This window comes from Petaurus breviceps, unplaced genomic scaffold (assembly GCF_028583685.1).
Source record: "Petaurus breviceps papuanus isolate PSGF00001 unplaced genomic scaffold, PetGlider_PUasm1.0 80, whole genome shotgun sequence".
Lineage (NCBI taxonomy): Eukaryota > Metazoa > Chordata > Mammalia > Diprotodontia > Petauridae > Petaurus > Petaurus breviceps.
Window position 1 is genome coordinate 21450720 of NW_027186540.1, and position 288358 is coordinate 21739077.

General features: G+C 36.9%; 5 protein-coding genes across 7 annotated transcripts in view; 2 read left to right on the forward strand and 3 right to left on the reverse strand.

Moving 5' to 3' along the window:
* The first annotated feature begins 23223 nt into the window (after positions 1–23223).
* LOC138176049 (mitochondrial-processing peptidase subunit beta-like) lies at positions 23224–58023 on the forward strand. 2 transcript variants are annotated; one of them, XM_069106790.1, is made up of 13 exons: positions 23224–23363; positions 38320–38460; positions 38887–38973; positions 40576–40705; positions 41998–42196; positions 42666–42745; positions 45576–45688; positions 47472–47615; positions 52025–52185; positions 55558–55643; positions 55719–55807; positions 56041–56116; positions 56197–58023. In XM_069106790.1, the coding sequence occupies exons 1-13, from the start codon at positions 23277–23279 to the stop codon at positions 56259–56261; spliced, it is 1458 nt and encodes a 485-aa protein (XP_068962891.1). In that variant the 5' UTR covers positions 23224–23276; the 3' UTR covers positions 56262–58023. The 2 variants fall into 2 exon arrangements, with proteins under 2 accessions (XP_068962891.1, XP_068962892.1); XM_069106791.1 differs by lacking the exon at positions 23224–23363 and having other exon boundaries at positions 38332–38464.
* LOC138176048 (dnaJ homolog subfamily C member 2) lies at positions 56567–89912 on the reverse strand. The gene is made up of 17 exons (XM_069106789.1): positions 89666–89912; positions 87566–87756; positions 85871–85946; positions 79855–79953; positions 78879–79020; positions 77116–77196; positions 76403–76468; positions 72823–72914; positions 72620–72741; positions 71521–71670; positions 69599–69687; positions 68901–68970; positions 59982–60166; positions 59085–59185; positions 58818–58925; positions 57718–57872; positions 56567–56701 (listed from the first exon to the last, which is right to left on the reverse strand). The coding sequence occupies exons 1-17, from the start codon at positions 89727–89729 to the stop codon at positions 56627–56629; spliced, it is 1866 nt and encodes a 621-aa protein (XP_068962890.1). The 5' UTR covers positions 89730–89912; the 3' UTR covers positions 56567–56626.
* Positions 89913–100828: 10916 nt separating this feature from the next.
* Positions 100829–114105, forward strand: LOC138176050 (26S proteasome regulatory subunit 7). The gene is made up of 12 exons (XM_069106792.1): positions 100829–100985; positions 102476–102513; positions 104409–104490; positions 104952–105051; positions 106007–106138; positions 109201–109273; positions 109823–109918; positions 110804–110968; positions 111872–111959; positions 113338–113540; positions 113633–113729; positions 113821–114105. The coding sequence occupies exons 1-12, from the start codon at positions 100916–100918 to the stop codon at positions 113976–113978; spliced, it is 1302 nt and encodes a 433-aa protein (XP_068962893.1). The 5' UTR covers positions 100829–100915; the 3' UTR covers positions 113979–114105.
* A 5420-nt stretch (positions 114106–119525) lies between these two features.
* LOC138175957 (prestin-like) lies at positions 119526–166263 on the reverse strand. The gene is made up of 18 exons (XM_069106583.1): positions 166091–166263; positions 162439–162578; positions 159191–159301; positions 157945–158114; positions 156871–157035; positions 145604–145756; positions 142879–142961; positions 140735–140882; positions 139462–139575; positions 138632–138709; positions 138306–138401; positions 136697–136803; positions 130731–130800; positions 126166–126258; positions 124791–124898; positions 123233–123448; positions 120998–121052; positions 119526–120213 (listed from the first exon to the last, which is right to left on the reverse strand). The coding sequence occupies exons 1-18, from the start codon at positions 166261–166263 to the stop codon at positions 120029–120031; spliced, it is 2265 nt and encodes a 754-aa protein (XP_068962684.1). The 3' UTR covers positions 119526–120028.
* A 41427-nt stretch (positions 166264–207690) lies between these two features.
* Positions 207691–288358, reverse strand: part of LOC138176051 (reelin) — a 566262-nt gene continuing 485594 nt past the window's right edge. For both annotated transcript variants that reach the window (XM_069106794.1, XM_069106793.1), the window contains 23 exons: positions 288100–288320; positions 286193–286340; positions 281047–281305; positions 279941–280190; positions 278340–278508; positions 259937–260077; positions 257903–258080; positions 254596–254789; positions 250124–250380; positions 244489–244643; positions 242699–242913; positions 240198–240375; positions 237404–237579; positions 237126–237232; positions 233542–233784; positions 231220–231395; positions 229058–229131; positions 227213–227374; positions 225740–225897; positions 222457–222676; positions 221633–221830; positions 220882–220980; positions 207691–208819 (listed from right to left, as the gene is read on the reverse strand). In XM_069106794.1, coding sequence (XP_068962895.1) covers positions 208723–208819; positions 220882–220980; positions 221633–221830; positions 222457–222676; positions 225740–225897; positions 227213–227374; positions 229058–229131; positions 231220–231395; positions 233542–233784; positions 237126–237232; positions 237404–237579; positions 240198–240375; positions 242699–242913; positions 244489–244643; positions 250124–250380; positions 254596–254789; positions 257903–258080; positions 259937–260077; positions 278340–278508; positions 279941–280190; positions 281047–281305; positions 286193–286340; positions 288100–288320 — 4075 coding nt within the window. In that variant the 3' untranslated portion in view covers positions 207691–208722. The remainder of the gene's footprint in view (positions 208820–220881; positions 220981–221632; positions 221831–222456; positions 222677–225739; positions 225898–227212; positions 227375–229057; positions 229132–231219; positions 231396–233541; positions 233785–237125; positions 237233–237403; positions 237580–240197; positions 240376–242698; positions 242914–244488; positions 244644–250123; positions 250381–254595; positions 254790–257902; positions 258081–259936; positions 260078–278339; positions 278509–279940; positions 280191–281046; positions 281306–286192; positions 286341–288099; positions 288321–288358) is intronic.

Genomic DNA, 288358 nt, shown 5'->3' on the forward strand with positions numbered 1-288358 from the left:
ACTATTATATCTCTTCTTACAGGGTCACAACCCACAGTTTAAGAAGTGCTGTAATAGGGGCAACTAGGTGGTGCAGTGATTAGAGCACCAGCCCTGGAGTCAGGAGGACCTGAGTTTAAATTCAGCCTCAGACACTTAACACTTACTAGCTGTGGAGCTTTGGGCAAGTCACTTAACCCCAATAGCCCTGCCTTGCCCCCTCCAGAAAGCAAAAAATAAAAAATGCTGTAATAGCACACAGGCAATCCAAAGGAGTACTGCCCAATGAAAAAAATATTGCCCTAATATGTAAAACAGGAAAAGATTAAGAAAACTACAAATAGCTTAGCTATCTCTAATAATATAGATACAGAAATATGGAGTAAAATATTAGCAAAGAGGCTACAGCAACACATTAAAAAGATTCACTACAATAAAGTTGGATTCATAGAAGTAATGAAGTCTTTTAGCATTAGAAAAACTATAAACACAATGACCATATTAATAATAAAATAAATTTAAAATTATGTGATTATATCAATAGATACAAAAAAACTTTTGAAAATGCAGCACTCATTTATCTTTTTTTTTTAAAAAGTCACCCATGACTACAGCAATAACTAGATTTTGACCATATCATGCATTTTACCATAATAAACTTAAAATGATTATGAGACTTAAATGTGAAAGGTCATATCATTAAAAAAAATTGGAGGAGAAAGAAAGGAGATACCTTTTACAATTATGACTAGAGGGAGAAGTCTTACATAAACAAAGGATATAAATAATCCCAGAAGATAATACAATTTTGATTATACAAAATGGAAAAGCTTCTGAACAAGCCAATTAAATGCCATTAGACTCAGAAAGGAAATTAATAGTTGGGAAAAATCTTCACATCAAATTCTCTCACAAAGGTCTAATAGCCAAAAGATGTAAAAAATTCATATAAATATATAAGAATAAGAGACATTCTCTAATAGGTAAATGGTCAAATTGTGCAAGCAGTTTTCAAATAAAGAAATGCAAGGTACCAACAACCATATCAAAAAATAGTCTAAATCACTAAAAATAAGAGAAATGAAAATTTTAAAAACTCTGAGTTTCTACCTCACACTCATCAGTTTGGCAAAAAAAAAGGGGGGGGGGAATAGCAATGGTTGGAATGTTGTAGGCGGACAAGTACACTTTTGTGTTATTGATGGAGTTGTGAATTAGTTCAACCACTACAGAAGACAATTTGGAACTATATCCTTTGAATTACTAAATTGTACAATACTCTTTTACCTAGAGATACTACATGTATGCCAATGAAATCAAGGACAAAGGGAAAGGACCCATATTTTAAAAAATGGTTATAGCAATACTCTTTAGCAAAGAACCTAAAAAGCAATTGGTGTCCATGGCTTGGGAAATGGCCAGATTGTGGTTTATGAAGGTAGTGGAACTTTATTGCTCCATAAGAAATGAAGGTTTTGATGAATTTAGAGTAATATTGAAAGAACTGTATGAACTGATAGAGAGTGAAATAAATAGAACTAGAATAATTTACATGATAAGCAAAATAATAATGTGAGGGAAAACAACTTTAAAAGACTTGACAACTTTGAATAAACTTGACCAATAATGATTTGAAAAGACTGAAAGTGAAACACAATTCCCATTTCTTAACAGAAGTGATAAGATACAGAATCAGACTTGAATTCTTAGACATGGATATTGTATTGACTTGTTTGGCTTGGCTATACATATTTGTTACAAGGGAAGGCTTTAACTGGGGGAGGAGGAAGTAGATAAAAGAAAAAAGAGCATCAACAAAATGTTTTTCTTTATTCACAGAAAAAAAGGTGCAGAAGGAACACAAATATAGCAATTTTGTTAAACCTTGTTAAATTTAACATATATTTTTAAAAACTTTAATATTTTAGAATTTTTTACATAATCTTCACTGTTTTGTGCCTTGAAATGCTTATTAAGCATTAATTTCACAATAAAAAAGAAATGGTCTTTTAAAATTAAAATATTTTATTTTTTCCAATTATATGTAAAAACAATTTTAGAAATTCATTTAAAATCTTTTTAGTTCCAAATTCTCTCCTTCCCTCATGTTGAGGTGAGCAATTTTATACAGGTTATACATGTGCAGTCATTCAAAACAAATTTCCATATTAGTCATGTTGTGAAAGAAAACGCAGATCACGCCCCTCCAAAAAAAACCAAGAAAAATAAAAATGTTTGTTTTTTTAAGTATGCTTCAGTGTGCATCCAGACTCTATCAGTTCTCTCTCTGGAGATGGATAGCATTTTTCATCATAAGTCCTTTGGAATTATCTTGGATCATTGTATTGCTGAGAAGAGCTAAATCTTTCAGTTCATCATCCTTACTGTATTGCTCTTACTATGTACAATGTTCTCTTGGTTCTGTTCATTTCAATTTTTATCAGTTCAATAAAAGTCTTGCCAGGTTTTTCTGGAACCATCCTGCTCATCATTTCTTATGGCACAGCAGTATTCCATCACAATGATATACCACAACTTGTTCAGTCATTCCCCAATTGATGGGCATCCCCTCAGTTTCTAATTCTTTGCCACCAGAAGAGGTACTGCTGAGTCAAAGGGAATGAACAATAAAAAAAAGAAGAAAGAAAAGAAAAGAAATTTTTCAATGCAAAGGAAAAGATGAAGATAGGCAAGAATCAATGATTTTTTAACCCAAAGCTCAGAGAGATTAAGTGAATTGGTCATGTCTACAAAATTCAGTGTCAAAGGTAGGATTTGAACCCAGATCCCTCCTGATCCTAAGACCAACACATAAACAATACTTTGAATTAAAATGTTTTCTTAAATCATTGCTCCAGTAAAACTCAAATAGCCATCCTGTTGCATAATCAGAATGAGTGGAATTGATTTTTATAGAGCTTGTCATAATAAAATCTAGTACATTATTATGCCTGTGAGGATTTATATTCCTAGTACTTCCTTCGGTTCCACAATGAAATTGTATCCTCCAGATGACTCTCTCCTTGTTCCTTCTATTCTCTTTCATCAACTCTCTAATCTCACTGTCTATAGCAAGGCATAAAAACAAATAGAAAAATGTTAAAATTACAAAAACACAATGAATTGGAAAATAAAACCATATCATGGTACAGTGGAAAGAATGCTCTATTATAGTCAGAAGTCTTGGGTTCAAATCACACTTCTGCCACTTACTACCTATATGAGTAAGTCTTTTCACTGATCTGGGCCTCAGTTTCCTCATCTCTGTAGTGAGAGGACTGGACTAGATAAACTGTAAGATCCCTTCTAGAAGGTATACTTCTAGAATTTTGTGTACTTTGAGCATCTTGGATTTTATGTTCCAAGAAACAGGCACACCAAGTTGTATTTAAGTATATACACTTATATAGAGGTAGATATTTAGCAGGTGCTACTCTGACAACTGGTTTATCTAATTCCTTTATTCCACCCTGATAATGATCCCTAATTTCTATAAAAGAAAACAGAAGATAGAAGTAGACATTTAATTACAATGCACCATTTATAAACTAGCTGTAGCAAAAAAAAAATATTATAAAAAGATGTAATTTTTTTTTTGCTTTTTGAAGGGGGGAAGGCAGGGCAATTGGGGTTAAGTGACTTGCCCAAGGTCACATGACTAGTACGTGTTAAATGTCTGAGGCTGCGTTTGAACTCAGGTCCTCCTGACTTCAGGATGGGTACTCTATTCACTGCACCACCTAGCCTCCCCAAGATGTAAATTTTTAAAAAACAAAATAATCTTACCCTAGCATTGGTTGAAACCAGAACCCTCATCAAGAGAAAGAACTGTCCTTGGAGAAGTTTCATTTCTAGAATGGAATACCGTATAGTTAAACACATTTTCAAAATCCAGATTTTCACTAGATAACAGTCCTATTAGAACATCTACCTATGGGTAGAGCTGGAATCCATTAGGCCTTAGAATAAATTTCTTGGCCTTGGGTAATAGCTTCTTAGATCATGACATGATATGACACTGGGCATTTCCCTTCACCAGCTATACTACCTCAGTTTACAAATGGCAAAAGAAATAATATTCTCAAATATCGCAGACTCTCCACAAAAGTTGGGCTCTCCTGGATGCCATTCACCCCTGCAGAAATTCTGCTCCTATTCTGGTCCTCTTCACCATGTGACTAGAGAACAGTAAAGGTCCCTTGCCACTGAGAAGACAAGACCCTCAGCTTCCACCAGGAAGTGGTGGCTCTCCTGGTTCTGCTCCCTTCCCTGTTTATCAGTTCATAAGTCTTTCCACCTTTCTGTGAATCTGTCATATTCATGTAACAAAATTTCAATGTATTCATATATCATGATTTGTTTGGCCATTTCCCAATTTGTGGGCAGTTTTAAAAATTACAATCATAGCTGATATTTATATAGCAATTTAGAGTTTTCAAAATGCTTTAATATGTTATCTCATTTGACCTTCACTATATCCTTAAAGTGAGTGCTGACTAAACTGAGTTGGGCACAAGAAATAAATTAAGATAGGCAGCATCACACTAATTTAGGAATTTTCTATACAGTCCAAAGAATAGTTCACTCATGTCATTATCTATTGAATGTTGAGACCTAACCCTTAAAGCATTTATAATTTTGAGTTACTATGGTTGTTATTTTTACACATGCACATTTTTTTTAAAGCAATTGGGGTTCAGTAACTTGCTCAAGGTTACACAACCAGTTATTTCTGGGTGTGGTGCTAAGTATCAGAGCCCAGATTTGATCCCAGGTCATCCCGATTCTGGGGTGGGTGCTCATACTCGCTGAGCCACCTGGCCACCCCTAAGCAATTGGAGTTAAGTAACTTGCTCAAGGTTACACAGCCAGGTGTTTCTGGGGTAGGTGCTAAGTCTGAGCCGGGATTTGATCCCAGGTCATCTCGACTCTGGGGCTGGTGCTCTTATTTGCTGTGCTACCTGGCTGCCCCCACATGCACATTTTTACACATACACATTTTTACACATACACATTTTGTCCCAGGTACCACAAATAAAAAACTATCCAATATCTTATGCCTATTAGAAAATCCTAAACCTAAGTTGTAAATAACACTGTTGAAATTTGTACAGTGTCAGTCGAGAGACCTGTTGGGAGAGGTGGCATGTATTCTGATTCCATCCCTTGCTAGTCAGCACGTAGCCACATGCCCTTTTGTCCCATCCACTTTATCTCTAATATTCATTTCTCTTTGATGCTGCAATGGGGAAGAAACTGATGCTTGCATCAAAATGGGCACCAGCTGAACCGAAGAGTGTGGAATGATGAGACATGAGCCAGGCAGGTTCTGTTATGACATTGATCAGAGAGCAGGGTTATAATGAATGTAAAGCAATTATCTCTTAGGTTCACATGAGAGAATGTTCAATGTCCTTGTTTATTTATGTATATCTGTATGTTTTAATGTCCTTGTTCCCTTGCATGTATCTATTATAACATAATATAAAATAACATCTATTATAACATAACATCTCTCACTGTTCTGTTATCATGTCCTAAACTCCTGCAAGTCAGGAAGAGATGGTGAGCCAATGTTAAGACATAATATAGCCTTCACGGGGAGCTGGCTTGAGAGAAATCCTGGACCAGACTCTTCCCATGTATGGACCAGGTCAGAAACTGGCCCTTGACAAGAAACGCAGATGAAATTCCCTTTTGGTACCTGTCAAGATTGTTTTGCTCTTTTATGAAAAGTTGTCTGTAAAAGCAGTGGGCTGTTTGAAAATTTTGCAATAAATTCCTTTTAATTTTTTTCTCTGAGTTTGCTTCATTATTGAGGACAAAGACTGAACAAAGATTTTCTTTTAATGGCACCCTCTTCATAACATGTCTTATGGTAAATCACTGGAGAATTAAGGGTGAACATTCTGAATTAAGTTTATATCAGAGCTTTTATCATCACCTTGAAATAGTCAAACTAATAATCACATTCAAGACCTATATTCAGCATAGACTAAGAATATTTTGAGTCTAGAAACTGAGAATAATTCCCTTTTGGTGTCCTGATATGTACAAACCAAAGATACCTGTTACCTTTGATATTTTATTGTGTCTATAATTGTTAGCTGTTGCTTCCTGTCAAAAATTAAGATGATAGGGAAGAGATACATATTTACTTGATTTTCAAAATTCAGTTTGATCACAGTTAAGGGAAAATTAAGATTCTTGCCCCTGTGAAGTTTAGATTTAAAGGCCCACACTTGAAGACCTTGGAGGGACACATGTGGCCTTGAGGCCACAGGTTCCCCACCCCTGCGGGGCTTTCCAAAAGCATACAAACCAATGTAAAGGAGACAAAACCTTAGATATGATTTGCAAATGAGTATATCTTCTTAATTTGAAATGCCCAGGCCATAGTCAACTACAGCTATGAGTTGTTATAGAGTAAAATTTTTCCTTCAATGTAAAAATCCTCCTGTGTTCTTCTATAAGAAAGAAATTCAACAATAAAGCAAGACACACAAGGTATTTACTGTGGCTAATGTTATTATAATCTTAATAACAACGAAGAGGTGCATGTGAGTCATGGATCATGTTTTGTTTGCAACTGATTTGGTTTTTGAAGGAACCAGTGAGTGGAGCAGAAATTATGAGAACCTTGGGAGGAAACAACTATGGCATCTTAAAAAAAGCAAGGTGTATAGAGCACCGGTCTCGGAGTCAGGAGGACCTGAGTTCAAGTATGACCTCAAACACTCAACTGTTACTAGCCGTGTGACCTTGGGCCAGTCACTTAACCCCAATTACCCTGCCCTCCCTCCTGCAAAAAGCAAAAAAGAAAAGCAAGGTGTAATGAGGTGAGCATGTGCAGAGAGGAGTAGGATGAAATCTCCCCTTCTAGCAGCTAGGAACAAAAGCAAAAGGAAAGCTTCTTCTGGGTAAGAGGGACAGAGAAGGGGGGGGGGTGGTGGTGGCAGGGGAACACATGGACATGGAGCGACACTTTGTAGATCTGGATATGGAAGTGGATGCCAGATAGAGAGTCCAAGCTGCACAGTAGAAAGAGGCATGTGCTGAAGGCTGCTGCCATTTTTGCAGTCCCCAAAGGAAGTAGCCAGGGAAATACAGAGATGCTAAATTAAGGATAGAAGAGAGAGATAAGGGGAGGAGATAATGATTGACACAACAGGGAACTAGTAAACTGACTATGGGAGAAGAGACAAGAACCTTGGACCATTGGAGTACCTGGTCATGAGATGGGAGAGCAAACCTAGATCTTACCACCATTGGCATTGTGAGTCATGTACACTCTGGAGGTCCCAGGGTCAGGAGGAGGTTGCTTTCCTATCAACCTTGAGCCACACAGGGTAATACAAGGGAAGGTGGTGCTAAGATAAAAGGCTGGAGTTGGATTCATGATGACCTGGGTTTAGAGACTACCTCTAAGATTAGCTGACTCTGAGACTTGGTCAAGACATCTGTTCTCATAAAATGGGAATAGTGATATCTGTACGATCTAACTCACAGGGTTGTTGTATCTTAAGATAATATATGAAAGGGCTTTGCCAACTTTAAAGTCTTATATAATGTCAGCTGTTATTATTTTTAAGTCAGGTCTCTGTGGGAAATGGGGGGTGGGTGGAGAGTTTTCTTGATAGACTAGGGATGCAAATTGTGGTTAGCTTCATATGTGGAAGAGGTATAAGGAGTTCTATAAAGTAACTTGAAATTCAGATTAAAATGGCTGACAGCCAAATAGGTTACATTTTATGCCTCTTCTGTAACTCTCTGGAAGCCCCAGTGGGGTTTGGGTGTCTGACCTTTGCTGTTTGCTCAGGTCCCTCCCAATTGTGTTCCCCTGACATTAGGGGTACTCTGTACCCCATTTCCACTTAACTGCTTAAGTCAGATTACTTTTACAAAGGAACATTTACTTCAAAGGTATAATAAGAACAAACATATAAACACTATCTCCCCACCCCATTACCTGGAGGGCAAAATTCCTCCCTCCACACCACCCCAGTCTCTGGGGCAGGGAGGACAAGTATGTTCACCGTTTAGCTCAGCTCCTATATAATGCAGTTCCACCAAATTCTAAGTCCAGGACTTAAGTCCTAGAACCCTGGCTTCTCAGGACTTCCTGCTTGACTGGCAACATTTGGCCTAAGATCCTGGCTTCAGGGTTGCCATGGCTCCAGCTCTCAAGTTTGGGAAATTCACTGCTTGCTCCTAGAACAGAAAAGGACAAACCAAGCCAAACCCCAAGCCTGATTCACATGGGGTCACAGGGCCTAAAGGAAAGGAGAGGAGATAGACTTATACTTCTCACCCCTAGTTCAGTGCATAGTGCCCATACTGGAGGTGAACAGGATCTTCATTCCATGGATGCCACTGGAAAGAGAGCCCAAGATGGTCTCACTCTGGTATTTTTTTTTAAGCAATCAGGGTTAAGTAACTTGCTCAAGGTTACATGGCCAGGTGTTTCTGGGTGGGTGCTAAGTGTCTGAGCCCGGGATTCGATTTCCAGGTGGTTCTGACACTGGAGCTGGGGCTCTTACTCACTGTGCTACCTGGCCGCCCCTCACTCTGGTAGTTTTAATGATGCATCTCATTCTTGCTAGAAAGCAGTCAACAAATAGGATCTTTGTTACCCTTAGAGAAGAAAGAAGCCAAGCCTGTGGGACCTTCAGTACTTACAAAGTCTTTTGAAAAGGGGGTGCACCTGAGGGCAAAAATCAACTCTGGTTGGTTAATAATTAAAGAATGAAAGAATATTAGAATGAGAGGAGGGCTTATTCCTATGAGGGTCTTGGGGTAGTGACATTGAGCACCTGGTATTAGTCAAAGAGATTTATCAATGTCCTTATCACCTCTCTGACAAAGGGAGAGTTCACATTTTCCCAGAACTGCCTGGGAAACATAATGATTGGGAACCCATCAATTAACCTAACTTTATCGTTTGAATAGATTTGAGTTCTTCCTTTCAGTATCAGCCCTGCATTTTTAAAGTCTATGGGAATAACCTACAGGGGATGATTTCTGAATGAGGAAGTAGAAAAGGGAAAAAACCTTGGTCCTAATTCAGTCCTTTGTACTTGTTGAGAACAGTTTGCATCCAATTGCCCTCAATGAATTTATTATAAGGCCCAGATAAATTATATTCCAGAGTTCTAAATAATCAGCAGATGTGATTATTGACTCACTCTAAGAAATTTTCAAAAACATCATAGAGAATAGAAGAGATCCCTAGAATTGATAAAAAGGAAAATTCTGCCCTGGTTTTCAAAAAAAAAGAGAAGGGAGTCGTCACAAATAACATTCAAAAGCTTAATAAAAGTTTATTTTATAGAATTGCATTACATTCAAACCATAAGCCAGTGAACTTGACTTTGATTCTTAGAATCACAGAGAAGCAAGACAGCTATGAAAATTACGTGCTGTATTTATTATATACTTAAAAAGAAAAGCAAGCATTACATAATAGAGATTTGAAGTCCATATATAGCCTTCACCTTATACAATGTATATGGAAATGGTAATTTTATTTGGTGTTTTTAAGTTCAGAATTTATTTTTCTTAATAATATTTTCCCCAGTTACATGTAAAAATAATTTTAACATTTGTTTTTAAAACTTTGAGTTCGAAATTCTCTCCCTTCCTTCTTCCCCATCCCATCTCATTAAGAAGGCAAGCAATTCAATATAGGTTATATATACTATCATTCAAAATGATAAGGGATGGCTCCCTCTAGGTTCAGCAGGAATTCTGATGTTATCTAAGACCAGAAAACCTGCAATAGCGTCTAGAAAGAATTCAAGGTCTCAGGCTTAATTGGAGGGAGAGTTGTAGAAGTTTATTGTTACGCTTCTATAAGAAGCAGGCAAGAGTCCTTTAGGGGACCTGCAAGTAAGAGGGGTACATGCTTTTACTTTTAAAGGGTAGGGCTTCCATTGTCAGGGCTGACAGGATGGAGGGAAGGGACCTCAGTGCATAGATAAAGGTTAGAGCTGACTGAGAGGAACTTGTGACTTTAGTGCATAGTTTAGATGAGATTTGGGCCAGACTGGAGGAAACATGAAGAGATTAAGTCAAAGGAGTCACAAGTTGTTGCCTAGGCCTAGTGAAGGGGCAGAGTTTGAGGCTGGGAAAGGGATTTTACAGATTATAATTTTACAATACAAATTGCAGTTACAATTGTACAAACTGGTTTTACAAATTGATTTAGAACCCAGGTACTCCATCATTAAACATATCCATAATAGCGAGTTGTGAAAGAAAACATAGACAAAAACTCAAGATAAATAAAATTTTAAAAAAGTATGCTTCAATCTGTATTCAGACACCATAATTTCTATTTTTTCTTTTTTTGCCTTTTGGAGAGGGGAGAGCAGGGTAATTGGGGTTAAGTGACTTGCCTAAGGTCACATGTCTAGTAATTGTTAAGTGTCTGAGGTTGGATTTGAACTCAGGTCCTCCTGATTACAGGGCCGGTGCTCTATTCACTGTGCCACCTAACTGCCCCCAAACCACCACTTCTTTCTCTGGGGATGGATAGTATTTTTCATCATTATGTTCTTCAGAGTTGTCTTATATTGCTGTATTGCTGAGAATAGCTAAGTCATTCACACCTGATCATCTTATAACATTGCTGTTACTTTGTACATAGTACATCTCACTTTGCATTGACCCATGCAAATGTTTCCAGGATTTTCTGAGAACATTCTGCTTATCATTTTTTATAGTACAATTGTATTTCATCATAATCACATATCACAACTTGTTCAGCCATTCCCCAATTGATGGGCCTCCCCTCAATTTTTAATTCTTTACTCCCAGATATGTCTTTTTCCATTTCGTTTTGTTTTTTCTCTTTTGGGATACAGACTTAGTAATGGTATTACTAGGTCAAAGGGTATGCATGATTCTAAAGCGCTTCGGGTGTAGTTCCAAATTGCTCTATAGAATGAATAGTTGAATCAGTTCACAACTCCACCAACAGTGCATTAATGTTTCATTTTTCCCACATACCCTCTAACATTTGTCATTTGCCTTTTCTGTTCTACTAGCCAACCTAATAGGTAGGAGGTAGAACCTCAGAATTGGTTTAATTTGCATTTCTCCAATCAATAGTGAGTTAGAATATGTTTTTCATATACCTTTGATTACTTCATCTGAAAACTGATTATATATTTTGATTATTTATCAATTGGGGAATGGCTCTTATTTTTTTATAAATTTGACTCGTTCTCTATAAGTTTGAGAAATGAGGCCTTTATCAGAGAAACTTGCTTCAAAAATTTTTTTTCCACAGGTATTGTTGCTAACCGTAACCTCTATCATATTCCTCCTACCCCCATTTATTCTATTTTTCCTATCCTTTTACCCTGTCCCTCCTGAAAAGTGTTTTGCTTCTGACTATCCCTCCCCAAATATGTCCTTTTTTCTGTTTCTTCCTCCCCCCCCTGCCCCCGCACTTCTCTTATCCCCTCCCCCCCTTACTCTCCTGTAGGGTAAAATAGATTTCTATACCAAATTAAGTGTCTATATTATATTTCCTCTTTGAGCCAATTCTGCTGACAGTAAGGTTCACTCACTCTCCCTCATGTCCCCCATCTTCCTCTCTACTGTAAAGGCTTTTTCTTCTTTTATGTGAGAGAATTTACTCCATTCTACCTCTCCCTTTCTCTTTCTCTCAGTACATTCCTTTTTCAACCCTTAATTTTGTTTTTTAAATATTATCACTTCATATTCAACTCACATCTGTGTTTTCTGTCTATATGTACTCCTTTCTAACTATCTTAATAATAAGAAATGTCTTATGAGTTACAAATATAATCTTCCCATGTAGGAATGCAAACAGTTTAATAAGTCCCTTATGATTTCCCTTTGTTGTTTACCTTTTTATGCTTTTCTTGAGTCTTATATTTGAAAGTCAAATTTTCTATTTAGCTCTGGTCTTTTCATCAAGCATGTTTGAAAGTCCTCTATCTTTGGGGGCAGAGCCAAGATGGTAGCATAGAAGCAGGAAAACTCTGTGAGCTCCTCCCACAACCACCTCAAATATCTATAAAATATGACTCTGAACAAACTTTAGAACTACAGAACCCACAAAGTGACAGAGAGAAAGAAATCTCCCGCTGAAGGCAGCCCAGCATGAAGAGTCCATCACAGAGTGCTGGAAGCCCAGCCCAGCCCTGCATGAGCCTGCAGTTTTAGCCCCAGGGCGGCCCCAACCAGCAGTGGCTAGAGCAGACCTCGGGAGGGTGGATCACCAGCAGCTGTGGCTGTTTCCAGAAGTATCAACCCATAAATGCCAAAGGCAAAGTAAAAGATCAGTGTGGACTTTGGGAACAGGGGGACCAAGAGTGTGGTCCGGCCTCTGCCCCCAGGGTGAGAAGATGAGAAGCAGTAGAGGTGCTGCAGCCGTGCAGCCGCTGCCATGTTCCTGCTTCAGAGCTCCTGGCCTATAGATTGTAGGGGGACCAAGCAACCATTCTGAGGGGGTAATTGCTCTTGCTTTAATCTGCTTGAATCTGGATTGCTGTCTAGGGTGTAGGTCCTGGGGTGTGTAACCAAGTGCCAGAGTCTGTGGAAGCTTCAGAGAGGGCACCCAACTAATAGCTCTGGCAGCTGAGAAAACCCCAGTGATTTGGGACAAAGCTCTCCTCTCTGGAAGAAGAGTTTTACTGTGGCAAAAGGCTCAAAAGTCAAGTAATTGAGTGGCAACATGAGCAATTAAAGGAAAAAAAAACCAAGCAAAGCATTCTGACTCTGGATTCCTTTTTTGGGGACAAAAAGGATCAAAGCATGGAACAGGAGGAAGACAATGAAGTCAGAATTCCTGCACCAAAAGCTTCCAAGAAAAATATGAACTTGTTATAGACCATAGAGGAGCTCAAGAAGGATTTTGAAAACCAAGTAAGAGAAGTGAAGGAAAAATTGGGAAGAGAAATGAGAATGATGCAAGAAAATCATGAAAAGAATCAACAACCTGACTGAAGAAAATAACACCTTAAAAAATAGACTAACTCAAATGGCAAAAGAGGCTCAAAAAGCCAATGAGGAGCAGGATGCCTTAAAAAGCGGAATTTTCCTGATGGAAAAATAATTTCAAAAGCTCACTGAAGAGAATAATTCCTGCAAAATTATATTGGAGTAAATGGAAGCTAATGATTTTATGAGAAATCAAGATACTATTAAACAGATCCAAACAAATGAAAAAATAGAAGGCAATGTGAAATATCTCATTGGAAAAACCACTGACCTAGAAAATAGATCCAGGAGAGATAATCTAAAAATTATGGAATACCTGAAAGCCATGATCAAAAAAAGAGGCTAGAAATCATCCTTCAAGAAATTGTCAAGGAAAATTGCCCTGATATTCTAGAACCAGAGGACAAAATAGAAATTGAAAGAATTCACCAATTGCCTCTTGAAAAAGATCCCCAAAAGAAAACTCCTAGGAATATTATAGCCAGGTTCCAGAGTTCCCAGATCAAGGAGAAAATATTACAAGCAGCCAAAAAGAAACAATTTGAATATTGTGGAAACACAATCAAGATAACACAAGATCAAGCAGCTTCTACAATAGGAATTGAAGGGCTTGGAATATGATATTCCAGAGGTCAAAGGAGCAAGGATTAAAACCAAGAATCACATACCCAGAAAAACTGAGTATAATATTCCAGGGAAAAATATGGTAATTCAGTGAAACAGAGGACTTTCAATCATTCTTGATGAAAAAACCAGAGTTGAAAAGAAAATTTGACATTCAAATACAAGAAGCAAGAGAAGCATGAGAAGGTAAACAGGGAAAAGAAATCATAAGGAACTTATCAAAGTTGAACTATTTACATTCCTTTTTGGCCTTTTTTTCTTTGGAGGGGGAAAGATAGGGCAATTGGGATTAAGTGACTTGCCTAAAGTTACATGGCTAGTAAGTGTTAAGTGTCTGAGGTCAGATTTGAACTCAGGTCCTCCTGACTCCAGGGCCGGAGCTCTACTCACTGTGCCACCTAGCTGCCCCCATACTATTTAAATTCCTGCATGGAAAAATGATAATTGTAACTTATGAAACTTTTCTCAGTATGAGGATAGTTGAAGGGAATATAAATGTGTATATATATGTATACATACACATATATGCCTATATAGGAGGGTATATGGGCATATGAATACATATGTGAATATGTGTATATATGTACAGGGATACATAGACAAAGAGCACAGGATCAATTGAATAGGAAGGGATGATATTTAAACAATAAAATTTAAGAGATGAGAGAAGAACGTAATGAGAGGAGATAGGGAGAGACAGAATAGGGTAAATTATCTTATATAAAAGAGGCAAGGGAAAACTGTTACAATGGAGGGGAAGAACAGGAAGGCAAAAGAGAATAGGTCAAACTTACTCTCATTGAATTTGGCTTAAGGAGGGAATAGCATACATACTAAATTGAGTATCTCACCCTACAGAAAAGTAGGGGGGAAGGGGATAAGAGGGGGGATGATAGAAGGGAAGGCAGATTGGGGGAGGGTAGTTAGAAGCACACACTTTTGAAAAGGTACAGGGTCAAAGCAGAAAATAGAACAAGTGGGGTGTGGGATAGGATGGAGAGAAATATAGTCAGTCTTTCACAATATATCCACTATGGAAATGTTTTGCATAACTACACATGTACAACCTATATTGAATTGCTTATCTTCCCAGGAAGGGTGGGTGATGAGGGAAGAAGAGAAAGAATCTGGAATTCAAAGTTTTAAAATCAAATGCTTGAAAAAATTATGATTATATTTTTTATATGCACTGGGTAATAAGATATACAGGCACTAGGGTATGGTGATCTATCTTGCCCTACTGCAAAGTTGGAGGGGGAATGGGAAAAGATATATGAGAGAGCAGACTGGGGGAGGGGTTAAATTCAGTGGGATCACTGTTCTGGGGTGGCAGGTAGGGGAAAGATAGGGAGAAAATTTGTAACTCAAAATCTTTTGGAAATGAATGATGTAAACTAAAAATAAACATACAATATATTTTTAAAAAAGAAGAAAGTCCTCTATCTCATTGAATATTAATTTTTTCTCCTGAAGTATTATATTCAGTTTTGCCAGATAGATGATTCTTGGTTGTAATTCTAGCTTCTTTGCCCTCTAGAATATCTTATTCCAAGCCCTCCAATCTTTTAATATAGAAGCTATTAAATCTTGTGTTATCTTGACTGTGGCTCCACAGTACTTGAATTGTTTCTTTCTGGCTGCTTGAAATATTTTCTCTTTGCCATGGGAACTCTGGAATTTGGCTATCATATTCCTGGGAGTTTTCATTTGGGGATCTTTTTCAGGAGGTGATCAGTGGATTCTTTCTCTATTTTACCCTCTGGTTCTAGAATATCAGGGCAGTTTTCCTTGATAATTTCTTGAAAGATTATGTCGGGGCGGCCAGGTAGCACAGCAAGTAAGAGAACCGGCTCCAGTGTTGAGAAGACCTGGAGATCGAATCCCGGGCTCAGACACTTAGCACCCACCCAGAAACACCTGGCTGTGTAACCTTGAGCAAGTTACTTAACCCCCATTGCTTAGGGGTGGCCAGGTGGCTCAGCGAGTAAGAGCACTGGCTCCAGTGTTGGGACGACCTGGAGATCGAATCCCGGGCTCAGACACTCAGCACCACACCCAGAAATAACTGGCCGTGTAACCTTGAGCAAGTTACTTAACCCCGATTGCTTTAAAAAAAAAAAGAAAGAAAGATTATGTCTACGCCCTTTTTTAAATCATGGCTTTTAGGAAGTCCAATAATTTTTAAATTCTCTCTCCTGCATCTATTTTCCAGGTCAGTTGTTTTTCCAACGAGATATTTCATATGCTTTTCCATTTTTTCATTCTTTTAGTTTTGTTTTATTGCTTATTGATTTCTCATAACGTCATTAGCTTCCTTTTGCACCATTCTAATTTTTAAGGAATTATTTTCTTCAGTAATTTTTTGGACCTCTTTTTCCATTTGGCCTATTCTGCTTTTTAAAGCATTCTTCTCCTCACTGGTTTTTTGGACATCTTTTGCCATTTGGGCTAGTCTGTTTTCTAAGGTATTTTTTTCTTCAGTATTTTTTGTGTCTCCTTTAGCTGTTGACTCTTTTCTCATTATTTTCTTGCATCACTCTTATTTCTCTTCCTAAATTTTCCTCTGCCTCTTTTACTTGATTTTCAAAATCCTTTTTGAGCTCTTCCATGGCCTGAGACCAATTCATATTTTTCTTGGAGGTTTTGGATGTAGGAACTTTGACTTTGCTATCTTCTTCTGAGTATATGTTTTGATTTTCCTTGTCACCATAGTAAATTTCTAGTTTTCTTTTTCTGTTATTTGCTCATTTCCCCAGCTTATTACTTGACTTTTAACTTTTGCTAAAGTAGGCTCTACTTCCAGGGTGGAGGAGATGCTGTCCCAAGCTTCAGGGGTTTTGTGCATCTTTTTTGAGTGATACTTTTAGGGACCTGTATGTTTTCAGTTCTTCCATGGTGGTGTGATCTAAGGAGAGGTGTTTACTACCCTCCTGGTCTGTGAGTGACCACAAGTACTCTTTTCTGCCCTGGAACTGTGAGGAGGGTCCTCCCTCCACTGTAGTTATAAGGTCTACTATGCTGTTGCTCTTCCTTGCCCCTCAACTGCCACCCAGGACTAGGACCTGTATCTGAGTATGCATACAGCAACAGAGTCCTGCCTCAGTGCTAGAGGCTGCTGCTACTGATTCAGTCATTCCCAAGGCTTGATCCTGGTTTGCTGCAGCCAGCGCTGTGCTGGTATGGCCTGCACTGGACTGCACCCAACTCTTACCCAGGTGCAACAGATCTTTCCTGCTGACTTTCTAAGTTGTCTTTGGTGTCTGTAGGCTGAGAGGTCTGGAAACCACCACTGCTGCCATTGATTCAATAAGCCCAAGGCCTGCTGTGGGTTTGCTGAGTCCTGGTTTGTGCTATCAAGGCCTGCTAACCCTGGTGTAACAGACCTTTCCTGTCAACCTTCCAAGTTGTCTTGGGCTGGAAAATTTGTTTCACTCTGTCTTTTTATGGGTTCTTTTGCTCTGGAATTTGTTTAGAGTAATTTTTTAAAGGTATTTGGAGGGGTTTGAGGGAGAACTCAGGTGAGTCCCTGCCTTTACTCCACCATCTTGGCTCTGCTTTTAGCTAAGTTCAGAATTTTAAAAAATTTGTTTTAATTAAAAAAGAATAAGACAAAATCAAAACTTTAATTCTTAGTAAATTCTCTAACATTATTAAAGAAGATATTTGTGAGTTTTTATAAAAGGAAATAGTAACCACTGAAGGCTAGCACAACTTTATCATAAAAGAAATCATATCAACATCTACTTTTTTTTTTTCCTTTTTATAGGAGGGAAGGCAGGTCAATTGGGGTTAAGTGGCTTGCCTAAGGTCACATGGCTAGTAAGTGTTAAGTGTCTGAGGCTGGATTTGAACTCAGGTCCTCCTGACTCCAGGGCTGGTGCTCTATACACTGTACCACCTAGCCACCCCAAAAGAAATCATATCAAACCAACTTTTTTTGTACAGAGTAAGGAAACTTATAAATGCGACTGAATGCTACAGATGTGATTTGTCTGGATTTCCCTAGAACATTTGACAAAGCCTCTCATGTCCACCTTGTGGACAAGATGGAGAGATACACATTACATGACAGTAACAGTTAAATTAATTTAAACTGGTTCAATGACTGGTGCTTACTCTCACCCCTAACATAAAATTGTCAAATACCCTCTAGTCTCCATACTTGTTTTGTTGCTTTAAAGGGTGCTACCTAAATTCAGTCACTGGTAGTATAGAAGGCCCAAGTATTAAAAAGAAAAGCACAAAGAAAAACTAAACAAAAGGAAAAAAAAACATTTTATTTTGTTTAGGGGAAGAGTTTAATAGATTATTATTATCATGCTCAGGTTTGTTATTATTATTATTATTATTGTTTTATTATTTAGGTTTTCTGTATAGTAGTGAAATGAGTTTAAATTTTTTTTCAAAGTAACAAGAAATAAAAGAAATGCCAGACAAACTCCACAAATGTAACCTGTGGTCTGATCCAGTACCAAAACTCTAAAAGTACATGAAACAAGTTCAGTCTTGGGGCTTTATGAAGTCTCAGGTTTTTCCCTGATGACTCCAGAATTTTGCCCATTTTGCCTCCATCTAAAATTCATCTGTACCTAGGGTGGGCCTGAGGTTGGCATCCTGTTCATTCAGATTCAGTTTCAGAAGAAATGAGCTGGTCATAGGTCATCGAATTAATGACAAAAGGAGGTCTGCTTTATCCTAACATTGCAAGAATATTCAAAAAGGATATAACAGCACTTAGGCTTACCCCCTTTCTTATTGCATATGGAAATACAATTGTTTAGGGCAAGGTGATGATCAGAAAGCCAAGTCAATAGGGTCAGACTCCCCGGACCCTGTTTTGAGGGAGTTAAAACTTGAACTTTGCCAACGATCACCTGGGCCAAGCAAGTCCTAGCTTTGTTGCCTTTTGGGGAAAATCTAGTCTAACTCATATTGTAGAAAGGGGAGGGGAGACCCTGATTGATACTGGTCCCAACACACCTGGAGGATACCCAAATATGACTCCTCTCTAATTCTCCACAACAAAAGATAAATGGTCAATAAGGCTCATAGAAGCACTCTAGAAGATTTTATTTTCCCTTACACTTATTGCAAAGGACTCTCATCTAAGCCAATAGTCAAGACAACTCTTCTCTTAACGGTAGGACTCTATCTTCATCAGAAACCTAAAAAGTTCCCTAAACTTATACTACTGCCTTGGCTGGCCCTTCCCCCAAAGGGAAAAGCATTCAGGATTACTAAAACTAAGCAACCCCTGATTCTGAGGGTCCTCTTCCCCAGAAACCTCTAAAATCCTTCTGACTTACTGCACCACCCTGGATAGGGCCACTTATACAAAGGAGAGAGAAATCAAGACAATAAGGCCCTAACATCACTCAAGGGATGAGGTTCTTCCAAGAGGAAAAGAACCAGGGGTCCAGAAAAAGCCACTTTCCCTTTTCCCCTGGAGTTGTAGAGTTCATATGACATGTTGTTGTTCGGTCGTGTCTGACTCTTAATGACCCTTTTTTGGGTTTTTTTCTTAGCTAAGATACTGAAGTGGTTTGCCATTTTCTTCTCCAGATAATTTTACAGATGAGGAAACTGAGGCAAATAGGATTAAGTGACTTGCCCATGGTCACACAGCTAATAAGTGTTTGAAGCTGGATTTGAACTCAGGTCTGACACCAGATCTGGCGATCTATCTACTGTGCCACCTAATTGCCCCTATATGACATACAATACCAGTAAAGGGCAAAGATCTAAGCTTTTTCCTGATCATTGTATTTTGTTGCTCTGTAGTTTTAATAACTCAGTTCCCAGCTTGAATCAAGTCCTTGCCTTGCTGCAAGAACTTCTCCAGCATATTGTATCTTCATTTGGTCCGAGTTCCTTCTTTTGTGGAAGGTTCTATGGTTACCTAAATGAGCCCCTGCAGGACAAAAGGGGAGGGAATTATTCTAGAAGAATAACACTGCCATACATGTATGACAGATGCCAAGGGGGAAGAACGCAGGTGTGGAGCCTTTATTGCCCTTAGCTATACCTATAAGCTGGTGGCTCAAACATGCAGTAAGATGCTATTTCCAAAGTCACTCAGGACTCAGATAGAGTTTTAAACATGTAAACTTCTTTATAATTTTAGACAAAGAGTTGATGTGGTACTAACAGAAGACTGTTCTGCCACCAGAGAGGCAAGGCAGAAGTGGTAGTCTGGACCATTCTTCTTTCACGCTGCCTATATTAGGCTTCCTGAAAACCAGAGGTCAGGACAGACTAGTAACAGTCCTACAGTCATTTAAGTAGAGCTAGTCCTCTAGAAGACTTTAAGGACCTTTCCACCAAGTAATGGAGAGCAGTGGAACCAATATCCTAACCTTTGCTTCATGAAAGTTAGGCTAGTTTTTCCATAAAAGGTAGTGAAACCATGCTTGAGATTTGATTCATTCTAGGGACTAAAGATAGGCTGTGGACATTGCTTTCTGGTCACTGTTGTTCAGTTGTGTCCCATTCTTTGTGACCCTGTATGGTATTTTCTTGGCAAAGATACTGGAGTGGTTTGCCATTTCCTTCTCTAGTGGATTAGAGTCCCATAGCTAGTGAATGTCTGAGGCTGGATTTGAATTTAGGTCTTCCTGACTCCAGGCCCAGTACTCCATCCATGGGGACACCTAATCACCTGCTATGAGGAGGAGTTCCAATTGTTCTCTGATCCTTGTCTGGTAGAAAATGATGGCAACTCAGGCAAGAGAACGTGGCTCAGTTGAATCAACTTGGGGTATTCTCAATTCATATTCTTGTTGGCTAGTCTTCTCTTCCTATATCTCCTTTTGTTAATTGTTGAATGACCTATGAGTGTCTCACTTCACTCCAATATTGAACATAAACTACCATAGGACTGGCCTGCATCAGGACCATTTGAGAACTCTCCAGAAATTTCAGCTTCCTCTCTGTGTGTATTTTCATCTCATTATCTCATATTCCCTCTCTGGCTTCTAATGTCTGAAATCAAGGCTTCCTTGCAAGCAAAAAATCCACCTTTCTGTCAGGTACAATCCCCAAATTTCTCCTCATAGTCTCCAGCTGCTGGATTTATAATTTCTCAGAACCTTCAAAACTCTGAAAAAAGTTACAGGGAAATGAGCTGCTAGACCACAAAGCCACTTATCTGATGGGCAGACATACACATTTATACACATACACACATATGTGTGCATCACACTTTGAATTTACTTTTAGAACATCTTATTTCTTTTAATAGGATATAAGCTGAGGAATGTTTGGTTCTTTGTAATTCCAATGCCTAGTACAAATCTGACCCATATTAGGGGCTTAATTTAAGTAAAGGGGTGGGGCAAAGAGTTTCCAAGAGGTAAAAGAAGAGCATACTATTTATGATGAATTGGCCTGTACAAAGGAATGGATGCCAGAGATGGAACACTGTATATGGGAAATAGTGAGCCAGTTGGGCTAGAACTACTCTCCAGTTTGTGACTGGGAAGTAATGTGAAGTCATTCTACAAGGATAAATTAAGAGTCAAACTGTGAAGAACTTTAAAAATCAAATAAGAAGAATTTGTATTTTATTCTGAAAAGAATAGGGAGCAACTGAAGCATCTTGAGCAGGGGAATGATTTGATCAGACATACCACCAAGAAATATCATTTTGGCACCTATGGAGGATAGATTAGAAAGGGAAGAGCCTGGAGGCAAGAAGAATAATTAGAAGGTTATTACAGTAGTCCAAACAGAAGATAAAAGGTATGAACTAAGATGATGGCGGTGTTAGTGTCAGGGAGGTGAGATCGACAAGATTTGGCAAGATTTGACTATACGGGGTAAGGGAATGTGAGGAATTGAGACTGACCAAGGTAGTAAAGTTAGGTGACTGAAACACTAATGTCCTTAACAGAAAAGAGAAGGTATAAAGAGGGATGGGTATGAGGAAGATATGGGGATGGGCCTAACAGGCCACTGCCCTGGTAGTTTGGTTTAGATATTGGAACAAAGTTTAGACACTTGAGTTAACAAAAGGAGATTTACTTAACTAAAACGGGAGGATATTGGAAGAAATTGAGATAATTTAGTTTTCATATTGAAACAAAATGAGACCTAAAGTTCAATGATTAAGGCAGGATTTATTTACCCAGGAGAAGGACATTCAAGAAGGATAGGCTTCTTGAGAACTTCTTGAGCTGATTTAGCTGAGTAAAACTCCCACTGCAAAACTCTCACTGGCCAAGAACCTCAAAGCCCCTCTGGCTCTTCATGGAGAATGGGTAGAGTGCCTTAAAGTTTAAAGTAGCATGTCTGGTCAACAAGGAGCTGACTCTTTAATCCAGACTTTGATTCAAATCTTCTCTCTGACACAAACTGGCTGTGTGATCCTGGGCAAGTCATTAACCTCTTAGTAAACCAGGCAACTCTCAGTTGCAAGGCAGTTAGGGATCTGCATTGAGTTTTCTTACCCTTCAGTAATTAAAACAAAGGTCTGCAACAAAAAGCAAACAAAGAAAACCCCAAATACTTATAAAACACTTAAAAAAAAAAACCAAAATAGCTCTGTTTACAATGGCAGCATTCATACCATAATCTGAATTTTATGAATGAGAGAACTGACTCTCAGATAAATTGACTCATCCAAGCTCATAAAAACAATAGAGCTGGGACTTAAATCCTGGTTGTCTGATTGCCTTGAATGCTTTTTCCTTTATATACCACATATTTTTTGGTAGCTTAAAAAAGGATTTTAAAAGGTAGTTTTAAAAAGTTATAACTACTAATACAGGGGAGAAGACCAAAACTAAAACCCAGGTCTCTTGACTCGAATAGTGTTCACTTTACCACAGGTAGGTGAGTAATATGTTTTGGTTTTGGAACATGTTTCTACTTCTGCATATGGATCTTTCTGGTGTTGTGGGATATAATGATACTTCAAACAAAATAATGAAGCCACCTGGTAAATACTTGATCTTGAAAAGCCCAGAGGCTGCTCACCTTTGTTATTGGCTGTTTTTTTCTGTTCTCTTGACACCTTTCTCCTCCACTGACCAATTTCTCCTTTCTGGGCACTCTGTGCTGTGTTATGGAGCAATTCTTAAAAAGAGAAGCCTCTTTCTTTAATATTCTTGTCTTACATGTTTTTCCATAGAGGCAGCTGGTGGTGCTGTGGATGGAATGCTGGGCCTGGAATAAGGAAGTTCGGATTTGGTCTCAGACACTTCCTAGATGTGTGACCCTGGGCATGTCACTTAACTTCTGTTTGCCTCAGTTTCCCTAACTGTGAAAGGAGGATAATAACAGCACCTTACCTCCCAGGATTGTTGCAAGGACCAAATGAGATATTTTAAAAATAACGTTTTAAGTGCATAAAACAATGTGTAAGATCACAGTGGGAAAAAATCTAATGAAATAGTTATAAAAATATTTTTAAAAAGCTTGATAATTTTATAGAACTTTTTTATAGAATTTTTATAGAATTTTTTATAGAACATTTTATAGAATTTTAAAAAGCTTTATCATTTTATAGGATGATGTCATGTATTCCTCCCTTCCCTTTACAGGAGGCGTGTCATTCTCCACCATGGCCACACGGTGGCGGCCGAGGCCCCGTTTCACCAGCAAGCAGCATATTTCCATAAGACCCGGAAGTTCCCTCCCCCCCCCCCCCCGTCCTGCCTCCCTCGACGCTTTTTGATCCCGGCACATTTCCAGTCAAGATGGCGATGTTTGCTAGTGTCCGTTCCTTACTGCTGCCGGGGCCCAGGCGTCTCTGGGGATCGTCGAACAAGTTCCTGCCCCGGAGGGTGAGTTACATATGCCGCGTTGGCCATTCGGTCGCGAGTCGAAAACGAGAAGCGACGGAGTCAGTGTTAGGTAAAGTGGAAGGTGAGCGGCAGGCCCCGCTTTCTCAGTCGGACACCAGGAAGCTGCCTTGGCCTGAGGTGGCGAGGATGGCTCCTCTAGGGCGCTCAGCTTGATTTAGCGAAGTGCCGCGAGCCCGGGACTACAAGTCCCGGCGGGCATTGCGGCGCGCCTGCTCCATGACGAGCTTCTCATTGGATGGGTTGCGGGCCACGGTTTAGTGTCTTAGTGTTGGAGGGATTGCGGGAACGTGGGTTTCTAGAGCTGGAGGACTTTTGTGGCGGTCTAGACCAGAGCTAGTGGAGGCGTAAGGAAGTTAGTGATGTTCCTTCTTTCACAGTAGTAAATATCCCTTCTTCTCGTGGAAGCCAGGGCCCCTTGATTCCAGATCCCCTTTTCCACTATGAGATGAATGTGAACTAGATAGATTGTATCTTGTGAGTGTTCCACCCTGGCGAAAGCCTTAAAAACGCTAACTACATTTGTCGGAATATGCAGGTTAAGATATTGATATACTTCCCTGTGTGTCCTCTTTTGTCTCTGTATTGAAACTTGTATTAAAAATTATTTTGGAGCTTCCCCTAGGCCCTCAAGCTTGTCTAAAACTGAATTTACTGTTTTTCTCAAAAGCGGGGATTGGTGCCATCAGCAAGACTTTTTCAGGCACTTGAGTGAGTCAAGCGTTTATTAAGTGCTTACTTTGTGCAAATCACTGTGCTGAGTTCTGGGGAGGATTTTTTTTTTTTTTTTTTTGCTAACTTGTAACAGACACGGTGCGAAGTCCCTACCCTCAAGGAGCTCGCAGTCTAACGAGGGCAACAACATTCAAACAGCCATGTACAAACAAGAAATACACAGGATAAGCTCCCCGGCGTTCTAGGCCTGCCCCTGAGAGGTCTGGGTTCTTGGAGGACAGAGCAAAGAATTCAGTTAACAGTCAATAAACTGATCCAGTGTGCCGTGTACTATGCTCCGCTTTAGGGATACAGATACAAAAAAGAAAGCCAAGCCTTGCCCTCAAGAAGGGCGCAATCTAATGGGGTAAGGCAGCATACAAAGGGTAAGATGGGGGAAGGAAAGTCAAAACTTCCCTGGCCCATGCTGCCTCCTGTCTTTCCCTTACAGCCTTGCTGCTGTAACTTAGCAGACTTGCCTGATATGAGTGAGCTAGGTAGCTGGCAGTTGGTGGGAATGGCTGACTCCTTCACAGGAGTTGCTTCCCCAGAAGATGGTTGTGAGGCCTAGGCCAGAAGCAGGACTGGTGGTCTGGGGATACAGTGATTTCCAGTGACAGTGCCTGATTTCTTTTTCTTCCTTATGGGAGGGTAGTTCAGAGCTGGGCACAGGAATAATCGTAATCATGATAACCCATTTATATAGTGATTTAAGGTTTACAAAGAATTTTCTTACAGTATGCTGCAAGGTCGATGGATGAGGCATTATCCCCATTCTACAGATGAAGAAACTGAGGCTCAAAGAGGTTAATTGTCTTCTTGCATTCTCCCTGATGCAGGGGTCCAGTAGAAGGGGGTGAGCATATTCCTTGCTCCCCACTAGAGTCAGATAGGTAGGGTAATGAATAGAGAGTTGGTTCTGGAGTTAGAAACCCAAATTCAGATCCATCCTCAGATACTAGCTGTATGACCCTGGGCAAGTCACATATTTTTGCCTTCGCTTTCTTTAACTGTAAACTAGAGATCATAGTAGCACCTACTTTGCAGGATTATTGTGAGGATCAAATGAGATAATATTTGTAAAAACACTTACCATAGTACCTGGTGCACAGTATTGTTGTTGGTGTTGTTCACTTGTGTCCCTCATGACCCCATGGACCATACAGTCTGAGGGATTTTCTTGGCAAAAATGCTGGCGTGGTTTGCTATTTCTTTCTCCAGTGGATTAAGGTAAGCAAGTTAAATGACTTGCACATGGTCATACAACTAATAAGGATTTGAGACCAGATTTGAAGTCAGATCTTCCTAACTCCAGACCCAGGGGTACATAATAGATGCTTAATAAATACTATTCTCCCTCCCCTCTTCCCCCACTTCCAGACCAATCCCTCTACCACCTTCCCTCTTTCTACCACCCTTCCTCTTTAATCCATTTGTGCCGCATACTCTTTGCCCTCCTTATTCCTGGAGTCTATTGATAGCCTTCTAATTTTTTCAGTGACTAAAGTGCCAGACTCATAGTCTTCCTCTCAATTCTACCTTCTGCCATTCTACTCAGAGCCTTTGGTATTAGTTGAAACTCTTTTTCATATCTTGATCCCACTATTCTTAGTATCATAGATTTATACCTGGAAGGGGCCTCAGCTGCCAGTCCAACACTCTCATGTTATAGATTAGAAGACTGAGCCTAAAGTGTTTAAGTGATTGGCCTAAGTAAGTAGCAGAGTCACTCTGCCTTGGCCTATTTTTTTTTTTCATATGTAAAATTAATGTTAGTCTAGATCATGGGTCTCAAACTGATATGTCATTTTGACATAACTTATCTTGATGGGCTCATGCTAAATTTTAGGAATCACTGCTTCCCTTTATAAATGCTTCTATGTATATTTTCTAAGACTTTGCAAAGTCAAGGTCACTATCCCATCCACTATAGTTTTAAATTCTTCCCCCTCACAAAAATCAGGACATTTCCTTTACTCTAGTCTTGTAACATCCCTCCCATTCTCCCTAATTTTTCAAAGATTGCCAGCAGAGTGACTCAGCATTTATGTCTATCAGTTTTTTCAGTACCCTAAGATATAGTTCATCAGCACCTGCTTACTTCAACTCCTTGAGAATAGATAAGTGGGGTTTTTGTTTTTTTTATTACTACCTTACTGTCTTTGTTTTCAGCTCCTTGTTAATCATTTTTTTTTCTTTTTTTCTATTCTTCCACATCCAAAGACCAATTTTTTTTTTTTAAGCAATCGGGGTTAAGTAACTTGCTCAAGGTTACACGACCAGTTATTTCTGGGTGTGGTGCTAAGTGTCAGAGCCCAGATTCGATCCCCAGGTCATCCTGGACACTGGAGCCGGTGCTCTTACTCGCTGAGCCACCTGGCCGCCCCTGACCAATTTTCTTGTAAGAGAAAATAGAAGTAATAAGGATTCTCATTGCCATTACATTTTAATTATTGACCTTTTTTTTTTTTTTTTTGGTTTTCCTTTTGACCCCAATATACAAAAGTTAAAAACTCCTTTTTGCTAAGTCATCCTTAGCATTCATAGCCTTTCATTCTGGGCTTTATTGCTTATAGAACTGTACTACTTTATATTCATCTTAAATTGCTTGCCCTTCTACCTTTTGTAGTGTCTTTTAAAAGTCCGAATTGGTTGGTAAGTTTTCTTTTTAGTCACATTAATGTGGATCTCACTCATCCTTTCTTTAAACCTTTTGAAATCCAATCTCCTCAAATATTGGTAGATCAGCCTAATTGCTCTGCTTTCCTCTCCTTTTTTAAACTTACAAGTTCTGTGTTTAATTGGTCATGTACTATCATTTCTATTTCAATAAGCAGTTCTTTGCAGGTCAGAAAGGGGTTCAGAGTAGTAGTTCCACTTGAGGCTTTCTCTACCTTTTTAAAGATGAAGTTGTTAAGTCAAATTTGTTGGCTGCTCTGTTTTGGTTAGAGAGAAAACCTGCGGATGCCTAGACTGGTGATATCCTGCATCACTAGAAGATCATGCTTCATACTTGATTTTTGGTCTGTTTCTCAAACTTACCTAATTCATCTTATCTGGTGGGCTGTAATTTTTTCAATACAGTTTTTTTCCTGACAATCTTCACATGAACGTTAACATATTTCCTCCCATTGGTTCTTGCCTTTCCTCAAATAATTTTTCCTTAATTTACAGTGCTATGCCACCACTCCTTTGATCTGTTCTATTCCTTTTAAATAATACCATTTCATAGATCAGTCATAAGACCCATTCTGTCAAATCTCAGTGATACCAGTCAGGTCAGATTCGCCTCTTTCATTTAGAATTGTTTCTTTAGGATCATGAGGTTTCCCTGTTTCATCCATACCTTGTCCATGTCTTTATAGGTCTCTAAGACCTTGGATTTTATTGCTAGTTCTTTTCTTGGATACTATCTCTCGGGAATTATTTGTTTTTCTCTTGGTTATTATTCTTTCTGTATTGTACTATTTTTCTATGGTGGTGGGCTTAGATTAGCTGGGAATTTTCTCTCTGTTTTCACTGTAAAATCCTGTTCATTATTGATTTACACGATTTCAGGCAAAATAACCCTATTAAAAAATTAAAGCAATAACCCTATTAAAGTATGCTTCCTCCCTAGTGAAGAGCCCATCAGTATTTTATTTCAGTGGATGACACCTCTATTTTAAGCCATGGTCAAGAAACTTAAAACACATTCTTAGACACTATTTTCTTAAACTATGACTTTCTGAATTCAGTCCTTCATTGACTGCAGTAGTGATGAAAACATCACTTGTGTCTCTGAGGTCATTAGATTTTTGCCTAAGATTTCATAATCTTTAGCAGTGCTCCTTAGGTTTTCTTGGTGGTTCGTTTGTGTTAACAAGAATCACCTATGGAGAAGATGTGGGAAAATTGGGACACTAATGCATTGTTGGTAGAGTTGTGACCCAAACCAACCATTCTGGAGAGCAGTTTGGAACTGTGCCCAAAGGGCAATCAAACTATGTATACCTTTTGACTCAGCAATGCCACTACCATGTTTCCCCGATAATAAGACACTGTCTTATTAAGTTTTTTTTTTGGACAGAAAAACACCAGAGGGCTTATTTTCAGGGGAGGGCTTATTTTAATGAACATTGACAGCAATTTTAATAAACAGGTAAATGTGAACAAAAAAATGTACCTTTATTCAATAAGCAAATCACTGGGGAAGAACAGGATGATGCGCTCACTGCTGCAGCTCTGATTGGATGCAGCTCAGAGCGCAGCGTGCGTTTCATGGGGGGGAAGGGGGGATGGTGCATACAGAGGGTACCGTAATGTAGCGTGTAGCGCAGGGGATCACCTTCACTACAGTAGCAATCTCAATAGGGCTTATTTTCGGGGGAGGGCTTATTTTAGAGGAATCTTACACAGTAAGGGGAGGGCTTATTTTCGGGATAGGTCTTATTATCAGGGAAACAGGGTACTAGGTCTGTATCCCAAAGAGATCAGTAAAAAAAGGGAAAAGGACCTACATGTACAAAAAATTTATAGCAGCTTTGTGGTGGCAAAGAATTGGAAATTGACAGTACCTATTAATTGGAGAATGGCTGAAAAAGTTGTGATATGTGCTATAAGAAATGATGAACTGGTGGGTTTCAGAAAAACTTGAAAAGACTTAAATGAACTGATACTGAGTGAAGTGAGCAGAACTAGGAGACTGTGTACACATGGTAACAGCAATATTTTGCATTGATCAACTATGATTGACTTAGCTCTCCTCAGCAACACAATGATCCAAGACAATTCTGAAAGACTCCTAACAGAAAATGCTATCCACATCCAGAGAAAGAACTGTGGAGTCTGAATGCAGATCAAAGCATACTAGTTATACTTTTTTTTTGGTGGCTTTTCCCTTTTGTTCTGTTTCTTCTTTCACAATATGACTAATGAGGAAATATGTTTAACATGATTGCATGTTAAACTATAAACTATATCAGATTGCTTGCTGTCTTGAGATGGAAGAATGAGAGGGAGGGAGACAAATTTGGAACTCAAAATCTTACAAAAAATGAACGTGGAAAACTATCTTTACATGTAATTGGAAAAAAATAAAATACTTTTTACTAAAAAAAGAAACTGGAAAAACAAAAAACCCCAACTCACCACTCAGTACAGAAATTGGAAAGACTGCAAGTTTCTGTTTTTCATATCAGTCTGACTCATGACCATTCTGGAACCCCTCACTTGGGGGTCACCAACCACTATTACATGTCTGTTCCTCCTTTGATTATTTCTGGGTGACCTTTCAATTGATGGTGCCTCTGTGTTCATGTCATCGTTTCTTGGATCACAAGAAACTACTTTCTTTTGAGATGGTCCAGATTCCAGAGCTCCCTGCCTTTGCTCGAAGTGTTTTCTGGTTCTTATTTCCTATTTTTGTTAGAATCTTATTCTACCTTCCAGTCTTCCTGTCTACATTGGAATTCCCCCCTATCTTTTTTCTTTAGTTTTATTTTCCAATACCCCTTCCATTTTTGCTTGGAATGCCTCGGTTTCCTCATCTTTAAAACATGGTGCTTGGATTAGATGACCTCTAAGGTCCCTTCCAGCTCTAAATCTATGATCCTATATTTCATTTTCTCTGAACTTGAGAGAAGAGATTACACTTTCTACCCTTTTATCTTCATTGATGGAGACCTACTTGTTGTACATAGGTATTACTTGGTACCAGTAGAAAATCAAACATAACACACTCTTGACAGATACTTTATAGTTTTCTTTATTACCCATACTTTCTTGAAGCACTGATTCCAGTTCCTATAAGTAGCTCTACTAGTTAATCCTTCTGGCTAATGCCCTGTTTGCCAAACCTCTTTCTCATTAGCAAGAAATATCAGAGTTGGGGGTGGGAGGAAGAAGGGAGTTAACTGAGTGAAGTTTAATTTATTAACTATGATCTGTCTCCCTGAAAGATTTTTGCTCTGCTGCCTTTAATTGGCAATTAGCACATTTCTGCTAAATATTTACAGTCTAAAGCTGAAATCCAATTATGCCCACTTTTGCCTCATTTATGGCTGAGCTCCAGACATCTGGTTGTATGTCTCTTGTCTTTTATATTTGTAGTTGTATAATAACTTTAGATTGTAATTTTAATGTCTGATATTTATGTAGGACTTTATGAGTACAAAGTGCTTTGAATCTGCAACTTCTTTTGATCTTTGCAACAACAGGCAGGTAGTACAAATACTCAAGTGTGATTGAGATTTACCCAAGGTAATTTAAAAAAAAATAACTGGAAAGAGTCAGGAGATTCAACCTACTCCACCCTTATTGTTAGCCTCTAGTCTGTCATCTCCAACTGCCTTTCAGACACCTCCAACTGGATATCACTAGACATTTTAAATTCAACATTTCCAAAACTGAATTCATTACCTTTTCTCCTAAACCCTTCCCCCCTCCTACCTTCCTTAATATTTTAGAGGGTATTGCTATCTTCCTAGTTGATGGGTGGGCAGCCTGCTGCATGTGGCCTTCTAGGTCTTTGCGTGTGGCCTTTTGACTGAGTCCAAGGTTTACAGAACAAATCCTTTTATTAAAGGGGTCTGTTTTATGAAGTTTGGATTCAGTCAAAGGGCTGCACTTTGAATACTTAGAGGGCCACATGTGGCTTTGAGGCCAAAGGTTCCCCACCCCTGACCTAGTCCCTCAGACTTGAAACCCAGGAGCTTTCCTCACTTCCTCACTATCACCTCCTCATATCCAACCTGTTGCCAAGGCCTATTGATTTCGTCTTTGCAGCAGCTCTCAACTACATGCTTTTCTTTCTATACTGCCACCACTCTGGTTCATCACCTCATAATTGCACTATTAAAGGATTAAATACAAAATACTCAGTTTAATATTCAAAGCCCTTCATAACCTAGCTCCCTCCTAATTTTCCAGTCTTTTTATATTATTCCCCACCATGTACTCTTTAATCCAGTGACACTGGCCTCTTTGCTGTTCCTTAAACAAGCCAGTTCATCTCTTGGCTCAGGACATTTTCTCTGGTTGTCCCTCATCTGCCTTGTTGGCTCTCCTGCTTACCTTTAAGTCCCATCTAAAGTCCCATCTGCTACAGGAAGCTTTTCCCAACCCCTATTAATTCTAGTGCCTTCTCTTATATATTTCAAATATATATATATATTTATCCTGTATATAGCTTGATATACATATTTGTTTATTTTCTCCCTCATTTGATTGTGAATTCCTTGAGAGAAGGGACATGCTTCTTTTTGTAACCCCAGCTGTTAGCATATTGCCTTATCACTGACACCCTCTTAGTACATGTTTAATAAATGATTATTGATTGATTGATGGATTCAGTCTTATGTCCTCTGATCCCAAGTCTAGGCTCTTTTCGTTACATTATACTAAATGAAAACTTGAAAAAGTTGAGAGTGAGATAGTAAACTCCGATTTATTAATTTGTACTTACTGTTGTTTTGCTAGTAGGGGACTAGGGAGATGAGAATGGAAGTGTTGGAGGGATGGCAAGAATTTCACATGGATTATCAAAGATGGGGCCTAATTGATACTGATACATTGATCAGGAGAGATCTCTCAGCCATTTTCAGAGAGGCTTTATGAATTGTTCCTTAACAAAGATCCACCATTTTGAATAGTTTCTATACTTTTTTTCTTTTAATTTTTTTTTATTAATTTGTTTGTTTCCTTTTAGTTTACAGGATTCAATTCCACAATTCCTTGAATTTCACATTTTGTCCCCTTCCCTCCCCTCCCCCCCATGGTGGCTTATAGTCAAGTATAGGATCTGTAAATACTTTCACATTATACATTAGTCAGGTTATAAGGATGGATTGTACCAGCTGGAATGAAAAATGGTAAAGAGGACATAAAACCAAATAAGAGAACGAAAAAGATCAGGTATTTTGCTTCCACCTGGATATAAACTTAGTTCTTTCTAGTTCTTTCTCTGGATGCACATATTTCTCTCCATCATGAGTCTTTTGGGGTTGACTTATATCACTGCATTGGTGAGATGAGTCCAGTCTATCAAAGTTGGTCATCACACATACGTTGTGTCTGTAATTGTGTACAAATTTCTCCTGGTTCTACTCTTCTCACTCAGCATCAGTTCGCATAAGCCTCTCCAGGTAAATATGAAGACTGCCTGCTCCTCGTTTCTTATAGCACAATAGTATTCCATAACATGCATATACCACAACTTGTTCAGCCATTCCCCAATTGATGGGTGCCCCCTTAATTTCCAGTTCTTTGCCACCACAAAAAGAGCTGCTATAAACATTTTTGTACATATGGGTCTTTCTCCCATTTCTATGATGTCTTTGGGATATAACCCTAGGAGGGGTATTGCTGGATCAAAGGGTATGAAAGTATTTATAGCCCTTTGGGCATAATTCCAGATTGCTCTCCAGAAAGGCTGGATCAGTTCACAACTCCACCAGCAATACATTAGTGTTCCAATTTGCCCACATCCTCTCCAGCATTTGTCATTTTCCTGTTTTGTCATCTTAGCCAATCTGACTGGTGAGATGTGGTACCTCAGAGTTGTTTTGATTTGCATTTCTCTAATCAATAGTGAATTAGAGCATTTCTTCATGTGCTTATAGATAGCTTTAATTTCTTTCTCTGAAAACCGCCTGTTCATATCCTTTGACCATTTATCAATTGGGGAATGACTTGTATTCTTATAAATTTGACTCAATTCTCTGTATCTCTCATTTTAGAAATGAGTCCTTTGTCAGAGACATAGGTTGTAAAGATTCTTTCCCAATTTCCCACCTCCCTTTTAATTTTGGTTACATTGGCTTTGTTTGTACAGAAACTTCAATTTCATGTAGTCAAAATTATCCATTTTACATTTTATAATGTTCTCTAATTCTTGTTTAGTCATAAAGTCTTTCCCTCTCCACAAGTCTGATAGGTAAACTATTCCTTGTTTTAGGAGACTGCTTACAGTATCAACCTTTATACCTAGATCATGAACCCATTTAGACTTGATTTTGGTATATGGTGTTAGATAATGGTCTATGCCCAGTTTCTGCCATACTATATTCCACTTTTCCCAGCAGTTTTTGTCAAATAGTGAGTTCTTATCCCCAAAACGAGGGTCTGTTTATCAAACAATAGATTACTATAGTCGTTGACTTCTGAATCTCGTGTACCTAATCTATTCCATTGATCCACTCCTCTATTCCTGAGCCAGTACCAAGTAGTTTTGATGGCTGCTGCTTTATAGTACAGATTGAAATCTGGTAAAGCTAGTCCACCTTCCCTAGCATTTCTTTTCATTAATTCCCTTGATATTCTGGACTGTTTATTCTTCCAAATGAATTTTGTTACTATTTTTTCTAGCTCTATAAAGTAGTTTTTTGGTCAATTAATTGGTATGGCACTAAATATATAATTTAATTTAGGTAAAATTGTCATTTTTATTATATTAGCTCGACCCAGCCACGAGCAGGTGATATTTTTCCAATTAGTTAGATCTGACTTTATTTGTGTGAAAAGTGTTTTGTAGTTATGATCATACAGGTCCTGGATTTGTTTTGGCAGGTCGATTCCCAAATATTTTATAATGTCTACAGTGACTTTAAATGGGATTTCGCTTTCTATTTCTTGAATGCCGAGGATTTATGTGGGTTTATTTTATATCCTGCAACTTTGCCAAATTTATTTATTGTCTCAAGCAGTTTTTTACTTGATTCTCTAGGATTCTTTAAGTATATCATCATATCGTCTGCAAAGAGTGATAGCTTGGTCTCTTCTTTGCCTAACTTGATTCCTTTGATTTCTTTTTCTTCTCTAATTGCTACTGCTAACATTCTAGTACCAGATTGAATAAGAGGGGTGATAGTGGACACCCTTGTTTCACCCCTGATCTTATGGGAAATGCTTCTAGCTTCTCCCCATTACATATAATACTTGCTGATGGCTTTAAATAGATGCTACCTATTATTTTAAGGAAGGCTCCATTTATTCCTATACTTTCTAATGTTTTTAACAGGAATGGATGTTGTATTTTGTCAAAAGCCTTTTCTGCATCTATTGAGATGATCACTTGGTTTCTGCTAGTTTTATTGTTGATATGATCAATTATACTGATGGTTTTCCTAATATTAAACCATCCTTGCATTCCTGGAATAAATCCTACCTGATCAAAGTGTATTATTCTTGAGATAAGTTGCTGTAGTCTTTTTGCTCGTATTTTATTTAGAATTTTTGCATCTATATTCATGAGGGAGATTGGCCTATAATTTTCTTTCTCTGTTTTATCTCTTCCTGATTTAGGTATCAGTACCATATTTGTGTCATAAAAAGAATTTGGCAGGACTCCTTCTTCACTAATTTTCCCAAATAGTTTGTAGAGTATTGGAATCAATTGTTCTTTAAATGTTTGATAGAATTCACTAGTGAATCCATCTGGCCCTGGAGATTTTTTCCTAGGGAGTTGACTGATGGCTTGTTCAATTTCTTTTTCTGAGATGGGATTATTTAAGTAATTTACTTCCTCTTCAGTTAATCTGGGCAACTTGTATGTTTGTAAATATTCATCCATTTCCCTAAGATTGTCAAATTTATGTGCATACAATTGGGAAAAATAATTCTTAATTATTGTTTTGATTTCCTCTTCATTGGAGGTAGATTCACCCTTTTCATTTTTGATACTAATAATTTGGTTTTCTTCTTTCTTTTTTTTTTTATCATATTGACTAAGGGTCTATCAATTTTGTTGGTTTTTTCATAAAACCAGCTCTTGGTTTTATTTATTAATTCAATAGTTCTCTTAATTTCAATTTTATTAATCTCTCCTTTTGTCTTCAATATTTCTAATTTAGTATTTAATTGGGGATTTTGAATTTGTTCTTTTTCTAGGTTTTTTAATTGCATGCCCAATTCGTTGAGCTCCCTTTTCTCTAATTTAGTCACGTATGCACTCAGGGATATAAAACTTCCCCTAAGAACTGCCTTTAATGCATCCCACAGATTTTGTTTTAATTTTAATTTTGTTTTAATGTTGTTTCATTATTATCATTCTCTTGAATGAAATTACTGATTGTTTCTATAATTTCTTGTTTGACCCACTCATTCTTTAGGATTAAATTGTTTAATTTCCAATTAGTTTTTAGTCTGTCTTTCCCTGGCCCTTTATTGCATATAATTTTTATTGCATCATGATCTGAGAAGGATGCTTAATATTTCTGCCTTACTGCATAGAATTGTGAGGTTTTTATGCCCTAGAACATGGTCAGTTTTTGAGTATGTGCCATGAACCGCTGAGAAGAAAGTATATTCCTTTTTATCCCCATTCAGTTTTCTCCAGAGATCTATCATACCTATCCTCTCTAAAATCCTGTTCACCTCCTTAACTTCTTTCTTGTTTATTTTGAGGTTGGATTTATCAAGTTCAGAGAGGGGGAGATTAAAGTCTCCTACTAGTATAGTTTTGCTATCTATTTCTTCCTCTAATTCCTTTACCTTCTCCTCTAGGAATTTGGATGCTACACCACTTGGTGTATATATATGTTAAGTAGTGATATTGCTTCATTCTCGATGGTGCCTTTTAACAGGATATAGTTTCCTTCCTTATCTCTTTTAATTAGGTCAGTTTTTGCTTTTGCTTTGTCTGAGATAAGGATTGCTACCCCTGCTTTTTTTTTACTTTAGCTGAGGCATGATATATTTTACTCCAGCCTTTTACCATTACCCTCTGTGTATCCCTCTGTTTCAGATGTGTTTCTTGTAAACAGCATATTGTAGGATTATGATTTCTAATCCATTCTGCTATCCGTCTCCGTTTTATGGGAGAGTTCATTCCATTCACATTTATAGTTATGATTGTTATCTGTTTCTTTCTCCCCATCCTATTCCTGCCCCTGTTAATGTTCATATTTTCCCTCCTTTCTCCCTTCCCCCCCTTAATAGTTTTCCTTTTGACCACCGCCTCCCTCAGTGTTGCCCTTTTAGCCCCCCTCCCTTTTCCTCCCCTTTGCCCTTACTACTTCCCTCCCTACAAACCACTCCCACCCCCCTTTCGTAACCCTTTCCCCCTCCTACTGCCTGTAGGATATTGTTATATTTAATGAAGTATGCTATTTCTTCTTCGCATCAAGAGTGACAGGAACAAATCTCATGCGAAGCTCCTCTCCCTCCCCTCTTTCCCTCTAAAATGATACTTTTTGCGTTTCTTCTCCATAGAGTCCTATGCTTAACTGGTTGTTATTCCCTCCTTGTACCAGAACCAATGAGGGAAAAGCTCATATGATTTCCATCTCCCTCCCTTTTTTTTCCTCTGCTATACAGTTTTTATGCCTCTATGAGTGGCATAATTTACCCTTTTCCACTTCAACCATTCCCTTTCTTCCATTGCAGTCCCTTTGTAGCCCTTAACAAGTTTTTTTTTAAATCGTCATTTTGTGTATTTTATAGTCATACCCTCTACTTGTCTATAACCAGTTTGCTCTTATCAAATAGTAGGGTGTGTGTGTGTGTGTGTGTGTGTGTTCTCCTTGTTTACCTTTCTAAGTCACTGTTGCATCTCGTAATTGGAGGTTGAATTTTCCATTGAGTTCTGGCTTTTTTATCAAGAAGGTCTGGAACTCTGTTATATCATTGAATGACCATCTCTTTGCCTGGAAGAATATGCTCAGTCTCGCTGGGTATGTGATCCTTGGTTGTAACCCGAGCTCTTTTGCCTTCCGGAAAATTGTATTCCACTGCCTCCGAACTTTCAGTGTAGAGGCTGCCAAATCCTGTGCAATCCTCACTGTGGACCCTCGATATTTGAATTGTTTCTTTCTGGCCGCTTGGAAGTATTTTCTCTTTTATCTGGTAGTTCTGGAGTTTGGCCACAACATTTCAAGGCCTTTTCAGTTTGGGATCTCTTACAGCAAAGTCCGGTGGATTCTCTAGATTTCTATTTTGCCCTCAGGTTCCAGTATCTCAGGGCAGTTTTCCTTAACAAGCTCTTGGAGAATGTTGTCCAGGCTCATTTTTTCATCATCATTTTCTGGTAGGCCTATGATTCTCAGATTATCTCTCCTGGATCTGTTTCCAGGTCAGTTATTTTTTCTTTGAGGTATTTTACCTCTTTTTCTAATTTTTCATTCTTGTTGTTTTGCTTGGCTAATTCTTGGTTCCTCATAGAGTTATTTGTTTCCATTTGGTTAATTCTGGTTTTTAGCAAATCATTTTCCTTGGTTAATTTTTGAAGCTCCTTTCCCATGTCATACACTTTACTTTTTAGAGAGATGTTTTCCTCATTATAATGTTTTTCTAATTCTGCTATTTTCGTTTTGAGAGAATTATTCATTTTGTCTTCTATCTCATTTTGTTTTCAAAGTTCCTTTTCATCTCATCTAGGAGAGCCTTCTGTGCTTGGGACCCATTCCCTATTGAAGTTTCAGCTTTGGGTGTGGAGTCCACATTGTCTCCCTCTGAGGTTGGTTCCTCCCTCTGAGGATAGTAGGACTCCAGAATCTTTGTCTTTGTAGTCTGCTTTCTACCCATTTTGTGGCAGGGTCCTAGCCACTCCCTTCCTCTAGGATCCCAAGCCTTTACTGTAGAGGGTTTTGCCCTGGGGCAAGAGTTACTATGTTTTCAGGGTCAGAGGGGGGGTTTGGAGCAAGTGAGGTTCACTCTGTCATCCTAGACTTTGGAGGTCCTGAAAGGGGCTTTTTAAAAAAAAAAATTTCTGGGCTATGAAGTGGTAGCCCCAGCCCCTGTATTTGCTTCTTACCTTGCTCTTTCCAGTCCCAGCCCTTTGGTAATAGGCCTGGTAGTGGACCTTGTGGTTGGTGGGAAGACTTGCCCTCTGAGTTGATCAGGCCCCTTCCCGGCCTGCGTCTGCCAGCCGTGCCTTCCCGGCCTGCCCCAGCTTCTATACTTTTAACTCACATTTACTTAGTGCTTTAAGGTTTACATTTTTTTCTTTGGCAGCCCTCTGATGTAGTTAGTGCTAATATTATTGCCATTTATGGTTGAGGAAACTGAGCTTCAGTTTCCTCAGATAACTTGTATAGTTCCCCAGCTAGTGCCAGAACTGGGATTTATGTTCAAGTTTCTTTACTCTCAGGCTGGAATTCTTTCTACTACACTGTTCCAGGAAAGGGAGAGTCCTAAGGGATGTAAAAAATTCTAAGGCATACAAACATCTCATATTTTTGTAACTGAAAGAAAAAAGTCTCTTTAACATTAATGTTAAAGTATAATATTTGTTGTAAATTTTTTCCAGCCTATAAATTTTGGAGTGAACAGATTAAGAAGCACACAAGCAGCTGCACAAGTAGTTTTGAATGTTCCTGAGACAAGAGTAACAGCTTTGGAAAATGGACTCAGGGTAGCCTCTGAAGACTCAGGTCTCTCAACATGCACAGTAGGTAACATAGACAACCTTTTTTGGGGTGAGCATTCATTTGAAGAGGACAACTATTGATGGTAAATCTTCTCTTCAGGACTTAGGTTCTTTCCTTGATAGATTTCTAGTAGCTATGTCTTTGATTGGTGGCCAATGGTGGCCATGTGCCCAAAGTGTAAGAAGTTACCCTTTCTAGTATCTCCTTTGGCTCTTATAATGTATTGCCATTTTTGCCATGGTAGCAAGTATAGTTTTGTAATATCTTTTAATAGCCTTGATGACCCCACAAGGTTTATTTATATATTAATGTACTATTAATTCACTACAGTGAATACATGACTTTGTATTAATATTGGGTGAGATAGTTCAAGAAGAGGGAGGTCATAAACCAAAATGGATGGTGTTTTGTTATTTTTTGTTTTTGTTTTTTGGTATTTTAATAAGGTTGGACTTTGGATTGATGCTGGAAGTCGATATGAAAATGAGAAGAATAATGGAACAGCTCATTTTTTGGAACATATGGCTTTTAAGGCAAGTTATCAGATTTGTTTAATATATTTTCTTTAGGAGATGATAAATATTAAGTTATTCATTAAACTGTGATACTCATTATTTATCTGTGGTGGAGCACATGTTATTTGTTTCTGCTGTACTACATTCCTTTGTCTTTGCTAGTCTTTGGTGGCACCCTCAAGACATTATTGATACTTGAATTTAAAGTAAAAAAAAAAAGTTTGGGTTTTTTTTTTGTGGATAATCTGAGGATAATCTGAATGGATACCTCTTGGGAAGAAAGGAAAAAAAAGGAGAAAGAATGAATTTTATTAAGCATTTGCTATGTGTTAGAAACTATGCTAAGTGCTTTGCAAATATTATTTCATTAATTGTTACAATAACCCCGGGAGGTAGGTGCTGCTCTAGTCACCATATTAGCTGAAGAAGCTGAGGCAAACAGGTTAAGTGACTTGCCTAGGTTATATAGCTAATATGTATCAGAGACGGGATTCAAGGTCTGGTCTTCCTGACTCCAAGCCTAGCCCTCTCTCTTACCTATTGCACCACCTAGTTGCTCTAAAGACATGTGCTTTTCCCTTAAGCAGTCAAGGCAGTTTACTTGAAATTAACCTCTGCTTATATACTTTCCAGTCTTCACATGTGATATTTAGAACACCTCTCTTATGTACGTGTTATGGATGATTTATTTGTAGTAGTTGTATGTCTTGTTGCCTTGCTCACTTTAAGCTCCATAAGGGCAGGAAACCTTTCTCATGTAAACTTTGTACCTTATGCAGAGCCTAGGTGCAGTGCTCTGAACACAGTAGGCACTTAAAAATAATTGTTATTCTTGGAGATACCACTGCACAACCTTCTAATGACTAAGTGGACAGAAAAGGGAAATGATAGATCCTGGAGGGACTGTGGGAGAACTAGTACACTAATGCATTGTTGATGAAACTTTGAACTGGTCCGACCATTCTGGAAAGTAATTTGGAATTTTCTCCTAAAAGCTATTAAACTGTGTATACTGCTACTTGGTCTTTACCTAAAAGAGATAAAGATGAAAAGGCCTATGTGTACAGAAATATTTGTAGCAGTTCTTTTTGTGGTGGCAAAGACTTGAGAACTGAGGGGTACCCATCAACTGAATGGCTGAACAAGTTATGGTATATGACTGTGATGGAATACCATTATGCTGTAAGGAAATGGTTTCAGAAAAACCTGGAAGGACATGTATGAACTGATGGAAAGTGAAGTAAACAGAACCAGGAGAACAGTTTACACAGTAACAGCAATATTGTAAGGATAAACCACTTGGAAAGACTTAATAGCACTTATCAACACAATGATAAGCACAATTCCATAGGATTTATGGTAAAACTCAGAGTGCAGATTAGATTGAAGCTTTTTTTTATCTTGGACTTGGCTAATTCAGGGAATTTGTTTTGCATAATATACATATTTGTAATTTTGTTTGTTTTGCCTTCTCAGTGATTAGGGCAGTGGAAGGAGGGAGGGAATGAATTGAAACTGAAAATAAAATAAAATTTTAAAAAATTGATGTTTTTTTAAATTGAGGATTAGCTGGACTTAACCAGCTCTCCACTTTATTGACTGCCCCCTGTCTTGTTTCAGGGCACCAAAAAAAGATCTCAATTGGATCTAGAGCTTGAGATTGAGAACATGGGTGCTCACCTCAATGCCTATACATCCAGAGAGCAAACAGTATATTATGCCAAGGCCTTCTCAAAAGATTTGCCAAAAGGTATTTATTTTTTGTATTTACAAAATTCTGAAAATATTTCTTGAGGGGTAATATATTTCTTTTGGGGTTCATTACTTTCCATTTCCATTTTTGCATGACAGCTTTAGAAGAATAGAATTGTAGAGTTGGAAAAGATCTTAGTAGTCTTCTATTCCAACCCTCCTTTTGAATGGATGAATGCTTTACAACATTTCTGATAGTCATCTGCATGAATACCTCCAACTATGAAGAACTCACTGTCTTACAAGACAGCTGACAGCTCTGAAACCTACCTCCTTATAATTTCTACCAGTGGTTCTAGTTCTTCCATCTCAGCAGAATTAGTCTTATCCCTGTTCTTTAAGACAACTCTTAGACTTTTTCAGCACCCTTATGTCACACATTCCTTGTCTGATTGTCAGTGTAAATATATTCAGCTTTTTCAAATTATTTTCATATCATGCAGTTTTGAATCTCATCACCATAGTTGTCTCTCACTTTGGGGTGTCTTGTTGCCAAAGGTCCCTTCTAAAATGTGGCACCTAGAACTAACACAGCATTCCATATACATTCTAATCAAGGCTGAGTGAGACCTCTACTTCCCTAATTCTTATATTTGGTCACTTGAAACCAAATTACCTTTTTTTGACTCCTGTTTCTCATTATTAACTTACACTGAGCGTGCAGTCAACTAAAATCACAAGTCTTTTCATATAAATTTCAATCTAGCCGATATTTCCTCAGCTTGTTCTTAGATAGTTGTATGATTAATTACAAAAGCTATTCATTGTTGATCTTTATTGATAGAGGGAGTTCTCAGCTGGCATTTTTCTGTTCCAGTGAAACCATAGGTCCAGATACAAAATAGAAACATTTGTTAAATAATGAATCCTTTCCCCATTTTTTTTTTCTGTAAACAGTAACCTTTGGTTTACATTTTATTAGGTGCCTTGGGCACATATTATATTCTACTTAGCTGTTTCTTTTTTTTGCCTAGCACCAGATAGCTTTGATGACAATCATTTTTTTTCTACCAGATTTATTTCATTAATATAGAAAACTCCATTAAGGAATCTCATTCTACCAAAGTATTTTGTCATCCAACTTAAGAGTCTTACAGTGTGGCCTAGGGGACTGAGAGGTTAAGTAACTTGCCCATAGCTAGTATATAACTTGCTCACATAGCTAGTATATTTTAGAGACAAATTTGAATCCAGGTCTTTCAGATTCTTAGGATGTCTCTCAAAAACTAGACCATCTTCTATTAATGTAAAAATTGTAATTCTTGAATTTTTTCTTGTTTTTGCTAATAGCTGTAGAAATTCTTGCTGATATAATACAAAATAGTACATTGGGAGAAGCTGAGATTGAACGTGAACGTGGAGTTATCCTCCGAGAGATGCAGGAAGTTGAAACCAATTTGCAGGAAGTTGTTTTTGATTATCTTCATGCTACAGCCTATCAAAATACTGCCCTTGGACGGACAATTTTAGGGCCAACAGAAAATATAAAGTGAGTATATTCAGTTCTGCTCAGTATTTTGTGATGATAGGAAATAATTTGGTAAGTCATTAGTCATGGGCTGCTTTAAGAGGGTCTTGTTCCTTCCATGCTTGGATCTGTGAACTTTAGATATTCCAGATTTCATGGTTTAATCATCTTATAATCATGAAAATGTAACTATATATTAGTTTGCTGCACTTAATCCCAAATTACTCCCTAATTAATGTTTGTTGAATTGGCACTTAAGTTTACAAACCCTTAAAATTTTGAAGAATCAGTTATTAGGTAGGATTTCACTTTGAGTCAGGGCTGCTCATGGGTATAGATGAGAAATACAGATGCCTCTGCCTTTTTCTTTAGTATGAAGTCTGACAGTTGAGATGCTTCTTTCTACATATGTGGAACATGTTATAGGATACCTTCAAGGGCATATTGGAAGTCAAAGGTATTCCACTTTTCTTTCTTTTTCCGCTTTCAGATCTATAAACCGGAAGGACTTAGTGGAATACATAACAACACATTATAAAGGTCCAAGGATTGTGCTTGCTGCTGCTGGAGGTAGGTGATCAAAGATGTAAAGTATTTGTTATGTTTTTGTGTCCATTTCATTAGGGCTGTTTCCCATGGTTTTTTATATTAGTTTAAACTGGTTGGGAGGTACCCCCAATTTAGCTCTTCATTTAATAGCTAAGTTACTAAGTCTATAAAAGCCTAAGGTAGAGGAAAGGGGAAATGGAGTACATATTTCAGTCATTTTGAAAAATAAAAACTTTTTTGTGTGTTTTAAACTTCCGTTATAGTTATAGTTATAGAACAAATTAACTGTTTCCAGGTAGTACAGTTAAGAACCAGAGAAATAGTGGGATACATTTTTGCTTGGAAGGTAGTTTAATCTCTGGAGACTTTTAAGTTTATTTCTTTAGCAAATATTTTTTGAGCATCAGCTTTTGACTTCTTTTGAATGAACACTTTTTATTAAACTTGCTCTCAGCAAAATGTGGAACTGGTCATTGTATCATCAGGGTAGGTGGGTGGAAAATACTTGAAATTTCCATTGGAAACAGCAGATAACTGAATGCTTAGACATGACAATAAAGCTCCCTGAAATTTGGTGCTATTTGTTTGGTAGCATAGGGACAGAAAACACTGAATCACTGTAAAGCAAAGGCCTCCCTGTTACATTGTTTTCCCCCATCTATTTTGAGTTAACTGTGAAATGCTTTTTTTCTGCTTTTGCAATTTTTCCAGTTTTCCCTGTTTATTCTAGATTGTAGTTTTCTTGGGGGTTAGAAGTATGTCTCAATTTATCTTTGTGTTCCTGATACTTATTATTTAACCTTGCATATACATCATTGGGAGGGAGACTCAGTTAAATCCAGTACCCTGCTATATGCAAGGCACTCTGTCAGGCTACAAAAAAGACAAAAACAAAATATCCCCTCCAGTTAGTAAACATTTCTTAAGTGTCTTCTATGGGGAGATAAATATGAAAAGAAATGCAGTCCCTGCCTTCAAGGAGTTTACTATCTGATAGGGGAGGACTACACACAAAAGGAAAGTGGAAGAAGGGATAGGAAGGGAAGGTATTAAAGGAACATGATAGAGAAGTCTAAAGGAATGCAGCCTGGTGGGAAATGAAGAGGTGACTGGCCTGAGTGTGCTCCTTCCGTGGAGGTTCTGACCTTAACTAATACTGGAGGTTATAAGATGTACATAAATAAAAAAATAAATATGAGGTAATTTGAAGAGGGAAAAAGCACTAATAACTGGGAGTATTGGACATCTTCACTGAAGAGTTAGTAACTAAACTGAACCTTGAAGGAAGACAAGCTTCTAACAGGCAAGTATGCATTTCTGGTATTGGGGACAGAGGCAGGAAACAGGATGCCAACTTTAGGCAACAATTGGCAGTTCAGTTTTGTTGAAAGACAGTTCATAAAGAGTAATATTAAAGAAGGAGTGTGAGAACTGGAAAGGTTCAAGTTAGATTGTGAAAAGCTTTAATGCCTGATTGAAGCATCTGCATTTTATTTTAAAGTAAGTGGAAAGTCAATGGTTCTGAACAAGGAAATGATATGGTCAAAACTGTACCCTAGGAAGAGGACTTTGGCACTTGTCTGGGTATCTTCCCTTCCCACCCCCCTTTTCATCTTCCTTTTATATGTTATCTTCCCCCATTAGATTGTAAACTCCTTGAGGGTAGGGACTTTTTCATATTTGTATCTCCAGAGCTTAGTACAGATCTTGGCACATGATAAATGTTTACATAGCAGGGGTTATTTTGTTTTTGTCTTTTATCCTTTGTAGCCCGGCACGTAGTAGGCTGTTGAATTGAACTGAGTCTCTTTTCCAATGAAATCACCAATCTTTTGTGTGAAGGATGTATGGAAAAGGGATAGACTAGAAATAGGAGATCAATTAGGGGTTTTTTTTAATGGTCCAAATGAATGAAGATGAGAGCCTGACCTTGGGAGTGGTTACATGTGAATGGAGAAAAGGGGATGGCTAGAACAGATCTTTCAGAAGTAGAATCTGAATTGACTTCTGATTATATAATAGTGGGTGAGGGAAAGGAAATAGTCATGGGTGACAGAGAAGTTACATTGTGACTGTTGACTGTGACTGATTAACTGGTGAGTTGTTATTGCCCTGGATAGGGATGAAATAGTATTAAGGAGGTATTTTGAGGGAGAGATGATCCTTGGAAATGTTGAATTTGAGATGCCCGTGGGACAACCAAGTGGCAGTGTCTATCAGGCAGTTGGTGATATGAGATTAAAGTTCAGGATAAAGATTAAGGCCCATGTTTTCTGTCAGTGTGGAGAGATGGTTTCATGAGTTACTGTGGTCAAAAAACTTAGCACCTAATAGTCAACCTTTTGGTGATTATCTTTTTTCCGTTTTTAACCAGGGTCTTAGTGTAACTGTAATTTAAGTTACTAGATTTTCTTTGTTTTCAGATTGGGACAGATAAGTAGTGGGGGGTGGAGGAAGGTGTCTACCACATCCAGTTAAGGGTGCTAATTTTGGTATAAATGTTTCTTTATCTATTGAGAACTATATAAATGCAAGCAACTCTTCAGGCTCTCCCTGAGTACCTTATACTACATCTGCTCTCCATTTCTCTGTGATTTAATTTGTAGACTGACTGTTCTTGTAATATCTCAGGTTACAATTTTAAAAACAATTGTATGCAGAGTTACATTACCTGGTAGATACTTCTGAATGGTTGTATGTAAATTGAATTTTTAAAATTAAATATAATTTCTTAAGCTTAGATGCCTTTGAAATTTATTCTATACAGAATTTGTGGTAAAGCAAGAAATCTTAGGATTTAGTTTAATGACTTAAACTGTATACATATTAAGATATTGTCTTTTTGTTTTAGGAGTGTCTCATGATGAACTGCTTGGCTTAGCCAAGTTTCATTTTGGTAATTCTTTATCAGCACATGAAGGAGAAATACCATCATTGCCTGCCTGCAAATTTACAGGAAGTGAGGTAAATTCACAAGCCACCTAAACCAGAAATTTACATTGATTTCCTTATAATATCAGTAAATATATGTATATAATATAGCTAGTTAGTTAGCTAGTCAGATAGAGCTATCTAAGTTTTCATTAATAGGAATCATAAATGGGGACTTAAGTCCCAAATCAGCAAGAAGCATTTATTAAATGCTTACTGTGTGCCAGGCATTGTGCTAAGTGTTGAGAATACAAATATAATAAAAAAGACAGCTCATACCTTCATGGAGCTTAGTATAATGGGAGAAAAAAACCCATAAAAAGGAGCTGGAAATAGGGGTGGAGAGTAGGGAGGAAGCAGTGTGAAGGTACCCAGTGTGGGTGCCTGGTGGTATGGTGTTAAAGTCTGGGAAGTCAGAAGCACAGCACAAGTTGAAGAATGAAAGTTGGCTGGCTTGGGCCCCTCCCAAAAATGGAGGTCCCGAGAGGAACTTGTCAGTGGGAGATTGGGGTCAGCATAGAAGAGGGAAATGCTGGGGTGACATTGCAGATCAGCCATGGTAGTGAAATCTGGAAAGACAGGAGAACACTCAGGTGGAAATAGCTAGAATGCGGTGGAGAGCTTCAGGGCAGTCAATATTTTTGCTTTGAACTGTAGAGTCAGTGTGACATCATTTATAACAAAATCATTTTTTTGATCTTTGATCAGAACTGTTCTGTGTTTTCTAGAGTGAGGTTTTAAAATCTTCTCCTACTGCAATTCACTTATATATTAGGTTTGCTCACAACTGAGCTCTCTTTACCCCAGAGCTTTGCCTTTGGTTTATACTCATAGCAGTAGCAAACAGGTAAAAAATACCTTCCAGTCTCTACTCTTGATGACAGTGGCAGGAACCAGGTTCAGTAGGGGGGGACCTTGGCGAAGAGGTGAATCATTTTTCTCTGTCAGCTTTAAGCATCATTGGTCAGGTTATATGGAGATGAGCATACTTTTTCCAAGCTTTGCTATCTTTTGATAGCTAAAAGTGGATAAAAGTGAGTGTGAGGTGATACTTAGATGCGTGTGTGTATGTAAACATATACATACACTTAAGTATATATGTACATACACACAGTCCTCAACTTTCACAGAGGTAACATTCTTAGAAAATGATGTAGAAGTAAAAAATGTGAATATTGATACATTGAACCTATGGGAAATGGAGGTGTTAGGTTCCTGTGACAACTAAAAACTATAATGTTTTGCTAGAGATTGCTGAAAATCCACTTTTCTGCATATAATTCTTTTTTTGGTCTTTTTGGAGGGGGAAAGGGAGGGCAATTGGGGTTAAGTGATTAGCTCAAGGTCACATGCTAGTAAGTGTTAATTATCTAAGACTGAATTTGAATTCAGGTCCTCCTCATTCTAGGACTGGTGCTCTGTTCACTGTGCCACCTAGCTGTCCCCATATAATTCTTTATAACAAAACATTAATTCTTAAAATAAGCACTTTTCCTAACATGGTAACCATAAAATAATCCATAAAATGTAGAGGAAAGAAAGAAGAAGAGGGAGGGGCAGGGGCTGCAGTCTCCAAAGAGCCCCAAAATAAAAAAGAGAAAGGGGGAACCTGTCATCTCTAATCTCCCTTTTAGCTTTAACTGTTCCCTGGTAAAAAGCACATGCCTTGGGGTGAATCCTGGACCCCAGTCCTGCCCCAGGGTAGTTCTGCCTGTCCTGGGAAGACACACAACTGCTGAAGTCATGGAACATATTTGGACTTGTATTTTACATGCTCTTAGCTAGAGTTGTTTTTTCTTATCTTAATCTTAACTAGATTCGTTTGAGGGATGACAAGATGCCTTTGGCACACATTGCCCTTGCCATTGAAGCAGTTGGTTGGTCTCACCCAGACACAATCTCTCTCATGGTTGCAAATACTCTGATTGGGAACTGGGATCGCTCTTTTGGAGGAGGAATGGTGAGTGACCCTAAAGGTAATTTTCAGTTTTATATAGAGTTGATTTAAGACTATGCTTCGAAGGGTCAATCCTTTACTTCTTTATATGATAGAATGGGTATTATGAATTTTGGCATTTAAAAAATTAGACCTGCAAGCTGTGTAAAATTTGTTTGCTACTTTAATTATTTCTATACTTCTAAGTCAGTTGTGATTTAAGAGTCTGGAACTGGTATTTTCAGCTCAATGGAAAGCACTTTCTGCAAAGGAAAGGTAATAACTAATAGTTCAAAATAGTAAATTTCATTTGAATTTAACAAACATTTATTAAGCACCTACTCTGTACAAAACACAGTGTTAGGGATTAAAGATATATAAAGACAAAAAGGAAACAATTCTTGCTTCAAGGAGCTTACATTACAACTTCTGCTATGGCATATATATATTTAAAGCTTATTTGAGGAATGAGGATTTTGAAGACAGTGATACCATGACAAAAGTAGTATATATGTGGTTTTTGCCCAGACATCTATGTTCTGTCTATAATTCATAGTTTTAGAGAATTGCCTAGAGACTCTGAGAGGTTAAATATCTTGCCTATCATTGTATAGTTGTATGTGTCAGGAGCAAGACTTAAAGCCAGAATTTTATGATTCCAATGCTGGCCTTTTATTTTCCGTGGGATCTTATCTATCAAATATTTTGCTTTGCAAAATGTGACCTCCCAATGTGTTGAATCCAAATTTTCTTCTACTGTCATAACATATTATTTGGTTTAAAAGTATAATTGAGAGGGAATAGAACCAAGATGGCAGAGTAAAGGCAAGGACTTGCCTGAGCTCTCCCAAATTCCCATCCAGATAACATTAAAATAATGCCTCAAAATGAATTCTGGAATGGCAGAACCAGCAAAAGGACTGGTTGAAGCAGTTTTCCAACTTAAGACAACTTAGAAGATTGGCAGTAAAGGTCAGTCTCACTGGGGTGAGAGTGGAGCACAGGTCACATCCAGCAAGCCAGCAGCAAGCCTTGGGAGTGACTGAATTGGTGGCTGTCATGGCTTCTGGAGTTCTCAGTCCTCAGACAGCTGGTCAGAAGGAAATTACAAGGAACTTTTTGCTAGTAATGGGAGCAGGACTCTGTAGCATGGGCCATAAGCAGTCACAGGGCGAGGAAGACTAACAGGAACAGAGTCACAGTTACCCAAGTCAGAAAAGTGTGCTTGTGGTTGCTCACAGACCAGAGAGCAGTGATCATACCTCTTCTTAGATCATACCACCTTGGAAAACACCCCCCAACCCCTGAACTAGCTCTGAACATAGCAGCATGAAAAACCTGGGAACAGACCCCAATTAATGAGCAAACAGTAGCAACAAAAAAAGAACCTGATGGTAGAAAGTGACTATGGTGACAGGGAATATCAAAATACAAACTCAGAAGAAGACAACAAAATCAAAGCAGCTACATGTGCAAAGTGTCAAAGAATGTGAATTGGTCTCAGGCCCTGGAAGAACTCAAGGGATTTTGAAAATCAAATAAGAGAGGTAGAGGAAAAATGGGGAAGAGAAACAAGTGATAAAATCACGATAAAGAGTCAACATTTTGGTAAAGGAGGCACAAAAAATTCAGAAAAAAAATAGCGTCTTAAAAAACAGAATAGACCAGATGGTAAAAGATGCATAAAACTCCACTAAAGAGAAGACCTTGAAAAGCGGAAATGGCCAAAAGCAAAAGGAGATACAGAAATTCACTGAAGAAAATAACTCCTTGAAAAGGGGAACTGGCCAGTTGAAAAAAGAGGTACAAAATCTCCCTGGAGAAAATGATTCCTTAAAAGTTAGAATTGGGTAAGTGGAAGCTAATGACTCCATGAAACATTAAGAAGTAATAAAACAAAATTGAAGAATGAAAAAAATAGAAGAAAATATGAAATATCTAATTGGAAAAACAACTGACCCAGAAAAAAATCAGGGAGAGATAATTTTAAGAATTATTGGACTGTGAAAGCCATGATAAAAAAAAAAAGATCATGGAAGTTATCAAAGAATCCTGCTCTGATATCCTAGAATTAGGGGATAAAGTAGAAAATGAAAGACTCTACCAATCACCTCCTGAAAAGAGATTCCAAAACAAAAACTCACAGGAATGTTATAGTGAAATTCCAAAGCTCTCAGGTCAAGGGGGAAATATTGCATAGTCAGAAACAAATATAGAGCAACAGTCAGGATAACATAAGATTTAGCAGTTTCTACATTGAAGGATCAGTGGACTTGGGGTATGATATTCTGGAGGGCAGAGGTGCTAGGATTGGAGCTACGATTATGACCAAGAATCGCCAATCGCAAAATTGAGTATAATCCTTTGGGAGGGGGGATGGATATTTGATGTTCCGGAACAGAAGACTTTCAGGCGTTCCTGATTAAAAAGACCAGAACTGAATACAAATTTTTATTTCAAATAAAATACTCAAGAAAAGCACAAAAAGATAAACAGGAAAGAAGTCAGAGGAATGCAGCGAGTTCGAACCATTTACATTCCCGTGTGCGAAGATGACGCTTGTCAGCCCTAAGAACAGGTAGAAGAAATGTACGTAGAGTACATTAGTGTGAGTTGACTTTTATATGCAAGAAAAATAAGGGGTGAAAGAAGGGATGGGTTGGGAGATGGGTAAGGGAGAGGTAGAATGGGTTAAATTATTTCATATATGAAAGAAGTACAAAACATCTTTTACAGTGGAGGGAAAGATTGACTGGTGAGCAATACCTGAACATTAGTGTCACTGGAATTTACTTAGAGAGGGAATAACATACGTATTTATTTGGGAATAGAAATCTATCTTACGATAAGAGGAAAGGGACAGGGAGGGAAGATGATAGAAGAGAGGGCAAATTGGGGGAAACAGTGGTCAGAAGTAAAACATTTGTGAGGAGGGACGGGGAAAAGGAGAGAGAGGGATAAATAAGAAAAAAGCAGGATGGAGGGAAATACATAGTAATCATAACTCTGAATGTAAATGGGATGAACTCACCCATAAAACAGAAATAGATAGCAGAGTGGATTAAAAACCAGAATCCTGTATGTTGTGTACAAGAAACACACTTGAAGCAGGTAAGGGACTGGAGTGGAATATATTATGCTTCAGCTGAAGCAAAGAGAGCAAGGATGACAATCATGATCTCAGACAAAGCAAAAGTAGATCTAATTAAGAGATAAGGAAGAAAACTGTCTTGCTGAAAGGTACCATAAGACAATGAATTGTATCAATACTAAACATATGCTGTAAATGGTATAGCATCTAAATTTTTTAAGGAAAAGTTGAATGAGTTACAGGAGGAAATAGACAATAAGATTGTAGTAGTAGAGGATTTCAAACTTTCTCCTCTCAGAACTAGATAAATCTAACCAAAAAATAAACAAGAAAGACTTTTAGGGGGTGGGTAAAATTCTGGAAAAGTTAGATATGATAGATCTCTGAAGAAAAGTAAATGGGAATAGAAAGGAATATACCTTTTTCTCAGCAGTACTTGGCACCTACACAAAAATTGACCATGTATTAGGACATTAAAAACCTCACAATCAAATGTGAAGAGCAGAAATAGTAAAACATCCTTTTCAGATCATAATGCAATAAAAATTACATTCAGTAATGGGCAGTGGAAATGTAGATTAAAAATGTGAAATTAAATAAATAAATTAAATAATCTGATCCTAAAAAATAAATAGGTCAGTAATAAATCAAAGAATCAATAATTTCATTAAAGAAAATGGCAACAATAAGACAACATGCCAAAAATTATAGGGGAAAATTTTATATCTCTGTTTACATTGGTAAAATAAAGAAAGAACAGATCAGTGAATTGGGCGTGCAACTAGAACAAGAACAATTTAAAAATCCCTAATTAAACACCAAATTGGAAATCCTGAAAAATCAAAGGAGAGATGAATAAAATTGAAAGTAAGAAAACCATTGATCTAAATGAAACTAGAAGCTGGTTTTATGAAATAAAAAACCAACAAAATAAATAAACCATTGGATAATTTGATTAAATTTACCGTCTAGAAGAAGGGGAACTAGCAAAAGAGCAGTTGGAGAGGTAGGAGGAGAACCAGGAGAATGTGGTGTCATGGAAAAGAAGAGAATTGTCAACAGTACTGAACTGTAAGATACAGGGAGTCTCAAAGCGACCTTTTGAGAGAATGATTTCAGTAAATGGAAACAAGATAATTTCAAGGAGTTTAGGAGTGAGTACTTTAGTTTGTGAAGAAGTGGAGACAAAGAATACAGATTATTCTTTTTGGAAGTTTGGCAGTAGAGGAGAAGATGATAGGTTTAGAGGATATACGTAGGTCAAGGAAAAACATTTTTTATTTTTATGCTAACAAAGCTCTTTGTGGCCTTTCAGTAATTTTAGTGTTATTTCTTCCTACAGAATTTGTCTAGCAAGCTTGCCCAGATGACCTGTCATGGAAACCTCTGTCATAGCTTCCAGTCCTTCAATACTTCCTACACAGATACAGGACTGTGGGGACTCTATATGGTTTGTGAGCCAGCTACTGTTGCAGACATGATACATTTTGTTCAAAGAGAATGGTGAGAAAATAATACCAGAGAAATGAGTTTAAATCTTGTTGGGGCTTATCAGTTAGGTTTAAAGTTTTTAATTTACTGAATTGCTAATAATGTTGTTACATTTCAACAATTTGTTGAAGAACTAAATTTGGTGGGAAGATCTAAGCCAGATTTTAAGGATTGCCTTTTGTTTAGGCAACACCTAGTTTTTCTTGTAAAATGAACCAGTTTTCAGATAGTTTAAAAAGCAATTAATGTAATTTCTTATTTATCTTGCCAGGTCTGAACTAGTTAGATCTGGGCGGTAGGCATTTGATTAGTGATAGATGTATTATTTTTGTTTCATTTTTCACCTCCAGATTTTTCTCCCTGTACTTCTAGACTAAAATGTCACTTGTTACTTACCGGGTTTTCTCAAACCTTTTTAAAGTATTTCTAAAGATAGCAGCTTTAGCCAGTTTTTAGGAGATCCAGACGTTTCTAAAGAATGCCTTTGAGAAACAGTGATCTAAGTATATTAAAAAATACTATTTCCAAGCTTGATTTGCTAGTGATCTTTGGAAGGGGGAAAATGACAAACATTGAACAGCACAGGACCAGACTTCTATGAAATAGTCCTCTAGTCACATCCATTTAAACTGACAAAAACTAGCAATTAATTACTACTATTTGTTTTCAGCTTGTTCTGAATATACCTAATTCTGTCATGGTCTAGTTCTCATCTTTTCACCTTGTTCACAAAGATAAAAGGAGAGAGAGGCTTTGTTAGAATGTAGGTCATCTTTGAAGAACTGAGGGACTGTAACTGTAGAGCATAATCTACTCTTAGACTTATTTTGGTTAGTTTTCTTGAACAGCTTTTTTTGTTTTTATCTTTTATTCTTTTATATAAGATATGACTTATAGGGGAAGGGAGGGTAGAAGGAATATATTAAAAAATGAAAGTGATACAAAAAAGTGATATTTATTGATCTACCATTCTTTAGTAGGAAAATCAACCTTATGACCATTATAAATCATAAGGTTAGTATGGCATGACTTGTTCTTTCAAGTCATAGAGGCACTTTGTGATCATTTCTTCCTTTTCTACATGTTCACTAATTTTCCCTTTAATGATGTAATCTAGAAGTTAGCCAGGGATTAGAGTCAAGCTCCTTGTCCTATAGTTTGCTTATTCCACTCTACTTTTTTTTTTACTTGAACAATATTTGAGTTCCACCAGTCCTATGGTACTTTTTTGATTTTGATATCTTGCAGATAACTAACAGTGCCTCATCAGTGACTTCTACAAGTTCTGCCAGTGTCCTAGGATGTAGTTCGTTTGGGCCTAGTCATTTAAATTTATGGCAGCTAGTACTCATACTATTGCTACTTATCTTGGGAAACAATTTACTTTTACTTATTCTCCAAAAACAAGCTAAATATAATCATTATATTCTGCCTTCTGTCTTTATTATACTATCCTTTCCATCAGTTAAAAAAATCCTAACTTTTTTGTGTTCTTAGCATTACTTGCCCACCTCAGCTCATGCTGAACCTTTGTCTTTATCCTCCTTTACAGACCCCTGCTTCCATCTTTTGTACATTTAAAAATCTAAGTTGATCTCTGCGCAACCATATCAATCTCTTGAGATAGTTCTTTCTTTCATCTGAATTAATTCTTTGTGCCTTCAGAATTTTTGTGAACTTCTCCACCCCTCCAGGGTTAAATTCCTGTATAGAAATTTCATATTGTGGGATCCTTCCCATCTTTTTCTTGAACCCTTTCAAATTTTATTTCTAAAAGATGAGTGCGTGTCAAATTCTGCCCATCTTTACTCTCCTTTATCATACATTCCGAAATGGAGCAGTTACTTTCTCCAAGGTGCCCTTATTTGTGCTCTAGCAGTGTTTCTCCTTATTTGTGAGAATCAGAGCCAGAAGTGGTTCCTCTTGTTAGTTCTTTCACCCTTTCTAGTATGAAATTATCATCAAAGCCAATAAAAAAATTTAATAGCGACTGTGCTTTTGAGGGAATGGAAGCTCTAGCAAAGGAAGGATTTCACTTAGTTGGATGTCTGTGTAACAGGCTAATTGACCTGTCAGGCTTGTTTTTACTCCCCCCTCAACTCCTGTCTATCTCTTCTTTGTGTCTGGGTCAGAGGTTCTTAACCTGGACTCTTGTGAATGTTAATGACATTTTGATAACTTTATTTCATTATTATGGATTTTCTATTTAAAAAATTTTTGAAAAGGGGTCCATAGGCTTAACCAGACCACCAATGGAATCCACGACACAACAAAGATGAAGACATTCTGTTCTAGTCCAACCCCTCAATTTATAAATGAGAAAGCTAAAATTCAGAGCTGAATGTCTCAAATCAGTTTTTGAGAAACGGGTTCAAGTCTAGAACCAAGTCCTTTTAAACTTCCTAGCTCAGTGGCTTTTTCACTAGAAGAAACTACTTCCCAGCTGCTAGCTAGCCCACTGTAATTTCAACTACTAGACTCTTTAGTATTCACATTTGACAGATGAGGAAACTGAGAAATTGTGATATGGTTACTTAGCTAGTGTAAGAGGTTAGGTCTTCCTGACTCGGTGTTCTATCCACTACATGTTAGTACCTCATCTTCTCCCAAATGCTTTCCACCATGCTTTTGGGATCTCATTTGGATACAATAGGTTTGCAAAGCTCTCAACATAATTCTCTCATTTATTCTTCAGCATATCCTTGTGAAGTAAAGGTATCTGTCACAGGTAGCATGTGAACCCAAGTTTCCTAGAGTTTTAAATTCATTGCTTTTTTACACCATTATCTCCATGTTGCTACTGCACCCTCATTTTACGTAATCCATCCAGAAGTTTTCCATTCCACCAAGTCTCAAATTTACATCCTTGTGCCAATTTACCTTGTTAATAAACCCCATGAGGTATGTGTTTTATTCAGTTTCCAGGCATCTTTACTGCATTCTTTTGATTAGATTTCCAAGCCCCTGGGTAGTTTTATTATTATCAAACCTCTCCATTAAGTATACTCTATCTCTGGCCAGAAGCTTGTCATTATTTTAATGGTCTAGGAATCCAAATCCTGTTTTCACATACCAGTCTTATAAGAGGTTTTCAGTTTTCTTGCCCCAGACTCTGTATCCTTTTCTTTTGGAAATCTTTGTGCTCACCTGAATCACCAGAAGTGGGGAATAGCCTTCCTGAGGGTAGCAAGGTTCTCAGCCCCAGGGAGTAATATCAGACTCCTCTCCTGGGGATGTGATTTTTTTTTAAAGCATATTAAAGTAGATATTAAAATACTGCTTGTGTCCCATGACAATATATTCTTGCATTATTTGTTTTATGACACATTCTAGGGTGATATAAAAACTGATTCGAAGTATTTGTTATTTATTCACACTATTTAGGATACGACTCTGTACAAGTGTCACTGAAAGTGAAGTTGCCCGAGCTAAGAATCTTTTGAAAACAAATATGCTGTTGCAGCTTGATGGTAAGACTGAAGGCTGGAATTTTATTTTTATTTGGGGTGTGTTTTAGTTAAATAGAATTTTTATTCTTTAAATAGGTTCAACTCCAATCTGTGAAGATATTGGTCGGCAAATGTTATGTTATAATCGGAGAATTCCCATTCCTGAGCTTGAAGCGAGAATTGATGTAAGTTCTTAGATCTAAAGAATTTCATTTGCCTAAAACAATTTTGATTACTCTTTTGAAATTTGATATATTGTCTCATTAGATCAGGGTCCTTTAATAAGCAGATTAAAAATTTTACCGAAAAAATTCTGTCCAGAGCTTCAAATTCTGTTCAGCTTCAAAGCAAGTATTTCTTGTTTTTACTATAGGCAAATTCAGATGTTACATCATACCTGGTTTTCTTCCTCTTGTAGGCTGTTGATGCTCAGAATATACGCAATGTATGCACAAAATATATTTATAACAAACACCCTGCTGTAGCTGCTGTTGGTAAGCCTTTCTTCCCAATTTTTTTCTAGAGAGGGAACTAGTATTAATTATGTTTTAACTTATTTCTTTTAAATCTTTAGGTCCCATTGAGCAACTACCAGATTATAACAAAATCTGCAGTGGCATGTATTGGCTTCGGGAATAATAAGATTTTAATCAAATGACTTTGAAAATGTTATTTACAAAACCCGAGAAATTCAAGCTGTTCATCCAACAAGAAATCAAAATGTTTTTGGAACCTAGAAGGAAAATGTGAGGTGGCTTTTGTACTTTTAAAAGGTAATTACAAATAAGGAAACCTTTCAGATTCTCAGAGACTGAAGTTTTCTGTAATAGTAAGGAAAGGAAAGTGTAATTACCACCAGCTTTTGTCAGTAGAAGAACTTGTCAGTAAGCTACAAACACAGATTGGAAACACCAATAGAGTTTTTATAAGTTTAAGAATGAAAATTTATACAGTATTTGCAGTTTTATTATAAAAACAAACACAACAAAGATTGTCAACTTTAGTCATTTCTTGGCGCGGCTAGCATTCATCACTTGTTCTTGAGCAGCCTTTTTTGCTTTTACCATTTCAACAAGTTCCTAGAGAAGGAAGTAAGAAAGGTGAAAAGCTGAAACTTTAAAACTCTGCTGCTATTTAAGAATTTCAGGGAGATTTTTGTGGGGATAATATGCAATATTGTTTATACTTTTCATTTACTGTTCATGACCTCCAAAAAGATCATTAGAAGAAATACAAAGAGGTTTTGCAGGTTTAGATTTAATAAATTTGCTGTTGTATTCCTGCTTATGGGTAAAATAAGTTTTGGTCTATAGTATAACTATATAGTATATATATTTGGTCTATAGTATATAATATATATATTATATAGTATATAAACACATCTTTTTCTGATAAAATTCAAAAAATATTTAAATGCCTATTGTGATAATCCCCTCCTAAAAATTTTAATTAAATTTTTTTTTTGCCTTTTTTTTGGGGGGGGGCAATTGGGTTTAAGTGATTTGCCCAAGTCACACAGCTAGTTTTTTGTGTTAAGTGTCTGAGGCAGTATTTGAACTCAGGTCCTCCTGACTCCAGGGTCAGTGCTCTATTCACTGCACCACCTAGGCGGCAGCGCCCCCCCCCCCCCCCAATCCCTTTTGGAGCTTTACAGATGAGAACTTGAATGGCAGTGGACAATCTTAAAGTTGAGAAGCCACTTTGATCTTAGGATATTCCCTGGAAAGCCATCTAACTTAGGGCCACATTTTAAGCTATTCTTCATAATACCAACCAAAGCCTATGCTGTACTGACGTAGTCTTTGAGAAACCAGGGCTACCTTTCTGCTACAGTGAGATACTAGAGAAGGACTTTTAAAATCTACAAATATTTCTTAGAAAAAGTAGTTTCTGGAAGGTGGTACCACTGACATGATGCTCTTCACTGTACAAGCCCCAAAAGACATGTTGTGACAATGTTATTTTACCATAAATGATATATCTTTGTAATGACTTTGTTGTTAGTGCCCTGAAGCCTAACCAACAAGAAAGAGTATGCAATTTTACGTAGAATAAAATTTGTGAATTGATTTACCCACACCCACACTCTCTCTACCTTATATCGTTTCATACAGTCCTTTTTTGATCGTCCAGGCACTGCAGAAGCTATTTTTTCCCATCTCTCAGGTGTATTCACAGGATATGTCTTCAGAGCTTGTTCTAAAAGTTTTTGTTCTTCAGTTGTCCAAGGTGTGAAATCTGTACATGGACCTAAAAAAAAAAGTTATTTGGAAAAACCTTATAGGATGATTTGCTGGAATATTATGGTCAGAGATTTTTATCTCCTAGATTAATTTTTATTTACTAAAAGGATATTATTTACATTTTTATATATGCAATTATAAATAAAAACATAAACCTATTTTTGGCTTGGTTTTAGATACTTTTATTTCGTATATCCCTGCCCCACCTTTAAAAGTTAAAGAAACTAAAACAAAATTTATTGCCTAAAAAAAAATTACTTGCCTATATAAATAAAATTATACAAATAAATTTTTGCCTATACAAATAAAATTACTTGCAGCTGCTAGGAGAAAAAAAAAGTGCCTCAACTAGAAGGAATTCCAGTATTAAGTTCTTACCTGGACTATGTCAGAAACTTCCTAAAGAATTTTTTCAGTGTTCACTATAAAATTAATACAGTTTGTCTTAAATTGACAGAGCATTGATTAAATTGACAGGAAAAATCTTTCTTTCCAGATACACACTAGGTAGGGGAAAATGTCAATTGCCTTTTTTCTTAATCTTTAAGTACGTCCGAGAGGAAAAATTAGAACCCTTAAACTCTGTATCCCAATGACTCATGTGAAAAAAGTAATTTACAAGTCTAGAGAAATCTTACATTGGAAAATAAGCTATAGTAATTCTCTAGTGTTAAAATAACCTATTACAAAAATAAAACTATCATTTGAAAGGGAAAAATAAACATTCAATCTGCTTATATCCAACTCCCAACTACCCCCCCCCCAAAAAAACCCCATTAAGTAAAAATCTGCAATGAACTTATAATTGCATTGCATTTTTCAATCATCTGAACATTTTTTTCTCCTAATATAGTAACTATTCCTAGAACTTAAGAGATTTTGGTAGCCTGGAGATGGAGATGTACCTATCAATTATTTCCCACCTAATGAAAAAAGGAAAAAAAAAAGTTACCTTCAAACCGCTCTGAGGGAGCTGCGCTGTCTGACTGAGGCACAACTCCATGTTCCTTTTTAAATTTATCAAAAGCTTTTTTGTTTATGTCATCTTTTTGATGAGGGTCTGAGGGGAAAGAAAAGCTTTATTTACATCCTGACACTTTACAATTCAATGCTCATGCAACAATGAATTCTCACCTAGATTTTAATTTACTTGAGGTACTTAATACCCCAAATCAAGCTGTTTTCCCTTAATGATTTCACCAAAAGTTTTATTAAATACCCAGTTTCTGAAGACTCTTTGCCTTGCTGATGACATCTTTTGCAGTTCTCTTTATTCCAGAAGAAGAGTGCAGGTTCATATAATTGGCAATAACTTCCCACCTATCACAAGATAAGAAAACAGCAATATTGTTTGGGGTTTTACTGTAAGTGAAAACTATTTACGGTATTACACCAAACTGGACAATCTGGCTTAAATTACTACTATTACTTGCAACTTGGCACTCAAAGGTTTTGATTTTTATATTCTACAAAACCTAAAAACCTACTAAAACAGTGTTTTAGTGCTGAACAAAATCTTAAGACAGCATGTATTATTTTTATGTAAATAAATAACACATTTGTGTATGCTGTCATAATAACTGTATAATTTCATTTAGAATGTGAACAGAAGGGTCTTAATTGGCTATCTATCTGACTAGGGGGCCAGCTGTGAAGAAAGCCTCTTCAGTTTTGAGAAGTGAAACAGCATTAGATGGAAAAGTCTCTTGCTAATGAAAAGAAAAAAATTATATTTATTTATTATATTAAAAATTATATATATTATATATATAATTTATGTATATATAAACAAAAGGTCTTTGGTGGTATAAACCAAAAAATCTATTTATCATGAATGTTAGGTCTAATGAGAAATTAGTATGAAATATTTAGTATAACAAATATTAACAAAGACAGTTTAGAAGTCACTGGAATTTTGTTTATGAGAACACTGCCTATTTTGGAATAGACTCCAGGTAGGTACAGGATGGGTAAATCTAGGTTCATGTCAAGGGAACTGCTTGAATGTTCTTGGTCTACACCTATATGGATTAAGAAACCAGAGTACTAAAGTATGGAGTCTCACTGCTAGGTCCTAGTTAGTGTATTTTGAATAGTATTTTAATACAAGAGGTACCTTGAATTAGTTCCAGCAGGGAAAAGATTCACAGCTTTAATTAGTAACTGCAAGTCATCTTCTGACCAATTTTTACTGCTACCGCCACCTCCACCAGTTGATTTCTCAGTACTCTTAGATGCTTGACGTATTCGAGCCTCAGCTTCCTCCTTCTCTTTTCGTATTTGCTCATTTATTTCTTCTATCTGCATGAAGGAAAGATAAAGATCCCACTGTTTAAAACTAATAGTAATACTAGACAGTTTCTGGTGTAGACTTAAGGTAAACTATTTAGTGCTACCCCCACCATAATCCCAGGTTTCCAACATCATCTACCATGCTAATTCCCAATCTGTCAACACCCCTCATTTGCTTTCCATAAACTTGCTCCCAGGCAAAAGGGAACTTATGGAAATGTGCTTCTAGACAATTATAAGTTGTGTGCTCTCGTCTACAGTTATTTAGGCCTCTCTCTAAGAGTTTCCAAGAGTCTCTACAATCTTTAAAAATTAACTGCCTCATATTTTAATGAGATAAAGGCCATTCAGATTGTGTCATCTCATGTTCTAGGTCCTTAATCTATCCTCCCAACTCTTCCACAAATCTCAGAGAAATGTCTCTTAATGCCCATTAAAACTAATCCTAGCACTGGTGCTATTAATCTAATTCTTTCTCAAAACTAAAGGGATCTTGTACCCACATATTTATATACTTTCTCTGCATCTTTGGTCACCAGCCTCTACATTGCCCTTTTAAAATGCACATATTCTACACAATGCTATGATTCCATCCAGCCTTCCCTCCCCTAGCTGTATATATTCTTTATGGCAGTTCAAGGCTCATTCTTATCTAGCATTATCTCCTTTAATCAGCCTCATCTCACTTTACTCAAGAACCCAAACTCTAATGCAGCTATTCTCCCAGCCCTCTGCTCCATGGCTTAGTAGTTCTGACTTTTTTTTAAAAAGTCCTCTTTCCTCTTTAACACCTCTTCTGTCTTAGCTTTCTCAAAAAACTGCCTTCCAACTTCTTTATTAAACAATTCTCTGGCTCCCTTACTTCCTTTTCTGACTAAAGAAAATGCAGTACTTACTGTACTGTGTTGTATTGTTTTCAGTTGTTTTCAAGGGCAAGAGAGCTAGCCTTGGAGTCAGACTTCAGCTCAGGTTGTCTCTAGCACAAACTAGGCAAGTCAATCTCAAACAAGTATTTACTATTGCACCTATATGCCAGCACTGTATTTGGCACTGAGCATAAAAAGACAAAAATAAACCATCCTGGCCTGTGAGCATACATTTTCTCAGTGCCCCAGGCAACTTTTAAAGGCTATAAACTGAAAAGTTGTTGAGATGCACTGATAGTAGGACTCTCTTTGCCAGAAGTTCCCAACATCAATGAAATAACAGGCCTGGGTTAAATTTTTTTTTTCAAAATTTTTTTTTTCTTCTTCTTAGCATGAGTATAAACTCTTTAATGTCTGGGATAATTTTAGGTACTTCTTTTGGGGCATGGTAACATTGTGGGAAAAGTACTAGATTAGGAATCAAAAGACCTGAGCTCCCTACTGTGGGCAAGTCACTTACCTTTTCTAATCCTAGTTACTCTCCAGTACTTTAATGGCTTTTATTTTACCACATGAGGGGTTAATGGTGAAGATTACAATCCCCACCTCATCCTATGCCACTCATCTATGGCATCCCCAAAATCCTCCCCAGTGTGTCTGGGGGAAAAAGGTATGAGAGAGGGAAAGGTCCTTGATCTCTTTTCCACTGCATGAATGTCAGTGATACCTGCAGGCTGTCCACAGTTGTCAATATAAATGAATAACCTAGTTTTCTCATCATGTATCTTTTAGATGTCCTTTATATGCTGCTGCTTCTGCAAAATTCTTTGTTGATAGTATACTGCCATCTACCCACTGTCTTCCTCCCCCCTCACCCTCTTCAATTATCATTCGTGTGACCTACAGCTTTTAGTCTTTGAACACCATGGAACTGCATGGCTGCTATCTTGTATAGCATTGCTGAAATCAAAGATGGGAGTGACTGCAGAGGTCATCTAATCCAACCAGTAAAAATCCAAACAAGAATTACCAATAAGCCATCAAGCCTTCCAAGCTAGGGGAACAAAAGATTTCTATATTTAAAACTTAAGATCCCTGTGGCAATTGGTTTTTAAGGAAATGTCTAAATACCTGGATGACTTGTCTTGATTTAATAAATATTATGATTAACTTTCATACCTAATTTTTTGTCTGTGTTTAGAAGATTTTTTTTTTTGGCAGAAAATACAGGTTCATATCTAGTAATCAAATACTACATCAGTTTTGAAATCATCAGAAGAGTATTTATGTTAAAAATAGAGAACTTTGATTTAGGGAGATGAATGAATTAATTAAAATTTCCCAAAAGCAATCAAGCCCCCTCATATTGAAGTCTGGATCCACTTTTCCCCCCAGATATATTTATCTATAAACAAGATTCTATATGCATGTGTATACCTACACTTAATGAAACAGTAAACCAATTTAATATGAAATATTAAATTACTTGATGTAAATATTAAATAAGCGGCTTATATGGATAACAGACTTATTCATTTAGTTTTCCCATGTAGACAGGTTGAACTCTTCTAAGCCATTTATATGAAATGACTTAGATATGTGTGTACACATACATATATAAATAAAATCTTGTACAGGCAAGTATATATGTTGCTATTATACATATATATGCTTGTGTATGTGTGTACATAAACATACATATATGCTGTTTCTATCAGACTTTCTTTGCATATAACTGATTTATAAATCTCAGCTGATCTGTTTACTTTTACTTCCTCATGTAGCAAATATATATTTATATGTGTATATATATATATAAAAAACAAGAAGCTCTACTATATTCCAAAGTTAACTAATGATATTTACAGGATTTTTTAAACTTTGGTGCAATTAGCACTGTTATCTGCAAAAAAGGAACATTTAGAGGATTGCTCCATCCCTTTTTTTTTTTTTAAAGCAATTGGGGTTAAGTAACTTGCTCAAGGTTACATGGCCAGTTACTTTGTATGGGTGTTAAGTATCTGAGACTGGAACCGATCCTGATCTCCCGACTCCGGGGCTGGCACTCTCACTGTACCACCTGGCTGCCCGCCAATTTTTTTTTTTTTTGCGTTTTGGAGGGGGAGGGGGAAGATAGGGCAATTGGGGTTAAGTGACTTGCCCAAGGTCACACGGCTAGTGTTAAGTGTCTGAGGCTGGTGCTCCATCCCTTTTTGAACCAGACATTCTATATGCCATTGGAAAACAGCTTTGACAAGTATAAGTCGCTCCTTTCTGTGTTTTGGAGAGTCAGTAAACAAAGTTATCTCCATTGTTAAATCGTTAAAGGAATCTCATGATTTTGACATGTACGGGGGGGGGGGCCACTTAAAGGCATTTGGCATTTAAAGCAGTATTTTATCCTTTTCATACCTTCACCAAAGATACCCTCCATGACTGCTCTCAAAGATTTTGTACAGATAGGAAATTACCATTTGGATTGGCAGTTATTACTATTTTCTGTCATCTTTTGGGGGGTAATAAGGTCCATGATTTTTTCCAAGCATTTGGAAACTGGATTCTTATTTTACCTCTGCATTTTCTGCCAAGCAAAATGACCTTTGCACTGGAAATGATAGAACAAAAATAGCTAACAAGGAATTGCTATCCAAGGCACAGTAAGAGTCTGGAATTCAAGTTACCTGGCCCAAATGAACCACATCTTTGGATATTTAAAAAATTGGCTGGCTGATATCTGAAAGATTGTTGAGAACAGAAGTGGTATTGCTAGATAGCACAAGGGTAAACACTGCTCCAATTTTCAAAAAAGAAGAGAACAGTTTGCAAACTAAAGGCCAATGAGTATCTTCAGTGAATAACTAGAAAAAGCAGCAATCACAGAAAGCCTGACTACAACAAAAACAGGTCATACTAGACTAAATGTATTTCCTCTTTTGGCTGTTAGTAAGCAAGTAGGTCAGGGGCCCCTAAACAGTCTTCTTACATATTACTCTCTTCATTTATGCCTCTATGGTTCAGTCATTTTAGTCTTTTTCCCTTCACAGTGCTTTTGCCCTGGCTATTCACACACCTAGAATAATGCATTATTTCCTCATCTATGACTCTTAGAATCCCTCTCTTCTTCCAAGGCTTAATTCAAGGACCATCTCCTGAAAGGCCTTTTCCCAGGCGTGAGTACCTTTCCCTTTTATGATTATATCTATTTTGGAGGTAATCAGTTATATGCCTATAAAGGTACACATACTGTTTCATGTATATCTACATGGACGTATTTTCTACATACCATGTTTTTGGTTTTTCTTTGTGTCCCTTAGCACAGTGCCTGACACAGTCAGTGCTTAATTGATGGAATATAATTTAACTAGAGTTTAGCAAAGCATCTGACAAACTGCCTCATATTATTCTTGTAGAAAAGATGGAAAGATGTTGACCAGAAAATAATACAACTAAACTGCAAAGTGGCATAATGGCTGAGCTCAAAGACTAGTCATTAAGTGCTTAATGTTAACTTGGCAAATTTACTGAAGCATCCCAGGGATCTGTGCTTGACCTGGTGCTATTTCACATTTTCAATACTAACTATGCTCATTGTAAGTTGCACAAAGCTCAAGGGATAGCTGACATGATGGAAATATGATTCAGATTTAAAAAGTTAACTCCAGGGTCAGCATATGGAGGAGGTCAAGAATATGGGGAAGGTCAGACAGCAATTTGTCTGAAAAAGATCTGGAAAACTACAAGCTCTCAGCAACATAATAGGGCAGCCCAAAATGCTAATGTGATTTTTTTTTTCCAGCTGTTTTAAGAGGCAAAGTACTGTGTCCTGTTCAAGCTACCTATGCATTATTGTGTTCTATTCTCAGGGCCACATTTAAGAAAGAATGATGGTTGGCTGGTTGTTGTCCTTCATTCTCAAAAAGGACCAAAATGACATCACAATGTTAAGAATCAAGCTACAGTGTGTCTGACTGTGGCTGATCAGACCAATATGAGTTTGAAATCCTCTACTACAGATTGGGCACATTTGGGACGGATTTTCTAAATTTACGCATGCTGCATTTCTCTTTAGCTACTTCAATTCTGCTTTGCTCACAGAACACAGAGCCTTCTTTGTTGTGGTTATATTATGTTTCATGTATATGTATATGTATATATGTAAAAGAGTAAAGGAACTAGGGATATTTAGCCTACAGAAGAAATTTCAGGAGGTATATGAGCATCATGTTCAAGTATCTGAAAGACTTGTTCTCTTTGTAGTCACAGGGCAGAAACATGAGCAGTGGATGAAAGTGGCAAAGAAGCAAATTCAGGCTTAACTTCAGGAAAAACTTGCTTTTACATTTAGAGTTATCCTAAAGCAAAATAGACTTCCTTGAAAAGCCACAGATCCATCACCTCTCCACCCCTTCTCTAGCCTCATTAGAGGCCTTAAAGCACAGGCCAGATGATCCTTTCTTGGGTTAGGGTTTACTTTAAGGTAGGAGAAATGCCCTGTTAAGTTTCTGTGAGCTTTAAAATACCATGCTACCCTCAAAAATATTGCTTGTATCACAAACTTCTGTATATAACTGGTTTATTTCAGCTGCTCTAGCTGTTTTCTGTAGTGTTACTTTTACTTCCTCATTTAGCACTGTCAGGGCTGAGATATTAAAAGTCTTGAGTGTGGTGGCTCATTTCTCACTGTTGGAGAAAATAACTGGTCATAGAAATCTTAATATACCTTTTTTAACTTGTGTTTGTTTTTCTCCCATTTCATCCTGAAATGTCCTTGGGGTAAACTGGTTTAGGTGCATCCCTGGCCAAGTTTTCTTTTAAAACACCCTAGAGGTGATCCTGCTTATCTTATCCCCCTCCTGGGGTGATATTTCACTAAGTTCTACAACGCAGGAACCAACCCTGCCTTGAGCTGACCTCACTCTCATTTATCTTTTGGCTGAAGCATTTCCAGGTACTCTTGGTATCCTTGGGCAACTGATTTGTTTTGATTAAGCTTCCTCAAGAATGGTGATAGCCGGCACTGATATTTGTTTGCATTTTTCAGTGTCAATAATTTGTTTCAATATGTTCAGCTGGAGTTCACTCAAAAGGAGACCCTATCTTCTTGTTTGGATTCTTCTAATTTGGTATTGATTTTGATCTTTGCTCTCTAATGAATAAATGATCCGACTATACAAACAGCTCATTCAGAAATGACTCTCATATTCTTCATATCCCTTAAAGTATAGTTCATTTAATGTTTTCTGTGAGGTTATTTGTTGCTCACCCAATCGATGCTACACTGAACTCTCTTCTTGAAGGAATATTCATGATATTTAGGCATGAAGCTTTCATATACTCTATAAGCTTTTGATGTTTCTCATTTCTTAGTCCTGAACCATGTTTTCCAACTTTTTTTTTTGCAGCTTTTCTTATGTCCTCCTTTACAGAGAACTCACCAAGTATTACAATATACGTTTACTTTATATGGAGAGTATTAAGTTCTTCAGAGAATTCTTTCATGTCCTATTCTCTGAAACAGATGCTGATGCGTAAGATGCAGTTATCTTCCTGGTGGTCTTTTTGCAAATGTCCATCATGAGTACTGTTACTACAGAATGACCAACTATTTCCAGTTTCTTGTTGCCTCTGGATGAATGACAAATCAAACCCTTTAAATCCTTAACAGTCCTCTTCATGCCATTCTTTTATTTATCTCTAATTTCAACTTTATTTCATATCATGATTTCATTTAGACTGTGTTAGAATTTATATAATTCAGTTCCTCCATTAGTATTATCTTATTAGAATTTGTAATGAATGAAGATCTCACATCTTAAAATGTCCCAAAGTTGCTTTTTCTCCCACTTTTGGTCTCTTCCACTCCACAGAATGACATCAACAAAAGTGGTAAGATATAAAGATGGCCAAGTGTAAGAACCATACCACCCACAATAAGTCCCATAAATGGAATACAAACAGCATCAAGAAACTCAAGTTGACCCTAAGGTCCTAAGAAACATGTTTTGCTAAAAAGACTAAATGGGAACTGAAGAAGATGCAGGCCAACAATGTCAAAGCTGTCAGTTCCTGAGTGGAGGTCTTAGCATCAAGGTCCTCAAGAACAAGATCAGGCCCAGGATTGCCAAGACTACAGCCCCCTAAAGCTACTACCTAATATGCCAGCCCCACTACTGCTGCCAAACATCCAGGTCCCAAGATCAAACATGACTATAAGGTTACCACAACCACTGACCCTAAAGTTACCAAGCCCACTAAGTCTTCTGGCACCAATATCACCAAGTCCAATGATTCTAAAGCTCACTAACCTCAAGGTTGTCAAGTTCAATAATCCTAAATCAGCCAAACCAAAGATGCCAGTGCTAAGACCTTTGGGCCCAAGTTTACTACTCACAAAGCCTTCAAAATACATGCTTCAGGACAGGATTTGTTTGAATACTAAGCTATAATTTTCCTCACAGGGCACTATTATTATGTACAAATAAAAAGAAATAGTGAGCCATAAGGGAAAAAAAATTGAGTGTCAAAGGTGCTAATGTTTATTTATATAGTCTAAAAACTATGCTTCTTTATGCCCTCTCTCCCTTTTTTCTTTTTTTTTGCTTTTTGGAGGGCAGTTGGGGTTAACAACTAGTTACACAGCTAGTTTTTTTGTGTGTGGGTATTAAGTGTGTGAGGCTGGAACCAAACTCGGGTCCTCCTGACTCCAGGGATGGCACTTTACTCACTGTGCCACCTAGCCGCCCTCCTCTCTCCCTTTTCTACCACCATCCCTGCAGAAGTCAAACTTAGGGACATTCTGTACTTATGGACTAACCTGGCCAAAGGATTCATCACCAATTGGCCAAGCTTGTATAAATAGGAAAAAATGATATTTTTAATGACTACCTCACAGGACTGATTTTATGGAAGTACTCTGTAAATGTCTATTGTTATAGTCACCTCTAAGGTACCTAACTGATACTGAATGAATATTTGATAAGTTAAAATGAAAGCCAGAACATATTGCCAATTAAAGTAACCCTTAAAACTGTCTAGATTTTAAATGTGTCAACTAAGATCGATTTGGCTTAAGTTCATGTAAATACAAACACAGAAAAACTGAAACTGCATACATCTTATGTTCTCATCAGTTAAATTAAAGAATTGTTAGTCCATGTCTTTTACACCAAGAAAGCACAAACACAACCCAGAAGACCTTAGCTGCTATCTTCAGTAAATTCATATTGTAGTGTACTCTGATTGATATGCTGATGTTCACTGAAGTCTGATTTTCAAAAACTGAAACAAACTGTGATTCTAATTTTGTTTTATATGTGATGAAAATCTGCACGAAGCATTTGCTCTCACCACGAAAGATCACAAGATGAAATGTAAAATATCCAAACCTTATATGAAAAGTCAACATTTAATAAAGTTGGAAAAAAATATTAGATCATATGAGTTAAGGTGAAGAAATCTGAATGGACTTTATTTTATTGTCTTTAGATCTTCATCTCTTTCACTTACAAAATGATCTTGGAATGATCCTTAAGGGAAAAAAGAAATCTTACTTTCTTTTTGGTTCAGCTCAATAGCTAAAACAGAGCTGGGAAAAGTGATTCTGCAAAGTACAAGATTTAATGAAAATTTCCTATTGGGGTTCTAAGGGTTAACTTCTGGAACTCAATTTTATCATCGTCTGTAACTCAGTTTTATCATCGTCTGTAAGATAAGGGGGATTGGATTAGATGCTCTAGAATGGTTCCTATCAGCTCTAAATTCTCTAAATGTATATGCATAGTTAGGAGACAAAGGAAAATGGAACAATTATCAGCTATTGCCAACTAGTTCAACACATCATACATGCTGTAATAATGCATATGCTAAATGAACATTACCTGCTTTTCCACAGCTGCCTTCCCTTCTTCTTTTGTAGTAGATGTGAGAATGTCATTCAAGCACTGCAAGCTAAATTTTTAAAAGGAGCGTGAAATTTTATCCAAATTTAACAGAAAAAGTTGGCTTCTTATATTTAAGGACACTGAGTTTTACATGGAGGAACCATCTTCTAATGTTGCACTGAAAGAGCCCATCCCTTTGTTACTAAATGCGAAGATGATTTAATTTATGTAACTTTTTACTGCAATTTTATAGCTTATCAAAATTGCCATTATTACAAATTTAACTGGCAATATGTTTGAAAGGCTGCTATTTGAGCATATAACTTCCATAATGAATAAATCAATCTATAACTACCCAATATTCATCATGCAATTTTAGTCTCTAGCTTTGTTCAACTATAGTTAAAATCTCAGTATTTGTTGTTTTTCTTTGAAATCTATTTTTATATTTGGGTATATGCATTTTGTACAGTAAGTAGCTATAAATACACAATTGAGCAATTAATATTGATTAGTTTGTATGCTGTTAAAATCATAATGCTATATGGCCTAAGTTTCTCTCAGAATATATATTATCTATTTCAGAATTTAATAAATTAATATGCTAAGTATTATGGTTATAATTTTAAAACAAACAAACAAACAAAAAGCTGGCTTCTTGATAGAGATCTACTACAGCAAGACGATGATCATACCTTGTTAATTCAAGACGATCACAAAGCTTTTCAATCTCTTCCATCATTTTAACACACTCTGCCTCACTGTCTGAAAAATAATTCCAATTCTAGAAAGCACAAACATAATTTTGTTGTGTATATATTGATGCAAATTATTATTGATTTACAAGACCAATTAAATAGCTAAACAGATTTATACATGAATCTTTGAAAATCCTAGCAGTTTAATTTATAGTTTAATAGTTTCTGACCTTCAGTCAAAATCCTAGGGGGATTTGGCCAAGTTCCTCATAGCTATAAAAGTCATCTTTTGTAGGCTATGCATACAGAGTGAATGAGCCTTATAGCTATGATGAGCCAATTTAAGACCCCCCAAAATTGCTCATGGATAAAGAAAAGCAGTGTGTTCCCTGTAACAGAATTTGCCTTCATTAGTTAAGCTGAGTGTGCTATTCAGTCTATTCCTAAGTATAAACATCTACAACCAGAGTTTATAGTTCTGTAAAAGTGTCATCACCTGGCATAATGATAAATATGAGGTGATGGTAAAAAAAAAAAATCAGATTTACTTAATATTTGAAATTAATGAATACCATATCACATACCAATTACATAAGGGCAACTGGAAACTAGTTAATATAATCAAACTTAGGGAGATAATGCTGGATATGCAAATCTAAAATTACAGCTAGGGAAATAGGGAGAAAAGTCTAGATAGGCAAGAGGGATTGAGAGTTATTCAAAAAAATACTCTGAGGGCCTATGAGGTAAAAGGTGGCTATGACAAATCTGTTTCTGTGCTTGTCATGGTGATGGGAATTTGAAGATCTTCCCTGCCCCATTCATAGGCTGAATGTAATCACATAGAGCCTGTAGGTAGGAGGAGTTTGCTGAAAGGGTAGAACAGGAAGGATGGAGCAGAGCTGAGAGGAAGCTGGGAGTCAGAACAGTTAGGACAGAGGGAGAAGAGAGGACACAGGCAAGGAGACAGCTAGGCTTCTGAGTGTTTGTGGAGAGGTTTTGGGGGTGGTGTTGCTCTCTACAGGGTTATTGTGTATAGATTTCTTTGTTGCTATGTTGAACTCGGTTTTCTAGCGTTGGGATATGGCTTTCTGGTGTCTAAATAAATGTTTTGCTATTTGCTATTTCTGGTGTCTGAATAAATGTCTTCTATATGGACAATCTGTTATATTTTGCAATTCAGAATTACACCCTCAAACTCATAGTCACCTGTCAAGTACTGTGAATGTCGCATTGGTGCTACAGTGCTGTTGCATAACTTACCTCCATGCCTGGAATGTAGTCTCCCCTAATTTTTTTTTTGAGGGGGGAAGGCAGGGCAGTTGCGGTTAAGCGACTTGCCCAAGGTCACACAGATAGTAAGTGTTAAGTGTCTGAGGCTGGATTTGAACTCAGGTCCTCCTGACTCCAGGGCCAGTGCTCTGTTCACTGAGCCACCTAGCCGCCCCTCTCCCCTAATCTTTGCCACTTAGAATCCCTAGCTTCAGTCAGGGATAAATCTCAACATACCACTCCCTACTCAGGACCTATCCTGACCTCTCCAGATACCAGTGCTCTCCATGCCCCAAAAGAAATTATTACACATATATTTTATGGATATGTGTCCTACTAGGGAGAGACTGTTTGGTTTTTATTTTTGGATACATTGTGCCTAGCAGATGCCGATGCCCAGCATATAATAAAGCATGTGATAAATGCTTCCTATACAGGGAAGAACATGGATCTGGAGTTAAAACATATTGGTTCAAATCTTGCATTTGACACTAATTCTGTAACCTTGTATAGGTCACTTAACTTCTCTGGGCCTCAGTTTCTTCATCTGTAAAAAGGGGGTTGGACAAGCTGAACCCTTCTGGTTCTAGAACTATGATCCTATTTGATACGTGAAAAGATTTTTTTACTTCACAAGACTGACATACCTTGCATGAAGTTCGAAGTTTTTGCCTTTCCTTTTTAATGGCTTTTTTCTGAATTTCCTTTTCTTTCTTTGCCAATAATGCTTGTTGTCTAACTTCTTCTTCTTCTTTCTCCTTCGCTAATCGAGCTGCTTCTAATTCCGCTTGTCTTTGCTATATTCAGGGTAACAAGAAACTATCATGCATTGAAAATGGAATGTGCTGTTGTTCACTGAACTTAAACAATTAACCTAATCTTTTAATGAATATTTTGATTCAGAAAATAGATGAGATTGAAATCATCTCATTGAAGAACAAAGACTGACCACAGTATGGTTAGAATAATAAATTCCTTCAAGTATGTCCTATTTCAACAGGAATATAATATTAGATTCTAGCTACTATGATATTGAAGATATCAGACGCTGGATGATATTTAAACTATCTGCATCATCCAATATATTCTCAGTAAATGCTTGATAAGTGTTTATACTTAAGATTCCTCTTTTGCTACTAATTATGTAAATTATCTATTAGTAATAACACTTTTAAGTTCCTAGGTTCTATATTTTTAATAGGCTTGTAGACTAAAAAGAATTTTTATCTCATGGTATATTTTTATAAACTCCAGGAGCAAATACAAAATGCTCCGTTTGGTATTCAAAGCCCTTCATAACCTAGCCCCTTCCCCCTCTCCAGTCTTCTTACACATTACTAGCTGACATGTACTCTTTGATCCAGTGACACTGACATACGGACTGTTCCAATAACAAGATACTCCATTTCTCCGACTGTCCCTTGTGCCTGGAATGTTCCTCCCTCCTCCACTCAGACTACTGACCACCCTGGCTTCCATCAAATCCTAACTAAAATCCCACCTTCTACAGGAAGTCTTCCCCAATGCGTCTTAATTCTAGAGCCTTTACTCTGTTAATTATTTCCTATTTATCCTGTCTATAGCCTGTATATATTTATTTGAATGTTGTTTCCCCCATTAGATTGTAAGCTCCTTGAGTGCAGGGATATCTTTTCCTTCTTTTTGTATCTCTAGTACTTAGCACAGTAGCCTAGCACACTGTAGGTATATAATAAATGCTTACTGATTGACTGAATATCAACTTACTTTTTCTTTTGCCTCTTGCTCCTTTCTTTTTGCTTCTACTTTTGCTTTCTTCTCTGCTTCCTTCTTGGCTTTTTCTTCTTCCTTAAATTTTTTTATCCTAGGATCACAGCTATATGCATTGTCTATCAGAAGGAAGAAAATACTGTGAATATTTAGTTCCCCATTTAATTAATTAAATCTTTTGATGAACAATATATTCTTACCAACTAATGTTCGTATTCTGTTCATTTCTTCTTTTTTCCTTTGTGCCCTAGCTGCTCTGTTTTGTTTTTCAATCCACCTCCTCTCATCACGACTGTAAAATAGTAAACATTTGAAAAATGTAGTTATCTTCTAAAGTTCCATTCTTAGAAGCAATGATTTCTAAGGTTAAAATGGTGCAAATTACCATATTTAAAGGAATGGTGCTAATATTAAACTAGTGAAGTCAGATGAAGTCATGGTATAGAGAAATATCCCTCAAAGACATTCACAAAAGTTTGGCTAAGATGTGGCCAGATGTAGTCTGGAATGAACTAGTCTTTACATTGAAGATACACTTCCAGAGACCTACGATGCACACATGTCTACTTTGGAAACCCTTCTGCCCATATATATGGAATGCTTTGAAGGATTATTGTGGTCACTGCATTACAATTGATGTCTATGGAAGAAGGAGATGACGGCTTTGCAGAACTAACTTTCAGCAAGCCAAGACTATAGTTGAGTGGAACTGTAATGCGTGAGTGGTTTCTTCAGTTCAATCTGCATTGAGTACCCAAAGCTCTCCTCTAAGGGAAGTGGGGGAAGAACAGGCCATGCATGCAAAAGAAAAAAATCTGCAAAGATTTTGCCCCTGGATCTTGAGCCCACAAGGAGGTTAGTAGGGTGAAGACTTGTAGGAATTCTTTTATGAGTTCTGCTTCATGCAAATTGCCTATTCATTATCTTTTGACCATTTATTTTTTAGGGAAACTTGTTACAAAGACTTTTTTTGCCCAATTACCTGTTTCCCTTCTAATTTTAACTGCAATGGTTTTGTTTGTGCCAACACTTTTAAATTTCATATAATAAAAACTGTTCATCTTCTGTCATCTTCTCCATATCTTGTTTGGTCATGAACTGTTCCTCTATTCATAGATTTTTTAGGTAATTTCTTCCTTGCTCCTCTAGTGTTGATAATGTTACCCTTTATTTCTTATGTATGCATTTGATGCTTATACCATGAGATGGCGGTTTATACCTATTTTCTGTGACATTTATCTCAACAGCTAAGCAGCAGCTAATGTTTATACAGCACTTACTATGTGATCAGGCACTGTGCTAAGCGCTTTACAATTATCTCATTTGATCCTTACAACAATCCTAGGGAGGCTGGTGCTATTATTATCCCCATCTGACAGATGAGTAAGCAGAGGTTAAGTGACTTGCCCAGAGTCACACAGCTAGTAAGTGTCTGAGGCCACATTTGAATTCACATCTTCCTGACTCCAGACCCAACACTATCCACTGAGTCACTCTAGCTGCCTAAATTGAGGACTGGGTTCAATATTGTATAATACTTAATCTGTTATAATGATCAGCCTCTCTATTTTCTAACCAGTATCAAATAATTTTTATGATTACGACTATCTTGGAGCTTATATAACTTACCACTAGGTCCCCTTCTTTCCTTTTTGTTTTAATTATTTCCCTTGAGAATGTTGACTCTGACCTTTTATTCCCCCACATGAATTTCATTATTTTTCTACCTTTATAAAATAATCATTTCATAGCTTGATTGCTATGGCACTGAATAAGTAAATTAAGTAGCAATATCATTTTGAAAATGTTGTTAAGACCTACCTACGAGCAATTAATATTTCTCCAAATGTTTAGTTCTGTGCTGTTTTTTTTTGCCTTTTTTTTTTGGAGGGGGGAAGGTAGGGCAATTGGGGTTAAGTGACTTGCCCAAGGTCACATGGCTAGTTTTTGTGTTAAGTGTCTGAGGCCAGATTTGAACTCAGGTCCTACAGACTCCAGGACTAGTACTCTGTTCACTGAGCCACCTAGCCGCCCCTCTGTCTTTATTTCTATGAAAAATGTTTTACAGTTCCATTTCCATGTAGTTCCTGTGTGTATTTTGATAGGTAAGCTCCCAAGTATTTCATATATTCTATAGTTATTTTGAATGGAATTTCCTTTTCTATCTCTTCCTGCTAGGTTTTGTTGATAATATACAGTAAGGTTAATAATTTATGTGGCTTTGTTTTAATATCCTGAAACTCTACTGTATATATTGTTTCAATTAAATTTTAGCTGTTTTGTTAGGTTTTTCTAGATACTCAAACCATCACACCATGTGCAAAAGCTGATAGTTTTGTTTCCACTTTTTTTATTCCCATTTTTATTCCCTCTATTTTTTTTCATATCTTATTGCTACCGACTCAGATATAATCAAGTTATCTTTGGATCTTGTTATTATGATCCGTTTTTTTCCTGGTGTTTGGTTCAGTTCTGTGCTGAAAGAACTTTAGGTGGTAAGAACCTTTGAAAAAAATTGTGGATGATAGAGAAGACCTAATTGCATAGGGGACTCTATCCACAGCGTCATTACAACTTAAAAAAAAACAAAACCCCTAAACTCAACATTGATGATTGCCTCTGGGGCAAGAACTTTGTAGGGGTTCTTTATACTTTACTGCCTCCAAGGACCAAAGACCATTCCCTCTGGAACTCTTGCCCTGGCTCCACTGTCCTGATTGGCAAGTATATCATGTCACTCACTCTATCTGGTCACTTGCCAGTTCCAGCCATGCTTCACTTTACTACCCACCCAATCATCTCACCACCCACCTGGATGCCATATACAGTATCTGCTATACCTGTTTTCTTTAATCCTCTTTTTCTAGTTTTGGAACCATAATAATACTGACATTGCTACTGGAAAGTATGTACCAATCTCTATTTACATATGGTTCTACTCACCATCCCTTACTTTCCCAACCAAAATACTCCTCTCTGGTCACCACTCCCCTTTACATGTTTGTTATCTCTCTCATTAGAACGTAAGCTCCTTGAGAACAGAATGTTTCCCATTCGGAGTAAATTTATATGGTGAATGGTAAGTGGTTTTTTTTGTTGATGTTGTTGAGTCTTTTTCTCAGTCATGTCCAACTCTTCTTGACCCCATCTGGGGTTTTCTTGGCAAAGATATTGGAAGTGGTTTGCCCTTTCCTTCTCCAACTCATTAAGGGTCTGGGCTAAGATTTTAACTCAGGAAGACCAGACTTTTTAGCATTATTTTTAGTTTAGCATTCTATCCCTACTAAGATTCTCAGTTGGTAAGTGGCACAGAGTTCTTAACTGCTATTAATGTTATAGGACCTCAGAAGGCACACTGATTTTATTAAAGACAGTAGCTGACTATAAGGAAAATTCCTATGTAAGGATGTTGGCACTGTCCTGCTACCAATGGTATACTAAGACTTCCATGCACCAGGGACATTTACCCTTAGCTCTGGATTTACGGTTTTTACTTCCTAATTGGGATATATTCTTTTTCATACACATCAGTACCTTCTACCCATTAAGTCCATGTGATATCATTTGGAAACATCTAAATAGAGCTTAAAGGTATAGAAGTGTGCCACTACATCATAAATAAAGCTGTCACTACTATCTAGTAGTCATATTAACTCATAAAGATTTCCTCACTGTGAAACAAGCCTCAAGAATAGTTTTCAAGATAACCACAATTAAATACATCCTCCCATTTTCAAAAAAATGGGCTAAACCACTTTACTTGTTAATGACTTTACTTACCATTCTGCTTTTTCTTTTTCTTCTTCATCTAAATAAGAAAATTCTCTCCAAGAATCAAAGTTATACCTGAAATAGAAAATTGATAAACATAAAATCATAGCTATAAATAATTTCAAGTTTTTAAGCTGTTATGTGCATAATGATATATACTTTAGTAAAAAGATAAAAAGTAAATAAGTACTTAATAACTGATTGTTGAATGATTAATTAATACAAAGACTTCATGCCCATGCTTCTTAGAATTCACGTGAGATTAACAAAAACAAAGTTTCCTGTCGTATAAAATTCACCCAATTTTTACTTTTGTGTATGAATTAGTATAAATAAAAATCAATAAATTATTAATGAAAAATCAATAACCTTATCCTTGATTAGATGGGAACACAGACACGAGAATCTCTTTTTATCTATTCAATTTGTATTGACCAATACAAGTTAATGCAAAATTCAATTACTTTCATCATAGTGCTTTTAGCTTTTAATAACTAGAGACCTTGAACCAACAGGAAATGGATTGAAATAATTTGTTCAGAAAAGGTTAAACAACTGAAAGAGAAAACAACTTCAAGCGAAAAACTTTCAATAAATTCTAAGCAGTGGGCTTTGGTAAGTTTATGAAGAAAGTTTCTTCAAATCAGTCTCCTCAATCAATATGTGTTTAATTACAATCCTTTTAATATGGCAACACTATATAAATAAGTGTATTAGCTTACCAAAAAGAATAAAATGCATCTACATCTTCGAATGATGAATTCATGTCACCAAGTTTAGGAACATTTTTCTTATTTGACCATCTGAAATATTAAAATAAAAAGCAAAACCAGTCAAAAAATTTGGTATGAAATTTAAATGAATGTCATAATCTGTAACAGGCAATTTTTTTAACCATTTATGCCTAATAGGATGTATCTTTAACACATAATGTGAGCAGTTGGTTTGATATCTTCCCTTACTGTTTTTATAAGACTTGCTAAAAAGCAATGATACTAACGGCCTTTTATAAAAGTAGAGTATAGGTCCCTACCTGGTTGTGAAGTCACAAAGTGAAAGCCTAGTTAGTGGTGAACATCAAGAAGTAATGGTACAAGTACAGATGGAGAAATCAGAATAATGATGTTTATAGTTCTTTGGCTACCCTCTCCAAAACACGGGGAAGAAGGAAGCAGGTTCTTCTCCCAAACATTTAATCACTTGCTAATGATACACCAAAAGAGGCAATATGGTGAACTGAGAAGAATACTGGATCTAGAGATCCAAGGCCTGGCTTCAAATCCATCCTATTGTTTACTCCATGGGTGACTTAAGCAAATTACAATCCCTTATAGCTTCAATTTCTTCTTTTGTAAAGTGAGTGGGTTTGGAAGAGATAAACTATTTAGTCCATTTAGTTTTAAACTAATGATCTTATGATGAAGACATTTATATGGCAAGCCTAATGTCTAGTTTAACTTTTTTTTTTAAGAATACTCTGTGTCACAGTGAAAATAATAGCTAGTTGATATAGAAATAGAGCTTAGAAGTTATGAAAATCATCTGGAGGTTAGTTAGACAAGTAGACTGAGAGACTAGAAAACCCACCTGAGAGCCCAGATTTAGAAAAATAAAAATTCTCCTTCTCTCACACCGTTTGAAAGATTTTGACTTACAACTAGAATAAATGCACAAGGTAGTCTCTGAACTAGGTCTCTGCATCTATTAAAGAACTGGTAGTATGTTCCTGGAGTGGAAAAATGATTGTTACCTATATAAAATAACTGTTACACAAAAAATATACTATATACTTTCATTACCTGGTTGTTGAGTCCTGAAAGGACACAAATGGTGATTCTAGGTGCCTTAGGTGAGGAGTAAGAGGTAGGGAGATAGAGTGCACATAAAGCCACATAAAATAATAACTCTCAAGGGCAGAAAGATTGAACCATAACAAGGGAAGATTCTATGAGGTTTCACAGTAGCTAAAAAAAGTGGACTCAATGAAAGTTTAAAAAATGGCAAAGGTATAAAAAAATCTTAAAGGTAAACCCACCCTTATCCAGAGAAGCCTTATGGCAATCAGTTGCTCAGAGAAGAGAACAATTGTTTTTCTCAACTAATACTGGGCAAAAGGGAGAAAAAGTACTAATCAGCAAAAGAATACAATGGTAGGAAAAAAGATAAAGAAATGAAGTTACAAGGAAATAATGTATTGACATCAGACATTCATTATCATAGTATGCAAGGCACTGTGAAGGTAAGGAAAATAAGATAAGTTTTAGAATGTGTCAAAATAGTGCTATTGTTTTAGGAAATGAAACAGTGGAGAAAACTGAGCCTGCTAGATCCTTTTACAAGGGAAGAAGAGATAAATATTCTTTTTCTTCTTCCTTGTGCAAAAAGAGGAAGTGAAATCATTTTCCAGGAGAAAAAGGAGAAAATATTGAAGACCTCTATATGCATGCAACAGGACTTAAGTTCAAAAGGTGATGCCGTAGCTCACCTGGAATTCCTTTCAAACACTGGTGAAAACACTTCAAAGAAATTGTCCTTTGCTTCATTTTTAGAAGGAACTGAGTTATCAAAAGTAGGATCTATACTGTTAAATGCTCGTCTTTTCACGGGGTCAGACAACATTTCATAAGCTGAGGAAAAAAAGTTACAGGGTCACAAAACATCACCAGATATGACCTGAGTCTACATGTTTCTATGAAAAAATGCTTACTTTACTGATGTCATTCAAATTAAAGTAGATTCTTATTTTCATAGTATAGTAATGAATTGTTGCCTTCTGCTGTAAAAATGATTAAGCAATGGTTTAAATACCCATTTATTAAGCAATAGTTTAAGTCTTGGGCAGGGGTAGCAAGTAAGGACTCCTACAATACAGGAATGAAAGAATATAGGGATGACAGGAGTCAATGTGCATCTAAGACTTTTCATTTTGGTCCTAAAAACGTGTTAACTTCATTTTAAATCACACACTTTTTAAGATTAAGGACTATATGGAAATGGTGATTACTATTTTGGAAAAAATATGTTCTTATTTTCCTTAATAAATGTATAAATACTCCTATATTTAATATAAAGTTTCTTTCACATAAGAGTGTATCCAATTATGGGTTATGCAATGCATTAGAATACAGAATCAACTTCTTACTGTAGTAAAACTAGCCTTGAAAAGTATTTATTTTTCCCTTTGACTTAGTTCAGGTGGTACCACAATGTCATATATTAATTAAGACTATCACTTGAAATGGAACACAAAACTGGTGGGTCATAATTGTCATCATAAAAGAGAAAACAACTAAATCAACTGCTATTATTAGAAATAATTCTATTTAATTGAAAATGGTTTGTTAATGTTGCCACACAGTGAAGTGAAATATAGTGCTTAAGATATTAATATTAGCCTACAAAAAGATCTACATTAATCTATTAAACACTAGAAATTCCTACCACTGAAAGTATTTTCTTACCTTTAGTTATGCAAGTAAAGTAGTCATTTTCCCCTTCTGCTATTGGTTCACCTGCTGCTTTTCGTTTGTCTGGATGATGTTTCAAAACCATCGCTTTATCTACCAAATGAGTCAGGTTTGGATAAATTCTGTCACTTAATGTTTTGTATTTGAAAATAAAAACAAGTTAAAATGATTCATTTCTGGAATCTTAAGGATAATTTTGAATGTTATGACAAATAGTTGGTCATGGAGCAGATTCTCCCCCCCCCCCCATTTAAATGTTAAGGCAAAGATGCCTTGTTCTTGGTCCTCTTATGAATCCTGTCAGCTCATCAACAATAAATCTTCCTTATCCCACTGCCACTTCCTAACAGTAAGGGAATGACCCAAAATGTAGGAGCTGAAAAAAGAAAAGGGTTCATTCCCCTCCATTTAAACTGCAAACTAAAATCTTCTTGGATGATTTACCATTAGAAGTTAGACAATTTGAATTACCAAAGACTTTGTATCAATAAAAATAAAAATTCTACATCTCTCTAACCAAAATGATACCGTACTTAGGGGCCAGAGAACCTGGGTTTCAATCCTGCCCCTAACATGTATTAGCTGTGCAAACATGAGCGGGTCATCAATTTCTCAAATGCTCATTTTCCTTATCTGAAAGGGACAATATTTACACTATTTACTTCACAGGGCTTTTCTGAAGAAATGTGATTTGCAAACATTAAAGAACCACATAAATGTTAGTTACTATTAATATTTTAAAATAATCTGAATAAGGAAAAATTCAGCTATCTACCAAAATCCTTTTTTTGGGGGACTAAATCTGAGATTTCACTAGTATAAGGAATTCCCAGAGAGGAAACTTCTTTGATTAAAGCAGACCAGTAACTGTTCTATTGCCAAGATCCTTAATGCTAATATAACTTTTGCATTATAAACATATTTGTATATGTATAAAGTGGACAATCAAGTTTATAAATAAACAAGGTTTTTAAAGTAATCTTTTTTAATATGCTTTAACAAAAAAGTTGAAAATTATTTCTGCACATATTGTAACTAATATTTGTTTTTAATTCTTCATTGTATGTGGACAAGGGACTGGACTTGGGATTTCACTGTAACTCTCAGATGAGGAAACTTCCTCTAACCCAAGAGGGTTAGGGCATCTTCAACTTGTTGGCAGAGAGCCTTACTAAAGAACTGAGAGATTAAATGGCATTCAGGTTTAGATAGTCCTAAAGTGTCAGAGGTGGAGCTTAGAGCCATATCTTCCTGGCAATTAATCTGATTCTCTAGTCACTGTTTCTTCTCATCCAAGCAGTTAATTAGTCATAATGTCATTTTAATATTATGTTTGTACTTAGAAAAGAAACAAAGATGCCTTATTCTTGGTCCTCCTATGAATCCTTTCAGCTCATCAACTACAAATCTTCCTTATCCCACTGCCACTTCCTAACAGTAAGAGAATGGCCCAAAATGTAGCAGCTGAAAAAAGAAAAGGGTTCAAAATATGGTGTTCTATGAGTAAAACACTCTTCTCACTTTCTAGTACTATACTTTAATAGAGTAACAGTTTTATGTTTACTTTTCTACATCCAGATGTTCCTTTCATAGGATTTCAACTACTACCTCAAAACTCAAAATCTGAATAGTTGTAATCTAACAGCAGTAATGTGTGGCTTATATGTCTTTGTTCTAATAAATTATATGACAAACTGGTTAATATCTATTACCAGATGAATTTCATGTTGTGAATTCATGGAATAAGATGAACAGGCAGACCTAAAACTGGTGAGAGCAGCATTTATAAAGATCCTTCCAATGTTACCATCTCCACACTGATCTCAAAAATAGCAATGCAGAGAGGCAGCAATGAAAGTAAAGTTTAGAAAAAAGTGCTTATCATTATAAAGTATAACACAAGTAGAGTCACAATATCGTTATGTTCATAATTCAAACTTTTAAAACCCAAGTTGATCTTGGATTAGATATTTCCACAAAGATATTGCAACTGACATATTTTAAAAGTGACAGAAGTCACAGTACCTACAGTTAGCTATACCAACTACTTAGTCTAGAACAATGCTTCTCAGTACAAGGGCTGAGGACACAGGAGTTTGAAAGCTATTCCCCTTATACTTTCTTTTCTGAGACCACCACGCAGACTCCGTTCAGTCTATCCCTTTGATTCCAACCCTTTCTTTACCTGACTAGTACATAGTCTAGCCCTGACTTTTTACTTCCTAACATGGAATAAGCTCATCCATTCATCAATACATCCCTCCAACTATTTACTGAACATCTATTAAGCAAAAGATACTGTGCCAAGGACTGTGAAGGATATAAAGACACAAAGAAATAATAGCTTGTGTCCTCAAAGAAGTTATAATCTAGTAGGTGAAAAATGATATATATATATACACAGAAATAATTATAAGGATTTGAGAAATGTAATAAAACAGGCACCAATAAATTGATACAAGATTTTGGAGGAAGGAAATACTCCATTTGGGGGATTTAGAAAAACCTTTATAAAAGAGGTGATAACATATTTAAGCAATCTTTAAAGATGAACAAAAATCTGAATGGTAAAGATGAGGTACAAATATAGTGGATGGGAAGAGGAAGAGCTTAAGTCAAGAAGGGCAAGTAATACGGTTTGGCTGAAGTTACAGGTTACACACACACACACACACACATATGCACGCTCTGTCACTAGGAGGTCACACTATAAGGTACCCTGGGTCAAATTACAAAGGGCTTTGAATGTTACACTAAAGAATCCAGCCTTTATCTGATAGGCAATGGGGAGAAACTGAAGGTCTCTGAGCAACAATTAGCATGATTAGAGCAGTGCCTTAGAGATGGATCTGACATTGCTATGTAAAGAGAGGAAACACTAGAGACACAAAAACTAGTTAGGGGTTTAATGTAATATTCTAAGCAAGAGATAATTAGGGGGTGGCCAGGTGGCTCAGTGAGTAAGAGCACCGGCCCCAGCGCCAGGAGACCTGGGATCAGTTCCGGCGTCAGACACAGCACCCACACAAAAATAACTGGCCGTGTAACCTTGAGCAAGTTACTTAACCCCGATTGCTTTAAAAAAAAAAAGAGAGAGATAATTAGGTACTGAACTAGTATGGCAGCCCTGGGAATGATTTATGTGGAATTTTGGTATTAGATTTTATAGAACTTGATGAATAAATGTGGAACATGAAAAAACCAAGATTGTGGAACCATTAGGGGAGTCAGAAAAAGGAACAGATTGTAAGGGCATTATAAAGTTTAGATTTTGCACATGACAAGTTTGAGATAGTAATGGGAAATCCAGATGTCCAAACAATTAGAAATGTAAGTGTGGGACTAGAGAAAAGATGGGCTAGAGATATAGCAACTGAAATCGTGGAAGACAGATGGCCAAGGCTGAGAATGTTGAGAAAGAAGAATGTTGAGGACAGAATCTTACAGAATAGAAACAAGAAAAGCCAGGGAAAATAAGCAGAGGCGGGAAGAGAGGTAAGAGAATGCAGTTTCACAGAAGCCAAGAGAAGAGAAAATATTAACTAGGAAAGTATATCAACACTGTCAAATGTCGCTAAGATATTGAGTTAAAGGACTAAGAAAAGGATGATGATTAGCTCTCATTGGTAATCTTATATTTTTTTGTACATGGGTCTGACTATCCCTGTGTGTGGCTAAGGTAGAATGAAAGTGTAAGTCATAAGAGTTGAGAGGACCCCTGTCCTGGCCTTACTTTCCATCCTTTTCAGCTGACTATATAACCAGTTCAACTATATGCTATCTGCTACCCTTGAAACTCTTTCCCCCTGTCCCACTGCAGCTCATGTCTTGGCAAACCCTATCCCTACCTTCTCTGCTCCTACTCAGTAAGGTTGAACGCCCATGGAGAAAGGGACAGAACTGTGAAGACTGAGTCCAGCACAAATTTGTTATCTAAACTGGGCACTAATTTAGCAATCACTTTATTCTTCCCTGATTGACTACCATTGACTCCTCATAATGGCTGGCCTAAAACTTCTCCAGCCTCCTATACTGCTTTCCCTACTATATTTCAGGAGAGGGACTTGCCTCCAATTTTGGCAAGAGGCCTTCTGTTCTAAGTTCCTTCTTTCTGTTTTTCTGCAAGTCAAAATTTCTCCTTATTCACCTTTATCCTCTCCCTTTTCTGTCCCAATCTCTAACAGAGACTTGGCTCTCCTTCCCAAGACCAACCTCATTTAAACCTCTCTACCATTTACTACCACCCTTCTTATCACTTAGATTTCAGTCAGTCATCTTTGACTCCTCTCTTCCCCTCACACTCTCATATCCAATCTTGCCAATTTTCTTTCAATAGATTCTACTTCTACAAGATCTCTTGTGTCCATCTCCTCTTCTCAACTCACATGACCACTACCCCTATGTAGGATCTTATCATCTGTCATCTGAACTTCCACAATAGCCCCTGTCAAATCCATCTTATACATAGCTCCCAAAATAATCTTCTTAAAGCACAAGTATGATTATGTCTCTCCCTTGCTTGAGAATTTTCAGCAGCTCCCTATTTCCTCTAGGATAAAAGAGAAACTCATTAGTACATTTAAAGCCGTGCACAATCTGGTTCCACCCTACCTTTCCAGATTTACTGAATTTATGATGCTCCTTGTCACACCTGGGCCCACTTGCTTTTCCCAGAACTCAGCATTACTTCTTCATGTTTTTGCCCAACTATCTGCCATCCACAGAATATACTCCCTCTTCTCCTCTATTTCTTAAGCCTCTTTTGCTTCCTTCAAAGCTCAGCTCAAGTACAATCCCATAAAGGAAGCCTTTCGCTGTGAACTACTGGCTGCTAGAGCTCTTTCCCTTAGTATTCAATTGTATTTACTTATTTGTTTGATGTTGTAGCTCCTAGTACAATGTAAGATTTTTTTAGGGCAGGCACTGTACATCATTTCTGTCTTTGTATTCCTAGTGCCTAGCATAAAAATCTGCTAAACTCAAGTGGAAATTTATCATCATAAATCTCAGCTCCTCTTACCCAGATTATAAAATTTCCAAAATAATATATGATAAAATCCTCCCAAGCTGAAGTATGAATTTCTAGTCATTTTCTTCACCTACTATAGTGTTATAATTGGCTGAATTGAGCTCTTATTAATTTTTTTGGAAGAGAGATTATGGTGAAGTCATAAGATATAGGGAATAGTAAGAGGCGTGTATTTAATATAGGAGGAAAGTAACATGTTTAAATGTGGTTAAAGCAACTGAAGCCTGAACTCCAGTTGGTGGAAATTTCTGCATAGTTCTCCTAACCATATCATTTAAAATATAATGAAGCTTTAGCAAAAATAACTCTTTATAACTAAAAAAAAGATAGGGCAATTTCAAGAATAATGTGGCCTGAGTCTGGAGCAAAGCAGTAACAACCTAAGAGCACAATTACTGTTCAATCCTTCAGTCACGTCTGACTCTTCATGAGCCCATATGGGGTTTTTTTGGCAAAGATACTGGAATACTTTGCAATGGTAAACTTTCTCCAGTGAATTAAGACAAACAAAGGTTAAGTGACTTGCCCAGGGTCACACAGATAATGTCCAAGATCATTGAACTCAGGTCTTCCTGAAGCCATGTCAGCATTCTATCCATTGAGCCACCAAGCTGCCTTCTAAGAGAGCACACTGACTCTCAGGAAATATAGGTAAGACTCATTACCAAAGAGACCAGAAGCTTAGCTTATTTTAAAAAGATGACCATCTTAAGAATGCTTTTTACATTAAAGGGAAAATTTTCCCCACAGTCCGATTTTTAAAAAATTCTTAATGAATAAGGAAGTAGACAAATGAGAAAATACATATTGATAATCTGTTTTCTGGTTTTGTTGGTCCAAATATACCCTAACCAAAAGGTATTTTTTCCTGATGTAATTCGACAAAGGCATAATTAAATCTAAAGCTTTTTCACACCCTTTAAAAAGAATAACTGTATTCTTCGAAGAATTCCAAAATAGTAACCAATATAAAATGCTTACGAGCTGCTTTGATTTGTTTCTGAGTAGCCCTGTATCTTACATGTCCAAGTCCAAGAACTGCATAATGATCTTGATTCTGAAAGATAAATATAAAAAATTTAAATTCAATAAAAATATACTTCACATCTTGTGTCATGCATATCAGTACACGGCTAAGAAAGCCCTCCTCAGGGCATGGCTAAGATAAAGTCTGGGATGTGTGAAAGAAAAGCTGAATAGCTCGTGCCTCTCTAGTCTTACACTAAGAAGAAGAGACACAATCCACGGGAGTGGGAAAAGTACCTGAGACCTGTTGGCCACAAAAAGACTATCTCCCGGGATCTCCCAAGTAGTATCAATGGCATATAAGCTTGAGGGTAGGATTGTTTCACTTCTTATCTTTGAATATCCATCACATAGCATAATGCCTGGAATATTTTAGGACACTAGCAAATGCATATTAATTAATGATTGACAGGCGGCCACCTTTTGAGATTCCATGAGCTTTTATAACAACTAAGGAAAGCAGTGGGGCTTTCAACTTACTTAAACTGTGGACCATTTTGTTTGGCTGTTGTACTAACTCCCTAGGTCCTCGTAATGAGACAGATGCTTTTACTAGGCAAAACTTATCCCCTGCTCCTCATGGGAGCATGCTAGTTCTCTAAATAAGAGACTGAAGAACACTATCCAATAGCCTGCTTAGACTAGAAGAGGGGTTGGGTTAGGTGTATAGATAATGATGGCCAACAAAAAGACTAGAGACGTTCAAAGGAAAAGAGAAAGGATGAATAAGGAGTGCCTTGGAAATAAGGCTTTTCCATGTAAGAGCCTGAATTTCTCTCTGTTACCAACACATGGAATCCAGAAATTGTTGTAGTAATATAGAGGCTCCTAGGGTAATTCCTTAGGAATAGTCCCCTATGGAACTCCAATGGACTGGCCAGACTCAAAGAAACTGAAGAGCAGCTATGATGGGGGGTGGAAGGGGTGGGATAAGAAGAAAAGGAGTAGTGACAGTCTTTCCCCCTCTATCATTCGATCATAGCATCAAAGGTAGAGAGGCAGAAACCCATCTAGTACAACCCCCTATGTCTATAGATAAGGAATCTAAGGCTTATAAAATGGCCTGCCAAAGTCACATAGAGCCAAGACTCAAACCATGTCTTCTTCAAACCTAGGATTCTTTTCCTCTGTATCATAACACCTCCTTCATTGCAGAGATCTAGTAATCTCCTGGAGGCTATGTTTCCTTCTCATTTAATATGTCATCTCGTTTCTTTTCCCACCTGTCTAGGAAATTTAGAAACCTAGTATTACACTGAGCAGAAAAAGCTAGAAAAGTTCTCATTTTTTAAAAACACTGGTAGTATTGCTAGGCAGTGCTCATGGCCTTTTGAGCAAAAAGGGCTTTTCATAAGGCTATACAATATAATGTTATTTAGAATTATGGGTACATTTCTTTTTTAAATTGACAATAGGAGCACCAATTAGAAACAGTTCTCATGACTCAACCTATGTGATGCATTGTAAATCCAGATGAATAAGTGTAATTCTAAGAACAAAAAAAAAAGGAATTACAGTTAGGTGGATCTTAGAATGTTATGATAGCTGGAAAAATACACCGAACAGTTGAAAACTCTCAAAGAGACTATTTAACAATTTTAAGAAATATATGATGACAACTTAACTTAAAATGGTACGTATATACAATACCTTCCAGTCTTTAGGATCAAGTGTTTTCAGCATAGGAAACTCCTCTAACTGTAATTCTTCATCTTCTGACTCCTCTGATAATTCTTTCTTATCCTCCAGTTCCTGAAAAGAGGCTGAAATATTCCTGTTTCGCCTCTTAATAAATGCTTCATACCATCTTCCCACAGGTTCAACTTGACAGATTACAGAAGCTATTGAGAAAGTATTGAGAAGCTTCAATGTACTTTTACAGTTTAAATTTATTTTACAATAAAGCATTTTCCCAGGAAATAACAAGGTTAAGTAAATGGTATATTCATAAATTTCAAATTTTAAAATCACTACTTATGAAAATAGATGTGCTAATTAAGTTACCAACAGAATTAGTAATACACAATTAATTTCCAGCAAAACACAATTAATAGCCCCATATTCCAAAGTCCTTCTGTGCCATGTGCCAACAGTCAGCCACGAACTAAACAACTTCATATCCTAAGTAAATTTTTGTTGACTTTAATAGGAAAGTGGGGTGTAGTCAGGAAAAACAGGAGAAATGGTACTGACTCTTTTTTAAACCAATAATAGCAACAGTGATTTTTTTGCAAAGACTAAGGAACGTGATCATTGTGAAATTTATTAAACAGAGATCAACACTATTCTGAAAGATGTTAAACAGTTATTAACATTGTGTACCGGAACTTGTGTTCAAAACACGGGTTACACATTTCTAAGTAAATGCATTGCAAGCATGTTTAAATGTGTTTTCCAAAGTCTTTATTGAATTAAGTAATGGATATTTACCAAGAATTCTTGAAATATAAGGGTAAATTGCTCTAAAAAAGAAAAACTATAAGAAAATTTTAGAAGAGGAGAATGTAAATTGGGCTAAATAAAGGGTTACTACATATAAGAAAGCAAAGTGTACAGCTTGAGAACAAATAACTAAAAGATCACAGTTCTGTCTCATAAATGACCTCCACAAATGCTAAAGGGAACTGAATACCTGTTCACATTTTACATGTTTCAGGAATCCAAGACTCTCACGGAATCAAGCTCAAACACATTCTGTCAGCACAACACAGCTGAGGCATCTGAACCATTATTCCCGACATTGCTTTCTCCTTTAACGCGATCACTTTAGTATTTCAAAAAACCCTGTTTTATCAGATTTTATGTCCTGCTATGCACTGCAACATGTCCAAGCCTTTAGGCGATTACCCTCACCAGTGGCTGTGATCCCCCAAAACTCATCTGGTAGCCAACGAGCTTTTCTTCCCTTGGAGAACACTCAAACCTTTCTGGCTAGGTGGGACCTTCCAGGCTGACTTCAGCAAGCCAGGCTCACCCCCACCCCCGGGAAGAAAGGAGTCTCGGCGTCGGTCTTCCGTGGAGGCAACACTGGTCAACTCGACCCAGGGACTCCCAGAAACACAACACAACCAGGATAACACACTTAGAGCTGTGCCCAAGGTCGCATCCCTGTGCAAGCTGGTAGGGGAAGTGCACATTTAAGTTTCTATAGCAGCATGACAACTTCTCAACAACGAACTTTACACAGAAATGACCTCCGCTACGGGCGAGCCAACACTGATGCCGGGAGAAGCGGGGCGGCCAGGCAGACAGCCACAGGCTCTCGGTGCCCCGGGGGCGAGCGGGGAACCGGAGCCGGCCCCCGGGGACGAGCGGGGAACCGGAGCCGGGCCCCGGGGGTCGAGGACCGTGGTGTGCCGCGCACGGGGACGGCTTTGTATGGGCGGCCGGCGGCACGTGGGGGGAAGACCCGGCTTCTCCCCGCCTGGACAGGACCTCGGGGTCTTCTTCGCCCCACCAGAACAGACAGGATGGGGCGCCGGAGGGAGCCGGGGGCATCGCCCGCGCCCAGTTCATGATTCAGCTCCCCGCTCCGAGACCCTGAGAGGGGACGCTCAGGGGACTCCCGCGATCCGGCGCTCGCCAGCGGCGTCCTTTGGCTCCTCGTGCCTCCGGGCGCCGCCGGGTCAAAGGGCGGGGCCAGCGGCCGGCGGGGAGGTCGAGTCAGGCTGAGGGCAGGGGCTGGGGAGCACGGGCTGGGGAGGCATGGGCGGGGGAGGGCGGGGGCACCGAGCGGGTCCAGCCACTTACCCGCCGACAGAGCTCGAGTGACGGCAGTGCCCTGGCCGTCTGGCGCTCCGGGCAGCAGCAACATGATGGCGCTGGTCCAAGCAGCGGTTCCTCTCCCGGGTTGGGGACGCCTCGCGGTCCCTCTCCAGCTCCCCGGCGGGTCCCTCGCGCCTCCGCTCGCTCTCCAGAGCCCAGGAACCGGCGCATGGAGACAGACCACAACTGCTTCCGGGCCATTGCCCTCTGGGTGCAACGCTCTCTCCTGTCCCCCGTCGTTGTACGTACAGGCACCGCCTGGCCCTGACTCCGGCCCGGCCGGGCACCGAAGCCTTACCGAAGGTTCCCGAAGTTGAAAGGGCCGCTTGGTCTTTTTATTATATTTTATATTATATTATATTATATTATATTATATTATATTATATTATATTATATTATATTATATTATATTATATTATATTTATTATATTATATTATGGCCGTCTGTTTATTTTCTTCATAGACTTCCCGTTCTTAGTCCAGCTTTATTAAGCAGTTACTCTTCGCTAAGCACTCTGCTCATCGCTTGGCGTATAAAGGCAGAAAACAAGAAGCAAAACGCTAAACAGCTCCGTCCCTACCCTCAAAGAGTTCACTTCTAACGGGAGTGCCAATATGCAAATCACCGTGTACGGATAGGATCGGTGCTACGTAAAGCGAAGGCAATCTTAGGAAGAGGGAAGGGACAGTCAGCTTGGGGCGGGTGAAATTCTAAATTCAGCCCTATTATTTTTGGTGTCACTGGTGGGAGCGCTAGTCGTTTCCCCTCACTAATCCTTCATTTATGAACTAGAATTTGTAGCCCTGGCAATGGATTCATTTAATAAATATAAAGTAACTACTTTGTGCCAAGGGGTATACAAAAATGAATGAAGAACAGCTCCAGCCCTCAGTGAACTCAATGTGGTGATTATGCAGATATATATATATATTCATATGAAAATTTGTCCTATATCGCTGGGACCTCTCTCTGAGATCAGGAAGACTGGCCTGATTCTATATTTTATTCTAGGCACCACCATCTTTTTTAAAAAATTTTGTGCCGCAAGAAATTCAGCTTTCATTTATGGAATGCCTAGTGAACAGAAACACTATTTTGGGAATTGTGGTGACTGCCCCGGACTTACTGGGCTCACCCAGCATCCTTCCTGCCTGGACCTGGACCTGGGATGAGAGGCAAGAACCAAGGAAGAGAGGACGTTAAAGGAGAACGTCCTTGGGATACTTGGACCTGAAGACCTGAGTGCAAATCCAGACTGAGATACTCACCAGCTCTGTGACCCAAGTTTCCTCATCTGGAAAATGAACTGGGGAAGGAAATGGCAAACCCCTCCAGTATCCTGCCTCTGACATCTACCACCTGTATAACCGCGTCTTCATTCTCCGGGGCCTCTGTTTTCTCAGACATAAAACAAGGAGATTAGACTTGATAGCCCTTTAGTTCCCTTTTCCAGCCCGAGATCTGAGCGTCTGAACAGGAAGATCCACTGGCTGAATAAGAAATAGCTAGAACAGTTCAGCTGTAACGTATGCCCCAACTCCAGTTCTACCTACCACAGGTTAGTCAAGGTGAGGAGGCTGTAATTACATATAAAACATGAATCCTGCCCAGTAGGAATTTATTCTACTTCAGCAAATGACTGACAACTAGTGTGAGACCCTGGAGGGGGAGGGGGAGGGGATAATAACTACCATGTTGTATAGCACATATTATATATATTACATATCACACACACATGTCCTAGTAATGACCAATACTATTATTAGTCAATAGATAACCAACAATTAGGAATTAATAATAGCTTGTAATTACATTATGGCTAATGTAATAATTAACTAATATTAACAGTTATTAAGACAATGTCTTATTTGTTTATTGTGTAATATATTGTATATAATAATAATTGGTTAATAGATTATAATTATTAGTAGTAACTAATAGCATTTATCAATAATTAGTGGTTTAAAGTTTGGGAAGCACTTTACAAAGATCACAAAGAAATAATTATGCTTATTTTGTAGTACTTAACAGTTAATAAAGCACCTTCCTCACAAGGACACTGTGAGACAGGTAAATATCTCATTTTTAAAAGAAGGAAACTGAAGCTTACTTGTAAAATGATTGGCTGAGAAATCACACACGGATAGCAAGAGGAGGCCAGGCTCAAGCCCAGGTCTCCAGACCCTAGTTCTACAGCTGATCTTTGAAGACAATTGTCACATGATACATCTTAACTTAAATGGATTCAGCTAGACAGTGAGAGACACAACGAAAGAGAGAGAGAGAGAGAGAGAGAGAGAGAGAGAGAGAGAGAGAGAGAGGGGGGGGGGGGGGGAGAGAGAACCAGAAGCTTCTTCTGTTTTTCTGTGGCTGAGCTTGAGCTTTCTTCTTCCTTCAAACCCACAGATATTCTGTACATGGGCTTAGACTGGGTAGAAGGAAAGACAGAACAGCCTTAGTTAGTCTTCCTGCCATTCCTAGTAGGTGGCCATTGCTGTCTATGTGCCCTTTAACTTCCTAATGTCCTCTCTTGCCTCCTGGGGAAGCAGAAGAGAGAAACAGTTATGAGGTGGTGTGAACACCCTCTAACAGAATCATACTTAATGTATGAAGCCCTTTCAAGGGTTTTCTCTCTTGGGGTATAGAAATCTGCCTTGCTCTACAAGAAAGTAGGGGTTTTAAGAGGGCAGATTGGGAGAAGGGGTATTCAGTATGTTTGCCATCTTGGGTAGGGGGTAGGGGAGAGATGGGAAGAAAATCTGTAATTCAAAATCTTTGGGAAATGAATGTTGAAAACTAAAAATAAATTAAAACACCAAAAAAAAGAGTTATCTCCCCCCCAACATTCACTTTTCCCAACAGCTAAGTATTGACTTGTTTTTGTTTTGAACCTGAGTCTCCTCTTCTCACCGTGGGATATGGATGTGGCAGCTTGGTCACGGGCCAGTCCCAGTTCTGATCCCCCAGAGAACTTTGATCTGCTTGATTGTTCCAACTTGGAACAGTTTACCCCTCCATAGGCAGCCCCCCCCCCCATTCCACTCCACTCCTGGGGGTTTACCATAATGATGTTGGACTTAGCCTAGTGCATCTTAGAACTCTCAAACTCAAATGCTATACAGCTAGATGGAGCAGTGGGTAGAGTGCTGGAGTCAGCAAGACCTGAGTTTGAATCTTGCCACATATACTTCCTAGTGGTGAGATCCTGGGCAAGTCACTTGGTCATCCTCATCAGCCTTAATTTCCTCATCTGCAAAATGGGGATAATAATAGCAGCTATGGGGGCGGCCAGGTAGCACAGCGAGTAAGAGCACCGGCTCCAGTGTCGGGATGACCTGGGGATCGAAATCCCGGGCTCAGACACTTAGCACCCACCCAGAAACACCCGGCCGCGTAACCTTGAGCAAGTTACTTAACCCCAATTGCTTAAAAAAATAATAATAATAATAGCACCTAACCCACGAGGTTGCTGCAAGAACTAAATGAGATAACATATACATAAGTAAAACACTTTGCAAACCTTAAATACTATATAATTGCTAGGTGGTGGAGTGGATAGTGTCAGCCTAGAGTTAGGAAGACTCCTCTTCCTGAGTACCAATATAGCCTGAGTTCCAATATAGCCTGACATACCTACTAGTAGCTGAGTATCCCTGGGCAAGTCACTTAACCCTGTTTGCCTCAGTTTCCTTCTCTATAAAATGAGCTGAAGAAGAAAATGGCAAACCAGCCCCATATCTTTGCCAAGAAAACCCCAAATAGGGTCACAAAGAGTCTGACACAACTGAAAAAGACTGAACACTCCTCTTCCTCCTCCTCCTCCTCCTGTCTTAAACCTCCCCAGCAACAGGGATTATAGGTGTGCTCTGTGACACCTGGCTTTATGTGTTTTTGTTATCTTATATTTAAACAGGAATCCTGATTGTTCCCCCTAAACCCCCAATCAATGTATTCACTGGGTAGAGGGAAAAGTAAAATTTTCATCCAAATGTTTCCATAGTAACGATCTCGCTCCATCTGCTCTCTGATACAAACTACCTTCCTTTAAATAGGCCCAGGCTCTTTCTAGCTATGCTTATTTAAGGGTACTGTCCTACTTTGTGGGTGACTTAAGGGTAATTTTAACTATACATGATCTCATTTAAGAACTTATCTAACCATCCTAGATGTAACTCCACTATTTCCTATTCTTCCTTACAAAAAAAAAGACAACCTCCATCCTCGTGGAACTTTCATTTCTAAATTCCTTCCACTGGCATGTACATTTGCTGCTCTTACTCTCTACCTCCCAAATCTTACTATCAATTCAAATCTGTCTAAAACAAAATTCATAATTTCCCCCCTTTATTTCTCAAATCAGTTCCCCCTCCTGACCTCTGCAATCTCTATTAATAGTAACACTATTCTCCCAAAAAAGAGTCTCTTAAATTGGTCACCTTTTACTTCTCCATGTCTCTCAGCATCAGCTTTAGGTGGCTAAGCTCTGCTCATTGTTTTGGGGGCATAATTTCTCACACCTATCTTCATTTTTATTGCTGCTTGTTTGTGTTTAGCATATAATGTCACACATGAATTATTCATTATTCTCACTCTCTTCTCTCTGTCTCTCCTCTCTTTCTCCTTCCCTCTTTTTCTCTTCCTCCTCCCTCTGTCTCTCCCTCACCCCCTCCCCTGTCCCATCCACATCCTATATACAACCTGCTAAATTAACCTTCCTAAAGCATGGCCCTTTTGGGGTTACTTTCCTCAAAACCGTTCTTCAATAGTTCTGTGATTTCATCTGTATGGGTACTTTGTTCATGGACACACATCACAACTCCTCTTCAGTTTCACAGATGGTCTTTGAGAGATGTTTTAGAAAAATTCATCAACATTTAGCAAATCTGATCATGAGCTTTTCCCAATTTAGCTGGTCCTGAACAGTCTATCAGTGGGCCAGTACTTAAAGCCTTTTAAGCTTGGCTAAGGTTTGCCAGAGGTTGCCCTCTATAACCATTGCCTTCAAGAAACCAGAATCACTTTTGTGCCAATGTGAGGCATTGGAGTAGGATTTTAGTGGAGATCCTTTCTGATTGCTTAATGAATAAAGTACTGAATTAGGGCTATCTCTTCAGGTGCATAGTATTTTTCCTTTAAAATGGCAGGGAATGGGAATCACTCTCTCCTGTCTATATTAATTCTAACATTTGGGAGTATCCCAAATAGCTCTAACATCCACACTAGGAAAGGAAAAAGGGAGCATTCATACACAAACACAACTACAGCAATCCTATCTATTAAAAATGGCTGAGTTTAAATGCTGTGTACTTCATGAAGCTATTTCAAATTCTTCTTCTAGCCCAAAGTGGCTTTTCTCTGCTCTGAGCATCCACATTATGCTTTTTATATGATATTTATCACATTTGCTCATTATTTGTGTCTTAAGGTGTACAGTGCTTATATGCTTGCTACATGTAAGATTCCTGAGGGCGTAGATCAATCTTATTTATCCCCGAAACTTCTAGATGGCACACTAGATAACATGGGTGAATAGAGTTAGGAAGACCTTAGTTCAAATCCCGTCTCAGATACCTCCTAACAGTATGACCCTGGGCAAGTAAATTACCCTCTCTCATGGGCTAAAATGGGGATAATAATAGCACCTATCAAATTTAGAATGCTTTGAAAACCTTAAAGAGTTATACCAATTATTATTGACATTATTAATAGTATTATAATTATTATTACCATGTTGTCATTGTTCAGTTGTGTTTGACACTTTGTGACCCCATTTGGTATTTTCTTGGCAAATATATTGGATTGGTTTGCCATTTCCTTATCCAGCTCATTTTACAGATAAGGAAACTGAGGCAAACAGGCAAACAGGATTAAGTGACTTGCCCAGGGTCAAACAGCTAATAAGTGTCTAAGGCCAGATTTCAACTCAGGGCTTCTTTACTCCAGGCCCAGCAATCTATCCACTATGCCACCTAGCTGCCCCATTATTACCATGGGGCTTGCATATAAGAGAGACAAAAATGAGTATTTGTTGAATGAATAAAAATACTAGTTTGATTATTTCAGCCTTCTTCCTTGAAAATCTAATAGCTCTTTCTTTCTCCACAAAGTATTTCTCTGATGCCTCATTGTGTTGAGAAGACTTTGGGTTCTTGAAGGCAAGGCCAGTAAAGCAAATGCTCTAACAGAGTATACTGTGCTGCAAAGGTTCAAGTATAAGTTCAATGCAGTATGTCTGCTTTTTTCCTGGAAGCCCAGCCAAGTGTGAAAAAAAGGCTGATCGTTTAGCTATTGATTCTTTGGCTATGATGGCAATTCATGAAATGAAGAAAACTACAAAATGCCCCTTACCACTTTTTGGCCCTCTTCTGCATCTGTGGAGATGGTGGTGCTGTGGGAGAGTGAATCAAGGGTGCTAAAAGCCACAGAATTTGTAGCTATCTATACACATTAACTTAACCATTGGTAGTCTAATGTGAGATCTTTGTCTAGGAACCAACAAATAGACAGAAATAATGCTTTAACAAATGAATCACATTTGTAACCCTGGCCTCCAATGCTCTTTACCTGTTTTGCATTACTATAGAGGTATTCTACTCTTTAAATGGACAATAGACTCTACCCCAGGATGCTTCAGTTCAGTGACCACTTTTTGAATTTTGCTTTGGAGGCTTTTGTGATAGAGGAAGAATTAATTTCCCATGTTTCTGGTTTGTGTCACTCCAGAAGTGTAATGGCCATAGTTGAAGGAAAAATGATTCCTACATACTTGGTCCCCTATCCCTCCTTGGGACTCTGGTAGACTATGGCTATACCATAATGACTCCCCTCTCCCACCCTCATCATTGGCCACACTCTGCTTCTTGATAGGTTAGAGGAGAAGGAGACAGAAGAGACAAAGTTCTGATCACACACTCCTAGCTAAGGCCAAAATTAGCCAATTTTGGTTTATGTGGATTAGCTTCTGATCTGGTATTCCCTTCCTTCCTGCCCTCCCCCAATAATTACTATCCTGTCTCCAAATATAAATAAAGAAAATATTTTCTGATGTGGTTTATGATGGGAGTGGGTAGAGATTCAGGAAGAGGTTCTGAGAGCCCTTTAGAGGGAACAGAGACACAACTTTGCTTCAGTGTGAAGTTATGGAAGGTAAGAGAGGATATTAATATATCCCTAGGCAAGGGAAATGTGTCATATATAATCTTGTATTGTAGTTACTTATATATATATATATATATATATTTTTTTTTTTCTCTTCTGCCACTAGATTATCCTAGAGGGCAGTGAATACATCTTATACCTGTTTCTATCCGGAGCACCCATCACAGCACCTAGTACATAGTATAAGGCTAAATCTATTGAATTAACAAATTCTTCTGCAACATGGATTCTATCCCCTTCAATTCGATGAACTTGCTTTTACCATAGTAAGCCTCTTTAGCAGCTACTACGGTCTACAAAGTAAAGTTCAAACTATAACTTGTGTTGGGGAGTTCCTCAACCCAGTGATCCTAAGATCCTTTTGGACATTGATTCCTCCCACCTTAGTCCATTCAACTGAAGTCAATAAGTCTGGAGGCAAGGCTAGAAGATTAAAAATTTAATTAGCATTAACTGATGGGCAGTTGCCAGATGGATAGCCAGTCATAGAACAAAAGGAGAGACACACAGACACAGACACACACACTTGAGCACACACATGCATATTGGGGTTTTACACAGTCTTAGGGTGACATTACCAGAGGCAAAGGGAACCTGTCTACTTCTTTGTGAGGCTAATAGGGATGTGATATCAGATGGTTTTGGAAAGATTGTTTTAACTTTAAGGTCTCAGGTTTGTTCCAGTGAGGATGTTTTCTAGGTAGTGAAGTTAATCTCATTAGAATATCCTGGTGAGGCAAGAGTTCTCTAAGATAGTAAATACTTCCTTACAGAGAGAAATCATTAAGACTTAACCTGTCCTAGATTGCCTAAGGGTCTTTATTTCCAAGCTTTAAACCAAGTTCACTCTGGATCTCAAGGATTGGATAACAGCAGGTTCCTGCCCAAGCACTACTTAATGGTTATATTATATTTTGGGCCATCCCTTGACTCACTTCTTAAAGAGGCCTATTCACTGAATGGGTGTTGCTTCACTCAAAGTCAGAAATTGAAAAGACTTTAGTTTAAAAGGGCCAAGGTCTCACACTGCCTCCTGGGCCATCTCTGGTCTTCCTGATCTATCTCTGGCCACTGGACCCAGATGTCTCTGGAAGAAAAAGTGAGGCTGGTGACTTTGTATAGCCCTCCCTCACTCAAGTCATGTCATTGTCTCCCTGATGTCACAGTCCTCTTAGAGAACAAAGGATAAACCACACAAGGGTCTCTACACAAGCTTATAATTCTGTTCCTTTGAGCTCTAAGGTTGTTTCTTCTGGAGAGAAGATGTTTTCCCCTATATATATATATACACACAAATATTTGTATATATATAACAATATATTTTATACAAATATTTTACCTATTTTTTTCACACCTGACTATAACAATTGATATTTGATAATATTGCATTATCCTTCTGGTTGGCCTCTTCAACTCCAGTCTCTCTCCACTCCAGTTCATCTTTCACCCAGATGTCAAATCAATCTTCCTAAAGTGTAGGATTGCCCATCTCTTCTCCCTATTCAAAAAACTCCAATAGCTCCTTATTCCCTCCAGGACCAAATATAAAATCTTATTTGGCTTTTAAATGCCATTTATAATCTGGCTCCTTTCTAGGTTTTTTTTTTTTTAAGCTACACTTTATCCCTTTCTATGCATTTTTTTAGGCAGTGATGCTGGCTTCTTGCTATTTATTGCACTATCAGAGGTGGGGAACCTGTGGACAGAATTTGGACAGAACAGAACAAATACTATGAAGTTTGGATTCAAAGGACCACACTTGAGGACCTAGAGGGCCACGTGTGGCTCAAGGCCCAGGTTCCCCACCCCTGAGATAATCCCAACTCTAGGGATTTTCCCAGACTGTTGCCTTACCTGGAATTCTCTTCTCCATTATCTCCGATTCCTGGCTCCCTTAAGTCTCAGTTTAAATCCCCTCATCTGCAAGGTTTTTCTAATCTCCCTTAATTCTAGTGCATCATTTCCATTTTGTCCTGTGTATATTATGCCTTGTTAGCATACTGTTTCCTCAGGTCCTGTTTTTGCCTTTCTTTAGCATTTAACACAGGGCCTGGCATATAGTAAAAATTTTTGCTGACTTGACATTAAAGACCCTCCAATCTGGTACCACTTGATCTTTCTAGCCTCATCTTATTCTCTTTAGGATACATTAGTTTGTAGGCAAATACTAGTTACTCCCCAACCCCCCCCCCCAGTAGTTTCTCCACTCCTTGCTTTTAGTTGTGTTGTTCCTTTTGCCTGGAGTATACTTCTTTCCCTTGTGAAGAGGTTGAATCCCTGCCACCCCTTCTTTAAAACAGTACAAATTCTGTTGAAATCTTTTGAGAGTCCTATTAATAATGCTCTTCTTTTTTCTTTCCCCCTATTTCACTTGAAGTAGCCCCTCCTCCTTCTTCCTAAATCCACTTATCAGGTGATATGTATTATAATTATCTATTAATTAACTCATCCCTAGATTGTTAACTTGGTCTATGAGAACAGGAATCATCTTTTCCAAGTTTTTGTCTTTCCCAGAACCTGACAGTGATTAACATATAGTTGGGCTTTCTGGGAGATTGTTTAAAGGCCCTTAATTAAAAAAAAATCTTTTTCACTGTCTACAACAGAACCAGAACCAGTATCAAGTATCACAGAATCTCTGAGTCGGGCAGTCATTGGGAGGCCAGCCAAATACTACCTCAACAAATATCCTTTCCACTACATCCCTGACAAGTGGTCATCCCTCTTTAGCTTGAAGGCTTTTCTTTGAAGGCAGGGATTACTTTACTTTTTGTCTTTGTATCTGAGGTAGCTAGAACAGTGACTTGTATGTAGCTATGCATAATAAAAGCTTATATATTAATAATTAATAATAACTGCCGCTTAAATTGTGCTTACTATTTGTCAGGCACTTTACAATTATTATCTCATTTGACTCCTCTGGGAGGTAGGTGCTATTAATATTCTCATTTTACATATGAGGAAACTTAAGCTAGTTGAATTGAATTATGGATTATTATAGTTATATATAAAATTACAGATTATTAGAGTTATATGTAGTAGTTTAGGCTCTACTTGAACATAACCTCCTGCTCTGACGGAGCTTTGCATAGTGGATGAATCTCAAGAGAAGTATTTAACTGGAGGGCCACATTGCCCCTGTTGTTCAGCCCTGTTCAACTCCTTGTGACCCCATTTGGTTTTTTTTTGTTACTCCAGCTCATTTTACAGATGAGGAAACAGGCCATCGGGGTTAAGTGACTTGTCCAGGGTCACACAGCTAGTCAGTTTCAGAGGCCATGTGAGTCTCCCTGACTTCAGACCCATGCTCCAGCCACAGTGCCACCTAGCGGCCTCGCATTGCTTATATAGGCTGCCGTTTAAATTCATTGACTGTCAGAGCTGGAAGGGACTTCAAATGACTTCTGGCTCTCTGGCATATGAATAAAAATCCTGCTTAGAACTTCAGTTCCTTGAGGGCAGGAAATGTTTCATTTTTATATGTATATGTCCTACTTAGTAAATCTTTGTTGATTGACTTCTTTATCTCCCCTCCCTCCCCCCCGCCCCCCATCAGACTGCGCTAAGGACGGTTTTTTCTCCCCTTTCTTTATGTTTAACACAGTGCCTGGTACACAGTAGTAGCTTAATAAATGCTAGCTGATTGACGACAAATGGCCATCCGGTCTTTCCTTGAAGATCTGCAGTGACGGGGAGCTCACTATCTATAGGGATGGCCCTGTGGGGCAGCTCGGAGCATTAGGAAGGTTTTTCTGGGATGGGGTCAAAAAGAGCTTCTGTTGTTAACACCACGCCTGGGACTAAGGCCGCTGGGACGGCGGCCGATCAGCCCCAGACGGAGAGAAGGGGAGGCCTCCAGGAAATCACAAGGGCAGGAGGCCAACTCGGGCCGAGCCTGCTCTGACTTCTCCCCTAAAGCCCTGCAAAGCGCCAGGGCCCGGCCGCAGCAGTGAGCCGGGAGGATGAGTTGCGGCAGCTGTTCCACAGGGGGACCGGAAATGGGGTAGGACCTCCGGAAGTAGGCGGAAGCTGCTGTGTAATCGCTCCTAGGAACCGAGGTAGCTGCGAGTCCCAAAATGCCGGATTACCTAGGTGCCGATCAGCGGAAAACCAAAGAGGAGGAGAAGGATGATAAGCCTATCCGAGGTCAGCGGAGTGGAGCAGCGCGGGCAGGGTGAAAGGAAAGCGGGGGGTGGGAGGGTTCTGTCGCCGGTCGGCCGGGGGAGGGGAAGGGACAGAAGAAGAGAGGGAGCTCGGGGCGTTTGGGGCCCAGGCCACGGCCCCCGCTGCCTCCGCTCTGCCTCCCCCCGCCTCCCTCCCTGGCCCTCCGGGAGGGGCCCTGCCCACCCCCTCTCTCAGGGAGGGGGACCTCTGAGGTCCCTTCCACCTCCGGGATCATCATTAATTCACATCTATTCAGCAGACATGGATTGAGCGACTACCAGGCGCCGAGCCCTGTTACGAAGTGGGGGGGGGGACGGAGGAGGGCAATTACCACTCTCCCTACCCTCGCTGTGGGGCGGGGGTGGGGTGGGGGTGGGGTGGGGGATGACCCGGACCCAGGAGTGTTTGACCCACAGGTGTATTGGGGCGAGGTGGGGGGGGGGTAGTGCTATGGGATAAAAATGTTATTGCTGGAGCGGGGTGTAGGGGTCAAGAGAGTTTTCTCGGAAATCTGTTCTTAGTTGAGGTCCCATCTCTTTTCATTATCACCACAATAAGTGTTCCCTAAAGCATTAAAAAAGATCATTTTTCTTGGAAGCGTTTGGAGAATTTCTAGTTTCTTTCCCATTTGCTTTGTGCTATCTTTTCTTGTCAAAATTATATGTTGTCTGGCTAGGATCCTGCAATTTAGATATGAAAGGGACCTTAAAACTCCCCTTACTACCAACCCCCTCACTCTTCCCCAAATCTAGGAATTTTACACATGAGGAAAGCAAGCTCCCAGAGGTTAAAGAACTTGCCCAGTGCCTCACACCAAATGGTAGAACTGGGGTACTTTTTTTTTCTTTTAGCAGATTATGAAGTATCATATAATCAAGAATGATTTTTGATCTCTCTTGCCTTGGGCATAATAACCAGTTGCAGTAATAGTTTCCTTATTTTGTCTTTTCCAGGTTTTTATTTTGATTAAAATGTTTCTGCTGCACTTATACCTCATAGTCAAACTGTGTTTCTCATATGTGTTCCTATCTTCCACCTGGCCTTATCTCTCATACCTTTAAATACCTAAAAGTCCTAACACCCTTTAAAAGAAGGAGTGCTTCTTTCAGCCCCTATTTAGGTTTTTCCTGCTTTCTCTTCTTGGAAGCATCTTCTGAATCTGAGACCCCAAGGAGTTTTCAGGATACCTATTGGAAAACTTTGTCATAGAGACTTGTGTCCCGGAATTGATCAGCCAACTTGCAATTTTTTACTCTTTGGGTTCAGTACCTTAACGATAACTATAATCATTGTTTTATGTATGTGGATGATATTTAAAGTGAAAAATTATCCTTAGATCTATTGTATCTAGTTATTTCATGAAATTTCCAGTAAAATTCCAAGGATTTTCTTGAGGTGTCTGTTAAAAAATAAAAAGTCATAACTATTGTTTTTTTGATCTTAAAGCTAACGTATTGTCTCTGTCCTTTCAGCACTGGATGAGGGTGATATTGCCTTGTTGAAAACTTATGTAAGTTATTTGTATTACTGCAAAATGTGGGAATATTGAATGTAACCCAGAATTGTAATATGATAATGTTCCTCAGTAAGCAAAATTAGCATGTGTATAATAGGGAAAGGAAATTAACTTTTCAGTTTTGTGTTTGAAAGTATTAATGATTTTTTGATATTTTCTCTGAGAATGAATGAAAGTAAACTTATAGGTACCTCAGGGCAAGTCTTGAAAATAATTTCATTGAATGTATTCTTTGTCTATTATATCCAAGGCTGTGCTATTTTTAAAAGAAAAATTGAAAAATGTCAAGTCAAATCTTAACCATTTTAATAGATTAAGCTTATCAGAATAATAGATTTTTTCCTAGAAGAACAGATTTCTTGTCCCATTTGCATTCTGGCCAAACATTTCTTACCATTACTTACTTCACTAAATTAACGATGAGGAAAAGGTTTCCAGATGCTGTCCTGGAGACTTTCGTGTTGGACAAACTCTTAAAAGGTGGTTGTTGGTATCTTTTGTCATCATCTCCCTTCCACATGTATTTTTCTCCCTCTCAGTGAGTCATCCTTTGTAACAAAGAATAAAAAAAGAGATGGGCTCTTTAATAAAGGGTATGATTACTGAATTCTCACTCCAAAATAATCTTGGAGAAGTGGCATGATCTTTATCGAAAGGAAGATACAATATTTACCAGGAGAAATTGTATTCAAGTTGATGTAACATCAGTTTCCAAAAAGTCTTTGCCAGAATTCTGCATCAAACATTTGAGGCACAATGTTATCAGGGAGATTAAAAAGGCTTTAAGATAGTAAACAAAATCTAGGGAATTAATATTTATTTATACATAGAAAATTATAGAGTTGATCTTCTAGGCATCAATTCCAAGATTAGTTTTAATTAGTACCTTTGTAAATTAACTAGATCTCACTAAAGTCATACTCTCATGCTTGTTGTAAAATAACATTGGTTCTTTGAAACCTATGCCAGCAGAATGCAAGCTTTGTCAGGGCTTATCAAGCTAGAAAGGTTGTTTGTATAGGCTCAGTGATGGCTCATAGGTGTAATTTTGATTTTGTAGATCTCTTAAAGGGGTCTTAGGGATTCCTATCGGTCTTCAGTTCATACTTTGATAACCATTTGACTAGATGAGCCATGTATATATGATGTGGCAATTTTTATATTCTTATATGAAAACTAAAAATGTTGTTGATTTCCGTGTTGGAACTAATCTTTAACTTAATCCTTAACCGTAGTTAATCTCATTGCCTGAGAATACATTATTTAATATGGGAATTAACCATGCCTTTGGGTTGCCATACCATTTGCCCTTTAGGCCTTCCTGGAAGTGTGGGGGTTTGGGAAAGAAGAGGATATGAATATTGCATAGATTTATGAGTTGGATGCCAATCATATCACAACAGTAAAATATTGAGATTTTGTAAGTAGCTCAGAATAAGAAATTATTGTCTTTCTGTATAAATTATTACACAGATTACTTCCTACTATATATAATTAAAGCTATGTATTTCTGCATTTAATGGAATTTGAAATAATTTACATAGCAGATGTTGATTTCTACATTAATAATATAGAGATGAGTGAAAAATATAACCTTTTACCATATGTTGTGAATCTTTGCCTAGTTTGCATTTGTTGAGGTGTTTAGGGCTTTTGATGATGCCAGGCATAGCTTTTGCTTATAACCTTGAGTCATAGAGGATTTGACTGTGTTTGTAGTTGGAGGGAATAGTGTGAAAATGGCATAGATATTATATTGTCTTTCTTATAACCTTGGAGGCAGTAAGAAATAATACAATCATAGACCTGCTCTGCCCTAAATTGGGTTTTTAGCTATAGTTTATAAGTTATAGTTGTTTGGACTAATTAGAATTACTTTTCTCTTCCAGGGACAGAGCACTTACTCTAGACAGATCAAACAGGTGGAAGATGATATCCAGCAACTTCTTAAGAAAATCAATGAGCTCACTGGTACGTTTTTTCCCTTTCTTCAGAAATGATGTGTGAGTAATAATTTGAACTCAGGATTTGCTTTCATTAAATGTGTATTTTTTGGATTCTTGGGGTTTTTTTTTGAACAAATTGAGTTTCATTTTATTTAAGTAGCAGTCTATTTCTGTGTCTTATATAACTATTTACAATGCTTATGTATTTATGATACAGCTACTTTCCTTAAGATAGGCATTTTCTAGACCAAAACCTAGTTTGGTAGACTTCATTAGATGAATCCTGGTTTTATTATAATAAATAGATTATTGGAAATATTTTTATTTCATGGAATTTATCTTATTGTGAAATTGTTTTAAGTTATTTGAAATGTAATAAATATTGCAATTGCAAATTTTAAATTTGACTCTTAAAATATGGATTGATACTTGTTTCAGAGCAGGTTTATATAACACTTTTTAATGACTTTAATATTTGGTTTTTAGGCATTAAAGAGTCAGACACTGGTCTGGCTCCCCCAGCTCTTTGGGATTTGGCTGCAGATAAACAGACCCTTCAGAGTGAACAGCCACTACAGGTTGCAAGGTATTGATGGCACTCTTGATGTGTTTCTGACTAATTTTGTCTGAAGATAAATCTATTAGACTTCACAAAGTCTCTGACACATAACATTAGTGTCTATTAAGAGTTTCTCATTCTAATTCTTGATTAAGATTTCTACAAAATTCTTTGGAATTGACCCTTGGGAATTGTTGAACAAAGGAATTGTTTTCTGTGTGAGTTAGCAGTCTTTAGAAACTTTATACAGTGAAACTTTAGTAAAATAGAAGAGAAAAATTATTTTTCTGATTTGTTAGTCAAGAGAACTAGTTAAAGTGGTTGTTTTTTTCTATACGATGTCTTTTGTTTTTTAAAGTTTGTGTTTATTTTTGCCATCTTCTCTGGGTATAAGGAATCATGGGAATATAGCATATACTTTATTCATTATTGTAAATATGTACATATAATCATTTCTTCTGTTACAAAGAGCAGCAGTGTGACATGAGGAGAGGCATTGTCAGCCTCGTGTAGAGAGGAGTGTAGGCCTTGGAGAGAGGCACACCTGGATTTCAGTTCCACCTCTGATACTGTCTGTATGATAGTGGACACATCACTTAGCCTCTCTGATATTAACTTCATCTGTAAATTGAGATAATAGTAACTGGAACACCTACTTCCAGAGTTGCTGCAAGGCCCAAGTAACATACAATACATAAAGCACCTTGAGATATTTCAGGCTGTTAGAACTGGGGCCAATAGGATATGCAACCTTGTGTTTCACATTGTTTGTAATGAGGTATCTTGAGAAAATGATTCCTTTGATCTTATTTGCTTTATTTAACTCTATAATTTTAGTTTTCAGTAACTTTACCTTGAGCAGTAGTTGCACCTTCAGGTCTCAATTTACTCTTGTATGGTATGTCCACAGTAAAGAATTGAGTATCCTTGTTATAGTATGGTATCCTTTCCTCACTCCTAATCATAAGTATTTCTGTGCTAGGTGTACAAAGATAATCAATGCCGATTCAGAGGACCCAAAATACATTATCAATGTGAAGCAGTTTGCCAAGTTTGTGGTGGATCTCAGTGATCAGGTAGCACCTACTGACATTGAAGAAGGAATGAGAGTTGGGTAAGATGTCTGTGTGCTGTCCTCTTCTTTTACTGCAGATACTGTGACACAGTGCATACTTTATTTGGAATGAATTTATTCAAGGCCACTGTACACCAAGTATTATTATCAGTGAAGTACTGCAGTTGGCTCTCCCCCTTCCCTTGCTGCTTCTGCTTCTTCACCACAAATGCCTTAAACCCCTACAGTCTGCTGTAGGTCCCCACCTTTCTGCTGAGACTGTTCTAAGGTCACTAGTGACCTTTTCTTTAAATAATTTGTGTTATTGTTTTTTACGTTGCAAACATTTACAGATCACCTCTACTTCATGAGAGGTCTCTCATGACAAATGATTAAGCAAAACTAATCATACAGTGACCATATCTGAAAGTGCACATGGCATTCCAGGTCTGTGGAAACACCTCTCCAACTGTATTTAAAAAAATATATATATTTTCTTTCCTTCCCATTCCTCACTCGATTGGGAAGATAAAAGAAAAACAGATTTCTTGTAACATAAGTTACAAACAAAACAAATTTCTGATGATTGTGTAGAGAAATACATATATACATATACATGTGTGTGTTTATATTCTGCACCCTAATCCCATTACCTCTCTGTAGTAGATTACATGTTTCATCATTGAACAATTTATACTATAACATTAGTATTATAAAAGTGAACAATTTTGAGAACTTTTATAAACTGCTGAAGAATGAAATGATCATAACCAGGAGAACAATTTATATAGTAACACCAATACTGTAAAAACAAACTACTTTGAAAGCTTTGACAACTGTGATCAGCACAATGACTTCATTACTCCAGTGGAGCAGTGCCTTTTAATTGCCAAATCAAATGACATTTTCTCAGTGCTTATCTTCTTTGATCTTGTAGCATTTGACACCCTTAACTAGCCCCTTGACTTTAAAAAGTTTACTCTCTCCTGGTTCTTCTTCCATTCTGATCTATTTTCTTTGGTGGTTTGTAGGTTTTTTGCCCTCTCATCGGGTAGTGTCTAAAGACTCCACATCTCTTTTCTCTATACCTACTCACTCTTACAAAGGTGGCTTCTGAATCGGCACATCCAACTCTAATATTTCCTTTGAGTGCTACATCTTTAGCTGTTGGACATTTTGCGTACATGTCTTGGTGGCATCTGAAATTTGACCTGCTTAAAACTGAACTCATGGGGCGTCTTGGTGGCTCAGTGAGTAGAGCACCAGCCCTGGAGTCAGGAGGACTTGAGTTCAAATCCAGACTCAGACACTTAACACTTACTAGCCGTGTGACCTTGGGCAAGTCACTTAACTCCAATTGCCCTGCCTTCCCCTCTCCAAAAAGCAAAACAAAAAAACCCCAAACAAATTGAACTTATCTCCCAGCTTTTCTTCCCTACTTTGCTATTTTCTATTGCTGATACTCCCATCACCCAGACTCAAAACATCAGAATAAGATTTGATTCTTTCTTATTCTTTACACCTCCTACATCCAATCAGTTGCTAAATCTGATTCTTCCTCCACAGTGTCATTTTTCCAAGATAAACACAGGGCTAACCATATCATGTCCTTGCTGAAAAGCCTTTAATGACTATTGCCTCTATAAAATACAGATTTTTTAACCAGGCATAGAAGATCTTTATATTCTGAATCTACCCTACCTTCCTAGCCATATTGTATACTACTCTCCTTCATGTACCTTTGTCCAGCCAAACTGGAAATTTTCCTCAGTTTTGTTCTGTACATTCTATTTTCATATTGTATTTGTGTGCACTATATCCCATGCCAACAATAAACACACTTGTTTCTGCTTCTTGAAATCCTTCTCTTCTTTCAAATTCTGGCTCAGGTCCTGTATCTTCCAAGACCCTTCCTTTATCCTCCTTATGAGACAGCTAGTTGGTGCAAGGGATTGAGCTCTGGCCCTCGAGTCACAGACACGAGCTCAAACTTGGACCTAGACACTAGCTGTGTAACCCTGAGCACATCATTTGACTTCTGTTTGCCTCAGTTTCTTCAGTTGTAAAATGGGGATCATATAATAGCACCCATTTCCCAAAGTTGTCGTGAGGATCAAATGAGATATTTGAAAACTGCTTAGCACAGTGCCTGGCATATAGTAGGCATTTACTTAATATTTCCCTTCCCCTCAAATGATTTCCTTCCTTTCCCCCTACAGCACTTTACCTAGATCTTTCCTTTGACCTTACATTATGCTTTATGGTAGACATGCTATATTCTCCTTCCCATCACACCTTACCATTGGAATGGTAAGAAGCTCAAAGGCAGGGACTATTTTTCATCTTTGCATACCCATGTAGCATGCAGTAGGTAGTTAATATGTATTTGTTCAATTGAATCCCTATACTTGCTTGTATTCCTTTACCTTCAAGCTGATTAGTTACATCTCAGTGATGGCTCTAGATATAAAAAAAGAATCAATATAGGAACAAAGCTTAAGGATAAAGAATTTGTAATTTAGTTTACCAAGCCACTTAAATAGTGTGACCTAACTAAGATAAAAGGACTGGTGCTCATATGACATGGGATTTAGATGTGAATGAATTCCAGTCCCAGCACTGTCACTAAGTAATTGAATGATTTTATGAAGGCCATTTGATTGTTTTTTGTCTCTACTTTAATTTTCTTAAAGAGTTGTTGCAAAGATGAGATGAAATAATAGGTGATAAATCCTTATTAAAAGTTTTTAAAGTGCTATACAGAAGTAAAATATATTAAGAAATATCAGCTTATTTTTGTCTTTATGGATTACTCATTAGGAAAACTTTTGGAAAATTTCTATTCCAATATAAAATTTCAGTCATAATTACTTATAACAAATGTAGTATGTAAGGTCAGGATTGTGATTGTCACAATAAGTAGTCAAAAGGAGATTTGATTGACTTGCTTAAGGCCATAGAACTGTTAAACAAATATTGACTTAAACTTCTTTTCTTCATATGTGTTTAGTCTACCAAACCATGTTATAGCTCAGTATGAGCATGTTGGCTTCTTTTTCTGACCTTTCTCTCTGTCTCAACTAGAGGATGTCTTAATGAGGCTCTTTGTTTTTCCCCCTCAGTGTGGACAGAAATAAGTATCAAATTCATATTCCCCTGCCTCCCAAGATTGACCCAACAGTTACCATGATGCAGGTAAGTTACTATGGGGTAGAAAAGAAAGAGACTAATTTTCTTTGAAGTATAATTTTATCCATCATGAAAAACTTTGAAATTTGTGACTGGCAGACTGTTCATATATATATGTATACATTAATGTATTAAAACATGTAAAAATATATTAAAAGCTTTTTTTTTAAATGGGTTAGTAGTCTTACAAAGTGTCCAAAAGAAGGGTGCATTGTAAGGTATTGATCAGTTTATGTGTTTTCCTACTCCTAACAACACTATAAAGTTTAGATTGTTTAGGAGTTCCAAGGCAGTGGACTACACCTTTCATTTTTTTTTTTGGAGAGCAGTTGGGGTTAAGTGACTTGCCCAAAGTCACACGGCTAGTAATTGTGTCAAGTGTATGAGGCTGGATTTGAACTCAGGTCCTCCTGTCTCCAGGGCTGCCCCTAACACCTTTCATTTTTTATTAAAGTCCTTATTTGCTTAAAGTTTTGCTTTTGGGTTATGGGTCTATGTTTTTAGATAGGGCACAGAACTGAAATTTTAAAGTATATTGTGTATCTTTCCCTTTAGGTGGAAGAAAAACCTGATGTCACATACAGTGATGTTGGTGGTTGCAAAGAACAGATTGAGAAGCTAAGAGAAGTTGTTGAAACCCCACTGCTTCATGTAAGTTGTATTTCTGTTCAGCTTTAAATTGCTTTATATGAAGTGATGATTGAACATAGGTGTTTTTTTTATGTGTGTGTGTATATATATATATATATAATTTTTTTTTTTAAAGCAATTGGGGTTAAGTAACTTGCTCAAGGTTACATGGCCAGGTGTTTCTGGGTGGGTGCTAAGTGTCTGAGCCCGGATTCGATTCCAGGTCATCCCGACTCTGGGGCTCACTGTGCTAACTGGCCACCCCCTAACATAGGTGTTTTTTGATTTCTTTCTTCATAGTGTAAACAATTAAAAAAAACAGATATCCTTTGGAAGTAGGGAAGAGAAGAAGGTTGATAAGGTCCAGATGAAAGCAAGGAGGAGGTTTAAAGATTTTGAGAATTTGAGGCATATGAAGAAAAATGAAAGGAATTGTTTGTTTGAAGGTGAAAAACTAAGATGTTACTTAACCTTTTGATGTATTGAAAGATTATTATGGAGCAAGACCAGTATCTGGTCTCAACATAGAAATAGGAAATGGGTCTAAATTAAGATGGAAAGTTAGATGTAGTAAAATAATTACAAACTTGAGAATTGGACATCATATGAAGCTGGGCTATTTTAATGGTAAATACTTAAAATAGAGAAAAGGTACTAACTTTTCTGTTAAAATATAAGTTTTTAAACTACTTTCACCATGACCTTGTGAACAGTGAGAACAACTTTGTGATGTTATATAGATTACATAATAATATGTGATAATTCTTTGTATCTGAGGCCAGAGAGTAGATACAATTTCTCATTTAGATAAAAAGTATGTAAGAGTTAGTTTTTAAAATTTTGTTTTCAAATAAGCATAAACAAAATTCTCCCTTATGCATTAATATAAAATTTTTGTCTTTGCAGCCGGAGAGGTTTGTTAACCTTGGAATTGAACCCCCCAAAGGTGTGCTTCTTTTTGGTCCCCCAGGAACGGGAAAGACTCTTTGTGCTCGTGCTGTTGCTAACAGGACAGATGCCTGCTTCATCCGAGTTATTGGATCTGAACTTGTGCAGAAATATGTTGGAGAGGTAAAGTTAATTTATTACAAATAAGGCAACATCAGATCTGGCAGGAGATTGATAATACGGAGTATAAAAAAAGGAAAAACTATTTCCCTGGATCACTTCTGTGAACCTGGGACAAGACAATTATTCAGTGATTAATAATCGCATTGTGTAGTTGAGTAGCTCAGAAACTACACTGCTTCAATTAACGGTACTTTCCAGTAATTTTGGAGCAGCACATGCTCCCTTGGAACCAGTTGAAGGATTCTGCGTTCTGTGATCCTGGTATTTAGAGCAAACATACCAGAAATGCAGTATAAGTACAAGGGAAAAGGGGCTAAGTAATATCTCACTCTAGGCAATCACTATTTATATACACTGTTAACACTTCTGCCATATGTAATAGCCTGGCTTCTTTGTTCTTTAGCATTGGTTGTTTGAGTGGTCTGTGTGGCAATGATGAATCTGTGAATTCTGAAACTTGTATGTTAGGTGGGGTTTGAGAATAATGCAAAGGGAAACAGCTTGTATCACTGATCACTATAGGTAAAATTATATAACAGTGAATGCCAGGCAGGAATTTAGTTTATTGGAATTATTTATAAAATATCATATATCACAAGCAGACTTTTGGCCAGGGTTTGGGTTTTTTAGGGACATTAATCTGACCTGTTTCAGACTTAGAGGTATTGCCTGCCTTTAATGAGTGACATGATTATGAAGATAGTATTGTTTTGTGAATGAGTAGATGAATCCTGGAAAGAGTGTTATAGCCTTAAAGAAGCTGAATGCTGCAGTTGCTGAGTTTTAATAGATTTTTTTTGTGTAGCATTGCAAAAATAGAAGCATTGTTCTTGTTGGGTTATGCTTAAGGTTTTATTAAGCTGACTCTGAATTATGTGTCTCAAATCATCTTTTTTTCACTAGGGGGCTCGAATGGTCCGTGAGCTCTTTGAAATGGCCAGAACCAAAAAGGCCTGCCTTATATTCTTTGATGAAATTGATGCTATTGGAGGTATGAATAACATTTAAGAAAGCTACTTTGGGGTCAGAATTTGTAAGTTACATGGTAAAAATATAGAAATCTTTATAGTATATTAGCTGTGCTATATACTGATTTGTTTATCAGCTCTAATATGCTTGAGATTCATACCTCTGTCAAAACTAATATTTTAAGAGAATTATATAAGCAAAAATAGAATACACTGTATTTAGATAAGCTTCTTGAAATAGCAAATAGAAGGACCTTTTTCTTTCAGCTATATGAGGCCCTTTAATACTTGCATGAGTAAACTATGCACTGCACCATTCCAGTGTTGTTTAATGGTGAGAGTGACTTAAATTAACAGTGGGACCTCTCTGTAATGCTAGTGTTGTGCAGTTTTACTAATATCCACCTGACAATTTACGTTTGACTTTTTTATATATAGTTACATTTCTGGGGACGTGATTTAACTCTAGTATATATAGCTATGCTCATGTGATTTGAGCTACTTTTTCACTTAATAATTTTAAAAAGCTACACCATTACTCTATTCCTTGTAGAATTTAGTATAGTAGGTATAGAAGTTAGAAAGCTTTAGAGAACTATTTATTGTGATGGGGAAGGGCCACATCTGACTTAAGCTGGGAAATGTCCAGATTTATGCAGTTCTGAGTTGTGTCATAACAGTGTTCTGTTGTATTAGAAATTTTCAAAGATCCTAAGATCATAGATTTAGAGCTAGAAGGGACCTGGAAGACCATTTAGCTTGACCCCCTTATTTATACCAGCAGCAGTAAAGGAAGAGTTAGAGCACTCCACTGTACTGTGCTGGAGATGTTCATTCATTTAGCAAAATAATACAGGATTTCCATGCTATAATATTATCTATATATAAATATATATATATATATATTCAGATGTCCCACAATAAAAGTAATTTTTTAATGGAAATTTTATCAGGCCATTTCAGATGTAACTATTTATAGGAACTTTATGTTGAAACTGGCTGTGTTCTTTAGTGAGGGGAAAAGGGGGAAGAAATTGGCCTATTATTCCTTTAAATAAGGTATTGCTGTATTTGAATATTAAGCATAATGTGCCATGTTGACTTTTGAGTGATTTCTTTAGAATTTGTGAAGTCTCAGTCCTGTTTTTGAGAAGAAGAAAAGAATAATGGAGCTAAAATAAGGAATAGGCTAAATTTATTTACGAGCTTTGGAATATATTTACTATAAATGATACATACTTTGCAAGATTTTTAGTTGATAAATTGCTATTTTTCTTACATGCCTTTTCCCAGCATGATGAATATAGAAAGTAAACATGATAAATTTTTAGAATAGTATCTACCTTTTATGAAATACTGTTAATTGCAATAATGCAGCCTAATAGTTTTCACCTTTTTTAGGTGCTCGTTTTGATGATGGAGCTGGGGGTGACAATGAAGTGCAACGGACCATGTTGGAACTTATCAATCAGCTGGATGGATTTGATCCTCGAGGTAATATTAAAGTACTAATGGCCACCAACAGACCTGATACTTTGGACCCAGCATTGATGAGGCCTGGAAGACTGGATAGAAAGATTGAATTTAGCTTACCCGATCTGGAGGTAAGAGATTTATTTTTACTTTAGAAGTACTCCCCCCCCTCACTCCCCAAACATTTCTGTGATTTTAGCAATATTTATTTCTCTGTTTTTAGGGTCGGACACATATTTTTAAGATTCATGCTCGTTCAATGAGTGTTGAAAGAGATATAAGATTTGAGTTGTTAGCCCGGCTGTGTCCCAATAGCACTGGTGAGTGAATAGTCTTACTCTATTTGCTTGTTTATTCTGTCCACTTTGCATTTATTCAGTATCTGAATAAAGTTGCTTTTATATTTGAAAGGTGCTGAAATCAGAAGTGTTTGCACTGAAGCGGGGATGTTTGCAATCAGAGCACGACGAAAAATTGCCACTGAGAAGGATTTCTTGGAAGCTGTGAATAAGGTCATCAAATCATACGCCAAATTCAGTGCTACTCCCCGTTACATGACATACAACTAATCATTGGAAATTTCCAAAACATATTGCTTCTTCTCAGTTGGAATAACTTGTTCTTTTAAAGAAAAATCGCAGTTACATAGACCATCGTAATTAGTACTTAATATACAAATAAACTTTTTCCAAAGTTTTTTTCTTTTGTTTTTGATTTTATTAGACTGGCTCTTTGTGTAGGAAAATAAAAGGGGAAACAGTTTACAGAGAGATTTGTTAAAAGATTTTCTGTTTTGATACCACAACCATTTTAGGTCTAGGATATAAAAATAGAAACCACTGTGCATTTGGTAGCATGTCAAGGTTTTTCTCTCTCTGAACATACTTTTTTTTCTTTTAACATGAAGGGGGAGTACTTAATATTAAGTGGTTTTCTTTGTCATTTTGACTATGTTCAAAGAACTACAATTTGTATTGATAGGCCATGGAATGACTAGAGTGACAAGGTAGAACAAGAAAAATGAAATACATTCTGGCATAAGATCCCTAACAGTATCACTCACCTTGGGGTAATCCACAGTTGGCTATAGAAATAAGCTGGCAAGGGATGTGGGTTGATGGAGTCTCTGAGTGCCAGACCCGGCAACTACGCTGGCCAGAGAGATTGTTGCTCAGAGCTGTAGTTCTCCCCAGGGCTAACTGTACTGTGGTTAATCAAGTGTCTTCCCCCACCCCCAAACCATCCTGCTGCTCTGGTTCCTGGATGGAGGCTTTAGAGCTAGATTTCAGTTCCATATAAGGAAAAATTTCCTGTCAAATTAAAACTTTCCTAAAGTCTTTGGGAAGAGGGAATGATCACTTGATCACAAGAGGGATGATCACTTGTTGGGGATGTAGAAGGAATTACTGTTAAGATCTAGTTGGATTTTATGGCCCTTGCAGCTCTTATGGTCTGTGATGCTATGATTTAACAATTAAAATTCATTTTAGAGAGCTTGCTGGCACTTCAAATAAACTCCTGAAAGCTTTTAATTAGATACTTTAAGGTAATTTTTGCAACTAGCTTATTCAGCAACAAAAAAAAGATGGACAAGTCTTTTAATTGTATGTTACTTAGGACCTGAGTTTGAAGTTCAGATCTGTTTAAACTTGGTCAAGTTTCTTAGCCTTTTTTGGTCCTTAGTTTTTTCTCTTGAGAAATGGGGTGGAGGGGTGGTGGGGGGGTTTCAAAGAGGTTCCTTTCAGCTCCAAATCTGTGAGCCTATAAACTATGGAGGGGGAAAAACCACCACCAACACAGATAGCCAGTAGTCCAATCTATTTTAAATTCACAAGGAAAAAAATAGTAAAAAAGGAGATTACTTCATACATAGTTTTAAAAATTCAAAAGGTATCAAATACTGACATTTGAAGCTCAACCATAGTTTTCATTCTTGATATTTCACACAGAAAATGGATCAGACAGGTCCTGCTTTTCTTTTTCCTACTTCTAGTTGTTCCTCCTACCCTATACCTTTCTTGAACTGTAAAACAAAGTAAACCAATATCAGATTAAACTGAAAATAAAATCACAGATGACTGAATTAGTGTATGGGATAAACCTTGTAGTGTTCTGATTTAAGCAAGTCTAATTGTAATTAGGGCATGTTCTCAACAATCTTTTCACTTTCACATATGACTATATGATGTTAGATTCTAGTAATAAATGCAAAAGTCGGCTTTAAGCTCCAGTCTGGAGATACTATAAAGGAAGCTTTTGCTTGTAATGGAAAGAAAGTTGAAATAGGGTCTGAAGAATTTTTGTCTTCAGTTACAAAGTAGAAATTCAGCCTCTCATATCAAGGAGGCAACTGATTATTTTAAGATAAGTTGGTTGTTGGGGCGGCCAGGTAGCACAGCGAGTAAGAGCACCTACTCCAGTGTCAGAACGACCTGGAGATTGAATCCCGGGCTCAGACACTTAGCACCCACCCAGAAACACCTGGCCGTGTAACCTTGAGCAAGTTACTTAACCCCAAGTGCTTAGGGGCAGCCAGGTGGCTCAGCGAGTAAGAGCACCGGCTCCAGTGTTGGGATGACCTGGATCAAATCCGGCCTCAGATACTCAGCACCACACCCAGAAATAACTGGCCTTGTAACCTTGAGCAAGTTACTTAACCCTGATTGCTTTAAAAAAAAAAAGATGTTGGTTGTTTATACCAAATAATAGTTAACAGCTTAACAAGTAATATTTTGTATTTATTGTATCATTGCTTTTGTGACATGCAGCTAGCCATTGCTAAGATTTAATTAAAGCTGAATCTTTGGTCAGATAGGTTACACTTGATTAAAAGAAAAACAACTCTTGTGTGGGAATATGTGATCTGTTTTCTGGGACTGTTTCTAAGAACATATTACAATGAAAAATGGGAAGTGCCTGTAAATATACAAGAAGAAGCAGTTTGGAAAAAGATCAACATAGGTGAATATCTTAGAATAGTACAGGTGTATCCCACTGAAAAAATATGTATGAAAACCAACATTTCAAAGTCCATGACATCAGTGAATGTTAATTCAAAATACAATATTACATTTTGCTTCAAAAGAAGAGTCACTATAGATTCTTTTAAATACTACATTTTCTATAATACCTTTTAAAATGTGATGGGTGTATAAAAACTTGTTTTATATACTGTTTTCAAAATGTTTCTTATATAAAGTATAAGGTACATTGGAAGTTACGAGCCATTCTTATTCCCCTGTGGTTTTATGAGTACAGATTATACCAAATCATTTGGATAATCAACGTAGACCCTGCTTTGAGAAATGATTGAGCAGGTAGGCTACTTGAAATATTGCTGGTTTCGGAATGTTTTAGCAATTTTTTATTGTTTTGACTTGAAGTATTTCAAAACAGTATTACAGTTGTATTTTAATTTGCTGTGTTTTAAATAGCTTGTAGTACTTTCATGTCTTCAGCTCTTGCTTACATGAGCAGGAATCTAGACACACCAAGTCAACTATTCCTCCTAAGTATATTGTTGAAAGTATACAGGTATTAAAAAGGCCTAGAGCATTTTTGTTTTGGTTATAGCAGACATAGTCAAATGTCGTGCAATCTTGTGTGATTTCAAAACTGAAACTGCATTATTACCTTTAAAGGGGCAGACACACACACACACACACAGTCTCACCCCTTACTTGGGCAGACATTTTATCCCATCCCCACATAGGGGCACACAGAAGTAGACACAACCCCCCCCCCCCCCACCCCCCCACCAAGTATCACCCACCCCCCCCCCCCCCCCCCCCCCCCCCCCCCCGGCCCAACGCATATCGCCCCCCCCTTCCCCACGACACACAGAGACACAAATCCCTCCCAACCCCCCATCGCTGGGGCCAAATTTAATTTATTGCCTCCTTTCAGTCTTCCTATCCATTGTTAGGTTCACATACCTGGGAAGACAATATACTCCCCACGCCAAATATGTCAGTTATCACCTATAGAAATAGACACTTTTCTTCATTTCTATAGAGGCAGCTATACACATAATGAGGTACACAGGATATGGTATTTAGAATAAAGTCTGCAGGAATGAGTAGCGTATAGGAGGACCCAGAGAGGAACCATATCCATCCTTGTGTGCTTGAGCTCTGAGAGGCAGCCTGGATGCTATGGTGAGTATTAAACTTCTATAAAGATGTGTTCCACCAGAATTAGCTGTGTGGTGTGTTAAGTCACTTTAATAGCTGACATGGCACTTTAAGATCTGCAGAGTGCTTTGTAGATGCTATATCATTTTATCCTTACAACAACCCAGTGAAGGAAACGCTACACGTCATATATACATTTTTTTTTCAGCTGAGGAAACTGAGGTTCAAGAGATCTTAAGTGATTTGCCCATGATAACAGTATCAGAGCTGCAGTTTGAGCCCATCTAGATGATGTTTCCAAGCTGAACATTTCCATGATACTAATGCTTCAGTAAACCTCTGGGTTCAGTTTCCTCTTCTGTAAAATGGGGAAAATATATTATCTACCTCGAGTTAGAAGGAAAAGCACTTTGTAAATTGTAAGCACAATATAAATGTGAATTGCTAATTATTGGTGGTAAGCCTCCAGCTACGTGCGAGACTGTAGAGGTAGTGTCTGTCTGGTACTGAGAATTACCTGGAGCCTTTGCTGAAAGTCAAACATGCTTTTGTCAATACACTGTCATCATGCCCATACTTCTGTATAGATCAGCAATTGTAACCTCACTTGGAGTAGAGCTTGGGCAGCCTGTATTGGACGACTACTTTTTTCACAGGTCTATCCTTACTGCAAGAATCCTCCAGATTGTAGCAAAAGATTGCAATGGCAGGGGAGAGGCTCCAAACCCATTAATAAATTTCTTCGAACAGAAATTGGGTAATAACATAAAAATCATCCATGACTTTCTAAATTGGAAGACAATGATATGAAGTATGGAAAGCCATAGGAGTAACAACTTAAATATCTTGGGGTATCAAAGTAATAAAGAAAATAAAGCCCCCTTTATAGTAAAATCCCTAAATCCCACTTGCTGTAAAAATAGGTAATTTTAATATATCCCATTTGCTGTAAAAATAGGTTATTTTAATATATCCCACGATCCTGCATAAACATTTTACCCAAAAGGGACCCTGATTTTTGGGTGTAACAGATTTGAAGAAACAAAAATAACTGATTTTAGTAACATTCACTCCCCTCCATACACACAGGACTTTCTCCAATAGTTTTTATATACATGTCAGAATTCTGTTAAAAACAAAGAATAGAAATAATATACAGAAATTAAAAATGCAGAAAAGTTTAAAATATTGTAAGATAGGGAATCAGATAGATAACCAATTAAATATTTAGCACCTACAATGTGCAAGGTACTGCTTTAAGACCTTTACTGGTGCTAAAGCATATGTGGTCCAAAAACCACATTATATCTCTGTTTAAAATCCTTAATTTCTGTTTAAATTACTGATGCTGAAAAAGATGACAGACCTTTTAGAAAACGGTTTCTAGAATAAAGTGAAATTCTGTAACTACATGCTCTTTCAGAAGGCAGTCTGTATCAGAATGCAGATGTATCTGATCTTGTGTATTATGGTTACTAAGGAAAGGACAATACAAAAAGACCAAGGGAAATTTGATTAAGGCAGGTGCAAGTAGCAATAGTAAAGTGACTAAAAAATATTTTGATTTGAAATAAGGAGAGAAGGTAATAAGATTTAACACAGACCAGCAATATTGTATTTCTATATAATAATCTGGAGAAGAAGGGAAGCTAGGAGCCAAAGGACAGACATCTCTTCCTCTGGCATTTCTTCTTAGGCTGGCTGAGAAAGGGAGACCCCAGGGAATTAGAAAAGGAAAACTCACTGTTGCCAGGAAGTATTCTCGCTTTGCTCTGTGGCCTTTTACCTGATTAGATGCCAACAAGCAAGCAGGTCTCATCACAGTAATAAGTGTAACAGTAAGATCTTTAGATGGCAACGTGGCCGAAGTCTCCCAGATACTAACATGCCAGAAAGGAATGTCTACTTTGAGTACAAAGATTCAGGATGAGTTGAAAGAAGTGTTTAAAATCTGAGGACAAAACCAGGGTTAAATTAAGCTGTGACTGATAACCTATAATGCTGAGAAAGGTACCAAATTGTACCTATCTACTTCACTCTTCAGTATGTATGCTTTGTTGTATAATGAAGTGTTCTATTTTTTGTTTTTAAAAAAGTACTTAAATAGAAAAGTATGCTTTTCTCTGTCCTTCAGTCATGTCTATCAGAAGACAATATGATTGGATAGAAAAACCAACCAATATACCTCCACTCACCTGGCAGGAGCTCATCCTCATTAGAAAGGAACACTGTTTATACTGTGTACAGTAGTAGATGTATATTCTATGCACAAAGCTACAGAAGAGATTGAGTAATTTTTGGGGGAAATAATTGGACAGAAAAAATACAAGTGACACATCTTGAGATGCTTCATTCACCCTCCAAATCAAGCAGTTCTCAACTAATAGAATTTAGCTACAAAAGTTAAAATCCTTAATGTCTGGTATTTCAAAACGTCTACCTAGTTTCACAAGAAGTTTTATAATGTTAGGTGTTTAATTCCTCCTCTACGTCTCCGGGTCAGCAATTGGCTCCGAGTCTTCCTCTGGAGGTGGGGCTAAGGCTTCTTGCTGTGCAAGGGCTTCTCGAACTTTAGCGCCTAAAACTGCATCATGAATGCTGTGGAATAATAGCTCCTTTACACAAGGATTCTCAAAAAATCTGTTTCGAGTGAGGTCATTCACAACTTGGGCTGTAAGAGAAGAGAAGCAAATTAATTCAATCCTTAGGTTTCATGTTTGAGCATTATTTCTAAACTTTTTTTTGTGTGTATGAAAAACAATGTGATATAGATGATGTAAAATAGAAAAGGTAATTGGTTAGTAGGCAAAACATTCTGAGTTTTCTGAATAGAAAAATACAATTATTACTTTAATAGACACATGAAACCATTTTATATTTATGGCCATCTTTACAATCTAGCTTTCAGGAAGTATCTACACACAGGTAAATAGTTAAGTTTTAACTTTTTTTTTTCAGGGGGGAAGGCAGGGCAATTGGGGTTAAGTGACTTACCCAAAGTCACACTTCTAGTAAGTGTAAAGTGTTTGAGGCCAAATTTGAACTCAGGTCCTTCTGACTCCTGGGCTGGTGCTCTATTCACTGTGCCATCTAACTGCCCCAAGTTTTAACTTCTTAGTGGTTAATTTTCAAACCTGGCTTTAAGGGGGGTTTTTGGTAAATGACTTGCTTTATATTAAAAACTTTAAAAAGCTAGTAAGGGGAGGCTAAGTGGTGCAGTGAATAGAGCATGAGCCCTGGAGTCAGGAGGACCTGAGTTCAAATCCGGACTCACACACTTAACACACACAAAAAAACTAGCTGTGTGACCTTGGGCAAGTCACTTAACCCTAACTGCCCTACCTTCCCCCCTCCAAAAAGCAAAACAAAAAGCTAATAAAAATTTCAAAACACATTTATTAAACAAAGAAATAAAAAAAATGCTAAAATTTCTCCCAAGGTTTTTGTCTACTTACCACTGCATGCAGCTAAATATACATAAATGCCAACATCGCCATATTCTTTTAGGATCTGTAATAGTATTAAAATAAATTTAGTTTCTACTGATATGTTTCTAGGTCAATTAACAATCAATAGGTATTTATTAAGCAGGCACTGAGATACAAAGAAAATGAAAATGAAATATTCCTTGCCTTCAAAGAACTTAACATTTGATTAAGGAGGACAACAGGTACATACATAGGTACTTGTGCCTACCTACATATACAAAGCACATGCCAAAAAAATTCAAGGTAGTTTTTTTTAGAAATGCCTTAGCATCTGGGGACAGAAAAATCCTTATGAAGGAAATAATACATTGAAGGTAAAAGGATTCTGAGAGGTGAGGAGAGAGTGCATAACACATTCCTGGCAAAGAGGATGCCTAATACAAAGGGGCAGTGATGGGCAACAAGATGTAGTGTGTGAGAGGTAGCAAGAAGGCCAGTCTGGCTGGACTGTGCTGTATTTGACTGTGCTGTATGTATAATAAAGGCTAGAAAGACAGATTGGAGGAGCCATATTATGAAGAATTTTAATGGCAGACAAGTATTTGATCCTAGAGGTAATAGGAAGTCACTAAAATTTATAGGAGTGGCATATTCACACCTGGATGTTAGGAAGATCACTTTGGTAATTGTATGAAGGAAATTCTGGAGAGGGAAGACGAGGTAGAGAAATCAAGTAGAAGGGTATTAAAATAGTCCAGGCAACTGGCTATGAGGGCCTGCACTAGCATGGCAGCCATGTGAGAAGAGAAAAAGATGGAGATAAATGTACAAGCAGATTCATTAAGACTTGGCAAGGCTAAATGGTGCGAGGGAGGAAGAAGAATCAAGGCCTTGCCATAGTGAATGGTTGGAAATATGGTGCTGTAGTCAGCAGAAGTAGATAAGTTTGGAAGAGGGGGGGACTTTGAGGGGAGGCTAATGAGGTTCTGTCTTAGGCATGGTGAATCTGAGATGCCCTATAGGACATCTAATTGAAAATAGGTAGTAGGCAGTGGGGTGATCAGGACTGGAGTTCAAAAGAGAGATCAGAGCTGGATACCTAGATATGAGAATCATCTGCTAGAGAAGAAATTTAGAACTATAGGAGTCAGTGAAGTCACAAAGAGAAAATGTGTAGAGGAAGAAGAGAAAGGGGGCCTGGGAAGGAGCCTCGGGCTCAATACACCGTTAGGGGGCCTGATATGATGATACAAGAAAAGAGACAAAGAGTGGTCAGAAAGGTAAGAGAACCACCAAAGGAGGGCAATACTATGCAAAAATAAAGAGGGAGGATATGGGAGAAAAGAGAGGTAGGTCAGTGGTACTACTGAGAGGTCAAGCATGCTGAGGATTGAGAAATAATTACTACATGTGTCACATAAGATATCACTGGCAACTCTAGAGAGAGCAGCTTCATTTGAGTGATGAAGTTGATCAGAATCCAGATTGCAAGTGGAATGGAGGAGAGAATGAGAAGGGGATTAAGCATTTATATAGTGCTTAATATCTGCTGGGCACAGTGCTTTATAAATATTATCTTATCTGATCCTCAGATCAACAATCCCTGTAATGTATTTTTCCTATTTTATTATTCCTATTTTATAGTTGAGAAAACTCAGGCAAACAGAGGCTAAGTGACTTGCCTAAGATTATACACCTAGTGTCTGAGCCTGGATTTGGACCCAGTATTCCTGACTCCAGGCCCAGTGATCCATCCATGGCTCCATCTATATGACTTGGGGGCTGTGAAGGGAGCTGAAAAGAGAGGAAATGGAGCAAGAATAGACAACTTTGTCTAGGAGTTTGGCAGATAAAAGGGAGGAAAATAGAGGATAATAGCTTGAGGGCATAGTAGCGTCAAACAAGTACTTTTAAGGATAGGAGAAGGGATATGAGATACTTCTACTGAATTGTGGCTTCTGGTATTTAATATGTACAAATTCTTTTACTTCCTCTATTTGTCCCCAGTAAATACATCTTGAATGAGATGCACTTTTATAGTATTACTTCATTTTTTTTTTGGCTTTTATATACACTTGCTATGGGATACAGGGAAAGAGAAAACTAAATGATTTAGCATGGATTGTCATTATATGTCCTACAGCCAAAAGGTACAGAACATTAACAAAAAGGAGCAAAAATTTGAAAACTTAGTGCTTTATCTGGAGATAAAAACAAATATTGCTGTCTTGTTGAGAAGGGAGAGGAAGGAGAAATACTTACCCCTGATACTGTTTTTACTCCAACTGAATCAATAAAATTGACTTGTGAGAAATCCAAAATCATAGTGTGAACATTCGGCCCCGGGGGCAAAAATCTTTCCAGTTCTTCTGGAAATGTTTTTTGGACCAGCGAATCAATTGTCAAAGGTTTTGCATTTTCCTCTATCTGTTCTTCTTGTTTTGCATCTTCTTCCCCACCTGTTTCAGCATCCTCATCCTAGAATTAGAACAGATCAGAGTTTTACCACAATATTTCCATTTTGTGAACATACATAACATATTTTTGATTCTGGGTATGATTTTTTGCATTTTAAAAATATTTTGTTTAATTTATTGTTACATTTTGAATTCCAACCTGTTTTCCTCTTTCCTAACCCTGCACTAGAGAAAGCCAATATTTGACACAGATATATATGTGAAACCATATAATACCTACTTCTGTATTATCAATTCTTTCTCTGAAGGTAGATAGCATCTTCCTTCATAGGTCCTTTGTACTTTATTTGAATATTCATATAACTCAGAATAGCCCAGTTCAGGGATGTGGAACCTGTGGCCCCCGAGGCCACATATGGTCCTCAAGTATGGCTCCCTGACCAAATCCAAACTTCACAGAACAAATCCCCTTAAAAGGACTTGCTCTGTAAAACACGGACCTAGCCAAAAGGCTGCACTGGGTATGATTTGTAATAGAAAATGTTTCTATGTCCCCCATGCAAATGACAGCACCTCTATAAGGCTGAAAATCTTATGCAATGTGCTTTAATTTTTATTACTAGCCTCTGCTGGAACAACAATCCCTAAATTTGTTATATAAAGAATATACTTCTTTAAGACTTGATTTTTATTCCTTGTCAGTTACATCTATTCTTCCCTCCCCAACCGGTATCTTTTATATAATATTTGCTCACTATTTGTTGAATTAATTAATGACTAACTTAAGAGAATAATTATGAATAATTATAGGCAACTGAAGGTCTAACTGGATGAAGAGCCCATTGGGCCTTTTATTTCTCTGAGTAAACTTAGAACAAGGGATGAATACTTAAAATGACTCAGACATTTTTCTTTAAAAAGGAATAACTCTTCCACAGTTTAATGATATCACTTCAAAAATAGTCTGAATAAAAAAAATTATTAAGTTCCTTGTATGTGCAGAACTTTCTTCTAGTCATTGGGGCAGATGAGGTCCCTGCCTTCATGGAGGTCAGAATATGGTGATAGAGGCACAAATACCTATAATATAAAATCACACCTAAGTACATCAGAGAAGAACACACCACATAGTGTGTGAGGTCCTAGATGAAGGAAGGTCCTCAGACAATACTTCCTGGAAAGGTGACTCCTGCATCACATGTTAATGGACAGACAGGAATTTAAAGAGCATGATGGTGTAAAAAGCTTCTCTCACTCCTTGTTTGGCTATCTTTATCAAATATCTTCACTATAAAACATTAATTCTTTCTCATTGTCCCTTTTTTTAGACGTTGTATGTTGTGTAGCTTAATAAAGAAACATTTCAGATCAAGAAAGTAGAAAACAACTTATTGACTACTCACAACTTTAACAACCGAAGATTTGGGTTTGCCTTTTGTCCCTAATTCCTTGGCATGCTTCTTCAGGACTTTTCTCCTTGCTGCCATTATAATTGCTGGGTTAACCCCTGTCTTTAAGGAAATGCAACATTAAATGTATATGCACATCTACTTTCAGGCTACCAAAGGCCCACCCAGATTTACCATTCTAATTTTTCTCAAAGGGAACCTGATTTTTGTTGCTGCTCAGTCATTTCAGTCATGTCCAATTCTTTAGGACCCCTTTTGGGGTTTTCTTAGCAAAGATACTAGAGAGTTTTGCCATTTCTTTCTCTAACTCATTTTACATATGAGGAAACTGAGGCAAACAGGGTTAAATGACTTCCCCACAGTCACAGAGCTAGCAAGTATTTGAAGCTGGATTTGAACTCAGGTTTTGCTGACTCTAGGCCAGTGCAACTTTCCTTCAGAGGGTGGAGAGTATGTTGATAATAAAAAAAAAAGAGAGACACTGATTGCCCTTCAGACGTATTTAGAGAGCTATAAGAAAGATGATTAGCGTGTTTCTTGTTGGCTCGTTCTCACTACGTAGCATTAGTGTATAATAAATGACTACCATCACTTCTATGGGAGGTGAAGGCATGATGTAGTCAGGGTGGGGGTGGCAGAGTAAGGAAAAAGGAGGTAGCTAGGTGACTCAATGAATAGAACACTGGACCTGCAATCAGGAAGCCCTGAGTTCAAATGTGGCCTCAGATACTTACTAGCTCTGTATGACCCAAGGCAAGTCACTTAACCTCCGTTTGCCTTAACCCACTGGACAAGGACATGGCAAACCACTCCTATATCTTTGCCAAGAAAGCACCATGGACATCATTGAAGTGCTATAATCCATATGGTCATGAAGAGTCAGACCCAAGTGAACAGCGGAACAAGAACAAAGGTAAAAGGGCACTCTATTCTATATATGGAAACCCTCCAGATGTGTGGATTCATACTTTTTACTCTCACTCTGATATCTCTTCACGGGTTCATCTGTGTCCTGATTCCCAACCTGAACCCTGGGCACACTGCTGCTTTAAAACCAAAGATGAGTAACTAACAGAGATTCTCTTTCAGACATAATCATAGGAACTGAAATAGCATTGAAGAAGAGAAAGTTTTGAAGAACTTTGGCAGCTGTCTGAAATATTTTCTATTGGGTACAAATTCCTTTTGTGCATGAGTCTTTATTATCTGTACAGAATTTCTCCATATGAGGAACGTCTCTAGAATGTATCCTCTCTAAGCATGTGGTTGCTATTATGAATACTGGGCAATACTGTATAATGTTTTAACATAAGCAAAAGGAGAAAACTATTTCAAGTGCAAGACTCTGTAAAAAGATTCTTTTACTCACCTTTCTGCTTAGTGCATTACTGTACAAGTCACTATTGGCATAATAAATTGGGGCATTTATTTGGAATATTTTTATCCCAGCATGCTCTTTCACCTGAGGAATAAGATATTATTATACTTAAAGACACTCATTTTCAGAATTAATAATGACAGTTTCTCCCTTTCCCAACTCTACCCAGAACAGTTAAGTGTCTTGGTATCATTGTTAATCATTATTCTGTTAAGTTCAAAATCTCTCCCTGTTCAATTCATATTTGGGAGAAATTACTACTGAGAAAAACAAAAAGCTTTGGAATGGTTGAAAGGATTGATTTTCCTCATATCTTTTTCATTTTCTCAAAAACATAAAAAGAAAACTAGAAGGGGAGGAAGAAGTTGTGAAAGTTGATTTTAAGCAAAAGGAAAGAAGAATCAGGTGAACTGAGAAAACTGGCTTGATTCAAAGAAGGCAGGAAGAGAAGAATGGGAAAGAAGGACCTTGAATATACTATATCAATGTTACTGTCATTCTACTACATATATGTAGTATACATGTATGCATATGCATATTTTTTCTTTACATATACACACAATAATTTTGTCTCACATAGCTCTAAGAACAGTAACACTTCCCTAAAGAAATATAGGTTTCTCTAATGTGTGTTTTCAAACCTTTTTAAGACCATAGGATCCTTCTAATTTGCTTTTCATGTCTCAAAATTCCCAATTTGGTGTGATATAATCTGCATAAAGGTGATGGGGTTGACACATAAAACCGTTTGATGTTATCATACGAGTTTTATGGAGCCCCTACAGATGCTTCATTGCACATTGGGACACAATTTAGAAGCTAGTAATATAATTCTTAATTCTTGGGCTTTTTCTATATTATAGGGATATAATGAACAACTGTAAAGACCAATGCCATTCTCTAATACCTGATAATTTTTTTTTCTGAGGTTTTCTTCAAAGAAATTCCAAGAACTTTACTGAATGTCAGCCACAAAACATTGTTCTAAGGAACATACTGCAAGGGACTTTGGGATCTTCAGAAGAAAGGGGATTTTCAAATTCAAGGAAATTTGAAGTCATCATTATTAACTATTAAAATGGAAGAGGAAAAGAATAGTTTCATAGCCTAAGAGTGTTATCATAAATTATTACACAGCTACAAAATATTATAGCAAAACTCTGAAGTCAAAAGAACAAAGAAACACAAATACACATCAGTTTCCCACCTTTTCTCAGGATGCCGTGAATATTCATTAACACTGTATTTGTTGTCATTTTAAAGGAGCAGAAATTGAAGTATAGACAAGTTGGGAATGGAAAGGAAAATTCCTCACTTTGACCTATAGACCCTCCCTTGTCCAAAATAGTAGTAATGGTCAGCCAATAAAACCACTGGACTAAGAGTCTAAAGTCAAAACTTGTAACATTTCTCATTGAACAAATAACATCCGAAAACAAATCTATGTACATACTTTTAAAAATCCCCACTCTAAGGAATCGTTACCTACAGAGGTACATCAAATAATTGCTAAGGACCTTTAGGGCACAATCAATAGGATGTTTCCAGATGTCTATCAATGCTGTATCCTTTGGTTGAATTCTTTAATAACTTTTTCAATTCATTTCAATACCATATCAGCAAATACGGTAACAAGTCAACATTTGGTACCTAGATACATACAGCGCCATGTCAGGAAACTGAATTGCTTTCATTTGAATTATCTTGGGAATATTCTGAAGACTGCCTGACAAGGATAAGGTACCAGACACTGAGGTTCTTTCTTGAACTAAACTTCCAAGCATTCAAACTCTATTGCAGAGAGTACAGCTTCCAATGGGCTGGCCACATTTGAATGCCAAAGGTACGGTTGCCTAAAAGACTATTTTACAGAGAGGTTACATGAGGCAAGTGCTCACATGGTGGTCAGAAAAAGCTATACAAGGACACTCAAGGTATCTCTAAAGAACTTTGGAATTGACTGTGTGACATGGGAGACACTGGCATAGGACTGCCCAGCATGGTGTGCCCTCATCAGAGAAGGTGCTGTGCTATGAGCAAAGCAGAACTGAAGTAGCTCAAAAGAAATGTGAGATGCACAAATTTAGAGAATCCACCCCAAAGTTCACAGGGACTATGTATGCCCGATCAGTGGTAGAATGTTCTGAGCTCATATCGGTCTGATCAGCCAGCTGGACACAATGTAACTTGATTCTAACATAGTGATGCCATTTTGGTCCTCTTTGAGAATGAAGGATAACAACCAGCCCACACTACTCTGGTAAAGTTTGACCAAAAAATGGTGGGTGACATAAAATAATAATAAAAATAAAATAGTAACAGTAGTAATAGCAAATATTTATACAGTGCTTACCATGTGCCAGGGATTGTGCTAAGAGCTTAAAAGAAAAGGCAAGTTTGGCCATGATATAACCTATTATTTTGGACCCAAAGAAAACACATAAGAAAATATAAAAGTGGCCTGCATCAAGAAGTGGTCTTTTAAAAATAAAATTTTAAAGTATGAAACAGGAATTAAAAATACATGAAAGGTCAAAAAATCTTAAATATAACTTTTGCAAACAAAATCCAATACATTAAAAATATTGTATATTTCAATTAAGTAGGGTTTTTATCCCTAGAATACAAGGCTGGCATACATAAAATAATTATTTAATTCAGTACAGTGAGAAAAATACTAAGAATTATATACATATTATAATAGATGCTGAGAAAATTGATACAAGTCAACATACTTTAAAAATGAAACTATGGAGGGTTTTCCCCTTAATATTGATTTAAGTGTATACATTTACAAACAGTCAACCTATTTAATGGAGAAACAAGATTAAGGTAAGGCTTTCTCATCATCATTCCTATTTAATGTACTAAATATGGCTTATCATGGCCAAATAATTCATCACTCAGTTGTCCGAATTACTGGTGATGAGCCTTTTTATACTTAGGTTGGCCCTCAGGTAGCAGACATAGTCTGTTGCTGGTAGAACCTGCCAAAACTTATTTTCCTCTTGCATAACTCAGGGTCACTTTAATGAAGCCAAGAGGAGGAGAACTTTTATGTGGGCTATGCTAATCTAAAGTAATATTAGAAATGTTGGCCATAGCTATGAAGGAAGAAATAAAAGGTATAAAACTAGAGATAAAGAAATATACATCATATGTGTATATATATTGTGTATAAGCACACACATGTGTAAAGATGCATATACATATACGTATATACACACATACACAGACACATATAGGCACACAACCAGTGCACACTTGTGTGTGTATGCACATGTGTATATATGTGCATACATGAATGCATGTGTGTGTGCGTGATACTGCTGTTCAATTGATTCAGTTGTGACCAACTGTGGTCCTGTTTGGGGTTTTCTTGACAAAAAGATATTGGAGTGGCTTGCCATTTCCTTTTTCAGATAATTTAACAGATTAAGAAACTGAGGCAAATAGGGTTAAGTGACTTGTTCAGTGTCATACAGCTAGTAAGTGTCTGAGGCTGGATTTGAACTCAAGTCTTCCTAGCTTCAGACCCAGTGCTATGTCTACTGTGCCACTTAGCTGCTCATATATGTGATATGTGTGTGCACGTACATGTGTGCATTAAGGAAATTAATCTCAAATTTACTAGAGGCAAATGAGTTCAGCAAATCTAAAGGATATACATTCACAAAACCCAATTACATTCCAATATATTATTAGATCACTGTATAAATAGTTAAGGATAACTTAATAGCACAATGTGAAAGCATTGGTGAAAGGACACGAACAGTTTACACTCTCAGATCATATGGGGAAATCTAACTCTGGCAATTAAAGAAATGAAAATGTAAAAGAAACTTTAAGGTATCACTATCTACAAAATTAACAGAACTAAGTAAAAATAATAAAATTCATTATTGGCAGTGCTATGGGTAGGGACTATGTAAGCTTCATGGTGTAGTGAAAAGACTTCTGAACTTGGTGGGCTAGGTATGAATTCTGGCTTTTATGCCTTACCAACTTACTAATTATGTGTGTGTATTTGTGCATGTATGTATGATTATGTATGAGTCACAACCTGTTTACAATTCAGTTTTCTTGTCTGTAACATAGAGAAAATAATAACTGCACGGTTTAGTTTATTTGCTTTTTAAGTTTGCTGTAGGAAATGTGCTCTGTACATCTTAAAATTTAAATATATTATTATAAATCTATTATTAATAATTTAAAATGTTAGCTTTCACTCAAGCCCTTATCTGATGCCTCAGTGTGGTGTGGAAGTGATATCTTGGGTTCCTTGAAATTTAGCAGAGTAAAAGTTCTGGCAAGTCTTAGTTCTGGCAAAGTACTTAAGGCTTTGAGGCCAGGCTTCACAATGCACAGTGTGTCTATCCTCTGTAAGACCAGCTTCACTAAGTTTATAGGGTCCCATCACCATAAGGTTGGCCACCAGGTGATGAACCGTATTTTGGTCAAGTCAACTCAAAAGGACCATCCATGAAGACTTCAAGGAGTTGTGATCTACACCAGTGGAGGGTGTACTGAAGGAAAGGTGTAGAAGAAGCTCCTACCTCTTCATATGCATCTATATCAATATATACATCCGTGTTGGGAAGCTGACCGAGAACTGTGTAGGTTGGACTGGAAAAAAGAGAAAGCATATTACAATATCATCATAGTGAAGAAAAAGAAATAGTTTTTATACATATGGATCACAGTGTCATCAAACCCAGCAATATCTGATAATTACTGGTTTTTTTTCTGCCTTTTTTGGGTCTAAAGCTGGTTTAGGGAATATTCAATGTATGGAAAACCCCTTTGCCAATGCAATCTGTAACTTGTTAGTAACTTACTTCAGAGTTCAAATGACTTAGAGGGAGGACCCAAATCCAGGTCATCCAGATGCCAAATGTCTATCTGCTACACCAAGCTCCGTCTGATCTTTTTATAGAACATCCAAAACACAATGCATTTTCTGGCTCACTAACACAATGATCTGGCTTACAATCTCCCCAAGAATGGGAAACAGACACTTCAAAGACAGGAGAAATATTAGGCAGAGAGAAGTGTACAATCATGTGGAGGTCAGATTTGACCAGAGTATAACTCTAGTTCTCCTGATTCCCTAGTCTTCACTCTGTGTCTTAGGCCAAATTTTCAAAACCTGGGATCTGTAGACCTGTCTTAAAAAAAAAATTTTTTTGATGACAGTACTTTAATATAATTGTTTTCCTTTGTAATCCCATGAATTTTTTTTATGCCTTTAAAGCTACTATTCAGGGATCCACAGACTTCACAATAGTACTAAATGGGTCTATGACATAAAAAAAGATTTAAGGCCTCCGTTCTGCCTTCCTGCTCTACCGCTTATATGGAGGAGAGAGAATCCTCTTGGCAGAGGAAAGACCTCTCTCCTTTAAGTCTCAGTTTCCCTCTAATTCATCCTATATATTGACACTTTAATGAACTTAACACTGAATTAACCTTGCAAAACACACTTATGATACTTCTTTGCCAAAAAACCACCTCTATCCCTTACCTACTGCTCCAAGGAGAAACTCTAAACTTGGCATAACCTGGCTTCACCCTAGCCATACCATTTTTTCTCCCACTTTTGCCCAATAGGAATACTCCCCTCCTCTGACTGTGCCAGCTTTACTGTCTTGTGAAGACCTCCGTTCATTTTTCATTCCAAGTTTTTTCTCATGCTCTTCCTCCTACTTTGAATCATTTCTCATCTCTCCATCTAGCCAAAATTGTATCTATACTTCACGGTCTAGTTAGGCCTCCCTTCAAACAAGGTTCCACAGGAAAAAAACCAAAAACATCAGTTAAGAATGTGGGGAAAGTTCTTCTTAAAAATCTTCTTAAAATCTGTTTAAATGTATTTTTAAAAAGTTATAACTTGGAATTTTTAGATTTTGAAACTCCTAACCCTTTTCATAAATTAGTCTATCTCTAGGCTGAATGCTAGATGCTGAAGAACTATTTGAAAAAACATATTAATTGAAATGCAAAAAAAAAATTAGGATCTGGCTTGAGGGAGCAAAGGAATGAGGGATGAAAAATGTCAAGAGAAAGGGATATTATTCCCTTAAGAATTCCCTTCCATTCCTGCCAAATCATATGGATTTAAAAGGTCAGTGTCTTTTTCATTTCCAACACAGGGAGAAACGGCATAAAGAATCCTGAGTATTGAGTCACAAAGTCTCTGGTAATAGATCTGGAAAGAGAAGTAAAAACTCATAGCAGGAGGAAGACAAGTGAGGAGGGGCTGAAACTCAATAATATTTGCTACTTCCTCCTCTTTATCTCATCCCAGAGGCAGCTGGGTAGATGGAGCCCTGGACCTGAAATCAGTGAGACCCAACTCTCCAAACTGTCAGCTTCAGGGCTGACTCCAGTACCAGCCCTGAATCATCAACTCACCCGAGGGTATCTCTAGCTGGATTCTATTTATCCTTTAAAGGAGACATCCTGAACTGAATCCACTGTCTCCTCTTCCTAACTTTCTTATTTCTCTAAATGGTACCACTATGCTTCCAGTCATGTAACTAAGTCACCAAGTACCATAGATTCTAGCTTCATACCATCTCTCACAAAATTCTCCTTCTTTCCTCTGATGCTGATAGCATCACTGTGTAGGCTCCTCACCACCTCACACCTGAAAAGTAGTCCAGCAATAGCTTTCTGGTTGGTTTCCCTGCCTTGAATCTCTCCCCACTCTCCTCAGCTGACAAACCGATCTCCTTAAATCAAAGGTTTGACCATGTCATCCCCCTACTCCATTCAATAAACTCCAGGGGCTCCCTATCACTTCTAGAATCAAATGTAAAATCCTTTGTTTGGCATTCAAAATCCTTCATAACCTGGTCACATTCTACCTTTCTTTACTCTGCCACATTCCATTCCCCCCTCCACATACACACTCTGCAGTCCAGTAATACTGTCCTCACACTTGTGCACACACACACACAGACACACACACACATGCACAACTACACACAAAGTATGATACAAGGTATAGAATGATACAGGTGAAGGTGTGATCCAGAAACGTGCTATAAGAAAACACAAAGGGAAGGATAACACTTTCAGGAGTGAAAGGATGGGGGTGAGGTTGAAGAAAAGGTTCATGAAGAAGTTTCAAGCTGGGCCTTGAAGAAAGAAATGGATTTCAAAAGGTGGAGATGTGGAGGCAATGAATTCCAGACATGGGACATACTTTGTATGAATGCCAAGAGACAGACAAGTGTAGGCTGAGTTAAGAGGAAAGCCAGCAGGACAGTTGAGATAACAGACTCATCAAAGAGGTGTGGTATAAAGAGATGTTGAATGAGTAGGTTGGAACCAGACTGTTAGGGAGACAAATGCCAAGGTGAGGGCTTTGTCTTTTACTCCACAGGCCATATGGAGCCATTGAAAGTATCTGAGCAGGGTTATATCATCAGAATTGTGTGCTGGGAAAATTATTTTACATTGCATTATTATTTAACTTTGTTTATGTTTTGTCTCCCCAAGGAGATTATATGCTCCTGAAAGGCAGGAATGGTTATTATATTTTTTTTTTGGTATCTTGCTCAGCATGAAGAACACAGTATATAAATATTTCTTGAGAAGTTAAAATGGAACTGTGGATATACTCTGGAATGGCTTTTAACTCTGAGTTAAGGTATTAAGACACGATATAGTCCCTGTCCTCATGGAACTTTCAACTGAGTAGGTGATTATTATGAATTTACTTGAAATCATTCAGTGATTCAGCTGTACCAGTACTTCACACATGATACAAGGCAGCATATAATTGAGGCAAAGAAGACATTCAGATAAAGAATTCTTAGTGTATTTGAGGAGAGAGGAAGGGACGGAGAAAGATGAAGGAAAAGGGAGAGAGAGAGAGAAAGAAAGAGAGAGACAGAGAGAGAGACACAGAGAGAGAGAGAGAGAGCTTTCAGTTGAATGAATGAATTTATCAATGAAATTCTTATGGATAATATGTGAGTTAATCCATGCATCACTACAAAGACATAGCTATAAATGACTGAACTTCAGAGAGAAAGACTATTGTCAAGAAGTACAGATTAAAGGAGAAAGTTTGCGGGTGTGGTAAACAAAGACCTGGAAGTACTTGGTAAAGATCATCAATTTTTACATCATGAGTATTAGAAATTAGAATGATCAAAGCAAATGGTAAGAATTAGTGTCTAAGTAAAGACTAAATCAGTAAATTCTAGGACTACAAATAGCTTGCTAATGATGACTGCTATTTTGTTCTTAACTAGGATCTTTTGATATGATGAAAGAACAGAAGGAAAGTGAAGATGGTATGAGATAGACTGGCAGGGGCAGGAAACCTGTGGCCTTGAGGCCACATGTGGCCCTCTAGGTCCTCAAATGCAGCGCTTGGACTGAATTCAAACTTCCCAGAACAAATCTCCTTAATAAAAGGCTGTAGCTTCCCCACCTCTTAGATATTGTTTCTGGAAGAATGAGGCTTTTTTTTTTTTTAATTTGTTTTGTTTTGGGCACTCCAAACTTTACCTTCACTACTTCTGTTCTCTATATGGGGATGACTTCCAAGTCTTTATCTCCAAAACTGAACTCTCTCTCATTGCCAACTTCCTGTTTTCAGCTGCTTTTGTCAGAAATCTGAACTTAGCGTGTTCAAATTAATCTTATCATCTTCCCTCTAAATATACTGTCACCCCCATTTCTTCTATTGATGGTCCTCTCATTCTCCATGTAACTTAGGCTGAGATTTTTACCCCAGAATCGCCCTCGACTTCTCTCATTAATCTGACAAATTCTCTCCCACCATGTCTCACATTCATCCTATTGCTGACATTCCCTTCCTCATAATTTGCATCTACTGCAAAAGGCTACTAAGAGGTAAGCATTATTTTCCAAACCAAATATTGGGACATATGGTCTAACAAAGGTAATTTCTTTAGCAAAGCCTCACTAAATGCACACTTTCTTTTCTTGAAATTGCTAATATCCACTGAGGTGCAGTGGATAGAGCATCAGCCCTAGAGTCTGGAGGATCTGAGTTCAAATCCGAAATCAGACATTTAACACTTACTAGCTGTGTGACCCTGGGTAAGTCACTTAACCTCTGCCTCAGTTTCCTCAACTGAAAACAGGGATAACAATAACATTTACATCCCTTAAGGGGGGATTTACAACCCCTAGGTTTTCAGCTTCATCTCTTTTTTTCTTGCTTTTTGAAGGGCAATTGGGGTTAAATGACTTGCCCAAAGTCACACGGCTAGTAAGTGTGTCAAGTGTCTGAGGCTGAATTTGAACTCAGGTCCTCCTGACTCCAAGGCCAGTGCTCTATTCACTGCACCACCTACCCGCCCTCAGCTTCATCTTTAACTTCCCTCCGCATACCTATGTTTCAGCTAAACCATACTGCTCACTGTTTCACAAACATGTGAGATCAAATGAGACAATATTTGTAACTTACTTAGCACAGTAGTAGGTGCTTAATAAATGTCTATTTCCTCCCTCTTTCCCTCTTTTACTACTTCCTGTATTCCCTCCTTCTTCCCTCCCTCCCTTCCTTCCTCTATGCTTTCCTTCATTCTTTCCTCTTTCCCTTCCTTCCTTCCCTCCTTCCTTCCTCTATCTGATCTACCTTAGCTATATCTGGTACATTAGGCTCCCTCAGGCTCAATAATGATTATGTACTCCTTCTGTGAAACAACAATAAATTGTTAAGAGGTCGCTGTTGTTTAGCAAATAAAGTCTAAATTTTATTTCTCATCCTGGTTTTAAATGTTTTTGATATTCTTACTTTAACCTATGTTTCCAGCTTCATCTTTAATTTCCCTTCACGTACCTATGTTTCAGCTAAACTATACTGCTCACTGTTTCACAAACACGATCACTTTACTAGTTCCAAACCTTTGCTCATACTCTCCATCTTGCCTGGAATGTCCTCCTCTGATTCCTCTCTATCTGCAGTCTCCTATTCTACAGGGCTTAGCCTCCTGCATAAAACTTTCTCATAATTATTTGAATTATTTGAGCCCCTGTAGATCTTTGTACTATTCTTATGACAATTAATACTATTTGCTCATATTCTAGCTATGCATGTACTTGTTTTACCACCTCTAATAGATAAATTCCTATTAAATTATAACCTGCTTGAGGGCAGATATTGTATCTTGCCCATTTTGTACTCCCTGAAGAGCTTAGCGTAGTATCTAGCATATAACAGGTACTCAACTATTTATTGAACTAATCTGAATTCTAACAAGTCTTTCCTTACTTTTCTCACCTTCTTACTCCATAAATAAACACACACATAACACACATATGTGTATATGTGTGTGCATATATGTATACATATATACGTACATGTTAACACACACATATATACCCCACCCCATTTCTGCTTTTTGTTCAAACTGAATGAAAATAATCAAAGGGCTCTGATTTCACTCCATATTTAGACTACAATATAAGATCAAAGTTTTAACTATAAATATAGTATAACAACATCCACACATAGACCCACTACCCAACTCACCTTTGTGTTCTGTAAATAACTGTCATCAGAGCAATTATCACTGCAGTAATTAGACCATAGTCCAATCCAAGGAACAGGGAGGAAACAAAAGTGGTAAGCCAAATAGTCTAAACCAAAACAAGAAAGCCTTGTATTAGTTAAAAAAACCTGATAATTATAAAAAAAAGTAACCAATAGAAAGATGATCAGATAATTTAACATCCCTACCTAGAAAGCACATTCATAATTCTTTCAGTTACTTTTCTCAATATTCCCTAGTTACCTCTATTATATACTCACTTAACAATCATTTAACATTTTTTTCTAGAAATATAAGTTTGAAAATATGGTATGGTATTTTAGAAAGTCTCATCATAGATGGGCACACACTGAATAATGTAGCATATGTACTTTCTAAGGAAGGAGATTTTTCTTCTGGGCCTTCACATAGGTGTTTTAGGGAGAATTTTCAAATAGCACGCAGGTAGATTCAGAATGACCATGAAATATTTTTCTTCTGTTAGGCAATAATATTTCTTGAGCATACACACACACACAGAGCCCCTGACACACCTATGGTAACTTCTCTCTTCTAGGGAGATTATATGAAAAAAAAGTTAGTGTTCTGAAGAATAATACATCTTACTTAAAATTCATTAATACATTCAGTGAACATACTCATTTAAGAGTCTGAGATGGAGGTTTTATAGATCAATTTCAAAGGGATCATAGGAGAAAAAAAGGTCAAATGATGTGGTTCTGTGTGAAATATTAATAGAAGCTTTTGGAATGTTTCAAAGGTGAAACAGTGTAACTGTATTAAAAACCAGTTTATGAAACAAATTCTGCTACTGTTCTTCCAGTTCTAATCTCTGTAGAATGTAGGAGGCAATGTGGAACAGTGGAAGGATCTGGAGTCTGTGGACCCGAGTTAGGTTCCTCCCTCTGATGCTCACTAGCTTTGTGACAAGGGCAAGTCACGTTGCCTCTTAGGGCCTTAACGGCAAAAGAAGAGGCTCCTTAACTGTAAAATGAGAGGTTTAGATTAGAGGCCTCTGAGGTTTCCTCTAGCTCTAGTCCTATGATCTTAAGCTAATAAACATACCAGAAGTGTTTAAGTACAAACCATGTTTGCAATCAAACGAAAGATATACCACTTCAAAAGGCAAAGGAAGATTGTATATGTTATAGGACATGACTGGGTAACCGAAAGTAATAATTCTTTTAGAGAAAATTTCAAATTAATAAATTGTCAGGAAACCACAATTAGAAGAAAATAATTGAGCATACATCATTTTGCTTGGAGCAAATACAAGTATCTTCTGTTTGATTCAGAATTTAATGCAGATAATTGTAGCAAACAGATTTTGTGTAAGTCATCTTTAAGTCACAATCTTTACAGATTGGAAAGTATTGGCATTTTCTGTTCAATAATTATTATTATTCTGAGACTGTTGAGAACCAGTTGCTACTTCTGAGCTCCACCTTGAGGATCTGGATGAGCAGATATCTGTCCAACAGTTTTATATATGTAGCTGGTTTTTATTGGGTTAAAATGTTTTTAATATGCCAATATCACACTTAGCTGCAGGGTAGATTTTCTAAGATGGATTTGTCTATATCCACTTACCAGTTCTATTTTGCTGGTCCTCCAGAAAAAGGGGAGATCTGAGAACTGCATAAACATTCCTTTCAAGTTCACAATCACGATGGCTGACAGCACGGCCTAAAACACAGAACCATGCATTCCCCTTTTGTGATGTCCAGGGTGCATGGCTTTGGAATCATCACTTTTCCTTCATGCTGTTCACCCCCCTTTCCCATTTCCATCTCATTTCCCACAGAGTGCTAAGAGATTTTGAGTCGGCTAATCTAGGCTTGGAAGGCTGGGGCTGCATTCCAACAGCAAACTTCCTGCACATGCACAAAACTCCCAGCCCAACCCAAGATACATACCTGGGGCAATGATTCGAAGAGAAAGCCAATGGCCAATATAACCAACAGAATCAATAAAGAGGCTAAGCAACCTGCAAGCTGAATAAGACAAAATGCACTGAAGGGATTTCTAGAAAAACAGGCTACTAGGTGGGGTCTCACTTGTCTGATACCTTGAAAATGACTGGTAAAGATATGAAATGAGTATGGATTCAGAAGCCACCCAAACCATCACCTAGCCCCATTGCCCCCTCCCCCTGTCTAAAATTTTCAGTTGCTCTTAATGGGTCCTGGTTACATATAAAATGCTCGAATACCCTGACCATTTCAAATACCCTTGCCCGAAGTGGGTGACGGGGAGCTGAAAGGCCATCCTCATGAGATGTCCGGTGCTGGCCTGGAGACACATGAGAGGTTGGGATAGTTTGGATGGGTGTTAGAGCTGCTGACATCCCTCCCATATTTAGTCACTGCCTGCAGGGATAAGTTTTCATCACAGCACATGACAGTTTCCCACGTCTGAAGTTTTGGGTGCACAGGTGCTAGAATCAGAGTATTGTACAAACATCTAATTTAGTTGAGGGCAGTAGCTCCTCTCTACAGAGCTAGCTTTCTGCAGTTCAGTTCAGTTTAGCTAATTACATCTTCCTCTGCAGAACTGTATGAGTCATTGTAAACTCCCTAAATCCCTTCTCCCCAAAAGGCTGATTAGAGATGTCCAACTCCAGGGAGCGCCCATTATTGGCTCTGCATGCAGAGTAGCTTTTCTGGGGCTCAGGAGAGAACTGAGAGGTTAAAATGCATAACTGCCACCCCAGTCACGTCTCCCTAAAGTCCATCTGCATACACACCTGAGTGTTTCCTCCGGTACTCTCTTGAACAAGACTCCGAGACAAGGAACATGAAATGGAGAAAGTTTGGAAGAGCGAGCCGATGGTATTGCATATGCCTAGGGCAATGAGTTCCTTTTTCATATGAAAACAAGACAAAGAAAACCTAAGCAGTTATTCGAAAAAACAAATATGTTAGCCTGGTCAATAAACCTCTATCTTATCTCTCTGCTCAGCTATTGTAGTTGTTTAGCACAGTCTTGGGGGGGGGGATGAAAAGCAGCACGAGTTTTTACTCCTGTGTTAGAGGCAGATATCACCCTTTTGCCCCATTCCCAAATGAAGTTAATTCTTGCAGAAGAGTCCCCACACAATTCTCTATTTTAGTAAATGTATACAAAATTGCTACGTTCACCTAAATTCCATCAGGTGCCACAATGACTGTATTCCAAAGTAATGGCCTTTGGGTGGCCGGAGGAATCCCTTTTTAAGGCTCACATTTATAATCACTATTTTAATAGCTGTAACTTGCACACATCTGAATATTTTTATCGAGAACATAGTATGCTGCAATATCTGTATTAATACCAGTTGCCCTTAATTGATCTTCCTTTTCATGTAAGAGGCAAATACATTAACAGTAGCTCTGATACTCAAAAAGTTAAGAAAACGAGAGAACCACAGGATGAGTGAATAGCTAAAAATCAAACACTACAGAAGTCAATATGAATAAAGTGTGACCTCCCTGGCAGAAATTTTAAAAGTTTTGGGAATAGCCCCTTCAATCCATGACAGCTGGTGACCCCTGGAGGAAATTCTGCCATAGTTTGAATGTATTTTTCAAGCTTTCAAGATAAAGAAGGGCATCACATGCAGTGGATACTACCCTAGTCATTCCACTTTCCTAATGCTGTCCCTACATGTGTCTACCTAAATCTATGCTTTGGAGTCCAATGTGATGAGGTTATTATAATATATTATATTATAGTTATATATAATATAATATAGATATAATATAATCATATAACATATTATTATAATAAATGAGGTTATTAGTAACAACTAATTCACATATGTGATTAAAGCTAGAAGTAGAATATAAATTCCAGTATTACCTAAATATATGCTGATGATTGTTAAACATTATTTAGGGGAGGAAAGCAAGAAAGACTGCTTTTCTATCCGAATCTTTGAATCAAAATATTTTAAAAGTCCATCTGGCTTTGTAGTTAAAACCAATGAAATATCTCATTGCATTTTAATGAACAGTTCTACAGAAATGCTATCATTTTACCTGATTCCCATCAACCTGGTAGCCATGTTTAACTGCAAAGATTTTGGCCATCGAGATGGTCACTGAAAATCCAACAATGGCAATGGCAATAGCATCAACGTAGACAAGATGAAAGAGGCTGGAATCTGGGGTAGCTGGAGCTAATAACCTGAAAAGGGGAATTTACTTTAATACGGATGTGATAACGAAGGAGGAAGCCCTCTGAACAGAGAGTAGCACTAGTCATAAGGATTTTTTTTTTTTTAAAGCAATCGGGGTTAAGTAACTTGATCAAGGTTACACGGCCAGTGATTTCTGGGTGTGGTGCTGAGTATCTGAGCCCGGATTTGATCCAGGTCATTCCAACACTGGAGCCGGTGCTCTTACTCGCTGAGCCACCTGGCCGCCCCTAGTCACAAGGATTTTAATCTCTTTTCTCTTGCATCTTGTACAGTCATTTTATTGTTAAAGAAAACATTTTATTTATTGTTAAAGAAAATCATATAACCTGTTGAAGTCTTTTCTTTTAGCATAGAATTTAGCTGAGACCTCTAAAAATTTAACCCAAGTGATTAGCTGGTTAGGAATGAAAGAATTTCTGGCTCAGTTTTATTAACTTTATGTTCTTATGATCAACGTTGGCTAGTTGTAAATTCTAGAGTAGATTTCCTAACAATTGTTAATCGATTTACAAATTGACTTGATATAAATTTTTCTTTTTTATTGTCTTTGATATGTAAATCTTTTCCCTCTTCATTTGCTTGCTATAAAATTCACAAATTTACCTTTGAAATGTAAATGTTTACCTTTCTTTTTGGTGCTGTAAAATACCGATTATATTCTTCTTGCTGATGTAACTAATGAGTATATAAGAAACTCTGAAAACTTAATTCAGAATTTGGTGGTCATTTAGACACCATGAGCCTATGCTCTAAATACATATTAAACTGTAAACTAGTTTTTAAAATTAACAGCAGTATCTTTCAATTAACCCATGAATATTTCCATATCACACAAATGAAATTTTCAACTTGAAGTACACTGTTAATCTAGTTTTGCAAAAAGAAGGATGGATATTCCTTACTAAGTGTGGAAAAGAAGTTCTATGCAAAATCCAGTGATATTAGAAATGCGAATTTAGAGGTTTTTGTCATTCCAAAGTAGATAACATGCCACTCGTGGTAGAAAATGAAAGCTACCACAACGGGGTATTTGATGTATATGTGAGTAGGAAGACAACTGCTGGCTAGGGTCCTAAGAAGGACATCAGTCTTTCTCTGACCCGGCTCCCAGGAAGTTGGCATATTATACTACAGTTGTGAAGGTGATTGGGAGGAAAGAAAAAAGAGAGAGAGAGTTAGGTGAGCTCTCTTTGTGGCAGAGCACCAAGATTTTGCAGGAAGGGGTCAGGGGATTTTTTGTTCCTGTTTGGCTTTCCCCGAGTGTCTGTGTCTATGTTTTTGTGATGTATATGTCTCTGGGGAAGTCTTTTGTGCCAAGCTGGGTTGCAAACTGTGCAATTTCTAGGGAACTCTGGACGCTAAAGACTGGAGTGATGATGACTGCCATTAAGTCAGTGATAGCTGAATCCTTGCTAACATTTTATGGGTCTTTTCAAGTGTGTCTGGGTCAGAGATATTAAGACCATTGTAATCAGAGGTTTGGGGACTGACCACGAGTAAGAATTTGGGCAACAAAAACATCATTTCTGTATCCCATATACTTCAGGATATCTTTGTATGGCGTCAAGCAGTTGGGGATGAATGAGATTGCCAGATGCTCAGCGAACAGTGGAATTTAACAGCAAGGCAGATGTACTATTCTATATTTCAGAGATTTTTTTCTCAGAAGAAAAAAAATACAATAGAATAATGTGCTCTGTGTAGGAAATGAGGAGGAAATAAGGTACCAAATGTGTAGAAAAGTGGCAGATAAAAGACAATAGATGATCTTAGGGAATTACATAGATCTAAAAATCACGAAATGATCAAAACAAGTTCTAGAATTTCCCCTTAAGTGAATATGTACTATATTCACATCAAGCTATTTAAAACATAGGAAAGAATCTGTAACTATGTTGTAAGTGTATATTAGTAGGCAATAGAATAGGTTTACAATACTTTCACTGATCATTACAGCTCAAAATAAAAATGTATACTCCCTACCCCAGTGGGAGTGATCCAACAACATCCACTTTGTATGATTCTTCTAAATTAAATCCTGCTGAAATGCCAGTTCCTATTATCACCTAAAAATGGAACAAATTCAAGTTTACCTTCAAAGTTAAAAAACACAGAGCTACAAAAACAAACCCCCAAAACTTGTATCTGACCAATTCTATTCTCATTCATAATACTTACTCTTAAAAGAATAAATATAGCTAAGCCTATATATAATATAATATATAATTATATGTTATATAGTATAATATATAATTATATATAATATATAATATATGTAAAATTCTAATTTTTCTACTCAATTTACTGTTTTTTACATACAATAGCAGTCTTTTAAAAAAAATTCTCATTCCATGTTATGGTGTGTGGCTGCTTGAGTCCATTAAATCAATTGAGTAAACAAGTAATCAAGCAAAGAGAAGCAAGCATAATTGATTTAAAATGCTTACATGTGCCAGGCACTGTGCTAGCAGCTGAAGATACAAAGACAATTTCAGTCTCTGCTTTTGAGGTACTTACATTCTACTATAAACCTCAGAGATAAAAGGAAAACCAGAATATACACAAAGTAAGGTGAGAGGGTTACTCTCCCTGAGCCAGTTCTTTTTCAGAACAAGGTACCATGTGAAGTGAATGAAGAGAAACTCTAACCAGGGAACTGTAGGTACCAGCCATGAAAATCAGTGACCTGCAGCACAGGAGGAGGGCTCACTCTCACCAGAATGTGGGAAGAAGGAGCCCTTCAGTGCTACAGTTTCCTGTCCATAGACTCTTGAATCCCATTTCTCACCTAACACTAGATATTAGGGAAAAGGACTGAGTGAAAGAGGGATGCTATTAGAAGTCTTCACATCAGTAGACTATACCCATCTTTTCTCCACCTCCAGTCATAGAGGCAGGGTTGGAAGTAGAATTCTGTGGGTACTTAAAACATTCTTGATCCAGGCCACCATTTTGCTTAAGTCTTGTCCTAATGCCAACTCACATTTGTATTTTCTATAACAGAACACTGTTTTTAAGATAGAATTGCTGAATGTTGAGTGTTTGGTGAGGGACAAGACAGAAAATAAAAGAAAAAGCAAGAAGCTGACAAATATCCTACATCAAGACAAAATAGTCATTGATGCTTGGTGACTTCTATGAAAAATTTTAAATATGAGTGCAGGACAAGTGGAGTCAAATATATTGAGCACGGCCATTTCTTTTAAAACTAGCTTGCTGACAAGTAAAATAATGCAGAATGAAGTAAGCAGAACCAAGAAAACAATATATGCAAGGATGTAAATCAAAACAGCAGAAATCAGCTAAACTCTGATCAGCTTTAATGACTAATCTTAAGTTTCCGAGAAAAGATCATGAAACATATCTCTATTCTTATAAGAGGCACAGGATATTGTGTATATTGTTACATGTAGTCTCTGTAGTCAGTTGGTTTTGTTTAAGCATTTTTCTATTGTTATAAGGGAAGATTCAATGTGGTGAAGGGATATATCAGAAAATGACTTTTTAATATAAAAACAAAATGCATAAAAAATAAACCCAAATATTTAATTGAATGGGAAAAATTTGAAAAAACAGATTTTTTCAGATAAGGATTTGGTATCCAAGATATATAGGACCAAAAGCCATTCCCAAAGAGATAAGTGGTCAAAGGATATGAACACACAATTCCCAAAGGATTACAAACTATTAACAACCATATAAAAGAATGTTCCAAATCATTAACACAATACATTCATTAAAAAACACACCCAGAAAATTTGGTAAAAAATTGGACAAAGGTGACAAAAGATGAGAATAGGCAGTGTAGAAGGTGTTGTAATATGGGTATATTAAAGCACTGTTGTGAATCCTCTCTAATGTTCTGCTGTGCATGTGACAATGCTTTTTTTTTCTTATTTAGTATTTAAGTTTATTAAATTTCCTTTTTTTCTTATTGTGCACTTAATTTTTAGTATTTACATTTAACTTTTTTTTTTTTAAAAGTACTGTTGGTGAAGCTGTGAATTAGTACAACCTTTTTGGAGAGCAATATGGAATTATTAAGAACAAAGCAGCTGAAATATCCATACCCATAGAATCCACTGCCAGGCATATACTTTAAGGAGGTCATTGTTAAAGCTAAAGACACCAAAACATTTATAGCAGCACTTTTTATGGTAGCAAATTAATGGAAACAAAGCAGATGCCCATTGATTGGATAATGGCTAGATGAATCCTGGTATATGATTATAATGGAATATTATTGTGCTGTAAGAAATGACAGGTATGATGAATACAGAGAAGCATGGAAAGACTTCTGTGACCTGATATAAAATGAAATAATCAGAGCTTGAGAAACAATATACATAATGACCACAATAATACAACTGGAAAGCAAAATCACACCATGAAACAAACAAAAGTGAGGGTTGCAAAAGTACAAAACAAGTTTGACCTCAAAGAAAAGATAAGAGAGAACACCTCCTCCTACTCCTTTGAAGAGGTGGTTGAGGGTATACAGGTGTGCAACATTGCAGATATTGCTATTTTAAAAAATGTATTAATAGGTTTTGCTGCTTTTTTTTTCTCTTCACCGTCTTTAAAAAATTCTTTGTGATTTATCAGGGATGACTCTGAGAAGGAGCAGGAGGGATAGAAGGGGAAATTTATGTAATGTGAAAACAAAAGATACCAACAAAAATTTATTTTGAATAGAAAGTTGACTTACTGCGACAATTTCTAAAGGAATAGGTGCAGGCAATTTGTTTTTAAATCTTTCATTAAACTCCTTGCCACCCAGCAGCAAAGCAAAACACATCAACCCAACGACGAGGGAACATATGTTGAGTTTTTTGACATTTGCTATCACAGCAAGAGTACTCTGTAAGACATTGAATGTTTACCATCAAGAAAAAGTTCACATAAGGGTAACAATTCAGTAGCCACAAATTCTGCCACTGAAATAATTCAGAAATATAAACCAAAACATGTTGATATGAATTCTCAGGATGAAGGGCATCCTTAGACTATCACATAGAACCAAAAACCTTATAGTTTGGATGGATGAATTTGAGTTCATTCAGTTCAAATTTCTCTCTAGTTTTGGATTCCCTTTTACAATGTTCTTGGGTAGCGGTGTCATATTGTCATTTGAGATAGCTCAAACTAGCTTTTGGGAACCAATGTTAAATGTTCAGTTTGAACATTTATACCTCAGAAAATCACAAGTGCTACAAATCAAGATTTGATTTACTGTACTATTGATTGTCTAGACCAAATAAAGTGATGGAGAAAATGTTAATAATGTAGGTTACACTTAAAAATATGTTGTGTGTACTTACCCCTCCTGTCTCTCTCCCCGAGATCCAATTGTTAAATATTTACCAGCACATGCCTGATAGCTTCTGTTTGAATACTTACAGTGACAAGGAATTCCATACCTCAGGATGATCAATTCAATAAGTAAACAGTTCTAATTGTTGGAAAATTTTTATGACATAAGAAAAGGACATCATTCTACCTATTGATTAACATCCTGCAAATCTCACAATCATCACATTGCACTGTTGGGAAGTGTCTTTACAATGTTTAGCTTATCTTACAAAGTTGCTTAATCCATTGCTCAAAGAAACAGTAGAACACTTAGGCAGTGTAATGTCCTCAAAGGCAGTAGAAAATGAGTTGTCCTTAGGGTTGAGTCTCTAGTGTTAAGAAACAGAGGATGTACACAGAATTGGAAGGCTTCTGCATGGACAAAACAAATTGGAATTAAATGGAAACAATTTGGGAAAAAAATTTTCACAAAAATGTCTTTGATAAAGGGATCTAATGACCAAGTTATATAAATTTATATGAAGAATGTATACAATATATAATATTAAAAGACATTCCCCAATAGGTAAGTGGAAAAATATGTGAAAAAAGAATTCTTAAATAAAGAATTTCAAACTATCAAAAACCACATAAAATGCTTTGAGTCATTAAAACAAGAGAAATGCAAATCTACCATTGAGGTTTCATTTCATACCCATCAGCTTGGTAAAGACGAGAAAAAATGAAAATATTAATTATTGGGTTGCAGAAGGATGATGAATTATGGAAAACAATTTGGAATCATACTAAAAAAGTAATTAGATCATATGTACTCTTTGACCAAGAGACCCTAGTATTAGGCGCATACACCCCAAGGAGGTCACAGACAGAGCAAAAGGACTTCAATGTAAAAAATTTTTATAAAAGTACTTTTTTGCTTTGTTAAAAAAAAAAAACCGTAGGGGTGGCTAGGTAGAGCAGTGAGTAGAGCATCGGCCTTGGAGTCAGCTGGACCTGAGTTCAAATCTGGCCTCAGACACTTAACAAAAAAAATACTAGCCATGTGACCTTAGGCAAATCACTTAACCCCAATTGCCCTCCAAAAAGCAAAAAACAAAACAAACAAAAAACCTTAGATATAAAATAAGAGCCTACCAAGGGCAGAATTGCTGGGGAAAAATGTGGTCTATGAATGCTACAGAAATTTGTTGGACCTTCAGAAATATGACAAATTCAGAGAAATATGGAAAATACTTGCTGATGCAGAATAAGGTGAGCAGAACCAGAAAAATTATTTGCATGATGATTATACTAATGTAAAATGAAACAAGTTTGAAAAACCTCAGAATTCTGACTAAAACAATGACCTCAAAATACTGATAATGAAACATATCTTTTACCTTTTGGTAGAGAGATGGTGGATACATGCAAGCTTACACATGGTCAGTAGCTTGATTTGTTTTGTTCCACTATATGTATTTATTATAAAGGAAGCTAGGCACAAGGCAGGGAATTATTGATAGAGAAGAAAAATAACATCAATAAATAATTTTAAGAGTTACAGAGAGGGAAGTGTGGGTAGGTATAGAAGGGATAAAAAATATATCATTTATTACCTGGAGAAATATACATATGTATATATTTTACATAAAACTATAAAATATATACATATGTGCAGATACATATGTCTATGCTTAATATACAGTATACATGCATATAACCAACCAAACTTCTTCTATATAAAGTGCTTTTAGACATTACATGTATAAGCATATCCCTTTTTATTCAATTTGTTGCCCAAAATTATATATTTTACTTTTTCAACATTTTTCAAACATACACCCCCTTCTCTCCTCTGACATTGTCATGTCTCTGGTGCCAGCCTTATCACCTTATGCCTGGATTACTACAATAGCCTGATAGTGGCTCTGCCTACCTCAAGCTTCTCCCCACTCCAATCCATCCTCCATCCATATCCACCAAAGTGATTTTCCTAAAGTGCAGATCTGACCATGTCACTCCCCTATGTAATAAACTCCAGTGGCTCCCTATTACCTCTAGGATCAAATATAATATCCTCTTTATGACATGCAAAGCCCTTCTTGACCTAGCCCCCTTCTACACTTTCAGTCTTTTTACACCTCATTCCCACCACGTATTATGATTCGGTGACACTGGTCTTGATGTTCCTCGAACAAGACAATCCATCTCTAGGCTCTGGGATTTTTCTTTGAATGTCCCCTATGTCTGGAGCAATGTCTCTTTTTAACCCTACCTAATGATTTCCTTGGTTTCTTTTAAATCCCAACTAAACTTCCATCTTTTACAGCAAGCCTTTCCAGAACTCTCTTAATTTTAGTGCCTTTCCTCTTTTAATTATTTCCTACTTATCCTGTACATAGTTGTTTGTTATATCCTCCAGTCAATCATGAGCTCCTTGAGGGCAGGTTGGTCTTTTGCCTCTTTTTATATTCCCAGCCCTTAGCACAGGGCCTGGCACATAGAAGGCACTTAATAAATGTTTAATGATGGATTGATATGTATGATATGTATACAATGTACATTATATATATCTACTTTATATGGCAGAAGTTTGCTTTTGGTTCTTTGCATCTTGAGATGTTTCTGATGTATTGATGATTCGATTAAGAAAAACATAAAAAAGAATAGTTAACAGAAATATAGAGACTGGAAAAGAAGTCATATTCATATTTGGCAGCTGAGAAAGAAGTCACTGGAACTCTAACATCACATAAAGCTCCCAGATTTAGAGAGCTGAGTATGAAGCCTGGATATCAAAATTACAAAAATGAGAGAAAGAAGTCTAAAATCTCTAAGATCTTGAATACAGGGAAAAATAGCAAAAAAGTTAAGAATGAGAATAATGACAAGTTAGTGGAAAAAAAGGCAGCTGATTATATTCTGGAGTTTATTTGTCTTAACAGCATATTCTAAAAGTATTGTTAGCTTCCTTAATATTTGCTATTTTATTCTCATCTAAAATATATAAGAAATTGTGATTCCTACAGCACAACGGATAAATGACCCAACAATATTAACAATTTTCAAAAGGAAAAGTAATAGACTGTTAATAATCACTTGAAAATGTGCTCACCATCACTAATAATCAGAAATACAAATAAAAACAACTTTGAGGTCATATCTGTATCTATAAAATTGGCAGAAATAATTAAAGGCAATGAAGTCAATGCTAGTGGAGTTGTAGAAAAACAGGCACTTCATTAATTACTGCAAGAATTGCTGCTGCCTGGCAAACTATAGAACCATTTTTGAGAACAAACTGGAAATGCATAGGAAAAGTTACAAAAATAATTCTACCCTTTGAGGCAACAATTCCATTGTTGGAAATATGCTCTGAAAGTGTTATCTAAAACAACAAAAAAGAAGTCTCTCTGCTTTTTTTTGCCTTTTTTTTTTTGAGGGCAATTGGGGTTAATTGACTTGCCCAAGGTCACATGACTAGTTTTTGTGTCTGAGTGTCTGAAGCCGTTTTTTGAACTCAGGTCCTCCTGACTCCAGGGCCGGTGCTCTATTCACTGAACCACCTAGGTCTCTCTGTTAAAATGTTTTCATAGTAGCATTATTATATGAAATCGCTACAATATGGATAAGGTAATAAATGGTTAAAGAAACCATGGTTAAGTATTATAAAACACAAAGGAATCTGCAAAGTACTTTAGTCACTCACTCAATAAACTTTTTTTTTTTTTTTGCTTTTTGGAGGGAGGAAGGTAGGGCAACTGGGGATAAGTGACTCGACCAACCAAGGTCACATAGCTAGTAAGTATTAAGTGTCTGAGATTGGATTTGAACTCAGGTCCTCCTGAGTCTAGGGACAGTGCTCTATTCACCGTGCCGCCTAGCTGCCCCTCAAAAAACATTTATTAAGCACCTATGTGCCAAGTTCTGTGCTGCGGATACAAAGTAAGGCAAAAGATAGTCCCTGCCCTCAAAGAGGTCACAATTTAGTAAGGAAGACAACATGCAAGCAATCATCTACAAACAAGGATTAATAGGAAATGATCAACTGAGGGAAGGGAGCCAGAAAAAACAGGAGGTGGGAATGACCAAGGATGGTATTCCAGGTACAGCTAGTAAAAATGTCTGGAGTCAGGAGATGACTTATCTTTTTTGAGGGACAGCAAGGAGGCCAGTGTCATTAGATCAGAGTACATAGGTGAAGAAACTAAGGTCTAAGATGATAGGAAAAGATGGTGGTGGGGAGTTGGTATGTTACGAAGGGCTTTGAATGACAGAAGACTGTAATTTTCCTCAAGATGATCGTGATCCTCTGGAGTTTATTGAATAAGATGGTGACATGGTCAGGCCTGTGCTTTTGGAAGATCACTTTGGTTAAGGAATGGAGGATAGAATGGAAAGAAGATAGACTTGTGGCAGGCAGACCAACCAGTTGGCTATTCCAATAGTCCAGCTATAAGGTGGTGAAATAATGCAAAGCTTAAACAAAACAAAATAAAAAAAAACAATAAAAGGAAATGTACCAACTAGAACCATGTAAGAGGATAAATAAGAATGAATGAACAAAGAATTTTCATGAGAACTTAAAGGAAATGAATGTAAAACTTTGATGATATTTTATATATTGAACTAATTTAAATGTAAATTGCTACTAATAAAATATAATTGGCTGCAATAATATTCAATGTTAAGTTTAAAAAAATGTCAAATAATAATGTGTTGTTTTAATGAAATCTATTTATAATCTAAAAAGATATGGGAAATTCTTGGTTATAAGTTTATGATTTCCTGAGCAGGGATTTACTAAATATCAACATTTTCTTTTTTTTTTCTTTTTGGAGGGAGGAAGGTAGGGCAATTGGGGTTAAGTGACTTGCCCAAGGTCATATGGCTAGTTTTTTGTGTTAAGTGTCTGAGGCTGGATTTGAACTCAGGGCCTCCTGACTCCAGGGTCAGTGCTCTATTTACTGTGCCACCTAGCCACCCCTTACATTAACATTTTCTTGTTCAATTGCATCCAAATCTCTATGACCCAAGTTGGAGTTTTTCTTGGCAGAGTTTTTCTTGGCAAATTTCTACTAAAGTGGTTTGCCATTTTCTTCTCCAGTTCATTTACAGATGAGGAAACTGACAAAGAGTTTAGTGACTTGCCCAGGGTCACACAGCTAATAAAGTGTCTGAGGCTGGATTTGAACTCAGGAAGATAAATCTTTCTGACACCATGCCTGGTCAGTCTCTCCACTGTGCCACCTAGCTGTCCAATATCAGCCTTACATAACACATTATCCAGGCAACCTCCAGCTAAGGAAGTAACAGAAAATAGTTAATACCAAATGTTACTCACCACTCCTAGAATGATCCTAGTGTCAGAATTTCAGCAACCTATTTACATTCCTACCCTTAACATGTTTACTCTTGATTAGGTTGAGCTGAACCACACTCTAAGTTCCCCCACCCAGAGATTTTACGTAGTAAAGGAACCTTGCTTAAGTTGGATCTCTGCTTTTAATGTCCTTGCCCCTTTCTGATGGGTTTCATTGCATAAATGAAATGGTTTTCCTTGCCTGGATTGCCAAGGGCCACTGGGGTCTCATGACCAGGCCTGGTTGCTGTGACTTTGAGAGACATAGTTTCTGGGTAATTTAATCATTTTATTAATAAGGCCAGTATGTTACTAATAAAAGGATGGCCATTTGGCTGTCTCTCTCAGACCAAAGATCCCTGGTGGCAGTGAGGTTACATTTCATATGCTCTTCCTGAGTTTAACTCAGTTTGGTTAACACAGTGAGAGATGTGGGTTGTATCAAGATGAAGGTCTTGCGATCCTTGATTTAGGTCACTCAAATCTTGGTCAGAGACATCAATTTCCATGTCATCTATCTTTATAATAGGGAGACTTAATCTTTCCCTGGACCTGTCAGAGCAGATACAATGAGCAGGAATACACCCATTAGCCCCAACACAATTTCTTTCACTGTTTCAATCCATCTTGATCTGGGTAAATCTCTAAGAGATATTTCCCATACTGGATGGTTTCTGGAGGAGGAGGTAGAAAAGGGGAAAACCTCTTGGTTCTAATACAATACTTAGTTACTAAATATAAGAGAGAAATATTCATTTCACACACTGCCTCATGCTAACTCCTCCCCTTCTCCTCCTAGAGATAGAAGAAGCTTTTGCATAGGTTTTGCCGTCGGAAATCTGTTGTGCTCTGCACTTCTGGAATATCGCCCAGGGTGGCAGGTTTGCTATCCTGTTATCTCAATTCCTCAACTCATGGCTTCATTTCAGGACTGGACAGCAACATCCCCAACTTTCAGTCTGTATCCTTCTGAGAGGTGAATAAATGCAATTGGGAGTGGTTATCTGTAGAACTAAAGTCATAATGTGACAGCTTCATGACAGAGATTTTTTTTTTAAATTCAAGGATGAAATACATAACCAGTAATTAAAAGAAGTTGTAGTTGCATAGAACGATGGTTTCTACAGCTTTACTCAGAGCCATTTAATTACTAAAAACTTACTAAGACCCTTTCATTTATGTAACTTCAAAAAGGGCTATGAGGGATACAATTCTTCATGGAGTTTCTAATCTGGTCAGCGAGAGAAGAAATTTGTATGCATAGATTGCTAACAATACAAAGTTAGTAAGGCTAAGTGCCAAATGAGTGGCTTAGACTAATGATGTAGGAAGTCAATAGAATGAGAGCCTGCTTCTTTCTGTAGTTTGGGATGGTTCAGCAAAAGCTTCATGATAATATGTGACTTGAGCAGGACCTTGAAGGATAGATGGAAGGCATTCTAGGGGAGAAGAATGTGTATACACACAGGTGTTAAAGGCAAGAATGTTTCCTTAAGAGTGTCGGGAACATGACTGGCTCACCCTACCTGTCTGTCCTGGAGGGTGATGACCATGAAAGAGAGTAATTGAACTTAAACTTGGAAAGGAAGGTAGAGTCAGACTGCAGGGAAGCTTGAATGCAAGGCCAAGGAGTTTGGATTTCATCCTGTAGGCAAAGAGAAGTCACTGAAGGGTTTTGGGTAAGGGAATAAAATGATGAAATCTGTGGTTTAAGAAGAATGTTCCTTAGATTCGTTTTCTCTTATTGTCAAAGAAATCATATTTTCTGCTCATTTGTTGTTCATCAAAGAGGACCAATAGCATCATGAAGGTGATGTCTTGACTAGTGAGTGAATTAGATATGAGCGGGGCAGAGCTACCCTAAGGCATCAGCCTCAATCTCTCCATTCTCTCTTATGAGTCATCGAAGTCCAGTTGCAGGACAAAGCTCAAGATGACTAGTGATGGCCCAGTAGGCAGTGGGTGACCTTTGCCTTTCTAAAGTAAAGTCTTTCCCAGGTCTCAGTTTGTCTGAGGCCATGCCCATTCAACGACTAAGGGCAAAGTAAGAGTTGAGACAAAAGATGGCTCAATTCACCATCACAAAGATATCAATCTAGGAGGGGAAGACCCTCAGAGTTTCTGGAACAGAAACTGTCAAACCCTAAACAAAGAAGGGTTGGGTTGAGGCTATTATTGGCCATTCAATGAAAGGCAGAATGATGTGGGTTTGAAGATGCCTGTCAAGTACATCACTCTTTTTTTTTTTAAAAGCAATTGGGGTTAAGTAACTTGCTCAAGGTTACGTGGCCAGTTATTGTGTGGGTACCAAGTATCTGAGGCCGGAACCGATCCCGAGTCTCTTGACACTGGGGCCGGCGCTCTCACTCACTGCGCCCTCACTCACTGCGCCATCTGGCCGCCCCAAATGCATCACTCTTGAAAGCAGAATACAGAGAGTGAGAAGGGCCGCTGAAATGCCTCCTTGATCCCTGCTATGTATGTCTTCTATAGTATCTTATTATTCATATCTCTGGCACTCCTGAGTGTGGCACTGAGTTCTTTCTGAAACCCAAAACTATCCCAGAGCTAATCTAGAGTGAAGTAAAATCCAGCCTAGGGGAGATGACTCAAGGCCTTGAACTTCTTAAACTTGAGTTGGAAGGAATCTTAACTCAGTGATTCCAACCTCCTCACTTTATAGATGAATATACTGAGGCCCAAGAAATTAAGACACTTTATTACATAGTATGAAAAGCTAACAAATGTCTGAAATGAGAGGGGAAGGTCTCAACAGGTTATAGGGTTGTAGTTTAGTCCTCTCTGAAATAAACTGGGAGTTTTAAAAAATAAGATCCTCTACTTAAAAATAAAAAAGTATCATATAAATTAAAATGAAAGCTCCTAGAATAAGCAAAATATGATATCTGTCATTTACTTTTCTAATAAAAGTCTAAGGAGGGAGCAGCTAAGTGGCACAGTGAATAGAGCACTGGCCCTGGAGTCAGGAGGACCTGAGTTCAAATCTCGCCTCAGACACTTGACACACTTACTAGCTGTGTGACCTTGGGCAAGTCACTTAACTCCAACTGTCCTGCTTTCACCTCTCCAAAAAAAAATTTAAGGCTCTGACTGGCAAAATATTTGGATAAAAACTGAATATTTAATCAGCACATGATTCCAAACATCTAGAAGTCAGAACTACCATAAATATTTAACGTTATATAGATGAAGCAACTGGATAACTGAGTCTCTTGCTTTCTATTTTGAGGTTCTAGAATGCAGATCTAGTCTGAGATAGATTTAGCTTCAGATAAGATATCATGTATATCCTGGTTAAATTATTCACTGTTTAAATTAAATTCTTTTAAATGTTGCATTTTTAGGCCTTAGAAATCTCTGAGGCTACTAAATAAACAAGCTCCTATGAGCATTAAAGATTATAAATTAATAATACACACACTTACAAATGAAAATTTTCTTCTAAATTAAGTCTTAGGGGACAAGATTCTCTCAGTTTCCTGGGAGACAAGCATGGCAAAACAAATCCACAAGTAGGCGTTCATCTAATCTATATTCCATTCAGAAAAAAGTGAAAAAAAATACTGGGGCTATGGATAGTAATGAATTTAAGATGCTACTAATAAATAAATGGATGCTGGGAGCTGACACGATGATAAATAATAAAATCCAGGCTCATTAATTATTTTCCTAAAAGCACAAGGGTAATTAGTTATATGCATACATACACACACACACATATATATACACACAAAACATATATAGTCTTTGTAATGAGGCTGCCAGTTCCTCAGGATGTAAGCTTGTTTTGCCCTTAAAATTCTTCTGAGCATCATTACATTTAAAATGCTCCTGTACTTTCTTAATAAAATCTGATATTCCCATCTGACAGTTGGTTAGGCAGTCCTGGGAAACTACAATAATTTCTTCACATAATTAGGGTTCAACAAATTACTGCCTTGAGTAAAGTTATCCTAGAGGCCTGAAAAACTCAAGTCAGCTACCAAAGTTAGAAAAAAAAAACAGATTAAGAACAAAGAAAAGTTGACTCAGTGTTATGTTTCATCGCATGTCTTGTTTATATATGACTGAACACTTATGCATATTAAAAGCTTTGATTTAATTATTTTAATAATATACACAAGATATTGGGAAAATATCTGGTAAGTATATCAAACTATGGCTAATACACATAGCTCATTGCTCTAGTGTGCCATTGTTTTGTAATAAGTCCCTCACTGAAATGTGAGATTCTTTAAAGTACCTTGTTTCACTAGAAAATTTCAGTTTTTACAACCAATGAAATCTCTATTCACTTATCTCTATGGTGATACTTAAGGATTGAAAATGATTTTACTATCATTTACTTTTTTTTGTTTGTTTGTTTCCAGAATGCTCCCATATCTCTGCAGCTGGGTGTAAGTAACAGAATCTCAAGAGTTGAAAGGTACCTTACAGGTATCTAATGCAATGGCAGTCAAATTCAAATGAAAGGAGATCCCATTGGGCCTTAGAAAACCACAAATTAACATTGCCTTCATTGTACTGTATTTTTGTTGATTTTTGCTAAACATTTCCCAATTACATTTTAATCTAGTTGGGCCACACTTGGGAGTTTTTTGTGGGCCAACAAATTTTTCACTGCTGATCTAATTCAACCTTTCACCCAATGAAAGATAGGTTATAGAAAGGTTTACTTGTTTCTGATTCGTATTTTGTGATTAATTCATGCATTTACATATTTATTTGGGTATATGTATAACTGTTTTTGAAACATGTACATATATATACACATGTACATATTTTTATTATTTATTATCTATATTATACACATTTTTACGTCTCTGTAAATTCTTTGAGGGAAAGGCCCATGTTTTTATCACTGCCCACAATGCCTCATATGCTGCACACAGTATCACATATTTTAAAGAAGCCTATCAACCAAATTTAAAGTAAATGTCTAGTAACAATTTCAATAATGGTCATAGCTTCAATGAATCTTTTTTTATTTATTTAGAGAAGAGTCTTCAACAGCTACACATATTAACTTACAGTTCATAAAGGCACAACGATCTGTATCAACAACTCTCATAATTTTGGTCTATGAATCTGGACAGTCAGGCTAATGATACACCATCAAACTAAACAGAATTCTATGCCCTGACCATGAACAGACTTTTATGGAATTTTAAAGACCCACTTTTTTCTTACTGTGCTTTTCTTGGAAAAGCTTTAGTGGAATTTTTCTTGATTGTAAAACCTCTTAGAAATAAAAAAGGAGAAACTATGAGGGCTGAGGAGAACTGAAGCAGCTTACTTACATAGACAACTGAAAAGGGTCCACTGTGCCGCTTTGTCTTCACTCCAAACAGATATTTTAACATGGAAGTGAAGACATGTACAGCTGCTGCAGTCGTGAAACCACGGACCAAGGGCTCGGTTAGGTAAATGGCCACAAATCCAAATCGGAGGACACCCAAGCAAAACTAATTTTTAATGGCAAAGAAAAGCATATTGTTTAACAGGTCAGACATTTAAAAATAATAACAGCAATGGCTTACATTCTTATACATACAAAAAAAATATACAGAGATATAGCTAAGACCGAGATATTTTATGGTTACAAAGCACTCTGCAGACATTTTCTCTTTTTGTATTGAGAACAACCCTATGAGGTAGAGTAAGTGGTACATACCCATTTCACAGATAAGGGAAATTAAAGCTTAGAGAGATTATGTGCTTTGTTTCCAGTCACACAGAGCTAAAACTCAAATTCAGGTCTTCTGACTGGAGGTCCAGGTCTCAATCATTGAGCTCAATCACTGTCTGCATTCTACTGCCTCTCCTAGAGAACATGATGAGATTCTACCTGCTGCAGAGGCGTAACTGAAGTCACTTATTGGTTATATAAGCAGTGTTAGATTGTGATTGTGTGTGATTCACTCCCTTTTAAGTATTGTCTAGGACTAGTTATTTATGTGCAACCACCCATTGGCATTAGATTGTAAGTTGCTTGGAGGCAAGATCAGTGTGGTATTTTGTGCATCCCTAGCACCGAGCTCTGTTTCTTGGACATTTCTTAGTCTAGAACTGAGATTTCACTGGTGCAGGGGACTCATGGTGAAGACTGTCCTTCTACTGATGCATGAAGATAACTGTTGTAAAACTCTGTCTGAGAGAATTGTCTGGAGGCACTGAGAAACTAAATGACTCACCCAGGATCACACAGCCAGCATGTGGCAGAGGCTCTGAATATAGCAAGCAATTAGTTACTATTTAATGAAGAATGGGCAAACATATCCATGTACTGACCTTTGCCTCTATCTAGTATAATTAGAACTCAACAGGCTGACATTTTAAGTCCAAACTGATTGCTCCATCAATGAGAATTTTACCTGAATGATTCCTGAAAGCAAAGTTACTGACATAGCAACTTTTACTCTCATGGCATCTCTTTCCTCTGTGCCATTGGTTGAATTGGCACCTCCTCCACCAACGTACATGTCATCAGGAACTAATCGGACTGCCACTCCGCCAATCATCAGGCTGATCACGGCAAAGGGCCCTGAAATAGTGACATATCCAGGGGTTAATACAAATTTATTTCCCTTGAGTCCAAGGAAATGGTTTTTAATTGTAATTAATCTACTTTTAGGCAAAAGATGCTGTTTTATTGCTTCAAGAAATATCTTTTTTATGTCATATAGCAGCTATTGGTATTTTAACCACTAGCCTCATAGTTAAATAGTTGTGTGTGTGTGTGTGTGTGTGTGTTTAGTGTGTGTGAGAGAGAGCCAGAGAGAGTGAGAGCAAGAGTGAGGGAGAAAACGAGTGAGAAACAGACAGAGAAACAGAGAGAAAGGAAAGAGGTGGGGTGGTAGTATACATTATTCTGAAAACCTTGCCTATCGAGGCTAATATCAATTATATATATATATATAGGCTTAAATCAATTATAGAAGGAATATGTATTGTGTATATATATACACACAAATAGATATCCATATATGCATACTTAATAAATGCTTATTGACTGGATAACTCATATAGGGCCTATAACAGAAATATAGAGTAATAGAATCCTAAAGTTCACAGGAACCTTTTACTGGACGTGGACTCTTGCCTAACCTTTCTCTGATGAATGAAACTAGCAATAACTTTACACCTTCATAGTAATTGGTGCTATGTTTTAGCCCTATGGCTTTAATTTTAAAATCTATATGTATAAAAACTTTGTATTATGAAATTAAATTTTTATCTTGTTTTACATATTTCAACAAATTGCCCTTCTATATGATGAAATTGACCCTGAATTTTTCAAAGGCAGTAAGAGTACTTGGGTTGAATTTTGAGACCATATGAAAGTTTCCACAAAAAGTACCATACTGGTCTTGCTGAATATTCAAGAATAGAGGTATACAATTAAAAACTGACAACAATCTTATTGAAGATAAGTACTATAGTACTTATAAAATAGAAATATATATTATCACATCATATATTTATAAATAGAAATATATTTATGATATATAATTATACTACATTATACAACTATATGACATTATATAATAGAAAATATATATTATGCTATTATATAAAATGGAAAATAAAATTTCTCGATGATCAAATGTAAACTTTTACCTATGGAGACATGCCTGGATGTGCCAAAAAAACAATATAGGATAACAGGATAAAAAGAAGAATACAGGCCAAATACTGGAGGCACAGCTGCCAACATTGCAAAAGCTAAACCTAGGGGATGCAAGAAAAAAGAAAAGAAAAGAAAAAAAAACAGTCATAAAATTATCCCCAATGAAATAATTGTAGCTGTAAGAGAAAATCCAAGTCTTAAAAATCTAAATATTTCATGAGTATCCTGCTCTAAAAAAATTCTCTATATGAACAATTAAAATAAAAAAACAAATACTTTTAGGAGTGATTTTTTTTCTAAAAGAACTCATTATAATATTTTTTCAAACAATGAGGTCTTCTAGTCTGTTTTAATTTATTCAACTTACAAGGAAAAAAAACTTAACACATTACTTTAGGAAGATATCTGCTTTGTAAAGTGAGTTCCCCTTATACAGTGTTACAAGTTAGGCTTTGAAGAGAGTTGTCAAGATGATTAAAATAATTAGACCACCACTCTGTCAAATACCAACAGATTTTAGTTCTCAAGAAGAATTCTAAGGAAAAAAAATATAACTGACCCCTGTAATGGAAATGCAAATTTAAAGATCTTCCCTGCCCCTAGGCTAAAGTGCACCTGGAGCCTGGGGTGGGAGGCTTGTTTTTCAGTTGATACTTTTTGATTGGCCAGTGGGTCCAAAAGGTTGTTACATTCTCTGAGCCAGAAGAAAGCTATATAAGCCCTGTGTAGCTTTGTTTTGGGGGCTCACTTTGAGAAGTATTCTGTGATTTGATATGGATTATGGGAAGCCATTGTCCAGAGCCCCCCGGCTTTGAAAAACCCAGATGTTGAAACCCAGATGTTGATTTGGTATGGATGTAATGGTCGGACAGTTTGGAAAGTTGTCTACTTGATCTGTTTCTGTCTCGATACTTCTGCCTGTATACTTTGAAGTTCGGGGTGCTGACCTTTTTCCCCTGAACGAGGTAAACGATATATGTTTGACTGATTAAAGTATTGTTCTTCCATTTAACCCTGCTTCTCCTTATCATTACCTAGTATTGGGGTAGATGTTTCAACTCTGGAATTCTCACTTTCCATTCTCACCTCTGTTAGCATCCTTTTACCTTATTAGTATCTTGATAGACACACCCTACTTTTCATCCCTAGTCTTACCAACTTCTTCTCCCTTGTTAGATTTTTCTGTTATTCTTGCAACTGGACTCCTCAAGTCCCCTCAAATTTCACTCGTTCCTTTTCACATTCCAAAAGTGTTCAGACCTCCTTCTTTACAATTCCTTTTCCTGATCTTATTATTTCTGAACTACTGAGATTGTTCTATTAAATACATGATAATGTAGTTTCATTCCTGAAATCTTGAAAACATTTTCTATTCACTGGTAATTCAGCTATGCTTTTATTTGCTTGCTAAATGAATACTTAGAACTAGAACATTTCCTTCATAGTATATATGACTTTGGAATATTTTCTTGAATTGTTTTATCTTTTTTTTTTTTTTTAGGGGGGAGAGGCAAAGCAATTCGCGTTAAGTGACTTGCCTGAGGTCACACAGCTAGTAAGTGTCAAATGTCTGAGGCCAGATTTGAACTTAGGTCTTCCTGACTCCAGGACCAGTGCTCTATTCACTGTGCCACCTAGTTGCCCTGTTAGATTTTTTAAAATATAATTTGCATTAAAGAGTTGGGAAAAAAGAAAACAACCAAAATCTCAAAGACCTCTCAAAGTACATCCCTATGTATAGCAAGTACTCAACAGGTATCAGGTGATAGAATGCCTTGGTATAGCTCTGGGTAAGACCTGGGTCTACCTGTCAAGTTTTATCGCTATGGAATCAATATTACCAAATACCATTTCCCCATTTCCTACTATCTTGTAACTTTGGGAGGATTAGTTGTTTTTTTTTAAATACTATAAATTTTACCTTCACTTATATCAGCAGTTACATGTATTCAGATATATAAACAAGAATAAAAGAAAGGAAACCTAAAACAAAACCCCAAAGTGATTGTACATTACTGTATATAACCATACACTTCTGTTTCTTGTCAATTGTGTTTTTTTTTTTTTAAAGCAATCGGGGTTAAGTAACTTGCTCAAGGTTACATGGCCAGTTATCTTGTCAATTGTTAAAAGGAATAAAAGATGTATATTAACTTTGTCAGGGTCATCATATATATTTGACATAAATTTTCTACTGTTAATATTCTCTTTACGTAGCTATAGTTAGTATTATCTTTATACAGCTGTAGTTAACATTGTCTATATAGCTGTAGTTAGAATATATATTTTTCTTTTAAATATGCTTTTTTAACCTCCCACAACTTCATAGATGTGTAGAGTCTTCAGTGAGGAAGCTCCTTCTAACAATGTAGATGTGAGACTTTTCAAGTCATGATCCCATAAAGAGTAGTTTTGTGACTTGCCCAGGGTCACAAAGGCAGTGTAGACATTTATATATGTATGTATTTATACACACATGTGAGTACATACATACCTGGATATATGCATACACAAAACATCCATATGCATATACATACATATTTACACACATACATACACATTTATCTATTTATCTATCTATGAATGAGGTACATGCTGAGGCAACTGGCGACACAGTTCCGCCAACTTCCTCAGCAGGTGCTATAGCCCTTATTTTCTCAGAAAGCATGCTATTGAAGATGACTGAAGAGCCAGAAAACAAAGTTCTCATTGCCAAAGTCATTGTCATTGTCAAATTGTTAACCATCAGAAATGGATATGTTTTTATCAATGGAAACAACAGAAAAGAAGCTATATTACCATGTGCCATGCCATGGAGCCCCAAGGACCACAATGGTCCTTTCCATCTGATTTGCAGTTGAAACATCACATGTGTGTTGTCTCCCCTTTCAATACACTGAGGGTAGAGGCTACCTTTTTCATTTGTATCCCCAACAATGAGTCTAGTGTTTTGCACACGTTAAGTGTCTAGAAAATGCCTTTTCATTTATTCATCTTTGATTCTGAGGTTGCCTCCCTAGCTACTATGTCATGTTCCATCTTCGCTGTTCTTTTTTCACAGAGTGATTTTCAAAAAAGTTTTTAGGGGTAGTTAAAAAAAGTCATGAGAGTGGTACAAAATACGGTTTATGCATGACTAAAAATTCTAATGGAACATACAAAAAGAAGGAAGTCATGTATTTTAAAAGCAGGCAGTTATTTGAGATAGCAGAATAAACATGGATTGTGTTTTACTAACCTTGAGGAAGATGTAACACTCCTGTACTTATACCTGAGACAAAGTCCCCAAACACATATTCCCTTGGCTTATAAGCTGGCAACCACTTACATATGGGCAAGAACATATAGATAATATTCCTTATTTTCTTAGGAGTACAGCTGGAAAAGACAAGAGAGAGACAAAAGACAAATTAGTGATATATAACTTAAAATTCACAATAGCAGGCATTTCCTGCTCTGTAATTATTCTTTTACAATAAAATCATCACATAACTTGGGCTCTGGATAACATTCCCATCCTTAACAAGTTAGAGAACTGAAAGATTTGTCTTTTAGATCCATTTTCTTTATGACGGAAGCTGAATTAATGCTATAATCAAAGATCTGTAGCTGACTCTGAAAAAGAGTAAAGGTTTCATTCAGAAGCCAATGAGAAATATCATAAGAGAAGCCTGGTAAACTAAACTCAAGTCTTGAATAAGCTAAGCTGAAGACGCACATGCTGCATATTTTTCCATTCAGGAGGGAAGGTAGAAAAGCATGTCCAAGACAGTTTGGTAACATGAAATGAGGACACAAGACTAAAAGAGGTTGTTTAAGGTGTAAGAGAAGGAAACCTAATCTATTGTCCTACGCAGAATGCATCCTAGGTGAATTTGTCAAGTAGATATGAGACTTGCTCTTTTTAAGTCAAGATTGCAATTGGCCCTAAAAGGAATCAAGTAGAAGAATGTGTAGGGACCAGTGTGCATCTGTTACCACCACTATAAGACTTAAAATCCAGGTACCATTTTGTCAATGTGTTGATATTATTGGTATATAGAAAAGGCATGACATTTTGATTGTTCTGTGAATTGCGTTTTGTGCAGTGTGCCCTCTAGTGGTTAACTGTATCTATGAATTAAATAAAGGGTATTCTGGAAAAAACCGCTAACCTAGAATCCTAGATCTCTGAGCTGTAAAACAACTCAAGAGAGATCATCTGATCTAGGACAGTAGGACATTTATTATCTTCATCTTACAAATGAGATAACTAAGGAGCACCAAGGTAAAATGACTTATCCAAAATCATACAATTAATAAGTCTGACCTTATCTCCATTCCCACCTTTTTGTGCTGTATTTGTGTCTAGACAATGTATATTTTTAATCTGTTTCTTTTTCATGTTTTTAACACCTTGTATCTGACCCTATAATTATTGTGAAGCTAAATGGTCAGGAATCTCTAAAAAGTGCATGTTTTTAATTATTTTTCCTTTTTTCTCTATGTTCCTTTTTATAATTCAGATTCATTATACAAATAAAATTTGTATTTTATATCATTCCCATGATCCATTTTTTTATTTCATAAAAACTTTTTACAATATCACTCTCAGAACCCAAGTCTTCCTCCTCCTCCTCCAGTGCTACTTTTAAAATAACCTGCTGCCTATCACTTCACTTGAATTTGTGAATTTAACTGAGCAGAAACATGAAAAATAAAAATCATACCTATTTCTATTTCTCCTTTTAATTTTGGATGTGCTTGTCTACTTTATAAAAGTTTAAAAGGATCCTAAATCCCTTCACTAATAGGACTGACTATCTTTATTACAAATACAAAAGCTACATAATTTCTTATACATCCTTTTTCTATTTCTTTAAAGAAGTTAAAAAGTATTAGAACAGGATACATCCGTTAGAATTATTCACTTCTATTAATTAAATGTTCCTATGTACAAGAAAAACAATTAAAATTCTATTCCTTGCCACTCACACGAACAGGAACAATTCTCCAGTACTAATTTTTGAGGTAATGAGGGATCTGATGGGCCCTGGAGATGCAGGACCATTAAGACAGTAACAAAACAGAATCAGAACTAACTTTTCTGAGTCCTGTCTTTTACTTCTCACCAAAAGGTCTTCTTAGCTTGAAGATTAGTTAGTAGTTATCCCACTGGAACCAATTTGGGGCTTGAGGAACTGAGATTTTGACTTAATAAGGTGTCAGTAAAAGACTGGAATTTATTATTATTTTGGCAATGAACTATTTCTTTTTGTTTGCTTATTTTCCTTGGTATTATCTGGGTTTATTTTCGCAATAATGTACTAACATGTACTATTTGAGGCAAGTCTCAGAACTAATAGAAACATTCCAGGGAACTTGCATCTTGCCTGCTTGACTCTTTCCTACTTTCTGACAATAAATGTAGGTCTGTAATTGAAGATGTAAACAGTGATTATCAGTCAAACTAGGAAGCAATAGTATACCACATTTTGTGGTATACTGTAAATAGTTTTTTCAGGACAAAATTTGCTAAAGGCTATGTTAGTATCTCTAGGCTTGTTAACTGCCTAGGTAAAGTGTTTCCCAAAATTAGGGGTTCTTTTATTCTAGGGTTCTTTGGTAAAACCTAAGGATGCTACCAAAGGGTGAAGAAGTTAGGGAAAGGATGGGAAAACAGGCTTAGCCGGGAAATTCTAGGGAGAAAGGGAGCAGATGGGGAGAGATACTTTGACAGTTCAGAAGTACAGAACCCAGTTGTTAACAAACTCTTACACATAGGCAAGATGTAGTAAACACTTGACATTTGTTTAGTCATATTTTACAGGTATTGGAGGTGGATGGATCAGAAGCTCAATCAAGTTCCTGCTTTTACTCCACCATCTTGGCTCCACCCCCTCCAGTAAACACTTGATAAACAGTCATATTCAAGATGATTATTCAAGTTCTGCCTCGGACATATAATGACTGTGGGACTTAATCTTTAAATGCTCTAGGCAACTTTCGAAGAGCATAATTTGCAGAAAAGATGGTGACCTACACTGGTAGAGAAAGTTTCCTCATCTGGAAATTGCTTTTGACAATGAAATCACAGGCCTGGTCCTTATCACTTGTCACTCAGACAGTGAGTAAACATTATTAAGTGCCTACTATGTTCTAGGCATTGTGATAAACACCAGAATTACAAAAAGAGGCAAAAGATAGTCCTTGCCCTCAATATGCTCACAATTTAATGGAGGGACAAAAAATGAATATGCACAAACAAGTCATATAGGGGATAAATAGGAAAAAAAATGAGAAGGAAGACATTAGAATCAGGAGGGTTTGGGAGAGGCTTCCTGTAGAAGATGAGATATTAGTTGGGACAGCCAGAGAAGCCTGTAGGCAGAGATGAGGAAGGAGAACATTCCAGGAATGAGAGAAAGCTAGAGAAAATACCCAGAGCCAAGAGATAGAGAATCTAATTTGTGATACATCAAGGAGGCTGGTGTCACTGGATTGAGGAATACAGGGTGGGAAGTAAGGTGTAAGAAGGGTGGAAAGGCAGGAGGGGCGAAGTTATGAAGGGCCTCAGATGCCATTATCTTTATTCAAGATGCTAAAAGGAGTCACTTAGCTCTTCCCAACTTCAGTGTCCTAACTGTACCATGATGGGCTTGGGCTGGATCACCTCTAAAACGTCAGTTTATGTTCTTGTGTTTCTATGTGCCATTCATTATTCACATTCCCATACATCCAGCACTACCAAGAATAGCACAAATGGTTTTCTAAATTATGAGTATTCGCCACTCATTTGTCTTTCGTTCAACAAACAGAGCTTCTCTAGACCACAGGTCTTATATCTCACAAAGGCTTATTACAGACTATACAAAATACCTTTCCCCATACTCAGCGTACAAACACACTACCTTAAGGCCCGTTTTATCTTATCTCCAATAGGGTCAGAAATTTTGTCCTTCTTGTGTAGTTTCCCATGTAGGGCTGGATAGCTATAGATGGGCCGCTCCACACAATACGTTTGGGTTGCTACAAGAATTTCATTTTCTTGTGTGTGATCCAAGGTATCCTGGAAGTTATTCATTGTTTGTAGTAGACAAGCTTAGCTTGAATGTCACTGTGAAGGAAAAAAAAAGGGTAATTTAGATGACTGGGTGTGTGTGAACATAATTAGAAAAGTTAGGAGGAACCCTAAGATATCATCTAGGACAACTCCTCTTGAATACAAATATATCCAGCAACATAAGAAAGATATTTATGCTTCATCTTCCTAAAGCACGCAAGAGGTGGTAATTCCTCTTCCCCCTCTTGGCAGCCTGTTCCAGTGTTTAACAGGTTTTTTGTTTTGGTCAGGGAGCTTTTCAGTAAATTTATTTCACACTTCTCCCAATTGTCCACTTCTTTGATGACAAGGAAAGCAAATGGTTAGCATCTTCTTTATTACTACTTCATAAAATTTTTTTTGATTAAATTATTTATTTTTAGTTTTCAATATTCACTTCTGTAAGTTTTAAATTTTCTCTCCCTTCCTCCTCTCTCCTGTTCCAAGAAGGTTTGCAATCTGATATGGGATCTACACATACATTCCTATTAAACACACTCACGTTAGTTATGTTGCATAAAGAATTACAAGAATTGGAAAAACCATGAGAAAGAAAAAAAACACAAAATAAAACAAAACAAAAAAGAAAATATTCTCCTTCATTCTGCATTCCAACTCCATAGTTCTTTCTCTGCATGTGGCTGTATTTTCCATCATGTGTCCTTTGGAATTGTTTTAGGTCCCTGCATTGCTGAGAAGGGCTAAGCCTATCAAAGTCAGTCCTCCCATACTGTGACTGTTACTATGTATGATGTCTCCTGGTTTTGCTCCCCTCACTCAGCACAGTCTTTCCAGGTTTCTCTGAAGTTTGGCTCTTCATCATTTCTTATAGCACAACAGTATTCCATTACATTCACACACCACAACTTGTTTAGCCATTCTCCAATTGATGGGTATCACCTCAACTGGCCACCACAAAAAGGGCTTCTATAAACTACTACTATTCTTTACATCCTGAAGACTTCACCCATTAGCTCATCTTTTTTAGACTAAATGACCCAATTGTAGTGGCAACCACACTGGTATACCCAGGATGGCTGCTAGTACAGGTTCTCAGATCTGCTTTACTAGGAAAGAGCTGTTCAAGGGATCAACAATCTTTTTAAATTACATTCACTAGTTCAGGGGAAAAGTCAGCACCCTGAACTTCAGAGAAAATACAAGCAGGAAAAGACAGGGCTCTGACTGGCTGAATCAACTATACACTACATACATCCCTGAATCGAGAGAGCCTTTACATCTGAGCAGTTGGGGAGCTCTGAACATACAGACACTCAGAATCTCAACTAGAGAAGCACAAGATCCTTCTCATAAGCAAGCTCCCAAAGCAAAATACCAACTCAGAATATATATATATATATGTATGTATGTATATATATACATACATATATATATATACTTCTCAGAGACAGAAGCATTACAACCCTTTATGACTCAGTGCCTAAATAGAAATTAACAAAAGGTGTGAAAGCCTTCCTATAAGCAAGCCTCCCCTAAGTAAGCTTCCCTAAATGGACTCCATGTGAGGTCTATTAATGGGCAGGGAGATCTTAAATCCCATTAACATTACACCAATTTATTATTATTGTTTCTAATGATAATTAAGTCTTTTCAGGCTTTTTCAGAGTCATAACAATTATGGTGGAAAGTATAAATATTTTAGTAACATTTCACATAACATGAATTTTCTCTGTGCAAGAAACTTTTCTTGTTTCATTCTTTATACTTATCTAAATGACTATCTATACATATTTCTTGTTTTCCTCCAAATTTTCTTTTATTATGAGCTTGACAGACAACAAATACGAACTTTCCCATATATAAAGGATTGAAAAGAGGATTGTATAGGAAACAATGAATCTCTCTTACCAATAAATGGTATCTTTAGAAGTATATGCTAAATTTATTTTTTATTTTTGGAGGGAGAAGGGCAGGGTAATTGGGTTTAAGTGACTTGCCCAAGGTCACACAGCTAGTAAGTGTTAAGTGTCTGAGGCTGCATTTGAACTCAGGTCCTCCTGACTCCAGGGCTGGTGCTTTATTCACTGCACCACCTAGTCACCCCTCTGTCATTTCTTATGGCAAAATAATACTCCATTACTTGTATACAATAATTTGTCCAGCCATTCCCTAATGGATGGACACTTGCTTTGTCTCCCATTTTCTGATACCAAAAATACTGCTATCATTATTTTTGTACACACGGATCCTTTCCCTCTTTGATCTCTTTGGGGTATATGCCTACTGGTGGTATCACTGGATAAAAGGGTATGTACAGTTTAGTGACTTTTTTCAGCATGGTTCTAATCAAGCCACAGCTTGACCCAGAGTGCATTAGTATGACTGTCTTTCCACAGTTCCTTCGACAACTATCACTTTCTTTTTCAGCCTTCTTTGCTAAGCTGATAGGTGTGGGGTGGAACCTCAGAACTGTTTTAATTTTCATTTCCATTATTAGGGATTTGGAGAATATTTCACATGATTGTCGATAGTTTACATTTGTTCTTTTGAGAACTCACTGTTCATATCCTTTGATGATTTATTAATTGGAGAATGACTTGTTTTTATATATTTGTGTGAATCCCCCCAATTTATTTTTAATGTTTCATTATAAATCCTATTTTCCATTCCATTCTTTTGGAAATTTTCCCTTTCTAATTTTCCCATGGCCTTAAACTGGGTATTTGGGTAAGAGCTAGTGTATAGCACCTACTATGTGCCAGAAATTGTGTTAAAGACTTTACAAATATCTCATTTTATCTTCAAAACAATCCTGGGAAGTAGGTGCTATTATTACCCCCATTTTACAGATGTGGAAACTGAGGCAAATTAAATGACTTGCCCTGGGTTACATAGCTATTGTCTGAGGCCAGTTTTGAATTCAGGCCTTCCTGAGTCTAGGTCTATTGATCTATTGATGTATGCTTATGTGTCAGATTTAGTCTCAACTATTATGGACTACTATAATCTCAAGATCTTCCTATCCACATCGCCCCCCCCCAACCTTTTTAGTTAAATCTGTCTCTAGTCAATGTGTATTTTTAGTTTCTTTTTCCTTTGCATTTTTCTACCTGATATATGAAACTACAGATTATAATTTTGATGCTGAAGGCTCATTTATCTAATTTATCTAATAATATTTGTTATACTTTCTTCCAAGACAACTACACCTGAGCTAAACCAACTTGGGCACTGGGAGAATTTGGTTCATTATTCAAATATTTTAATTAATCACATGAATTGTGAAATTACATTTGTACTGGGTCCCAATTTACTTTTCAGTAATAAGTGAAGCACAGATATTCAGACCATAGGCAGTCCACTTAATACAGTACTTCTGCAACAACCTAAATGGATCCTGGATGAATCTTCCCTGCATCTATTTTTCTATCCCATTTCCTTACTTTTCAAATAGTAATGATTCTATAATGACATATAATGTTAAAAAGCATACAAATAATGTAAAGTTCTCCTACACGACAAGTCCAAAGAAAACGCCTGGAATGAGGCTATGGTACCAATGAGGCTATGATAGCTGTTCAGTTCAGCTAAACAATCTGACAAACATTTGTTGGGCATTTGTTTTGTGTAAAGCACTAAACAGGCACTGAGGATACAAAGATGAAAAATGACATAGCCCTGCCCTCAAGGAGCTTATGGTGTACTACAGGGACACAAGAAGTACACAAATGCATATAATACAAAACAGAAGAGGGATAAAACCAGCAAGTTAACAAGCATTTATTATTATTATTTGCTTTTTTTGGGAGGGCAATTGGGGTTAAGTGACTTGCCCAAAGTCACACAGCTAGTAAATGTGTCAGGGGTCTGATGTCAGATATGAACTCAGGTCCTCCTGACTCCAGGGCCAGTGCTCTATTCACTGTGCCACCTAGCCGGCCCCATTTATTATTTTTTTTAGATTTCTTTTTTTGTTTTTATTTCTCTATTCTCTCTTTTCTCCCACCTCCTCCTTCACCCATGGAGAAGGCAAACATTGTGACACCATTTATACATGGGAAATTATGAAAAATGTTTCCATATTAACTATTCAACAAGCATTTAGAAAACAAACAAAACAAAGGAAGGAGAATGTCAGATTGTACTAGGAAAATTTCTGGAAGAGAGAACATTTTTAGCTGGAGGATGGCTTCATGGGAGAGACAGATTTCAAACAGGTGAGCTCCGTAGGGAGTCCATTATAGCCATGGGAGACAGCCTGTATGACTGCAGAAAGACACAAGGGATAGCATGATACAGAATATCAGGGAACCAGTTTGGGTAAAGGATAGTGTCTATGAAAGAGAATAATGTGACATAAGGCTGAAAAAGTAGATTGGAGTCAGATTTCCAAGGGCCTTAAGCAACAGGCTATGAAGTTTATATTTTATCTTAGAGGCAGTAGGGAGTCATGTTGATTTTTGAGTAGGGAAGTGGCAAAGAAGAGACCTGTACATTAAGAAGACTATTTTGGCAGCTGTGTGAAGAGAAGAGACTAGAGGCAGAGAGACCAGGCTTGACAAATAGCCCAGGTGATGAAGCCCTGAACTAGTAGTTTGTAATGTGAGCAAAGATGAAATAAATTCAAGAAATATTATAGAGGCAGTTGACAGGACTTGGCCACAAATTAGATAAAGGGGTAATGAAGAAGGAAGAAGCAAAGGTGGTTCTACACGAATTACTGCAAAGCTGAAATAGGAAAGAAGTCATAGGGGAGATAGGGAGATGATTATAAGTTAGTCTTGGGAATTCTGACTTTGTGGGACATCAATACTGATATATTCAATAGGCAGCTAGAAAAGCAGAAATGGGTCTCTTAGTATAACATAAAAAATAAATGTATATCCTCCACTAAAGTACTCTCTGGATGCTTCATCAGGTGGCTTTGGGTTCTTGAAAGCTGTTTGTAGCCTTTTGAGATTCTGTCTAAAGATCTCTAGTAAAGGAGTCTGGTTGCCTTCTGCAGCAGATTTTTTGAACCAAGAACAGTTTGTAACTGTCTCTATTGAATTTCATCTTATTTGATAACTAGCTCATGAAAATCTTTTTGGATCTTAGTTCTATTGTCTAACATGTTACCTACACCTTCCAGTTTCACCTGGAAATCTAATAGGTATGTCATCATTACCTTCAAATAAATCATTGATAACATTTTTGAGCAGTTTAGGTCCAAGAATAGACTCTATGTTGTTGAGACTTACCTCCAAGTTGAAATGACCCTTTAATGACAAGTTAGGGCTGACTCAACAAGTTTCAGATCTATTTACATTTTATCAGCTAGCTCACATTCCCGAACCATGTCCACCAGACGACATGAGGGATTTCATCTAATACTCTGAAATGTAAATTTCAGAATACTTAATTTATCTTTGCCATTCTCTTGATCTTTTAGTCTGTCCCCATCCCCTGTTCTCACTATCCTCTACTCTGCTGTCAAAGTGATTTTATTAAGTCATAGGCCTCATAAAGCTATACTTCTCACCCTGATCTTCTCAATAAATTCCAATGACTCTCCATTATCACTAGATCAAATATAAGCTCTTCTGTCTGACATTTAAAACTCATCAAAACCTCACCTTATCATATACTGCTCCCCTCCATATATTCCATGGTCCATCCACCCCCTCGGATTTGTACTGGCTGGTCCCAATGCCTATATGTCCTCCTCACTCTCACCAGTTAGAAGTCCTGGTTTCCTTCAGGATTCAGCCCAAGTGCCACCTTTTCTGCATGAGATCTTTCAGCATCCCTAACTGCTAGTAACTTTCTCCTCAAGGTTATATTATATTTGCTTTGGATGTATGTGCATATAACTATATGTTTTCATGATGTTTCCTCCAATAGAATATAGCTTCCTTAAAAGTGATAACTTTCATTTTTTTATCTTTGTATCCTCAGTGCCCAGAACAGGGACACATAGCAGACACTTAAAATTTACTGATTGAATGGATAGTCTAGTAAACCTCCCCACTTCCACCCAAGTGAAATGATGTTGGTCTCTCCATGGTTCCTGGTGCTGCTTCTCCAAAATGCTTACAAATCATGCCTATAATAATGTGTTCATATTTCCCCCTTTCTTCTGAAGTTCCTATGCTTAACTGACAGTGGCATAAAAATATTATCTGGACCCCCAAGGTTTTCAGTTTCTTTATCCAGACTTCATAATCCCTAAAAAAAGCTACCCAGCTTGCTTCAGCCAGTGTCACTTGTCCCCATATTAATCTATGATAAAGCGTCTAATCTTTGTCTCTAGATCTTGGAATATTGTTGTTCCATTTTTCAGACAGGTCCAGCTCTTCATGATCTCGAGTGGGGTTTTCTTGGCAAAGATACTGGTGTGGTCTGTCATGTCCTTCTCCAGTGGATTGAGGCAAACAGGTTTTAGACTTGCCCAAGGTCACACCGCAAGTCAATGTCTGAAGCTGGATTTGAGATTCTGGTCTTCCTTAGTCCAGGCCAGTGCTCTATCCACTGGGCCACCCAGACACTTCAGATTCTACAGCAGGGGAGGGCAAACTATGGCCTGCAGGACAAATCCATCCTTTTTCCAGTTTTTTGTACTGTCTTCAAGCTAAGAATGATTTTTACATTTTAAAAGAAAGTTTTACTCTTTTTAAAAATGTAAAAACAATTCTTAGCTTCATATAATAGGAAGCAGGATTTGGCTCTCAGGTTATAGTTTTCTGACTCCACTCCTGAAAACAACCCCTCCTCACCCCATAAAATAGTCACTGCACTTAAGGAATTTAAAACTTAATTGGGAAGATATGAAAATGCATAAGAAAACACCAGACTTACATTTGGAAAGAATCATGTGAGCAAGCAAAAATTATTAAATAAAGTTACACAAAAATTTAAATGAGAGATTATATGAGTTTACTCAAGGAGGACTTCTTGGAGTAACTGAACTGAGTAGTGCTTTGAAAGAGATGAAATAAATGAATTGATAAAGAGGAAGAATTATGTTCTAAATGAGGACAATGCTATGTGTAAAGATATGGAGGAAAAGGGAAGGATTAAGGAAGTTTCTTAGGCTGGAGTATTAGAGAAATAATGAGACTGGGGTGGGGTGGGGTGTTGGGGTGGGGAGGAAGGTTAACAAATGGGCCTTGAAGCTCAGAAAGCATGTATCTCAGTTTAATATGAGAGGTATTAGGATACTATTATAAATTAACAATCAATGTGGAGAGTCTGTAAGAGTCAGAGAATAAGGGGGTAGCAGCTGGGTGATAAAGACGGATTTCTTGAGAATGCAAAATTTATACACATTTCTATGTCCAGTGCTTGATTAAGGGGAACACATCAGAGCTTGCAGCATAACATGATGGAGTCAAATCAACAAGCATTTATTAAGTGCCTTCTATGTGCCATTCACATGCAAATTCATGAAAGAAACAATTTCTGTTCTTAAGAGAGAACAGGGAGACAACATATATACAAAAATACAGAATAATAGAATCAATACACATAAACACAAAGTAGTTACATACAAAGTAGTTTGGGAGGGAGAAAGCGAGTAGTGGGGTGGGGGGTACAGGAGAAGTTTCAGCTGAGAAGTTGGTATTTGAGCTCAAACAGAATAATGATAACAATAATAATTGACATTTACATAGTGCGCATACTGCTTGACCTACATTCTCTCCTTTGATCTTCAGACTGACTCTGAGGTAGGACTATAAATCTTATTTCCTCATTTTTGCAGATGAGAAAACTTGGGTTAAGTGATTTGCCTGTGGTCACATAACTAATAAATGCTAGAGGCAGGATTTGAACCCAGGTCTCTAATGACTTCTACTATTTGGAAAAGAAAGAAGAACCAAATTCAGTCTTGAGTCGACACTGAGGCTCTATCTAGGTCTAAATTAGGTAAAGCCTCAGATGAACTCAGATCACATACTTTTTTTCTTGCCCCCAGGTAGGCTTTAAAGAAAGGGTTAAAATCTCTACTATCACTAGATAAAGAAGGGATATGGAACTAGAGTCTTTTGTAGCATTAGGGTACTATGTATATCAGGTGAAAAAAATTTTTTTCCCCTTTTCCTTCTGAGATATTTCAACTGGGACAAGGTAATGATTGGTACTGAGGAGGAGGACAGACAGAAAAAAGAGAGAGAAATGAAATGTTCTTGCTGAATAATTTTCATGCTCAACAACAGTGATTTAATAATTAAACACCAAAGACTATCGGTACCCTGTTATCAACTAGGCTGGGTGGCAAAGCAGTTAAGGAGCTTGAGGTGTTGAATAACAAGACCATTATCTAACTCATCACAGGCCTTCAAGGGGCTGACTGCAATTATATATCACCATGGTAGTTAAAAAAATAACTTAGAGGAGATTGTGACTTTTGTGAGACAGTCAAATTTCGGGTCTGATTCTGATATAAAATCAAGACACACCCAACATCAGTACACAATATTTTCATCACTAAATATTTCAGGGAAGAAGTGAAAAGGTTCCAGCAGTTTTAACGCTTCTTTTTTTTTTTCATTAGGGCAGCTAGGTAGTACAGAGGATAGAGAACTGGGCCTGAATTCAGGAAAACCTGAGCTCAAATCTGAACTCAGACATTTCTGTTTACCTCAGTTTTTCCATCTGTAAAATAGGGATAATAACAGCACCTATCTCGTAGAGTTGCTGTGAGGATCAAATGAAATAATTATAAAACACTTAGAACAATGTCTGGCACATAGTAAGCACTATGTAAATGTTAACTATTAGTACTGCTGCTGCTGCTACTGCTACTTAAAAGGAGAGAGCTTAAAATGTTTCTCATACTAGAGGAGACATGAATCATGGAAACTTAGAGCTGGAAGGCTCCATAAAGATCATCTCCAGGAGTGGGGAACCTGTAGCCTCAAGGCCTGGCCCTCTAGGTCCTCAAGTGCCCTTTGACGGAATTCAAACTTCATAAGCACTTGAGGACCTAGACAGCCACATGTAGCCTCAAGACCACAGGTTCCCCACCCCTCATGTCCAACTCCTTTTATTTTACCAATGAAAAAACTGAGGCCTAGAAATTCTCACTTGTGCACCTCTATTTTGTGGAACAATAAATGAAGTTTGATTATAAGGAGAGTTGGAAAAATATATTCTATTGAATATATGTAGTGGCTAGAGTGCCAGGCCTCGAGTCAGAAAGACTCATCTTCCTGAGTTCAAATCTGGCCTCAGGCATTTACTAGCTGTGTGACCCTGGACGAGTCACTTAATCCTGTTTCCCTCAGTTTCCTCATATGTAAGATGAGCTGGAGAAGGAAATGGCAAAACCACTCCAGTATCCTTGCCAAGAAAATCCCAAATGGGGTCATGGAGAGCTGGACTCTACTGAAATGTTTGAAAAACAAAATTCTATTGAATGTAGTACCCAACTACATAATTTTGAAATCATCCTTGACCCTTCCCTCATTTACTCTCCATATCCAATCACTTTCCAAGTCTTTTTGATTCTACTGCCACATTATCCTTGACATCTATGCCTTAGCCTGTCCAATCTCAGAGCTTCTACTCTATATCAATACCTTCATATTATTCTCCTAGAACCTCCTAACTCATCTCCTTGTTTCCAGTCTCTTTTTCTTTCCACTTACCCTCCATCCAGCTGCCAAATTATTTTTCCTTTGTAAGACATAGGACAATGACATTACTCCCTTACTTGAAACCTCCAGGAATTTCTTAAAGCCTCAAGGGAAAAAAAAATACAAACTGTAGCCTGGCATTTAAATCTTTCCATAATAGGACTCTCATACATTTTTTTCAGACTTCTTTCATTTTACTCCCTTTTACATATACAGTTATACCCAAGTTGACCTACATTTGATATTTGACATTCCTAGCTCCAATCCTGGAATAAAGTTACTTCTTGTGTTTGCTTCTTAACCACCCTAACTTCTTTCAGAGCTCAGTACATGTGCAAAGCACTATGGGATCGATTCCTTTGGGAATTGATATTGCTCTTTCACTCCTGAAAACACTTCATCTTATTTTATCTGTGCAGATAAAATTTAGTAGAATTTAGTGGAATTAATTTAGTAGAATTAAAGCTAAGGCCAGGGATACTTTTATTTTTGACTTTATATCCCTAGAGTACATGGTAGGAGATTAATAAATGCTATGGAATTGAAAAATATTACCACAATTTTATAAGGTAAATAATTGACACAAAGATCAGCAATTGTCAGAAGTTCACACATAAAGTTAAAGCAAAGATAAGGACAAATCCTGGTGTGGTTTTAAGTTTGCATTTTGAACAAACATTTTAAAAGGACAGATATTAGAAAACTAGCTTTCATCTATATCCAAAGCAGTCTTATTTTGTCAGTATCAAAGAGCAAAAGAACAGTGCTAAACTTTGACTTAATAGTGCATGCACCACTTTATTTTGAGAACAGAACTTTTTACAGATTTTGCATGTATGGCTTAAGTGGCCAATAATGTTCCAAGATGAAACTATAAAAATGAAAATCAGCAAAAATTCTCCAAATATTTCTTATCTAAAATATACTTTGGAGTCAGTGAAAGAGTTATTTGTATATTAAAATTGTCATGAAAAGTACTCCACATTCTGAACTTAAAAATCAAAAGAGAGATAATGTCAGGAGTTGGAGAAGCATTCAATTAGGAATTAAAAACCTTATTCTAAGCTCCAGTTCTAGCACTAACTATAACTTTGGTTAAATTACTTAATTTCTATGAGCCTAAGATTCCTCATCTCCAGAAAAAAAGGGTTGGACTTCAGCAGTACAGTCTGGGGAAGAACCCTTTCAAAGTGTCCTCAAGGTAAAAGTTATTTTCATAACAATACTAAGATATTTTAATGTCTAATACGACAAATATCAATACATACCATCTACATAAACAAATCCTCTTTGGGGTCCTTAATAATTAAGAGTATAAAGGGGTCCTGAGAACAAAAAGTTTGAGAACTATTGGACAAGATGATCTAGAAAACTTTTTCAAAGTTTAAATTTTTATGACCAGTTTTTGATACGAAACTTATCTGCTATACCAGTTGCCATAGTTATGGCCTCTGATCCAAGAGAAGAGAATCTAGTTAGCCACTAATTCCCAAACCTCGAAAAACCGGACAGGAAAAGGCAGAAAGACAAATCTAGGTTAGTACATTCCCTTCTTCAATACTTCAGAAGACCTATGGTTTCACTGGAATGGATATTCCTTCCACTGATATGGATACTTCCATGTCTTAGTAGATAGTACAAGACATGAGATTTTGTAGCAGAAAAAATCTATCACCAGGTAGCCAAGTTTCTGATGATTAAATTCTTCACAATTAGCAAGGTTGATCTGAGCTATCAACAGAGAGATATTTTCTTGTCAGATTCATGCTATAAGAGTGAGTTATGGTGGAAAAGTCTTTAAAAAATCAAGGTTAATCCTATGCTGCAATGAGATCATGGGGTAGGATCCATTCGGAAAGGCAAGTATTCATTTGTAACTCACACATTGCATATTAACCTTTAAAGTTTACAACTGGGAAAACATTTACAGTGTTTTTAATTTACGTATGTGTGTATAGAGTTTTTACATTGGAGACTATTTTTTTCAATGACTATCTCATTTGTTAGAGAAGTGGCAGATAGGGTGCTGTGCTTGGAAACAGGAACATGGTTTTGAATCCTATCTATGAGACTTAACTAGCCATGTGACCTTGGGCAAGTTTTTTAACCTCTTTGGGTCTCAGGCTCTATAGTCTCTATATGTTTCTATATACATCTCTCATATATGTCTATATGTCTCTCTCTTTTCTAGTACTTATCTCCTAAGTCATGGTGGATCTGAATTGACAGAAGAATCTCCCACATTGGGAGTTTACTCTGGGAGTAGTTTTTTTTTTTGTTATTTCTAGTTTAGGTATCAAGACAATAGCTGTTATTATAAAAATAATTTGGCAGGATCCCCTCTTTTCCCATTTTAGGAAACTGTTTATGTAATGTTGGAATTAATTATTCTTTGAATATTTGAGAGAATTAATTTGTTAATTCATCTAGTCCTAGGCTCCCTCCCCCTTGTTAGTTCATCTATGGCTTGTTCAATTTTTGAGTCTGGTATTGGTTAAGTTCTCAATTTCTTGTTCTCTAAATCTGAGTATCTTATATTTTTTTAAATATTCATCTATTTCATTTAAGTTGTTGGTTTTATTGGCATACATTCCACTGGAGTCCTACACATTGAAGAATTCACAGAACCTTTATTTCTTATACTTTAGTTTAATGTTGGTCACAAATACAAGTGAATACTTCTAATGGCTGGATGCTAAAATGCTAACAAAGGGGGAATAGCAGACAATTGACAATATGCCTATTATATGGTAAATTTCTTTTGATTGGATCTATGATTTCATTATATAGAGATCTCCCTTAACCAATGAAGAATGCAAATTGCAGTCTTAAGGAATTTCTTGGGGAGCCTTAGAGATTTAGTGACTTATTCATATATGGGTCAGACCCTATATGGGTAAGAGATGAAACTTGAACTCAGGTTTGATTTAAGAATTGTTTCACTTCCCATTAAGTCATGTTGCCTCTCACAGTTCCCATATTACTATGTACAGGAATGTACACGCAAGTGCTCAAGATGCTTGTTGAAATGAATTGAAATTTAATTTTTATCTGTAATTGGGGAATGAAAAACATAGTTATTTGATAACAAAAAGATGAAAGTGGCAAGAGAGTGAGGAGGAAAAGCTTTTGTGGCATAGAGTGTTTTTTCATTGTGTCTGAAATAAGAATCTTGAAAACTGCCCCTATAGATGTTTTAGGGTGTTGGAGGGGGGATGGATTGAAAAGGAGAGTTGGATGTTTTCCCTACCTCTATCTCTCTATTGTTTTTTTTTATATTAATCTCTTTTCTGCCATCCCTCTGCCCAAGAACCCAGATCCAAGAGTCCACAATGAACATGCCATTCGGCTTTTCCTTCTTGGTTTGTGCTTCTTCTTCCCAACCCTCTAAAGTAAAAGATTCTTAATCTTTTTAGGGTTATGTACTCCTGTTGGCAGTCTGGTAAAGTCTATGGACCTTTCTCACAATACTGTTTTTAAACAATTGAAAGAAATGCTAAATTTTGGTTAGAGGTAAGTGAAAATAAACATGTAAATTCTCTCCCATCCAAGTTCACAGATGCCCTGAAATACAGCCACTAAACCCTTCCATCTAAAATAGTGATTATGCTGTTACTCCAGGGACAGGAAATTCAAAATCTCATTAGCTCAGAGTTTCTGGTAACTTACATCCCTTTGCACCTAAGATACCTAGTTTGGGGTTATGGTAATAGAGTTGCAAAAGCTGCTTAATCACCCCCTCCAACCTCCCCCCCCCACACCCAGTAGTAGTGATAGTCATGAGGTAAGGAAGGAACCACAGGAGATGACTGGTGAAATGGGAACACATGAGCTGAATCTAGAAAATTTCTGAATTGGAAAATGGTAAAGGAAAGATAGGAAGTTAGAAGGCAAGAGAATGGCAGCCACTGGGATGCAAAATCAAATACCTTTGTCTTTTAATGTACTTTTATGTGATTGTGTTTTCAGAGATGATGAGGATTAAATGTAAAGTTCTATCAAGGAAAACTATACTAATACTAGAGAAGTAGAAGTGAGAAAATAAGAAACACTTTGGCTTTAACTGTGGAAAGGTAATACCAATTACTGTAATTTTCGTGAAATGCTTACCATTTTTCTCCAATTTTCCTGAAGCACAAGGATTCTCTATCATTAAAGATGTCAAACTTTTGCTTTAAGTTTTGCCACCATAGTTTAGTGTCCTTAGACAGAACTATGTAACTAGCAATTTTCTAGAGGAAATACCACAAAGTGATATTAAGTCTTCAAGCAGCATGAAAAGTACCTTTTAAAAAACTTTATGAAGACAAATTCAGTCTTTTAAGGGACAATCTCAGGGAGAGATCTTGGGACATAGGATACCACAAGGGTATTTCTGAAGACATTATGGTTACAAACCGGGATGGAAGACAGATGATCCCACCTTGAGTGGTCATAGGTGGATAGGAGGGAAATTAGGTCATCTGTTAGCTATTTGTTTTAACTCATCATTTTTGTTAACTAGGCCTACGCTTAGCTGTTTCCACCTGACAAAGGAATATAATTGTTGTCAGCAGCCTTGGGCAAGCCTCAGTTGCCCTCTCTAGTTATGGCACTTCTTGAAGATGGTGGATGTTGGCTTATTTAGAGTGGTTGCTTGTTCAGGTATTTTTTTTTTTAACAGAAAGAACATACTTGACCAGGAAAAGTTTCATGGGACTTGCAGGATTTGAATTAACTTTGTATGATAGACTTCTCACACTGGAAGGAAGATAAATGGAAAAGAAATTTCCATTTCCTTTCACAGAAGAAGAAGTAAATATGGTGTGTTGACAAGATTGGGGGAGAGACTAGCCTGACAAAAGCAGAAGGCACATATTGAGGCATGATAGGAAATACGATTATGCATGGCCTTGAAAATCAGGCAGAGGAATTAATATTTGATACTATATGTTGTAATTTTTTATTATAGCTTCACCTACCAGATAGCCAAAGATCAAAATAACTGGGGCATTGAGGAATTATTCAAGTTTATTAAATGCATTATCTCTTCATGTGCTATTCTACTATTAAAATCTTGTCTTTAAAAGCCACACCATCTATTTTCTATCTAGGAATATTTCAGAGATCCTCAGTACTCAGCTTCCATGACCCCACAGCCTTAGAAGGGTAAATATCCCAATAATTAAGATTTGTGTTCCACTTTAGTGGTTTATCATCTAATAAAATAAAATATCTTTAGATTCAGCCTATGCAGGGAAAGACAGCACAGCTTAGTGGACAAAATGCTCGTCTTAGAAGCAGGAAGATCAGATCTGGAATCTTGCTTTATAACCCTAAACAAATCACTTAATCTCTCAGCCTCACTTTTCTCATCTGTAAAATAGGGGTAATAAGAGAATTGTTGTGAGAATCAAATGAGATAATGCATATTAAGTGCTGTACAATTTTGTAGTGTGGCTATTATGATTATTACTCCCTTGCTACTGACAGATGCAACTGGCCTAAAGAGGGAAAGGGACAAAAGATAGGGGTGAAATCTGCCATTTCATTGGCATAGAAAACTCCCAAGTGAAGAAAGCAGGTCAACATCTCTGCGAACACATAGTCTTTAGATAGTTGCATAAAGTGACTGTTAGCTGCTTCTTCCTGACAAGCAATAAAAGATTGTCAGCACCCTTGAGCAAAATCCCAGCTGCCCTCCCTAGATAGGGCTCTTCTCATAGTTTATGGTTGTCTGCTCATTCAGAAAGGTCACTTGTTCAGATTAAAAAAAAAAGGGAACATGACTTGCCCAGTGTCACATAGCCAGTATGTGAATTTGAAGAATTTGAAGCCAGGTCCTGGCTTCAAGACCTCCTGGGGTCATCTCTCTATTTACTATGCCACACCGAATTTTATTAAGAAAGAGAAAAGTAAGATGTAAAAAGGGGATATATCCTGGGATGGTTTAATGTGGATGTGAATGGGTAAGAGGAGAGATAGGTCAGCTAAAATAGTAATCATTTAGTAATTGAGATGCTGAAGAAACCACAAGGTAGTACATTTACAAAGACAGCCTGGATGTGTGGTTGGAAAAATCAGAAATGGGGGGAGGTATTACATACTATAGGCAAGAGGGATAGAGACTAAACCTGTGATTTCACTCACTGATAGAGAATTCCTGGGTGAGAATACTTCCTCTAGCAAAGGAGACTGACACCTCTTGTCTTCATCCATCAGACTGTAAACTCCTTGAGGGCAGGGGCTGTCTTTTTATTCCACAGTTTGGCACAGTGCTTGGCACATAGTAAGTACTTAATGTTTATAGGATTGGATTGGATTAAGAGAGCTCCCTGGAACATTAAGAAGTTAACTGACTTGCCCAGGTTCATATAGAAATTATGTATCAGAGGAAGAATTTGAACCCAAGTTTCTCTTGACTTTGAGACCAGCTCTCTATCCACAATACCATACAGGTAATAGGGAATGATTTTCCCATTGTAACTTATGATTAATTTAGATTCTGCTAATTTGTAACTTAGTCATATGTTAAGAGGCAGCATGGCATAGAAAGTTGGCTTTGTGTGATCTTGAGTAAGTCACTTAATCTCTTGGTGCTCTAGGGAATGCAGACTATAAACTGCAGAGGTTCTGACCTGCATTGATAGAAAGAGTTCTCAAAACTAATGAAATGGTCTGGAAAGTCAACTAGACTGCTGGATTTGGAGTTAGGAAGACTTGAGTTTAAATCCTACTTACCAGCTGTGTGAATATTATTATGAAATAATAGGTGCAGTCCATATCCCTATCCTTAATAGTAAGTTGTACGCCATATGCTGATGTTAGCTTTTTAGGGTGTAAGACAGTACACAGGAGTTGCTGGTTCTCCAGAAGACTAAGGAGTAAGGTGCAAACATGAATTATTATCTACATGCTGTGTATCCAGGGGAAATCTCTGGGCAATGATGAACTGGGGAAGTCACTAAAGTAAAATGAGCTAATAGAGAGTAACCACTGGCAGGCAGTAGGTCTAGTATTTAATAAAGGCCTGGAGGGTGAATTTACTCCCTGGTAGGCAAATTCTCCCGAGGCAGTTTTAGAGGGGGAAATTATTCATGGCATCCAGGCTATAAGTAATCAAAGACCTCTAACAGCAGGTTGAAGATACTCTATTCTTAGAGCAACCCAACTCCTAAAGTTCAGGTCATGACTGAAGAAGGGCATCTGTTCTTTTGTTCTCTAGCTCCTTTCACCCTTACCCTGGGCCTACTTTGTATCTTTCAACTTGTGCTAATATGTATAGACACATATACTTGGTACTTTGCTTTGCACGGATGACTTGGGAAATGGAGGAAAGGAGGAAACAGATGAACATGAACAAACCAATATGTGAAATCTTTAAATGTGAAGTGATAAGTTACAGAGTGATGGATAGAGTATGCAGATCCAAGCAGCAGATTAAATAGACAATGTCCTCCTTTTTCCTACCCTGTTTCTAGTAATCCAATAGTCTACAACTGTTGATAAGGTGTGAGGATCATTTTTTATCTCATATTGAATGAGGAAGCTCACATTTCAGCAGTGACCAAAGCAGTCATCTTCACCTCACTTGCTTATTCCCCCTCCCCCACAACTTATAAACCACATGGAGAAAATTTCAAAAGGCTGTTAAGCAGTGGCTTGTGTAACAGAGAGAGGGCATCATCTTCTAGTTGTCTGGAATGGGCAGGGGGATACTTAATGTGGTCAGTCAGTCCCCATTTAATGGATGCTAAGTACTCTGCGAGGTATTGTGGGATAAGTCAAAAGATAGGAGGCTGCACCTTTCCAGAGAACCAGAGGAAGGATAAAATACAGAATTGTCCATGAGCTCTTTGAATCCTATCAAGGGAATGGGGAATGCTATGAATATTTAGGTATAAGTGCACGTCCTAAACCTTCATTGACAAGGCTATGTAGTGTGTGGATTACTTAGGACTTCTGAGTTAAAAGCAGCTAAATGGCCAAATTTCATAGATCATTTTCAATAGATATAGTAGCTTAAAGTCCCTGATGGCCAGATGGAATTCTCAACAATGTGATTTAGGCTTTTGTGGAAGTTAATCTGTTTCTAGCCTTGGAAATGGTTTTCATGTTAAATAATTGGTTAGGGGAGTTACAACTTATGTGAGAGAATTAGAAAAGTGTTGGTTTTTATTCATTCTTGCAATCAATAAATTTCAAGAAAGCAGGAGAATTTGGGCAGCAGCATAAAAAACTCAAATACCTAAGGTTAAAAGCTAATACTGTCCATGCATGTAAGACTAGAATGTGTTCATTGTATTTGATCTGAGTTACTTAGAAAATCTGGCTTAATTTGATATTTATATATATTATATACACACACACATATATGTATATACACACCTATATGAATATACACACATATATGTGTATATAAAATATATAGTATATGAGATATAGTGCAATTATACATTATATAATTATATATCATATACATATTTATATATAATTTGTGTGAGATTCTGGCTTTATCATCATCAAGAGTTGTTCCATGTTCAGTGGCTTCTGGTACCATACTGGGAATTGCACAAAGAGAATGCCACAGACCTGGTCTCTGCTCTCTAGATTATATCAAAGACATTCTAGGACTGGTGGTCTATGTTATCAGACAGGGTTGCTGGTTCCTGTGACTGGTCAGCTTGCCATCTGCCTCATAAGTACAAAGGGCATTCAAAGTTCACTCTCCCCAAGGACCAGTTAAATCATGCCCTGATCCAACTGAAGGAAAGTGAGATGATGCTGAGCTGGTTATGTCATTCTCTCTGATACTTCTTTTCTTAAAAAACCAAAAACTGAGTACAGTGTTTATTTCAGGTTTCTGGATATTTTAGGTTCTACTTCAAGGCAGATGAGATCCAATACAATGATGATGTGGCCTAAAGAGCATATTGCTTATTTACTACTTACCCAAATCAAAAGAAAAAATGGTAGAAGCCGGAGTGCAGGCTTCCCAATGGTGGAATCCAGTGTGACTCAGCACTGATTTAACTAAAGGGTCTGAAAGTGGCTCTTCAGTTTAGACAGTTTGATAAGAGCCTCTGACCTCTTCTGCCCCCTGTGAAGGATGAACAAAGAAGTCAAATTATAGCTTTGTTCTGCTACAGAATCCACTGAAAGAACCTGAAGACATTCCATTTATCAATCCCACCCATTCATCACCACATCATTGCAAAGACCTGAGCTTGGAGCTAGATGGACCCCAAGTTCAAATCCTATCTCAGACACTTACTAGACATGTGACCTTGGGCAAATACCTTAACTTCCCTCAGCCTCAATTTCCTCTTCTATGAAAGGAGGATAATAAATGTATATTATAGTTACCTCACAGGATTGTTGTGAGGACCAAATGAGAATAAGGAATGCTAATCGCTTTAAACTATTAAACATAGTGACCAGCCCATGGTAATTGCTTAATAAAATCTGCTGACTATACAAACCGGTTATTATTATCACATATACTGTTGAAGACATATGGAGCACAATAAAATATCACCCTCATCTTACATATACATACAGCGTTTCTAAACTTATAGTTCACAGAATAGGAAGTCTCACCAAGATACCAGTTAAATAATACAACTTTTTTTTTTTTTAAGAAAAGGATTGTATATGTGGTTTAATTCTATAGATTCACAATTTTAAGTTTACTAACCCATGGAATATTTGCTAGTCTTTCAGACATTTAACAGTGTTAATACTTCAAATGATTTGATGACAATGAGGAACTGAAACTGGAAATACACACCAGAAGAACTTTGGATCATGGTTTCAATATTTAAAAAACAAAACCCAACAAAACCCAACACCTCTTGCCTTGATAGAGAGAGAGAAAACCATGGGGTCACAGATTTAGAATTGTGAAGGATCTTGAGGTAGTCTGGTCTAACCCTTTCATTTTTCAGATGAGGACACTGAGGCCTAGAGAGGTTAAGTGACTTGACCAAGATAGAAAGTAATAGAGCAGGGATTTGAACCCAGGTCGTTGGCCTCTAAATCCACTGTTCTTTCCCCCAAAGCAATTAAACTATGAATACCCTTTGACCCAGTGATACCATTACTAGGTCTATACCCCAAAGAGATGAAAGAAATAGGAAAAGGACCGATGTGTACAAGAATATTTATAGCATCTTTTTCTGGGGTTACCAAATATTGGGATATAAAGAGTACTCATTAGTTGGGCAACTGCTAAACAAGTTATGGTATATGAATGTGATAGAATACTATTGTGCTGTAGGAAATATTAAAGGTAATGACTTCTGAGAAACACAGGAAGATGTATGAACTAATGAAAAGTGAGCAGATCCAGGAGAACATTTTATACAATGACAATAATATTATAAAATAAACAACTTAAAAAGACTTAGGAATTGTCAACATATTGACTGACCACAACACACACATTTTCGACATAACTAATCTGGGAATTTATTTTGCTTGACTACACATTTTTGTTAAAGGCTTCTATTTTGGTTTTCTTTCTTTCTTTCTTTCTTTTTCCCTCAATGTTGGAAAAGGGAAGTGGGAAGGAGACAATGTGGTCATGAAAATAAAATTGAATTTATAAAAATTAAGTGGAGAGGGAATCAGAATTGAGAAGATAAAATATGATCCTGAGGAACGTAAGATGCAAATACATGTCTTTTCTTCTTTTCTTATGAATCTTTGCCTCTCATGAACTAATATTTGATATACTTAAAGGATAATTTACTAAAAAGACAAAATAACCTCAAAGCATTCATTAAGCTTGTATGTAAGTTATTTGTAAACAACACACTTTATTGAGGGAGTAATTATTCAATTTTTGAACTATTCAGGCCTTTTATGTCACTTCAGTATCTCTCCTGCTACCCATCCTTCAGCCTGCTTATGGCTCAGTTGTACTTGTACTAAAGTTTGAGAAGGTGGAGAGAAAGGATGTAAAAGTAAAACCAATAAGTGATACATGAAAAGACTTGATGATGGAAACCACTAGACCATTCTCTAAAAGGTGGGATTAGGATAAAATAAGACGCTAAAATCACAGAGTTGATATAAAAGGTCATCAAGAACTGATAAAAAACAAAGGGAAAAAAATCACCTCTGTCCCATTTTCCATTAGTTTAGTTTCTCCTTATTAACTCAGAGATAATTCAACATTGGTGTCAGGTATAAATTCCAATATTTTTCTTAATTTTTTGCTTTGAAACCTATAAAATAAATATTAAGGCTTTTGAAACTCAGTGCAGAGGATACCTGCAAAGTGACTTGGCATGAGCAAAAATATATGGCACTTAGGATGGTATTAAATACTCAATTATTTAATTTTGAATTAAATGCAATACATGGAAAGTATTGGTAAGTCAATTCAGAGCTAGAATTATGATTATTTTCTAAATCAGAGAATCATCCATTGAGCCCTCTCAGCATGAATGAAGAGCCACACTTAGTATTTCACCTGGTTTCGTTTTAGTGTTGTTCATAAATAAATGAGGAACGTGAAACTCTGTGTAGTTTCAGAGTAGTTAGTTCCAGGGGGAAAAAAACCCCAACACAAGTCAGGCTTCAGGTGTTAATAAGCAGAATGCTTTCCAGAAAAGCACTTAGGAGATCTGTTGGTAGCAACCCTACCTGTTAATTCTTTACCCTAAGTTTGTTTCTAATGCAAATTAGTGAGGATTTTTTTTCCCCAAGGAAATCTTCAGATATAAATCTACACTGTAGTAATTAGAAAGAGTGCTTAGTGTGAACAAGTAGGACAGGGAAGTGAGGAAACTTGAATCTTTTTACAAATTTCATTTTACAAAGGTTTATCCCATCTGGCTAGCCTAGCTACTGTTAAGGGTATGCAAGTGTACAACAGTTTTTGTAATAATTTTAAATGTATCTGACTTTAATAATAAAATTTCATCTGACACAGAAACCCTAAGGCAGAAAGGTCTAAATACTTGCCCCAGTCTTAAATCTAGAATTCAAAGAGAACTTTTAGGTATTTCAAAGGAATCTGTTAACCCTGTTCCATGTCAATGAAGGAAGATGCTAGAATATAAATTTTTCTGAAATTTATATTTTTCTTCTAGTTCTAGGCATGGGGGCATCATTAAAAAAAAAAAAACAAAAATCAAAAACTTCCTTATCATTCAGATGCATTTGATTACAACCCTGTTCAAAAGAACTCATCCTATCTTCTCCAGAGTATCAGACCTGATCCAGAGAACTCTAAATTTGTTTTCTTAACTTAAACTCACTTTTATGAGTCAGAATTAACTAACTCCAAAACTTTTGTTCTTTTCATTATGCCCTCATTTTTTTTTTTGCTTATTTGAGTAACTTTTCAAAAACACTGCTCATTTACCTCTAAATTTTAGCCTTTACTAAATGGAAATTACTGTTATAAATTTCTCAAATTCATGCCTTTTGAATATTACAGTATTTCATGTTAAGTGAAAATGTTATGAAAAGTATTTTTGTGAATGACAGCACCCGACTGTACAAATTGAGAGCTGAAGGGCCCTAAGCAAGTGGCTAGAGAAATTCTTTATTTTACAAGAAGAAACTTTTAAGACTCAGCAGCTGGGATTTACCCAGTCTTTTAGGTAGTGGCTGAGCTCTTTCTAGAACCTTCTATTTCCTCATATATGATACTTGGGGTTACACGGTAGTCTCAAATGTGTCTAAACTCACTGCTTCCACAACTAAGGGGGAGGTGGAAGAGGTAACCTGGGAGGTGACAACGAGGAACTGTTTTTGTTTTAAAGGTGCTAGGGGAAAACGGCAGACTCCAGAGTGGAAAAGAAAATAGATGAGGATTAAAAATCAGGTTCGGGATATTGAAGAAGTTTTTTTTTGTTGTTGTTTTTTAAATTACAATAAATTAGAATGAAAATTAAGTCGATTGTATGCCAAAAAACAAACTCCAAAACCTAGGAGAAACACCTTATCCAATAGGAATACAGAAGACAACAGAAGTGTAAAAATTAGGGAGAAATCTCATTTTCTCCCAAATTCTAATCACTACATATTTGGAGTCTATGCTGAGGAAGCTGTACAGAGAAGTAGTAGTTTTGGAGAAAGAGCACCGGAGTTCAAATTCAGCCTCTGACCCTCATGACCTGTGTGACCCTGGCCAAGTCAACTGGACCTCCGTTTCCTCATCTACAAAATGAGGTGGTAATTTTAGATGACCTGTGAGGTCCCTTACAGCTCTAGCATCCTTTGGCTACAATGTTCACTGATTCGTCCAGCAAATGTTTATTGGGCATTAATTTGACCAAAACTCCCTACTATGGGTTGCAAAGAATTCAACACGGAAGATTTTAGAGTCTTTCAAAGACAAAACGGGAGCGAGCGCATTGCTGCTTACTACCTGTGCCTTAGAAGGGAAACAAATTTCCAGGCCATGAATTTCAAAAACTAAATCAAGCACTCTCTCCTTAATCACTAATCATTTCTTTACCTTGTGCAAGAAACCGGGACCTAAAGTTTTTTTCTCCTTTCCTGTCTTATTACTACAGGTGAAGGCTCTGCGATTTGACAGGTGAGGTCACTGCCTCTACCAACGCTGGAGGCAACTCTCCCGGTGCCCGAGTCTGGAACATTCAAACCAAGCTTTAGACACTTACTGGGACCCCAGGCGAGTCACTTAATAGGAGGGATTAAGGCCTCAGTTTCCTCACCTATAAAACGAGGGGATTTGCCTTAATAGCTTCTAAGGTCCCAACTAGCTCTAAATCTCGGAACCTCTGATTTTTAATAGTTGCTGCAGCTGAAATCATTTCCCAGCCAGGTGAAGATGATTTTGCATTCAGCCGGATTGGCGTTCCGAATATAGTCACTCAGTCTACCCCCGGAGCCCACCTAAAGCCTTTCTGGCTCAGCAGGTCCAGCAAGAGCTTGCGAACTCCAGACCAAAGTTTTTGAGAACCCAGAGTCACCACCGCGGCTGAAGGAGCAACGGAAGGGCTTCGGGAGAAAATACCACCCTCTGACATGCAAAGCCTCTCGGAGCAGAGGATGGATATCTGCGCCCCGCATCACTACAGAACAACACTCGGCCCGGTGGTCCCCGTGGGACTGGACTCACCCCTGCAGCTCGCGGCAAAGCAGCGGGAGCTGCAGCCGCCGGCGTAGGCGCCCGGCTCCCGCTCCGGTCCTTTTGTCCCGTATCGGAGCGGCAAGTTTCTGTTAGTTCGGCGCTACGCCCCGCCCCGCGGGCGCTCAGTCAATCCCAGTGCAGGGCTCTGACAAAGCTCCCCAAGCCAGGGCCGAGGCTCCTTAGCAGGTAACACAAACCGCGCGCAAAGGCGAGAGCGCACCTGGGAGGCGTGGCTCCCCCCTCCCCCAGGTATCTCCCTCTCCCCCACCTCCCCCCCCTCCTCCCTCCCCCCCTTCACCTCCCACCCGTGCCGTCACGCGCAGAGAATGCGTGCCCACAATGCTCCAGCGGGCACGTGTTGGCTCTCCTGCCCTAGTCTCGAAGTTCTCGGGCTAGGTCTCAGCCTGTTCTCCCAGGCTCCGAAACCCTGTTTCTCCCGGCGAGTCGGCCCTTCCACCCAAAGCCGAAAGGAGCCACCGGCCTTCGACTGCGAAGGCAGAACAACCCGGCCAACTGAACCGTAAGGTCCCAATGCTTTGCGATTGTTGTGCTTCGAATCTCACGTCCTGAGCGTTTGATTAAAAAAAAAAATTGGAGTTAGTGCCTAGATTCAAATATTAGCTCTGTCATTTATTAACGTCTCAATGCTTTAATTTTCTCATCAGTGAAATGAGGTGGCTGGGCTAGATGACAGCCTAGGCCCTCCTCAGGCCCAACTCCTGACCTTTCCTCCTCTTGCCTCTATTTCCTTTCCTGAAGGTATTCCCTGTGAGTTGGATGCCTCGGAATTCAACATGTAGTCCACTCTCTCCCATTTTAAGTAGCCTTGTACCTCAAACTCACCATGTCTAAGATCTAACGTACCATGCTACTTTCCAAAACGGCTTCTCTTCCTGACGTCTTTAATTCTTTTCATGCCACTACTTTTCTCCATTCACTAAATTCTAAACATTAAAGTCATTTGGACACCAAGGCCCTCTCCTATCTCCTGCAACTGCTTAAATTCCTAGGCATTATTCTGTCACACTCTCCCTTCTCCCCTTTCTCTCCACTCCCTGTGAAGTGGTAACTCCAGTTACCAATCTAGTTCTCACGCTTTCTAACTGGTCTCCTAGAGTCTCTCCGCCACCTCCACTGGTGATCTTCCCTTCATTGCCAATACACTTTGCTACAACACTGCCAAGAACTATCCTGAGGCATGTAGGTGGTGCCAGAGGATAGAGTGCCATCTGTAAAATAGGTATAACAACACCTCCCTCCCAGCGTTGTGGAGATAAAATGAGATAATAATTGTAAAGCACTTCCCCAAATGTTAAAATGCCAAATAAATGCTAGGTGTTCTTCCCATAGGATAGCTGAAATGGCTGAATAACAAATTCTTCTCACAGCAAAGTGTGATAGAAAGAATAGAATAGAGCCTGGAGTGAGAAACCCTGGGCTCAGATCCCATTCTCTCCATTTAGTAGTCGCACAAGTCATTTAACCTCTAGAAGCTTCATTATTGGTAAAATGGGGCTAAAAATACATGTACTACCTACTTCATAGAGTTATTGTGAGGACCAAATGAGATTATTGCAGAAGTATGTCATAACATCTGCAAAGGGGCCATGGAAGGTAAGCCTCATCCTAGGAATGAGGCTTATCTGTGTGATTTCTTCCAACCAAGCAGATCACAACCAGCCAGTACCAAATAGTTTTGGTGGTTACTGAATGCATTATACTATAGTTTGAAATTTGGTACTTTTAGGACCTCTTCCTTCTCATTTAAAAAAAAATTATTTACATTGAGGTCCGTGATCTTTTCTTCCAGTTAGATGAATTTTATTATTGTCTAGTTATATAAAATAAACCTTTGGTAATAAGATTGATATGACTGATTCTACGAGTTCATTTAGGTTATATTTTCATTTCTATTATATTATCTTATGGTATATATATAATATACTGTATGTATATACAATATATGTGCTATATGTATATTGTACATAATATGATATACCTATGATCTATCTATATAAACTGAGAATTTATCTCATGTTCATATATGTATATATCTCATACATATTGATTATATGGACATCTTTATTCCTATAAAGTGTTTTATAGTTGTGTTCATTGCTATGTGTGTCTTGGTAGATGGACTCTCAAGGTAGTTTATTTGTCCTGTAATTATGTTGAATAAAATTTCTTTGGATTTTGTTGGTAATGTACAGAAAGCCTGGTGACTTGTGTGGGTTTCTTTTATATCCTGTTACATTGCTGAAATTGTTAGGTTTTTAATTGGATTTCTAGGATACTCCAAGTGGACCATCATATCTTATGCAAAAAGTGATAATTTTGCTTTCTTCACCTATGTTTATTCACTCAATTCCTCTTTCTTTCTTTTACATTTTTATACTTCTTTCTTTCACCTTCATCAAGAGACTTCTTCATTCTTGATTTTCTGCCCTCAGAGTAGAATTGCCTTTATATCTGAGATTGCTGCTATTTCTCCTGGCAATCTTAATTCCAGCTTTTGTTTCATCCAGAATGGCATTTTGCATGTAAGTTAAATAAGGTGACAATATGCAGGAAGACATAAGTTAGTTCAAATGTGGCCTCAGACACTAGCTATGTGAACTTGGGGAAGTTACTTGATCACTGTTTGCCTTGGCGTCTTCAGTTGTAAAATTGAGGCCTGCAGCTGTTATAGTTTTGCTATATATGTCTTCCTGCAGTTCAATTAATTTTTCTTTTAAGTAGTTAGATGCTATACTATCCAGTGAATATATATTCATATCATTTTTGTGCTTTATTGTATCTTTAAGCATAATGTAATTTCTTTGCACATCTTTCTCAACAACCTCTGCTTTTATTGTTGCCTTGTCTGATATTATTATTGGCATCTAGTCTTTAAAAATCAACTATCTTGAGGCATAGCAAATTCTTTTTCAGTTCTTCATTTTAACCAATTGTCAAAAGTGAAAACATCTCCATGCTCAAGGAGCTTCTAGTCTACAGGTGTTTCTTGTAAACAACAAATCGTTAGATTCTTTTAATCAGTTTTTTTAAAATTTTCCTCTGATTTATAGATGAGTTTATCCCATTCCACAGGAATACTTATTTCCTTCTATCATTTCCTCTTTTTTCCTCTCTTTTGTCCCCCACAAAGAAAGAAGAGGTAGTAAAAGAGAAAGAAGGTGATTGACAGGAGGAATCTCTTGATGAAGTGATCTATTTCCACTCCTTTGCCTCTCCTCTCTTCCCTCAGCCCAGAATGCAATCAATGATTCTTGTATTTTCCTTACTTTTAATGCTTGCTTTATGATTTACCTTCCAGAATATTAGTTTGTTCGCTTGCAATTATTTTCTCTCCATAAGGTATTTTCCAAATCTGTCGCACACATTTTGCAGTACTAAAGTATGTACATATCTGGACAGGTATTATGTAGATTTTTTATTGCTTTAATTATGTTTTCCCATTCAGTTTTGATTTTAGAATACCCATAAATCTCTTAGCATTCAGTCACTGTTTTCTCCTCTATGCCTTTATGTTCCATATGTTTTGCATTGAAGAGAACAAGGTATTTGTAGGACTCCTTTAGCCTATAGATTCAATTAATTAATAAAAAGAAAACATATTTATATTTTTAATTAAAGCTCAAGGCTTCCATTTTTTCCTTCTCTCCTTGATATATTTTAAGAAATTTATTCTTATCAAGTCCAAATGACAGATTGGGTATCATTGGAGAATGATTCCAAAAAATGAAGGAACAACTTCTTGAGTTAGTTTCTTGGTGTAACCACAAAGCTTGATGTCATCTGTATGAACAAGTGGTTAATAAGATGCTTTTGACTCCTTTAATTTGAAGGCCACATTTAGTTCTGTTTAGGAGAATTGATAATAGAATTAAGACTAGACACAATCACAAAGGTTAAAAGTGTTTCTTCGACTAATTTTGTACTTTGTAAGAATTTTTCTTGACATGTCAAGATTAAAAGCATGTTTTAAATAAAAAAACACAGGTTTTCTATGGTTATCAAACATTGTGGTGCTCTCATTATACTTGGATCTAATTATATGTCTGAGGTATGTGAATTAAGCCAGGAGTGTGGAACTGAGTTAAAGGCTTAGCAATAATCAACAAAGACAGTATATACATGCATTCAATTAGTGGGGATTTTTGGCACACCTCTTTTGTTTCTCTACCAATATGTTTCTTGTATTTGTAGGTTGTTTTTTTTTTTTAGGGGGGTGATGAGCTGTGAATTCTTTGTATAAAGCACATAAATGTTAAGCCATCCTGTTGTAGAGGTCACAAGTATTATTGTCTTTTGGTAATAAAGATGTAATTCTATCTTTTTTTTTTTTTTGGAGGAGGAAAGGCAGGGCAATTAGGGTTAAATGACTTACCCAAGGTCACATGGCTAGTAAGCGTTAAGTGTCTCAGGTCAGATTTGCACTCAGATCCTCCTGACTCCAGGGCTGGTACTTGCAGTTCTATCTTTTGATAAGATAAGGCCTATATCCTTGAGGAAGTTACTAAAGTGCTTTACTAGTAATTCATGTACAACTGAAATTTTTGAACCAATAATAATGGATCTTCTCTCTCTCTCTGTCTTTCTCTCTTCCACTTTACAATTTTGCAAAGTGACTCATTTCAGTCACATTTCTTGGTATGGCTTTTCTGTAATTCATCACATTAACAGTGAGAGGCTGGGGTAGAGATAAATATTTCAGAGTAATTTGCATAGAAATGGCAGTTACAGCAGTGGGGAGTGGATGACAGCAGCCAGAGAGGCTTAGAGAACAAGACCAATAAAAGATGATCAAATGGCTTTTTTTTTAAACCAAGGAAATAGAATTTTGATAAGATGGAGGGAGAGTCAATTTCAGAATAGAGGCAGCTTCAGGGAATGATAGGCCTATGTAGAGTATCACATTGGGGATTTTTGGAAAACCAGAAGGAACCAGGAGGGTACTGGATGGGGGCAATGGAGAATATTGAACCAGAAGCAAAAATTCAGCGTAGAAAGGAACCTTATTTCTACCTAAACCTGAGTAAGATTGCTTTCTAGAGCACATGTGATAAATGGTCATCCAGATTTTACACAAAAACCTCTAGTGAAGCAGAACCCAGTTGAGAGACAACCTACTCTCTGCCTAGATTGGCAGAAGGGACATCAGAAGTGAGCAAAGAAAATATTTTCTATTTCTCCTTTGATATAGTGGCTGTCTTTCTGTACATGGAATAACATCTTTGATTTCAGCTTTTAGCAACTAGGGGATTGGGCTATAAGTTTCTTTTTTTGTTTGTATAAATTTCTTATTCATTTTAAACTTAAATACAAAACAAGAAAAGAAAAAAAAAGAACATTTCCATGTGCGCAGCAGAACACAAGAGAGTTAAATATAAAACAACAAATTTCTCTTTCATGAAAATCTATGTAATAAATACTGCATGTTGTTTTTAAAGCTACCCAGCTTTTCTTTGCTTCTTTCTAGGTTTTCTATTGTTCTCCTTTGTGCACTTTTTAATTTATTTTTTCTCCCCACTTCCCAGGCTACAATTAAATATGGATACATATACATAGATATCTATAAACATATACATGTATACACATATACACAAGTATACCTAAAGGTAAAACCATACTATGCATATTTCTTGTCTTTTCTTTCTCTGGTGGATAGCATTTTCCTTCATAGGTTGAAGTCTTTCCATGTTTTTCTGACTCAACCAGATTATGATTTCTTATATCACAACAGTATTCCAGCACAATCATATCCTATTTGAGAGATTGTCTATGAAAGTTTTTTTTCTTCCAATTTTCTGCTTTCTTTTCATTCTTGACCACATTGGTTTCATTTATACAAGAAATTTTAAATTTAAAATAATTGAAATTATCCATTTTACATTTTAACAATGCTCTTGCCTTATAATATAATTTAAGGTCTGGTACTGTTGAATTTCCTTCCTTTACATTTCCCCCCTTAGTTTCTTTGAAATTCTTGATCTTTTGTTCTTCCAAATGAATTTTGTTATTTTTTCTAACTCAGTAATTTTTTGTTTTTTAGTAATTTATTTAGGATGATATTGAATAAATAGATTAGATAAAATTGTCATTTTTTTAATTATATTGGCTTTAGCTACCCATGAACAATAAATATTACTCTAGTTATTTAGTTGTGACTTTATTTGTATAAAAAAAGTATTTTATGTTTTGTTCTTATAGTTCCTGTGTCTGTTGTGGCAGATATACTCTCAGATATTTTATCTCTTGTGTGTATCTCATTTTTATTGTGTTTCCTGAAAGCAACATCTTTTGGAATTCAGATTTTTAAAAATATATTTTATTTTTTCACCAATTACATATTAAAACAATTTTTTTTAATCTTTTTGGAGGGGGAAAGGCAGGGCAATTGGGGTTAGTTAAGTGACTTGCCCAAGGTAAGACAGCTAGTTTTTGTGTTAAGTGTCTGATCCAGATTTGAACTCAGGTCCTCCTGACTCCAGGGCCAATGCTCTATTCACTGCACCACCTAGCCGCCCCAAAACTCAGGATTCTCATCTCTCTCTCTCTTTTTTTTTTTTTTGCTTTTTGGAGGGCAATTGGGGTTAAGTGACTTGCCCAAAGTCACATGGTTAGTAAGTGTGTCAAGTGTCTGAGGTCGAATTTGAACTCAGGTCCTCCTGACTCCAGGGCCAGTGCTCTATTCACTGCCACCTCACCACCCCCTTCCTTGAGTTTTTGATTTTTGAGTTAAGAGGGCAAGGGAATAAGGTGGAGGGGAGGGGATAAGGACAGGACTCTTACAGGGGTGGGTAAGGAATAGGTATTGGGTGGAAGTAAATTAGAGGAGGGAGGAGGGATAAGGTAAATAGAGTGAGAAGGATTAGTGAGGAAAATATGCAACAAGTAGTTATAGTTTAGAATGTGAATGGGATGAATTTACCTATGAAAAGGAAATGTATAGCACATTTAAGAATCTGAATTCAACCATATATTGCTTTCTGGAAACATAGTAAAAAATGAGAGACACAAAGATAAAACAAAGGACAGGAATTATGTTTTAATAAAAAAATCCACCACTAGGGGTAATAATCATAACTTCAGACCAAATTAAAGCTAAAATAGACTCAACCAAGAGAAAAACAGGGACACTACACTGTGTGTCACCAATATTATTGAGTACTGTTTTACACCATTTAAAATAATTAGTATAAATAATGGTATAAAATAAGAAATAACAGTATAAAATACCTGAGAGTATACCTGCTAAAACAGGCACAGGTGGGGCAGCTAGATGGTACAATGAATAGAGCACTGGCCCTGGAGTCAGGAGGACCTGAGTTCAAATCCGGCCTCAGACACTTAATACAAAAACTAGCCGTGTGACCTTGGGCAAGTCACTTAACCCCAATTGCCCTCCAAAAGGCAAAAAATAAAAAAAACCAAAATGCTAAAACAGGCGCAGGAACTGTATGAACATAAACATAAAACACCTTTTATATAAATAAGATCAGATTGGGGCGGCTAGGTGGCATAGTGAATAGAACCTGGCCCTGGAGTCAGGAGGACCTGAGTTCAAATCTGGCCTCAGACACAACACTTACTAGCTGTGTGGCCTTGGGCAAGTCAGTTAACCCTGATTGCCCTGCCTTTCCTCCTCCAAAAAGCAAAACCAAATCAGATCATATCTAAATAACTGGAGTAACATTTATTATTCATGGGTAGCTAAAGCCAATGTAATAAAAATATGACAATTTTTTATCTAATCTATTTATTCAATGCCATTCCAATTAAATTACTAAAAATTATCTTACTGAGTTAGAAAAAATAATAGCAAAGACCATTTGGAAGAACAAAAGGTCAGGAATTTAAAAGAAACCAGGGGAAAAAAGATGTAAAGGAAGGAGATTTAGCAATATTAGACCTTAAATTATATTATAGGGTGAGAGCACTGCTGAAGTGTAAAATGGATAATTTTGATTATTTTAAATTAAAAATTTCTTGCATAAATAAAATCAGTGGAGCCAAGAGTAGAAGGAATGCACAAAATTGGGAAAAAAGAAACTTTCATAGACAATCTCTCAGGATGTGATTGTTTTGGAATATTGCTGTGGTATAGGAAATGATGAGCTGGTTGATTTAGAAAAACATGAAAAGACTTGTGTTGGGATCTCACTCCCAACTCCAGCCATGTCTTACCGGTCTTCGGACGTCTCCAGCTTCTTGTCTCCAAGAAGAGCTTACCCCCACAGAACACCCAGGACACAGAAAGTATGATGCGAAGCTGTTTATTCGGTTACATCTTAACTGCACGGCAAGCAAACAGGAAGCGGAACTAACTAACTTCCTCTATCTCCCCTATTTATAAACCTTGTGGGGGTATGCCTTGCAGAGGCCAATCATGTTCTTTCCTGAGTACGGTTGTATGAGACAAAGGAGCAAAGTCCTTCAAGGAAGTCCTTTAGGCACTGCCATGTAGAGTATTACTCTCACGTCACTGTGCCCAAAACTTCCTTGTCCCTGGTTCGTTAACCACCAGGCAAAGCTGTCCCAACAACGTCCCTCAGAAAGCCACGTGCACCCCCTCTGGCTGCCATCCCGCCACACGACATGTGGGAGCCAATTGCGCACTCTCCCGAGTGCAGGGCAAAGGAGTATGTGTTAAGAGGAGTCCGTGTTTATGGGGCACGCTCAATGCCACGTCGGCCTTTCCCAACCCAGCAGAGTCGGCCCCTACAGCCCTGCGCTCAATGCCATGTTGGCCTTTACAGCTGGCAGAGTCGGCCTCCACATCTCCAAGCTCCTGTTCCTCAGAGGTCACGTGCACCCCCTCTGACATCTTGTGACTGCCGCGGTGTCTCTCACACTCGCGGCTCTATCAGACTTGGACCTATGGAGGAATTTACTATCCACCTTCACAAAAAGAAATTACAAGTGGAAATATATATATATAGTACAGTTGTATACATATATGTGTATGTTCATAGATATTTATGTGTCTGTCTCCATGTTTGATTATAGCCTTCTCTAGGATGGGAGGGGGAAGAAAGGGAAAAAAATAAAGTAAAAAGTGCAAAGCAGAGAATAAAAGAAATCCTACAAAGAAGCAAGGAAAAGCTGGGTAGCTTGGAAAACAATGTATAGTATTGTCTAGGTTTTCTTGAAATTGAAATTTGTTTTATATTGAATCCTCTCTTATGTTCTGCTGTGTACATGGCAATTTTTTTCTCATTTTGTATTTAAGTTTAAAATGAATAAAAAATTTACAAAAAATTTTTTTAATTCTTTATTTCTAGTTGGTTTACTTTCTTTTGATATTTTCTTGGATTGTTCTTTTTTTCCCTCAATTTTCCCTCAATCTCTCTTATTTGATTTTTAAAGTCCTTTTCATATTCTTCCAATAATTCTTTTTGAACTTGTGACCATTTGCCACTTCTCATTGAAAAATGAATGACTTTTTTAACTCCACTATCTTCCTCTGAATATTAAGTGAAATCTTCTCTATCCCCCTAGTAGCTGTCTATTTTTGGGTTCTTTCTCCTTTGCTTACTCATTTTAATTTTATTTTTAGCAGCTAGTATTATAATCAAGTTCTAGTCACAAGGTGTGGGGAATGATGCCTCAGGCATTGGGTCCTTCTTCCTGTTATTTTACGAACTCTGTTCCAGGGCCTAACATTGGGGATTCCTTTCTGCCCCTTGACCATGGCCAGGGCCCCCCTCCATGCTGTCTTGCAAACCCTCTTGCTCCTTGTGGTCCCTCTGGTGGCTGTCAACTTCAGCTGTCTTCTCTGTCCTGGAACTGAAATTAAGGACCCTGCTTCAAGTGCCCACAGACATCAGAGTCTCTACCCCTCTGCTACCACAGTCGCTAAGTACCTCTCTGACAGTTGTAGCCTGCGACTGCACTTCTGTTCAGCACATTTGTGCTTGGCATCCCTTGACATTGGAAGGTCCTTCAGTCTTCTCCTACTCAGCCATCTGACCCCAGCACTGTCCTTGAGGTGAAAGTTCCCTGAGGCTAAGGCTGTTGCTGCCTCCCAATCCAGTTGCCCCCAGGACTTGTTTGTTGATTCCCTGGAGTTGACCTGGATGTGTCTGCATGTCACTTAGGCAAAACCTCCACCCTTGGAGTTTGGGTCTTTCCTGGGGTCTTCTCAAGTTGTCTTAGGGCAATTGCTTTACCCCAACTTTTTTTTGTTTCTATTGCTCTATATTCCCTTTGACGCAATGTTCTGTATTTTGTGGAAAAAAAATCTGGAGAACTGAAGGTTTTTTGGACTGCTTTGCCATCTTCTCAGAATCCTTTCCCTGGGCTATATTATATATTAATGGCAGGCATAGGAGAGGTATGATACCTCTCAGTGAAAAATTCAAGACTTGCAGAGCCAAGATGGTGGTGTAGAAGCAGGAAAACTCTGTGTGCTCCCCCAATAACCACCACAAATACCTATAAAAATGACTCTAAACAAACTTTAGTGCTACAGAACCCACAGCGTGACAGAGAGAAATTAACCTCCCCGTGAAGACAGCCCGTCAGGAAGGGTCCATCATAGTGTGCTAGGAGCAGAGCCCAGCCCTGTGTGAGTCTGTGGTTTTAGCCTCAGGGTGGCCACAACCAGCAGTGGCTGGAGGGACTTGCAGAGAGTGGATCACCATCAGCTGTGGTGGTTTCTAGAATTGTCAGCCCATAAATGCCAAAGACAAAGTGAGAGTTCATCGTGGACTATGTGGGAACGGGGTTGAGAAGCATGGTCTGGCCTCTGCCCCCTGAGAGAGAAGTGGCTGAGGCACAGCGGCTGCCACTATGTGGCTGTGTTAGAGCTCCTGGCTTGTAGATTGTAGGGGAACCAAGCAACCATTTTGAGGGGTAAGTGCTCTTGCTTTAACCTGCTGGTCTCTGTTTTGCTGCCTAGGGTGGAGGTTCTGGGGTGGGTGACCAGTGTGCCAGAGCCAGTGGAGGCTTCTGAGAAGGCACCCAACTAATAACCCTGGCAGCTGTGAAAACCCCAGCAATTTGGGACAAAGCATCCTCTCTGGAAGCAGAGTTCTACTGTGGCAAAGAGCTCAAAATTCAAATAATTGCATGGCACCATGAACAAGCAAAGGAGGAAAAGCAAGCACAGCAATCCGACTTTGAATTCCTTTTTGTGGACAAAAGGATCAAAGCATGGAACAGGAGGAAGAAACAAAGTCAGAACTCCTGCACCAAAAGCTTCTAAGAAAAATATGAACTGATTACAGGCCATAGAGAAGCTTAAGAAGGATTTTGAAAACCAAATAAGAGAAGTGGAGGAAAACTTGGGAAGAGAAATGAGAACTATGCAAGAAAATTATGAAAAGAGCGTCAACAACCTGACTGAAGAAAATAACACCTTAAAAAAATAGACGAATTCAAATGGCAAAAGAGGCTCAAAAAGGCAATGAGGAGAAGAATGCCTTAAAAAGCTGAATTTGCCAGATGGAAAAAGAATCTCAAAAGCTCACTGAAGAGAATCATTCCTTCAGAATTAGATTGGAGCAAATGAAAGCTAGTGACTTTATGAGAAATCAAGATACTATTAAACAGATCCAAACAAATGAAAAAATAGAAGGCAATGCAAAATATCTCATTGGAAAAATCACTGACCTGGAAAATAGATCCCGGAGAGATCATTTAAAAATTATTGGACTACCTGAAAGCCATGATCAAAAAAAGAACCTAGAAATCATCCTTCAAGAAATTCTCAAGGAAAATTGTCCTGATGCTTTAGAATCAGCAAAATAGAGGTTGAAAGAATCCACCAATCACCTCCCGAAAAAGATCCTAAAAAGAAAACTACTAGAAATATTATAGCCAGTTTTCAGAATTCCCAGATCAAGGAGAAAATATTACAAGCATCCAATAAGAAACAATTTCAATATTGTGGAAACACAATCAGGATAACACAGAATCTGGCTGCTTCTACATTGAGGGATCAAAGGGTTTGGAATATGATATTCCAGAGGTCAAAGGAGCTGGGGATTAAAACCAAGAATCACCTATTCAGCAAAACTGAGTATCTTGTTTCAGGGGAAAATATGGTCACAGAACTTTCAAGCATTCTTGATGAAAAAACCAGAGTTGAATAGAAAATTTGACATTTAGATACAAGAAGCAAGAGAAGCATGAGAAGGTAAACAGGGAAAAGAAAGCATAAGGAATTTATCAAAGTTGAACTGTTTATTACATTCCTACATGGAAATATGATGATTGTAACTTATGAAACTTTTCACAATAGTTGAATAGTTGAAGGGAATATAAATGTGTGTATATATATATGTGTGTGTGTATACATACATATATGTCTGTATAGTATATGGGCATATGAATACATATGTGAGTGTGTGTATATATGTGTACAGGTATACATAGGCAGAGGGCACAGGATGAATTGAATAGGAAGGGATGATACTTAAAAGGTGAAATTGAGAGGTGAGAGAGGAATATAATGAGAGGAGATAGTGAGAGAGAATGGGGTAAATTATCTCAGAAAAGAGGCAAGGGAAAACTGTTACAATGGAGGGGAAGAACAGGAAGGCAAAAGGGAATGAGTCAACCTTACTCTTCATTGAATTTGGCTTAGGGAGGGAATGACATACACACTAAATAGGGTATCTTTCCCTACAGGAGAGTACAGGGGGGAAGTGGATGAGAGGGGGGATGATGGAAGGGAGGGCAGCTTTGGGGGGGGGGAAATTAGAAGCACACACTTTTGAAAAGGGACAGGGTCAAAGTAGAGAATAGAATAACTGGGGCTTGGAGGGAAATATAGTCATTCTTTCACAATATATCCACTATGGAAATGTTTTGCATAGCTACACATGTACAACCTATATTGAATTGCTTATCTTCCTGGTAAGGGTGGGTGACAAGGGAGGAAGGGAAAGAATCTGGAATTCAAAGTTTTAAAATCAAATGTTTAAAAAATATTATTTTTTTTACATGCAACTGGGAGATAAGATATATAGGCCCTGGAGTATGGAGATCCATCTTGCCCTACTAGAAAGTCTGAGGGGGTGTGGGGGAGGATATAGGAGAGAGCAGATTGGGGGAGGGATACAGTGGGATATACAGTGGGATCACTGTTTAGGGCTGGTGGGTAGGGGAAAGATGGGGAGAAAATTTGTAACTCAAAATCTTGTGGAAATGAATGATGTAAACTAAAAATAAACATAAAATTTAATTTAAAAATATTAAAAAAAGAAAAATGCAAGACTTAAATCATAAGTTGTCTGGACACTTACTTTTTGTGCAACCAAGAGCAAATCACTTAACTCCTCTGAGCCTCATCTATAAAATGAGCATAACGTAAGGCAAATGAGATGGTGTATGTAAATACTTTTCTATATAGTCATAATAACTTTGAATAAAGAATAGGTGTGACTGAACTTATTGTCAGTTTGCTACATGGTGCTGTTCGGTTAGAACTGCTTATTTGAATGGCAGGAGAGAAAAAAAACTTTTTAGTGTTAATTTTCATTATTATTGGAACATTTAAAAAAACTAGACCCTAAAAATTCATTTGTAATAAGACCCCAAATGAAAAAAAAAACTCCAACCTTTAATGACCTCTGAAATGCTTTTGATAACTAGTGAATTTTTCTTGGCCAGGAAATTAAATTGAGCTTGTCCCTATATGTTATACATGAGAAATAATTTGTAGGTACTCTGGAAAGGGGTCATTGTTAAAATTTATGAAATCATGCCATTTTAGAGTTGAAAGAACCCTCAACTGTCATCTAATATTTTATTTTATGTAAAAGAAAACTGAGCAGCTCAGAAAATTTAAGTTACTTGACTTTGCTAGAAAGATTTTTAGAAATTATAATTCCTTATCATCCATTGGTTGATTTCTTGCATATATATATTTTTTTCTTTTTGGAGGGCAATTGGGGTTAAGTGACTTTCCCAAAGTCACAGAGCTAGTAAGTGTGTCAAGTGTCTGAGGCTGAATTTGAACTCAGGTCCTCCTGACTCCAGGGCTGGTGCTCTATTCACTGCGCCACCTAGCCGCCCCTTGTTATATTTCTTTCTTTCTTTTTTTTTTTTTTAAGCAATCGGGGTTAAGTAACTTGCTCAAGGTTACACGGCCAGTTATTTCTGGGTGTGGTGCTGAGTATCTTGGGATATTTGAGTAGAATCTATGGAGTGGTCTAAGGATCTAAGTCTACATAAAAAAAAAAGAAAAGAGTAGCTTAGTTTTTGTATAAATGTATATTTGCCATTGTCATTTCTCTGTGCCACTTCACTCTTGTCATTCTTCTCTACCTAGTGGGACTGGCTGGACATAATCCTTTGGAATGATATTTCCTTCTATAGCATTTTAGTACTAAAAAAGGGGACACAGGGAGCGTCCTTAATCAAGTAATTTGAGATTTCATGGCCAATACAAGAGAAAAAGTGATTGTCTCTTGTAGTTGAGTTTTGCCACATTTTACTGACTTCAAATGCTCCAGAAAAATCAGTTTCAATTGGAAACTTCAGAGAGTTTTTGCTAATGGCAAATCAAGGAATAAAATTTAAAAAAATTGAGTGACATACCCGCACAGTGCCAAGGTAGTTATCAACCATATTCCCTGAAGCTTGGTTATTATCATGCCTGAGAATATAAACAAATTCCTAGACAATTTAGCTAATTGGCCACTGAGTAATCTACACCATAAAAAAATAGGTTGAGAGAAAATATTGCATGTGTAAATAAGAGGTATAGTTTCATTGTTTTTTTGGGGGGGTTTTGAATAATTTAATTTCCCCCAATTATATCTAAAGATATTTTTTAACATTGAGTTTTAGGTTCCCTTGTCTGCAATTATTTTAATTGGAATTTATGTTTCTATCTCTTGCTGCTGGATTTTGTTGGTTGTGTATAGTAATGCTGATTATTCATGTGGGTTTTATTATTTTATAGATATTTTAAAACTATTTTATATTATTTGTGTGGGTTTTACTTTATTTGCTTTTTGGAGGGAGGACAGCAGGGCAATTGGGGTTAAGTGACATGCCCAAAGTTACACAGCTAGTAAGTGTTAAATGTCAAATGCTGGATTTGAACTCAGGTCCTCCTGACTCCAGGGCCAGTGCTGTATTCACTGTGCCACCTAGTTGCCCCAGGGTTTTATTTTATATAACAAGTTTGTTAATTATTATTTCAACTACTTTTTTAGTTGATTTGCTAGGATCTCTCTCTTTTAAGAGGCAATTAGGGTTAAGTGACTTGCCCAGAGTCACACAGCTAGAAAGTGACTGAGGCCAGATTTTAACTCAGGTTTTCCTGACTTCAGGGCTAGTGTTCTATCCACCGTACCACCTAGCTGCTTGTTTCTTTAAGTATACTATTATCAGTAGAGTGATAGTTTTGTTTCCTCATTGCCTATTCTAGTTCCTTCAATTTCTTTTTCTTTTATTGCTATAGTGAACATTTCTAGTACAATATTGAATAATAGTGGTGATGATAGGCATCCCTACGTCATCCCAGATCTTATTGGGAAGGCTTTTAGATTATTCCCATTATAGATATATTGGCTGATGGTTTTAGATAGATACAATTTATCATTTTAAGGAAAGCTCCATTCATGATTATGTTTTCTAGTGTTTTTAATAAGAATGGGTGTTGTATTTTGTCAAAAGCTTTCTCTGCATTTATTGAGATAATAATGATTTCTGTTGGTTTAGTTACTGATATGGTCAATTCTGATGATGGTTTTCCTAATATTGAACCAGTTCTGTATTCCTGGTATAATTCTCACCTGGTATTAGTGCATGATCCTTGTGATATAGTGCTCTAATCTCCTTGCTAGTACTTTAATTTTTTGCATCAATATTCATTAGGGAATTGGTCTATAGTTTTCTTTCTCTGTTTTGGCTCTTCCTGGTTAGGGATCAGCATCATATTCATGTGCTAAAAGGAATTTGGTAGGACTCCTTTGCCTAGTTCTTCAAATAGTTTATATAGTATTGGAATTAATTGTTCTTTAAATGTTTGGTAGAATTCACTTGTGAATCCATATGGCCCCGGGGAAATTTTTTTCTTAGGTACTTCACTGATGACTTGTTCAATTTCTTTTTTTCTAAACTGGGATTATTGAAGTATTCTATTTCCTTATCTGTTAATCTAGGCAATTTATATTTTTTAAACGTTCACCCATTTCACTTAGATTGTCAGATTTATTGGCATAGAATTGGGCAAAATAGTTCCCAATTATTACTTTTATTTCCTTTTCATTGGGGGTTAATTTACCCTTTTAATTTTTGATTCTGATAATTTGGTTTTCATTTTTCTTTTATAAATCAAATTAATCTCTGGTTTATCTATTTTATTGTTTTTCCCCCATAAAACCAGCTTCCAATTTTATTTATTAGTTCAGTGTTTTACTTTGAATTTTATTAATCTTTCCTCTGATTTTCAAGATTTCCAATTTGGTGTTTAATTGGGGATTTTAAATTTGTCCTTTTTCTAGTTTTTTTAGTTGCATGCACAATTTATTGACCTGCTTTTTCTTTATTTTATTGGTCTAAGCATTGAAAAATATAAATGCTCCCTTAAATATTGATTTGGCTGCATCTCATAAATTTTGGTATGTTGTCTTGGTGTTATTCTTTTTAAAGAAATTATTGTTTCTATGATTTGTTCTTTGACCTACTCATTCTTTGAGATGAGATTATTTAATTTTCACTTAATTTTTAATCTATCTTTCCATGGTTCATTATTGAATGTAATTTTTATTGAATCATGATCTGAAAAGCATGCATTTCTATTTCTGCCTGTCTGCATTTTATTATGAGGTTTTTATGCCCTAATACATGGTCAGTTTTTGTCTGTACTGCTGAGAAAAAGGTTCTATCCCCATTAATTTTTCTCCAGAGGGCTATCATATCTAACTTTTCTAAAATTCTATTCACTTCCTGAACTTCTTTCTTGTTTATTTTTTTATTAGATTTATCTAGTTCATAGAGGGGAAAATTGAGATCCTTCACTAGTAGTTTTACTCTGTATTTCTTCCTATAGCTCATTAAATTTATCCCTTAAAAAATGTGGCATGTATATGTTTAATACTGACATTACTTCATTGTCTTTGGAATCTTTTAGCAGGATGTAGTTTCCTTCCTTCTCTCTCTTAATTAGATCTATTTTAGCTTTTGCTTTATCTGAGATCATGATTGCTACCCTTGCTTTTTTTTAAACTTCAGCTAAAGTATAATGGATTCTCTTCCAGCTTTTTACCTTTGCTCTGTGTGTCTCTGTTTCAAATGTGTTCTTGTAAACCATATATCACTGGATTCTACTTTTTAATCCAGTCCATTTCTGTTTTATGGGTGAATTCATCCCATTTACATTCATAGTTATGATTAACTGTTAACACTTTTTATCTTGTCTCTCCTTTCATCCTGTCCTTCCTCCCTAATGTTTTGCTTCTGACCACTGCCTTCCCCAAAATGTCTTCCCTTCTATCAGTACCTTTCCCCCTTTCTTGTCCCACTCCTGTCCCCTTCCCTGTAAGATATTTTTATACCCTGTTTAATATGCATATTATTCCCTCTTTGAGCCAGTTCTGATGAGAGTAAGGTTCAAGTGATGCCCACCTCCATATAGTTTCATTATAATTATCATTAATAGGGATAAGCAAAAACTAGACATCTTTCCCATTTGTCTTTACAAACTTGACCAAATACACCAAATCTTTTTGATAATAATAAAAAAAACCTGACAATGGACAAGTGGAATTTTTTTTGACATAATCTTTATTGAAGCATGGAACTTTAGTTTATTTCACCCTAGAGTGAAATTGCATTTATGATGATAGACAATTCAGGGCTATACAACCATCATACTGTTGCTGGTGTAGGTACAACTTTATCAGAAGATACAAATATGACCCGCAAGAGAAACAAGTCACAAAGAGAACACAATGAAAACGTCCACTGTTTTACAAATCACTCTGTCACCACAAACACAAAATGGCAGTTACTGTTAGTAAATCAGCCACAGAAAATGGTATTAATCTTTAGATAAGGAAATGGGGAATTTTGGGGGGGAGTGGGGTGAGAGGGGTTGTGCTTTATCCACAGTCCTTTAGTAGAAAAAAAATTGTCATTCTTATCCACAAAACAACGCTAACCCACAGACATATTGAAGAGTAATATTAAAGGAGATAGCAATGTCTTTACAAGTGTCTTCTCAATCACACATTTTTATTTCCTGCATGATATCAGAGTGTAAGTAGCCCCAAAAAATCAGCAGCAAAATATTACAACAACATAACAAGTCAATACAGTGCCAATGTGTTATGTTGTAGAAGAGAGTACATAAAGGACAAACAATGATAACTTAATCATATAAAACATGATACATAGCTGAAATACAGTCCACTTAAATAGCTATGTGACCAAGAATGTTAAATACTGTATTAAATGTCATTTTAAAACATAAAATCTCTTAAGTTTTTGTGCTTAAAGTTTTTTTTTCCTGTTAAACAGTTAGTTGCTTACTTCCAATACTGCCACTGTAACTGATATTACAACAGATCACAATTTTCACAGACACATCAACATTAAAACATTTAGCTATGAGAAAATAAGTCACTTCTCATTAGTTCACAGTGTGAAAAAGTGGTGTACACTCTGTCTGGAGAAAAGCTTTCAGTTATTCATCAAGCCTTTCGCAGAAAAGTCCTGATACCAGATGCAGTGCTAGATTTAGAAGATTGGAAAGCAACACATCACATGTTGGGAGGAAAAATAAAACAATTTGTTTCTTCATGGGTATCGTCTAAGTGACCTTCGTCTTCTGTTGTAGAAATGCCTGAGCCCATGTTGTCGTGAAAAATTCATCATGTAATTTTGTTTGCGAGTGCTGTTAAAAGGAAATGGGGTGGGGAGAAAGAAATGTAAATATCATTTAAAGCAAAATCTGTTTCGGGTCCTAAGTTATTACCTTGTGATTACTTCCTGTCCTTAAGTCTCAGCTAAAATCCCACCATTTATAATGATTCCTTATCTCCCTTAATGCTCAGATCATCACTTTGATATTGCTTCCAGTCTATCCAGCATATATTTTGTTAGCACATAGTTGTTAGTGCAGTACCTGGCACACAGTAGGTGCTTAATAATGTTTGTGGAATTGACTTGTTGATTTATTTTGAAATTTCCTAGGGCAGTTGGATAACTGGGACATTCCTTTTCAGGGAAGGATTAACTGAAGATATTTGTGGTTCTTGAGTCTAACAGAAATTCTTATCGCTTGTAATCTGTTATAACCAAGTTATCCAAGTTGGCAAAAGTATATTCTCTAGCACAAATGAATTGAATCTATTCTGCTATTATGCTTTCTACACTGAATCATTACTATTAATATTCACTTGATTAAATTATTTTAAGATTGGAAAGAAACTTATTCTATGCCCCAATTTGACTCCTTCAGTTTTTCTTACTTTACAAAACTCTTATTTTTGTTCCTTTTTTTTTTGTTTTTTTGGGTAGCTGCTGTGGGTTGAATTGTCTTAGCCTCCCTCTGTTTTGTATACTCATGCCCATTTTCAGAATGCTGGACTGCGCTGTGATGCTGCCCTCCTTAAACAATAGGCAGTTGTGATCTCTCTCTCTCTGTCTCTGTCTCTCTGTCTCTCTGTCTCTCTCTCTGTCTCTGTCTGTCTCTGTCTCTGTCTCTGTCTCTGTCTCTGTCTCTGTCTCTGTCTCTCTCTCTCTCTCTCTCTCTCTCTCTCTCTCTCTCTGTCTCTCTCTCTTCATCAGTCTTTAGTGTGGAAGTCCCCACTAACTATTGTGGTTTTCCTTATAATACTGGTACAGTACTGCAAAGATTAACATAAGAAATGAATAGATGCATAATCAGAATAGGATACAGAAGAGGAGGCTAAGGAGATACTAGAAAAATGTCATTACAGAGAGCAAATTCTTTTCAAGAAGCAGAAACAAACTGCAAATGGATCTCAGGGCATATTGATAAAAAAATTAATACACAGTTATTAAGTACCTACTATGTACAGGTAAGATGACATGAAAAGCTACTATGACTTACTCATTCTCTCCCTTACATTGCATATGTACTCTAAGGTACTTTCAATGAAATATTTTTTATAAGACCACTGGAAGGAAACACAACTCTTAAGTACACAATAAGTTTGTTAGGCAATAGCTACTAACTCCTTAGTAGCTGCAAAAAGTATCTGCCTTCTAAAAAGTCACTGATTTTGTTGAAGATTTTCATGGTCCTGAGGCCATTTGTAGCATATGGTGCCATAGAAAGCGCCAAGTGTATGGATGTAACTGTGATAGGTGAAGACAAGTGCTGGACTTTGAATCAGGAAGATGTGAATGAATTAAAATCCTGCCTCAGACACTTACTGTGTGATGATGGACAATTCATTTTACTTCTCTGTGCCTCAGTCTCTTGATCTGTAAAATGAGAGTTGGACTTGGTAGCCTCTAAGATCCCTTCCAACTCCAAATTTATAATCCGATACCACAGATGTGTTCATCATTAATGTGTATAGGAGATGAAAGGTAAGAGATTTATTTTTGACTGAATGACATAGCTCTTTGGTAGTTAGTGACTATAGTAGTGGCAAGGCATCTGTTCATGCTAAACTTTTTTATCTTAATAGAAAAAAGGTAAAATATAATAAGATACACCTTTTAAAAAAGGGAAAAATTTAGAGGCAAAATAGGAAGTTGGGATTTTAGAAGAGAATAAAAATCTTAGTTACATTTTTACATGAATTTTAAAATCAAATTTTAATTAAAAGCACTATGATCTACTTGACAAGCATCTTTTTCCTGTTTATAATAAAGCACAGATGTAAAACTAATATTTTCATGAAATATTTAAACACTAATTATTTCTTAGTTTTTTTAAACCCTTGGTATATATGTATATTTATGTATGATATATTTATATGTATATACATATATAAAAAATCCAAACTACTTCTGGTAAAGTCTTCTGATTTTCACATGCTGTTACAGCTGGCAATTAGAAGATGGTGTGCCCAATTTTGTCTAGAAGCTATTGGTAGAAAAACACAAGAATCAGATTTTGTCTAAAATTTTGAATTTCTCAGTCTAATTTTAAACTAGACTGTGTGATGTCAGGAAAGTTACTTAAGCTCTTAGTCTTCCCAGCCACTCTCTTAAGAATTTTTAGCCTTATAGTATAGTAGTCCTATTGAATAATGGTCCTTGATAGGAAATCAGCCAGTTAAAAATATTTATTGAGTGCCTTCTCTGTGAGAGGCATTATGCAAAGCTCCATGGGAATATTGATTTACAATGGTAAAGGAAGTTCTTCACCTACATCTTTGTATACTGGTAAAATGACAGAATTGACTAATCAAAAACATCTTTTTCCCCCAAGTCCACTCTTTCCATCTGAGATAATTGTATTATATAAACTTGTCAGTGATCAGTTATGATTGATAACTGAGAGATATTTAGCATTAAGAAAATTAATTTTCTACTTTTTTCTCTCTCTCTCTCTCTTTTAAAGCAATTGGGGTTAAGTAAATTGCTCAAGGTTACACAGCCAGTTATTTCTGGGTGTGGTGCTAAGTATCAGAGGCAGGATTCGATCCCAGGTCATCCCAACTCTGGGGCTGGTCTCTTACTCACTGTGCTACCTGGCCACCCCAATTTTCTACTTTTTTGATGGCTTTGATTGCTTATATGAAGTAGACTTTATTTTTAATAAAAAGCAAAGTGGCCAAATATCTGGCTTTTTCTATAAGAAAATTTTTTCTATTTTCAAACCATCTAGTTCATATTCCTTCTTTTCCATTTCTTTTTTCAGCATCCTATGCTATAGGTCTCTTGTGTGCCTCCAGTATTTCTCCCTCCATCTTGCTGAACTATTCTTCCTGAAATGCTGCTTTCATTACCTCCTTCTCTAACTCAAAAACTGAGTGTATATCCTCGACCTACAGAAAATTTCTAGATTCCTTAGCTATGCAGTGACCCATAACGTCACTACCAACTGATCATTCCCACTATTCTATACTACCCTTTGATCTAAGCAAAATCATTTTGTTCTGCCCCTTGTCCACTTTCTGAACTTTTGCTCATATTATTTCCTTCTCTTGGAGAGCCCATCTTAAAAAAAAACAAAAAAACCTTGTTCATGGAAAATTTATCCATCCTCCAATACCCAGTTCAAAGCCAACCTTTCCTTTCCTAATCAACACAACCAGAAATGATTTATTCCTTCTCTGAACCCTTACACTATAGTATTTATTGTCCACACTATTCTTATGTTATTCCTTGTATAATTATTTATATCCATGACTGATTTATCTTTTTGTTTCTCCCCATAGTGTTTGGCATAATGTGGGTTCTTAATAAATGCTTGTTGATTGGTTTCCTATTGAGAACAATTATTCTTTACTACCATAAAGCTAAAAGAATTATAATTACTATATTTAAATATTTGTTAAGTAAAATGTAACTACAGAGCTGTGAAGGTGGCTGAGTGGTCAGAGTGCCAAGCCTGAAGTCAGGAAGATTAATCTTTCTCAGTTCAATCTGGCCTTAGACTAGCTGTGTGATCCTGAGCAACTCACTTAACCCTGTTTGCCTCAATTTCCTCATCTGTAAAATGAGCTGGAGGAGGAAATGGCAAACCACTCCAATACCTTTGCCAAGAAAACCCCAAATGGGGTCATGAAGAGTCAGACAAGATAAAAAAAATATGACTGAACAACAATGAAAAATGTAATTAAAGTCCTTCAAATGTCTTGAAGCAGAAAAAAAGTTGTAAATTTAGAACTCAGACAAATTAACATGTATAAATCCCAAAGTTCGTGTGATTGTTTTTCAATTGAAAAAAAGTTATGTTTTCTATTTTCTTTAATATGTTATTGATTGATGCTAAAGCAATTTTCCTAAGTGACTATGAAATTATTATAGTATTCAAATTCCCTACTTTTTCAGCATTTATTTATTTGAGGAGACAAGACATGGTACCTTATATTAGGACCATTAGCCTAATGTCAGAAGCTTATATTTCTTGTTCTAATGTTGATGTTTTAAGCATACTTCAATGAATGAATTTATGTAACCATGACACATCATTTGTATCTCAACCTTTTCCCTTTATATCTTTCTTTACTCTTGGCCACTGCCTTAGTTCAGGTCCTCACCACCTCTTGCCTAGAACCAGGGCGGGAGCTGTGGCCTACATGTGGTGCTCTAGGTCCTCCAGTGCAGCCCTTTGACTGAATCCAGACCTCACAGAACAAATTTGTGGCCTCAAGGCCACAAGTTACCCACCCCTGGATCATCGTACTTGCTTCTTTCTTGGGTTCTCTGCCTCACATCTCTTCCTCATTCCAATCCATCCTTCACACAGTTGCCATATTGATTTTATTACAGTGTAAGTTTTGCCATGTTACTCCCCTTTCTCAATAACTCCTGGGAATACCTATTATCTCTAAAGCCAAATATAAACTCTTCACATCCTGGTTCCTTTCCAATCTTATCACTCCCCTTTATGTTCCCTATGGCCCAGCCAAAGTCATTTTCTTCCTGGTTGCCTATACATGGTAAATTATTTCTGTGCCTTTATACTGCTGACCCCAAAACTTCCCATCTTCTTCAAGACAACTCACATAACACCTACTTGGGGCTTTTCCTGTCCTACCTTCTCTTTCAGTATATAATGATACTGCAAATATGTGTATGTGTGTAAGTTGCCTCTCCAATAAAATATATACCCATTAAAGGGACTGTGTTCATTTATCACCACTGCCTGATATCTCTCAGGGGCTTAATAAGTTTGTTAACTGATCTTTGCGTGAAAATATAAATTAAGAAATGGACATTAATGAAATTCCTACAATGCTGTATGATGTTTGCTTAGTCATTTTTTCTAGTGGTCAAAATACTGACCCAATCTGTATTTTGATATAGCTTCTAATTTGTCATGTGGCAATATGAACAATCTCTGGAGTAAATTACATATAATTCCAATGCACTAGGGTTTTCTAATAATCTCCATGTGCACTCAGGTTGTAAGTCAAACATTTGGGAAGTTGCATTAAAATTTTTTCAGTTTTCTAGAAAACTACTTAGTAAAGCTATTGTCACTGAAAAACTTGCTGCAGCTTTCAAGTACCTAACTTCCTACCCAGGTATTTAGGAGAATTTTAATAAGCTTAAAGATGATGGGTTTCTTTGAGAGCAGTGAGTGATCTATAATGCTTTTGTGCCCTGTTTAACGTCTCTTTGAAACAGATCCATGGGCTTGTCTTTCTGCTGAATAATGAGAGGATCTAATAATGGAAACAGGACTAGAGCTGAAGGAAACTATAAGGGTTCAATCTTTCACTGAGATTATAATGATAACCAGATTTCATTATAAATTCAGAGGATGTATGTAATTTGTTAGTCATTTTTCAGTTCACTTGGGGTTTTCTTGGCAAAGATACTGGAGTGTTTTGCCATTTTTTCCTCCAGATCACTTTATAGATGAGGAACTGAGGCAAACAGTTAAGTGACTTGCCCAGGGTTACATAGATAGTAAATGTCTAAGGATGGATTTGAACTCAGGAAGATGAGTCTTTCTGACTCCAGACCCAGTGCTCTATCCACTGAGCCATGTAGCAGCTCTGAAGTATGTAATACTCGTCCACAGGTCGCATTTATAAGACAACATCATCTAGTCGATTATGGCAGTGGCCAGAAAAAAACAAACAACCAAAACCCTTCCAATTATCTTTGGTTGAAAGAAGACAGAATGAACTACGGTGGTTCCTTAGAAGTAATTACTGTATTTTCTATTCTTTCAGTAGGAGTTGGGAATTTGGATAGCATGTTGAATTATAAAACACCACCATTCTAGTACAGCAGAAACAGATAAGGAAAAATCCTTAGTCAGTATGACTACTGATCCCTTCCGGTTTTAGTCTTCAATTTTAAAAAATCAGGTGGTTTCTGGGGGGTTCAATTTCTAATAAAATGAAGGATGATGCAGATTGGGAAAGTAACATCAACTTTATAGGTATTGAGATTTTTAAATTAAGTCATTAACTTCTTCACAGTCAAAGTAAATGCTGTGTCCATAGTATAAAAACAAAACATTGCATCGGATGCAAAGATAAGCCACTTAATTGTCAGGTAGCATGGTGGTTTGTATTGGTGAATGTAAGGCTAAACGAACCATGTGGACTTTAATATCATTTGGGCTACCATTCATACTCACCAATGAAATGTTACTGCATTTTTCTGTGGTCAAAGCAATAGAAGCAATTGTGAATTCTATGCTTTCTTCTCTATTCCTTACAAAAAATTCATACATACCTTCAGTTTTCAACTTTAAAATATAAAAATCACTGTTTTTTAGGTATATACTAAGAATGATCAACTTGACCCAAAAGTAGGATGGATGGACAAAAGGCTTTGTGTCTGTAATGCAATATTACCTTCCCCTCTCATCCCCCTAAAGAGTTTACTTTTAAACACGCTTAGAACAATTTGAAATGTAATTTTTTCATCTTCATTTTTCCTTCAACGCAGTTAATTAAGATCTGAAGATCTGTATGGGGCAAAGGATGATTGACCATGCATTGTATATGCTGTATTGATTTAAATATAGATTGCATTTAAAAAAATTTAAAAAGCCAAAAAAACCAAAAAGACTATGACATAATCATTAGTTTTTAGCGTGTACCTAAATGTTTTTCTTTTATAAAAGAACTCATTTTAGGGTTGTGTTTTATATTTGGGGCATCCTTTATCCAAAACCAGTAAGGTATGGTACATATATGTATGGTGTTAAGTTACGGATAGTTTAATGACCTTGACTGACAATTCTTAGTTTCCACGGACAGATATTTCAAAGATTGTCAGTAATCTCATTCATTGAATGGACTTTCTTCAATGGTAAAATCATTCTCCTATTCCAAAACCCACCCCTCTTAACAGGTGAAATTGAAGAAGCTTCACTACTAAACATTGCTCAACATTCAGTAATAGCACTTACCTTACTCTAGTGTAAAACCAATGACAGCAAATAATGAAATATAACACAAGTTAAAAAATGTCTTTCAATGCATGCAGCACTGTGATTAGTCATAAAAGTCTGATGAGGCTTAGAGGCAATATAGGATTTTTCATCTCTTTTGAAAATAAAAAATGGAAAAAAATTATTTCATATTCTTTTTAAACCAGTGAACATAATCATCTTTTCTACATGATACAACATGCAATATTTGCTCATAATCATATGTCAGAATACAGGTAGCTACAGTACTACATTTGGCATAAATGTTGTGAATAAAGTACAAATGTTAAGGTGATAATGTAACAACTGTTCTTTTTGTTTTAATTGTTTTGTTCATTATTTTACAAAATGCTCATTTCTTGAGATACTAAGCAATGGGCAACAGGAAATCCCATTAAACTAGATAATAGAGTTCAGATTTAAAAATAGGACCAAGATACTTTGCAGCAAGTCCAGTATGCTCTTTATTTTACAAATCATTTGTGCCAAAAATATGACATTATCTTGAAAATGAATAGCATGATGTGATGGTGATGGCAGAACTAATATACTTATCAAAATGTGATAAATGCTTTTTGGATTATAGTTGATAAGACATTTTTTTCCCCTTAGGAAATCTGAATGAACTTTTGGACACATTTTAAAAGGCTCACTATTTTACAAAGAAATTACTTTCAATATACACATGCAAAAATTGTGCCACTTCATTGTGCAGATGACAGGTTGTGACTTGGACTAGGACAAAGGATAATGAAATGTGCAAATGAGATGCATAGTTGGGTGTGGGAAGTTCTTAGGATACAAGCAGGAGTCCCCAGCAAAAAAAAAATGCTCTTAGATTGGCAGGACATTCTCTTTTATCCTAAGAAGAACCACCACCAGCATGGATCTTGTGAGGGATCTGCCCAAAATGTATTCACAAACGTTTCCTGGAGAGAAAATATTCTATTCTAGCTAACAAATCCAGACATTCTCCCCTTCCCCTCATTTGCTTCATAGCTGTTTCATCCCATGTCATTCTGATTTTACAATGTGAAACATTTGGTTACTTAATAGAGCTAAGGAGGCTGGAGTGGGGACAATTCAGTACATTAAGTATTTATATTTAGCAGAATATTAGGGACGAATTTCATTCTGAAGAGTCTTTTTGTTTAGTTTTATTGAGAAGTTTCAGAAATGTAAGTTATTTTTTTTTCAAGCAACTATTGGACATGAAGCTGAGTTAAATGTTCACAACATGTTTAAATTTCTGTCTTTTAAGGCCTGCCACTATGTATGCTCCTATTTAAGAAACTGAAATCCTTGTCACAAAATGTGTTTTAAAATCAAACAGAACTACTCAAAATAAGACTCATCCAAATAGTTACTAGGTGATGTAGCCATTTAAGGAGAGGAAGCATGGCATAGTGGATAGAGTCTATTGGTTTTGTCACCCTGGCGAAGTCACTTAACCCCTCAGTGCTCTAGGTACACATTGCAGAGGAGGTGTCAGATTGCTTTCATAGAGTTTTCTTTTCTAGGAATGCCCTTCATCAATGAAATCAAAGCTTCAGTCCCTATGTCTATCCATTGATCTTGATGCTGCAATTAAAATTGGTTATCACCTATTGCCTTGTGGCTAATATTGAGGGCAGGGGCTGAGACTGAACTCAGCATAAGATACCATGCTTGACCACTAGTTTACTGCTTAAGAGGCAGACCAAAAAAAAAACAACCAAACTCCAAACCAAACCCAAACCAAACCCCAAAGTAAAACCAAAAAACTTTGTGGTCAGTCTTGATTTAAAATACAGTCAGACACATTCTTAAAAAAAAGACCTAAGCAACAATAAACATCTTTGACTCTTAGTTTTAATAACATGTTGATAGCTACACTTCTATGTGCACCATTAGGGAGGGGTTACTCTTTTGAGATGTCATCCTTGTCTCCAATTAGGAAGGCTAACATTAGAAAAAGCAGGTTTCAGAGAACAACACTTTCAATTGATGGGGCTTTCTAGGTTTACTTTTCTATTCCTGAGCAAACAAAGGTTGCACAAGTAATTGGTGATAGTTTTGGAAGGCAGCATGAGAGCTGCTCAGACACTTTGGTTTCCTTTGTTAAATTGTTGTTTTTAATATTATTGTGTTTTCTATTTATTTTAGACACAGAAAATGTATGAATGAATGAAGTTAGCTTACTAAACTATCAAATTAAGTACAAATTAGCTGACATGCTAAAAATATACTTGGAAAATATATAGTGGCATAGAAATGTTAAATAATAAGACGAATGGAAAACATCAAAAAATGGTTCTGAATATGTAATTTCCTTAAAAGTTAAACCTTTGAAGGGAAAGGTATAGTCTAAAGTGTGTTTTAGAAAGCAAATGATTTACTCTGAAGGTGAAAATAAAATAAATACCTCTCCCTGATCACACTTAAGCTTTTGCCCTCACAATTAATTTGGAAATCTAGGCAGATGTGTTTATTGGGGGAATAGTTAAGATAAGTTATTGTGAATTACACCTTACATACTAAACTGTTTAGTCTCATAACTTAAATCATACATTCCCAGATATGCTGAATGTATGACTGAACTGAAATGCTTTTGTGATATAAAGGGTTTTTTTTTTTTAGCAAAACTAATTTACTGAACCTAACTTTATATTATTTTTCTCCAAAGAGGTAAATGAAGGGGAGAAGTAGAAGAAATTTACCTAGTGGTAAAAAAAAATAACGTTTAAATGTTATATAATTAAACTTCCCTTGAAAAAGAATCAACAACACTTTTAGAATTATTTACCCAAGAAAGAAACTGGATGGATCTCTTTTATTTTAGTGTGTAGAGAAAAAGTTGCATTCAATGCATTTTGTAGCAATTCTCATCTTTCTTTAAAGAGGTAAGGGGAGCATTTTGGTGTACCTGACAACCAGAGACAGTAATATAGGTTGAGTGTATACAGAACCTATAGAAAATTTCTAGGATTGTCAAATGATTAGTGCTTTGAGTTCTGAGAACTATCTGATCTGGGGGTAAAAATGTAGTTACTTTGAAAGTCCAGATCACAGCAGCGCTAGTGAAATAAATCAGTATTGTATTATCTGAACTGTCACCCACAATCCACTGTATGTTGATAGTTCCAGAAATGTAAAACCAACTCTCTCCTGGCCATTAGTGAATGACTCAGTCCAAAAAGTCAGATGACGTAATTCCCAAGAGCTGTGATACAAGCACTTGCTGTTTGTGTTCTTTCTGATACGCTGGAGACAATTTAAAACCCTGGACTGAGAGTGAGGAACATTAAGTTTTCTTTCCAGCCCTGTCATTGGATTGCTTTGTACCTTGGACATGTACATTTCCTTTCCCTCTCTCTTTTAAGTCCAAAGGGATAGGAATCATAGTGATTTTGGGTTTCTCAGTCCTATGATAGAAATAAAAAAGTAACTGCAATTTCATTGGGCAGTTAGGAGGGAAAGAACACAAAACACATTTTCTATGTTAATGATTGTTGGGGTTCAGGAGAGTAATGCCAAAATAGTGTTTTTTCTGAGACTGTTAAGAACTGATGTTTCCATAGGAGCTGGATCAGATATTCCAGGGACAGGAAACAATGTGGATGCAAATTTTTTTTTGGCAAGACACACATGACTTGAAAGTGGACTGATGTCTTAGGGAGATGTTTTATCACCCTAAAGGGAAAAGTAATTATAGCAAAGTTGCTCTAAAATCCTTTATCTTACAAATATTCCTTTCAGAACCCAGGAGGGAATGCCTTAGTAAAAATCGCTGTCTGTCTTAGCAGTAGTAGGTCAGCCTCTTATTTCACTTCAAGGTGAGTCTAGAAATCATTGACCCTCCCTCCATTTTTTTCTACTTCATCTTTATGTTATGGAGGCAGAGCCCAGCAAGTTGTGTAGAAGCAGCAGAGCGCACAGTGGGGACTGGTGTGGAGACTGTTTTGCTCTTTGGTTTGGGGGTTGATATGGATGCCATGCAAGCAGGTGCCTCAGTGAAAACTAAGTCAAGAGCTAACTCAAGATTAAATAATTTGATTCATGGCTATGATGGAAAGAAAACAAATCTGGTGGCATTCCTACCAATTGATCATTTAAATTTCACTTTCAAAATGACTGAAATCAGCAAAAAAGACTGATTTCAGTGCTTTTGTTTTTTGGTAAACAGAATGAACATTTGAACCTATCTACCGGGAAGATTCGCCTCTCCTTTTCAACCACGGGGAGCCATCAGTCCGAACCCGTCGAGACATAAGCATTTCAGTTCTACAGGAACTAGATTGTTAGAGAAAAAGCAAGTCATCTCTCTGTGAGGGAACATAGTCAACTGGGCTAACTGAGAGTGATGAGACACCCCTATCACCATTATATGGGACAAATGATGACGTGAAGACGCACAATTTGAAAGCTGTGGAAAAGACTTGAGAATGAGAATCTGATAAAGTGAAAGCTTCTCTGAGCTGTATTCTTCCCAGTAAAGGGAAAAAATGCTTAAGGCATTAGTGGCTAATACACATTTTTGGATGTTTCTATCAGTGATAGTCTGCATAAAGAGCTAGGCAGTTCACGTAAGAGCAAATCACCTCATCAAACAACAATCATGGTACATTATTTTTTTCCCTGTTTCTAAAGATTCCTGCCCTAACCAATTTAACAAATATTGTAAAATTTTAATATGAATATATTCCTTATGGAAATTTCTAAGGCACACAGACTATTGTTCTATTTAGTTATTTTCTTCTTCAGTGATTGACTATAATCTATAGACTTTTTGCAGTCATTGAAGGATGCCAAAGTGACCTGGCAGAGAGCATTATTCAGGAACAGTTCTAGTTAAGGATCATGCCATATTGAAGGAATTTCAAAAGCCCTATGAAATGGACATGGTGTGACATGATTTAGATACTCACAGAACGACTTCGACATGGTCCAAAGCCCACTGATCATGACCTGTTCCATTGTGGCGTGGCTGCCACCAACGAAGTAAAACTCCTTTCATTCGTGCCTCTCTATGCAAACAGAAGGATGAAGCAAGTTAAATATGGAAAGGAATAACTTTCTGGGGCTTAATTTCTAAAATGGAAACATGATCTCAAAGATACAGGATTTGGATTAGCTGGAGTGATAGGAATTTCTATAAATACTCCCAAAGGTTTAGAATCCACATGAGAGACCATGCTAATATAGTAGTATAGTGAAAAGAAGACTATTGGGTGTGATATCTGAGGACCTCATTTCATATCCTGACTCTTCTATTTGATTGTGTCCTTGGCTGCATCAATTTCATCTCTATGGGCCTCAACTTTTTCCCATCTATAAAATGATAGGTTTAAAGCTATATGACCTTAGAGGTGCCTTCCAGTTCAAGGTCATAAAATGTTTACATTTCCCTCATAGCATCTAGTACAGTGTTGCTCAGTTCATATGAAATGCTTACTAATGTTGACTAAAAGATTAGAAATGGCAGGTAACTATACAAATGATAAAAACAAACATCAATGTAATCATTTTCCCTTTCATTATTATTCTTTATTTGTTTACTGGTCAGTGTTAGGAAATAGATGAAAGCTTTTATTTTGCATTGATTCATTTCTGCCCCTCCCCACCAACAGAAATTATAGTAGGTATTTGTGAGAATGTCTTTAGAAATCTAGTACTTACAGTGGAACATTATAGGACACTCTTTGTGCTTGTATAAAGTCCTTTGGCTGATGCTGTGCGATGACTTGCCAAGTGATGCCATTATTTACACTATATTGGAGTAAAACTGCCTTGTCTACGGTATTGGGGTCACTCAGATTGGTATTACAGCTGTCTGTCTGTGAAGTGCTCCCGATTTGTAAAACAAACATTATTTTGCTGTTAAAAAAAGTGAAAAACAAAAGCCAGGGGAAATAATTTTAAAGAAAATTACATTAAGTATTAAAGTTGGTTTTATATATATGTGTGTGTGTATTTCTCGTTTCAAAATCTGCATAAAAGAGAAGCATCCAGTTTTCTAACACACATGTTAATGCTGCAGTTTGTTAAATTTCTATTTCATAATATATTCTAAATATCTCACAAAGGCTAATTTCATATTTTAAGAAAAAAATTTTGATTGTTAAATCTATGTGTTTGTTACCTATAATGCTTTAAAACTTTACCGAAATGCTGCAAGCACCTCTATACTTTGTATTTGCTGAAAGGCAACAGAAGTTAAACAGGCCACTGAGGATGTTAACAGGCCAATGAAGTAAAAATATCTACACTCTTAAATCTCTACCCCTCAGATAGTTTGTGCTGAGGATTGTTAAGTAGATTCTAATAGTAAATTAAGTAACGTACAATTGGGAAGCCAGGTAAGCTGAAGATATCCATATCTGGATTATCTGCCTTTGAGAATATGTACTAGGGATCTACTCTGTTACTTTGATTAGTGGAGAACTGGTTCTGTATACACTCAGCACACTATTTCCAGACCTGAATGTAGAGTCATTCATTACCTTGCTCGGGTGAGGTCCAGTGGCTTTGTAACAGCTTGCCTTATCTGACATCCATTAAAGTACAGAGAGTCTCCATGGGCATAGGGTGACAGCTGTCCACATCCATTTCCAATTACACCACCTTGTATGGTTTCCCAATTTACTTCAGTGACTCTTTCTGACTCAAAATTGTCCTTAATGTAACTGGGAAGGTCATGACTAAAAATGGAACAGTCATCTCCTAGAGGGGAAAAAAATCATTGTAAGAGCAAGCTGGGAGAGTCACCAGAGAGCAGGAACAAACAAAATTATGATTTAGTACATTATAATTATGACCAGAATGACAAAATGTGAAGCTTTGGTTCTCCTTTCTTCAGGACATTCTCTTAGGGTTGTGACAGTCGGTAATCTCTAAGTCAGTGTTTTCTAAACTCAGCAATTGCCAAAGCATTTTTTTATACATACCAATTGCTCAAGTCAATGCATTTAAAATTTATGACATCTTTGGAATTTTTATCTGTCATGCTGGCTGATGTATGTTGCAGAAGAACTGGGGAATATCTGCTTAAATAAGTTACCTCTGCATGAGAGTTCTACCTTAATTTAAATGGTAGAAAAATAGGGATGTTTTTGATTCATTTACTTTTCAGTGTCATGGTGAGTTGCAATGGGTCCTCAAGACTTTTCATTTGATTAAGTGCCTAGTAGGTGCTAGGCCCTGTTAAAGTCAGGGAATATGAAGAAAGATGAAAATGAGTGCCCTCAAGGATCTAATGCTCTAATGGGTGATATAACACATAAATAAATAAGACCATACAAGATATATATGAAATAGACAGAAGGTGACCTTAGAGTTAATCAGCCTTTATCACCCACATTTCCTTTTTTTAGCTGCACATTCACTTGGTACTTGAAGGATTCCTTCCCAGTCAGGTTGGAAAGCAAATTGCCCCCAGGAGCAGGCTGTCTTTTCCTATGGTTCACATCAAACTCTTACTTGTGTTTTGATCATGGGTGCAAAATATCTGGCATGGACCCTGCTTCTCTACCTCCTGATCCATCATTTTGCAAATAAGAAACTGAGTCCCAGAAAAGTTAAAAGGTTTGCCCAAGTTCTTATAGCATCCCAGGTGTCATCACATCTGGGACCCAGATCTCCTAACTCCCAAATCAAGGGAGCATCCCATTGCATCCCAACAGCATCCATTATCTTTCTTCTTTCAAGGGTAAGTATGCTATAATGGCAGCATGGGAGCAATCCCACTTCTACCCTTTACTTCTCTATTTTTTTTTATAAAATAGCTTAAGTTCCTATTTATAGTTTGAAAAATTGGCACAAAAATTGACTTCCAAGAATAAGTGTGGCATCTATGCCTCTAATTATTTATCACGTAGAATAGACTTGTAGTCAGGGCAGACCCAACTACAAATAAAATAAAATAAAATAGATATTCTGAAGGTTAAAAATGATAGTGAACTCTAGAACTATGACTCATTTGTTTGAAATTAAAATTTGGCAAACAGGTACCAGGGAAACCCTAAGCTAATCTAATGTAGAACAGCAAGGTGGTGCAGTGGATAGAGGGCTGGGTCTGGAGTCAGGAAGATTAATCCTCCTGAGTTCACCTCTGGCCTCAGACACTAGCTGTGTGACCCTAGGTAAGTACTGCAGAAATATCAACTATTATGCCCCGGGCAGAGGTGTGAGGGGATTTAGAACAGCAGCTTGTAGTAGGAATTGAATGAACTGCACTGACTCCACCTTGTGACTCAATTCTGGATCTAGCTTAGTTCCCTTTCTATTTGATTCTGGGTCTAGTTCAGTTTCTGTCTGGTGAGAAAACTTTATTCAGTTGTGGTAACTGTGAGAAGACATTGTTGCATTGTTTGAACCTAGCTTAGCCAGGAAGCTGGACCATTTCTGCCTACTGCTTAGAGACCCTTAGCTAAGGACCTAGATTATACTGACCAGAAAACCCCGTTAGATCCAAATTTGATACAACTTTAGGGTGACTGATAAAATTTCAGCTTTTACCATTACACATCTCAGGGAAACTCATACATCTTATCTGAAAACTGGCCCCATCCTGGTTAATCAGTTATTGTTTCCATGTTCCTTTGATCGAATCCAGATACTTTCAGGAAGTAGAACACCTCTGATTTCAGGAAATTGTACCTGTTTGTCCTTCCCCTCCCAACTGGGAAAGTCCTTGATTTTTCCTCTAATTAGAAATCAGATTACCTAATTTGTATCCTGGTTTATTGTTTTCTTTTAAGTAATTTGTCTTATTTGAGTAATAGTTTTTAATGCACAAAAGTCTGTTTTCCCTTGTATTCAGGGTCTAGCCCCTAAGCTGAAGAGGTCTGGTCTCAATTTTTTAGGTAATTGGCATGCATTGCTTAATAATCATTATGCTCAGATTTGTTTCCTCAGGCATTTCATCTTTCACCTTCCAGGTGTATAAAACATGTGATCCAAGTGTAGCTGAACCAAATTACAATGTAATTGAGAAGTATTTAACAAAATAAATAAATAAAAATATAACAAAATATAGATGACATTTCATTTTAAAACTAAGTCAATATATATATATATATATATCCCTTATGTACAGATAAGTGGTCTCAGTTTGTTTGTATGTGAGTTTGATATCACCACCTTATAGCAGTGGTGTCAAACTCACATAGAAATAGATCCCTGGCAGCATCTTGACTTGGAAATCTGCCTTTAGCATTATCTAGATTTCTATTGTGTTTTTGTTTTGATCAGTATTTCCCAATTACATTTTGATCTGGTTCCCAGAGGAGTCTTGCTGTCCCTTGGACAACTGACCTTGAATTTGATACCTCTGCCCTAGAGGACGTAACCCTTTCACCCCTCCAAAATTCCTTTTCTGAGGTCTTGCTGTCCTAATTGGAAGCAGAATCATATCTTTCACTCCATCTATGCTTAGCTCCAGCCATGTTTCATTTCACTCACTGGCCATTTGGCCACTATGTGTGAATATCCTCTGGCCCTTGCTCCCTAGATACTTAGCCATTCTCATAACTTTCTAAACCAAAATACCCCTCCCTGGTGGCTACTCTTTTATGTGTATTTTTCCTCCATTAGAATGTATGCACCTTGAGACCGAGACTGTCTTCGGTTTTATGTTAGTATTCCCAGCACTTAGAGTGCCTACCATATAGTAAGTGCCCAGTAACTGATTTTTCATTTATTTGCTTGCTTATTTTTCTACAGATGTTAGGAAGGAATTAATTTAGACAGTTCACTGTATTGGAAAGGAAATTCAGGAGTTCTGACCTTGGAAACTTTCATCACAGATACAGACAGCTCCAGTTGTACAGTATCCATGGCCGCTGCAGAGTTTGGGGCAGGCTTCTCCGATGTAGACATGATCAATTCCCCAACTTTGCTTTTCAGCCTCTTCTCCTTTCTGGATCCAGCGGAACTGTGTTGCACTATAAAGGAAAAAAGGACTATTATTACACAGAGTTATTACGTAGTAACAAGGTATAAGTAAGGCGAATTTTAGTGCAAGGTACATTTTAGTGTGTGTAAATTGGATTTTTGTTATTATTTCTTAGAGTTCAGTTTCTCAGGATCAATAGCCATAACTATCTCTTGTTTCCAGGTATTAGATATGAGTTCCCACAGTTATGGTTCAAAACATCTTCACCATGCTTGCGCAGCATTATTTAATGATAAATAATATAAACACCCACTGCAACTGAACAGTGAGATACAGGGATGGGGTGGTGTAAACTTGTGAGGCTATTGCTAGCAATATGCCTTCTTTGTCCGTTGCCCCTAAAAAGCATGTAGGCATTGGTTAGTGAATGAAGAACCTTTGGGTTGAATACACGAATGCTGTGTATGCCTCAACTGGCCCCCACTGAGGCGTGAGGAGATTTAGGGGATGTATAAGTTGTGCCTGTCTAATTGACCCCATAGAGATGTAGGAGTAGTTGCCTCTCCCTTCTTGCTTGCCCCTGTAAGAAGGGTGATTAGGGAATGCTGTAGGAGTTTGTCTTCCCATTATCATCAGTCCCATTCTGAGAAAACTAGACTAGAATAAAGTAAGATTATTAATCCCTTCTTAGTGTCTTTTCTATCTGACCAGATCAAGAGTGAACCTGTGCTAGCAGCCCCCCTGTGTGCTGTGTTTATTTGTCTTATATGAGGTCAGTTTTCCCAAAGGAAATCTCTAGAGTGGCATTGATACAGATTCCAAATTTGTGTTTTGGTATAAGTGCCCTTAGGTAACATTGTCTGGGACTCTGTCATTTATATAACATAAGTTATATAAATGTCTAAGTTGCTGGCATTGTATGCATTTTTTTTGCACTTAATTTCCTATTTCCTCCATGGCTTTGATTGCTTAAACTAAAACATTTCTGGAAAATACAATTGCCAGCTTTTTGTCTTGTTAGGATAAGGACTGAACTTGTTATTTCATTGGTACAGGAAACTTCTGGGTGAGGAGATTTCCTCTGCCACTGTAGGTTGGCATCTGGACTATTTGAAGTATAGTCTCAGAGAGCTGTCTTGTTCCCTGAAGGTGTAAATGATATACCCAGGGTTACACAGCCAGTAGGTGTCAGAATCAGGACTTGAACCCCATTCTTTTTAGTTCCTAGGCTACGATCAACAACTTCATTCTGCTGTTTGAAAATTAAAATTATCTTTTGTTTTTTCAGACTTCCCTAGAGCTTCAGATGAGCTTGTCAGAGATCATCTGATAGTTCCATGAGAATATGATGTTATGGAGCCTACCTGGAAGACACATGATCAGGCAACTGGATGGTTATCCTCTTCCAACTAGAGCTGTTGACAGAATTATAGATAGTAGCTTCATGGAACTGGAAGGGAGAACAGCCAATGCTGTTTGAAGAAGAAGGAAGGCATTGTGTCTGGACAAGCTGCCAGGAATCAGACCTACCCAAAACAAAGCAAAACAAAATAAAGCAATCCCAAAGAAAATACATTAGAATCATCTTAAAAAGGAGAATAGGCAGCAAGTCTAATATGACAGTGGTGAGTTTGGAATTAAATTAAGATGATTTAAATTTTTGACACATTTTATTACAAATGATGAATAGACAGATAATTGTTTTAATGCAAGATAGGTTTAGAATTTTTGTTATCTATATAAATCTATAGAAAAGATTGTTATTTTAGTAATTATGACATTACTCATGATAGATTTCACCTGACCTTTCCAACTTAAATATATTTAAGACCATAACCAAAATTCTCCTTCAAAAAATGTTTCACTCAAATGGAAACTCAAATTTGTGGCCACAGTCCTCATCATTCTAGACTACTCCATGATAAATGACGATGTTGGGTTTTCAAGACACTACTCTCTTCTTCTATTTCTTATTCTCCTTGGTTATGTTTCAGTTCATACATGTGGGAATAGCTTATCGTACTGTCCTTGCCTCTTTTCTCTCTATAATTTCTCTCTTGGTGTTCTCTTTGGATTTGACCATGTATCTATGAAAATGCCTCCCAGATCTCCATATCCATCCAACATCTTTATCTTGAGATTTAGTATGTATCACCTACTGCCTATTAAAGATTTTTAACTTTGTACCATAAGCGTAATTTGGTATGTCCAAAACAGAACTCATTATTCCCTTGACCCCAACCCTACCTTTTCCTAATTTCCTTCTTCTAGAAGGCACCACTACCCTTCCAGTCAACTAGATTACAAAATTGGAATAATTTTCAGTTCTTCATTCTTCCTTTGATCACCATTCTATTTTATTTTTGGAGGAGGGAAGGTAAGGCAATTGGGGTTAAGTGACTTGCCCAAGGTCACACAGCTAGTAAGTCTGTCAAGTGTCTGAGGTCACATTTGAACTCAGGTTCTCCTGACTCCAGAGCTGGTGCTTTATTCACTGTGCCACCTAGCTGTCCCGGGTCACCATTCTAATTTAGGCCCTTGCCACCTTTCTTCTGGCCTATTGCAATAATCTTCAAAGAGAGCTCTCTATTTCTCTAGCCTCTCTCATCCAGCCTCCATATAGCTGCCAAATTCATCATATCCCTCCCCAGAACAAGAAGTTCCAGAGGTTCCCAAATCACTGTAGGGTAAATACAAACACCTCTTTTTAAATTTTAAGCCCTTCACAACCTGGCTTCAGTCTTCCTTTCCTGGCTTATTGCACATTACTGTTCTGCTTTCTGTTGCTCATAAATACTTCAACTCTTAGTTCTGTGCCTTTGTCCAGGCTTTCCCAAATTTCATGCCTAGAATCCTCTCCTTCCTTACCTTTACCTTACAGAATCTCCCGATTGATTCAAGGTTAATCTCAAGTGCTATTCTGATTTCCCTGCAGTTTCTGGTAGCTCTTTATTCTGGAAATTACTTTGAATTTACTCTGTTTCTATTTTGTTTTTATATATCCATGTTCATGTTGTTTCCCTTCAATAGAATGTAAGCTTCTTGTTTTTGTCTTTGTATTCCCAGCATCTACAATGTTCCTGGCACATTGTATAAACATTTATTAAGTGAATTAATAAAGAAAGGTTGTAAGAAATTCTATTGAACTTAGATGAAAAATTTTATTCTGTAGGCTAATTTTAAATTAAATAATGAAATATTTCACTAACCTTGTATCCTTAGTATATTCTAACATTACAGAGTGGAGGTCTCCACAAGAACTGGCTTCACATCCCACTACAATCTGAAACAAATGTGAATGGACATTTATTATCATGATTATATATCACAATATGCTACAATATTTAGAAAACATCAATAGCCTGCAAGGAAACAAAAAAAATCACAATTATCAATCTTATTAAATAAATGCAACTGGGAATAGAAAGATCAGAGGTAAGTGTTTCAAAAATTACTAGTTCCAGTTATTTAATTAACATAATACATTTTTTTTAGGAATTTGGGAAAGGGAGAGGGAATGAAGTGGACTAAAAGAAAGTAATGCTATTCAAAGAGAAAAAGTGATAAGAAAGATACAAGGAGAATTATGAAAATACAGTGTCATTGCTGTTAAGGGAGGAGAGGAAATTAAGTATTGGTGATCTCTGCCACTGGGAGAATCTGTGAACATGAGGACAATAGAGAAGTCATTGGATTTACTGATAAGGAAAGCACTGTTTTAGTGGGGTGGGAGGGAGGAAGTCACACGGTGAGTTGATGACAGAGTGAGCTTGAAGAAATGGAGGTAGAGTGTGGACTACTCTTGGTAGAAGTTTGGTAGTAAAGGGGAGGAAATATAAAATGAAGTAGTAAGGTTTTTTTTTCAAGTAGGCTTGAAGTAGTAAGGGTTTTTTTCCCCTTAAGGATGGGGAAAATGGGCATTTTTTTTTTTTGTAGATTAGGGGGAAGAAGCTAGGAGAGGAGAAAAGATTGCAGAGGAGCCAATGACTGATGAAGCAAAGGGGAAACAGGGTGGAATAAAATCCAAGGGACAGGTTGAGGGGTTAGGCTTGGGAGGGAAGACTATCTCTTTTTGATACCAACCATGTGTCCATTACTCATCTGAATTGAACACGTGTGTGCAGACTTACTAGGATTTAAAAAAAACATGTGCATTTTATGCCCCTATAGGACTTTTGGACACAAGCATATTTGAAAGCTAGAGATGTAGGAAATAATAACAACTATAATAATATTTATATATTGCTCTAGTGTTTGGAAAGCACTTTACTAATATTATATCGTTTGATTCTCACAGTAGCCCTGGGATGGAGGTGCTATTATTATGCTCATGCTACAGATGGGAAACTGAGGAAGTCAGGTTAAGTGACTTGCCCAGGGTCACACAGTGAATAAGTGACTAAGGCCATATTTGAACTCAGATCTTCCTGAAAGGAAAAAAAGATGAGCCTATGAGACACTGAGGTGTAGGTGATGACATAAAGAGAAAGAAAAGGAGAGAGATTAAAATGGAGAGAAAAATAAAGGCCAAGAAAAGCAGAAAGATAAAAAAGTCCATTAAAAACAAAGAAAAAAAAGGAAAGAAAAAAGTTTATAGAAGGAAACAAAAGTTCCTACTAAGATCTCACATATGCAAGTACAGAAAACAGTATTCCAGTTTATAAATGTAAAATTTACTAAGTAGGCAGAGTGCACATTTCTTAATGGTAAGACAGTTAATATTTCTTGACACATTTTCTTTTTTTTCCTGCTTTTTTGGAGGGGGGAAGGAAGGGCAATTGGGGTTAAGTGACTTTTCTAAGGTCACACGGCTAATTTTGTGTTAAGTATCTGAGGCCACATTTGAACTCAGGTCCTCCTGACTCCAGGGCTGGTGCTCTATTCACTGTGCCACATAGCCGCCCCTTGACACTTTTTTCAAACACTCCAGAGATAGTATCTCACTAAACTATTTTTTGGAGGAAGGGACTTTACCTGTGATTTCCCATAAATAGGCAACCCCTTATCAGGAAATTCCCTCTATCAATACAGACCCTAAAGTGCTTTGCAGTTCATTGTCTTAATGAACTTTGAGGGGTGAGTAGGTTGGGGGGCAGGGAGTGAGATAGGACAGTCATGCCGATCCCAGGTGTTCCCGACTTTAAGACCTGTTTTCTCTCTTCACTCTTCCATGATGCTTCTTTGTAGATATAATTGTACTTATTAAATAAAAGTGTTTTTGAAATATAGTACATATGTCTATGGGAACACATTTCTTTGAATAAATAATCAGTGAATGAATGGATGAATTTACTCCTCTATTTTCAGCAGCAAAGGGGCCTTATAAGTGATGTAATGACATAAACCATTTTGAAGAACAACATTCTCTTACTTTAAACTGTATCATGTAGCCTGGCTGTATGATGAGTTCTCTGGAGGAGAGGATGTTGTGGGTCTTGTCCTTTTTCTTATTTGGCCAGTAGAGGTGGAATGACGGATTTCCACAGAATCCTGCAGTCCTGACTGCATTAGGGTAAAAACTCCAGTTTTCTTCATGGGAAATGCCTTCTGTTATGGAAAATTGGAAATAAATTACCTCAAAATTGAAAAAAGAACTGATGATGTATCCTTCCCTCCCATCCACCCCTCCTCCAAGTTCCCCAGCTACTAAGATTAATAACTGAAGTTATCCTTGACTCCTTCTCCCTTACCCTCAATATACAGTCAATGGCCATGTCTTACTGATTCTACCTCCAGAACTCTAGCATCCATTCCCTTCTCTCCACTTACATGACCAACAACCAAGTTCAGAACCTCATTACCTCTATCCTGGACTATGTAATAGCCTTCTATTTGGTTTTTCCTGATTCTACTCTTTCCTCTCCAATCCATCTTCCATAAAGCTGCCGAAGTAACCCTTTTCTGCCACACTCTCAGGATAAAATGCAACCTTCATCTTGGCATGCCTTTCTAGACTGATTTCATATTTCTCTTCTTCATGAATTCTACACTCTTTTCTCTAACCTATACATTTCATTTGTATGTCTGTGCATTGAAGCAGGCCAAATTTGATGTGTGGAGTAAACTGAGTTTATGACTGGCAAAAGTGCCATTTCTTCCATGAAGCCTTCTCTGATCTCCCTAGTTCTGAGTGCTCTCTCTTTTCTTCAAATTCATTGTATTCTATCTTTTATGTATAAATTGTATCCCTATTAGTGTAATATAAGCTCTTAAAGGGCAGTATTTGCTGTGTTTTTGTCTTGGTTATCTTTAGCATTTAGCTTAAGAAACATTTATTGATGAGTAGCCTTTTCATACTCTAGCAAATTTATCTGTATTTAATTTAGCTCATACAGTGCATAGTGTCACGGCAAAGAGTCAGGCCGAAGAAAAACATTAAGTTCTAGTGTCATGATTATATAACCCTTAAATGGCAACATTTCCTTACTATTAGAGAAATATGCTTGTTTATAAAGTAACAGCTGTAAGTATGTGATGGTGAGCCAAATATGTTATGGTAATGCAAAAATGATCAAACTAAAATGATTTCAGTGTATTTGTTAGTTATAGCATATTTCACAATTCCAGGTGCCATTAATTTATGAATTTTTGCCTGTAGAAGCAAGATTAAATGGTGAAATAAACCCCTGTGAGGGGTAAGATCCGTTTACCTCCTATTGTATACTGAAACTGCCAGGGCAATCCCCATTTTGTTCAATTGCTTTCCTCAATCCATGAAACACTTATTAAATAGAATGAATGCATTGTAATCCCTTTTGCTTGTTTGTCGAGGTAATAGCTTTTGTTTGAGTATATTGTAACTACTTATACTTTCTTACCTTGCCTGTTAAAAATTCAATTTTTTTCTTTGTAATTTCTGTTAGAAACTTTGAAGGAATTCTCAGGATAATTATTTGAATTTGCAATGTTCAGGCTGCCTATCTTTAGTTAACAGTTGCCTCCCAAGTTTACTGAGTGTGTGTCATCCTAGATAATTAGGAGAAATTGCATGGAATATAGACCTTTCATCCAGGCAACAGGCCCCTGTGTCTAAGGCTGCTGAAGGCATTAAATATGTGTTATGGATAAGGTGCCCAAAAGACCAACTGTAAATCTGAAAGACTGTTAACAAGTTCATTCACCTATACTATGGCCAATCAGTGCTCCCCAAACCTGCTTCAAGGTCACATCAAAAGCAAACATCTTTACTGATAACTGATAACAGTAGGAAGCAAAGCTTTTTTTCCCTTGAATTTCCTTGATACAGTTTTTTCAAATTTTAATTATTTCTAACTTTTCACAGATTTGAGTGTGGGGACATGGAAAATTGCACAGGCCTGATAGGACCTTGGAGGTATCAGTCATGTTACAGCAGCCTTTATCATCCTTAGACTTAGCTGATAGGTTTATATCATTCAGTGAACCCCACTTAGATATAGAAGTTGTATTTTGGGCTCTGTTTTCACTTCTTAGTGGCATGGTGGTAATACTAAGCATTTACCATTGACTTAGCATTTATTGCTAAATATTGGGGAATAATAAAGAGAAACTGATTACATCTCTAGTTTCTGAAATTAGTTTTTGGAACCTAGGAACAGTGTTACAATATAGAAAGTATGTTGAGAAGGATACCATCAATTCAACAATTAAAGTTTGATAAACCACAGGGCCAAAGCTTTATAGTACAAAAAACATTTGACGTCTTCTTTCTTACCATCATCAAAAGTATCCACCAATTGACTGGGGTTGATTTCTGCTCCTCCAATCAATATGTTGTCTAATGCCCACTGAGCACGCTCAACACCTGAAACCACTATCCCATTGCTGATTACAAAAGGCTGCCACCATCGAAGACGTGTTGTATTGGTTAAGGCATGTTCTGGAAGAAGTATGTAGTCATGTCTAACAGAAATGTACTTCTGGTAATCCATCTCATGGAGCAAGGTCCAGGTAATCCCTGCAACAAAAACAAGCAAATAAATAAAGTGCTTGTTTTCACATTTGCAAAAATAAGCACACTTCTTATAGTAGAAATAACCTAAGCTTCTGATAGGTCCTCAGCCAGCATACAAAAGAAGCGTGTAAAAAACTAAATGTTTTCATTAACTCAGTGTCTTCTACCTTAGGGGAGTACTTAATAAAAAAAAAACCCAGTTGTTTGTTTGGGATATTTTGAAACATAAAGGCATAGAATTGTAAGAGTAATTAAAAAATTTGTTCTATTTCAAATGTAATCAAAGAGAGAAAATATCCCAAAGGCTACTATAGTCTTTCTTTTTTTGTTAGAGTTCTATATATTTTATCAGAAATAAGACTGTATTAGTAATTTGAGATTTTGAGATTTTATATAAATATAACTTCTAGATTATTTTAAAAATAAAATAAAATTTCATTAATAAGCACAGCCTTACCAGAACTTGTGATTAGTTAGCTAGAGACAGTTCTAAAGTTTATCTCTGAATCACCAATTAAGTGATCATTCACTGAACAGATGAATGGTACAATGGTACTATTGGAGGAGAATTTTTAAGTCCCTTAAAAGTGTTAACTAAAAACAATATCTATGAGACATCGCATAGCAACTAGATTTATTACAAGAGAAATGAACATGCATGTGGAACTCTAAGCCCAGGCCAGGCTTAGAGTTCACAATCCAAACAGAGGAGGAGAAATCATGAATAATTAAGATGGCAAAAACCACATTCTTTTTCCCTGGGGACTGCTAGACTATGAAGATATGATGGTCTGCTTGTCTATAAGGATCCCAGCTGCACAAGCAATGTGCAGTCTAGTGCAGACTGACTGGTGCCTTTCTTGACTCCCAAGGACACACAGGGAGTCCATTTTGTGGTACAAACAACAAATTATGTCAGCTCCAGGGTGAGGGGGGTGGTCCTAGTTCAGGGCCTCCTGTGTACTCTGGGTCCAATGTTTTTGGAAAATGTGGCAACTCAAAAAGACAAGTTTAGGGGACCCCTTAACAAAAGAATACCTTTTCAAGTGTCCTCAAATGTTTCATAAGCACTTAAATACATACTTTTTTGTTTTTATTTATGTGCAAAGCACTTTGCTATTGGTGATATAAAAATGAAGCAAGAGAATACACATAAGTAGAAAGAATATAAGAAGGAAAAATGTGAAAGTGGTGAAAGAGATCCTAACAAGGTCTGATGTTCAAAAGATATAGATACCTTTTATACCTGTGGTAAACCAGGGAATCCTTCATAGTAGAGTTGGCATACAAGGTTGGATTTGAAGAATGGGTAGGTATTAGGAATTTCAGGTAAATGGAACAATGTGGACCAAGGCAAGAGTTGATAAAGCCCAGGACACTTTGTGTCTGATCATGTGATACACAAATTGAATGCCAGGAGATTGGACTCTGTTAGGGAATAGGGAGTGAACAGTGTTGGGGATGACGTGACATGATCTATGTAGTGAAATCAATCTGGCAATCATCTATAAAATTAGAGGTATAGAGATTTGAAGCTAGAAGACTTTACTGTTGTCTATGCAAGAGGAAATGAGGGGCTGGACTTGAGTATATTGGTAGCAATTTGGCAATGGCAATGGAAAAAAGGCAATGGATGTGAGGGAGGTTTTGAGGGAAAAATCAGTAAAATTTAGTAACTTGTTGAATGCGTGGAAAGAGGAGTCTTTTGTTAAAAGTAATGAGACATTTCTTGAGACTGAGTACAAACAGTATGATGACAGATTAACAGAGATGAACGAGCAAATTGGGAGGAGAAGAAGGTTTGAAGGGCAGGGAAAGGTTTTTTCCATGTTGAATTTAAAAGTATGAAAAGGAGAGCTATGCAGATTTGAAGTCTGGGAGAGAAGTCAGGGCCCTAGATAAAGATTTAGAAATCATGAATTAATACAGATATGATAGTTGAAATAGTAGGAGAACTGCAGATGAGGTCACCAAGGAAGGGAGTGGAGAGAGCTAGTAGAAGGGCAAGATTAGAACCTTGGTAGATGTAGACATTTAGAAATGAGAGGAAGAAGGGAATCTAAAGAAAGATGGGCCAGAAAGATAAGATGGGAATGAGGGTAATTCATTGTTAAATAAGCCAAAGGAAGAGTGTTTTAATTCAGAGCATCTAATGTAATAGAAAGGTCAAGAATTAGAAGACTGAAAAAAAAGGAATTGGATTTGGTGGCCAGAAGGTTACCTTTTGGAGACAGTTTAATATAGAGATTGAAGGAAAAGCCAAATTTCAAGAAGCTAAGGGAATGAATGGCAGCAAGGAGAGCTATACTTTTAAGTTTGGTCACGAAAGGGAAGCGATCACTAAGAGAGGGTAGATTTGAGGGAAAATGTTTTGTTCATACATAGGGAAGCCCTGGGTATGTTGGCAGGTGGAAATGAATGGGCCATTGGGAAGAGAGGGATGTCTTGAAAAGTGATGGATTTTAAGTTGGAAGCCCGAGGTCTAAATATGAGATTTGATATCTGCTATCTTTGTAACCTTGAATGAATTACTTAATTTCTCTTGGCTTTGATTTCTATAGCTGGTACAGTGAGAGGATTAGACTAGGTGATCGCAAAGGTTCCTTTCAAGTATGAACCCCATGATTATTATTATGAAATTAAAGATTCAAGAGAGAGGGAAAGAAGGATTGAGTAAGGTTCTCAAGGAGAGATCAAAGGCATAATGGCGGTATTAGCCCTGAAAAGGAAGAATGAAAGTAGGAGAGGGATGGTGACCAATTAATTTCCTAAATAGTCATTCTTATCCACTCATTAACATGTAGAATTCCATTAGGCAATATTGCCTTGAGTTATTTTAGATACTGGAAAGTAACAATGCTATATTTCAATAAAAATATTCAATAACTCAGGCCTTTAACCAACTCACACTTCCCTTTCCCTGATTAGCCTGAATTAGTGTGATTTTCTTATGTACCTTTATGTCTTTGATTATATGTGTCTGTTACACTGCACAACAGTCAAGCTTTTTCATGATTTAAAAATTTTTACTTAGATGATCATAATCAAAATTGCTGTTTTCTCTGTTCATAAAATATATAATTAAAAATGTTTTCTTTCAACCTATATATTTTTGGCAGCACATTTGCTCATGACTTGTGACATATCAGGGGACTGATTTAATATTCAGTTGAGACCTGTAGTTATAGATTTGTGGTTATCTGATCTGGTACCACTCTCCTGCATACTCTGAAGAGCTCCCCACATGTACATTTATCTGTGTGGCACATGGGAGGGACTATGAATTAAAAGAATTTTTTGTTTTCAAGAATTAAAAGAATTGTTCACAGCATATTGAAACTTGCCTCCATCAATGGAGTAATCCAGTAGTACTCCTTCCTTCCTGCAGGTTGGCCGGTGACAAGAGGTCATATTATTTTCACTACCAATTCGTCCCCAGTATTGCAGAAATCTAAATGGATAAAAGCAATTATTTATTAGAATGGTTATATAATAGACCTTTATTATTTTTCCCCAGAATTAATGCCCTGATCAAGTATTAAATAACATTGTCACCCTTCCTCATCCATGTTTTGGTTCCCATTCGCTATGTAAAATTGCAAAATCTAAGAGAATGACCTACTTTGCACCCCTTAAATCCAAATCTTGAGTGATAGCTTGTCTCACAGTGGATCCTCCAAAATAAAGTGCAGTATCTTCTGCAAGAATCCCACACTCTGTACAAGTACTTCCACCTTCCAGGGACATCCATAAGTCGGGTTTGATTTCTTCGCTGTCAAAACGTTCCTTTAGGAAAGTCTAGAAAAATAAGCAGGACAAAACCATTTTAGCGGCTGCTAATCAGCAAGTACTAAGGAGTAATTATGACAACAGAGGTCGAAATCAATGCCAAATTTAAAAGAAGGTATAAAAAGTAGATTAGGAAAAAAATGGACAATAGTATTTTATTAGCGAGAAAGGTAGCAGAGAAGGACAGAGATAGCCAGTCTATCTGCTTACTTTCTCATTGGCATAACATCCATATGTGTATTAAGAGAGTCCTCAATGAAAATACAAGAAGTGAACAAGCAGGCTTTCATGGATAATTTTTTATATTACATCACATTTTCACAGCTACACAATTAATTGAAAGCTATAAAAAAATACAAGATCCCACTGTGTTTTCTGTTTGTTGATTATGAAAAAAAGTAGTTGTCTTGATAGAGTAAAATGAAGCCTTAAAGACCATCTTCCAATAAAAGTGTTAAGATCATTCACGATTCCTTTATACATACACACACATATACACATATAAAAAAGAGACAACTGCTCAACAATCATCTATCAATATGAAATTAGGTATTGTATACTCAAAGGTGACATGGATAATCTCCTATGTAAAGTTCAAATATAATGGGGATTCCGTATGTGAGGTTTCTAAATGATTTCGTTTATAGATAATATTATACAAAAGTCTTTGCATACTGTAATTCTCCTCAATGATATCCACAACTATTTAAAAATATTTGCCCTATAAGTCAGATAGGAAAAACAAAATGGATGAAAAATTCCCACTACCAAGATCATGAAAGACATATAATCCATTGACTTAATCTATTAGTACATGTATTTTAGACAGGCTCTACAGATGTACAAGCAAATAGCTAATGTTCAGAATTGTGTAGGATAAAGAGAATGTAGACTGAAGTTGGCAATTTATGGCACTGTAAACTACTTGAACTGGTACTTGTCAAAAAAGCTATCTTTTTAATATCAATGTCTTTCTAGTGATGTTTTGTGGATATAAATCAATCATGGAATACTACAGACTCCAATGAATTAACATTGTTGATCACCCAAAAAGCAATGGAGAGATATATAGTGGGTGTAGGAAGGCCGAAGCATCTTGTCAACAATGGTTTACATACAAGAAATGGTTCAAAAAAGAAAAACAACAACAAACCCCCACTACATTTTAGGAAATCAGAAGAGTTGATGCATGAGACTGAAGGATCACAAATGAACATCCTGAATATTCACAAAATGTTAAAATATGGAGAGCAGGTGTTTTTAACCTTTCTTTTGTGCTGGGTGCCCCTCTGGTATAGTCTGGTGAAGATTATGGACTTCTGCTAAGGATGATAATTTTAAATGCACAAAATAAAATACATGGGGTCACAAAGGATCCCAATTCTATTGAACTGTGGTTATAAACTATTTAAAATAAAATTAACGAAACTCAGGTTAGAAATTCCTGACCTAGAGGAATCTCTAGCCTTTGGGCTAGTTCTTCTATAGAGGATTTATTAGAGAATATTGACAAGAATGCAATAGGATGAGCTATAATCTGTACCAATGGAGAATGCTAAACCAATGAGATTACAGAGCCATGAATATTCTGAGTGAACGTTAGTAGACAAGCATAGTCTACTATGTCAGAAAAGATGCACAGGTTCTCATTAGGAAGGTTATAATACAGCTCATTTTAACGGCCACTCATAAAATTCTTTAAACTCACTGGGGAATGCTAAATAGCCTTTGGCAATTGATAAAAGACATACAATGATTTAAAAATGCATTATATACATACTCACATAGGTTTTTTTTTCTCGTTATGGAAAATGGATCAAAATCTTAAATAAAAATTTTCCATGACAAATGAATCTTGCTTTAGTTTTTTTTTATTAATGTAATCTATCAATTTTAGGACTGCTGTAGAAAACAAGAATGAGGGAAGATGTTTTTCTTTTGCTAGTTCCCTTTCACATTCATGGTTTTAATCATCTGTCTTGATCATTTTAGTAATTTTCTGTCATCACAAAGATAAGTGTTCTATATTTTGTGTCATAGATAAAATGGTATGTGTTACCTATTTTTGGTTTACATATTTGTCAGTGATACTAGCACTAAAAAATGGTGCTGTGTCCTCCACATAAAACTACATTCAGTTCAATTAAGATGTTGAAAATATAACACTTCATGATAATATATCTAGCAGTCTCTTAATCCATTAAGAGCACCAACAGTACCATACACTTCACATGATGTATCTACTAGGAAGATGTGGAAAAGAAAAGCTTAATGCAACTTTTAAATTAGGAGAAGAAAAAACAAAAAGAGAATTAAAGACATTAGTACCCAATTCATGCACTAACATTTTTTAAGTTTATAACTTCAGTGAAATACACATTGGAACATCACAATAACACTGAAGATTGCAATTAATTATACGGAAGATACATTTCTAGTCTTACTGAATTTAGGCACTCAAAGAGAATAATGGTTGCTGAATGAATAAATGAGTACCTAAAGGATGTCATCCAAGAATAACCTTTTCTATAAGATGGTTTTCACATCATGGACAACATTACATTATTAATAGAATGGTTCCTTTATAACAAACTTCTAAGAAGAGTTCCACCAACACATAGATTTACCTTCAGAGTGTGAGTCAAGTAGCAATTTGAGCCAGAGTATCCTGGGTCACAGATGCACTGTTCTTTTAGGCAATCGCCATGGCCCCTGCAGTTATCCAAGCATCCAGGTCCCAGATAGAAATTGTCGATGGCCCACTGCATATCTGAGTACATCTGATAGAACCTAAACCTCACCGGACTATTGGCAACACACACACAACAACAACAACAACAACAACAGTCAGTTGTTTATTCAGGTCCATTTTCCGTTATAATCGCTAATTTCTGAAAAGAAGTATTCATGAAATTGTTTTCAAGAAAAAAATGTGTTAATGAAAAATCATTCCTTATTACTGGCTCATCTGTCAGTTCCTAATTGTGAAATGTTGGTCTTAGATATAAGGGACTAGAAGAATCCTTCAAGATCATCTAATCTTTTAAACAGGAGTCTTTTAACTCAGATATAAATAAATATTAACAAATATTAATACTTGAGACACTTAAATTTTATAAAGAACAAACTTGATGAACAATATTTATATGTTCGTTCTACATCCTACATTTAAAATAATTGGAGCCTTCAACATATTATAAATTAGGTTTTTTATGAACTGGTCGTTGGCCATTGTTATGCCTACTTACACAAGTGTGACTCATCTAATACTATTATTTTTTGAAAATGTACAAAATACAATAAAATCCCTTGAAAAGAGGCTCATTAAGACTCTTGCTGTTCTCACTCAGCTGGAAAGCAACAGCTCATGATTTCCTAGGAGAATGTCAATATCTTCAAAGTGACTATGCCAGCTAGCAAATTTAATAGGAAATTTTTAGAAAGGTTAAGTGAAAGCCCTTTGCCTTTTTTCTGGCACAAATACTATAATAAAATCTTTATTAACTATAATAAAATCTTTATTAATTTATAATGAATAACTTTGATCTAAAAGTAGTTAATAGAGTTAAGTAACTAATCAAGTAATTTGACAATCAATTCTCCTTAGATTATTCTATCATTAATATTTTTTTGTCTTGTGTAAAAAAACCCTTCATACGTTATCTGTCATTGAAACAGTTCTGCTTTCTTAGAATATGGTGCTCACATATGTTAAATGAATGAACTCTTTAAAAATATTCCAAGAAAATTGGGGAAGTTTTTTGAAAGATATAGTTTACTAGGTGTTGACTGCATTACTTTGAAAAGATCATTTGTTGTAAATAAGTGAGAATCTTACTCAAATATTTTTTATCTATCCCAACTAAATATCTAGTTCAATTTTGTAAGATGGTTAATTATTTAACTTGAATATTTAATTAACCCAGAGGCATCCTGGCCTGGTGAATAGTGCTGCGCTTTAAGTTAAGAAGAATTGGGTTTAAATTCTGTTTCCTACATGATCCTAGGGAAATCACTCAAATCCCTGGTACTTCAGGCTACTCTTTAAGTCATTTCAGGTAATAATTTGTGTTGGAGTAAGGTTCCTGCACTAGATATTTATATATTCATTTATTTAATTAGTGCCTGGTATCAAAATCCACCTTGATGCTTTATCTTGGCACAGAGATGACTCTAGGTTTTTGAAGACCATCCCTTCAGAATGGAAGCTTTGATAGGTCCTATAAAGCTGCAATGGGTCTGGTAATAGACTTTGTGCTGATCATCTGAGGACCAGCTAAGTTGGGTTCAGAGAGGCTCACCACCAGAAGACTGAGCACCAGGTGGTTTGTTTTTTTTTTGTGTACGTGTTTCTGTTTGTTTGTTTTTGGTCACAGAAGCTCATTAAAAATGAACTGCTAAGGCATGGAGGAAGTGTGATTTGTATCACTGGAGAAAGTAAACATAGCAACACATTCACAGATCTTTGGGAACTTTAAAATAATAACCTAACAAAATGACAGTTTTTTTGTAGTGGCTATTTTAATCAACACAGCAGTTTTGCCAAGTTATAAAGATGAAGTGAAAGCCCTAAGCTCTTGGTATTGGCTGAAGTTCACACAGCCATGGGCTTACTAGAAAGCAGTTTAATCACCTTGGCTCACCATTACATCAGGCTAATTGTTTTTCTTTGCAGGTGCAGAACATCATGAAAAAAATTAAATCTAGAAAAAACCATCATGTAGAGCTAGCAAATTCTCTAAGAGTTTGGCATGTGCCATTGGCTGATTAAGGTAGGTCATGTGGAAGGATCATTCTCTTTAAGGGTCCGTGCTCAAGAAGGGTGATGAGATAGTAACTATTTGTTATGATGGCTTCCCCAGTCAGTTTCATCCCCATTTGGTGGATAATGACATTGAGACTTTGAAAAAGCAAGTGGCCTGCCAAAGCCATCTGGCCTAGTCCAGCGGGATTACAAGCTTAGACATTTTGAACAAATCTTTTCTCATGGAAAGCAACAATTTTAGTGCACTCAACATTAGGGTGGGAGCAAGGACAACATACTGCTTTTTATAAACCATTTGATAATAGAACTTTCAATGAATTACAGACTACACTGAACCAAGCTTTATCTTCATTTCTTACTTACTTGCCAACTAAGCTGTCAGGAAGTGGGTAGGTGATTCGTTTCCATCCTTTTGTGGGAAAGAATACAGATGGCTGCGAGACGCTTCCAGAGCATTTTGGGTCAGCAGGTAAACATTGGGGTACCAGATAGCTCCAGGTCACTCCAAAATCAGTAGAATACTGCACATGGACTTGATTCTGAGCAATTCTGTCAGATACCTTACATCCAACAGAAATCTAATGTATATAGAATGGCAAAACATTAAAGTTAAAAAAATAAACCTGTGTTTTCTATTCTAAACAGTTTTAAACTGATGACCACTTAATAGAAGCTGTGGTATATTCACATATTATATACAGTTTCATTTTCTCCATGGGGAGGGTTGGGGAGTGGCAGTAGAGAGATGCTGCCAAAGATGGCAGTTTGTGAACTACGCCAAAGGTGTTGTGCAGGTGGTGGGCTCAGGGAGTGAGGCTGTAGTGGTTACTTCTTGCCATGCTTTTCTGGCTGACTCCCTGACCTGGAAAGCTTCTGCCCACTCTTCCAGATCAGCGATTGTTGTGTTAATGGTCTGGCATTTATATCTGGCATATTTTTTCAGCAAGGTGAATTATTAGTTTTACAAATGTTACAAATACAAAAAAATAATTTTTGACACCACCTCACCACCCACCAATAATGTGCAATGAAGGGTGGAGTTTGTTTTAATAGGGAATAGAATCTTTTATTTGATAATGGAAGGAGCCGTAATGACAAATATATTTCTACTTGTAAAGGGAATCTAGGTGAAATATTAAATTACTTGAATTGGAATCTTAACCAACTAACAGCAATGGCTGTTGGGGTTATCACTAATAAAGGTTTTCTCTTCCACAGTTTTTCTCTTCTAGTAACATCAAAACATGATAGGGAAAAAAACCAATTCTTCCCATTGCCAAAAGATTCCTTCTTCAAAGAAGAAGGTTTGCCTAGTTCAGTTAGTAAATTAGAGGAGACAGCCAGAATCAGTGTCCATGGCTCCTGCCAGTACTTGACTTTAATCACTAAGAAGAAATCTTATAAAAAATTTTTAACAAGGAAAATTAGAGAAAGACAATGCCTTTGAAGATTATGCCATGGGTTTAACAAAATGGTCCTTTTCATTACTACAGCATCATGTCATTCATTTATTTCAAATCATACATTGCAGGAAACTTGAGTACAAAAGGATGAAGATGAAACATGCCACTCACCTCTTGTCAGAAAAGTGATGAACTTAGAATGTTGAAAGAGATATGAATTTTTGGACATGGCAAATGTGGGAATTTATTTTGCTATGCATGTATATGCCGCTATGCATATATGTATTGAAGGATTTATTTTTCATTTTTAGAAAAATTATTTAATGGGGGGAGTAATAAGAGGGACATAGCAATTAAAGGAAAAATAAAAGAGAGGGCTTTTATTGGAGAGAATGAATTGGTTAAGTAGTTATATAATGCCAAAAAATGAAGAAATGAAAGAAAAAGTATTGATTAAACATTAAAAAAATACAGAGATTAGAAGGAAGTACAGAATGGGACACAGACATGCAGAAATGCTCTGTTATAGTTTTATATACAATTTTAATGTTATTTTTGTGTTGAAATATTTGTGTGATGATGTTTAAGTTCATCATAAGGAAGGAATTTAAAAAGAAAAAGAAGCATACATTGCATATTAAGTAAATGAAAGAGTTAGACTGTCTCTGTCTTTTAGTAATGTTATCTTATGAATTACATTTAAGTAATGCTAAATGATTACTTATGCGATTCAGGCAAGAAAACTCTCACCTTGAATTGCATTATCCAGCCTTCAGTAGGAGTTAGGTCATGCGTAATTGCATAAACTTCTCTGCCATCATGACTACCACAGATCATTACACCATCAGGGGAATCACAGAATCTTTCCACAGTACAGTCATCATGGAATAGCCAGTGCTCATTCACTTAAGAAAAAAGACAACAGAATTTACAGCAAATAGAGAGAAGATAAGTTTAAATAATTACAGGTGACATTTTATATAGTATTTTAAAACATCTCGTTGGATTGGTCTTTATAGCAACCACGGGAAGTACAATTTATAGATGTTATTGTTGTCATTTTACAAATGAAAAAAACCCAGAGGTTCAAAAAGCAGAGCGCAACTTGCTTAGGATCATATAATGTCAGTGGAATTTGAACCCAGGTCTCTCTTGTTTCTAAGTTCAATGCCCCTTTCCACCATACCATGCTCTTTCTCCTAATAATAATAATAATAATAATGAAATAATAACTAGCAATTATATAGTTCCTGCTATATGCCAGGCACTCTACTAAATGCTTACAGATAAAATGCTGAAACAAATATAAGTTAAGTAACTAGCTCAAGGTCACATAGTTAGTAAATTACAGAGGTTGGATTTGAATTCAGGTCTTCCTGACTGCAGACCCAGCACTGTATCCACTGTCTGGCCAAAGATCACAAAGATCAATTTGAACTTAGAACTTTGAACTTATAGATTGTAGTGCTAGGACTTATCCACTTTACCACTTAGATGCTGAAAGAAACTACTCGATATTTCAGGGAGCTCATCAAGAATCTTGGATGTTAAAAGATGGAATCAAGGATGAAGAATTCAGGACCACACAAAAGAGCGACATAGTCTTATAAAAAGAGCACCAGGAGGGCTAAAATCCAGACTGACCTAAGGCTTAAAATAAATGCTAAGGACAAAAAGGAAAGACATGTTTTAAAATTGTTATTATGTTGGTGGGATGAAGAACAAAAGGAAAGGACCGCTGCTTGGAATGGTCTTGTTCTCACCAACATTTCCATTAGTTATTTGGGTGAAGAAATAGATGGTATGTTTATTTTGTAATGATGAACAATATTCAATAAATTGAAATAGGAATAAATGTAAAATTGACTAAATAAGTACAGCATAGTAAAGCCATAGCTGGGAAAAGGTTCATACCAAAAATATGTGGAATTCTTAGTGGAATAAAGGCTTAATACATTATATGCTAAAAACTCAACATACTGATGTGAGATGATAGTTCAGAATACTAACATAAAATTAGGGTGCATTGAGAGAAGAATAATATCCAGACTGAAGGAGTTATCATTTCCATTGTATTCTGGTCTTATAAGACTGTATCTCAAATATTGTGTCCAATTCCAGGCACCACATTTTAGGAAAGACATTGAGAAGATGGAACATGCCCAGGAGGTCAACCAGAATGGTGAGGTGACCCAAAACTATGGGTATATGGAAAGAACGTTATGGATTACTGGAAAGAACTTGAAACCTGGCTCTGCCATTTGCCATATCTGTAACATTGGGAAATCATTTAATTGGCCAGAGTTTCCTCATCTGTAAAATTAGTTGTTCAGTCATTTTTTAGTTGTGCCCTACTCTTTGTGACCCCCATTTGGGGTTTTCTTGGCAAAGATACTAGAGTGGTTTGTTATTTCCTTCTCCAACTCATTTTATAGATAAGGAAACTGAGGCAAATGGGGTTAAATGACTTGCCTAGGGTCACACTCCTAGTAAGTGTTTAAAGCCAGATTTGAATTCAGAAAGATGAATCTTCCTGACTTCAAGGCTGGTGCACTATCCACTGTGCCACCTAGCTGTCCCAATGGAAGGGCAAAGGTAAAATGAAGGTGTATCATAATTTGTAAACTAAAGATAGCTACTTCAGGAGTTCTTAGTCCGAGGTCCATGAATTTATTTTTTAAAAAAATATCTTAATACTGTTTTTAAAATGAATAAAATGGTTTCCTTTGCAATCTTATGTATTTTATTTTATCCATTTGAAAATATTTTTCTGATATGGTGTCCAAAATGCCAAAGGGGGCCATATCACAAAAAAGTTAAAAACTCCTGTTCTATTCATATTTAAGATTCCTTCTAACTCCGGAATCATATGACCTGATTTAAGAACCACTGAAGTTCAGAGAGGTGTTTAACATGAAGAAGAGAAAACTTAGGGGATGGAGTTTGATTTCAGTCTTCAGATTTTTGAAGCATGGTCCATGGAAAATAGATTTGGGTTACTTTATTTGGACCCAGAAGGTAGAGCTAAAAGTAATGGGTTGAAATTGCAAAGAGGAAAATTTAGGTTTCCTAACAGCCAGAACCATCTAAAAATGGGGTGGACTGCCTTGGGAGATAGGGAGTTAAATGGCCCTGGAGACCTTCAGTCAAAGGTTGAATTGCCACTTGTCAGTTCTATAAAGATCTTTTCAGTTTTGAGCATGGGGTTGGGCTAGAGGACCTCTGACCTCCTTTCCAACTTTGAGACTCTATGATTTTAAAATAATTAAAAAAAAATAGTAAGTCTGGGGCAGCTAGATGGTGCAGTGAATAGAGCACCGGCCCTGAAGTCGGAGGACCTGAGTTCAAATCTAGCCTCAGACATTTGATGGTTAATTAGTTGTGTGACCTTGGGCAAGTCACAACCCCAATTGCCTTGCCTTCCCCCCTCCAAAAAATATAGTAAGTCCAATGAGAACTCATTTAGTTTGAGAGGCAGTGTGGTATGGTGGGGAGATTGATTGTAGACCCTGAAAGCAAGATTCATATTCTGCCTCAGATACTTATGATCTGTGGGATCACAGGCAAATCATGGAATCTCTCAGAGTCTCCATTTCTTGTAAAACAGGGATAATGGAAATGTGAACTACCTATTCTTACACGGCTCTTTGGAGGCAAATACTTAGCAATGCTCCAAGTGCTACAGACTTGCAGGTTTAATTTCATAATCATTTTCCATGTTATCCCTCTAGCTTGGCTTTGAACATTTTCAAGGTAAACAAAAATATTCACAGTAAAGATAATTAAGTGAAACCCAAGGCCTTGATTCATCAGGGAACTAATGGTCCATATCCAGTGGAACCAAACCACAGACTGAACAATTTAATTGTCTTTCCTCTTTCGTTGTATTGGTTTTCTGTGGTATAGCCAAAGTAGTTCTACTCTATGGAGGATCTATGGGAGAACATGCACAAAAATTACACAGGATGAGAAGGAGTGGATGGGTTGCAGTCTGTACTAATGGAAATAATACCTATATGGACATATCAGAGTCACTGAAGCAGTGAAATATAAATAATCACATTTGTGGCACAGTCAAATGCTTCATAAAGGTGAGATGCTTTCCAGTTAGAATGGGCCCCATTTTGCCCTGAGGGGTTGGCTAGTATGGACATGTTGCTAGAAAATGACGACTATCCACGAGTGCAGACCATGACTCCAGAAGACTTTTTTCAGCAGCCTTTATCATTAGCCTTGTCTGATTACCCTAAGAGTGATGTATTCATAGAAAGGTACACTTCCATTAGTCTCCTCCAGCCCTTAAAATCTGTGGGCTATTCAGAAGTGGTCAACTATCTGGACGAAGCTGTGTCCTGGGATTCAGCTACATATGACAGAGGCTTTAATTCCTGATACCAGACCAAAGGAATGAGATGCAGCGAGATGGAGAAAGCACAGGTATTGTGCCTTTTTTGGTATGGATAAGTGTTCCACTATTAGTTTTCATACTACCATACAATAAACCTTGCAGTTAAATCTGTCTTTGTTCCTTAAATTCTCTGAATTTGACTCAGTTGTGGCCTTCAAATGAATTACATATTTCACATTTTCTTTTCCCTGAAATGGCATTGTGAAGTCAAAATAAAATCTGACATAAAAAACCCCCAAGTGCATATAACCTGTGGATATATTTTCTACTTATTGCAATAACTATAAACTATGCTTAGCATAATTCCTAGGGTGATGCTTCAAGAACTAAGCCAATATCCACAACATGAAATGTCATTACAACTGCATATGAAATTTAGCAAAAATCAATTCATTTTTATTGGATGTGGAAACTGAAGTTTCAAAGAAATGTCTGACACGCTATACAAAACAGAAAGAAAACAGTAATGAATAAAAATTCCTTATGAATAAAATCACCTTGATTACAGCACATCTACTTATTTGGTACAGGAAAGGAAAGCATTATTTATAGTTTAAAGGAGTAAGTTTGAACAAGAAATAGTGAGTATGAGGTATTGCTGGCACATCAGGTCCACAAATACCAAGACAAGCATTGCACAGTAGAAAAAGAGCTAGCTTTGGAGCAACCTGGGTTTGAATTTCACTCTGCTATTTACTACCTGTGTAAGCCTGGGCAATTTAAATAAACTCAGTCAACATTTTATTAAACATTTCCTATGAATAAGGCCCAGGGTCAGGCACTGGTTAGTAACTTCATTGCTCTGACCCTCAATCGCCTCATTTATAAATGAGATGGTACATTGGAAAGGGCATTGAATTTAAAGGTGGTGGACAATTCTGCCACCTGAGTGGTAACTTCAGATTTCACAGAACTATGGGAATGTGCCATAAAATGACCGATGAGAATTTCTACTGGCAAGGCTGTGCTGGAGCCATCATTAACTAGCTCAAGAGAGCCGATTAATAAATTTGCAGGGTGGACATTTATTTATGCCTCAGAAATTGCCAAACACTACAAATCAGGGACTTGATTTATCATTTTGTTGACGTTGTAGACTTAAGGAAGGCATGGATAAAACGTGAATAATGCAGGTTAAACTTGTACATACACTCTTCCCCCAGAGAACTGGTTGTTAAACATTTTCCAGCACATTCCTGGCAGAGATAGGGAGGAATTATTTAAACTGTGCTTACTCCTATAAGCATGGACAGTAAGCCATCATCTGCAACATAAGTCAGTCTATTAAAGGCTAGAACCATTTAAAAAATATTTTATTTTTTCCAACTATATTTTTTTTTAAAGCAATCAGGGTTAAGTAACTTGCTCAAGGTTACACAGCCAGATATTTCTGGGTGTGGTGCTGAGTATCTGAGCCCGGATTTGATCCAGGTCATCCCAACACTGGAGCCGGTGCTCTTACTTGCTGAGCCACCTGGTCGCCCCTTTTTCCAACTATATTTAAAGACAATTTTTAACTTTCAGTTTTTGGTAAAAATTTCTCCCTCCTCTTTCTTCCTCCCTAAGAGAGCAAGCAATTTGATATAGGTTATATATGTGCAAAAAGGATAAAACAATTAAAAGATATTTTGGCATTTGTCCTTAGCCAACTGATGTTGACTTTTGTAAAATCAAAATGTCGTATTTTGATGACTTAGTCAGAGAGAGAGATAGTAGACTTTATAGTTATGGATCTGACAGCATATTTCTAAAGTCATCAGAGACAGAGAGTAGACTTTATAGTCATGGATCTGACTAACCATATTTCTAAAGTCATGGCTGAAAGTATTTCCAAGGTTTCTTCTAGCCATAGATACTATGGAACCTTTCCTGTTACACTTTGTATTCTGCTTAGATGACCAGGATTCTATCTACTGTACTTACCAAGCAAAAGCAGTGTACCCTCTGATTTCTTTCTCTGGCTCCTGTAAAACTTACCTGTGGTTTTGTCCTCCATGAATATGTCAAAAGCAATCCTTCCCACAGGCCCGGCATCTGCAGGGGATCGCTCATGTTGGGGCACGGGAGCGCTGCTGAAAGTGTCTAACATTACAGTTCTTTGGTCAGCAGAGCCTGAGATTAGGACATTATCGATAGCCCAGTCATTCTGGTCCAGGCCGTCATGTCGAGGCTGCCACCAGCGGAAGCGTGTGGCGGTCTCCTTTGCATCAGGAGGAAGGAGAAGGTTCACAAACCTAAAAGAGCAATAATGGGGGAGAAGAAAAAAAAATAAAACTCAAGTCAAACTTCCACCAAAAGAAATAATAATAATAAGAAATAAGGTTGTAACTTAGAATATACAAAATTGTTGGGGAAATTTAGGAGAGATTTTGATATTACATTTTGACAAATTGTTGTTGTGGTTAAGTTATGTACAACTCTTTAGGACTCTGTATGGGGTTTTCTTGGCAAAGATATGGAGTGGTTTGCCATTTCCTTTTCCAGAGGATTAGGCAGATAGAGGCTAAGTGACTTGCCTACAGTCACAGAGCTAGTGAGTGTCTGAGATCATATTTGAACTCAGCTCTTTTTTTTCCAGGCCTGGTGCTCTATCAACTGAACCAGCTAGCTGCCAACAAATTAGTTAGAACTAATTTGGCATCCATGAAGTCATACTTTAATTCTGTTTTATGTTTCCATGCCTAGTAATGGTATGACCCCTAGATTCTCCTTAAATCTTCCTGGAAAGTGTGTATGTATGTGCATGTGTGTTCTTTGATAACTCAGGATTCCCAAAGTGGGGTAACTTCGGACAATTTTCTGGAGAACTCAGGATTCTGTCTGTATTTTATGAATCTCTAAAACAAGGCAAGACATGGTGTAACTGAAAGAACAAAGCATTGAATTTAGAGTCAGAAGATGTGGGTACAAATTCCAGTCTGCCACACTCAAATGCCTGTGTGACTGCACAAGATTGGACCAGAGAGGGTTCTCTGGGGGATTTTTAATTCTTTCACCTCTGAAATGCCTGCTACGAGGCCCTGTAGCCTGATTGGTCCGAGCCTCACACAGCCTACCATATCTAGTTCAACTAAGGCCATGCTTCACTTTGCTCCTTGACTAATTTTGAAGCAATATGCCAGCTATCTTGCTGTAATGTCTATACCCTTTCTCCTCCTCCTTCCAGTCAATGAGTCAATGAACAATCTGTCATTGCTAGTGGGCAGGCTGTAGACATTTACTTTCTATTCACTATCCTTATAACTTTCCATATCAAAATACCCCTCCCTAGCCATCACTCCCCTATATATCAAATACAAAATCATCTTTTTAACACCAATGCCCTTCATAACCCAGGCCTCCTTCTTTAGCTTTCCACTTTCCACTCCTTGCCACATACTCTTTAATCCAGTGACATTGGTCTCCATGCTCACTCACAAAAAAAGACACTCTATTTCTTGACTCATGGCATTTTTTCTGGCTGTCCCACCATGCTTGAAATACTCTCTCTCCATCTCCTCCTCCTGGGTTCTCTGGCTTCCTTCAAATCCCAAGTAAAATTCATTCTTTTACAGAAAGCCTTTCCTAACTCCTCTTAATTCTAGTGCCTTCTTTTTTTAAATTATTCCCTATTTATCTTGTAAACAGCTTATTTGTAAATACTTGTTTTGTTGTAGTCTTCCCTGTTAGATTGTAAGCTCCCTGAAGTCAGGGACTGTCTTTTGCCTCTTTTTGTGTCCCCAGCCCTTAGCACAATGCCCGGCACATAGTAGGCACTTACAAATGCTTATTGTCTGACTGTACAGATTTCTACACTAGAATTTAAGCTCCTTAAGGGTAGGGATTATCTTCATTTTTACATTTGTATAAGTATAACTAGGTACTTGGTCCATAGTAAACAATTCCATTCATATATTCATTCAAGTCATTTAACCTTGTAGGCCTTCAGTTTCCTCTTCTTTAAAATTAGAGGATTGGATTAATTCAATTCTAAGATTGCTCTCATCTCTAAAAATCCTATAAAATACTCCTGGGGGATTCTGGGGATAGAATGAACGCTGGGTGGGTAGCTACATGCAAGGGATATGACATGTCATGCAGGTAGTCAGTTTACAGGCACATTTCTTAAGCTGACCTATAGTCAGGAAGTATTCAGTGGTGCCAGTATTTTGGATATATGTGTATATGTGTGTGTGTATATTTTTGTATGAATATATATGCAAATGCACACACACACACACACTCTCTCTGCATATTATTCTAGGTTTGGTGCTTTTAAGGGAGACATTTCCTTGATGATTGTAGAAATGTACAGTATCTGCCCCTGGTACCACTTGATGTAATGGAAAAAGAAAATTGGTAATAGAGTTAGAACAGAGGGGTTTCAATATGGTCTCTGACACTAGCAGTATCACTCTGGACAAGTCACTTAACTTCTCTGTTTTCTCATCTGTCCAATGGGGCTGAAAATGCACTACTCACTACACAGGGCTATTGTGAAGAAAGTGGTAAATCTTAAACTGCTATAAAAATGTGAGTTATTATTACACATTAGTTGCCTTTTGTCTTAATATTAATTATGTATTTTATAGTCTTATAAAAATTAATTTAAGAAATATACTCTCACATTCACATTCCATAAAGCCTAGTATTTCATCTCTGAGTCAACAAAGGATGAGTTTCCTAATATTAACTTTAGATAGTTAAGGACAGACAACAATATATCTTTTTATAATTCACTCTAGACTGGGCTGCAAATGACACTCTGAGTTGATCATTATTTAACATAATTTTAATAATTCCTCAAGTTCTTTATACATGCCTATCTTGAACTGCCACTTTCTGGCCCATTCTCATAACCCTGTGGATCTTCTTTTTATTATCCCTATTGGCATAGTAATTCACCCCTAGGAGGGGCTTAGTGTCACTAACAAACTTGGGGATTTCACTGTGATTTCCCTCTTGCATATTTATTTAGCATTTATATAGGCAAGAATATAATCCAGGTCTTAAGCCTTGAGCATTTGCTCCCAATTCTCTTTGGTGGAAAGCATGATGACTTTTATGTTACATTAAATAATACATATTTCAGCATCAATTCACTGTTATCTACACTGTCCATCTGAGAAGTCTTTGTCTATCTTATCTTTAAGTCAGTTCTCTGTGTATATCCCAACCTACTTGATTTTTATAAATAGCCTTTGAACCTTGTCAAGGCTGTTAGAAAGTCCAAATCACACCCACAGATTACAGATGTGCTCATTTACTCCCTCAATCAATGATTTAAGTATATTGGTCAAGTATGATTCCCTTAAAAGAAACCTAGTCCTCCAATAGACTTACTTAAGTATTTAGTGATTCTACATGAACAAGTTTGTCCTAGAGTCTTCCTTTCACGGTAAAGAGTAATATAGCATTTGTCATCATTCCTCTGTCATCTACTTTTCCTGATAGAGCACATCTTTAACAAGATGCCCCATGATGTATCACCAATGTTTAGTTAATTAAGCAATGTACGATCACTAGTGCATTCTTGCCTTTAAAGTATTTAAAGAATCTCTCATTGGTTTTCAAGTACTCTACAATGTGTTCTTTAAATTATCATCTGTTTTTTAATTTTTAGTCATGTCCAACTCTTTGTGACCCCATTTGGGGTTTTCTTTGCCAGGATACTGGAGTGGTTTGCCATTTTCCTCTGCAGCTCATTTTACAGATGAAGAAATTAAGTTAAGTGACTTGCCAATGGTCATACAACTAGTAAGTGTCTGAAGGCCAGATTTAAACTCAGGTCCTCCTGACTCCAGGGCCAGCATTCTATCCACTGTGCTACCTAGCTTCCTTATCTTCTGTTTACCAAAACGATTAGCTTCCACCTGATCTGGCTTATTTTATAGACTTAACTGTACTTCTTGGTGGGGCTGTATTTTCAGATATACTCTTTTCTCTGCAATAATCTTTGTTGTTGTTGTTGCTAGGAAGCCAAATAGGATCTTTGTTCTGGGTATTTCTTCTTGGTGGATGAATCATATTTATTTTGGGTTGTCAAAGTCTTTTAAAAAAATGGTCTTCAGGCATCTTTAGAAGTACTGGATTTTTGAATTTTGTTCCTTAACTTTTCCAAAAGTGAGTAATTTCATGATGAACATTTTTAGTCCCTCCTCTTTTCCACATCCCTTTAACTACTTAGGGGCAGGTGCAGTATGTTTCTTTTCCTTTTGAGTTTTAAAGCTCGGTTCTAGGCTTTAGACTCTTGTTTTAGCCAGAAACCTCACTTCCCCATCTTAGCTCTGTCAAGGAATGTTGAAGAAGGGATCCAACCTGCCCTGGCTGTGAAGTCAGATTAGATAGATAAGGTTCCTTCTACCAGTAGAAGGGTGTGGATCACTAAAATCTCCCATGGTTCTCCCTTGGCCTAACTATGCAACTTCCACAATCATAGGGGTTATTGTAGGTAAAAGAAGATTACAAACCCAGGTTTACTGTATTGGTCATAGAAAATTTCCATGAGAAGGTTCCAGGTAATGCCTCCATTGACAGAATATTCTAGAAGAACTCCTTGGTTGCGGTTGTTTGGTGTTATCAAGCATCCATACATAAAATAAAACTGGATAAATTCAGCATTGGTGAGGTTCAGGTCCACTGTGACTAATATTCGACTACAGCCCTGAAAAATAAATAAAAGCAGAATGGAAAAACAACAACATCAATAAAATCTTTAGTATGTAGTATTTAGTGAGGAAGCTGGTTAGGAATTTCACTAGTATTAAGTAATTACAAAACTAGAGGATGATCCTTTGGAGGGAGATTTTTTTTCTTATCTACATATCTTGAAGCATAAATAACCCTATGTTTTTTATCCAAATTATTGACTAATGACTATACTTAATGTTTTAAAAAACATCAGTTATTAATCAGATGTTGAGCTGAGAATTATTTTTATGTGATGAAAGTTTTAAATGAGCAAAATTTGTTTATGACGACATCTGGAAATTTCTTTGCCTAAATTATCATTAGATGCACTAGGAACAATATTTGTCTCTATAACAGCTTAGCACACAGTAAGTGCTCAATAAATGTTTGTTGCCTTGCCAATGAAGAATTATAGGCATGCTAGTAAATTAAATGACTCATTCCTTACTGTATGTGGGTACTATAGATACATAGAAAATTATTTGCTTTATTTTAATGGATGAGTGAAATTAGGACAAAGGATTTGACCAAATCGCCCATAATCAGTAGCAGAGCTAGGATCTAATCTCCTGATTCCCAGTTAATGCTTGTAATTATGCCAGCCCTTAAGTGCTTAATGTGTCCTTGCTGGTTTTTAGAGTAAGACATAATTATAAGAAAATAAATCATGAATTTCAGTAACATGCTCTGTTTATTCAAAGCAACAAGCTCTAAGGCAATGAGGGCAATTCAAGGAGGATGATGGTAGATAATGAGTAAATGAAAAATAATTTAGCTCATTGATAAAAGTAGGAGAGGCAACAGGTATAACAGAGAGTATACTGGCTTAAAAGTTAGGGAGCTGGGTTCAAATACCAGATAGAATGTCCATTGCCGGAATGCAGGGTCTGCTTCACTTTGTTTTTTTGTATCTCCCATGTCTACACATTGCCTGGCTCTTAGAGGAGCTTAATTGCTGGTAAGTGCTTGTTGACTGGTTAATAGACTTGCTGAAATCCTATCTCTGATACTTAGAATTTGTTTGATATTAGGTGAGTCACTTTTTTTGTGACTCAGGTAATTCCTAAAGTCCCTAGAATTTATCTATAAAATCATAGTTGGATTGATCTGTATTGGTAGAGGGAATTCCCACACTAGGAGTTCTCTTTGCTATGGAAATAACAACTCATTTGAGAATGAAGGCAATTTAAGTGTTAGGTCCTGAAGTAATGGTATTAAAAAAAAAACAAAAGCCAATTTTTTTTTTTTTACTTCAAATGTGGAATGATTCTGAAGAGGATTGGAATCTGAGGTACTTCAAGGAAGAGTTTTTCTAGTCAAAATTTTGTCATGGTGAACAAGCATATATGGCTACAAGCATAAGTGTCTGGTAATTAATTATTGATAATTACCATAAAGGATTATCATTAATAAATTCAGGAGCCATTGAATCTCACTTCACAGATTTTTGGCTTCTAAATTCTAAATCTGTAGTAAATTCAAGAGTTTTCAATTAAAACACTATCCAGGTGGCAGCTTTCCAAACAGTATGCAAATACTCTTCCCCTGATGGAGACTGTATTAATTTAGATCATTTTTTATGTGCACTTTAATGTGACCTGGGATAATACTGCCCTGTATAATTAAGCTAAACTAAATCATGACTGTTGATAAGAAAACATAGGCAATCTTTGTTTTGTTTTTTTCCTTTTTGAAATGTCACAATCTTACTAGAGATTTGTATTAATAGATGACAATGACCTAATTTCTTATTACGCTTCCAAGTAAGCTTAATGAAGAACAAAGTGCTTCAGTGAAGTTAATGGGTGAAGAAATGACTGAAATAAAGATAGAGACTAGACTTGCAATTTCATCAGTGTAAGGGACTTCTTCCTATGTGAAGAAACTTCCTCTGCTGATGCCCATCAATACCTTCTCTGCACAAATACTAGTCTTTGTCTAGAGCACTGAGCAATGAAGGGACCTTCCCAGGATCACACGGCCAGTACAGGACAGGCAGACCTTGATCTCAGGTCTTCCTGGCTTTGCAGCCAGCTCTTTGTCTACTATCTAGTCTGCCTCTCATGACTGAAAAAAAAGACAGAAAGAATCACATCCTTTGATATTTCATTCCTCTGCCGTTTGTTATTCAGACTTCTTTTACCATGCCTCCAAGCCAGGTGGGTACTTTTGTCTCTGTTTGCCTACCCCTTTTCAGTTTCTTTTCTGTGTCACCCTCTCCATTAGAACATAACCTCCTTGAGGACAGGCACTTTCTTTCCACTTACAGTTATATTCCCAGGGTTTGTACAGTGCTTGGCACACAATTAGTGTCTAATAAATGCTGGTTGGCTAAAATGACTGACTCTGACCCAAGAATTGCAGCCTTGGGAATGTACCTTGAAAATGTTGCTGAAAGCAAAAGAATGACCCATTCAAGGGTTTTCATTTTAGCATTATATGTAACTGCAAAAACCTAGAAGCAACCCAAATGTCCAACAATAGGGAAATGATTAACTAAATTATGGTACATCAATGTAAAGGAATACTATAATGAAATTAAATGGACAGGTATGAGGAATACAGAAGAATCTAGGAAGACTTTTACAAAATAATCAAAGCAATGTGAAAGAGCAGAACCAGGAAAATAGCATATAAACTAACCATGATTACACAACAGGAAAAGGGAATGAGAATGAGTAGACAGAGAGTCCTGAAAGTGACTGGGAAGTAGTACTGAAATGTTAGGATATTTTGTGCATTGAAATTAGTTTAAATCAGGGGTTCTTAACCTAGGTTCTATGAAGAGATTTCATGAGGTTTGTGAACTTGGATGGGAACAAAATTACACCTTTATTTTCCCTAACCTTTAGTTTCCTTTGTAATCCTATATATTTTGTTTTATCTATTTAAAATAATCTTCTGAATAGGGGTTTATAGGTTTCATTAGACTTAGAAAGGGTCCATGACACAAAAAAAGTTCAAGTCCCCTAATTTAAATATAAAAAGGTACTAGGCAAGTTGAGTTTGTGGTACTGGTTTTCAATAGTATATTTTAATAAAATAATTAAAAAAAATTTTTAAATTGACTGAAAGCCAAGAACCAACCCCACTGAAGTGAAGAGCCATCCCAGAAGCCACAGCTCCACACACAGTACTCAATTTCCCACCATTCACAGTCAACCAGTTCTGGTTGGATGGAGCTCTGTTGAAGTTGTCTTTGAGTTGTGTTGGGAGGGTGACGTCTGGCTCGTCACAATACAAGCCACTCCACTGTTCATCGCAGCTGTGAAGAAGAAGAAAAAGAAAGGAGGAAAATTAGTGCTAAGCAAGAGGTTATTTCCATTTTTTTTTCATGCAGATTTAGGGCAGTTTACTTCATGAGGTAACAGATTTAAGAAAATAACCTTCTTTAAAATGTTTCAAATTAGAAATAAACTGAATGAATTAACCTTATATTTTAAAATGAAGTTTACTGCAAGAAAGCAATTTTTCTTTCTTGTATACCAATGTACAATGTCTTTGTTAATAAAATGAATCTATTTTAACTGATTTCTGACAAGAGAAGGTAGGAAATCTTTTTTTATTTTTTTGCTTTTCAAAGGGTTATGAGATTGATGAGGGATCAGAAAAGAAATTCTTTTAAGCATTCACTTAAGTACAGTTTCAAGCAAGGAAGATGGCTGAGAAACATGCCCAGCTGACAGACCAACTTGTAAGACTGTAAAGAAGTACTGTTGACTTTAAGAGAAAAAATACCTTGGGCAAAAGTAGAAGCCTTGGAAGCCTCATGGCAAACATTAAAAGACCCTTCTGGTAGTGACTAGTATCATTAATCAATGGTTATATTTCATATTATATATTCAATATGGAAAAGACTCTTGGAATATTAGCTACCTACAGTCATCAGAGAGGCATATCACTTTGCTCTCTCTCTCTGTTTAGGGGATTTCTGTTGGTGTCTTCAGCCACGCTTGAATACAAAGATCATGATTCATTATTGAGTAGCATCATCTTTGAAAATGGAGCATGGTGGTTTCCCCTTTCTCATCCCCAACCCTCTAAGCACACAAGCATACTATTTCTAACAGTTCACAGAAGCTCCACAGGGCTCATACACGAAGTGCCTCACATTATTTGCAGAGGAGAATTTTCATCAGAATAAAAATGGTCAATTGGCAGTACACATATACAACTATGTAAATAGCACACGAAAGCTGTTATTTATACAGATATATTTAAAAATTTTATAGATATCTCCATATAAAATAAAAATATATCTATACCATTGCACATATCCATGCAATATATAAAATATACAATAGATATATAAATGTGGATATACTTACATAATTTTTAGCCCAGCTAATAACAGTAGAGTTACATATTATGCAACATGTACAAACTTAAAAGAAAAATTATTTTGGTGAATTAAATTTGGTCCTAATGCAGAAAACTCCTGAATATTTTAAAATCATTTTCTCAGGTTCCAACAAAATGTTCTATCTCTTAAGAATATCTTCAAACTTCTAACCTCTGTCCAGTGTTTCAGACATGTCCTTCTACACATTTAGATTTTTTGTCTATCTCTAATGTCTTTCATTAATTGCTTAGAGAAGTAATGTGAGCAGCAATGTCAGAAGGATCTGTATGGGGATGTTTTGAACATCCTCTTGTAACAGTGAGGGTCACATACTCCTTTCTTCAAAGACTAAATTAATTAACACTAATCAGTCAACTACTTGTGTATATGCCTTATCCTTCCTACTATAGTGTATGCTCCTTGAGGACAGGAATAATGTCTTATTTTATCTTTGTATTTCCATTGCTTAGCAAATATTGTATCCTTAATAAATATTTGGTGAATTGAATTAACAGAATAACAAAGAAAATTTAAAAAAAACATTGCTAATTATTGTGAATCCCTTCTCCCATCAAGTTCTTGATTTTTTTATAGGAAATATAATGTGACCTAGAAAATTCATATTTTGTTCTTTATCTCATTTGAGATGGAATGATCTCACAAACAAATCACAGAACTTAATGGAAGCTTTGGGGGTAATTCAGAAACCAGCTTCTGAGAAGACAGCCAGCTGGAATGTGAACAAAAAGCTTTCTGTAGAAGGAATAAAACATACTTACACACAGTTTCCTTGTACACATCTCCCATGGCCACTGCACATGTCTATGCAACCATCCCCAATATAGACATTATCTATTGCCCATGTTTGCTGTTTGTCAAACGGAGCTGGCTGATGCCACCGGAAACGAGTGGCTTGAGACCTTTGACAAAGAAAACACAATGAAGGATACGCTTCCAGCCAAGCACTGATGAAAAGGCATATCTGCTGTCTATATATTTAACCACATACGTGCACCCAAGAACAGAGTGCAGTTCTTATTTGGAAGAAATCTATGCAGTATTTCTGGGTCTTAGGTACAGATGATGGGTAAGGCATAGTTTGGGCTGAAAGCTTTAAGAAGTCATGACAGAACTAAAAAGAGAGATGATAAAAGGAGAAAAGCTAATTGAACAACAGAAAAGGGAATAAAGATAGAATGAAAGCAATCATAGTCATATTTTAGAAAGATTTTTAAACAGAAGAGTGACTGATATACCATCCTAGAAGCCAATGTGTAATTTTACATTTACACATCAGAAAGTATTGGGGTACTAAATTACATCAGTATTCTCTGCATCCCACATAGCACCTAACTCAGTGGTTTGAACATTAGTCATTGAAAAAATATTTGTTCAATGAGCAGGCATAATCAACCTTTTTTCCCTCTTTAAACACTAGATGGCAGCATAAACCTTCAAGTGATTTATGGGCCCCTGTAAATTAAATATGAAGAGGCTTCTCTCAAAGGATCATGGATATGGCACTGCAAGGGTCCTCAGAGGCTACTTTGTCCAAAGTCTTCATTTCCAGAAGTCACACACAAGGAGTAAACATCACAGAGAAGATTTGTGCCCAGGGAACTCTGACTCCAAAGCCCATACACATCTTTTTAAGATGCCATCTTGAGGCTAATACTGGTCCCAGAATAATTTTGGTGCTTAGTAATTTTTATATCTATATGTATGTGTATGTGTATATATGTATATATATATTAGTATCAAGGAAAGATATATAACTTTGCTAAATGATAGTTATACCTCATAAATTAGACAAAATAATGCTAAGAATTTTCTTTTTCTTTCCTTTATTTTTTACATCATAAAAGTTGCTAAAAAAACCCTTAAAACAAATGAACAAACAAATAAAAAACCTAAATCCTGGGAAACTACCTTATGCACACTTGCAGATGTTGAAAACTTCATCCTAAAAACCTAATATTTTAATTTATTTTTAACTTGGAAAAAATTTTAAACTTGGTAATTATCAACAAATATAAATATTTCAATATATAAAGAAAAACAAGGAGGACTATGTAGAGAATCATTTGATGATTTCATTTGTTTCATGATTTCATGTTCTTCTATGAAGTATATAATTTGAGAGCTTTTCATTAAACATTGTTTAGAGGGTATAAGTATTTGGTATAGCAACATGTGTTGAAAATGTTGTTTTAACATGTATATCCTATATTGAATTGCTTGCCCTCTCATTGAGGGGGATGAGGAAGACAGAAGAGAGAGAGTTTGGAACTCAAAGTTTAAAAAACCAATGTAAAAATTATTTTTACATGTAACTGGGGGAAAATAAAATACTATATAAATAAAAAACAAATGAATCAATGACAAAGTCTTTAAAATTTTTGTGGGTCAGTGTTCTGCTTAGACAATTGCTAGTAGTAGTTTTATAATAATAATTATTACTAGATGAGTTTTATTCATGATTATGTTCCAGTACCAGTGTGGTTCATTTGCTGAAATCTCAAGGACATTTTGGGATTTGTATCTGTAGAACAGCAATTTGTCTTGATAAGCTTATGAACTATTTACTGTATAATTCTGGCTACTCAATCATGCTTTTGTTATATTTGGTAGGTGCTACCAAATTTTTTGCAATCTGCAATATATTGTATAGTTTCTACCATTTCCTACCTTGTGACCCCTAGATATTATCTCATAACACGGTAATTTAATTTATATTCCAGTTTTAATGGAATATATGAAAAAATGGATGTGAACAAGGCCTTGAATCAAACAATCATACATTTTGGAGTAAGTATGAAAGAATCCTTGATCAATTTCAAGTCTCTGAAAGCTACTGAATGAACCAGAATGATGTTAAACAGGAAATATGTTCACATTGGTTGAGGAAAGTGGACTGGGTGTCCTTTGGGTCATCTGTAAAAAAGTGAGCTAGTTTAGAACTCCCTCACTAATACAGCTCATTTGCATGTCATGACATCACCTCCCTGATGTCCTCTTTGGGAATGAAGGACAAACAACAACAATAATGGGTATTTTATAGTTTTCTACTGAATTTACACTATCTTGTAAACTTTGCTTATGTGGAGAGTAATTAACAGAGTGTTGGCGGTTGGAGATGTTTTGTACTACCTGTACCAACTTTACTACAGTAGACAGTACTCATTCAATAGGGGGGTGGCAGTTGGAATAACATATTATAAATATATGTAAAATAAATTCATTTTAAAAATAAGAATGAAGTTATATAGAAAAAAGGAATAAAAGAAAACAGCTATTTCTAAAAGTCAATTGTCTTGCTAATTCATATTCACCAATAATCATTAGGGAGAAAGCATACTCTGCCACAGCATTAGAAAAACAACCCCACAACCAGCCCCTTAGTTGACTGAGGAGAGAAGCAATAGCTGCTGTCTGGGGATCCTACCTACCCTTGCAAATGGAGGTTGAGAGGATAGACTAGGAGTCTATACTGGGATGATGAGCAGATTCATAGGAGAGTAGATTGACACACTTTTTACAGAAGCAGTGGCAAATTTAATTTGATCACGGAATAGAATATTGTACTAGGTCATCAGTTATCATATTTATCCACCGTATGCAACAAAATTTTATTATTATAGTAGAAGCTTTATTTAAGCTACATTTTCAATACATAGATTCATATTTTTTTTTAATGTATCAAACTCAGAATCAGGTCTCTGTTTTTTCTCTTTTTATCCCCAACACCTAATGTCATGTCTGGCATATTGTAGTAGTTCATTGTTTGTTGGTTATGGTGATGATGACAATCATCATGTAAGGAGGGTCCAACCCCATCCTATGAAATAACTATGTACAGTAGAAGGTCCAAATATAACATAGCTAGTTCATGTGGTGGTTGAAATTCTTTTGTATTTAAGTTATTTATAAGAAAAGGTACATCCTTGTACTTTTTGTTGCAATACAGTATTTAAGCTACCAAAAATAAAAATAAAAAAGGCTGGAAGTTAGAATTACTGGGACCTATTATTCCCATTCCTGCCACAAATACATTTGAGATGCTGCCTAATTCACTTAAAGTTTGTGTGCTTCACCAGCTCTGTACAAGAGGAGAATGACACTTGTTCTTTCTCTAGGGTCCTGTGAAAATTAATGAGTTCCTGTTTACCAAGGTCTATGACTTCCTTGGTGAAAATCTCCCTGCAAACATCATGATGACTGAAGATTCTAAATGACTGCTACTGACTACCAGCTGGTGTTCTAAGCAATCATCGCCTTTCTTCCTAAATCCAAAGTAGATTATTTTTGTTTTTATCCTTACAAGATATGCTTCATCCAGGCCCCTGGTATCTTATATGAGAATTAATACTGCTTCTAGGGATTAAAAAACCGAAACCTACTACCAAAAATCTTCTTTTTGACCTGCTGCATTCATTGCAATACTCTTCAAAATGCTTCAGCAGATTCTAGTTACTTCCCACTTAAATTTCAATCTTCAATATCACCATCATCCACTATGATCAGAATTTTTGTGTCTACCCAGTTGGTGCCACCACATATATCCCTTACTTAACCTTTCATAAAATCTCAATGTTGGGAGAGACACAAGAGGTCAGTTAGTCCAACCCAAATCTGAATAACACACTTCTCTACAGCATAAATAAATGGCCACCAGACCTTTGCTTGAAGACTTTTATTGAGGGACAACTCACTACTCAATGCAATCTGTTCTACTTTTAGACAGGTCTGATTTTTAGAAAGTTTTTCTTTATACCAAACCTAAGCTTTCTTCTTTGATACTTTCTCCCCTTTGCTCCAGTTCTCCCCTCTGAGAGCAAGTAGGAGAATCTAATCATTTCTAGGATTAGAAAGATAGATTTTGATCTGGAATGGAATTTTACAGGTCCTCTAGCCCAAAGCCCTCATCTTACAGATGAAGAAATAGAAGCTAAAGGACTGCAGTGATTTGGGCATTATCATACAGTTCACAGGAGGCAGGGTCAGGATTCAGCACTTCAGGCTCAATTCCTGATTCCACTCTATCACATTGCTTTTCTTCCCCAGCTGATAATCAAATACTTGAAGATAATAATTATGTTTCTCTTCCCCAACCTCTTCCAACCCTCAAGTTCTTTTCTTCATAGAACCTTCCTATTCCCCAAGTCCTTTCACTCAACATTTTTCCCCTTCTTTTGCATCATGGACCCTTTTGACAATCAGTTGAATCCTATGGACTCCATCTAAGAATTATTTTTTATAATGTACAAAATAAGATTTGTAGGATTACAAACCAATTATGTTAAAATACAGGTGTAATTTTCCCCATCTAAATTCATTGAACCTTGAAACCACAGACTCTTTACTGCTCCATGAACCCCAGACTAAGAACTACTACTTTCACGCTCCATGTGGCATGACTTTAAACTCATTCATCATCCTGGTAATGCTCCTATGGGTAATCTCCAGTTTACCAGTGTTCTTCTGAAAACTGTGATTCCCTGAATTTGAACCCAATATTTTAGATCGGGTCTGACCATAGGAAGACTATCACCTCCCTAGTCCTTAAAACTTTTCCTCTTTAATGCAGCCTAAGATTTCATCTGCTTTTTCACACTGTTGGCTCATTTGGAGCTAGTTAAAATTCCTATATCTTTTACAGGAGATCTGTGGTATATTAAGCCCCCTTTATCTTATAATTGTGCTGTCAGTTTTTTAATTCAAATGTAAGACTTTTTACATTAATCTCTATTAAATCTATTAAATTTCATCTTACTAGATTCAGTCCAAAGACACTCCAAGTCCCAACTCTGGGCGCTTTTACTGGCTATCTCCCATGCCTGGAATATTCTCCCTCTTCATCTCCATCTTTTGGATTCCTTGAAGTCCTGGCATAAATTGAACCTCCTTGAGATCAGGGACTGTCTAGTCTTTCTTTGTATCCTCAGTACTTAGGACAATGTCTAACTAGGTGCTTACTTAGTGTTTATTGTTGTCGCTATTTGTCCTTCATTCTACAAGGGGACTAATGACATCATGAGGCTGATGTCTTGGCTTGCCAGTGAACTGGATTTCAGCGAGGCAGAGCTGTGCAGAGTCATGGGCCTCACTCTCTCCTCTAGAGTCACAGGAGTCTGGTGGCAAGACATACATAAGTCAGGATGATTGAAGATGGCCCCCAGTAGTTGGGTGTGGAAGTGGTCACTAATATGAGTACAAGCTTTCTTTCCTCACAGAATGTAGCATGCCCTTGAAGGGAGAAACTAGGTCATTTTTGCCATTCCATCCCTAGCACCTGGCACATTGTAGGAATAATAAATGCTGATTAAGGTGGTCAAGTGGAGGGAGGGTCAGACATGCAGTCCAGATGTTCTTTGGTTGAAATGTGCTTCAGACATTCACTAGCTATGTGACTACAGGAAAATTGCTGATCTGTGAATTGGGTATAACAAAGGCACTTATTTCATAAGATTATTGTGAAGATTAAGTAACATTTGTAAAGTGTTTTATTACCTTTGAAACATTATATACAAGTTAGCTATTATTATTTTGGATTTTGACTGTCATACATTGTTTCTGAGATTTTTATCATTTGCAATTTTAATAAGCATCCTCTCATGCCTTTATGCAACCCACTAAAAAAAAACCCAAACCTGTTTAAGTTATGGTATAGGGTCAAGAATAGATCCCTAGAGGGGCAGCCAGGTAGCACAGTGAGTAAGAGCACTGGCTCCAGTGTCGGGATGACCTGAAGATCGAATCCTGGGCTCAGACACTTAGCACCCACCCAGAAACACCTGGCCATGTAACCTTGAGCAAGTTACTTAATCCCAATTGCTTAGGGGTGGCCAGGTGGCACAGCAAGTAAGAGCACTGGCTCCAGTGTTGGGATGACCTGTGGATCGAATCTGGGCTCAGATACTTAGCACCACACCCAGAAATAACTGGCCGTGTAACCTTGAGCAAGTTACTTAACTTCGATTGCTTAAAAAAAAAGAATAGATCCCTAGAGCACTCCAGTTGATCCTTTCTTCCAATAGACACTACTTTTGCCAGTTCCAAATCTACCTGATGATACTATCCTTTATCTTTCCCCCTTTCCCATGATAATAGTAGTAATAGCTAAAATTTATATAGCATTAATTATACGCCATGCACTGTACTAAGTGCTTTGCAATTATTATCTTATTTCATTCTCATAACAACCCTAGGAGGCAGATGCTATTATTGTTCCTACTTTACAGATGAGAAAACTGAGGCAAAAGGTGGTCAAGTAACTTACCCAGGGTCACACAACTAGTAAGTGTTTGAGGCTGGATTTAACTCAGATCTTCCTGACTCTAGGCCTGTGTTCTATCAATTCTATACAGTAGAATTTGAGATCAGGCACTTGAGTCCTCTGATTCCCACCGCAGGTGTGATCTGCTACTATGAGTGTTTTGGTTGGGAGTGTCCTCATATATGGAATTGTATTGCATTATCTCATCAGTCTACTTCCTCTCTTTTAAAACCTACTTCAAAAATTAACTTGCTAGCCTAACTTAAAACATAAAAAGATTAATAAGCATTTATTTTCTCCCTGTTCTACCTCTCCTCTACTAAAAAAGAAACCCAAATGAAAAAGAAAAACTTCATTCCCATGTTGGCCACATCCTAAATGTGTGTCTCATTCTGCATATTTAGTTCACCTTCCTGTCAGAAAGTGGGCTTAAGGGGCTCTGCAAGTACTTGCTTGTCACAAAAATGCCATTCCTGATGCTAACAGGCATCACCATTCATTTCTCCTTAGTTTGAAATTTCCACTATTAGTCATTCTTCTGTAAAAACAATGAAAATAGGGGCATCATCTCCAGAAAGTCACTCTTAAAATGCACATGACTTTCCTGAAAGAGAAAGTTATAAAATTACTGCCTTATAGAACTGGGAAGGAGCTCATCTAGTAACTGCTCTTATATTTTTTCTGTGTAACAAAGGAAATGAGTCCTTGGGTTGTAAAACTTTCTCCCTTAGCCCAGGTTATTTATTTTTTTTTTTTTGGTTAATTTAGATACTGTTGTAGGCCCAGAGAGCTTGAGGTGATGGGGAATCTTAGGATTTAACAGTGACAGGTTTTACCAACAGGGGAATGGAGGCAATGTGAAGCACAGGTCAAGGAGGACCAGTTTCAGTGATGGGGTTCCCAGAATTGGTGCTTGGGAAGTTTGGGGCTGTTCTTCAGTCATGTTGGACTCTTTGTGACCCTTGGGAAGAAGGGGCACCAATAAGGAAGATGGGTATTATAAGCAAACTTTTCCTGTTTCATAATCTTGTCTAAGTTTGGCCCTGCTCTAACATGAATGATGGATCAGATAGAATATTCAGATTATGAATCTACTCAAAATAAAGGCATTAACTATAACTATGTCCAAGCTGGCCCAAAAGCTTGGACATAGTTATAGTTAATGCCTTTATTCCCTTCCCCTTCCCCTTCCCCTTTCCCTTTCCTCTTTCCTTTCCTTTCCTCTCTCCCTCTCTATCTTTCTGTCTATCTATTTATATAGAAACTGGGCTTTCTGGGATAGAAATACAATAACCACTCACCAACTGATTCTACTACTCATCAGCCCTAGAGCTTTGGCTTGCTCCATTGCTGATCTGAGTTTAGCCCATCTTAGCTCAGAACTCTTGAGTTGAAGCAATTCAGCCCTCAGCTTCCTTGTGGCAGCGATTGGCCAAAAATAGGTCCCAGACCAACCCTACTTGGTCATTGTTTGGACCCTAATTGGCTCAGAATGAATGTAAATAGCAATTGTTTCTGTTTTGGCCAGAAATCCTGAGGGATTTCCCCTCCCAGATCAATTTTTTTTGACTAGATAAAAAGGCCATTTTCTGCCTCATTTTTTATTAAATCTTAATCACTGACACCTGGCCATGTAACCCTGAGCAAGTTATTTAACCGCAATTGCTTAGGGGCGGCCAGGTGGCACAGCGAGTAAGAGCACCGGCCCCAGAGTCGGGATGACCTGGGATCGAATCCGAGCTCAGATACTTAGCACCACACCCAGAAATAACTGGCCATGTAACCTTGAGCAAGTTATTTAACCCCAATTACTTAAAAAAATCTTAATCACTGAATACGCATTGCCTCAGTCAAACTGAGACCTGGGAAAGACCTCAGGTTAAAAATGCCAAGGTCTCCCATTGCATCCTGGGCCATCTCCAGTCATCCTGATCTATATATTGGTACTGGACCCAGATGGCTCCAGAGGAAAAAGTGAGGCTGGTGACTTTGTACACCTCTCCCTCACTTAAATTCAATTCACTTAATATCACCTCCCTGATGTCATGTCCCTCTTTAAGAACAAAGGACAAACAACAATATTAGCTCTACTACATCTGGTGACTTATTTTGAACATAACTATGACCCTTTCACTAAAAAGTCTGATTTCTTTTTCTTTTGCATACAATTTAAGTTAAACCAGACCAGTTTCTAGAGTCCCATTGAAATTCAGTAACCACAGAACAATTAAAATAATAAAGACAGCTTTTTCCAAAAAGATAATTTTTTCCCCAAGATTCCCAACTTGATTCTAAACACTAGATACCTGTGTTTGTTAACTATGTGGCTTAGGAAAAATTTGTTATTCTCCCTGTCTTGCATAACTCAGAGAAGTTTTTTGTGAGGATCAAATGAAATAACGTATGCAAATGAACTTGTATGCTGTTTTCTTTGGCCAGACCTGAGGTTTGTTTTTTTTTTTTTGGTATAGGAAATTAGCTATCCCAATGCAGATCTGTGACTGTTCTGCAATTTGAAATCTTAGAGAGTTGCATGGGTACACAGAGATTAAGTGACTTGTCTAGGAGGTCACATAGTATATATCAGATGTGAGACTTGAATTCTGGTCATCCTTATTCTAAGGCTAATTTTTTCTCTACTATACTATACTGCCTCTCATGTTGGAAGCATAGGGTATGAAACATAGAGACTGAAAATTTTAGAGTTTTCTCTTAAAGTTTCTGAACATTCATGATGATGATCTTCAATATTACTTTGGATATTCCTCAAAGAACATGCTTATAAACTTATTATGGGTATGTGTCAATATAGATTGTAATCTTTTCTTTTGCTTACATCTATGGTAGGCAGAAATGAAATTTTAGAATCCATTTATACCTGCCTTACTCAACTTTCCCTTCAATTTTTCCCTTTTTCTCTGATTTCTTGCCTCTTTTCCCATAGCTTTCAGCAAACTTTAGATAGTTTTCATGCTGAGTACAAAATTGCCTGACTCCTGAAGTGTTGTATTTAATCTTTAGAGACTGTCTTATCAGCTCTGTCCCTAGGGCTGGTGGGAAAAAAAGATAATCATCAGACTGTAGCTTAAAATAGCCAAGGCACACCTAAGCTTTCCTCCTGAAGCCCCATCCTTCTTATGGGGTTGGGTTACTTGGTCACCCACCCATGGACCAGGTTACCCTGGTGCTCAGGTGACATTTATAGCACTCAGGTTGACTGGGTAACCTATTATTTCCATGACTGAGTATAGCAAAGGGGACGAGGTAGACCCTTTGATCAGGTCTATCAAATCAGGAGAGACTGTGAAGGAGGGTCAAGTTTTAGGCTGATACTATAGATCATAGATTTAGAGCGGGATGGGCCCTTAGAACCCATCCACTTAACCACTTTCATTTTACAGATGATCAAAGGTTCAGGAAGGTTAGATGATTTACCTAAGGTCACAGAGTAATGATAGAGGCATTATTGGAAACCAGATCCTCCAACTCCAAATTCTGCCCTCTTTTCACTGAACCACACTGATTCCCAACTCCTCTTTCATGAACGCTATTCTCACTCTTGGTTTCCCACCTTTATGCCAACATGCTGTGTCTGCAGAGTCAGAATCATATAATCTCTGAGTTGGAAGGGATTTCGGGTCAAATATGTACTAGAACAAAAATTTATTCAGGTTCAGATATCTGAAAAGTGATAAGCCTTAAAGACCTCTACTGATGAGGAACTATTACCACCAAGGCAACCTTTTCTATTATGGGTTTCCTTAAGTTGTTGGGAAGATTTTTTTCTCTTACATGAAGCCTAAATTTCCTCTCTATAACTTTCATCCATTGTTCTTAGTTTTCCTTCTGGGATAAAGCTAGTTATACACACATATGCAGATGTGTGTATGTTTGTGTGTGTGTATAGACAGGTAGATAGTCCAATAATCCTGCTTCTACATGGCAGCTCTTTAAAACTTAATTGAAGCCAGCATAGTTCCATTTTCACGCTGAGTTCCTCTCTTCTCCAGATTAAACATCACCCTTTCCTTTGAAGGCTGTTACTAACATGGCATAACCTCTAGGCCCTTCGCCTCCCTGTCGTTCTCTTCTGGATACTTTGCAGTTTCCCCACATCTTTCCTAAAATATAACTTCCTAAACGGAACACAAAATTCCAGGTGTGGTCTGACCAGGTAGAATACAGCAGGCAGAACTATAACCTTCCCATTCTTAGACAATATTCCTAATCTCAATTTAAGTTTAAGATTACATTAGGTTCTTTTGGCTGTCATAGCAAACTCTTGACCCATATTGCGTTTGCAATCCATTAAGATCTCCAGGTCATCTCGTGCTTGTGAAGGTGATTTTTCTGAACCTACATAAAACTTCTAATACTTATTCCTATTAAATTTCACCATATTAGAATCAGACCAAAGTTCTATACTGTCAAGATTCTTTTGGAATTTTGTTCTGCCACCCAGTGTGTTAAACTATCTCACTTGGCTGGAGAAGCATGTCATATTTTATGCCTTCATCCATGCACAGTGTCTTTCCAATTTTGTTTATCTGTTAAATTAAAATACTACTAACGTTTTACTTAATAAGATATTAATTCTAACAGGTTGTTTGAATTTTCTCTCTGTGATTTCATTGACATAGGGATCTCTGGTGAGAAGATTCTCTACCAATGCAGACCACCAACTGCTCTGTATCATACAGTCTTAAGCAGCTGCCTGGGGTACTGGGGGCTTAAGTAACCTGCCAGCATGTGTCAGGGATAGTGCTTGAACTCAGGACTTCCTGACTTTTGAGGCTGATTTTGTCTGGTACATGATGCTGCTTCTCTATGTATTTCAATTTTTATAGACTAATTTTGCAGACTGAAAAGTTTTAAAGGAGGAATTTCAGGCATCTTTCCAGTGGATAAAATATTTTGGGGCTTTAGAGACCTTCTAGTCATTCCATACAGACATCTTCCTAATCTACTTTCTCTTAAGGATAACCCTACTTGAGACTGTTAAGCAAATGTGGTATTTTACTTCTTCGGATTCCTGGCTTGAATTGAACTCTGGTTTCCTCATTTTAATTGAGCAACTCTTCTGGTGATAGCTTTATTTTTATACTTTAACTATTTTTCTACAATCTTTAAAAAAGAAATTATACACTAAGGGTAATAAATACAGCTTAGTCATTTATTGAATTGATGTGTGAAAGGCAACTTCCCTTGATTCTTGACCAAGATCCTGAACTAGTAAGAATGAATGGGAAAATAGGCAATCATACCTTTTATTTTTAATTTACACACAATTCTATGTTATCTGGTTCAAATCTAAAAACACTTTTTCCCTCTTATAGATGAAAGTTCATAGTCTGTATTATAGTTATTTTCATCACTGCTCAGAAGGATTTTTATTTTCTTCCAGATTCCTAGCAGAATTATAGATGGTAGTTGAGATTTCTAGAAGTTTGGCTACTATATTAATAGAGTTATTACTGTACATATGAAGGTGATTATATATTTTCAAATAGGATAACCCATTTGAAAACTGACAGATGAGAATTGCCCAGATACAGAGAAATACTTGATTCATGACTTAACAAATGATCAAAGTATTTAAAATTGATTTTTATTGAGTTTGAAGGTACAGCAAAACTTGATTTAAAATAAATTTTTGAAATTTTAAAAACTTTATGGAGCTTCTAAAATTAACAATCATTTATATGAATCCAACTTTATTTTGAATACCATCTTATCACAATTCTTGAAGGATCTTTCACACTTACTCTTTCCCTCTCAAACTTCTTTAATCTCTTCTCCAATAACTACTTTTCTCTTGCTTTTAAATGTACATATGTCTCTCCTATCTCGAAGATCTTTGTTTTATCTTCTTGCTTCATTTAATTACTATCTTTTCATGTTTATTTGGCTGCCAAATTTCTCAAATAGTGAAGGATACAAGCTGCTTTCAATTCCTCACATTTCTTCTCCTATTTTCTGCAATGTCTCCCTTCCACACAATTTCAATGAAGCTATTTAAAACAAACAAACCTAAAAACCAAAACTCTAATCTCATGGTATTTTGTTCTATTATGCACTTATCACATTGTAACTGACATTATGTTTATTTGTTTACCTGTCTCATCATCCTTATTAGATTATAAACTCTTTGAAATAGAGACTGTAATGAACATAACTGTTTTCCAACCAGTGTTAGCATAGCAACCATTGCATACAGTATGTACTCATCGAATGTTTGCTGAAAGAAGGAGTAAATATTGAGTCATCTTTGACACAGCTTTCTCCTTCAAATATAACCAGTTAGTCTTCAATACCTATTCATTTTGTCTGGGAAATGTATTTCATATTTAACTCTTTCTTTTCATTCTCAATAGTACAATTTCTGTCCCAGGCACTTATCACCTCATGCCTATATTATTCATAGCTCAACACCTTGACTCTAGTCTCTATCTTTTTTTTATAAGAACAATTATGGCTTTCACTGTGTCATTTCTCTGTCTCAGACCCTGCTGTGAATTTTCTACCTCACTGGCATGCTTATAAACATTTCTATGAACTTTTCAGAGGATACAAAGCTGGAAGGGCTAGTTACTACATTGGATAATTCAAAGAATTATGGGAAATCATTATAATGAAAATGAATAAGGATACAAATAAAGCACAAATGAATTTTGTTTAGAAAGAAAAAAAATTAAATCTAATTTAAATAAATGGTTTGACAGCATTTTTGTGAAAACAAAACAAAAGTGATTTGTTGACCACAATGTTAATGTGAACCAACAGTATAACCTTCACATTCTTAGGCAATATTCCTAATCTCAATTTAAGTTAAAGATTACATTAGGTTCTTTTGGCTGCCATATCATACTCTCAACACATACTGTGTTTAGCTAACATTATTAAAATGTAATGTTTAGCTCAAGAGAGGTAAGAGTTTCATTGTTCTCTATGGCAATCACATTATATGAAGCATATTATTTCAATTACTGGGCACTATATTTTAAGAGTGATACTGCCAAAATGGAAAGATACCAAAAGAAGATGTGCAATCTGATGAAGGCAATGAGGTAAATGAGAAAGAATAGCAGACTTGCAATCAGTAAAGTGAGAGTCTAATCCCAGTTCTGTCATTAACTAGTTGTATATTTTTAGCTGAGTTATTTAAGCTTCATAGGTTTCAGTTTCTTCTGTAAAATGAGGGAGGAAGCTGCACTAGGTGCTTCTTTAGATTATTGTCCTTTTCTGTTCTAACATATCCTGTTCTAAAATCCTCTATTTGGCTTTCAACATCCTCCATTATCTGTTATTATTCTACTTTTGCAAACTTATTTTCCAAACATACTCTATGTTTCATTCATACTAATCTTTCTCTCTTGCTATTACAGTTCCCACCTCTTTGATTTTGTTCATTACATTTCCCATCACCTAGTCAATTCCTCACTATTTTTTAAAACCCAACTCAAGTATCATTTCCTCTATGAAGTTCTCCCTATCCAAAGTCCTTACTGAGGGCTCCCTTCTCTGAACTCCTATAACATTTACAATCTATATATCACAGTTTGGTTCTTAATTATACATTGTTTTGAATTATTTTTTATTTGTTTCATGTGTAGATTGCTTCCTTTGGCAAGAATGGAGGCTGTTTGAGTATAGGGGTAGTCCTTAATTTAGTATATTAATTTTTATATTATCAGCTGAAATATTGATTCAGAGAAAATGCCACTAAGAAAGATTACTTAGGAGAAGACTCAAGCCATTAACTTCTAAATTAGAATTAAAATTTTTATTTGCAAAATTAATCACAAATTTCTTCCAGAAGCTTACCCTTACCTAACTGATACATGAGATAAGAAATAGAGAACAAATTTTACCACTCAAATTTTCTTTGGATTATGATTTGTCCATAATTAATGTACAGTTATGTTATTTCCTATTTCCAAATGATAGCAGTCACTGGAAATCTTACATTACCTCATAAGGTTATTAGTAAAGTCATTTGTAAACCTCTTAAGAACCTTATAAATGTGAGCAATTAATAAGGATAATAAATTCATAGCTAAAAATTACCTAATTAACTAAATAATTAGCACTGAACTAGTGATCTCATTGGCATAGGGAACTCCTAGATGAAGAAACTCTCCCTACCAGGGCAGAATGACACCTTTTTTGAAACTTATAGCATCAGAGAATTGCCAAGAGTACTGAGAGGTTAATTGATGTGTCCATAGTTACAAAGCCAGGATGTGCAAGAGACAGGACCTTAACTAAGATTTTCTGTTCCAAAAACAGCTACATCACCACACTATATTTTCTTAATAATAAAACACTTTTTGTATTATTTATAATAAACAAAATGGTGTAGAAACAGAATGAAATATATATATATATACATATAAATATAAATATGCATATGTATACATATATTGTCCCTGCCATCTTGTCTGTTACTTGATTTGTCCTGAAAAGCCTACCAAAGATGTGCTTATAATGCAAAACTTTTATCTAATTATTGGAAGTAGTTATTTTATCTCCATCTGTTCAACAGTCTGTAGAACTAATAAGAGAATAATAGCAAGATAGTAACTTGTTCCCCTACATGAATTCTACTGAAAAAGATGAAAAGAACCCATAAAAATCATTAAAATGTTTGCTGATTTGAACCTTATTGTGAAGCATATGACTTGCAGGACCTTCAGAGGCTATCTAGTCCCATCTCCTCATTTTACCGTTGGGAAAACTGAAGTCTAAGAGGTTCAACGATGTGTCCAAAGTCACAGAGCTTGTAAGCAACAGAATTCCTCTAGCTCTAGTCAGTGCTTTTTTCCCTAGTCCATGCTTGTTATAAGACAGTTGCATACTAATGATTGTTGCACAACTTAAGTATTAATAATAGTAAAAAAAAATCAATAAATTGCAGGCTATTTTAAAATAGATAATTAGGAGAAAATTATTATTTATGTGGTTTTCCTAAGTAGTGGCAAATGATCAAAATTCTTGCAGCTATGTAGAAAAGGAGTTTCAGTTTCTTATGTTAAGAGATGAGAAATAGTTTTCTTGTGATAAAGAATGCAAATTATTAATACAAGTTCAAATATAAATCATCACATTACATTATTTACTAAAAACTACTATATAGCTATGCAATTATCACCAGAAATCCACACAAATTTCAAAGATTAATGCCTCAGTGGAATTTTTTTGTATTTTACTTATTAAAATACCTCAATAATTAATGTGTGGCAATATTGCTAATGAGCAACAAAACCTCACTGTATCTCATTTAAAGTTGGCACCTTTGCTGACAGTTAATACGATCACGAAACTTTGGGCCAGCAACTGAATAGCAGCCCTGGGCTTTTAGTAACTGACACCATTCCATTTAGGATAGCTCCAGAAAAAGCTACACGTTAGAGAAATAGTCAAATTTTATGGTTGCTGGTTAGAAAAATGCATGAGTTCCTTTTTTTTTGGTTCATAGGAAGGGAACAAAATAAGGATGAAGCCAAAGCACAATCGTGATATCGTAAAAAGAAGAGCTGGATTTGGTGTCAGGAGTTGGATCCTGGCTCTGCCACTCACTGGCTGGCTTTGTGCGAACAAGTTTCTTAACGTTTCTGAGCCTCAACTGCTTTATTTAGAAAATGATAATATTAGTGGCACTATGTCAGAGGGCTGCTGCCTTAAAACAGTATATAAAAATGAGATGCTACTTGTGTCTTACACGTCCACTGCATGGCTACTGCTCTTCACAGCAGAAACTGAGCACTGTATTTTTTGGATCCCCAAATCATTCCCACCAATATTTCAAATCTGTCATTTAATTAGCATCTGGCCTCTTCACTCATGAAATTGAGGCCATTTGGGGTGAGTCCCTATCTCAAAACCTCTTGACCTCATCCCCCACACTCTCCACCAGTTTTACTGTACCTTCTCAAGTCTCTGAAAATAAAGTGCACTTTCTCCTTGGTAAGAATCAACCCCTCAACATGACTTTAACCCCATCCCTTCCTGTCTTATCTAGCAGATTTTAACCTTAATAATTCACACTCCCCCTTAAAATCTTCAACCCTTCTCTGTTTACTGGTTCTTTTCTTATTGCCTTCAAGTATGCCCACATGTCCCCGAAACAAACAGACCAAAACAAAATCTTCCCTAAATTGTAGCATACCTTTGAGCTAAATACTCTATATCTCTCTTCCATTTCTTAGCTGAAGTCCTTGCAAAAGCTGCTATACTTACTTGGACAACAGATTCTATAGGGACAACTACAGTCAAATCTATTACCTTTCATGTCTATCTGCTGTCCTTTCAGTTCCATCTTTAAATACATTTGGAATGTCCTGACTTAAGTTGGTCTTATATCAAGCTCTCCAAAGGCTCTAATTTTTTCACTATTTTATGAGAAAATATTTGTGCTGATCTTCCTTCATTCTCCTCTGCAATAATTTTCAAATGACCTCACAACTCTAAAGAAGGGGTTGACAAACTGAAAAGCTCACAGCCAAAGCTGACCTGTTGCCTGTTTTTTTTTAAGGTAGGCTGGATTTGGCCTGCAGATTACCATTTGCCATCTCTTGCTCTAAACTGTTGCTGCTACCCTCATTTGCTATGGTCCTTTACTTAGATAAAAGATTGTGTTTGTTGTTTGAGTGGTTTCTGTGTACTTTTGATTTCCATATTGTGACAACTATTTTATACTGATTAAAGTTGCCCAAGAAATGGTGACAATCAGAGTCAATGTCTTTACTTCTATCAATTTACCAAGTCAACAGTTTATTTTGATAGGTTAGCTTGGAGCAGTTTTCATTACATTAAGTATCTTCTCTTCATTCTTCCTTTTAATTTGGTATTGACTTTCTTTGCTTTAGTCCATTGATGATCTGACTAATGATTATTAAATAACTCCCAGATTGGTAATAATTTTCTATCTGTTAAGATGTTATTTTTAATTTCTGTGATGTTATTTGGTGCTTGCCACATTCAGTGCTGTTTTTGCTGCATTCTGAGAAAAAAAATAATCATATATGGGAAAGAGGCATCTGGGTAATCCAGAGGGCATCTGGCCTTCAATTCTTAATCTTTTATCATATTTTCCAACATATGTTTTCCAGTTCTGCCATGTCCACTTTCACATTGAACACAGAATATCAATGTTGCTTTGATGTGAAGAATCATGTCAAATCCATATATATTTTTATTCTTTCTTCTCAGTGACAAAAAATGGTGCATAAGTGATAAGGATATCAATTGTGGTTGCAATAACTAATATAAATTGAAATGATCAAGTGTTTTCCCTTTTTAGGCTGATTTTGAATGCATGACAACACCAATTCTTCAAACTACTTTATTCACTACTCTCTGAAAAATCTGGGAGCTTTTAAAAAAATTTAGCTATATTTTGAAATGTCTTATGATTTCATTTATGGTGAGGATATCAATATGGATGTGGTTTGGCTTTTCAAGTAACATATCTACATATTGATCACTGGACAAAGATCTCACATTTAGAGTACTAAGTAAAAGTACACTTTAAGTGTTCTAGTCTGTTGCTGAAATATCTATACTTGAAACCTTTATAGCTTGTTAGAACTTTCCAGAATTCATAACCTATTGGTATAACCTCCAAGAACCCAGGGTTACATTCATACTGCTAAGAAGCTCCAGAGGGGGATGTTACCTGTGAATACTATTCTTTTCTCCACCCTGTCTCCCCCATATTACTCAAGAACTAGTCCAAGGTAAAAAGAAAATAATATTGGTATAAACATATTATGTTTTAACATCCAACAGAACTGAGGGAAAACAAAATCTGATTTTACCAAAGGTGTTAGTTTTCAACTTCCTCAAATCCTGGTAAGGCAAGTTGTATCAAATTAAAATTCACAATGAACAGGAATCAATCATACCTGGTATAAGGTGGAAGAGGTAAAGTAATTCTGGTCCACTTGTTGAAAGTATCTGATATAAGAATTCGCTGGAGATGATATCGGTTGCATTCTACATTTGTAGGCAGGCAATCTCTTAGCACTGGATGCCATGACAATCCAAGGTCTACTGAATATTCCAGTTCAATAGCTGAAAATGGCAATGTATATAATGAGCTGACATTTTCGATGTCAATATTGTCTTGGTGATAACTTTATATACTGAGACTAATGAATTATACAAGTTTCATATATTTTGATATTGCAAAATTTGACTTGATTTAAGTTACTATTTGTGTAACACAGAATGTAGAACCTAAGAATAAGCTTTATTGGCAACTTATAAAAAGGAGTATCCTGATAAATATAAATATTTTGAATATTTTTAATATGATTTCATAGTTTCTGAATGATTTCCAATTTTATCCTGAACATTATTTGCATTATTAACTTAACATTAATATAGAATTATTAACACTAATATATAATTTTTCCTTCTATGATACAGAATTAACTTTTCCCCTTAAATCTGAATGTACTTAAGTCCACCTGACAAATGAAGTCGATTTATTAAAAATTACTCTTTAAAATAAGAGAACAGTAGAGCCATAATATATTTTTTATGTTTTTTGCTTTTTTCTTTTGGAGGGGGAAGGTAGGGCAATTGGGGCTAAGTGATTTGCCCAAGGTCACATGGCTAGTTTTTTTTTATGTATTAAGTGTCTCAGGTTGTATTTGAACTCAGGTCCTCTTGACTCCAGGACCGGTGCTCTATTCACTGTGCCACCTAGCTGCTCCCACAATACATTTTTATAAAACATTTAAAGCAAGATATATTCAGTATAAACAACTTAAATAGAATATTCTTGTAATATGACCTCCACGTGATGAATAAAAAAAAATTTTCTTTTAAAAAATTATAGTATAAAAATTTGGAAACTCATATTTTGGGATGAATTTGATTAGAAAATCTAATAAGGAATGATGTTCTCAAATATGAAAATGAGTAATTTACTAGAAATCAATACATAGTGAAATATGAAAAATTATCTTCGGTAGAGCAACCCCCATACTCTTCCCTCCCTATATTCTTTGTCCGCTCCTTTGGTATTCTTTCTATCTGGAATGCTATCGTTACATGTCAAACACATGTTTTTTTTCTGTTTCTGATCTGGTCCTGATTTTATTGGTGTAGAGAAGTGTCAGTGAAAAAACTCATTTTTACCAATGTATATGAGCAATTTCTTTGCAACGTGGTCTTAGTCAGCTGTCTATTACACTGAGAGCCAGTATGTGATGTCAGAGCTGGAACTTCAAGGTCCTCCTTCATCTCTATCCATTATGGCATACTGCCTCTCTACATACAATGATTTAAAATAACACATACACTTGATACAAGGCGATCTCTCAAGGGAGATGTGTATTATCAGCATAGTACATGCTAATAACAAGAATAAATTTGCCTCTTTCCTTTTTTGACTTCTCAACAGTGTAGAAGTTTTATTTAGGGAAGAGACTGCCATATTCCTGAAATACATCCATAACTCCTTTAAGCTTTTAGTCTCTAATAGAGCAGTACTTACCGTAACAGGAATCTGTAACAGAGCAAGAGGCTGCAAAGTCTATTTGCAGGAAGGAATCTTCATTCACAGCAATATCTGTGGTGACTACATAACGTGTGCTTGCCTTTTCAATGAACACCAGTGCATCTCCAGTGGAACCACACACTGGCATCTTGGTACCCCCAGGGTGAAGTAGCCACTTTCTGCTGTCCAGGGTGGTGAAATCATCTTCCAAGACTGTATTGCCAGAAATGTTTCCCCCAATGAGAATCTGAAACAGTATATAAAAATAAACCAGACACACGAAAATAAAACAACTGTTCTTTTTTTGGGTAGCCTATTCAAAACTGGCATTGTAATGTACACATGGTGTTAAGGGAATGTTAATAATGTTTTTGTTTTTGTGGTCTGGTTGCCCATCTGGCAAGTACTACTGAAAACAAATCAAAGGAATGACAAAACTACTTAGAGGCTCCACAAGCCAAATTATGCCTTTGGAAACTCTATGCAACCAGGCTGGGAAGTCAGAATTTGGCTCATGGAGTGATTATTTTCCATGTAAAATTACTATTTAAATGTAGTTGTGCCCTGAGGCTCTTCAGTTCCAATTCTTTGCACGGACTATACCATTCGTTAATAGCTTCTTTGAGGTCCATTTGATGTAATTTATTAGGTATGAACACAGTCCACAATAAAAAGCTGGGGAGATTTATCTATATTTTTTTTTTTCAAAAGGAAGAAGAGGATTTAGGAATCACTGCATGTGGCAGCCAATTCTAATTTGCATATTTTCCTTTTGTACCCTCATAGCCCAATTGATAAATTGCCTACATACACATGGGATAGTCTTCTATGAGCAGGACTTGGGCCTTCTGCTACAGTTTGATTTTCTAGGCTTTAGGCAGTTTGGGAAATCATTAGAGAATTAGATCTAAAAATCCATGGCTAATTTTTCTGGCATTAATTAGCTGTATGATTTTGGGAAATTCACTTAACCTTTCAGGACCTCATCTAGAAAATGAGAGAGTGGGGCTCAATAGTTTCTAAGGTCCTTTCAAGATCTAAAATTCTTCAATTCTCTGGTTCTAGGGTAATTAATTAAAACAATTAAACCTGTAGAAACTGACCTGATCAATAACCCAGGGGCTGTAGAAGTGCCCATTTTCTGATGGCTGCCACCATCGAAGACGAGTAGAGGTAGAACGAGCTTTCAAAGGTATCTCCAGGGCAATGTACCTGCCGACATTGCTGGAATTACTGAACAGGAATTCTTGCATGAGGCTCCAGGAGAGACCTCCATTGAGTGAGTATTGTAGCAGCACAGGTTGGCTTCTGGGGTCTGGAACTCCTTTACCACATCCAAGTCTCATGAAGAACTGTACAAATCTGACATCAATAAGAATTACTATTATGTATTCATTCAAAGACAAATCCACATCATCATCAGAATAGGAATGTGGGGAAGAATGAGATGGAGGGAGTTGATATTGCTAATGAATGGGATTTTTAAATTGTAACCCTAATCATTCACCTCTAACATCAATTTTCTTTTTTAATGAAAATGTATATTAGGAGGTCTAGGCTGACATATGACATACAGACATCATCTGACTCACAGGTGAGTATGGGTCTGTCAGATAAAATGCTTTAAGAGGGACAATGACACTTTTTGCTTTTTCATAAATATGGGCCTTAGTAGCATCAGAAAAATGTGAATTGTACAAGATGGCATATCCCTACAATAATGAAATTTGATAACTACTGAAAGATATGCTGAAAAAATGGCAATTCTTTTCCCCTCCATGGTCTTCCTTCCCTCCTCAAGCAGAAGAAAGATGAAAAAACGGTCATACCTCATTTTTCCCTTTTGTAGCTCTTTATAAAGAAGGTGATTATTTAAGGAATGTGGAAGTTTGGGACTATGTGTTGCTATTTGGCTGAGGAGAATTTGTATTTTTGCCATTTGAAATTGGGAATATAATCCATCAGCCATGTGTTTTCATATAGTACATCTTTAATTAAGAGTGAATGATATGTTATAGCATATCACAAAGAAAAGACTAGGTGATGTCTAAGAGCCATTCTTAATATAAAATTCCATGATTTTAAAATATAAATTATTTTTGAATATAGACAAGAGGTCAAAAACTATCCAGGAATGATATATTGCTGTTATATATGCCCTTTCCATTCTGGGTAGAAAAGGGTGAATGTATGAGGGTTGCCCAGTCTCACTGGGATGGTGGAGAGAAAGAATACATACAAATTGCTACCTCTCATGGGAGAGTTGGTGGGGTCAACCTTTGCTTTTCTTGATGGCCAACCAATGGCAACCCTCTCAACAGACTGGAAGATGAGAAGTGTGACAACTGTCTGGCATGCCAGTAAACACAGCCCATATGGTAGAATAATAAAATAGAAGAGGACAATAGAATTCTAGAGCCTAAAGAGACTTCTGAGGGTATCTAATCCAACCCTACCAAAATCATCTTTGGCTGGTCTTCTGGATATTCTTGACCCCTTATTAGCTAGACTTTTTTTTCAACTAATTAAGAGATTTATTATTTTTATGTATTTGTGGTATCTACTCATTAATTTAGTATAGTACAGGGTTTTTTTATGCTGGTGTCTGTGAACTTATATATACATACATATATATATATAGTTTTGATAATATATTTAATATAGAATTGATTTCCTTTGTAATTCTGTGTATTTTATTTCATGCACTTAAAAACATTATTCTGAGAAGGGGTCCATAGGCTTCATCAGCCTGCCAAAGGGGTTCAAGATATTAAAAAAGATTAAGAATCCCTGAACAGAGAAACATATACTTGATGTGCTATATGTATTTATGTATATGTTTATACTCACATGTATAAATAAACATATATACACAGGCATGTTCATGTATATATATCTATATACACATGTGTATGTGTAAACATGGTACAATGGAGTACCAGTTCTAAAGTCAGGAAGACTTAGATTCAAGTTGTGATACATACTACTTTTGCCACCATGGGCAAGTTAATTAGGCTCTCAGTTTCTCTAGGTAACTCTCAAAAATTATAACTTGCACGTTATTTACCAATCTGCACCAACAAATCAAATAACAAGCATTTATTAAACACAAAGTACATGTTAAGACTGGGCTAAGGGCTGGGGATGTGCAGACAAACCTATATCTATATGCTAACGTTTATATGATACTTGAAAGTTTGAAAGCACTTTACTTGTTATCTCATCTGACCCTCAAAGCACCTCTGGGAGGTAGGTGCTATTATCATTCCAATGTTACAGATAAGAAAACTCAGCCCCATCAAGGTTTAATGATTGCCCAGGGTCACAAAGGCAGCATGTTTCCTAACTTCAACCTCAATACTCTACTTCAAAATTCATCTGCTTCTTTATCCCTATCTTCATGTTTAAAACATAGCAGTAATGATAAGGACCTGTGACTTTGTTAATATAGGGAACTCCCAGGCAGGGAAATTCCTTGTACCAATGCAGGTCAGGATTTCTGTGACTTATAGTCTCAAAGAGCTGCCTAGAGAGCACAAGAGGTTAGGTGACTTGTTGAGGGTCACGTCGGTCAGTTCGATGGCACAGTGGATAGAGTGCCATGTCTGAAGTAAGGAAGACTCAGCTTCCTGAATTCAAGTCTAGTGTCAGACACTTACTAGCTGTGTGACTCTGGGCAAGTCACTTGCCTCTGTTTGCCTCAGTTCCTTGTTTATAAAATGAACTGGAGAATGAAATGGCAAACCACTTCTGTATCTTTGCCAAGAAAACCCCACATGGGGTCACAAAGAGTGATCACACACTTGAAAAACAACTGACCAACACAAGGTCACATAGTTTCTGGCAGAGACAAGAATTGAACCTAGGTCTTCCTGGGATAGGGGCCAGCTTGTTATCATGTACTAGCCATGTTGCCTCTCATACAAAACACATGCAATACAAATATATAATAACATTGATGATCAGGCGAAGCTTCTGTTATTTTAGTGGAGTGATGAAGGAAAAGTAAGGATTTTAAGAGGAGGGATTGAAAAGGGAGTACATTCTATGCTTCTACAAAGGTATGGAGACAGTGATGGAATGTTATTGGTGAGGAAGGCCAGTGTGGCTGGATCATAGAGTGTAAAGCAAAGCCATATCTGATAAGCCTGGAGGGGTATGTAGCTTGGGTCCAGGTTGTAAAGTGATTAAAATGCCCTTGTCCTTGAGGACTTTGTATTTGATTCGGGAGTCACTTAGATTTGTTAAGTAGAGGTGACACAGTTAGACTTGTACTTTCAGAACATCATTTTGGTAATTGTGAGGAGAATGGACTGGAGAGGGAAGAGACTGGAGGCAGGAGGACCAAATAGGAAACCACTGTAGAAGTCTAAGATAAGATGATGCAATGAATTCTGGCAGTGGAAGGTGTTTCCATACACTGATGAAACCTGAATTTTAAAAATGTAACCTTAGGAAAGTCACTTATCTGGACTTCAGTTTCTTCATTTAGATGGTTTTTAAGGTGCCTTCCAGTTCTAATATGGTTTTGAGTTTATGATTTGTTACATAATCAAAAAATTTGACATAAGAACTTCCTAGCATATACTATATATGCTATATTTAATAAAATGTCACACACTATATCTTACATATTTAATACAATTCAATAAACACAGGTGTATATATGTGTGTATATATAATTATGTATATATGTGATGCATATACACAACATATCAGATCTATCTACCTGTGTTTGCTATATATATTGTATCCATATCTCTGCTACATACTGTGCCTATATATGTATTATATATCTCTAGTCTACCTGTGTTTATTATATATTGTATTGAATATGTGAAACATACATACATACACACACATATATGGGCTTTAGTAATCTTACTAGTACCGTTGCATGAAACCAAACTCTATTATTTATTTAATATTTATTAAATTTTTTTAACCTAATTGTTTTGTTGAGGGTTTTTAATGTGGAAGACTTTGGGTAAAATATATTCAAATCTTATCAAGATGTGCCACTGAGATGAGACAAACTTTTGACAGTGGACAAACACAGGTTGGATTACTTAGTTGGATTACTTACTTTTACATTTATAAATGTGAATGTTTTATTGAAAATATTTTTTTGTGGTCAATGTTTGTTCTAGAAATAGAACATAATAAAGATGGGGAAATAATATTATTTAATACTGGCCTATCTGTAAACTATTATTGCATTAAGTCCTTGGAAGAGTGTCATAACTTATCATTTAGAGTAGGCAATGATAATGTGAAATGAAAATCAAGTACAAATGAAAAAACTAAGAAAACTTGCTTCCTATCAATTGTTCTTATTAACCGACAAGCAGAAATATGTATTCTGAGAGGCATAAAGAAATTTATTATACAATCAGCAAAAAACTTAGGCAAAATAAGATAAATACATTTCTCTACAGTAAGAGATTTGAGAAATCTTTGAATTTTTTAAATTGGGTTTTTCACTCATTTTCAAAGACATAGCATATATGATTACATTTTACACATGTTAGACTGACTGCCTTTTAAATTTTACTTGTTAAGTTCTTCGCACATTAAGTGATCAAGAGATTAGCATCATGTCAGACATAACCCTCCATGCAAGTTTTCATGTTTGTTTCTGAACAGTTGTGCTCCATTTAGAAAATGACTGGTTAGGATTTGTTAGATCATTTGAAACAAATGGTTGTAAAAGATGAAGTTGAATTTCAGATGTTTTTAACTTAAACTGTCAATGACTGTAAATGCTAAATTGGCTATGAATGCAGTTTGATGATATGTCCCATTTCAACAAAATTTTACATTAAGCGTATTGTACAGAGTGAAGAAATTCAAGTCAGATGGAAATTTGTTTATTGTGAAAGCAGCACCAGCCATATAAGGAGATGTGATGATAGCTGCCTGACTACACTTCAGAAGGATGACCAAGAATAAATCAAATGCTTCCACTTCATGTTCATTTCTGTTAATACAACATGGTAACTTTAATCAATGAAGCCACGTCTGTATTTTGATCCAGTTACTTCACAGATCTCCTTTGGTATGAGAAAAGAAATTAAGATAGGCTGTGTTCTAAAAGATTTCTAAAAGAGAGATAAATCATTTCCCAACAAAGGCCCTATCTTAGCAATTCCCTTCCTCATCCTGGCTTGATTATACTCTATTGAAAAATATTATGCAAAGTATAGAAATAATTCTCAAAGAATTCATCATAGCACTTTTAGCGGTTACCTGGCCTGTGACAAATCCAAGTCTCGAGTCATTAACATGCGTAAGCCATCTTCATTGAAAAAGAGGTTGTTTCCACTGGAAAGGATTCCACATTTCCTAGATGGCTTTCCACCACTCACTAACAAGAATCTATCAGACTCCAGTTGTCCTGAAAAAATGGAAGATGTATACATCTTTATCCATATTCCAAAAATAGAATAATCTGTATTAGGGAAGCAATGTAAATAAATTATCAACTTTTTAGGCAGTGGGCTTTTGAATGTTTTAAATCTCAATGTACCTAAGTCATAAATGTTATTGGCACATAACACTATAAGTTGGAAAAAAGGTGCTTATCTGCACTGGTAATGGGAATTTCCTAAACTTGGGGTTCCCAATCCCAAGGAAATTGCAACTTCATTCCCTATCTCTATCAAATTATTCCTCATGCTATAATTTGTGAGTACACAAGGCTGATGTGCTCTTATCTCAAGAGAACATATAGCTTAAAAAATAGGTACCTTCTCTCTCCTACTAGCTATGTCTGTTATAAAGACACTTCTTACTGAAAAGTTGAAGTCAGAAATAGCAGAGGATGGAGTGATGTTTCTTTGTTATTTTTCATTCTCCACTTTTATTTAATTAGGGCTAGGACTGATTCTTCTTTCCCTCTTCCTTCTTCTATCCCTCCCTCCTCTGACAAAGACACAAATTCTGTACAGCCAGTTCTCATACATACAGAAATCTATCCTGTAGGTTGAATGGGAAATTGGCTGTTTAGCTTTAACATTTCTTAGTGAGTGAATGTTGTCTGTTATCACCAGATCTGAATTTTTCCCCCTAAACACTTGTCTAGTTTCCAAATGTAGATACCAAAGTATATAGGGAAGGAGCAACTCAGTCTTGTTTAATGGATTAATAATGACACAGTTAAGAGCTTACATTTCTGGTACTTGGTCCACTCCTTTCTCCTACTAAATGACTCTTAATTTCCATTTGGTAAAACTTTTTGCTAATGAGAAATTACACTCAACATAGATAGAGGCCTGGCAGAGATAAGTCTCTAATTGCCAAGCATCATTGCAGAGAAACTTACATTACTCATGCTAATAATGCAGAAATAGTGATCATGGATAACTGAAATGAGAAATATGAGAAAATATATATTGTCTTTTCTGACAGACAATGATTCTGTAGTGCCAGGATTAAATGACATAACAGATTCTCTGATCAGATACTTCTGCTGGTCAGGACATAAGTGTATTCATATATAGGCAACACACTGAGTATGTTGAAAAATTATGGTGTATCCAGAGGACAGCAAACCAGAATGATAATAAATTTAGAAAGCATATCATTTGAGGAAAGGTCAAGTGAAGCAGCTATGTTTAGCCTGGAAAAAGGATTTAGGAAGGAAATGATGACTCCCTTAAAATATTTTAATGTCTAAAAGAAGTAGAATTATTCTGTGTTGATTTAAAGGGCAGGAGTATGATTAGTGAACAGATACTAGGAGACATAATAAGGGAAGAATTTCTAACAATTAGAGTAGTCAGTAATAGAGCAGGCTACCTATTAAAAGGAAGCTGGATTATCAGGGATATCATGGAAAGAACCCTTGTATTTTGTATGTGGTAAGACTAGATGATTACTACAGTCAACTCTCAGATTCTGTGAAGGGATATAATAGAATTTGAATAGTTAATAGTCAAGGAAGCATTCTTTCTAATAGCCTATTGTTTTTAAAGTAAGCTGGATGTTATGATAGTAAGAATTGGATAGTAAGAATTATAATAACAAATTATTAGAAAGTTTCATAGTTCATTATATTTACTTTCAAATTGCTATAATGTACCTGATCTCCTAAAATTTAAATTCCTTTATAAAGCAAACATACATAGGATCTGTGATTAAAGAAAAAAAGTCACCTTCAAAATCATCCTTGAGAAAATCAGAGTTTTTGGTACTTATTTTACAAGTTGGGCCTGAGTACCCAGGATCACATATACACTTGGTTCCATTGATACAACTCCCATGCCCATTACACATCTCCTCACATTGTGGACCAATATAGACATTATCAATGGCCCAAGTCACTGGCTGAGAGCTTGCAGGATAAAATCCCTGATACCATCTGAATCGTACAGATCTGGAAAAGAGGTAAATGTCATTCACAAACTAATAACT

Bases quoted from the DNA above. Each gene is read 5' to 3' on its own strand.
- LOC138176049 (XM_069106790.1), top strand. From the start codon at position 23,277: ATGGCGATGTTTGCTAGTGTCCGTTCCTTACTGCTGCCGGGGCCCAGG. The intron at 55,808-56,040 runs GTAAGTTCTTAG...TTCCTCTTGTAG, and splicing joins AGCTTGAAGCGAGAATTGAT to GCTGTTGATGCTCAGAATAT. The intron at 56,117-56,196 runs GTAAGCCTTTCT...TTAAATCTTTAG, and splicing joins CCCTGCTGTAGCTGCTGTTG to GTCCCATTGAGCAACTACCA.
- LOC138176048 (XM_069106789.1), bottom strand. From the start codon at position 89,729: ATGTTGCTGCTGCCCGGAGCGCCAGACGGCCAGGGCACTGCCGTCACT. The intron at 59,186-59,981 runs GTACCTCTTGTA...ATCTTGTGATAG, and splicing joins CCTGCTGGAACTAATTCAAG to GTGGGAAGTTATTGCCAATT. The intron at 56,702-57,717 runs GTAGAGAGAGTG...TTCCTTCTCTAG, and splicing joins ACTGTATGAAACGATATAAG to GAACTTGTTGAAATGGTAAA.
- LOC138176050 (XM_069106792.1), top strand. From the start codon at position 100,916: ATGCCGGATTACCTAGGTGCCGATCAGCGGAAAACCAAAGAGGAGGAG. The intron at 102,514-104,408 runs GTAAGTTATTTG...TTTCTCTTCCAG, and splicing joins TTGCCTTGTTGAAAACTTAT to GGACAGAGCACTTACTCTAG. The intron at 109,919-110,803 runs GTAAGTTGTATT...TTGTCTTTGCAG, and splicing joins TTGAAACCCCACTGCTTCAT to CCGGAGAGGTTTGTTAACCT.
- LOC138175957 (XM_069106583.1), bottom strand. From the start codon at position 166,263: ATGAATAACTTCCAGGATACCTTGGATCACACACAAGAAAATGAAATT. The intron at 162,579-166,090 runs GTAGTGTGTTTG...TGTCTTTTCCAG, and splicing joins AAGATAAAACGGGCCTTAAG to CTGTACTCCTAAGAAAATAA. The intron at 124,899-126,165 runs GTGAGTAAAAGA...ATTTCCTTAAAG, and splicing joins GTAATGCACTAAGCAGAAAG to ACAGGGGTTAACCCAGCAAT.